The sequence below is a fragment of the Denticeps clupeoides genome, chromosome 13 (genome assembly GCF_900700375.1).
Source record: "Denticeps clupeoides chromosome 13, fDenClu1.1, whole genome shotgun sequence".
NCBI lineage: Eukaryota > Metazoa > Chordata > Actinopteri > Clupeiformes > Denticipitidae > Denticeps > Denticeps clupeoides.
In genome coordinates, this window is record NC_041719.1 from 13,688,812 (window position 1) to 13,971,624 (window position 282,813).

Here is a 282,813-nt window from a genome sequence, read left to right on the forward strand (position 1 = left end):
ACAGTTTATTTCTTGGACTAAATTACAGAAAGACTAGTTATTTTTCAGTCAACCAGTTGGACTGAAGGTCAGTAAGTGCAATTAAGGCTTTAAACAAATTCCAATTTTACATTCTGATCTAAAAAGCAATACGATCATAGTTTTACTAATGTGGACGTTGTTTAACATTGTCTTCTCCTACACATAATGGCCACCAACAACCCTGATATAAAAATCCAGCTCTTATGGATAGTGAGTGACAGAGATCATTTCATTGTGTAACCAAATGGTATGTAATGGCGATCTCAGCCAATTTGGAATCAGTGTTGATACAGAGCAAATTAAAGAGGGAAACTGAAACACATTATTAAATCATTTATTGAAATATAGATCATCTGAATGTACATAAGAATAATGCATATAAACATCAAAAGAATAACATTTGTGTATAAACTACCTATATAACACATACTGTACCATGGAGTATATTTCATACCGTCTTCTTCCCAATCCTCTTCCTACAGCCCCACATTCATGCCATTGTTGCCATGGAAAAATTAAACCCACTCCAGCAAACTATTAGACCCCATTATCTTCATTAGAAACATCAACCCATTAACAAAACAAGCACACGATAAAGCTGAAAGACAGAAAGGTTCAAAAGTGCAATAGTATTTAACGTGCCTGTGGAGTATATCACAGTCAACAGTGGGCACAGGGCTGGGCAGTGAAACAGCTGGGACACACATGACACTCAAACAACCACATGTGACAGTAAAGCTCTTGAAAAAAAAAAAAAAAACACCATTGTGCAGGGACCCACACCGAGTCTGCACATGGTTTGCGATGACATTCGTCTTTCACATGGCATTATTACACCAATCTGTCGTTTCTCGCCATGCGCAAGTGAAATGCTACACTTGTTGGATGTTTATTCGGATATTGAACAGTGTCCGTGAGAGCCTGTGAAGAGGAGACGCTGGTCCTTGCATAACATTTCAATACAACCTTCATAAAATAAAACCTTCACTTGTCACATTGGAACTGCCAAGAAAAACCGGTCCAACTTCTGCCTGGCCTGTACATGGAGACCTCTACACAGAAGACACCTTAACTTTTTCCTCTATTCAAATGAGCAGGTGGTAGCATTACACCAAAATCTGTTTAAAAGCACTAAACATCCTTCTAGTCTAAATGGATCAGCAGCTTGATTTGTAGTCCAGCACATCCTGTCTCTTGAGTGGCTACTTCTAATTCATTTTTTTCATAATATACATAAAAAAATGAAAAACATAAATCATGAAATAGCAGGTTCGTTTGGGCATCTCTACACTTTTCTGCTTCGGTCATTTCTTTGTCATTACAAGATGACAGCTTCTTCAGCTTATTGTCAGTGGTAGATTGGCATGTACAGTTTGCCTTTTTTTGGGTTGAAATTCAGACCTTTAACTGGCCATTTCCGGTCACTGGACGTTCGGGTTAAAATAAAGAGAGCATAAGATAAAGGATGTTTATGTCTATGCATATATTAAAATAGTTATCTTTTAATAATGCCTACAATAACATACTGTTTTAAGCACTGAATATTTGAATAAAATGGGGATTTGAGAATGCGGACGAAATCCCATGTCATGTTAAGTGACAGAATGATTCATTTGCCTCCAACTAAGCACTGAAGTGGTGGTGCTTTTTTCTCTTGACTTTTTTTTTCAAATCAAAGTCACAAAGGTGCATGCAACTTTTAACCTTCTCAATCATATTCTTCATTTTACAACACAGTCTAATCTAATATTCACAAATCTTACATATTTATATGTGCTTGGAAGTAAAAAAATAAATTTAAAATGCTGCATGAATTCAGTCATTAACAAAATATGACCGTATACAAGACAAAAGAATATATACATTTAAATTCAGGGTTTGTGCTTTTCTTTTAAAGTTACTACAGATAGGAATGGTGTGAAGGGAAGAATGCGTGAAATGCTTCCATGTCCTGTTGCAGAATTCATTTGGATCCACGTCTTAAGTGTCTGTAGTGGTTTTTTGGAAGCGTTTTCCCTCTGGAAAACATTTAGTCATTGTTTCATTCTGATGTATCCTTGCTTATCACGCTGTTGTTTGGAATGCCCACAGAAACGCACACAGACACAGAAAATCCTCTGTTGGGAAGTGTGCTCACGAGTAAGTTCCCCCTGGATAACAGTCAAAGTTCCCAGCCACATCCATTCCTGCCTGGTCCTCCAGCAAATATGGGGCAGTTTGCCACCGTTAAAGCAGGGAAGTGGTTTTGTCTTTTGTAGGGGTTGACACTTGAACACTTGAAAATGTCTTCTGGCCTTCTTTGGGGAGGAACTCTTTAGTCTTTGGTCGGATGGATTTCTGAAGTGAAGGGATTACATCACAGGAAGCTGTCTTCCACGAGGTCGCCGGAGTCCAGGCACATCTCGTCCAGCAGGGTGATGTCCTCCAGGGTCTCGCCCTCCCGCTTGGCAAGGGTGGAGCTGCTGGAGCCTGTTTCTATGGCACTTTCCTCAGATGTTTGTGAGCTGTTGAGTACAGAAGAACTGTATGTCAGTGATCAGTTCCTAAATACTTGTACTCCACCTCAAATGACATTTTCTGATTATATTTTCATGTGTGCTAATATTGCATTAGCACACACCCAAGGTACACCCAATGCATTGCATGATGCACTTGGAACAACTAGAAGTTGCAGGATTTGTGAATTTAAAATCAGTTTAATATCTTTTCAGGTTTTCGATTAATTATAATTTTACTTCTGTGGCAACGTGTTGGGGTTTCTGGGGCCAGTACCTGTGGCGGTTCCTCTTGCCGTACTCCTCATCAGACATGGGGTCGAGGTCAGGCAGTGGGATGATGTAGCCACTGTCAGAGCTCAAACGTTGCTCATCGAAGCCACTCTCGCGGTTCTTCAGCTTGCCCTGGTTCTTGTAGATAACACCGATGTATGCATCATCATGGTCCACACACTGCACCCTTGTCACAGCGGGGTGGTCACTCTTCAGGAAGTCACGGTTCACTCGCTCATAGCTCTGCACATGAGAAGGAGATATTTAACAGTCAGCCAGTAACTTCTAACGGCTCCCATGAGTTAAAAATAAGCTCTTATTCTGAATGGCTTGTATGAATGGAATACACTGGACTATTAAAAAAAAATTGCAAAAAAAATTGTGTTCTTCACACTGTAATAATCCAATTTTAATGTTTTTAAAATGATTTTATGCCCTGAAGCTCAGGGGGCGTGTCCACAAAATGTGCTGAAACCACATCCTTTTCTCAAGAGCCAATTACAACGACACAATGAAACACAAGTTCCCTCTAGCAACTTTTTTAGACATACACATTTGATACATTCTAATTGGGACCAGAGGACAATGACCTACTGGACAATCAGCGTCTTTTCTTTTGAAAAGTAACATTTTACATTGCTGAGTAGCATAACCTACAGCTCTGTGCTGCTCTCTGACTCTGATGAAAGTTCCTTTCATGCTAATGCAATTTAACCTTTATGGTCATAAAGTGTTAGGTGGTTCCAGTGCATCAAACCAAAAAAGCTGATAAAGTATAACTCATCAACTCAGAGCATAGAAATAGATCTCAGCATTTCAATTAGACAGCCATTAAATAGAGAAATCAGCTCAGATTGCAGGCCAGATTTGTTTCCTTTTACAGTTATGCAATTAATTACCAGCAATTGTGCAATTGTCATTCAATTGTGCAAGTCATTCTGCTTGTAGTAAATGTCACTCAAGGTCCGCTACCTCCTGCCACATACTCCACCCGCGCAGACATGTGCCGTTTAACAGCAGATGATCTGCGGCTGACTTCTCCCTCCGCTTGCCCGGGAGAACCCGTAAACCGACCACATTTCCCAACACACCCAGGTCCGAGGTGCTATAACAGCGGCAAGTTATTCCACGCGGGGGGAAAAAATCCTGCGCCGTCCATGGAAGCAGGGTTTGATGTGCCATGTGCGGCGTCCGTTTACTGGGGTACTTATGGCTAGCCTGTGGAGCTCAGTCATTAGTGCGGCCGGGCCCGGCTACGCGGATGTCGGCCAGCTGGAGTGCGAGCTCGCTAATTACTGTCAGAGGCACTGGCAGCGGGAACGTTCGCGTAGCCGTGGACCTCGCTGCCTCTTAAATAACAGGAAGTGGTCGGCTTTTTGGGGGTTCGGGTTTAAGGACCTCTTTATTAGTGCCAGGGAAGGATTAGTGAGAATGTGGCAGAGAACTGCAGGAAATGCAGAAGACAGAGCGATGGAAAATGCAGGAATGAAACAGACCAGTGAAAGAATGATAAATGGGGTGAGAAAGAAGTGAGTTTACACTCCGTCTGGGTAAGCCGAGGCCAGAGAGGGAAAATTGAGGGACATCCTCTGAAACATTGAGGAAAGTATGGCGAGAACTAGGAAGTGAACATGTGGTTGAGGTGTACCATCTTGTATCCTGAAGGCAACTGAGAAGCAACAGTCTCGCTCAAGTTGTGGAATGAGGGCCGCTTCTCTGGCTCGCTGTTCCAGCACCTCATCATCATGTCATACCTGTGAGAAAACAGACAAGATCTTCAGCAGAGGAACCCCAGCCAGAACATAATGTAAGCAATTTACAGCATGTACTCAATGTTCGAAATGGAAACATGAAGATTTATGCAAGCAGATGGACTCAGAACGTACACGTCATTGGACGCATGTTCAGGCTGAGCCATTCTGTAGCCACTTTTAATCTTGTTGTAGAAGCTGGAGTCGACTACCATTCCTGGATATGGTGTCCCTCCTGAAAAAGAGAAATAAGCAATCAGCAATGAACTGGATATGGACAAAAATGAATTCTGGACTTTAGCATGTTCAGGGTTCACAGGGTTCATACATACCCAAAGAGAAGATCTCCCACAGCAGGATACCATAGGACCAAACATCGCTCATTGCGGTATAGAGGTTATCAAATATGCTCTCGGGTGCCATCCACTTCACTGGTAGGAAGGTCTGTACATAACAAAAGCAACATGCAATTAATGTAAAGTACTTCATGAACATGCTTAAGATGATTTCAGTTCACTTACGCTTCCTTTGGAGACGTAGTTGTTGTCATGCATGATGTCTCTGGCAAGTCCAAAGTCACAGATCTTTACTATCTTCCCCTGAGACAAAAGAACATTCCTGGCAGCCAGATCTCGATGGACACACTGCAAAGGTGGACAAGGAGTCAATGGTGATTACACTCAATAATTGATTCATATCCTTTTATTCATCTTTTTGCTGGCCACTAACTATCTTCATAAACCCATTTGCCTTATATTTCCATCCTTCTTTCTCTTGTTATTTTCTTGATTTCTAGGTGGTCTTTCCATTTAGAATGAGCCCAGTATTGGACATCCTTGAAAACCCTTCCACCGGCCAGTCCACTAACAGGAATAATCTGAATGCTGCAGAATTAGAAGTTTCCATCCCTTGGGTAATAACAACCCAGCGTTATTCTAGCCTTCAGGCTGCCTCTGGTGCATGAGCTCAGCCTACACACTCATGGTTCTCCCCAACCCCACCATTAAAGGGCCGGCCAGGCGGCGGAACCATCATATTCCAAAACACAAGGCATCCCATAACCTGCCATCATTTCAACAGTTACCACGGAGACATGTGGCCTGGGACCCAGAAAACACATTGCTTTACCCAGACACTGGGAATAGCATGTAAGTGTTTACAGGCACTGATCCTTCTGTGCAAATCTGTGCAGTATTCAGTTGTTCATTACACATTTTTAATGGCTTTTTTCCCCCCACTTTTTATCAATGTTACATGCATAAGATTTTTTTTCAATGACACTATGCGATCCGCTCAATTGTCCACTCACATTTTTGGAAGATAGAAAGTCCATGCCTCGAGCCACCTGATAAGTAAAGCTAAGTAGATCCATTGTTGTAAGACCCTCACTGTCATCAGAGAGGAGACTTTCCACTTCAGACTCTACATGAAACACACACACACACACACACACACACACACACACACACACACACACACACACACACACACACACATCAGATTAGCACAGACTTAGAACCAAAAGATGTGTTTATGTAAAACATACACCAGGCTTTATTTTCAGTCGAGTTACCAATGGCAGGGTGAAGCATGCATTAAGAATTGTGTGCTGCAATTACTCTCTGTAATTGAAGGGTGCATTCAAGGCAATGCCCCATTTAAGCTCTAAAGAGGGTGGACCGCTCCACTATCACCCGTAGGAACAAACTAGACCAAACTTTCGGGATTAAGAAAGCAGTTTGCAAAGATATCACATAGGATTGTGAGTAAAAAAAAAGATGATTGTCAAAGCAAATTGTGTGAAAAAGACCAAAAATATTAATAAATCGGGAGTTGAGGTGTGCATGGAGGATGAAGAAAGACAAAACTGGGGGGAGACTCATACCGCTGAATGCTTTCTGTGGAGAGGGGTGGTCATAGTCTGAACGCTGCACTTGAGAGTACTTGGAGGCTTGGTTCATCTCCAGCATAGGAACATATTGTGTGTTCTCAGCCTGCTTCATGTCCATGTAGTCTCCTTTACCCTCAAATGAGAGGATCACATAGCTGCACAGACACACCCACAAAAAGAAAATTGTTTCATGTAATGCCACTGAAGTGGAAGGTGTAGGTGCATCATGTTCATACCAGACACAGTACTCAGCGATAACGCACAGCCGAGATCACGAGTGTGACACTCAAAACACTTTCCTTCATTAAAATATATGGTAAGGAAAAGCAGTTGTCACTGGAGGTACAGATGAGGTGACAAATAGATGTGAGTGGGTAGGCCATAAAAACAAGATCAGAATGAATCAACAGAGCCTTGCTGGCCCCATTACTGTTTAACTGACTGTTGGTAAGGAAAATCCGCTGGAAAGTGCCTCACCCAACACAATCTCAAATCGAATTAGGACAAAATGAACTCTTCAGACACGTGTGATTTCCAAATATTCCTGATTAGTGTCAGATGCCTCTGTGTTAAAAACATACAAGTGACTCTCATATGTAGCCCACCTCCTTGTACTCTCATCCGCAGGGTTGATGCCAAAGATGTCCAGCTCCTTCTTGCCTTTTTCTGTGTGGTGGCTGAGGAAGCTGTCTCTGTTCTTATGCAGGTAGTTGACCAGGTCGCCATAGAAACAGTACTCAGTGATGATGTAGATGGGCCCTAAAAAAAGAGACAGGGCACAGTTGTCAGTCTGCAGGCTAAACTTATCACCGGCTCATAAAAGATTCTAAAAGCCCAGCGAGGAGAGAGGGATTTAATATGGCAATTAAAAAGAAACCATGTAAACATTCCAAAGTCAGGTCAGTGAGTCATGAAATCAGTAGATGCAGAAAGCACTGCAAGCACTGTTATATGTAATATATAGTATAAATGTAATAACAGTATATATGTAAGTTACATATAACTGTGCAACCAGTTACGTAAAAAAATCTCTGCAGTAGTTAGAGGGACAGTCCCCCTGGAGACACTCAGGGTTAAGTGTATTGATTAGGTACACAATGGTAGTAAGTGGGGTTTGAACGTGTGACTTTGCGGCCTTCTGGCCCATAGGCGAGCGTGTCACCTACTAGGCCACTACTTCCAAAAGGGGGGGTTATTGCTTATCCCTGCTGCCTTACCATGTCTCTGTTCTACTCAATATTTCCTCATCACACCTGCATACGTAAGGGCATGAATGATGCAGGACTCCATAGCCTCTCTTTGTTGCTCATACAGTTCAAATTGGTGTAAGAGAGGGATTCCAAGTGTCGGTTTTTTAAGATATATTTATTTTTTGGAACCGATTAGGAACCTAAAAGATAATGTAAAATGCCAGTTCTCACTTTTACTCCTATATCCAAAGTGACTTATAATCAGTAGTTACAGGGACAGTCCCCCTGGAAACACTCAGGGATAAGTGTCTTGCTCAAGGACACAATGGTAGTAAGTGGGGTTTGAACATGAAACTTATTGAAACTCTTAGCTATTGGTACTTGGTACTTGTAGTCAGTCTAATAAAAACCTGTTATCGGCGCATCCCTTTGTGATCAAGTCATCAAAGTGAAGTGATTGTCACATGTGATACACAGCAGCACAGCACATGGTGCACACAGTGAAATTTGTCCTCTGCATTTAACCCATCACCCTGAGTGAGCAGTGGGCAGCCATGACAGGCACCCGGGAGCAGTGTGTGGGGACGGTGCTTTGGCATCTCAGTGGCACCTTGGCAGATCGGGATTCGAACCGGCAACCTGATTACAGGGCCGCTTCCTTAACCGCTAGGCCACCACTGCCCCTGTTTTTGTTAATCGGATGTCATTTGCTGATATGCAGGTTCTTACCTGATTTGGTACAGGCCCCGAGCAGGTTGACAATGTTAAGGTGGGGTCCCAGGTGAGTCATGATTTTCAGCTCAGACATGAGCGCCTGCTTCTCACTGGAGCGAGCCGTCGCTACAACGCACAACACAGACACGAGCTCACTCACTCCACCCGACTCCACAGCGCGGCAGGAGCAAGGCTATGAGATGGTGACAGGACGCGCGACTCACGTTTCAGCATCTTCACAGCAACTTTCATCACAGGTTGGGAGCGACTGAGGCCATAAGCAGTGCCCTCCACCACCTTGCCAAAGGCTCCTGAGCCTAGAACGCGACCTGAGGTGTGACAAGGGCATTTTAGGTTCACATTCCTTTACACACAGTGGGGCATAATTCTTTGACTCTATGTAAGACAAATATCACACACACTATTTTTGCCAATCTGAATTCTTCAATTAAAGTGCTAGCATAGTCCTGAGATGTGTACAGTAAAGACAGCAGTTGTGATGTTCACTGTCAGACCCATGTACATAGAGTATTAGATAATGTAGAGAACAGGAAATGGAGGAGAATGGAGGAATTCTTTCAATTCACCATACCCTCTTCATCACTTAATTTCTCTCCTCTTTGCTTCTAAATCACTTCATCTGTTTTTCAGATTCAAACCATATTATCTATATTTTCGCAGTCACAACACAATTTGTCCCAGGTCATGACCTCCGAGGAGCTTGAACAGCTTCTGTTCTCAATATAGTCCCCATGGATTAAATTATCCAGCTCCGCATGCAATACATTAGCACATCAACCAAAGGTTTGCTGGAACACACTCTGGCCAGGGGGGTGACTAGCACTAAAACATGAGCTGCTCACCCAGGACCAGTCCATCACGTGGGAACTCCCACCGTGAGTCATAGGGCAGTTGCATGGGGTCCACATAGATGTACTCATGTCCATCAGGACTGACGGACTCGATCACCCGCCATCTGATCTCGTAACGAGGCTTCTACAAGGCAAACAGGTAACAGAGGTGTAAAAATCTGCTGCAGTACAGGATTGTATAACCGAGGCGGCCGTGGCATCCAGTCACTGTGCTTCTTGCTCTTCTCTTGTTGTGCTCAGGGAATGCAGAAGTGCACATGACCGAATGGTCGTGAAGGAGTAACTTTGACAAAAGATGAAACGAGGAGGCGAGGTGGATAAAACGAATGAATGAGTGAGTGAGTGTGTACCTGCTTCCAAATAATGACCAGCACTATGAGAGAGATGATGACAATGACGAGCAACACCAGCACAGCGGCCGCCACCGTCAGCTCTGAGTGAGGACCTGAACGTGAGACAGACAGTGTGAGCAACACGCACACAGCTCTCAGTCACACTAAAACCAAGACACATGAAGAAACACCATCCTCAGCTTTTAAAGAGAATCAGCGAAATACACAAAGCACAACACTAGAGCACACAACAACAGCAGACATAAGCGCAAATACAACACACCACTCTTAGTAACGAGTGAAGACACACACACACACACACACACACATACAGACACATTGCACACGAAACCTTGAAGCACAGTTTGTGAGTGGCTAGTGAAATGCTGTACGTGTGTAACGTATGGGCGGTTTTGGTAGTTGACCTGCGTCAGGTTGACATGCCACACCGGGAACAGAAACTCTTACCACTGGCCACCAGCTTGACCTCCCTGGAGACGGAGCCCATGTCATTTTTGGCCAGGCAGCGCACGGCCAGCGTGCTCTCCAGGTGGCCGAAGACCACGTGACTCTCCAGCTGGCTGTCCTGGTTAATGTGGGCATCCACGGTGGTTTCGGTTGAGTTGACGGGAAGGGGAGTCCACTGGGAGGAGTCGTTGGCGCAACTGAGGGATTATTGGGCGATCACAATTGTCAAGGAAATGAAGCAAGGGAAGGCAACAGCATGAACGGATGGATGCGCTTACCTTTTAAGGTTTTTACAGACGAACCAGTCCACCTCAGGGACAGGATGCCCAGCAGCTATGCACACAACAGCCTGTCCAGCTGCAGATCCATGATGGAGGTCCATCAGGTCCACTATGGCAGCAGGAACTGGAAACCAATTTCACAACTTGAAAGAGGACTGGGCAAAAAAAATCAGCTGAAATGGTGTGAAAGAAATATTATGCAGGGCAGAAAATGAGTGCCGGTGTTCACCTTTGACCTGTAGGTTGAAGTGGAAGCTACTGTTGTGGTTGCCACTCTCTGCTCTGACCGTGTAGTTCCCACTGTCCTCTGCTTTGGCTCGGATCAGAGTTAGAACGCTCTGAAATCTAAACCGAACAAATCTAATCAAATGCCTGAAAGCAACAACAACAGAGATTTCTGGACGAACGAGAGATTGTCCCTAGCCAGGCTCGCAGGACAACTACCCTACCTGGTCTCACTGATCTGGCGAAGGCTGGTGGTGATCTCAGCTGAATTTTCTCCAAGAGAAAGCCCATCCTTCAGCCATGCTACACGAACACCGGGGAAAGCCTCAACGTCGACCTTAAACTCCCGAACCTCATCAAGCTCAGCCACCTCTAGTGGAGTGAATGCAGGAGCTAGTGACACGAATGGGCTCTCTGGAAATAGGAAAGAACATGGGAGAACATGTGAGCAGCAGTCCATAACAAACATCTCCTAAATAAATGTTCCCTAGAGATGCACAACTAAGAGAAAATGGGCACCGTAAACAGTGACGGTGAGCTCTTTGGTTTGGCTCTCGTTCGTCTCAATGGCAGTAATGGTGCAGGCGTAGACACCACTGTCTTTCACGGAGACGTCGGCCACGGTCAAGGTGTAGTTGATGGTCATGTCTTTCCGGTTCTCCTTCACCTCCTTCACACCACGACCAGCCTGAAGAAAAGTAAGAGGAGAGCATTCTTGGTTGAGCTCTTGTAACAGATGTCAAATCTAATGGTGGATTGATTAAGTGGAGCTCACTATTTGGCCTGGGTATTTCCAGTGGTCTTCCAGCAGATGACTGCCTTTTGCCACACAGCTCAGTCTGAAAGTATCTCCCACCAGAAGAGCTGTCCTCTCTGACACCAGCCGAACCTGCAGATCGACACCACCTGGCATTTCCAGATGAGAAAGGAAGGAAGGGGTAAGAATCTTCTGTCATAATGTCACCCAATTTGAATTGTTTATACAGTAACTAAATCAAAAACTGGAGCGTACCTGGCCAGCCATGGACTATGTACTCCTCGCTGAAGTGGACATCTCCATTAATGAGTGCTTTGCACATGTAGCTACCAGCCCCAAAGAGACCAATGAAGCCCTCCCTGGGGTCGTACTTTGCGTTCACCAGCTGCTGGGTCTCTATGTTCACCAGTGAAACTTCAGCATTTGGGTCTGACACCACGCAGGGAATCTGCATCTCATCATGTTCGGCCAAAACATGCTTGCTCAACGGGTCCATTGAGGGTACAAACGGAAAATCTGGGTCTGAGGGAAATGCAAGTACATAGACGTTTGGGAGACAAAATGGTCAAAACTGTTGGGCTGCACAAATGGACAATTCATCAACTTTAAACGGGAACGTGGCTGGAGTTCCAGAACTAACAGCCTACAGCCAATCGGGTTTTTGGTTGCCATGTTTTTCATGTCCTTGCTGTAATTCTTGATGTACACATTTTGTTTTTGTTTTTTTTCATTCAGTGTGAAATCAACCTGCCTTGAATTTCCTCCATGCAGTTGTGATGTTATCGAGTGGAGTGTAACAATTGAGATTAACCACAAAAGAAATCCTGTTTTCCAGGTTTGCCTGCATATTTGCTTACCTGGCACATAGACATAGATGGAGCTTCCCTTCATTTCGAACGTTTGATTGCCTCCAGGGTAGAAGCAGAAGTATTCTCCCGTGTGCTCTCCAGTGGCTTGTTCAATGGCCACCGTGCTGACATACAGGTCGTGCTTGTACACCATGTTTATATTGGATACCGGCACAGGGGTGTCCCACTTCATTGCAGCCACGCCCCGGCAGGTCAGCCTGAATGCTGAGTGAAGGCTCACAGTGAGCTCATCTGTCTGTGGCCAGAGCACAGGAGCTTCAGACAAGGACACTGCTGGACTGGGATCTGAAACATATCCAGTCAGGAATAAAATCACTTATACCCAGACAGCACGGGTACATAAAAATAAAATAAACTATTTTATAAAAATCAAATGACTGCATGTTCGATGAGGTCCTTACTCTCAAATTATCATGTAGGCATCATTGTAGGCTGGAGTGTATTGCCAGTCACAAAAAAAACTGTCTAGCTCAGCCATACTTAATGCACCAAATTGGTCTCCACATATATCTCGACACTTTACAACCATGGATGGTAGTGGCCTAGTGGGTAATGCACTCGCCTATGAACCAGAAGACCCAGGTTCAAATCCCACTTACTACCACTGTTACTACCATTGTTGTCAACCCTAAGTTGCTCCAGGGAGACTGTCCTTGTCCCTGTAACTATTGATTGTAAGTCGCTTTGGATAAGGGCGTCTGATAAATGCTGTAAATGTAATGTAAATGTAAGTGTGTGTGATGCATCAGGTGTATTTGATGTAGTGGAATATGCAGAATGCACACACCTTGGACCATGAGCTCAAATGAAAAGCGAACAGAATGTGGGGGATTGGAAGCAATGATGCTGTATTTGCCGCTGTCTTCCCCAATTGGATGTCTAAGAGTTAGGACACTCTGATACCTGAAAAAAAAAAAAGATCGACAGTAGAGTTTGTCAGTTCGTGGAAGCCAACCTTCTCCTTCCCAAATGCTACATGCCTCAATGCATTGTTCCAAATCACCCTTCCTAATCATGCAAGGCTTGAAATGAAACCTTCTGGAGGGGGATGCACAGGAAGAGGTCTGAAAATCACTGGTGGGGAGTGTCTAGGTTTCAAAAATTTGGAGACATCAGCCCTGCTCACCTGAGGTCCTCTACCCGGGTCGTGCTGATATGCACAAATTTGCTCTTTTCCAGCGGCGAGTTGTCTTTCAGCCAAACCACCTTTGGAAATGGCTCGGCGTTGATGAAGATGGTGAACTCCGTCTCTTCCAGCAGTGGGACGATCTCCAACATGTCTATACCACTGTGGTCTAATGTGACAAAAGAGTTCTTCTCTAAAGATGTCGAGAGAAAATGAGAGAGGGAACCGAACTGATTAAAGTTGAAAGTGAAGTGATTGTCATTGTGATACACAGTACAGCACACGCTGACACAATGAAATGTGTCCTCTGCTTTTAACCAGTCACCCTTGGTGAGCTGTGGGCAGCCATCACAGGCGCCCAGGGACCGAGTTGCTCACACATCTGTTGAACCCATCACCCTCATCAGCTCAGATGGGTAAAGCAGAGGACCCCTTTAATGATGAGAGTAACCATGACATTATTACTACGATGGCTGTCCTTTTAGGTGATGCATCATTTGGGGTTTTTGTATGTAAGATCTAGATGCTTTGGTCCCGTCAGGAGATGCCCTGAATTTACCATAGATGCTGATGGCCACTTGGCTCTTCCTCGACTCTCCTGTGAGGTTGTTGTGGACGATGCACTCGTACGAGCCGCTGTCCTGAGCCGAGGCCAGTGGGACGCTGAGGATATACAGCACTTTATCGGGAAGAGTCTGTTTCAACAGAATCGCACCCATAGCCTGAGGGGGAATGAGAGAATGAAGATGATTACACACTCAGCAGTGCACATGCAAACCACCAAACTCACACACACACACACACACACACACACACACACACACCAGCTATCTATATTTTGCTGTGTTTTCTCCAGCCTTGGTAGCCCTTGTTGTTCTTGTCCTCCAGATTCACATGTCTGCTGTTCAGTTCTGTAGGTCAGGAATTGGGAACCATTCCTAAAGCCCACTGGAGCTCGGCACAGATAAATCAGCCGAGCGGAGAGTCTTGAAAGGCTGTAATCAGGGCCCGAGGCTCGCTACCAGCTCTGCAAAAGGGCTTTACAGGAGCCCCGCACAAAACCAGACGTCTGTGGACGCTCGCTAGAGACCCGCAGCTTTCGGCTTCCACCCGTGCACGAGTCTGGATAAACAGGCTTACCCACGGCGAGATGCGCGGCTATGCAGTTTACGTCCCTTAAACGGACACACTCGGGTGGCCCCCGCGCACCAACGCGGTCAGCGGGTCCCACACATTTCTTTCTGATCCCGTTTTCTTTTCAGTCAACAAGAAGGGACGTTCTCTGTTCTTTTTTCTTTCCGACTAGGAGAAAACTCGACGTGCAGCACGACAGACATACCGGCGACAGGCGGGCAGAGAGGCCCCCCGGGGACACAGGTAAAGGAAAGCGAGGCGCTGCTTGCCTGTTCTCGCGGGTGGAACCACAGCTGATGGTACTCGGGGCCCACAGGAGCCTCGCATGTGAGGTTGAAGCCATCGTTCGCCCTCACTGCCTTCTCACTGGCATGCAGCTCGACATGGAAGTCCCTCTTCGCTTTCGAGTCTGAGAAAGGCGACAGTAGCACGAGAGCGGATTTGAAAGAGTTGCATTCGCCCTACTTAGGTGTAGCAGAAGGGAGAGAGAAACGCGAGAAACGTACCGGCTCGGTGATGTACGGTGTACGTGGAACTCTTTCTCGTCACGCCGCTGATTTCAGTTTCACACACGTACTGGCCAGATGAGAAGTTGCCAATAAAACCCACTTTGTTGTCGTAGAAACCCAGTAACTCCGCTCCACTCGGAAGACTCCTGAGTACAACGTGGGACTCAGGGTTGGTAACTCGGCAGGGAATAGTGTTGCCTGTGCTGTCTGTCTCTACTTCGGCATCTTCGCCGTTGTCAGGAATAAATGGGATGTCAGGATCTTTTTTTTTTTTTTTGAAAAAGACAAAATTCAAATGTCACTGACAATCGAATTAAGCATCAAAATTGTAGATCATCCAGTAAATTTGGATGGCTTGTGTTACCTGGCACAAAAATGTATATTTCAGCCAAGTCCTCCTCTCCATGTTCATATTCTTCTTGGCCCTCGTGTTTCGATTCATATATGCAGCTGTAGTATCCGGTATGATAGGCGGCAGCGTCATAGATCAGCAGGGTAGCGGTAAAATACCCGGGAAGGTCGTGGGTGTTGGGTGGTAAAGGGTCATCCCAGACCACATTCCTTTGCCCAGTGCAGCTGATGTTGAATCTGGAGTGCAGGTCCAGCACAATCTCATCCTGGTCCGAAACTATGGTTGGTGGATCACAACGGGCAACCTGAAGGCCTAGACAAAGTATTACTTCAAATGATTCCCTGTACACAGACGATCGAAACATGTTCACATTTTTATTACATTTTTATTTCTAACTATGGTAATGTGACAAATGCAATGGTAATGGCTGGAATTTCTATAATAATTGTAAATTAATGATATAGGTCATGAATTAATACAAAATCCTTATACCTGACAGCACACCAAGCAGCATAACCCCAAAAACGAGGCGGGTCCTCGAAGCACCCATGGTCACGACTGCTGTGCTCAGCTGAAGAGAGAAAAATACTATATTAACAATACACCAGTTGTTCTAAAAAAAAAAAATCACTATAAGTTCTACTGTTAAGTAATGTGAGAAAATGTAATTTCAGTCTCAGGTCTCAGGTAGGTACATTTCTACAAAAAAAAAATCCATGTTTTCCATTAAGCGTAAAACCAGGTGCTGGACTGTAAAAAAAAGAAGAAGAAGAAAAAAAGAATAATCGGCAGCAGAACACGGTTTGGACAGGTTGACTTCCAGGTTAGGTCCATAAAAAAAAGTTGGACGCTGTTGAATTACCAGGAGGCGGCCAAGTGGGGTGCTGTGGAAGCCCCTTCTTCCGCGGATACCCCGAGGATCCGCCAGGGGGAGACAGACTACGCGCCATGCCCGCCCTTTTACTGAAGGGCCCGAGGGGCCACGAACACGCGTTCACAATTCACTGCACACGATTAGCACACGAATGTACTAAATAACGCAGATAAGTCGTTTTTTTACGGTGGTTTTTGACTGTTGTTTTAATGCTGAAAGCGCTTCTCTTATTGACGTCGTGGATTAAAAAGTCGAATCACTTTTGTCTCTGAGATCTGGATATATAAGAGGGAAAAGTTGCTTTTGACTGGGTAGGAAACGAAATAATCGCCTTGTGTTGGAATTTGGTCATTTCCATGTAGAAAACGTTTACAGGACGGCCGAAAATATTAAGTTTAAAACTTCTTTTTTCTACGCGGAGGGTCTGTAACAGAGTAGAAAACAGACAACCACTGATCTGACTCCCAACATATCGGACCCCAGCGATCTCTCGGGCTTCTCCTGCCTTGTTTAATTACCCGTAATTAACCCGCAATTAACCACAGTGATCAGATGTAATTGCTCGGCTCCGATTTCTCTGCGCGCAAACGTGGAAAAGGCTGTCGCGGGAATTCACGCGCGACGAGTCGACCCGCGAATCGCCGCCGTGGAACAGGTCCCGCTGGTTCCCGTTGATAACGGGACGGGGGACGGGGGGGGTGCGTGTCCAGGTCGGTTTGGGGACAACCGAGAACGGCGCTTTGACGGACCTTCACACTCATCCTGATAATGAAAAAAAAAACAATCCAAACCGCGCGAATCCCTTATCCCTGGGAATAAAATATGGGACCCACTGGCGGGAATAAAAAAACAGCCACGCGCAATGGTGGGGGGGGTCCGGGTTTTTTTTATTGTGTCAATTCACGACGTTTCGCCGAAGTAGCAGGAAATCAGTAAAAAAAAAATTATAATCCCTCCGCAAACGAGCGCTCCGAGGGTCCGGTCCGGGACCAATTAAATTCGATTTTTTTTCCTCCACTGCGTATAATTTCCACGCCGGTCCAAAGATGACGTCCGGTCGCCGCGAACAAATCCACGGCGAAGGAGATGTGGCGTCCTGGCCGGGAGCGCATTCCGCCACAGATCCCCGGAGCGCCGCACCGCTTCTCCTCCTGGACCCCCGTAACGCTCCCGCATTCTGCAGGATTCCACAGGAACGTATTCCCCGCGAGTCCGGATGCCAGATAAGAAACTTTCTGGAGACGCTCGTCGCGTCAGTTGCAAAGCGCAATAAAAAATGCAAATGAAATGAACAGGAATAAATCCTCCGGAAAGACAAAAATGCGCCACAAACTAAAACTAAAGTGAAAAAAACAAAAAGCATTTTTTTTTTAAAATTGATGTTGCACACTCCGAAAAGTGTTTAAAAGTATCGTAATCCTATGTTAAATATGCGACCTTCCATAACGTCCGCCTTTATTTTAAAAATAAATGTGAATTGCTGAAAAGAAGTGTTTTTCTAATGAAATGCGCGATCTGTGACGATACCTGTTGAAATGGTTTAATTTGCCTTAATTAAAAATGTAAATGAGTTCGGTAATCCGCGCTCCTCTCCGCTGGACTCCGCGTCCGCCGAGCGAATGCGCCTCAGCCGCGGCGGCGCGTAATTGATTCGGCGTAACAGTCCATCCTTCCAAAGAACTAATCATCTGGCGCAAAGTAAATAACTTTCAGGAAACGGACAACCCCCCCCCTCCCTGCGTTCCCCGCCCCTCCCCTCCCCAGCCCCGCCCCTCGCCTCCCCAGCCCCGCCCACCGAACCAGGGCGCCTTTCAAAATAAAAGCCCGAGCTTTCTGCGCCCTGAGTGAATAGAAAATAATATTCGTGTTATTTTTTTAACGTAGAACGGAAAATCCCGTATTGGGCGTCAATAACGTAATAAAAGGATGAATAAATGAATGATGTAAATAATTAAGGAGATAGATTTTTTTTTTTCTTAATATAAAACTGCCCACAGTTGAAATCGTAGCGGTTTCATTTCTGTTTGTCGACCACGCAATGTGGAATGTTCACACAAAAAAACTGCTGCCCCCGCACCTCCGGACTTGTACGGCCGCGCCGGACGCGCCTACAGGGGGCGCTCTAACACCATAAACATGGCGACCCGCATTAAAACGCCGGCGCGGCCTTCAGTCTGGCGAGTTTGGACCTCTGGAGCGCCGAGGTCCTCCGACAGGGTGTAGAAGAGACACTTTTGGGGGGTGTAAATTGCTGGGTTCCCCCACCCTCCCCGAAGCCGAGTCTGCCCCGCAGTGATCCCTCGCGGGGACGCGCACATCTCCAGTAGTTCCGCCGATTGGTTCCACATGTTCTCCTCGACGGAACGCGCACGTAGAACAGCGTCCTTTGTTCTCCTAACAAAGGACCCAGTGGAGCGGGTCGAAAAGTCGACTGTTCTTTTTTTACATTTTTTACAGTAGTTAAATATTAGAACCAAGAACACATCGAACGTCTTATTTCGACCCCAGTGTGGGGTTCGATTTGCGGGGTACAGTCCGGGGAAGGGCGCGTCTAATGTTCAATTTTCCTCACGGAAACCGAGCTTTAACTGGTAACGATTCGCATCTTGTTGGGTTTACCAGGGTGCGAACTTTTCAACAGTTCTGCTACTCTGGTCGACGACTGTTACGTAACGGGATTCACGTCGGCCGAGAATTCCGCTTTCATGACGAGTGGGATGTCGACTGTGTGTGTGAGAGGGGTCAACTCACATTTCATATGTATTTTATTGTGTATCGTACATTATCATGTGGATAAATCATAGAGGGGCACGAAGTGGCAAGACGGGGTCTATTCTGCCAACGTCCACGGGGGGGCGTGTGCCATGGAGGCATGGCCTCTCAGGTCTCAGCTCGAAACAAAAAGACCAGGCATCTAAAATTTAATATAAAACAGAATATTCTTGATATTAAAGGAAAACTCAACAGTAAAGAAATGGTCATGGTCGTTATTTACCATTATTAATGGACAGAACTAAAACCAGCAACAACATATTGAAGTGTTCCTACATCTCTGTGAAGACATAGGGTGTAGCATATATTTCAAATTACCTTTACATTTCTTAAGTCTAAACCCTAATACCATACCTGAGAAAATAGGTTTTCGTTATAAGAATGTTGACTTTTTTTGGCTCTAATTAAGATATAAACACACACACACACACACACACACACACACACACACACACACACAGAGAGACGCACACACAGGAAAGTTAAGTGCTCTTCAGAACCATTGAAAATAAAATAAACAGTAAAATTAAAGATTAACCTTAACAGGCACTAATGGAAACCTGATTTTGTTGAATGATTAAAATGTGCCACACAGCGCAGTTTTCATCATACATCAAAACCGTACAGTTCTAGTAAAGGGTCAAAAAGTGACCCCATCATTATGCTGAGTGGTATAAAAAGATGGCTGTAATAAATATAAACATTGGGCACATCATTTCGCTGCTTCTTGGCCTCTTCTGCGTCCATGAAGTGGTTGTCACCGCTCGGAACTGATGGCTTCAACTGGCTTCAGAGTGCGGCGCTGTCCAGCGTCCTGAAAGCGACCCCCGGTCTCCGTGCCACTCTGACCTCTGAGTTGGCGAGCGGCGGCCATCCGGAAAAGCTTCTGGTTTGGTCGAGTCGGTCCCCGTTCCCGTTAAGTCGCGTCTTTTTATCGCGAGAAAGCGTTGGCCTGTTTTGTTGATTGACGTTACCAGGCGACAAGGCTTTTGCGCCACCACGAGTGACAGGGTGACTGTTTGCACAAATAAAGGGTAGGCATACAATAATCCAGACGCCAGATATTGTCCCCTTCGAAGTCCACCTCACACTAGACTCACCCCGCGAAAAAGGGTTTTATCGACACGCACACGCCCTCAGATTAAACAGGAGCACAGGTCGTGGCCACGACTACCGGGCCAACGTCGGAACGAGTGGGACCGAGCACGTGGTCACACCACACCATCCATCCTCTAAACTTAAACAATGGCTTCCCGTGGTGAGGGCGGGATCGAAAAAAATAAAAATAAGACTTTCACAGCATCCGTTTTGAAATGACATTTAAACACGAATCCCACGGGTTTCTCTAAAATCTCTTTTACATCCAAAGTCTCGGGCTTCGGAATGTGTCCCCCCCCCCAGGACTGTGCCTGGGGAACAACGAATTCGACAATCAGTGTGAAATAGGCAAGTGACGCGAGCGCATGCGCAAACCAGTGCAGCCAGACGTCAAATATCGCGCACTTAATATAATGAATGTGTTATATATGATATGAATACACACAGACGGAGGTCTTAATAATATTCAGATAATAAAAAAAAAAATCTCAGTCTTTCTGAATATATACACACACACACACACAGTATATGATATATGTAATGTGCGTGCGTCTTTGGACAGGCCCACGTCTCTCAGCTGTCCACGTCGGCCTGCTCCGAGCTCGACCTCGGTTCGGAGCTCCTCTTCTTCGTCTCCTCCTTCTTCCACTTCATGCGCCGGTTCTGGAACCAGATCTTGATGTGGCGCTCGGTGAGGTGGAGGCTGGTGGCCAGCTCGTACCTGCGGGGCCGGGAGATGTACTTGTTGAAGAGGAACTCCTTCTCCAGCTCCAGCAGCTGCGCTCGGCTGTAGGCTGTGCGGCTGCGCTTGTGCTCGTCCGGATCGTCGTAAATCCCGCCTGGAAAAGCGAGGACGCGCGTCGTGAGCGCGCATTCCGGGCCGATAACATCGTTTCATTCTTATAAAGTTTATCAAAACGAAAACGTGAACCCTCACCCTGGAGAGGTGACTGATATGGTGGAGAGCGGAACGTTTTCATCCACGGGAAGGCGGGCTGCCCCCTCTGCGCGTCGTCGTCCGTGGCCGTGGCCTTTCCCGCCGCGCACCCGTGGGTGGAGTGCCGACAGGGGGGCAGATCGTCCGGCGGGGCGTACGCGGGCACCGGCTCCCCGCCGCGCGAGTACCGGCAGGCGGGCGGGTCCGGCGTGAAGTCCGTGGGGCCCTGCGAGCCGAAGCCGTCGCCGTAAAAAACGTCCAGGGCGTCCATGGTTCACCGTCGCGGCTTCGGTGACTGGGGCGGCGTGCGTAACCCCGCGCGCACCTGCGGCCAGCCTACCTGGTGGCAGGTCACGTGGCCGTCACAGGACGCGTAATTGGCTAATTATTTATTGTCGTGCGCACGCCGGCCGTGGCTTTCCTATTTACGTCCGGAAAGACGTAAATAGTCCTCGCAACGACGAAAAAATGGAAACGAAAAGGGGCTTCTGGTAATAAATGACGCTTATAAAGCTTAATGACGCTTATAAAGCTGAATCCCAGCATTACCAGACATGTCCAGCAAACCGGAGTCGTTTACAGCACTGAGGAGTTTATTTAATTGATCAATTGAATTCCTCATACTTTCAATAAATTAAATTCTTTAATTCCGTTTTTTTTTTCATCATAAATGTATTTTTATTTATAGTAGCGGTTCTCGTCTTGCCCGAGGCGGCGGGTGTGATTAATAGTTCGGGGTTTGTGTGTATGTATGCAAAGTAGCGTGTTTAAAAGGGCGCCTTATCATTTCTTTTATATGTGATTCAGACCAGGACCGCATTGTATAAATTTCATTTTAATGCACCGTCACCCCACCCTTCTCCACACACACACACACACACACACACACACACACACACACACACACACACACACACACGCACCTGTTTTGTTTAACCCCATCGTATTTCACTTAGTTCTCGTCCCTTTCGGTCCAACACGGATAGATGATAAATGGCGCCATATTATTCGGGTTCGTCCCCCTTTTGAACGGCCGGCCTCCTCGTCGCACTTGATGATATAGGAGGCGCACTCTGCGCCGAACAAAGGGATGCCTTTAAAAGTGGCTGACAAGTTTCAGAAAGGGCCCATTCTGCAGAGTGCGACAAAAGCGCCCGGGACATATTGTTTGGTGACCGAGTTCCCACTAAATTAAGTTAGCAAGGACGGCGTGGATGGGACACGTGTCCAGAATGCACAGTTCGGCCGGCCCACCCCGGTCATTCATGGGCCCTGATGAGAGGGGTGCCACACCAAGCGCTTCGGGGACCCACGTAGAAAGTGAGCGGCGGTTTTTCACTGGCCAAAGACAAAGATTTTTTTTTTTTTGGGGGGGGGGTCGCCTTCCTCCTGCTCCTCCCAACACCTCGGCAGCTGCAGGGCTCTGAAAAGAGCCCTTATTAATTGTCCTCTCTCGCGCGTAATTGTCCACTTTTTGAAAGGGACACTGTCGCTGGAGAGCTGGTTTGGTCCACGTTGTATCTGCTCAATAACTGGTCGTTAGCATCGGTTACTCGTCCACCGAGCCGGGACGCAGCGTATAACGGAGGGACCGGTGGAGGCTACTGTTAAACGATATATTGTGGGGACACCGGAGGGTGGGAGTGGCGCCTTGACTGCGTTCCAACATTTGGGTGTTGAGGGGCCTGTGGAGCAGAACAAGCCCAAGTGTCACCCCCAGTGTCACAACTCTGCCGTTTTAATCTTTAAAATGTCTTAACTACGAGAGGACAACGACATGCAGCAGATACGTAGTAAAAAAAAAAACATGCATATAAATAAGCTTGAGGGCCATTTAGAAATGTCACCGACAAACGGGCGAGATCCGCAGTTATTGTTCATGTTGGAAGCTGCAACGATGGAACATCAGAGACGAGGTGGATCAGCAACAGTTAGTATTGACTCCCAACTCAACTCGGTCACAGGGCAGCTATAATTAAAGAAGCAAAACTGGCAAAACTAGAACTGTTGTTCTAGTCTATTCCTGAAAGCCCCATCTAACGCTGACAGACGCGACATGAATAAATAATACTACTAATACTACTAATAATAATAAATAAAGGGAATAAACTGACAGTTGGAGGTCAGTCGCTGTCCTTCGGTGAAAAAAAAAAAAGTCTCCCCACCCCTGTCCAAAAAAAAAAAAAAAAAAAAAAAAGTTCCATTGTGCGTGGCGCTCATTCACCCTCACACCTGCGTGGGGGTGACGCTCTAATTCGATTAATAAGAAATTCAATATATATTCATTAGGTGCCTTTCCCATGATAATATATGATGGCCAGCGGGGTGTGAATGGAGCCCCATTTATCGCGGCGCTGAATGGGATCCCGCGTGGGACCGAAACTTCACCTGCTTCCACTCGCAATTAGGAATGGATCCCGAAGTCCGGCGGAAAGCGAGTTAAATTAGGCGTCGGCTAATTTCCCCCGCTTCTCCCGGCCTTTCGTGGGGACGGGCGCTTAATGAAACAGTGGCTAAATCGTTCCCGGCGCAGCGTGGAACCCCGGAGATGCCCGCTGAAAGGGCCGGGAAGGCCGCAGCCGTCGGGGGTCCTGCGGGACAATCTAACCTGTCACACCCGGCTCTACACGGCCTTTTTTCCTTCTTCTTCTCCTCTCTTTTTTTTTCTTCTTGTAGAATGAATTGCTACATAATCGCTCGTCGTGGGACAGAGGCTGCAATTAAGGGCCCTTTGCGTTAAGTTAACGCCGAGCGCAATTATTTTCGTGAAAGCCACGGCAGCCCACGTCCCGACTGGAAAGCCACGTCTCGTCGGGGCCTTTGTGGTCACGTGACAGGGGCGTGCGTCCCTTTCAAATTTTTTTTTATTTGTTCTGCTTGACGTTTACTCCAGTGATGGTGGCATCTCCAAAGCTCTGGATATTAAAATACAACAAATACCATGTAAATACCGTGTAATTCATCTGTAGCCTCTGCTCCGATGTACAGTTGCACAACTTAATACGGCTGTCTGTTTATCCAAAGTGCATGAATTTTTATATTCATATCTGTACAAGGACTGTCGCACTCCAGTAACTTTTAATGCTTTTTTTCTGTTTCTTCAACAAAGATTTTAGGAGTTTTAGTTTAGTTCTGTGCGAGGCTGGTGACCTCTTTGGTCGGCGATGGGGAGCGTGTGTGTGTGTGTGTGTGTGTGTGTGTGTGTGTGTGTGAACCTTCAGCAGGGCTGTCAAACACGATTCTTACACCAGAAGCGCGCACCCTCACCAAGCTGCACCTCACCGTCGCCCGAAAGGCACCCTGATATTTTCACGTTCTTGTCACCGATTTAACGCACAGCCGACGTGATAAATCCCGGCGGCGCACCGAACACGATCAGGCCGGAAACTCGACTCCAAAACGTTTTATTTCAATAAATACAAATATATACAATTTACACAACACCACCCACAGCCCTTTAACGTGGAAAATATCGCTTTTTACAACTACATTAGAAGCCTACATATTTACAGAGCGGGTTTTTTTTTATTATGAACATGAAAACACAGTCACACGTTCCCACAAAATACTACACGTCGTGCCAGGATCGTCACAACTTATATCGTAAATTCACAGTGTCCCTCACAGGTGAAAAACAGAAGGAATGCCCCCCCCCTCCCTCCCTCCCTCCCGTCAGATTTAGAGGATTCTGGGTAACGGGCATCCGCCGTCACCGGGGTCGGGAAAGACTGGTTAAGTGCTGATGAAAGGCAGGGGGTCCGCGGGTCACACGGGCGAGATCTCCTTCTCCTCCGTCGCCGACGCCGGCGACAGCGACTCCTCCTCGTCCTCCGACCTCGGGTAGTGCGCGTGGCCGCCGGCGCACTTGCAGCCGACGTGCGCGCTCCGCGGCGCGCCCTTGCCCTCCTTCTTGTGCTTGACGCGCCGGTTCTGGAACCAGATCTTGACCTGCTTCTCGGACAGGTGGAGGTAGGTGGCGATCTCGATCCTGCGCAGGCGCGACAGGTACATGTTGGAGGAGAACTCGCGCTCCAGCTCCAGCAGCTGCGTGCTGGTGAAGGCGGTGCGCATGCGCTTCCCGTTCTGGAGCTGCGCGCTGTCGGCGGCGCCTGTTCCGAACGACAACGCGACGGCGTCAGACGCGGGCCGGCCGCGGAATGCATGTGTTTTGGCGTCTTTAAAGCGAGGATAGTTACCCAGTGAAAGGCAGTGGTACCTCCGCGGGTCCGTGACGCTGTACGCGGCGTGTCCGTGGTGCGCCAGGGCCGGGCCACTCTGCTGGTGGGCCACCCTGTGGCAGAACGGGGCGTCCCCGCCCGGAAACGGGCCCTTCAGCAGCGGGATGTGCGACGTGACGCACAGCGGGCACACGCAGAAGGCGCCCGTCTTCCTGGAGGGGCACGCCGGCGCGGCGACGCCCACGACGCCGGGCGAGTGCACGCTGATGGGGATGAGGAAGTCCTGTCCCGGGTGGTCGTTTAAGGGCACGGCGCGCGCCGTGTCCTTTACGATCAGGGAGTCGACGTAGAAGGACCGGGACATGGCTGCTGCCGCCTCTGATGAGGATGAGGATGATGGTGGTGCTGCTGCTCCTGCGCTGCACCCACGCGGCTCTTCGCTCAAAATGTGAAGCCCCTCGGGGAATCGCAAGGTGCTTAAGTTTGATTGTCCAACAAAAGGGACCCTGGAGAGGGCTGGCCCACGACGTCACCCACGTGTGCGCCCGGCCGCGGGGGCTTTAGTACCGTCGGTGACCCGAGCCACGTGACGCCTGAAAGAGCTACCAATAAAATCCCAGCGATTCCGTTCCGCAAGAGGAAGGGACAACAGGAGAACCCCAACTAACAAGACCCTCGGAGCACCTGTCATACAGCTCAGCCCGCTCATATTCATATTCATATTCAAACGAATCAAACATAACCCACCGCAAAAAAAAAAAAAAAGTCTAATCTTATCCCTTGGCTTGTAATGTAGCCTACACAATTTAGTATATTTTCAGAATTTTTTTTTTTACAATTTTAATTATGGAATAATAATTAATATAAATTACGTTAGTGCTATTAGATCCTAGTAGCAAAGTTATATTTCCACATTTCTCATGTTTCACAGCCTTAGTCCAAAATGGATTGAATGCATTTCCCCCCCATCAGAATTCTACACACAACACCCTGAAATGACAATGTGAAAAATGTTTACTTGTTGTTCTGACATGTTTTTTTAAAAAAAATTACGGAGAAATCACACGTATTTAATTTTGCACAGCCTTTGCTCAACACGTTGTCCATGCACTTTAGTTAGAAATTACAGCAGTTACAAGTCTTTTTGAATATGCACCAGCACCATCGGGTTGGATGGGAAGTGTCGGTGCACAGACTGGTGATGCCTGGTTTCCTCCAAACGCTCAATCTTTGTCTCATCAGACCTGAGAATTTCGTTTCTCAAGATCTTAGTATCCTTCAGGTGCTTTCAGGCAGGCTGCCATGTGCCTTTTACTAAGGAGTGGCTTCAGTCAGGCCTTGTTGCTCAAGTAAAGTGCTTTTTTCGTGTTCGTGTTTTCGTGTGTAGAAATCTGAAGAAAAAAAAAATTAACTGATCAATTTTGGAATAATATGGAAAATGAAAAAAAGATACATACGACCGTTCACGAGCGAACCCTGTTCAGATCATTGCGGAGTAATACACGCATTGTGCAAGAAACTGGACGGGGGGAAAAAGCACTTTGTTCATAAGAGGCATTGTCTGGATCTGGAAAATGTGCCTCCAGGCCTAAAATCTAAAGCACAATTGCTCCACAATCGCCTGCTGGCGCAGGTTCCGGGCCGGGTAATTAAAGGTTTACGAACCGCTGTCGCGTCTGCGCGCGGACTATTCGATAGCGATTAGGATTCAATTAGAAAGTGTTTATTCTGGGGGCATTTTTCTCTTCCTTTCTGCCCGGGTAAACAGGCAGCTATTTCAGAAATGCACTAATCCCTCATCTTGTGACAATAATTAGTGAGTTTGATCTCCTGGCGGGTCAGCAGCGGTCCGGCTCCCGCTTTCATCTGGGGAGAAAGGCCTCTTGCCTCAAGACGGAGCGAGGAGCCTTACCCAGACTCCCCAGTGGCCAATTATCCGAGCTGGATCGTAATGCCAGCACTTAGAGAGGATAACGCGCGTCAGGGATCAAAAGTGTGAAACCCCACATCTGAGCATTTAGTATGTGAAGCAAGTGAAAGTAATGAAAGTTCATTTCTGACAGTATTTCTTGTGCTGGACTAAATGGTAGGGTGGTAGTAGCCTAGTGGGTAACACACTCGCCTATGAACCAGGAGACCCAGGTTCAAACCCCACTCACTACCATTGTGTCCCTGAGCAAGACACTTAACCCAGGGGGACTGTCCCTGTAACTACTGATTGTAAGTCACTCTGGATAAGGGCGTCTGGTAAATGTAAATGTGCCAGGTACCGACAGAACACTTTTCCATGAACACAAAAAAGGTCATTTTTCCCAATGTGTCTTTTTGAAACTATGGGGGTACAGTAGAGAGTGTTGTCACCTGCTCTGGCATCTTCTCCATGCAGGAGAGGAAGGCCCTCCAGCGGTATATCTCTGGAACCGGACATCATCAAAATGAACGACTATGCACACCCTCAACACCCCCCTGAGCCCACCAATCCCCCCCGGGAGCATAAAATCTCACGCAGCAAGACGCTCATCTTAGTCTGACCTTACAGCCGTACTCATACGTATATCTTCCGGCCCTGGACACTTCCTACAGCGATTCCCATATTTTTATAAGAGCGTTGTCTCTGTACATGAAGCAAAGGAAGAATTTTGTTAAATGGCTCTGACATGTACATGGTCCTACTGCATACATGACAATAAACTTCTCAATAAAATCTACAGTATTCCTCCGCCGAACCTTTGGGGGGTGTCTGCAGCGTCTTCGCCGTCGTCTTTTTTTTTTTTGTTGGTTAGTGCTGATCTGTGACCTGATCTGCTGACCTGATCTGTGGTACCTGTCCAGTCTGTCTGCGCATGCGTCGGGCCCGATGAGCTACAGCACGCGCATTAACACATTAGATAGCACACAATATTTTTATAAAACTTTTTTGTAAAATGTTTTTTTTGACAAACGGTTTGCCTAACGGAAGCGAAACTTTAACTGTAACCCCCATCTTCCCGCTATTAGCCTAATAATCCATATTCGCGTCGACTATCTCACCTCCTGAAATGAATTTGAAATGAGCGGGTCACACAGTGCGGTGAAAATGTATTTGCTCTCTTTTATACATTTGGCGTGATTGTCCCTAATACTTAATACTTAATATTTAATAACTGCCATCGTCCTCAGCAACAACTGGCAACGGGTCATTCACATCACAGTGGAGAAACTCACCACCGCCATGTCTGACTGAGGCTGTTTCTGACACACATTCCAAATTTAACAGAAGCGGGGAATTACTTTTTCACACAGGAAAATGGGTGTTTTTATCCATTATTGAATAAAATCATCACTTACAAAACCGCATCCTGTCTTTACTTGGGATATGTTTTGCTAATGTTTTGCGACGAAAATGCAAAGACAAAAAAAGAAGAAATTAAGAAGGGGCAAACCCAGCACTGTCAGTGAAAATATTGGAAAATGGAAAGGGACAATTTGAAGTGAACGTTTCCGTCGATCGAAGAGTTGCGCAGGTACGTTACCGCAGGCGCTGCCGCTGTGCCACCATTTCCACGCGTGCGCTTCGTCTAATTTTGTTTTACTCTTAAGTCAGTCCTTTTAGGTACAGAGGTACAATAAATCAGAAACGAACGCAACATGTTTTCTTGTGTATTTAATATACTTTTTTCCAGAAGTTGCAGACATGTTCGACTACACGCCCCCCGAGTGTGAAAACATATGCAATTAATTGCATTCTTCTGGATGACGGAAGACGACTTTTTAACTGGCCCAATCGGCACTCTCTCTCTCTCTCTCTCTCTCTCTCTCTCTCTCTCTCTCCCCCCGACGCGTCTGTCACGCCGCCTGGAATCGCTGTAATAAAGGCAGGGCCTGGGTGCGTGGGTGGGTGTGTTGGAGAGCAGGGTGGGGATGAATCCAGGCGAGATGATGCGCGGCGCGCGCCCGCGTCTCACCGTCCGCCGCTCGTACCCCCCCCCCCCCCCCCCCCCCCCCCCCCCCCCCCCCCCCCCCCCCCCCCACCCAATCCTCTCCCCATAAATCTGCGCTGGCGAAATTTCATTGTCTATTAAGTAATCCCGCAAATGAGCGGCCTTATGAGGCTATAATGAGGCCTAATTGCGGGGACCGGTCGGGCCACGTGGAAGGGTTTAGGGGGAATTAAGGCGCCGGGTACAGAGCACAGGCTGTTACCTAGCCATCACTTTCATAACTCAAGGGGAAAATTAGTCCATTTAAGGGAAAAAATCCTTTGATTCCCTTTATTCTGCTCGAGGTGACAGCGGCGGCGGCGGCTTTGTCAGCCCCGGTTAAAAAGCGAGTTTTACAAACGAGAGGAGAAAAAAAATAAAAGAGGAAAAGTTGTTTGTAACGAAAAAGTAAAAGACACGTCAAGGATCGACGACGGAAGGCTGGGCTTTGCTCACTTCACACGGCCTCATTATTTTCTCTTCACGGGGCGATGGAACTCCACTCGGTGCAAGATGATGAGCATCGAATTATTTTTAATGCACCATAACCATCAAACGCTCCCACCGAGGGGCTTCTGACCTATTAAAGGGGGGCAGAGTCGGACAAGGTTCTTAACGGCTTGTAATGTCTGCTTTTCAAAAGGGACTAAAAACGAAATGAAATTATCTGTAATTACAGGAGGTTGCAGGTTTAGACCATCAACTTCATTTCGGCACCATTATGAAATCGGACCGAATCCGAGACGCTTCTCTCACAACTCACGTCAAAAAGAAATAAAGAAAGTAAAAAAGATTTTTAAAAAAGTCGCTTACATCAAGTAAAAGTTCAATTTAAGGTCACGGGGTCCCTGAATTTAATTATTTAATGGAGGGAGGTAAATAATTCCTCAATGAAGGAATGAAAAAAGCGCGCATGCGCGTCCTGGCGAAGGTGTCGCCCTGTGACAGCGTGGCATCGTCGCTTTGTCCCACCCGCGTCATTAACTTGTACCAACGCCCATAAACAAAAGTCTTGGCCAGATCCAGTGGGTGACCCCCCACCCCTCCCATCTTTATTAGTTACCAGGGGCAACAGATCGTGGAAAAGAAAAGAAACACTCGGGTCTTCAATAAAGTCATCAGCAGCGATGAAAAAAAAAAAAAAAACAATGATGCCACGGACAACGCCACTCCACGCCACGACACGCAATGACTTTTTCACTGGCAGCGACGTCCCTTCATCTGAATAGCAGCTGCAGCGCCTGCGTCACATTTCAAAGGAAGAGGGGAGGGGCACTTACGTGCGTCAAAATCTAATTTACGTCTTAATGAATAATTACCTCTTTATGTAAAAACCAAAGCGGCCGCAAACGGGCCGAAGAGGCGCCTGGTGTTTTTTTTTTTTTTTTTATCACGGTTCTCTAAACGTGCGTGACCTGTGGAAATATGAACTACTTTTGTTTTAAGGACAGAGGAGAAAGATTCTGGAAGGGCCCTGGTACAAAATTACAACAAAGAAAATGAACTTGTCTCCTTTACATAAAACAAGTTGTGAAATGCCCTGAATGTTAATGATGGAATATCTGCATACACTTACAGACGAACTTCATCAGCACCAATTAGTCTTGAGTTCCGACAGAACTTTGTGCTCGTTAATCCAAGTCCGTCGATTTATTATTAAAAATCCCCCTTTCAATTATTTTATTAGGAGGTGAAAACAGTTGCATTGATTAAAGGTGCGATACAGCCGGCCAAATTCCTACTGGTACAGCAGAGGCTGGTTCAAATGGATTATTTCAGACTTTAATAATGTATTTCAAACTTTAATCAATTCTTCTGAACTTTTGAGCATTAGTGTCAGCCTGTTCAATTCTCTTTTCAACAGCATAAAGCCGCACTCAGTAAATGTCAAGGACAAATGAACTCAAAGTGTAACGGGCACTCTCGTTTAAAATGTGGAAAAGCATCCTAGCACCCAACGATCCAATTAAAAGGTCTAAAGAGTATCAATGAAATTTTGATGGAGCCAACGTGAAATGTTTAAAACATCTGCATGTGCCTGTGTTTTACTTCTACCCCCTTTCCACTGCTCTGGTTCCCCTTTTTTCCACAGGAGAAAAAAAATGGTGCCGGTGTCCTTTAATAAGCACTGATCCAGCCCCTAAACTTTGCTGCTCTAGTAGGGAGAACCTGTGACGAAAGGTCAGTATTATGGAGCACTCAAGAAATCTAATCTCTTATTTAATTTAATCTACATGGGCATCCACAGAAAGTCAAGAAAAGTGAGAACTGTTTGTTTGGGTTTAGTGGGCGTGGCCTGTGACGTTTTGTCATGCTGAGCCCGCTGAGCTCCTGTCTGGTGTAAAAATGCGGACCCGTTCTCGGCTTGGCTCCCAGCTCAGCGCCTGGCACTCGCACCAGCGTGGCGGAAATGAGATAAAGGGATTCCACGGTGAAAACTGGTCTAGTGCCCCTGCTGCCTGACTGGTGCCCATGCACCTTTGAATTCCGGCCCAGCACCCTCTGCTTGAATTACAGGCCAGATGAGCTCTGTCTGCTCTGTCCTCTCTCGAAATCAGGGAGGAATCAAAATCAAGTGGCTGGGGTCAATATTGTCCTTTAGAAAATCTTGCTAATGTTAGCTGCATTATTACCAGCGACATCATTTCTCTTCCGTTATTTTTGATCCCCTGCACACAAAGACCTCAGTATTTTCAGGGTCCCATAAGGTCCCAGTGAATTTTGCTTTTGCAATTCTCAACATGTTCTACAGTTTACACTACATTTTTCGAAATGCAAACTGGGGATCCACACTCATTTTCAAGTCAGGTGAGTTCTAAAGTGAAGTGATTGTCACATGTGATACACAGCAGCACAGCACACGATGCACACAGTGAAATTTGTCCTCTGCATTTAACCCATCACCCTGAGTGAGCAGTGGGCAGCCATGACAGGCGCCCGGGGAGCAGTGCGTGGGGACGGTGCTTTGCTCAATGGCACCTCAGTGGCACATTGGCGGATCGGATTTCGAACCCGCAACCTTCTGATTACGGGGCCGCTTCCTTAACCTTAAAGTTCAGCACGCCAGCAGATAGTTTAGCCGATTTGAATTGTTGTGAAATGTCGCAATCATCATTTCTGGCAATTACAAAACCTGCAGACAACACTAGGCCATCAGACTGGGTATTTCTAAATATCATTTCCCCTACATGTACCCATCGGGTAACTAGATAGATACATGAGGTGTCTACCTTCAGAGTCATGCTGAGAATTCTCAGTAAAGCCTTCGTAGCCTGTTACATTTTATTCTGCTTACAGTGTAGAACACAAAACTAATTGCATCACAAGCGTTCCTAAACACTTCTATATGAGGACCTCCCCCATACGTTATAACAACCATAACTATGCACCATAACTCAATCTGAGTCCGAAAGCAATTAACGTTAAACAGTGGTCAGACAGACCGAAAAACAGCCCCATTTGTCTCCATGCAGTTTTTTTCCTCTTCCTGCAACCACCGCTTCATTAAAACGACTACCACTTTACATCAGGCAGTCCAATTCGCTCTAACAGCCCACATTTATTTCCAAAAGGCTAGACATGGATTTATTATGGGGCCAGAAAGAGAGGAAAGTAAAGCAGTGCGATAGCCTGGCCCTTATTCCAATTTCTCTGTGCTTGACTAGAAATAAAATCTGTTAACATCTCAACCAGATCATTGTAGTTTCTCATGATGCTTTGCACGTATGAACTTCTCTTAAAAAAATGTGACTGGGCTTTCTGTTTTTTAAGTGTTGGAACACCCGTGCGTAGCTGTTGAGTTGGTTGACTTGCTCACGTTGCCTGTTTTGGTACATAAGCGGCATATAAAACCTACTTCATAATTGGGCCTGCACACTATACTATGCTGTATTTGGAATCTAAAAATCTATCTAGTATCTAAAACTAGCTAGCTAGCCGGTTACATGCCGATGTAACGTTAAAATGACCTTACTTTCAGTTTCTCAGTAGAGTAAAGTACATTTGGAGAATGGGTCCCATGATTTGTTGGGCCTTGGGCCTTCGGGTTTCATCATGAGCTGCTGAAAATGTGACTCTGAAAATCTGAACATCAAACACAACAAACGCAATCTTGTTCCAGATTAAGTAAATAATATTTCCTGCCTGAAGTATTGATTGGTGAAATAACATCTTTGCACAAGAGCAAAATTTGAAGATAACCATTATCTCGATGTTCATCATTGTGCATCACTTCCTGTTACTGCGCTCCTCATTCTGCTTTTCCCTGCCATGCTGGTTGAAGCAAATTGGTCATGTACACCCCGCCCCATCCCCAACACTTTTCTCATCACTAGCTTCTGGACGAGCACAGTCACACATCTCTTAATTGAGTTTGTGTCTGCATTTTAGCCCATTATCCCCTACGACCTCCAGAATAAGCAACTTTGAGAGCGGCGATGAACGGCATTAGGAGGGTCCATGGGCATGGCTGCAGAACGAGACGTGTGTGTGTGTGTGTGTGTTTGTTTGAGGAGCTTGTTACTGTCAGCATTCCGGCCTAAACAAGGGTTTTGCCATCCGGACCTCGTTTGGTCGATGATGAAGGCATCAATTTCTTTTCTCCTTTCCATCTGTCCTGTGCTGCTGCTGCTTTTGTTCTGCAGTCATAAGCGAGTTCATGTGAAAATTGGCCAGTATTTTGTGTATAAAAATATTTTTATATCGGTGGAGTCTCCACAAAACACATCCATACAATTATATTGGGTGACGAGAAACATATATATTGATTAGGAAATCATAAACCATTCCTAATCCTAAAAGTTTGCTGTAATTGTAGGGTAAGAAGCACTGAAAATCCATTTCGTTACTTACAGAAGGATTGTGCATCCATTCATCAAGTTTGTTACTTATATTAAACACCAAAAAGAACACGTGGAGAATATTTTCAGGTGCTGCTATTCGCAGTTTAGAATTAAACCACGTGGACTTTTCCTGTTAGTTCTGTAAATTGGATCATGGAACAATGATGTTAAAATGCAGTTGAGGCGAGCTGCGTAACTCTGAGTGCTTATTTAAGACTGTTTCCATCTGTCCACTCATAAATGTCTGGCTAAAATATTGTTATTGCTACACCTAAGTGCTTCACGGAGTTCTCCGTTCTGCATGCGGTGTTCCCATGGTTAGCAGGATTTAGTTGATAATGCAGTACAGCCTACTGCTTATTGGACCATTTAAGGTTTTACATGTGTTGACCTCGGCACCCCTTTGAGTTTGAGTCAGTAATCTTGGTATGGAAAGGTTTTGATATGGTTTAAATGCCTATTTCATTTTATAAATGAACACACTGTTCAACAAAAAGCCAGACTTTCTATTCAGGTTGTGGAAATCTAATGACATTTGAAGACAGTTAATTGAACTTTAATGTTTTTTTTTTTTCATGGATAAAAATTGGATTGAGAACTCTCAAGCTGAAGCTGAAAAAATTATTTAAGACTAAATCAGAATCAGGATACCTTCCGTACTTCCCAAAAGTATATATCCCATCCCCTTCATTTCACACAAAGACACAAAGAGCAGAGAACTCTCCATCACCACCACAATGACCATCAATAGCATCGCCACATCATTGAAACGTATTAGCTAATTAATTACATTGTCCATTTCACATGTTGGGTTTTATTTCTTTGCTTCTGGAAGCAAGGGGTTGTTGTGGTGGGCCAATTAATGTGGGGACAAGGGCCCTGCACTACTCTGCATATCTGCATGGCTGAGGGCCCATTAGATTCTCTACCAGATTTAAATACGTCCGCAGCAAAAATGATGAGAGATCTTCAGTGTTTAATTAATTATAATGTGCAATAAGTAGTCATTTTGCTAAACAATTTTTTATTTTTAGTTTAATTTGATAAATGTAATTGCTGGAGTTCTGGAAGAGCTGAAGCGGCAGGCGCTGTGTGTGATGCTCAGCCTGACCCCGGCCGCAGCGCGGAACACTCTACTGGGCGACATGGGATGTGGGAAGCGTCCACCGCCTCAGTCCAGCCTCTGACCGAGTGTTTCGAGTGGCCCTAGGCTCTTTTGTTTTGTAAGACCATCTTTCCCTGGCCCCCACCCTCCTTGTGTATGTGTGTGTGTGTGTGTGTGTGTCCGTAGGTGTGGGTGTAAAGTGCTGCATTTGTATGCAGACTGCAGTGTCTTACTCTCCCCCTCCGCTCGGCGGGACTGTTACCTCACCTGCCTGTTGCATTGAATCATGGGAGGCTCAAGTCAAGCATGTTAATTGGAATGCACGTGGAAAGGCCACTCACCACCTGCCTCCAATTGTACGTGTGTGTGTGTGTGTGTGTGTGTTCACGCGTACTTGCATGCAATTGTAGGACTTTTTGTCCTTTTGTGTGTCACAGAATGCGTCAGATCCTTCAGTCATGGTATTTTATTCTTAATTTATTTACCTTTGGTATAATTTTTTACCAGGATTTTGCAAATGAAATGTCAACACAAGCAAACAGACATAAACAAATTTCACAAACAATTCATTCAAAATATATTTTGGAGATCCATTCAGTTAAGACCTCAGACGTGCGTCATCCAGACAGACTTGCTTTTGCTTGGTATATTACGTGTCTTCTACTGATAATTACAAGAGACTTGTTGACTGTGAGTATGTCCAATTGAAATGACTGTAAAGTCGGGGTACGGCTGTTCCTGTACAGGTTACGCATCGTCTCCAACACGGAGATGGCTAGTCTTGGACAAATCTTGACCTCTCACCTTTTGGCATTTGACTTTGTCCCTGCAGTGTCGTGTAATTCATCATGTCTCATCACCAGCATCATCTTCTCTCCATCCTAGACATTAAATAAAGGAGGGACTGGGACAAACAGAGGATCAAACACGACGCTCTGGGCTGGTCAGCAGCTCAGTCCTCCCTTCACTTCTCCCCTCAACTCTGTCATGCAAATCAGCACGCAGGCGTTCACTTAAACAAGTCCGGGAACATTTGATGCTTTTTATTCCTCCTTTCCCCCCCCTTCCCCCTCCCTGCTCAGCTACCCCCTCTGTTCCGCCTGCTCTTCAAATCTCTTCCCCCTGCATTCACAAAGTCATTGAGGAGATATTCAGGGCCTTTCTTTTTCAATCGGTCAGAGACATTGTGTGAGAGATAGAGTGTGAGAGAGAACCAGGGAGAGGGGGAGCATACAAAAAGAAAGGAGAGTCCAAATTTACTCCCAGCTGAAAGCAGTTAGATCATGTTCTTTTCATGGTCCAATTAGAATCAAATCGATCCCCCCCTCCTCCGTCGGCCACTCCATGGCTTTTAATGGGGCAGGCCAAACAAAGCTCCACGCGGGCCCACGGCGCACAGACAACCTCCCCACCTGAATGTTAATCGACTGGCCCTTTGGCCTGACAAGACACAGGGGCCTAAATGTGTTTGGAATGGGGCTTAAAATGTGTGTGTTTGTATGAAAGTTTGTGTTAGTGTGACTGAAGGAGAGAGAAACGGTGAGTAACGTCCTGCAAAATTTGAGGTACACTGGACATAGAATGGATAGTATATTTTATACATACATACATACATACATACACACACACACAAACACACACACACACACACACACACACACACACACACACACACACACACACACACACACACACATATATACAATTTTAATACATTTTAAACTGATTACAAAGCATGGGGTATTGAGCTTTTTTTTACAAGATTTATGAGATTTGAAGGGTTTTATGAAATTGAATAGTAATTTATTACTATCAATACAACATCATTATTTAATTTACATTATTTAATTGACATTATTTGACAGCTTTTTAGAGATCAAGCTATACAGATCCATCTATTAATTATTGTAAAGTCAAGAACAAAAAGAGACTTAGTATTTACAAGTAAGGAATTCATTCCAAACTTTATTCAATGTGTAAATTCTGTTTTGCCTTAAATACTGAGTTCATGCAATGTCATGGGTTGGGATGACAATAACACTGGACTTTAAATGATGCACCAATAAAGTTCTTGCTCTAGTATCTCAGTTGTTCAGCTTTTGAAATGGAGACCAAGTTATAAAAAAAAAACTGAATGACAATGTATTGTCGACCTTTTTGCTGTGGCACAGGACGACCCCGCTGCCTGCGGGCCCGTCTCTGTCCTTTTTCGTGCTCTCACATGTTCAGACCAAGACAAGAAGATAGATGGAGGTGGTGTTGGCAAAGGAGAACAATAAGTTCAAACACAAGGTGAGCTCTTGCAGCTGCACAGACCGTCCACTTACTTACGGCCTGTCAGGCCTCGCCTTGCCTCTCGCTTACTGCGCGTCCGCTAACAGGCTAACAGGCTAGCCTGAATGCCACAGTATGGCAACAGTATGCTTTTGTTCTGCCTGCCAGTCTGAAAGAGTCCATGGGGGGTTAGCTCAGCGTCCCAATGCTAAGTCATTTTTCTCGCCCTCCCTCCCTCTCGCTTTCTCCTGTTTTCGCCCTCTCTCCAGCTGTGTCTGGGGTGGCGGCCGTGCAAGAGGAAGCACGAGGGCAGTGGTATGATGGGATACGTAAGTGGGGCGGGCGGTTGGGGCCTGTTCGTTGTGCGTTTTTTGTGCGCCCCATTAAAGGGTCGTTTATCGCTCCTATGATCCCATTGTCGGCCATTTTCAGTGGAGGCCATGGCGGGTAATTGGCCGATTGGCCATGCTCTGCACCCGCTGGGGTGATTTATAACGTGCTGAATGGGGCTGACTTCATAACGCTGCAGAATAACGCCACAAAAATGAAGGAGAAACATTCATGAAAGGATGAAACGTCGAGCAAAGCCTTTGTGTTGGTGTGAAATCAGGGCAGAAGACAAAGAGAGTAGCTGGAGACCCTCTTTCTTTTTCCATCTATTTTCTCTAGATTTTCTCTACTTCTTTTCTTTAGCACTTCTTTTTTCTCTCTCCACCTCTCTGTTTATCTAAATCATTCTTTCTTTCTTTCAGGACTTGGCTCTTTCTCTTCTCCTATTTTACTCTTGACCCTTGTCCCCTTTGCTGTTTTTCTGTCCTCCTCTGTCCTCGACACTCTTTCTCACCACATCCCATTTATTTCTTGTTGGTGCCATCCTGATTAGTGTCATCATGCCCTTTTCTGTTCTATTGATTAACACTGTATTGAATGGATAGTTCCTTGCAGTACATGTCTACGCTATCTATAAAAAACCTTTTCCCAGATACATGCATGATTCTGTCACATCGTCGTGAACCTGACATTTTATGACTTTCTCGCTCAGCGTAAAAAGAGACTTTGCTCTGGTGAAATGCCACAGGCTGGTGTACACTGTCCTGGGCATCTCTGTGTGGGAGAGCAGAACCCATGGTGTGTGAAGAGGAGTGTTAAATGACCGTCTAATTAAACCTGACCCTCCCTTCAATGACCTGATCATGTTCCAGGGGTCAGGGGTTCTTTACATAATGACACGAACCAGTGTTCAGTCTCCATGCTAGTAAACTTCTGGTTATCTAATGATGTTGAGTTGCTTTTTCTGGTCCTGATCACGTGCCTACCTGAGGAGTTTGTGTATTTTCCTATGCGAACATGCTTTGTGTGTGGGATGCAAGAAGATATTTATTTAAAAATATTGAACACAGACAGACTAACTGACAAATTGGTATAATTGGCACAGATACCATAGCACACACTCCCAAATTACATTACGGTAGACATTCTACCATTATAGGCCAAGACCTCTAATTATGTGAAGTGAAAGAGGCTGATGAATCCATTTGCTGGTTAAGTGTCTGATGAGTGTAGCTGTGAACAAGTCACACATGATCTCAGGGAAAAACACATACATCTCCATTCTGTTACATACAGTACCGGCCAAAAGTTTGGACACACCTTCTCATTCAATGTGTTTTCTTTATTTTCATGACCATTTACGTTGGTAGATTCTCACTGAAGGCATCAAAACTATGAATGAACACATGTGGAGTTATGTACTTAACAAAAAAGTGGAGACCTGGACTCCACAGTCACCGGACCTGAACCCAATCCAGATGGTTTGGGGTGAGCTGGACCGCAGAGTGAAGGCAAATGGGCCAACAAGTGCTAAACACCTCTGGGAACTCCTTCAAGACTGTTGGAAAAGCATTTCAGGTGACGATCTCTTGAAGCTCATCGAGAGAATGCCAAGAGTGTGTAAAGCAGTAACCAGAGCAAAGAAACTAGAATATAAAACATGTTTTCAGTTATTTCACCAAGTACATAACACCACATGTGTTCATTCATAGTTTTGATGCCTTCAGTGAGAATCTACCAATGTAAATGGTCATGAAAATAAAGAAAACACATTGAATTAGAAGGTGCATCCAAACTTTTGGCCTGTACTGTTTTTTTTACATTTCATAGGTGAAGGTGATGGCAGTATTTTACCCTCTTGGCTTCTCTCCACCATCTTAAGTTAGACAACGGGGATGGAACAGTCCTGAAGGTTTATGCTGAACAATTTATCATCCACTCATGGCAATAAGCATCTCAATAAGGGGAACATTGATGACAATAGTGAACATGAAGGTAAAAAAATGAGTAGACTCTGAAAAAACAGATTCATCAAACATACTTCACTTTCTTCTGATACAAAAATACTAAATATGCTTCTTGCATTGGATTCTTCAGCTTAGTCTCCATAACCACCACAGAGTAGGTGCATCCAAACATTTGACAGTAAATGTATTATTATTATTTCATAAGTTTACATCATTATTAGTTCTCAATGTCCACATGTCTCAGAACGGCCCCAACTTGCTGAGGTATGGACTCCATTAGATGGTTGAATGTATGCTGCAGTGCACGACATCAGGCTCTGAACGTTGCAAGGTGGTGCCTCAATGCATAAAACAGTGTGACTGGGTGCCCTCCTCTGCTAAATACCTTTTCTATGAAGTGGTGTACTTGGTCAGCAACACTGTGCATGTATGTGGTATGTGTTAAAGAATCATTCACATGCATGTAGGACTAATGGTTTCCCAGCAGCATCACACTGACTCAACAGGCTTGCTCCTTTCCCATAGTGCATCCTGGTACCATTTTAGCAACAGACAAGTTTTCAGTCTTTTTTTTTTGCCCCATACCTAACTTATGTTTACGTGTAAAACATTCTCACTTATAGGAGATGCAAAGTCTTATTATTACAATATTCGGGTTGCATGCACTGTAGTTATCTATGTCCAGTGACTAAATCTGTGCAGTGGGAGACCCCCCCAAATCTGCGATTCTCCAGTAACTCATGTTGGTTTAAGGCCACTCTCCCCTCAGGCTCCGCTCTGGCAGAGAGGGAGCGAGGGAGGCGGAGTTAATGTAGCAGATTAGGTGCTTGTGTTAAAAAGGAACAGTTTCTCCTGTATTATTTTCCATTTTGTCCTTGTCTGTGTGTGAGACCTTTAGTGTGCTGTTCTTCATCCGTCACTAAACTGCAGCCTCCCTCCTCCCCATCGCCCCTTTTCTTTTGCCTTTATTCACTTTCTTTTCTTTTGCCTTCTTGTCAGGCCATCTAGATTATGTTGCTAAGGAGATTTTTTTCTTTTTAGCTTTTTCCTCTGTTTTCCATTGATTTGCCGTTAATACGTTTTGAATGCCCCGCAGTGTGCGCCGGCAGTGAGGGAGAGAAGGGTGTGTGTGTGTGTGTGTGGGTGAGTGAGACCAAGAAGGTCTTGCCCAGTAGAGGAATTTCAATCTGAAGGGGCTGATGAGAAGGGGGCTACTGGGAAGGGAGGGAGCTCCAAAGATGTGCACTCAAGTGAGAAATGAAGAGGTCTGCAGAGCTCCACAACCCACCCCCCTCCCACACCCAGCACAGAGACCACCCACTCACCCCTCCTCCTCCCGTGTCTGAAGGCCCACAGGTGCACAGTTAAAAAAAAAAAAAATGTATTCAACTTTAAATAGTCCACAAATGCACATCTGATGCTTCAAAAGGTCAAACACCATTAAAAAAAATTATAACAGTTATACCAACAACAATTCCAATTCTGGAAATAATAAGAGACCAGCATGTTTTTTAACTGGAACCCTTGTTGTTCTGACAGTAAAGACAGTAAATGCGGTTTTCCATGCCCCAATCCTTTTTGTATCAGCCACAAAATGATGTCATTGCCCCTCCACACTGCAGATTTACATATTTAATCAATTCAAGTTGAAATGTTGATGACTTCTTGCATTGATACTGCTCCCCATGAGCCACTGCAGTCATGACAATGGTTTTTGACCTGGCTCTTAAGCTACATTTATAAAATCATTTCAAAATAAATTTCTGGATATTGTTCTTTAAAGCTTTTGTGGAAATAAGCATCATTGAAACAGATTTATTCAAATTTGTGTAGGATCATTGAATTACTGAGTATCTGTATGTCCTGTCTTTTATGCCATGTATATGATGTTTGATTTGAAGTTCTGGGGCTATTTCCGTGGCTACATTCTAGATTTTATTCATTTAAGCAAATTGTGCCTCCATACAGTTTGTGGTCTTATTGAATTTGCCCTTTGTTTGAGCGTGAATCAAAAGCATGCCAGTGTTACATCCCTGCATCAATTACATTTCAGTAGCAGCCCTGTCGGTGAGTCTAATTTAAGAATGGGCATGATTGTCATCAGCAGCGAATCTGGCCTTCCCTTGCACTTTCACAACCTCGTTTCTTTATTAATTTTTCCAATAGAAACACGTTTGTTTTCTTCCTCTTCTTCTTTTTTTATTTTGCTTCATACCGCTCCCTTTTTAACAAAGAACAAGTGGATTTTATATTAGATCCCTGTGTTTCTATATCCACTGCTCATTGCAGACAGTGCCACCTTTCTTCTCTGCAGCTGTGCGCATGTTTATGACAGTGACACCCCCCCCCCCCCCCCCCCCCCCACACACACACACACACACACACACACACACATGGTTCATCAAGACCAATCTTCTAATTCCATTAGCCACTCAAAAAAACAAAATGCTGTGCCATTCTGGGAGCTCCTCCTGGCACCTCCTGTAAGTGTTTCCACATCCGTGTTGAGGGGTCATGACCTCGGCTGGGCACTGCGTTAGCACCTTGTTAAACGTCCACATGCAGGCTACATCCTGACCACTGCATTAATCACAAGGCATCTGCCGCTCGCGCCTTCGGAAAACTCGTCTGATGTGTTTCTTTTTTTTTTTTATTCTTGCATCCGCTCGCCTGTGTTAGTGAGGATCCAGGCTGTTGACGTTACAGGACGTGACAGTGGGGTGATTACAGCTGATGAACTACTACGGCGTCCACACCGTTAAAAGTTCTTCATTTGACTTTACCACAGCAGTGCACATTTCACGGGCCTGTCATGTAATGCTGACAGTTTGATATTTTTGAAAATGAATGCCGCTAAATATAATCAGAGAAATTTCTCACGCTTGGCTTATTGCATTAAATTGTGTGAAAGGGTACATATGCACATATGTGTTCCTGTCTCATGTTGAGTGTGTGTTTCTGTCTATACGTGTGGTTTTATTTATAGATCTAGTAGTTTAAACATGAAGCATTTTTCAAACCAATTTTGGATTATAGGGGGACGCATGACCTCTGATATCTCACTCCATGCTACTGAGCCATTATTAGAGGTTTTAATTCTTCTGGTTTATCTGCTAATTTTTTGTAGAAATACAAAGAAAAAATATTTTTCGTTTTTTTATAAAGTATAATATTTAGTTCCTGATTTATACATTTTTTTTCTTGTTTACCATCATGAAGTCAGTTCTTTAGCACAAACATCAGCAGTTTGCACTGCACAAGCAATTGCCTGCACTATGACCTCCATGTATAAATAAACTTCAGAGCAGCCTCTCATCCCACCTCGACACATCTCTGATTGTGTCTTTCATTTTTATAATGAGAGCCTGTTTGGGGAAGCACATCGCACCATTTCTGTTGGAACAGCAGCGACGGAACCATTAATTACAGGCTGCTCGCATTGTTTGTGTGGTTTATGATAGATAATAACATAACCAACTGAGCCAGCAGATACTGGTAAACATATTACAAGTCTTTTCTGTTTTTGTGGTATATTAGAATTCCCTATTAAAAAGAAAATGTAACTAAAATAATGACTAACACATTGTTTTAACTAAAGGTACAGAATCAGAACACTCATTTATATTAAAAACCTGTGAGAGTAATAAAGAACAACAATAATTATTTGATCATGATACAGTTAATTAAATTGAATAAATTCTAATTAAATGTCTAATTTTTGTAAAGAAAATTCAGTTATTTTGTAATAGAGAGTCAGTGTAAATATAATGCTTCTTATGTAAATATATCTATTAGACCGATTGTCCACTGACTTACATGTCAGGGCTTTTTTTTTTCAAGCTAAGTACAGTGCTGTGTGCTAAGCATGGGGTTTCTTCACTCGTGCAAGGTCTGATATGTTGGTGTGACACGCGCAGGGCCTTGCTCATGGGAGGCATGGACACAATGGGACTCTTGAACTGGTGACTGCTGAATTCCCTCTAGATTACTCTCCACCCCTGGCGTGGTTCATGAATGTGCGTCCGGTCATGGGAACTGGTTCACGTTGCACATGTGTTAGCTCTGTGGCACACATGGGAAGTGAATGCCGGGCATGCCGTTGGGAATGACACTCATGGCTGGCATGTGCAGTGCGGTGATGGGCGGTGCAGGTGGACTTCCAGAGTCCCAAAGGACAGTTTTGGTCATTATCTTGTGGGAAACAGGCATTAAGATACAGGTCCATAGGATGTACCCGGTTGCACGTGCACGCACATTAATCAAACAAATGCAGACACACACACACACACCATCGCACACAGTGTAAAGGGGTCAAAACACAGCGGCTGCATCAGTGTCGCCACCTGTTCACATATATTGACATGTCATGCCAGTAGCAGTAGTTAATTTTCTTTTTTTTTACGGAGACCTTAAATGTTATCTCTGCTACTAATACTATTGCTCTATGTCTGCGAGAGGGTGGGCGGGTGTGTTTGTTGGGGGTCTACTATCATACATCGGTCCCCCTTTGCATGCCTGCCTTTGGTCCGTGCTTTAATTTCTGAAAAAAGGGAGAAAAAACGCTGCCAAACTGAGCTAATGTGTCTCTTTGTCCTCCGTGGGATGGTCCATTCTTTCTTCTCCTGCTGGGTACAAATCGCAGGACTGTGGGTGCATTCCGCTCGGACTGAGGCGAGGGACAGGCCCGCAGAAAGATCTCAAACGGACGTTGATGTGAACAAAACTAATCCCCCATTGGTGCCAATGTGACCTTAAAAAATGGGCTTATAGTGGCTCAGTTAAAGTGGACACGGCACCCAATTGAAAAGCAGCCCCTCGCATGCCCCGCCCTCCACCTCTCCGAACACATACACCTTTCCTACAGGCCGCCTGTCCTCCTCCTCCTCGTCCCTCGCTCCTCTCCCCCTACCACCCACCCACCCACCCACCCACACACACCAGAGCAGCAGCATTAAGTCGCATACATTCATAACCCTGGTTTATTAAAGAACCCACTACCCAGACAGTTGTCCTGGGACCCCAGGGGGCCTGGAGTGACACTGAGGGCTTTTAGGCTAAGCCGTCCCATGAGGGAAATGGACACGGCATCGCCGCGGCAGGTCCTTAAGATGTCCTCCTCCCTCCTGCTTGGAGTCCTAATCCCCTATTTCATGCACATTAGCCCTGGGTAAACGTCCACCTCGGCTGCTGTTACAGTGCCTGCGGTAACGACACGGCTACCCGCTAAGAGAGGACCGTCCCAACGGAACCACCAGGACACAAAGGACGGCGTGCCATTTTAGCCGCAGATGTCATAGCAGGGCTGCAGTTATAAAAGGAACAACGGGAGCAAGTGCGGGGCCCGGAAACCTTACAAACATCTGACATGCATCTGTTATATAACACCAGCGCTGACTGAGAAAGATGGTGAATGACAGAGCGGAGCAGAGAATGAGTATTTTCTCACGCTCGCGTCCGTATTTACGCTCCTCTTGTGGTTTATCTCCGTCTCTGCTTCAGATTAGAGGTCAGAAGCATCGGCAGAGGAACCAAAGGGAGAAAAGGGCTGTGGGTTTTGCGAGACTGTGTGTGTGTGTGTCATTGTGGACGCCTTTGTCTGTATCTGTGTGAGTTTGTGAGCGGGTGTTTTTTATGGTAATGGTGATTTTTTTTTTTTGGAGTTTGTGTGTGGGCTTGTGTGTGTTTAATGAATTAATGATGTCTGTGGTGCGTCTCTCTGATCAGGTCCGTGCCTTTCCCATTGTTGGCTGCATGGGGGTGCATGAGAATGTACATGTATTAAAAATGATAATCTGCGCCTGCATGCGTGAGAGAGAGGGAGGGAGGTCTGGAAGGCCCTCCTCAGTCGTGGTCTACGCCAGTGTACGATGCCCTTGAAGCCGATGGGTTCGTGCGGATCACTGTTCTGAGGCGCGAGGTGATAGGAGTGTTGGGTGCAGACACCCTTAAAAATACCCCACAGGGGAGAAAGCAAAAACCACAGACATATCCCATAATTCCCTGTGATTTATACTGCATCCTTACAGCTAACGTCTACTTGTCCCACTTTCTGAGATCAACCGCTAAAGTGGCAGCCAATTAGAGACGGTCAGGTCATGGCCACCAGCCAGCAAAGTGTTCCCATGCCCGGAGATACTCCTGCCATGAAGTAACAAACAAAAAAGAACAAAGGAAGCAACAAATCATTACGGTAAAGATGACAGAGCAACTTCCAGCCCTGTGCCACGAGAAACAACGTGACGTACAAAATGCAGCAGCCATGCCATCCACCCAAATTCACCGCCTGTCAGTGGAGATTATGGTGGGGAGCAGGTGCCAGTTGTCATTTACGTGAATGTGGCCGAGGGTCCATCTGGCAAAATGAACAGGAGCTCTACTGGAGAACGGGAATGTGGGACACGGCACTGCTGGGAATCATGTGGACACCAGATGTGTGTTTTTCCGCACTTCTTGATCTGATGATGGCATTCTTAATCATCTAGCCTTTTCCCCGCATTGACTGAATGAAAATTTTAATGTATGACTGTGGTGAGTGAATCACCGAGCGACAGGTTTGCCTTAACGCTTTCTTAAACGTTTCACTTAGCAATGAACTAAATGGCATTTATGCATTTGTAAATGGAAACATGTAATCTAAAGAATATCCTGGCAGCTTTATTGACTTTGAAAGAGATATTTTCTAATGCAAAGCACACAAAGAGAAAAGAAACAGACAAAAATGAACAAAGCAGGAGCAAAAAGGATCAGTACTCAGTACAACAAAAAGACCCTTTTACGAGAGAGTCCTCAAGAAAGTGGCAAACGCTCCTTAAGCCCATAAAAGAAAGAGGTGTGAGGGAATAAAAAAAGGTTCTCCAAGTTGCTCCAATGAAGGTTTTTACCTTAGAAAATTCTGTTCTCTCTTTTTTGCACTACTTCTTTGTTTGCTAAGCATAACTATACTGAACATTTTGGTGGGACTGTTGTTTAAATGTAGTACAGTCTAATCACATTCAAATAATAATTTTTTAACAAATCAGGCGATATATATATATAAAAAAATCAACGATTCAGAGAAAAGTAGGATGCCTTTCGCACATTTTGTAAATAATGCACATTATTGCAAACAGATCAACAGCAAAACACACAGGCAAGTATATTGACACACTAAACACACTTTACACAGCCGCGCCAAGGAAATTTCTTGCTGACCATTATTTATCACTTGTCGGTATTTAGATAAAATGCTTATCATTTTGTAACAATGAAACGCTTTTAAATAAGTGGGATAATTGTTGGCTTTGTAAGCATTATATTAATCTTATTCTTATTGAACGGTCTCGGGCAGGCAGGCGGTGGATGTTATTTGAAAAGGAGACACTGCCCCCTATCGTCACCCGCTGGAAATGCTATTTTCTTTGAAAGCGCGCAGCAGGATAAGGGCACTCGAGGCTATTGCCGCGGCAAAAGAGCAGGAAGTTCAGTTTTGGATCACTTTTCCTTTTAATCAGGCATTCTGGCAGAAGAATTAAATGCGTTTAGGTTCTCCTTTGTTACCGCCATTCCCACGTCACCACAGAAAAGCGCAGATTTAGCGCAGAAGGTAAAGTTGCCTTTGGAGACAATACCTTTTTTTCCTAATTCAGACATCCAAATGTTGCATATAGTATAACACATTTAATTGATTTTCCACTAATTAAAATGAAGAAAGAAAAAAAACAATGTGTGCGTCTTTTTTTTTTGTGGAAACGCAGATAATATCTAATAATGATGCAACACCATTAATGTAGTTCAGCTCTGACCTGGCAACCTCAGCAAAGCACCTCTGGGAGCATCGATGAGGATTTGAGCTGGACACATTCCACCATACCGTCCACATGACTCGGCCAATCACCTTTCAGAGTGACGGCGGCAGAGTGCCCACTTCCGGCGTCCCGTGTCACTGCAGCAGCGGGAGTGCAGGGCACATGCCTGCACGGAAAGTTAAAAAGAGATTTATTCCTTTCAGAGCTTTTTCCTCTTGACTGGAGCTCGTTAGCTGAAATTCAAACTGAGCAGGGCCATGAATATTTAATTTGGGGAGTTGTGGTTGACTTTAGCTGGTGAGTCAGTCCAATTACAGATCACACGTGACTCTAGTCAAAGACAAGGGGTTTGGCTTTAATATGCAAAAGATTTGTATTTGATTGCTGAGGATTTTGACTCATGCATATATGACATGCTGCATGGTTTCATGGATATTTCCAGTCCCCCTTCAGATCATCTGTTTGATCTGACTGGCTCGATCACTCATTTAATTTCCACTCACTAGCACCACTCTCTCACTATGGCGATTTAAAAAAGAAAATCTCTTTTCATCCAGCGCACATTATCAAGCTGATGACCACGTTCACCTGAAACCCTGACAGCTCATAACCCGTGAGCCTCCCATGTGGGTCCAGGCAGACAGGCCAGACCATTCGACTGAATCTCTGCAGAGAGGGGGATGAAGCAAAGCAGCAAAGTGTGACAGTGTCCTGCAGAGAAACGGTTTCATTACAAGTATTTCAGAGTGTCAAACCCCCACACAAACATGCCACATGTCCAAAAAAATCTCTCCATTCTGCAGCAGTATTACATCTTAATCCCAGGGACATTCAAATTATTATTATTATTATTACGGCCAGTGCCAGTATGGACAGGGTATCTTCAATGGACGAAGTTTTGGCTGAAACTTTACTATGAAGTATTTGGGTTTGAGTACAGTTTTGGACAGTGGTATTACGTGGCTTTAAAAGTTACCACCAAACGAGACTTTGCCGGAGTCACAGATGCGGCAGGAAGCCTGTGTTTACCCTGAGAAACACCATCTCCCTTCCAAGTGGCCACGCTACTGCCACCTCCAGACCTCATTACAACGATAACGAGACCCCGGAGAGCCCCAGACAGGTCTGCAGCTCAGAGGTACTGTCTACTCCAAAAAATAAAAATAAATTACTTACTCTGCCAGGAGGCTACAGTTTTACTAGTCTCAGTGCGAGGCAGGAACTTCCTGCCTTTCACCTCCATTTTGACACATGATCTCCATCATTGTACTTCACAATCCGGAAAGAGCACCATAATGTGCTAACTATTTACACTTATTCCTTCCTGTTAGATGTCTCAAATACACCAGGACTCAAAGATCTTGCGTCTTTAACAAGGGTACAGGAAGAGGAATAAAATCGCTGTAAATTTTTTTGTTGCTAACATATTAACATATTAATATACAGACAATAAATTGTGGCCTAGCAGGTAAGGAAAGAGGCCCGAAATGTGAAGGTTGCCAATTCGAATCCCGGTCCACCGAGGTGCCACTGAGCAAAGCACCGTCCCCACACACTGCTCCCCGGGTGTCTGTCATGGCTGCTCACTGCTCACCAAGGGTGGTGGTTAAAAGCAGAGGACACGTTTCATTGTGTCACCGTGTGGTGTGCTGTTCCGCAGTTCACAATCACTTCTATTTCACTACAGACACTCATTGCTTGTTACCATAAGCCATTATGTTCTTAATAACTCATTCCCCTTTGGAATAAATAGCAGTCCTGGCAGAACTCCCATGCTGTGCTTCAATTTGCATATAATTTGTCTTAGTTTTTTCTTTAGACAGACTTTCTCTTTCCTTTGCCTGTTCTTTTCTCACTCAGTCACCCCCCTTTCAATCAACCCTGTATTTCTATTTCACTTTCTTTCATTTCTGTCCCTCTCTCCCCTTCTTTGTCTGTCAGCAACTGTCGTTCTCTGCAGCCTCGTGTTTGTAGTCAGATGTTGCTCAGGCCTGTTGGGCATCACAGACAGCTTTTTAGCCAGGGCCAGGCTTCTTCTTCTCATAACACCGACCTCACCATGACCCCAGGGGTCAAGGGTCAGGATAGCGTAAACACACTGACAACCAAAGGAGCCAAATCAATCACGTGACGTCTTCCAGAGATGGGCTTGCAGCACCTATCACTCTGCATCCTGCCGTAGAAGCCGTGTCATCAATTAATCAGCAGCCTGGCAGGCAGTGCTTGGTCTGCAGAGACCCCTCAACTGACCCCTCCTCTGGTCTGTGAGCAATCCGTATGGAGCCGGAGCCTTCCACAGGACAGTGTTCTGCATTCCAAACATGCAACAGGCTTTCATATGGCCTGCATTCAGCTGGATTGACCAGAAGGTCAATGACTGTGTGTTTGAGTGTGTCTGGTGGAATCATTAGGCTACGTAACAGACTGACTGAGACCTTACAGGGCCTGGTGCCGAGGGTACGAGGCCATCAGTGACAAAAAAGACAAATCACTGTGTCTCCCCCACAGATGCTTCATGTACTATGCAAAGATTTTATGAAAGCCACGCCACATACACACATAAAAGCTCATACTCCTGACGTACAGCAGTGCACACACCGATGCAGCCTTCATTTTAGTGCTCAGCAGTCCATGTAATGAATGGCCAGCGTCCTGCTATCTCCGCTCCGTGGCCTCTTCCATTAGTGAAGGCTCTGAGTGCCTAATGGCCATTTCACCCAGAGCTTAGTCCCCACAAGGCAGACAGTGACCTGTTGGGAGAATGAATCTGCTCGGAGCGGCTGGGCAACGGTCCTACAGAGGTGCCAGGGGTCATTGGTCTGACAGCTGAAGATTAATGGCATGTTTATCTTGGCTGCTGAGTGACCAGTATGGAAAGCCACTCCTACATGCACATGAACACATAACCTTGCCAGGCAGGTAATGCCTTCCATCAGCCACATCAGTTATGGCCAAAGCTCATTGACTGAGTAAAGGCTTTATGTTCTGTGCTGTCTCAGACCGGTGCCTTCAGAACCTTTATTGCAATTCCCTTTCCCTCCATAAGAAATTCACTGTCAAATCCTACATTAGCAACCATAAAAACTCGCAGGCGGTCTGCCAACCAGATATCTTCAGAATCTATAGGTGCCGTGGATAAAAGGCAAGATCATTTGGTTTTGCTAACAGTGGTTTAAAATATGTAAAAAAAAAAAAATGCATAGACAAATTTGCATCGCATAGATCTCATTACAGTTTCAAACTGAGTATAACCGGTCTAGCCTGAAGGTAATGGCTGCTCACGGATTTCAGTAATGCTGACCTGACAGGTGCAGAGATGCATTGCTATTAACTATTAGCCTGATATAACATATCCACCCAATTTCTATATTTGCTGATATTAGCTGCTATTAACAAATCATATTAAAGGCAGCTATGTTGTTCATTGCAGTGCATCATTATATCGTTTATAATGGAATTTAACCTCAGCACTCAAACATCGCTTAAAATGTAATGTAATATCGCTTACAAAAAATATTTCAAAACATGATGAATGGTTAAATGGTTTTCCTTCCATAAATCGTATCTTTACATTCTTGGATATTTTTTTTCTAGCATTCATAAGGTCATTTCAGTTTTTAGATCCTTATTCCTGCCTTGATGCTGGTCTTTAAAATGAACTGATATAATTTTATTAAATGTTTCCCCTTGGAACACCAGAAAAGGAATGTGGAATGATTAATAACTTGAATTAGCAGACTGAACTTATTGCAAAAAAGAATTCACCACAAAGTAAGTTCATGCATTAAAAATATTATGATCATTAGTCAGTTTCTGAGTCTACAAGCACATCAACAGTAATGTTTTTTTAGCAGCAATGACTAAGCATCCGCTTTGCCGCAAACTCACTCACGGTGGGATGACCGGAATGCATTGCGGAGATGATTTTTCGACTTCCTCTATCCCTCTGATGTGGAGCATTTTTGAACGTGGCGTCAGAGGAGAGAGAGGGAAGGAGAAGGGTGGAGAGTCAGTAACGTTAAACAAATTCCAGATGTGAAGCAGAGCGTTTCTCTCTGATGTAGAACAGGCTGGACTCCGAATGGCCAGGCATGAGGCGTCTCCGGATAAATAAACTGCTACGTGTCCTGAGTGTGAGGCACCCAGGATACGCTCTGCCTTTCCTTCGACAAATATATCATTTTCCTCACACCACCACCACCTCACACTTTCCCATCGGTGCTTCAAGTCTCCCTGCCATGTATTGTAATGGTGGTGGAGAGTTGCTCAAAATACTGTGCTGACACGGTGAATGAAATCTGATTCTAGGAGGCAGTGTGTGACGAAATGTGATGTGAAAGATTTGCATTTTTAAAACGTATGTGTCCCTCTGTCATTCTCTGAGAGGGACATCGGTCATGTGGAGGTTGTGTTTACAGCAGTCGAGCAGGTTAACTGGCTTTCAGCAAAAACGTGTGCATTATATATTCATGTATTGGTGACGACCAAATGCTTTCTCTCAGGCAGGAATAATATGAGCATTCAAATATGCCAATAGGTATATTCAACTATATAAAGTTATATAAACTATAAACTTTAAGTTATATAAACTAGGTACCAATAGTTTATGTTTTAATTCTGGCAAATATTGCAAACTTGCAAGCTAATGACAGTGAAGCTTAGAAATAGTTAACTTGTTGGATCAGAGCTGGTGAGACGCTATGTGATTAAAACTGGGATTATGTAAAGGTTAACATGCTGTTTGCATAAGTAAACACAGGAAATCCACTCAGACTCATGCACCAGAACTCATTGTAAATTCAACTCATTATAATTTCCTGATACTGTAGTAAGGTGGACCGGTTAAGAAAGTAAATTCTGTCAGAGGTGAGAATGTGGGTGTCGCAGATCTTGCAGAGTTGGCTCCATATTCAATATTCAAAAACTCTGTATTCAATCCCTCATGATTACCCAGAATGCTTGGCAGCACCTGGGTCTGCTCACCATGGAACCTGAGAGTTGCAATTTGCTGAGCGGACTTCAATCAAGCCTCTTTGACCCACAGCAAGAATGTCAATCACGGCAGAGATTGAACCTTTTTATTTCTGCTCATAGTCTCAACATTAAAGAACGGGAAAGGAGAGAAAAATCCTCGAGCTCCTTCAGATTGACCTGATTTGGCATCATTGTTATGTGGAAGTCATCGTGGACACACGGTGACAAGGCAAATATCAAGTGGGAGTGTTCAGTCTTATGAGCATTTATCATAAAACATTTTGACTTTTTTAAGGATTGGGAAATTTAAAATAACTTACATTTACCCAATAAAGATTTAAAAAGATATAATGAGCTGTGTGTGTGTGTGTGAACCTGTCACTGTCTTACATTGTTCATCTATATTATTTGCATTTATACACACAGTCAGTGCTATATACACCCCATAACATGTCGTCTGAGCAACACCAGTAATGAAGTTTGTCCAGCTCAGTTCAACCATGGTGGTCGGGTGAACAGAAGGGAAATATTTGTGTGTGTGTGTAAAATATTTATGCTGCGTGGAGATCCGTCAGCCAATCATAATCACAATTTGTTCATGGACGGAGCAGACGTTTGTACCGCTGCAAATAACCCATCCAGATGTTCCAGAAAGAGGAGGCGGTGCGAAGACAAATATTAGTATAACGATAAAAAAAAGTAAGCTTGGTTTTGGGGGGGGGTGGGGGTTGGCTTTAAAAAAAAAGGATAAACAATAAGAGATGGAGAGAGGATCAAAGGATTTTGAAAGAAGGAAGATAAAAGAGATGAGTGAAAATCCATAGCAATGACACCTATCTTGATGCAATGACACCCAGCTTTGACTGAAAGGACGGTTTCCGACAGGAGATTCATTAAAGATGACATGCATGTGCACACTGTGACAGGAACTGCAACATTTCTGATGTGGGCACAAACTCCAACACGTGTGATGATGCCATGGAGTTCAGATTCTTCAACTTTTATTTCCGTAGGTGGCTGATCACAAATGATTATGCAATCACTTGTTTTCATTATTCATTCATAATTATTTTATGCAACACATCACTTTGCATTTAAGTCATTTATCATTCGTAGTTACTTCCTGAGTAAAAGGACCAGGCACTTACGAAAAATGAGTGAGAGTGGACATGATGCTCAAGTTACCACGCCCGCAGCCCATCTGCCCTCACCTGGCTTAGAGACTTCATCACCTTCCCAATAAGCCCCTGCAATACCCTGCACCACCACTCATATAAAAGGACGTGTCTGAGTTCCTGCGCTTAGGTCTTCCATCTCCTGTCATGAAAAGATATACAACATTTTCAATTAAAAATGAATGTTTGCTTCCTTTTTCTCACTATCAGACAGTGAACACATACATTGAAATAAATGAAATACAGTCAACAGTATTAAAAACAAATGACAAATAACCTGAACCTTTAACTGAATTAGAAGGCTTGTTGCAGGTTTAACCAAGCATTGCATTATGGGAAAGGGGTGAGTGTAGAGGAGTTATTTATCCTGATCCTGTGTTTCCCTGATATATGCATTAACTTTTAATAAGGATGAGTCAAAATAAATATATTGTTCATTTATAATTCATGTTCCTGCATTAGTTGAATAAAAATTCATTAATTTTAGTTCAGTTTCTTGACTGATTCAGGGTTTACAATGTACAAACACACACTGTGTGTTCCATGTGTGCTGTCATGAATAATCCACAAAGAGCAGATCTTGCAACAGTAAGAGTGTATGGAATTAAATATTTCATTATTCAATGCCTTGTTGGTTGGCCAAGTGGAAGCCCTGGTGCCTGGCAGGAAAGGTAGGCCATGACATTGTCCTCGGCATCAGCATCAGACTTGTTAACAACAACATTAACATAAATTCTGACAAATATAAACAGATCCTGAAACAAACTTACCTCAACTTAGAGTCAGTGGTGGCCTAGCGGGTAAGGAAACGTGGCCGTAATCAGAAGGTTGATGTTTCTAATCCACACCAGCCGAGGTGCCACTGAGCAAAGCACCGTCCCCACACACTGCTCCCCAAGGGTGATGGTTAAAAAAAAATGTCCTTGGACCCGGGCGCATGTCCTATTGCTTCACAATAAGAATAACTTTCTATTTCATATATTGTTATGAAACATTATGCACCATGACACTTTGTGAAATGTCTTGGTTTCTCTCTGCAGTTCCCACCATTCGTGCTTTCTCGTGCAATTAGAACAACCACATTTATAACATGGTTAATTATTTTTTTATAAATGTTCACAGATGGGTAAAAATTCAGCCACGTAAACCCTTTATGGCAAAGCTGTATGGCAAAGAAAGAAATGGAGAAAGAGGCCTAGGGTTCATTTCAATCTAATCCAAATGTGTCACCGTAGTTCCAGATAATCATCTGCACTCAAGTGGTGTTTGTGTGGAGGCTGACTGACAGCAGGAGTATTATATCTGAAAAGTGGCATTTCAAACGATCTGAAATGTGCACTTTTCTCCAGGCATTTGTTTAGGTGTTTAAAATGAAACTGCTAGAGCATTTTTGCGACTCATTACAACACACACGTTCTAATGATGATGGCTGTGAAATACTGATGTCCATAATTTCCTCTCTTCATCTTCTGAACTTGGTGTAAAATGATTTAATCCCACATACATACATTATTTTTTAAAAAAACTAAGTGAAAGAATGTGGAGAGGTGGAGTAATGGAACAAAGTTGACAAGGGGAATCTGTCCTGAAAGTGGAATTAATTTTTTGGCTCAGACATGTCTTAAGGATACCTACTCTTACCCTTTTCCATCGCATAAATATTTTGGCTTTGCCTGATATATCTAATAAAACTGTTTAGAATTTCTCCCAAGCGGTTTCCTATTGAAAATTATGTAAACCATGGAAGTGGGGAAAAAACGGCAGGAAAAAGGCTGAAAGGACGAGAAAAGTGATCGTCAGAACGCACCTTGTGTAAATATTTGAGACGCCTGTAAATCTCCGTAAAAGTCCCGGATAACCTTTTCTGTCCACAGGATGATTTATTGCTTCCTGTGATATGTCCCCAGTTTCACATCCTCTTCAAACTATGTCTGTCCCATCGCAGTTGTCCTCAGAGTCTAAACAGGAATAAATTTCTCAAATGGCTTTCTTCCTACAACAAAAAGGTGCAGCTTTCTCTTCCAGGTCTCTTCAAGTCAAGGGTCAAGGCCGCCAATCACTTCTGAACCAAGCCTTCTCACAACATAGAGAAGTAATATAATAGAAAAGTAAGAAGTAAAAATGAAAGGTCTATACATAAAAGCTTAACAGGACTGAAGTAGACAACCTGTTCATATGTCGGCAACATCGAGGTCAAACCGGAACAAAAGGGCAATCCAGAAGAAGAGGTCAAGGTAAAGGAAGTCGACATGAGGCAAGGTCTGTCAGGGTACGGCTTACAGAAAACAGGGAAGGATTGTGCGCATGGGTTTGCATCCTCGTTTAGTTTGTGCCGCCGTTTATACTCTGTCTGGTTTTGGGCGTGGCGTCCTTCCGGTTCCACAGGGTTGGGGTCGGCCCAGCGCTCCCTGGTGGCCTGGTGGACGGGTGGCAGTTGTTAAGCCTTGATTGTAAAATTTGACTTTGCCATTGCGGAGAAACATACAGACCGAGATTTCAAATGTGAAAGAAGCTACATTAGAATTCTTGGCAAAGGCGGCAGGGATGTATTCATCACCGCTGGTAGGGTTTTACATTATTGAAATCAATGGCAATCTGGGTGTATTACAAAGCATGGTACCAGCTGGGAAAACGTGAGCTCTTCGCAGGCTTCCTGGGAAATGTTTCAGGTTTCTAAGTCGGGACAAACTTTTGTCAAACTGTGCGCAGAAAAGCACAAACATTCTGTTTCGGCAAGGAAAACAAGCAATGGGCAGACATCATGAGGAAAGAGGAAGACATCAGACATCAAACGGCTCAAATCATGTCTGTCCTTGTGTGTGTCTCCCTCACTCTCTGTGGAGGATTACGTAAGAGACATGAACGAATGAATATTTATGCTTTGTTTTCTGTGAAGTCGATTTATTAATTCATCAGGCTGTATGCGGGAATGTATGTTACATCATGCTCCATACTTCAGAGAGAACCGCCCCTCATGTGTATTATCATTTCAAAAGCTATGTAATTTGATGATGTTGTAATTATGTTTTTTATAGGCAAAATGTTGCATAATTAAGACCACTGTATATGCAGGAAATCTTGGGCCTTCATTATAATTATGTTTTAATGTAATGGCCAGCTTGTAATGGCCAGCTTGATGACCTCACCATAAATGTCATGTACCACATGCACTCAGTCCTGACTGTTATCAAACCTGGCAGATAGGTTATGCAACTTCCGAACATCATTCAAGACTTTTCAGGATCTCTCCTCTGGACGTACATACGCTTAGTGTCCAGACGGTCCGTGTGTGTGTCTCTCTCTCTCTGAGTGTGTGTACTGTACAGTTTTAATAACGGCGTGAGTGGTCTTCATTTCTCCCTGAAATGCCCACATGGGAGTTGAGAAAAACAACAACATGTGCACACAGTGTTGGTAGTGAGAATTGCACATGTCCGTGTTATATAACTGTACTACCTCTGTAGACAGGGGAGAGCCTTTTCAGCTTCGGTTTTTATTTTTAGTCTTCTTGTTGTTTTTCACTGGATGCTACTTGTTTGCTTTTGCAGAACTTGAAAGTGGCTTTTCGCAACGTATTTGACGTCAGGATAACATTTGAAGAAAATTCAGCAGAACTAAAGAAATACAGAAAATACACGTAATGGGTAGGTAGTGAAAGTGTCATATGCTCCTCAACTGCTAATTGTAATTCTAGACATCTAATTATAGGCTGAATAATTGTATTGTTTTTCATGACATCTGGTTCTTTCTTTAAATTTTCATGTTTTGGTCTTTTTTCAAGTTTGCCATCAGGGCCTCGATCCAGTATCTGCTGTAAGCCCTGTTCAGTAGGGACCAACAGAACCAGGCCATCTATGCAGAGAAGAAACAGAAATTATATTTCATTGCATTCAGTGAAATGGGATGCAAAAGATTTTCGTTTGTGGAGCAACCATGTGTTGTTCCCGGGTCAAGATCATTTAAAATAACCTACAGTGCCCTACCTTTATTTAATAGCACCTTTTGTAATGATTTAATGGTTTTTCTAATGGGTTCTTAGTGTGGCGGAACAATTAAGCAGAAATCCTTGACTCCTGATCAACTGATGTACAAATATGAAGTGATGTGAACAAATATGAACTCTCATCAACATGGGAAAGACATGAAGGCACATAAACCAAATAGGAGAGGAGCGTGCTGACCTTAACAAGTCAGGTAATGGTAAAGAAAAAAAATTGGAATTGGAACTGTTTCTGGAAAAGGATCCAAATTGATTTTGCCTCCACATATCATGAGGAGGATGTTAGCAGAAGTGAACAAAAAAGAACATCAATTCTTCAACACCATCAGATGCAACTTCCAGACCAATCGATTTTTGGAAAGTATGTTGTTGTCTCCTTTTGGCTTCTCCTGTTAGAGGTTGCCACAGCAGACCAACCAGTCTGGTTGTCCACACAAAAACTTGTTATGCTGGATGCCGTTCCAGACCATAAGAGGGATCTGGAGAGATTTAGTGAAGTGGAACAGTGTCAAAAGCCGGTTCTGTTTATGCCATCTGAATTGAAGCACAAATAATTGTCAAATTATTACATTTTCAAAAATAACTGTGACGGATGTGTTTTGTCGGTAAAATTTTTATTTTTTTTGGTGTGAGAAACTTTAAGGAGGAATATTTGAGAAATTTAGATTTAGATACTTGCCAATATTCCAATTCATCACTGTCTGAAGAGATGAGCCACATCATCTACTTATCAGCCACACAGACAAGTGAACAGAGAAAGAGTACAGATTGATGGATGAACTGATTAAGGTGAATGGATCAAAGCACATCACTGGTGTGCTCCAAAAAGAAGCGAAGAGATGAGTTTGTAGTAGACTGATTCACTTGAACTGATAGCAGTGCAGCCGTGTCTGGAGCACTCTGACATTCTCGGCCTCTCATCTGAGATCGGTTACAATCACATCTCTCCCTCACACAGCACCAAGAGTGGAGTGAGATTCATATTTAATTCCATACATTATTCATGTTCATTATTCAGTGACGTTCATTCATCAAAATATGCCAATCCGTGTAGAATACAGTTACACTGTGCATGCACTGACATGGTTATGGCAATATTTCACTTTCATATCACCTATTTTTCCAAGGGCTTTATTATTGTTCCGCCTGTACATTTTAAAGGTAATTGATCTGAGCATATTATCTGTTCGCACTGCTTTCATTCTCTGCACAATGTAAAACACAGTATATTGAAGCTTGTAAATCAAATTGAGTGTTTATATTAACAGGGGATCAGACAAAATCCTTTATTTACAGATTAAAATTTGAGACATTTTTGATCCTCCAGCACAAAGTGCCTTGCAAAATTCTGTCTTATTTCACATATGGAATGCCTGCCAGTTTAGTTCCAAAAATGACTAATGTTTTGCAGCAGATTTGACAGGAGTACATGCCATTTAGACATGAAATATTCTATGCACAAATTGCCTGACACTCTTTTCACCTTTGCACACTCAGCAGGTCTTTCCAGGAAGTGCTCTTATAAATAAATGAACGTCCACATTGGAAAAGATTTAGTCATGCGGCCGCAGTGTGCAGCTTTAGGCAGTGAACAAATAAATTGAATAGCAAAATAACACAGCACACATAAGAAGCCTAATCGAAAATAGCAGCTGGTCGATTCCATTTATGAGTGCAACTTAAAGGTTAACAATTGCAATTATGCTGGACGTGCACTGGTGGGGCAGTCAGTGGGGTGAAGCAGGGGATCTATAAGCCTGCATATATAATTAAAGCCTTCAGCACTGACCTATACACCAATGTTGAAGAATAAGCCAGAAGTAAAAGATGCTTCATGGCCCTATTCGACTTTCGTGTCGATAGGTGAGCGTAGGGTGAGTTTGTGGTAAATTGGGAGGGAGGAAAATGTATCATTATCTCGACTTGGTCACATGCTCGCATTTCTGTGTATTTTCAAAGAAATGCAAAAACAAGAAGGCATAGAGTGAGCCATCGCTGGTGGATGCTGGTAAATGTGGACCCATCTATGTTATATGTGCGGGTGTCTATCTGAGTGCACGTGTGTGCGTGTGTGTGTGTGTGTGTGTGTGTGAGAGAGAAAGAGAGTGATCAAAGGCTGTCATTGCTGTGTTGCTAATGAAAGAGGAACACAGAAGGAGGGGATGCTGCCTGGAGGAAGGCTTGGAATAAACTGTGATTGGTGACGCACACCAGTATACATACCCAAGACTGTGAGGGGGGGTGTCGACTGTGGTGGAGAGAAGCTACTGGAAAAAAAATGGGCTGTATTTCTCCCCCTGAACCACCAGAAGCACTTGGAGCGGAATCTATTGCTGCTTTAGCCCCCACGCTTTTAACCCCAGTCACACACACAAAAAAAAAATTACTTACTTTCCCTCACAGCCTACACAGTTGGACATACAGATATGCTTACTCACGCGCACAACAGAGACACTCAATGCAAAACTAAAAATAGCAACAGACACGAGAACACAGTGAGTGCATGGATGTGCGCCCACCCGAATCATGGTGCTAATAACTGAGAGTTGTGCACGGTGTTAAAGACACGATGCTTCTTTTAGGTCATTAGTGTGCATGAATGTTTTCTACCTTCACCAAATGATCAGAATTTATTAGTGCCCCGAGTAGCCCGCTAATGCTTTGAAAGACATGGGTTGACTAGGTTTATATGGAGACACACACATACTATACACATACGCACACATTTCCTAGGAACCTTGGGCAATAAATATGCATCAAATGTGTAATTATTGCTATATAATTGGGTAAGCCTAACCTTAAACCTGCTTGCATTTTCAGATGACTTCTTTTCTCCAAAATGGCTGAGAAATCATCTGAGACCGACTGATGTTGGGAAATATCCCCCGGGGCCTCTCCAATATGGACTCTCAATATGAGTCTCTGGTCTGATCTTTTGTTATACAAATATGATGTTGTTGTACAAATATGATAAAATATGTGAACTGTGTGTCAGAACTTGGCTTTTAATAATCTGTCATTAAATGGAGACCAGTCCCCTTACACGCCGTGAACCATTCTCCACATTATGGTGAAATGTTGGTGGTGCCTTATAGTCCTGTATGACTTCTGTGTTCTGTTCTACGTAAGATTCGTGTAGTCTTTTAGATGAAACATACTGGCAGATACCAAATTTCATGGATTTGTATCTGAAAATTGTATCTTAATTGAAAGGGATCTCTGAAAAAAATCTCTTCTTCACATTTTCTGCAGTAAATTTAAATCTACAATTTGACTCTTTCTTATCGTCCTATACATTTCACATACACTAGAAGTGCCCGAACTCGCTTTGCCTCTCCTCTGTATAAAAAATTTAGCACATGAGCCTTTGGTATTGAAACGCTCCCTATTCCCTAATGCTCCTGACGCAAGAGCTTCTTACCTAATCCTCCCACCAGGTACCGACAATTATGAGCTGACCTCAGAGTGGAAGCCAGGGCTTTGAGGTTTTACACCTTCAGAAGTGCCTCTCTCTGAAGGAACAGTCAGACTGGCAGAACTATGCGCAAGGAGACTTAGGAAGGCATCACATCTGTCTCCTGTCAAGTGGAGAATTGAGCATGAATCTGATGTGTGAGCTTTCATGAGAGGTCTCACAGATATCCCAAGGTCACGTCTGTCGTGGGCGGGGTACTTTAATGGCGCAAATAGGAGCACCGTTATTTTGTTATCTCGAGCATTTTCCAGCCACTAATTTGGGACAGAAAAGGGATTTGACCCTGTGGCTCTGTGGATTAGCTGATAAATATGAGCAATTCTGTTTTGAAAAGTGTGTGACATGAAACATGAAAGTTGTCACAACCATGCTGGCATGACGAGGCAGGTGAACGGAAGTGATGACTAGGAGGTGACGAGAAGACGAGGAAGGAAGGACGCAATCGCATGACATCACAAAAACCGGGGTTTAATTGTGAAGCACAGGACTGGGGAGACATCCAAGACGTTGGCGAACATGAAACATAACATCAAAGACCCGACGGTGAACAGAAACGAACAGGGCAGCTTTATACATTTGACACAGGTGAAAAAGATTAGGGAACATTACACAGGACAAACGTGAAAGTAACCCCTTTCGGACTGGATTGAGACAAAAGTACTGCCTGGACAGGTAACTGACAACTTGTTGTGGGTGTTCAATGAATATATACAGAGAGTGCAGAATTCTAAGGCAAATGAGTATTTTATCCACATCATGCATGTTGTCTTACTCCAAGCTGTATAGGCTCGAAAACCTACTACCAATTAAGCATATTAGGTGATGTGCATCTCTGTAATGAGAAGGGGTGTGGTTTAATGACATCAACACCCTATATCAGGTGTGCATAATTATTAGGCAACTTCCTTTCCTTTGGCAAAATGGGTCAAAAGAAGGACTTGACAGGCTCAGAAAAGTCAAAAATAGTGAGATATCTTGCAGAGGGATGCAGCACTCTTAAAATTGCAAAGCTTCTGAAGCGTGATCATCAAACAATCAAGCGTTTCATTCAAAATAGTCAACAGGGTCGCAAGAAGCGTGTGGAAAAACCAAGGCGCAAAATAACTGCCCATGAACTGAGAAAAGTCAAGCGTGCAGCTGCCAAGATGCCACTTGCCACCAGTTTGGCCATATTTCAGAGCTGCAACATCACTGGAGTGCCCAAAAGCACAAGGTGTGCAATACTCAGAGACATGGCCAAGGTAAGAAAGGCTGAAAGACGACCACCACTGAACAAGACACACAAGCTGAAACGTCAAGACTGGGCCAAGAAATATCTCAAGACTGATTTTTCAAAGGTTTTATGGACTGATGAAATGAGAGTGAGTCTTGATGGGCCAGATGGATGGGCCTGTGGCTGGATTGGTAAAGGGCAGAGAGCTCCAGTCCGACTCAGACGCCAGCAAGGTGGAGGTGGAGTACTGGTTTGGGCTGGTATCATCAAAGATGAGCTTGTGGGGCCTTTTTGGGTTGAGGATGGAGTCAAGCTCAACTCCCAGTCCTACTGCCAGGTTTCTGGAAGACACCTTCTTCAAGCAGTGGTACAGGAAGAAGTCTGCATCCTTCAAGAAAAACATGATTTTCATGCAGGACAATGCTCCATCACACGCGTCCAAGTACTCCACAGCGTGGCTGGCAAGAAAGGGTATAAAAGAAGAAAAACTAATGACATGGCCTCCTTGTTCACCTGATCTGAACCCCATTGAGAACCTGTGGTCCATCATCAAATGTGAGATTTACAAGGAGGGAAAACAGTACACCTCTCTGAACAGTGTCTGGGAGGCTGTGGTTGCTGCTGCACGCAATGTGGATGGTGAACAGATCAAAACACTGACAGAATCCATGGATGGCAGGCTTTTGAGTGTCCTTGCAAAGAAAGGTGGCTATATTGGTCGCTGATTTGTTTTTGTTTTTGTTTTTGAATGTCAGAAATGTATATTTATGAATGTGGAGATGTTATATTGGTTTCACTGGTAAAATTAAATAATTGAAATGGGTATATATTTGTTTTTTGTTAAGTTGCCTAATAATTATGCACAGTAATAGTCACCTACACACACAGATATCCCCCTAAAATAGCTAAAAATAAAAACAAACTAAAAACTACTTCCAAAAACATTCAGCTTTGATATTAACGAGTTTTTTGGGTTCATTGAGAACATGGTTGTTGAACATGGTTCAATAATAAAATTATTCCTCAAAAATACAACTTGCCTAATAATTCTGCACTCCCTGTAATTGTCATATTCCCTGTACCAAAATTAAAGACATGCCACAAAATATTTTTTGCACTCCATTATTAGCATGGCCTGATATATTTATTTAGATATTTTTGTTATGAAAAAAGTGAGCACATATTGTGGTTTCAATTACTTTAATTCATAATTTTCTTTAAAAAATCATGTATACTGAGAATGATTCTGGAGTCTGAAGGGCAGTGCATAAAACATTCCAGTCAATGTAGAGTTTATCTTATGATCGAACACATATTGCAGTTCAGCCCTGCTTTGGGTGATGTTGTTCTCAATATAGTGATGCGTTTCATTAGATGAACACCCTGTAATATCGGTCGCTTTCTTTCTATTGTGCAAGAATCAAAGGGACAAGCAAAGGAACACATTCGTCTGAGGCACCAGGGACAGCAGCTGATGTCAAATCGATAGTGGCCACCCAGCTGAGATATGGGTTCTTCTGCATGAACTAGATGCGGATTTTCCTTTCAAAAACACATACATTGAGATTTACTGATGATGTTTTTCTTTTTAAATCAACTTTTCCACGTGTGCATCTTCTCCCCTGGAGTTCTTTTCTTTTCAAAAGTCTGGTATCAATGTTATCCATCAAAGCATCCTAAAAGGTTTGTTTTTATTTGCCTTTCGCTTATTCATTTTTTTGCAGATATCTAATCACATTTCCTTTATAAACAGCAACACATAAAAATAAAAATGTTTTATGCTCTTATCGTAAAGACACTATTACATTACAGGCAGTTTCTGCCTCCAGCTTATGTACATAAATAGTAAATCATAGTAAACCTTTTTTTCATCTAGGTTGGTCTAGAGCTCTCCATTCTATTTTTAAAAGTATCTGGATGGGGTGTGCTTTTGAGAATGCAGTTGTGTGTTTTATTGTGTGTATGCATGTGTGAAGGCCGCTGCTTTTAAGCTTGTTGCTGGATGGTTGCCCGACCGAGATTACACCGTATAAAGCCGTCTGCCTGGACTGACCCTTTTCCACTGCACTCTTAGTAACCAATCTCTGACCCTCACAGTGGGCTGCCAACCTGCTAATCATAACTAAACTCACTAGCAAGACCCCAATGCCAGATTAAAATCTGGCAACACAATGAATCGTGAATTTACCATGTCTGTGATGAATTGGTGTCCTCGAGACATCATTTCTAAAACAATTGCCACAAATAGAAAGTGACTTTCAGCTGCATTACACGAAAGGAGTTCTGATCCTGCGGTTACTCACACTCTGAGCAGATGACACATAGCCAAACCGAATACAGTTTTTTTTGCCACAGGTTCTGGGATATTCATGTTTTGCATCTCACAGTCAGTGAACAAAATGTGGAGATGGGGTAAAACGTAATCCACTTCTTTCACATATTCATTGCCATGACCTAGATCCACAGCATTATTACTGTACAGCTAACCTCTAACTGATCTAGGCCTAATGCTATGATCCAGTATATCTTTGACAGCCGAATTAAAATGGTCAAAGCTGTGGGTATCAGTACTTAAGATTTTCATGAAAATTATTCCTTTGATTCGGACAGGAAACCAAAGTTCAACGGTTCCCAGCAGAGGTATCTGCAAGATACATTTCTTTACCTGTTTATTACCTTGTCCAACTAACTGTAACCCCGCTCAGATACGTGTGAGTTTTCTTCCACGTTTGTTAAATAACACTAAAATTGTCATGCAATTCCCCCTCCTGCATCCATTTCATGTTAACCACTATGTTCTTCACAACAGCTGAAAATTGCCATTATTACTGACTAAAACCATTCACTTTGGATGGTGGCAACATGAAGAGAGCATGCAAATGCCACACACAAAGCTGGAGCAAGGATTCCAACTCAAGACTACCTGCTGCACCACTGTGTGACCCTGCAGACTAAAGTATTCTGTATACATGATTGCATGCATGTGCTATGCACTCATGATTGCGTTTTTATGAGCCGTCCCTTGATGAGTGCTCCGCCAGCTTCTCGAGCACGTAGATAATTAAAAACCAGTCATTGTCCCCAAAAAGCGCTACCGAGCGTTGCATGTGCATGAGTGTGACACAGACAAAGCATGCAAGAACAAATTATGTTAATTCAAACAATTATTATCTTACAAAGACAGTGTTGTACATTGCCATTGAGACATGAAAGGTTGTCTGCTAAACACTCCAGTACTCAGCAGAGGGAAATAATGAAGTAAGGAAAAAACAAAAAGCAAGAATATTAGACTGAGTGAAGACACCTCTGCATGGAGCAGTGGTGGCCTAGCGGTTAAGGATCTCGATCCGCCAAGGTGCCTCTGAGGTGCCACTGAGCGAAGCACCGTCCCCACACCCTGCTCCCCGGGGGCCTGTCGTGGCTCCCCACTGCTCACCCACTGCCCACTGCTAGTAGTCTCAGCCACAGTGGGCCATGGCTTGCAGGCCCCTTCACTGCTGTCCAGAAGACGTAGCCCAGAATGTCCAGAACAGACGTGTTGTCTCCCTCATTGTGGTGAGGATAGTGTCCAGCTGCATGAGATTTCAGTACCAGGCAAAATGCCACCAGAAGTGTGTCAGCGTGTACAGTCTGAGCCTGTGAGCACACCACAGTGTGTAGACATTGCAAGGTAATCTACCAAGCCCTTCTCAACCACACAGGTCCTGATTGGACAGAGAAGGGGACGACTGCCCCAGATGTCGGCTTCTGTTGCAACTGTCAGGTCTTTTGAACTTTGTGAACTCGGTCACAACCTCTGCAATACAAACACATACAGAAACCATCCAGCTGTATTCTGCAAGATATATAAATATGTATAATATTCATAGAACATCTCATTTTTGAACAGGCTAAACAAACAACAGGCATAACTGAGACAACGAGACAATGTCCAGATTAATCCCGTCTCTGACCCAGTCTGGTCGTTATCTCCGCTTTATTGTTCACTTCTGACCTCTCTCCCTGTTCCACTGTCCCTGATCTTCAGCTCTGGGCTTAAGTCGTCCCTGTGCAGGTGGGTGAGCGACCCTTTATTTCATATGAGTCCGTATGATCTCATTGCAGTCACTCAGGAATCTTTTTGAGGTCTCCTTCACCTCGCTTTCTCTCTCTGTGCCCCTTCCATCTTCTGGGTCCATCATTACTGAACCATCAAGTGTGATAATTCGGATGAATAAGTGTTTGCGACGTTTTCAATCTTCTCCGGTGTGTTTGTGTGTGGGGGAAAAGTTCCTTCAGAAGTTCCCACAGATTCCCCCAGGATAGAGCTGAACTCTTTTAATCATCTGTCTGACTGAGAAGAACTGGACTCTTCCAGACTTATTACCTTTATCCCAAATTCAAAGAGAGGGAATTTCTCTCTCCCAGTATTTTAGTATTTCAGGTCAACTAAACCCTAAACTTGTACACATCGATAATTTTATGGAAATTGTAGCACTTCACATGCCCTGATGCCCTGGCTAACCACACACATGGTAAGGCTTGCTAGATTAATAAAGCGAAAGGCTATTAATGCTTTAATGGAACTTAATGCTCCTTGTATATTCATGTTTGCCTCATTACTTGCCTTTGCATGCATGCATGTTTGTGTGTAAAGGGGTGGATGGTTCAAAACAAAGATGTAAAGATGTAGAACATGTAAGCATTGAATAATAAGTATAATGTTGGATATCTGAAGCTGAGCACAAAATGTATGTTCCCTCTTATGGTGCACATGGCTGGATTTGAGGCCACTTGTCTCTGAAGGTAGAAAAGACACTTGGATCGTGGTCTGGTTCTGCATGGCAGGAACTGCAGGTTGTGTGTGGCAGGGCGCCGATGACAGCTCTCTCCCCAGGGCCCTGTCACACCTGTCAGCCGTGGCTTTGCAGGAAATGCCCAGGCTTCAGGCCTTTCAATGGATCCTTTCAGAGGGAACAGAGCGCTCCTGTTTGAGGGGGTAAACAGAAAGTAAATCATGTACAGATACATCAGCACATCCATGCATGCACAAACATTTCCAAACTGAAAATGTGTACATACACACTCACTCACTCACACACACACACTCATAGTTCTAGAATTGAAAGCTTGTACAGTTGTGATAACTTTTCTAGGTTTACTTATTGAATTACTAAAAGATTGTTTTAGATTTTCAGTGTGGTCTCTGATTTGTGAATAAAAGTATTCATGCACACATCTGGCACACATCAGGCAGACTTCTGTCTGGCATTTGACAGGTTAATGATGCTGAGTGTGCAAGTTTTTTTGTAATTAGGACTGGTCAGGATGTTGAAAAAGTGAAAGTTCTTATGAAGACCACATTCGTGGCCATCACCATTAATAATATTGGGATTAGATCTTTATTGTTGATAATAGATCCATCTTCTTGTTCATGTAACAGCACTCTTCACTCACAGGCACCGACCAGTCGGACTTGGCCGTCCTATTGGCCGTCCTCGTGGAATCAGTAGTCACTGCACACCGCGCCTGGACCTGTTTCCATAGTGATAATGACCTAAGCAAGGAACCAACAGAAAGTAAATACGACTTGTGTAAAGAACATGGTCACAGCGGGGAAAGTGGAATAAATTATTATAATATAAAGTCAGAGATTATTTAAAAATGAGACCTTAAGTAGAAAGACAGTGTGTGAAATAGGTAAAAAAGTGTATTTGCTGTAGTCATTGTTTTGGGTGTTTTTTTTGTGTAGAAAAAGCATAAGTGGCACTTCATGATAAGAAGGTTGTGGAACTGATTAACGGGAGACAGAGGGTGAAAGGAGCAGACAGCGGTTCTTCATGCTCCTGCGTCACACGCCGCATGTCTGACACATCCCATTAGCCACAGCCCTGATTTTTTACATTAGGATCGGTTACAAGCCCTCAATTCGGCAGGAAGCAATTTCATACTGCACTCATGCTCATTACGGTCTCCCCAGACTGTTCTCAGGTCAGTGGAGACGCCACTCACAGAAATGCAGGCCACGAGGACAGTAATGAGACGGTGGGAAGACTCCCACCTTTCCGAGATGTAATGAGATTAGAGCTGTTTGGATGGTAAGCGAAATCAAAATTCAGATCTCGAATACACTTTGGAAACCGAAACCAGACCTGGGGGAGCAACGTCAGGGGTAATAATAAGTTTAGGTTGTGCTATGCACAGCACCCCATGTCCAGCTCTTTCTCTCACTTTCTAATCTCGCTCCCCGCGAGCCTCCCTCCTCTGTACTCATTTGCTCCAGCAACTTGATAAGAGGACAGGAGACAAACAGCCGATGCAGACTCTGCCATTGATTTGGCAGAGAGAAAACCTTTCGGCTCTCAGGAAAGTAATAACATTTCAGGAGTTTCTCTCAACTGATGCAGGCGATATGTCCTCTACGTTATTACTGCACCTGGAGATGGCGAGGAGAGAACATTGCAGTGGAGATAAAATGTGCAGCAACACGAGATCTGGAGGTCCGGTTGGTGTGATTGAGAGTGTTGGCCTGTATATCCCTGATACTAGATGAATCTGACACGTTAGATCCTTTTTTGAAAGATTCTTAACGGCAACAAATATGTATATCAATTTCCAGTATCCTGAGCCATCGATCAATGTATAATCAGTAAGTAATTTATCATGTAATGCATTTTTTGGGGTACATGGGTACACTATATATTTTTTAACTGGCAAAGCCAACTCATAAAAAAAAGCACACACACATAGAGACACCAGCAATTATTGGCACGCATTTCAAAAAGAAAACTTAATGAGTGTTAAAAAGAGTTTAATTGTTGTCAAATTTGTTTAAAATGGACACTTTGACACATGCGAATACATTTTTCTCTGGAAATGTTTTCTACAGTCTGCTGAAAAAACGGCCTTGATCTGTTTGGTGGTAAACATTCATGGATTGTCTCATCTGGAATAGAAGGATGGTTGTAATGAAAATGGCCTTTTCTCAAAATGGTAAAATATGCTGGTGGTTGTGTGATCCTGTGGGGGGCCAAGTCATCATGGACTATTTGAAATAGAGGGACTTTTTAAATTGAAATCTGTCTGTCTCTGCCAGAACCGATGTAAGAAAATTGAATAAAAGAAGAATAAATCTTATGCCCCGATTGTCTCAAACCCCAAACCTGACCTATGTCTATGAGCCTAAAGGTTTAAAAGAATTTAATCCGGTGCCAATAATTGTGGAATGCACCAATATTACAAAGTGTTACATTTTCAATTACAAAATAGGTTAGTTATTAATTTTCTATAAGACTAAAAATCTGTCAATTATTATGTTTAAAGGAGAGCAGAGGTACGTTTCTGTATAATCCGTCTGATGGCTCTTGTCTTCCAGAAAAAACAGACATGATGTGGTCAGGGTGTGTGTGTGTGTGTGCAATGACGAGGTGATAGAGAGCAGAAACACACATATGCCCCCCTCAACACCCACTTTATGGGAAAGCCTCTGACCTTCGACCCAGACTGCTTGCTTTGTGCTTTTCCATGTGACATCTGATCACAAACACTTCACCTTCAGATGGCTTGAAACTGATGAATGAAGACAGTGTGAATGTCAGATCAGCCAGCGTGTGTTTGTGTTTATAATCATGTTAATGTGCATACTTCAGCATGTATAAGAGTCTTGTATTCTTTTCAGTATGTGTGTAAGCAAGCTCAACACCTAGGAGCGAATTTTCCTTTTGCAATAAGACAAACTGAAATCACAAATCCCCAGATTTGAGGAGAGCCATTGCTTAGCAACCAGGCACAAGTAGAAGAGTAACAATGGGCAGGTTTGATGATGCAGTACGTCTGCTGCTGTTTGAAAGAATTGGGGCCAAACGGCCAGAGAAACCCATCTGGGATATAAAATTGCTTTTATTGTTGAGCCGCTGGGCATGGTTATTGGATTCGGAGTTATAAAAAAATAAAAAAGTAACACTACATTTTTATTTATCCAGTTCAACTTCAGTGGAACCCCTCAATTGTCTTGGTCAATCCTTTCCCAAATATTAATAAAGTTAGGTCCCTTTGGGCAGTCTAATCAATCATTTCAGACAGCCAGAATTCATCAGCATGTCTTCACACCAAATATGAGGCTGTGGCAGGTGTCGGCTGTCTCCCATCTGATGTCACGTCTCCGTAATCCAGTTTACTTTTAGTTTACTCCCCGACTCTGCTGTTCAAGCCCACCCACTACCGTCTGTACCATTCACACACATTGACACATGAGATGAGTACTTACGCAGTTATGTAACACTCGTGCAATTCGTCTTTGTTCGTGAGTGTTGATTGGAGAAGCCTTGATTCCAAGTCTGCACGTATCAGCAGGTCAGAACCATGGGCAAACCTGAAGATCGCCAGGGGGCAGCTTTGTCAGTGATGGGTCCGATTAGAACAGGGATGTAAAACGACTGCAATATTGTGTGTTGTGCGACATTCAGACTTTTCGGTATGACCTTGTGGTAGGTTGACGTGATACAGAATCATCATGCTCATTAAATTGATTGTTAATTGGAAGGTGTCTCCAAAGATGAGGAGTCACTAAGCGATAATGTGGAAGTTGGGATTTCATGTAGTACTTAAAGCCAACATGGGTTCTGTGTTGACACCAACACATGCACATGCACAAACTGGCACTACATGGCGTCCAAAGACAACTCCAATGTAGCAAGCAGAAGAAAGAGCTGCTTTACCCCTCACTGAACCCACATGGAAAGTTCATCAGCCACTCACCAGCTCCATGCTGCCCTTTCTCAGCTTTGTTTAGAGTTAGATCGTAGAAGAGACAGAAGATGAATGAGCCACTGGGTGTTTTTATTCGTCTTGAACTGGCCTCACTTGAAATGCATTGAGAGTTTACTTATGTGTTCAGAACGGCAGACTAAAAGCCCCCCAGTTCACCCTTGCACCTTCCCTGACCTCCAGTGGTGTTTTTAGCTGTGGGTAAAATGTCAGTTTAATCCCTGGGAGCATCGTATGCTTTAAAGCAATCACCGTGCAGAGTTAAAGCTGCATTAATTCATCTTATTAAAATGTAATACTCACCTACGTAAAACTCACTGCAATGGTTTAATGGCCTTTAAAATGGAAATCAGTGATTAAATCTTCATGGAGTTGGAAGCTGTTGAAAGAGGTTTCTCCAAGGCATAGAGATGGTGACACTCCAATACCAGAAACACACAGTTAAGATAGTGAAAGTGTGAGAAAATTGCAAACAAAGTAGTTTCATTTAAATTGTTCAGCTTTTTTTTATTTCTTTTTTTTTTCAACCAGTGGTCATGGATTTATGTTGTGAATGTTCCAATCTGATCCATTTATGTAGATTATGTTTGTTTAGATTCTTTAAAATATTCTTCTTCATTGTCTCCATAGCCTCCTTTTGACCTTGGTAGAGAATAATCTGTGTAGCAATCCCATGTTTTAAATCTCACTTTGGGGCCGCCAGCAGCCATTGGACGCATTGTCATGATGGCAAGATTTGACCCAACACTGCTGAAAAATTATTTAGACTTCTACTTGTGAGTGAGTAGTGATGCACTCTAAATAACTGTATGCAGATGTATTTTATTGTGTCCATCTGTAATGCTTTAGATATTAAAAAAAAAAAAAAAAAAGCAGCCTTCTGATGTGCCTTCGATGTGCTTCCTTGTGATCCGGCATTACATTGTGTTCCAGTTCTCTTTATCTTAATCTCCATCTGTTCCTCGAGTTGTTTCCCGAATTCAGAACTCTGGAGGCTATGTGCGATGAATAAACAGTGGGGAGGGGTGTTTTCAAGGGCAAAAAGAAAGTACATTACCTTTCCATTCTGAAAGGAGAAACCAAGGGCGCTACAGCAAAAAGAGAGAACTGGTCCCAATGACAAAGTGGCTGTAAAGGGGATCTCGTCTGAACTGTCGTGTTTGTATTATCTGACAAAAACATTGCTTGGCACAGGAAAGCCCTGGTGGAACGTTTTTGATGGGGGTTTATTTCGGAGAAGTGAGGGTCCGGCGGATGAGAGGAGAGGAGGAGACAGGGACCCTACTGAAGCTGATTAGAGCAGGGGGTTCTGTTTCACGTTTGAGGGTGGAGACGGCATGTGAGAGCTTGTAAAGGAGATGAAAGGAGACAGAGGGAGGGAGGGGCTGGCACATCTTCCAGCCTTCCAGAGAGAGGAAAACAGAGGGAAAGTAAATAGGAGGTAGAAAAAGTGAGAGAGAACACAGTAATTCATGCAGAGGACAGAGAATAATAATACATCAGAGGAGAAAACTGCATGGCTCGAACAAAGAATGAAACAGAACAGAAAGAATCTCTTACATATAATGAAGAGATAACGCTCGAGAGTAGCGCAGGGGTGAGAAGACGTGACTAGACAAGATGAGGCAGAGCTCTGAATGTGCCTCAGTAATGAGGAGGGATTATTCACCGTGTGTTCCTGCCAGATATGAATCCAGATCCAATCAGACAATAAATATGTAGACGTTAATACAGTCCGTCGCAATTAATGAATGTGGATGAGTATACATGTCAGTGGCTGCCCTTTTCTGTTCCATGTTCTTTTCTTTTGATCACCACAGGTACGGGTACATTTAGGACTTATATTGTCGTTTGTATGTGTGTGTTGCTGTATCGACAGACCACGAGAAGGGTTTACTGCATCAGCATCATGGCAAATCCTGTTTCCGTGGACACGGCATTATCTGTGCTCCTTAGAGCAGATAAGACACACATCCCCGATTACAGAGAGGCCTGAATGCAGCGTGTGGTTTTTAAACAGAACATCCTGACGTTTTGCAGGCCCACCAAAGCAGAGTCCTTGATTCAGACAATGCGTTGGGTAAAATAAACAGAAAAGGGTCTACACACATCAACAGATGCATATCTTCCAGGGTGCATGCTGCATAAAAAAACCTAACGCTTCTCAGGGTTGACAGGTCAGGTTATAGGTCACTTGTTAAATCTGTGACAGCATAATAAAACAGAGCAGAGCAGAGCAGCTATCTGTGCTAAATAAAGACCTTGGATTTTACACACACAAACACATACACACACACACACACAAAATATAAAGTGAACCTGTAACATGGGCATTCATTTGTGTACAGGTTATGTTGTTCTTCGGTTACATAATGATTAAAAATCTCATTTGTATTGCCCAAGGAGGGAGCGATCAATCAGTGCCTTGGGCTCTGATCAATAATATGCAGAGAAGGCAGCCAGTTCCTCACATGCTCCCATCTTTCTCTTGCTCACATTATTTTTCTTCTTATGCCTTTGCCATCTCTTTCTCTAAATCTCTCGTCCCCTCATTCTCATCTTCCTCCCCACCTCACTGACTTGGAGGGACTGTTGCGTGTTTGTTGCGTAACTGAACACCAGGGAAGTGATGACATCAATCAGTTCCCAGAGGAGGCGTCCAAAATGCCACATGCCTACGTCAGCCCCGCAACATTTATTCACAAGGCTGGACGGCATGAGACACATGCTGAGACAGAGACAGGCAAAGAGGCAAAAAGAGGAGGGCGGCGGGATGGACATGGAGAGTATGCGCCTGAGTGGCTGAGCGAGAAGGGAAGTGAGGGATTAGAATAGGGCAATGGCAGAGATGGAGGGTGGCTGATAAAAAGGCCCTCGGCTCACCAGGGGAGCTGCTCTTTGAGTGAGTCACACACTCAGATAAAAGCACCCACTATACAAGCCAGACGAAAGCAGAAACATTCAAGGTGAGGTGGGCAAAGCTTCACAAAGCTTCACTGGCCTGGGTTCAAAGAATGAAACATCTGAATGATTGTGTTGTTGGATTTGATCTTACTGGACAAAATGAACAAAAAAAAAGAACAAAATTACTTCAATTTTGTAGCTGACCCGATGTTTAAATACATCTCTAGCCCCTTTATTAAAGATGTATAGCCTGTAACTAGCCTGCCATAGCATTGGGTCTAATGAACTGTTTCTAGTAAACTGACCAGTGAGCATATGTAAATAGGGAAAGGGATAGGGATGTGGAACCAATTACAACAGAAAAAGGAATACAGAATAAATTAAAATTCATATAACAGAATCTATCTCTCTCTTTGATACACTATAATACAAATAATAAAAGTAATCCAAAACTAATAAAAAATATTCCTTCAAAAATCTTGTGCATTTAAAGTCCAGATCCAAATAATTCCAGCTCTCTGGCACATCCTAAGACACTCAGAGCCCTCAGAAATGAGTTTACAAAGATAATAATCCATGAACATATGGATGTTATTTCTGCATCCCGTGAAATACGATTGTGGATTAGTGTTCTGTATGATGCACATTCCCAGGGCACAGTTAACCCGTTTCTCCTTCAGGTTAGGTGTTTATCTGATATCAGCCCTCTTCTCCCTCCCTGCTATAATGTCAAAAATAGCCCTGCTGCCTTGCCCTGTTCCTAATCGATTTTACAGAAGGAAGGAAATTTACAAGTTCACAGAACAATAGGGCCGGTCCAGGGAAGTCTGGGACTGGGTGTGTATGAGAGCCAAGGAGCCACATTTCAGACAAGATCAGGAGGTGGGAACAGGCTGGTAAGTAGTTCATGTTTATTAAATCTCACATAACCAGCAAAACTTCAGACAATATCACAAGACTTGTTCTTTATTGGCTTTAAGCGAACATATAAATTCAAAAACCTGAGACAGAGACCTATACCCAGAATAACAAAATGACCAACTAATGCAGGTTTTGCGTCTGAAGAATTGCATATTGGAGACAATGATGTTTGAAGGTTGTTTGGGGGTGTGGACCAACAAATTATATTCATGCTGTGTGGATTTCCATTTAGCTTTTCTAAAACAAGACATAACAATGTATACATATATACAGCCATTGAGCATAGATGTAGAGGTGTCATGGTGTGGGAGCTTTCTCCGCATCTGGAAATAAACTGCTTTACAGGAACTTGTCAGTTCCTGCATTTACAGTCTAGTAAAACATTGCTTAAATATTGCACAATTGAAAAGCTGTTTTTTAAAGAGGAGCAGATATTTGATTGCCCTGCAAAAAGATAATGTTAATAGTGGCCAAGTAAGCGTGTACAACTGAGTCATAATGTCATGCCACATGAAAGGGAGAAAGCACAAATCCTCGACAAGGTCAATTCTAATGTTTAATTAATGGTTTGAAAAAAGGCACCATGGGCACAAACATGAATAGAAAATGAAGCCCAACCAACATACACACTTTATAAGGACGTAATGATCAGGTCAACTAGCGCCAACTGGGTAAGCATCACACTGAAAGAGAATACTTGAATACCTGAAATCAAAATTACCAAAACCTAACTGTTTGAATGGATTAAATTATTTATCTCTTGCAAAAGATATTCAGTTTCTCGTTGTATTTACTTGATCCTAAAAAAAAAGTGAACTTTTTTTGTTGCTAAGACCATTAAAACATTCCCTCCAGCATGATGCCAGCTTTTCGAGGAGTCTTGTTGTCTAAAATGTCTGAGAAAAAATCTGCAAAGCATGCTGGAATGGTTTTAAGCACATTTTTATAGAGGAATTGCTGGAGAAAAAGAAAACTGTGGACGGTAAACATTATCATTGTCATTTTTTTGAATAATTAATTATTGGTATAATTAGCAGTAACCAATGTCAAATCACAGACTCCTAAAGGGACTAATCTAAAGCTTTATGTTTTACAATTTCAGGTTTGGCATTTTTGTATTTTTGAATCCAAAAATACCAAAGAATATGCATGAATGTACACATCCCAAAGTAAATCATAAAAAAAATCCCTATTGTTCACTGTGACAATTCAATCAACACTTAATTAGTTTGATGTTGAGCCTACTTCACCCAACAGGACATTGCTAATATACCAACCTTTGGCAAGCAGCAAATGGAACCCTTCAATAGCAACAATTGCACACACTTGTGCTGGGCCTGGGATAATCATGAGTGAATTATCCAGTTTTCAGAGCCTGTGTGTTTCAGAGAGGTAGGAAAAATTCAATTGGACTGCCACTGACCCTGGGAAAAAAAAACAAACAGGCTAGAATTCTGTTAGGGCAGATCCCTGCTTCAGCTGATTCTAAGCAAGAAAAATATAGTGATACAGCAGGAGGAAACCAGTCCTATCTTACATAAAGCCATCCAGAAGCATCTAATTCAAGACTTGGTCTGGGCATTGGATATTACATAGTCCAGTGGTTCTCATTTCTGTTTTCTGATCAGAAAAAAAAAACATTTTCATTGGGTGGCTTTTTTGTGGTATGAATATTTGTACTATTCTAACTGTGATCTTATCAAAACTCACACCAGTCAGCTAGCTGTGCTGCCCGTCACTCAGCTGGTATCTGCTTTTTACTGGTCCAACTGCTGTGAACAGCATGGCCAACTGGCTCGTCCACCAGTTCCACCAGTTTCATCAGTTTAAGGTTTGAATTTTCATGCTGATTTTTAGGTTCATTTCAGCATGAAAACAAGGTTATAAGAGAAAAGCGTAAAATAAGTGTAAAATGTGTATTGCAGATTTGAAGCCACACACACAAAAAAATTAATTCCCTGAACAGCTGATGTCCTCATGAAGAGTGTGATTCAATGCTATTTGACAGCAATATGCTGTTTAGGTATAACAATAGTTGATGTGTATTTTCAAATGAAGTATATCACATTTCTGCTAATTACCTGTAATAAGGTGCGTTACTATACAGTACCACTTGGCTTCTTATTGAGTATTCTCAGTTATGCTTAGGCCAGTTAGCTATGTTCTATATTTCTTTATTTAATCGCATGAAGAAAATAACATGACCATCTTAAGAGGTTTAAGTTAGATGAAGAGCTAGGTTAAGATGGTGAAAGCAGCTAAGAAGAGCAGAAGCATAATAATGTTTTAATGTTTCCAGCTGGCAGCCTTGGTTGATCATTTATAATGGCAGTTAGATAACAGTTAGTTTTTTTAATGTAAAATCACACAGCTGTCAGATAGCTGTACTGCTTTTCATTGTGAATATTTTAGATATCTGTTAGCGTGTGGGTAATGGACAAGACTGGATGTTCAGCAAGATGAATACAGGAGTGCAATATGGGGTGAACAGGAATAAAACATATTTTTATTTAATGCTATCAGTCTCCATTTACAGTATATTCAGCTAAAGAGGGCTTATACCGACCAGTAATAGCCACCTGGTTGTCCTCCATGAATATTGCCAATATTAGCCAGCGATCGGTGTGATTGTAGTGAATTGCACACTAGTCATACTGGTCACCAGCAATCCAGGGTTAAATAATGAATGTCTAATCTTTAGCCCATCACCCTGAGTGAGCAGTGGGCAACCATGAAAGGGGAGCAGCATGTGGGGATGGCGCTTTGGCACCTCAGTGGCACCTCAGTGACACCTTGGCGGATCGAAGTTCTGATTGGCAACCTTCTGATCATAGGGGTCCGTTTCCTTAACAGCTAGGCCACCACTTTCCCACAACTTCTGCACCGAATGGTGTATGGAAAAAAAACGTGTGTATAAGGCTTATTTCATAAGGCTTCCGCTCAAGGGTTTGGGGCGTATGGTTCCTAGAACTCATTCTATTTCACAAGGGCTATTAGGATAATGATGATCAACTAATCCCTGGAGCTCTCAGGCATGTGTTTTCCTGGTCCCAGCACTAATCTACTGATCATTTATACAGGGATTTGTGAGGAGTGCGCAGAAAAAAGAGGGGAATTTATTACAGGGAATCAACGGGGTGAGACATATGCCTCACTCTCTCTGTCACCCACTGGATGGCCTGTGTTTGTTTTCATCATACTGGCTTGTAATCCCTCTGTGACCCCCAGAGGTTAAAGTACAGCATTTCTGTCCAATGTCATCAGCAGTGATTGGAGCAATTCATTTAAAAAAAGAATCAGGAAGTAGTAATCTTAGTGGAAGTTATCGCCATTGCTGTGTCTCTGCTAATTGTCTGTCTGGGGGAGTGTTTAATCTTGGCCGTGTGTGTGCTTGTGTGTGTGTGTGTGTAGAGGCGTGTGCACTCCTGCCTCTTTGATGACTGAGTTCTGGCATCACGCAAACATAGCTGGTCTCAGTGGCTCAGTAAAGTTCCGCTAATTACCCCGACTTCCTCATTGAGAGCGCTGTCTAAACTGCTTACTGTTCATCCCTGCTCGTTTAGTGCTCACCCATGGGACCCAGGGCCCTCATTACGAGTGAGCCGGTCTTTCATGTCTCCCTGCTGTTGGAGGAACACAGTGGCGGAGGAAGGACTCTGATCTAACAGTTTGGTATTCTGATGGCGCGGAGTGTTGAGTTTTTAGCTGTTTTGACTATAGACCTCCATAAAGACGGCACAGAATTTCAATAAAAAATCAAATGTGCTGATGGCTGAATGAAACACAATAATGGAAAACAAAAAACTAAACAAGTTTAAACCCACAATTAAATAATAATATACAAATAATAAGGACACATTAGGAAGTGTTCTATAGTCAAAACAGGATGAAATAGGAAGGTTAAGTCCATCAAAGTGACCCTCCATTCTCTCCATATTTTTTGAGATGTGTCTAACCTGCAGCTCATCATGGTGTGATTGTCATTGTGAAACACAGCACAGCACATGGTGACACAACAATATGTGCCCTCTGCATTTAACCATCACCCTTGGTGAGCAGTGGGCAGCCATGACAGGCGCCCGGGGAGCAGTGTGTGGGGACGGTGCTTTGCTCAGTGGCACCTCATTGGTACCTTGGCGGTTCAGGACTCGAAACGGCAACCTTCTGATTACGGGACCGCGTCTTTACCCGCTAGGCCACCACTGCCCCGCAAAATAATGGAATAGCTGATGTAAAAATTGAACGTAAGTTTTCTTTCCTCAGAGCTGTACATTGTATGAATATAAAACTACAAGTTGTGAAAAATCTTTTTGCCTCTCAGATAACTTGCGTTTATATTCTTAGCCATGCTTCCTTTTTGCAGCGCCTGTCCCTGTATGCCTCTCCAGTGTAATTTGTTTTCTGCAGATGGCAAAAAGCTCTCCGCCTGAACATAAACCTGCGTCCTTAATCGCACACTCGCTGGCTTGAGTTCTGCTGTGCACGTCAAGCATTTGCCACCGGAGACCTGTGCAAGCGCCTCTCGCCGGGAATAGAGTGCATCCTGTCTCCCTCGTACCTCCATTTCCTGATAGTGAATAAAAATTGAGATTTGGATGGGCTTTTATTGTCACCATACTCGCCATACGCACGAGAATCGAATTGATGTATTAGCTGGCAGAAATTGTCTTTTTTTCTTCTCTGTAAGATCAAGTCATTGGAGTGAAAGAGAACCACTTCCTGCTGGAAAATCCGGCCGAGCTGTTAGTTTTAATTAAAGAGAGTTAGCATATGCCTAATGAGCAAAGACTCTAATCAACGAGTGCATGCAAGAGGCTAAAAGGAAATTAATTGAATTTACCATGTAAATAATCTTCTACCTCCTGGCCTCTCTCTTGTCTTTAGATGACATTTTTCATTGTTTCTCCATCTTCATGAAATGTTCAATTTTATCTTGCAGCTATAAACGTAATTAAATAGCAGATTATGTGTGCATGCCTAAGCATTTGCCTCGGGGATAAGGTTGATCATGTTGCAGACCGGCTGTTAATTATGTAACATTTTTCAAGTTAAAAATAGCCGGGCCGCTATGCCCTCGGATCAATGACTTGTGCTGCCCTCACCCAGAAGATCAGCGGAATGGCGGAACAGATCGATGGGAGCTTGTCTTGGCCCCAGTGCAGGATCACAGCCTGTCCCGAGACATGCGATTAGCACGCCGCCAAACAAACCTGCACTGACCGACTGTACCCCACCACCCCTCAGCACAGACCGCCACAGATAACAGCAGGAGAGTAAAGTTTGAATGCAGACTCATGGTCGGTCAAAACTCATTTCATTTACATTTACAGCATTTATCAGCATTTATCTAGAGCGACTTACAATCAGTAGTTACAGGGACAGTCCCCCTGGAGCAACTTAGGGTTAAGTGTCTTGCTCAGGGACACAGTGGTCTTCTGGTTCATAGGCGAGTGTGTTATCCCTAGGCTACATACAGCATACATACAGCTTAAGTGACTGTGTGATGTTTAAAACGAAGATTGTCCAAGGTTTTTGGATGGAAGGCTATTTTCTTTCTGTTCTCTCTGTCTTAGGTATTTCTGCAGGTTTTGCTCATTTTAATGTATTGATATTCTTGCATAGTTCATCGCTGTGTGAAATAGCAATCATAACTTTTGTATGTGTTCCCACTGGATAAGCAGGATTAGTCTCCAGGATCCCAGTGGTTCTGATGTAGGTTGTCAAGTAAACACAGGAACTGCTGCTATACCAGATTAACAATGTAAGGCATACAGTACGTTTGTGGGTTTGTGTTTCCACAAATAGAAAATATATGCAGTCGGCTGAATTTCTTCTAAAAGTTTCAGAGTGTTGATATTTGCTGGCGTGTCTCTGTGGGCGCTGCCGAAACCTAGCATAGCGGCGGTAGACAGGAAGGACGCACCTGAGCGTGTTAAGCAGGGAGGGAAGAGGGAGAACAAGAGAAATCAAGTCCCCTCCCCGAGCGCTCTGCTGCTCCTGCATTCCATATGTGAGCATTTAAGCACTTTCTGAGTTGCTTTCTGCTCTGAGCAACGTCAAGACAGAGACACTCTGCCTACAGAACAGTGGTGTGAGCAGAACAAATGCAGTACTGCACACTAACCATACCGATTGTTCAGTAACTTAAGGTCAAAGGAGTCCAAAGGAGTCCTTTAATGATGTTTGCGCATGTGACGTAATAATGGTCGCATGTATACATCGTATAGAATGAGTATGTAGCACACATGAGAGCTGTCACTCATCAGGCTCCACCCATTTTATAATGTAATTAAAGAAAGTTTACATTTACCAGATGTAGTAGTGACAGTAGTGACAGTGACAGTGACAGTCCCCCTGGAGCAACTCTGCTGTTAAGTATCTTGCTCAGGGACACAATGGTAGTAAGCGGGATTTGAACCTGGGACTTTGTGGTCCTCTGGTTCCATAGGTGAGTGTCTTTCTCACTAGGCTACTGCATCCCAGGCTTGTGTTATTGTCTCAGCATGTAGAAAAGAGTGTCTCTGAGTGTCTCTGAAAGAGATCAGTCATTCCTTCTCAGGCAGCATTTGGTGTTGTTAGTGTTTCTTGCTCTACGTGGCAGATGGACGTATTTATTTGCAACATGTCTGCACCTGTGTTTAAATGAGAGCGTGGTAGGGTGCTTTGAAGGCATATGGCACGTTGTGTCTTTGTGAGAAGATGAATCACTGCTTCTGGAAGTCACCGAGAGAGCAAGACAGACAGAGAGAGAGAGAGAGTTAATATTATAACTCATGCCTTCATTCCTCCAGTGAAAAAAAAAAGTCTCATTTCATGCTCATCCATTAATCCTCTGTTCAATTCCGGCCTCCGTCGTGCAATCTCTTTTCTACTTGCTGTCTCATTCTCTCTGCCTCACTATCGCTAACTCACACTTTCTCTCTGTAGCAGAGTTATGCTGAGAATTTCAGGGACGGATTACATTATAGGTTTTCATTCATGTCATGGTAATTAGATGAAGGCAGATGAAGTGTGGTGGGCGAGAGCTTAATCCCGTGGGCTCTTGTTCTGTTATTGTGTTGAGGTCTCCCAGGTGTCTTGTACCTTGTTTGTAATACAGAGAAGTCCAAATAGAAAAACATATAAAAAGTAATACGCAGTGGTGACACTGGAGAAAACCAGTAGCCAAAATCAACTATGGACTAAAATAATCTCACCCACTAAATTGTTATAATTGATTACTGTAAAGGTTTTAGCTCGACAACACATGTGCACTTGTGCTAGTAAAAAGTTACAAGAAATCTTAGGATGAAAGTAAAAAGTATTCTCAGTCTTGACTGCCTGGACTTCTAAGTAAGGACAACTTAAAGTACAGAAATCACCTCAGACCATAGCCCCTCTTTATTATTCATGTCACATCTATGCCTAGAGGGTCCTTGGCCAGCGCTCCGGCCCTATGAAGCATTGAACCCAGGTCTTCACTGGTGGCTTTTCTTGTCATAACTGATTACCTGATTGTGTTGTCCTCTGAAAAGCCTGTCATGAAAGCCTGTCTTTTGTGCAATGATTCGGTCCGTCAGGGGCAACTCTGGGTCCGGGTTTCGGACCAGAGTTTCATGTTTGTCCTGCTATTATGTTTTGTGATTGTTTTCACCTGTATGATTGTATAAAGCTGCCCAGTTTGTGTCTGTTGCTGTCTGGTCATTGTTACAACTCCTGTTGTGTTCACCATGTATTAAACCCCTGTTTCGTGACGTTGAGCGTATGCGTCTGTCACGGCCATTTGGCATGGTGAGGCAGGTGATCTGGAATGATGACAAGACATGACAAGGAAGACTCATTTGCACAAAGTCACTCAAGAGGGGTTTAATACGTGATGAACAGGACAGGGGAGACATCCAGTAACATTTTACCTGTTACACTGACCCGACCGTAAACAGACACGAACAGGGCAGCTTTATACAATCAGACACAGGTGATCGCCGGACCGGACTAACCCCTTCTGCACCAGTTTATGACCCTCCAATACCCTCCCTCCTAGGCACAACTCCTGCTGTGCCAGCCAAAGCAGTCCAAGAAGGGGGAGAAGGAAGTCCATACACTGAGTCTTTTTGAATATGAATGGAAGATGAGATGATGAACGGCTGAGATGAATGAAAAATGACTGTTTGCTGATCCAGCATTCATGATGGACCAGTGGCGGAAGTCCTGCGCAAACGTCTTCAAGCCAGTGTGGTACCGGCACCTTGTCCGCAGGCACATTCTGTCAAAGTCGTTTGGCATGACGAGGCACGTGATCTGGAACGATGACAAGAGATGATGAGGAAGAAGGACACATTCACATGACGTCACGAAACAGGGGTTTAATACGTGATGAACAGGACAGGGGAGACATCCGGTAACAGATGAACAGGTAACATGTAACAATGACCCGACAATGAACAGACACAAACAGGGCAGCTTTATACAATCAGACACAGGTGAACATGATCAGGAAACATTACACAGGACCGGATCATGACAGCATCCTTCTTCCTCGCCATGTCCATCCATAGTTCCTGATCTAGTGCCTCACCATGTCCAGCCAGCGTGACATTGTGGATCTTTTGTCTCCTAACACCAATAGTCTCCTGGGGTGACTGTGCATGAGTGGGCTTATCCACTGGTTTGTTCTGGCCCTAGTGCCAGTTCATGTTCATGAATTAAATACATTTTTATCATTCTCCTGAAATCCTGATTTTGGCCCATTATTGTGGAGTGCACAGAACGCACACATTTGACAGAGTCTCTCGTCACAGAAGACATTTCTTAAGGAACAATCTGTGACCTATACATTGTGAATTCTGTGTGTATTAGGTATTCCCATTCTGTGTGTGTGTGTGTGTGTGTGTGCTTGCACTCGTGTGCGGCTCCACACTCCGCGGTGGTTCTGCCAGAGTGAGATTAGGTCCATTCGTCTTCATTCGGTGCTCAGCCGAGTGCTGGGCGACCTGAGCTTTACAGAAGAACCACTTCACTTACTCTTGTGCTCAGACAAGCGAGGCCTTGACTCCCTCAGTTCTTGTATGGCCACCTGTCCTCCTGTCTGACTGGCTTTTCTTCTTTTCTTTTAACCTGCCGTTTTATTTTCTGCTGGATGCCTTGGCTTTCCTTCCTTCCTTTTTGGAAGTGTACAAGGATTGGTCAAAACCTTAAATACTATTGTGTAAATCTCCCTCAAATCCCCACAAGATCTCTGAGGGCATCATCCTGTGATATCTGCCTCCAAGAGTCCAAGGTGAATTCATTTTTTTTTACGACTGAGTCAGATGCTCAGTCAGATCTGGAGAGATCTGGAGCTGATTGTTCATTAGTCCGTGCTGGACCGTTTCTGCAGTGGGGCATGACCAGTTTTCCAAATGATAGAGTGGTCTGCTTTCCTAATTCACACCCACATCAATGCCACGACCCAAGGTTCCCCAAGGTTTCCTTGGGGAAATGATCCACCTGCACATTAATCAAAAGGTAAATGCGACCAGGCCACCCTGTGCCACTGCTCCAGGGCGCAGTTCTCACAGCAGCACGCTCATTGCCTGTGGACCAGTGGTCTTCTCATCAGCGCTGTGGCCAGTCTGTGTTCAGTGTGATCTTTATTGCACCCCGCTACTCCACTGCTTTTCCCCCAAGCCTTCAGTAATCAGATCTTGACCAGGGGAATGACTTCTGGAATCAGGTTCTTGGATCAGCATCATACAGACAAGTTTAGAACTGGGGACTGAACATCCTCAACAGCTTTACACTTTTGATTGTTTTCATTATTGTTCATAGGGGAAATTTAATTTTCCTTTCTTCATATCTCTAGATTGAGAGTCATCACACAGTTCTGTTTACTCAGAGCCCCATATGCCCAATCATAGCTCACAGTGATAGATTTTCTTTAATATTTCTGTACCGTTTCTACCCTTTTTTTTCTCAGAAATTTGTGATCCGTAAACCTTATACTGATTGAATTTAAATTACCCGTAATTACATTATGCTGTAATAAATCTCATTCTGAATCTTGTCTTAATTAGAGGCTTTTTCTCGGCTGACTTTCTAAAAAACATTTGGGCCTGATGGGTAGCCCACAGTTTTGGTTTTGGCTTTTTCCCTGAGATTCTTTCCTTTTATTGGCAGAGATGAAAAAGATGGTTTAACTTTTGCAGACGTGCTACAGATGGATAAGCGTCAGTTTAATTGGCCACTTTATTTGGACTTAATTAGTTTGCAGCTTGACAGACGAGTGGCTTCCTGTGGCGCGCAGACAGGTGAGACATCCACAAGGCTGTTCCCTAGACCTTTATGAGCCTCACTTATGTCACTCTGTGTTTATGACAGGCTGTCTGGTGTGTATGTGTGTGTGTGTGTGTGTGTTGGAAGGAGATGTTGAGAGTAAGGGCTCAGTTGCATCACAAGATAAAAATCCAACTGGATGTAAGCTTTTGTATTTATATCTTAAATAATGAAAATTAAATATCTATAATATGGGGACAATTTTTGGTATGGTAGGGTACAGGTACATAAATCCATCATGAATACTGCAGCTGTAAAACTAGAATGAAAAAGTGATATATAGCTTGTACAGAACATCTTAAAATTAAGGTCACATTACCTTTTTAATGAATCTCTCATTAAGATATGATTGACAATCAATTTTAAGACATTTAATGGAGAAATAGGCAATACTAAAAAAGCAAAAACTGATTTGGAAAAAAATGAGATTTTGGTTTTAGGGAATATTACAATATATGTTGCATTATTACATTAAGTCCTTACAGGATTGAAAAATCAAATGTATGTGTGTGTGTGTGTGTGGGGGGGGGGGGGGGGGGGGGGGGGGTATGAGCCATCAGAGCAGGGTGGCACACCTCATTCCTTGCTTATTCACCAGCTCAACATTCGGAATGAGATTGGAGGCCTCGTGTGATTCAAATGACACTTCTCATTTGGGCAAGAAACATTTAAACAGAATTGTTGCAGAGGTGCAGCGTAGCCATGGGAATAAAGTTAAATGGGCTCTGAGACCAGCAAAGCTGACACTTCTCACATCACAAAGGATCCAAAATATAATTTCAGTCTGTAACCTTAGGTTACCTTTTTGTGTGTATGTGTGTGTGTGTGTGTGTGTGTGTGTGTGAGAGAGAGAGAGAGAGAGAGAGAGAGAGAGAGAGAGAGAGAGTGTAATAAGCATTGAAGAAAATGGGGAAAGTTGAGATGAACAATCATGGGAAAGTAAAAGACAAGGGAGGTTAGGTTAAATCTTGCATTCATTGGTCTTTCTAACGTGTCTTTGTGGCTCTTGGAGTGAGAGAGACAACAGACACGTTTCTCTTTAAAAAATGACCCAGTTGACGGGTAGGTGACTTATAAGCATCAGCATGAAAATACCCATGACAGTAGCTCACTGAAAAGTCATGATGAAAACCCACACACAGCACATTATCACTGCTACCCCCACACACTCATTAGTTTAGGTAGAGAAAAATCCATACAAAATCTCCAAAGAAGGGAACTGTAAAACTATAGCTTCTCTGTTTTTCTATGTCTCTCTTTTGCAAAGACTATGTACAATTATAAAAATTGATCCCTAATGGCTTTGGCTTATTTGGGATGCAAGAAACCTTCAATTTAAAATGTATGTTATGACTAATCATAAACACAGCGTCTGTATATTCAATTTTACATGGACATCTTTGAAGCAGAAGATCCAACTCAGATGCATAGAATCCGTTTTTGAGAGAACAAAGACAAATTGACTGGATGTTGTCATGTTCAGTACAGTACAGTGTTGTCATGTACATTTCTGGTCCTATATCTGGTCCTAAATTCTGGTCCTGATTCTCCTGGTCCTAAATATGGGATTGAAAAAAAATCCATAATTAAATAATATCTTACCCAGCAATGGTCCGAGTTTTAAATACAGTAGGATGACCGATGGGGAGGATGGTGGATAGATGGCAGGTTCTTTGAGTGAAATTTCCTTGAAGTAGCCCTCTCCCTGCAGTCTGTAGCAATACAACCAGAAAGAAATGTATCAAATATCAAAATGATCCCAAACACGACATTAGGAATCATGGATGGTGAACTGTCCAAGTTTTATTGAAGTTTATACTATATTATTGCATGCCTACTAAATTACAGCATTGCCCCATTTGATGTTTGGGTGCAAGAATGTCTGATTACACTGCTGTAGATTCATTTATATGATGTTAAACAAGAGGAACAGCAACAGATCATCAATTATGCCACCCGTCTGCCCCATTGAACTCCAATGATTGTCTGTTTCTCATCCCATTTAATCTCCATGTCCTGCTCATAGATCCTTTAAAACCTGCAATGTTGTTTTGCCTGCTCATTCATTGACCTTCCACCCACACTCTTCCTCCTCAGCATTCTATACAGGGACAACATTAGCATTGTTACCATGAAAAATGTATGACGTATGAGAAAAGTGTGGTCTATGACCTTTCCCCAATTACTCCAGAGAGGAGAGAGGGTGTGAGGAGGGCATCCAGAAGGCCAGTGAGGCAATTATTTGAATGCAAATGCAATTATCAGGCTTCTCTTAGAAATGGGTAGAGGAAAAGTCAGTCAGCTGGCACTGAAACTCATGCCATCTCACCAGTTTCTCTGTGCTCCATGCTCATATCTGCAGCCACCAAACCAGACATTGTTTCTGCGTTTTAATGGTTAGATGGGCAAGCCAGTGAATTTAATATTTGTGAGCATACAATTGCCCAAAGTGATATTCAATATGATAAATATGTCTCCATCACACACCAGTTCTCAACTTGCTCAGTGTTGAACAGTGCAAATGCTGCTAACATGACTCATAGAGACTTTTGCTTTATTATATGCTTTATAATTGTTATAATTACAGTCTAGGGGTGATAGGGTAAACACATAGCTGTGATATATTTATTTATTATAAAGAATCTAGAGGTAAGATCATGTGACTCATACCTGACATAATAATGTAAAACTGTGGAGAATTGAATAAAAAACTCTCTCTCGACACACCAAAACACTCCACTCCAACCTGATGTTTTTTCCTGGCAGAAAGAGGCACAATAGAGGTTAAAAGAATGAACAGTTTCTAATTTATTAACAGCAGTAAATTATTATTGCTGTTACATGTGAATATTGTATGTAAAAAATGTACCAATGTTACAGAGAAAACCAAAATGAAAAGAAAGAGAAAAGGTAGAGAAAGAGAGCAAAAATCAATGAGAAAAATAGGTAAATGGAAAAGACTCAGGTACTGATGGGTAAATGGAAGTCCCCACACCACAAGAGAAATTCCTTTTATACATTTGACACCCAGGAAGTTGTCACAGACCAATCAGAATTTGTTGTTTCTGTCGTCACGCCCCCGGGGTCTCCCGTCTGGAGCAGACAAAGAGAGCAGTCTATGCCAAAGCAAATGGCTGACGCAACGCACGTTTTGTTCGGGGGAAGACTGTTAAATGCTGTAATGCTGTTTGACAAAGACATGGAGAACAAAGAGGTGTTGGCCTCTCCACATGACAAAAGCTGCAGAAGTATTGTGGTCCTGCAGAATGTCCCATCTTACAATAAACATATGAACCAAGGTTCTAGAGAACGCAAGGCAACAACAACAGTGCACTGAAGTTAAAGTGAAGTGATTGTCATTGTGATACACAGCAAGCCCAGCACACGGTGCACACAACAAAATGTGTCCTCTGCATTTAACCCATCATGTCATTTATCAGATGCCCTTATCCAGAGAGACTTACAATCAGTAGTTACAGGGACAGTCCCCCTGGAGATTCTGAGGGTTAAGTGTCTTCATCAGGGACACAATGGTAGTAAGTGGGATTTGAACCTTCTGGTTCATAGGCAAGTGTCTTAACCACTAGGCTGCTACTAATGCTGCTGCTGCTGCTGCTACTAGGCTACCACTACTGCGGTACTTTGACAATACTTTGCTCAGTGGCACCTTGGGGTGCAAATCTCCACCTTCTTTAACGTGTCAGGTTCTGGTCTCGGACTATGCAGTGACCGCAGCAATTAAGTCAGCACCCACACCTAAAAGAAACCACATACACAGATAACCACACACAACCCTTACACCCTGACAATGAGCGAATGTGCAAGTCTCTCTCCACAGGCTCTGCTTATACATGCCAGATGTGTACTGTAAACTTGCTAAGACTACTTACGACAGCACTCTCGACACCCTACAACACAGAACAAACAGATATTGCTATATACTAGAATTTATATTGCAAAACATTGGTAAATAAATTTCAGTATATGAGAAACTTCCCCATATATTTGCAATGCCTTTTTCAATATATAATCTTATTTAATAAAGGACATTTATCAGTGTACATAATAATATATTAAATAGTATAATAATATATTTATTTAATATATGAAATGGCAATAATTGCATTAATTTCATATATTGTCATATATCCTATTTCATATACTTATATATTGCTTACATTTAAAAGATATTATTGTAGAATATATCAACATATATTGTACAATTCACAATATATGAATACACATGAAATATATTGTCACACAATATATTGAGAAATATATATTTTGCGAATGGGCAAGAGTGCACCTCTGTGAAGATTTACTAAACCACAGAACCATTGAGCCAATAAACCTGAAGGCAATGTAATTTTGTTAATGCAACATTATTTTCATTCTATTGCATCATAAGCTGTTTCCTCACTTTACAGACCAATACCTCCTCTTGTAGAGCGATATATTGTCACGCAGGGGATCAAATTTAACATAAAAGCCTTAAAATATAACACATAGAACAAAAGAAAAAAAAGCTGCCTGATTTAAACTCTGTAAGAAATAGAGAAGAGAGAGGTGGAGTGGGGACCTGATGTGTGGCCCCTGTCCCCTTTCTCTAGAACTGCAGACGGAGGTGAGGGCAGGCCACAGGATGCGTTATGTGGGGATGAGAGGAGGCACTGCTGGTCATTTATAAGCCATCAAACTTATGCACAAACATGTGCGCGCAGGGCAAACAAGGTCAGCGATGGCACACGCTGCCTACCTCTCAGGCAAATCTGACAGCTCTTTGTGAGATAAGGTGCTAAAGAGAAAAAGTAAACTTAGTGCTACCCATAAACTCAGGCCTAATAACAATTTACAACCTCTGCACATTTACAACCTCTGTGCATGTGTTACGTACTGCATATTTACAACTGTTTTATTTTTTATTTTCCATTCTTTACCCTCCCTGAATTAACTGTTCTCTGCACTGGCAAAGTGTGAGAAAAAAAAAAGTTCTCAGAAGCACTGCACACTCTTAATAATGCAAAGCCGTCTCCCTTCACACAAATTTGTGCAAATGCAGCCGAATAGATCAGCAGCTGGTGATGCCCTCAGGCAGAGCAGAGGGCGACGCTGGAAAACACACTCGCATCACATGCAGAATATGGACTCATGGGGTTAGAGGAGAATTCTCTAATCTTGCTGTTTAACTGGCGGCCTGACACTAGACTACACATACACCTAGAGGAATTCACACATTATGCCACGTTTGTCACAAGTGGGGAACCATTTAATTATCACTGATCAGCTAATAACTGGAGGGCCAACATCTAAACCAACCTTCCTTCAGACCTGCTTATTGAGTTTGTGTTTTCATGTCAAAGGTTTAGATAAATGCAGGGATGTCACATTTCATTATTAACAAGACATGTTGTTGGTTTTGTGCATTCTGCACCTTGGCCCATGCTCACCATATTCCACTGAACTCCTGCGTGTAAAAAAATGTTTCGTTCATCATTATTAATTTTTTTTTTTGTTGATGAAGCTTACTTTGTTTTTGCAAGACCAGGCCAGCAGATTTCTGTTACAGAATTGTTACAGAATTATACATTCTCAAATATAACTTTGTCATGATCCGGTCCGGAAGGGCTTACTCCGGGTCCGGAATTATTGTATATAGCTGCCCAGTTCGTGTCTGTTCGCCGTCAGGTCATTGTTGCTGAATGTCTCCCCTGTCCTGTTCACCATGTATTAAACCCCTGTTTCGTGACATCGTGCTTATGCATCCTTCTTCCTCGCCATGTCCTGCCATCATTCCAGATCTGCTGCCTCGCCATGTCAAAGCACCGTGACAATCTTTTGCTGTTTGTAAGGGGAGGATGCAGTGGGCCGGGCAAATATTGGCTTTTTTTCTGTTGTTCGCTACTGGTTGTCACAATCCAGCCATGCAGGCGCTCCAGATCTACAGACACTTGACATGTGGCCTTGTTTTCCACTGATTCTGTTCACCCATTCCTTTCTTACTTTTCATGTCAGCAGTCGTCATAACCCTGTCTGCGGCTGTGTGTATGTGTGTGTGTCTGTCTCTGCACCTCCATCTGTGTAACCCTTTGTTTTGTATAAAGCAAGATAACGCAATGCACATATTAAAAAGACAACCCTAAGCACCACATCAAAGCAACGCCGGTGTAGATAATGCATTGTTACATCATTCAACTATAAGACACCATTTGTTACTTGATGCTGGGTGAAACCCGCTGGTTCTGAATGAGGTTTCTGTTATGGTCACATTTCTGTCGCTCTGACATCCCTATGGTCTCTATGAACCATCACCAGGTTAAGCAGGTTTCACGTCCACTCAAAATGCCCCACACACCAGCCCTTTCACTGACAGGCAGGAATAATTTTCTTCTTCTTGGCCATTAATTCTGTCTAGCCAGTGAAACTGCTTCTCCTGGGCCATGCAGTGCAAGGTTACATAACTGCTGGAAGCTATGGTGTAAGTAAATGAAATATAATTCTCTGTTGACTGGGTTCCGAAACTGCAGACAGGTGATGAGGGAGAGAAATGATGGAAGGATGGTTACCATCACTCCAGTAAAACCTGAAGAATCCGGGTTCGAAGGGTTGCTCTACATTAGTGCATCCTCCATGAAATCTCCAGGGACTGTCCTCTCACACAGACTGCTGTGACGCGTGAAATGCCACTTCGCTCTTTAGACCATGTTAGCTATTAGCCTACCACCCAATGAAAACAGACAGTGAGTCACTTACAAGTGTGTCAATTAGTCTCTCTCTGTCTCACACACACACACACAACTAGACACAGTTTATGTTGACCTACAGAGTTCTCTATAAACATACTTTTTAAAAATGTAAATGACTATGATTATACCAGAATTTAAAATAATAATACTTAATATTACATATGCGAGATGACTCTCATTAGGTCTTTTTTATAGAAACATGTCTGTGATAGCGACAAAATGGACAACTGAAACTGCAACAGACACACACATACACACACATTCCTACATCTGAAACACTCTAATGTCATTTTTGTGTAAGCAGAGCCATTTGTCCTGTATCCATGTTGCACAGATATCATTTTCTGCTGCTCAGATGCCAGATCCCTCGGTGCTACAACATGCAGGGTGATCGTCTGAGTGTGTTTGCCTTTCTTTGTGTCTGAAGCGCTAATGACAGACTTCCCGACATTCTGCTGGGGCATTTCCTTGTCGTCAGTCTGTGCAGAATAAAGCGTTTTAAATCAAGTGTCAACTTGCTCTGCGGATTCCTGTAGCCTCGGCCCCGTCAGAACAAATAAGCGTCCGCCCCCATCCCACTCCCGTCCTTTCTTTTAGAACAGGTTAGGGCTGTTCTCAGGTTTGCCTGACTCACTAATCCCGCCCACTCGATCCCGCACTTCCTCAGCTGCCGAGTCACCTGTGTGAAGGTGAGTTTTGTCTCTCCCGTGGCACCCAGCCTCTGGGTGAGGGACACACTTTCTCCTCCCAGCTCTGTCACCGTTCTGTCACCACCCGGTGGAATACATAACATCTTTAAATCTTCCAACGCTGACCCTGACAGGAATCTTCTCTGTGTTTTTTTTTCCTCCACCACTCTCTCCTACCTGGTTCCTCCTGTGGGAACAGTGTAGGATTACAGGCTCTCCCAGGACGTACCTGTGCAGGTGAGAGCCAGGTCCCACATAACCACTGTGTGTTGGGAAACCAGCATACTTTCTGTTCTGCTGCTGTAGTGTGTAACTCTACTGGAGGGATTAGTGGGACTAAAGGTTTACAGGCTGTCAACTTATCAGCACAGAGGGACATGCAGAGTGAGGACATAGTACCCATTCGACAGCGCGCTGTTTTTATGACATAACATGAATTATCAAGTTCTTTTTTTTTCTGTATCTCAGAAATGTGCAGGTTTATAAGACAGAAAGGAATAGGAATGAAAAAGAGTGTTCCTCAGCATGTTAGATCTTGTCCCTGCATGCCTACATTGCACATGCTGTGTGAGACTCCGTGTCTCTTTTGCATACAATCTCCAATTCAAAGCATTCAGTGTCAATAGAAAACAATGTTCACATTTAAATATTGAATGTCAGTCCTATATGTGTGACAGCTGCAGGTTATGTAACACTCTGCAAGCTGCATATTCATTTACTGAGTGCGAGTGAAGCATCTATTGGGTCTTGCAATGTCACTTACTGTGAAATGGGGGCTGAGCAATGAAAAAAGTGTTAATATGTGGTCACCACTTTACCACTTACTTGTGTGGTCTGCTTAAACAATCTTGCTCCCGAGTAGAAGCAGAAACAGACCTTGCGTGGCTTAAGGCCAATTAGATGGAAATATGTGGAACTTCTTATGGGGCTCTTTCAGACAGGTCACTTAATCTTCCTCCTGTGTCTTCTGACTCTTATTTTTAATAATTTAATGGTCATGTGATCACTGGTTAGTGTGAGCTGACACAAGACCTTCCGCAGCCCACAGATCCCTGCTTCTAATGGGTCTGTGTTGCAAGCAGACGTGTCTCTCTGGTTCACTTGCGCTGTACTTTGAGCTGCAGAAAAGCACTAACACGTGTTTTATTCATGGCGACCCTCTGAGGAGCCATGTTTGCGGGTTTTAGAATACGGCAGCTCCTTAATCTGTGTGTTGTTACTCAAAACTTGTCACCAACTGCACTTGTCCTAGAACTGTAGATCAAAGGAGACTTCAAAGCTGGAGAAGCACCTTTAGACCTGAAGCTGAGCCGGGCAGGCAGTGTGAGGGCAGCCACTCTCTGGGGGACGAGAAGTTCTGGCTCAGTGGAAGAGGAATGTTTTCCGTCTGATGCATGTCTGAACAGAAACATGATTGCACCATTTTGCCGGAGACAGATGTGGGGAGTGGGGTAGGGTGCTTTACTGAACATTTTAATGAACAGGGCTGCTGTTTTTAGAGGGAATGTGCATGATCAGATCTGCACTGGCCTTTTCTGTTGCGTAAGCTCGGTGATGCGAGGATTTGAGTTTCCCCATGTGGCTTTGCGCAGACACCAATATCTCAGGGATTAAAAAGTGCTGACACGCATGCACAGATCATCAAATCTTCTGCATCCTGCCAGAAATGAACACTGTGACTGTGTGTCTTTTCGCTGGTTCCTGACCAGCATTAGTGAGTTAATAGTTAATATTACGATGGCCATAAAAATAAAGGCCGTATGGCAGGGCTAAAGGTCCTGGAGAATTTGAACTCCTGCAACTCATGCTGGGCCCGCAGCACAGCACACACACTGCAACAGGAGGAGGGGGGAAAGCCACGGTTTTGGCGAAAATGAAAGTGTCTTCACATTGAGATATCTCATGCCTCTGTGAGGGGTTTGGATAGGATTAGTGTAGGATTCCTGACTGAAGCGCAGCACTGGGATATCAGATCACAGCAGCAAACACAAATACTGAATTCTGCCCATGCAAATTTTACAGCATGGTGAATAGTGAATTTTTAAACAATATAATAGATTTCCCTGTGAGATTTCATATGACCGATACTATCAGGAATACAATGATTCATAAGTGTAATTGTTTCTTGCCTGGCGAGACTGAAAGGAACTCAGAGATTACGTGCATTTAAAAGAACTGGGGTCATGATATGCACTCATTGCTCAATGGAAAAGAACCACGCACGTCCTCTTGCCTTAATAGAGCAAACAATTACTCACAAGTGCACCTGCATGAAAACTGAACACACACACATGCTCACACACCTAAGCACACCCAAAGAGCTCTCAAACACACCCAAGCTCTGGGCAACTCCATTAAACTGGCTCGCACAGACACATCACTGTACCGGCACCAGTGAATACAGATCCTAAATACAAAGAGAAATTGCACAAATGTCTGAAATAAATTGTTACAAGTATTTTAGCATTTACATTTTGTAGACAATTCGATTTTGACAATTACAACAACCTGTTTTCTTAATGACGGTCAGATACATTTTCCTAAAAGGGATTTTAAGGTTGAGCTTGAGCTTTATTGTCATTTCAGCTATATATACATGTTAGACAGTAAACAGTGAAACGAAACAACGTTTCTCCAGAACCTGGTGCTACATGTAACATTTGAACTACTAGACAAAGTTACATACTGACATAATGTGCACGTGTGCAACTCACAAACTGGGCTACATAAAGTGCAAAAAGGAGACACAGGCAGTGCAAGAATAGCATTTAAATAAAACGTGTAGACAACAATGAGACAGACAGCACTAAACAGGTGAAATGAATAATAAATGTGCAAAGTTAGTGAAAATATTGCTGTGCCAAATGGGTCAGTGCATTTATAGATAATATACTGATAGATAATCATACAATATAACAAAGATAGTATGTGTGTGTGTGTGTGTGTGTGTGTGTGTGTGTGTGTGTGTGTGTGTGTGAGGGTGTCAGTCCAGAGTGGAAAGTCCCTGAATGTTCAGGTGTCTGATGGCTTGTGGGATGAAGCTGTTGCAGAGTCTGGCAGTGAGGGCCCGAATGCTTCGATACCTTTTTCTGGATGGTAGGAGGGTGAAGAGTGCATGTGTAGAGTCCTTCACAATGCTTTGCTGATGCAGCGTGTGTGGCAAAGGTCCATTATTGAGGGAAGAAAGACTCCGATGAACTTCTCAGCTGTCCTCACTATCCACTGTAGGGCCATGCGGTCTTCTATGGTGAAGTTCCCAAACCAGGTAGTGATGCAGCTGGTCAGAATGCTCTTAATGGTCCCTCTATAAAGTGAAGTGATTGTCACTTGTGATACACAGCAGCACAGCACACAGTGCACACAGTTTACACACATTTAACCCATCACCTGAGTGAGCAGTGGGCAGCCATGACAGGTGCAGTGTGTGGGGATGGTGTTTTGCTCAGTGGCACCTCAGTAGCAACTTGGCGGATCAGGATTCGAAACGGCGACCTGCTGATTAAGGGGCCACGTCCTCAACCGCTAGGCCACCACTGCCCCAAGAGCATTGCCTCCCCATCGGGGAATTGAACCCCGGTCTCCCGTGTGAAAGGTGGGGATACTCACCACTATACTAACAAGGAGATGATATAGAAGGTGGTGGGATGGTGGTGGGGCTTTCCTCAGCCTCCGCAAGAAGTAGACACGCCTCTGGGCTTTCTTGACTTTTGAGCTGGTGTTGAGATTCCAGGAGAGGTTCTCCTCTAGATGAACACAGAGGAACTTGGTGTATTTACCGTCAATGTTCAGTTGAGAATAGGCCCTCCATTGTCTTCTGAAGTCAACAAAGAGACAATAGCACTTTGTTTTGTCCACGTTCAGAAACAGATTTTTGACCTCACACCAGTCCGTCAGTCATTGCACCTCCTCTCTTTTAAATTTAAAAATGCTGAAATATTAGGCGCAGAAGAGGGCAAGACTGAACAAGATTAAAAAGAGGACTGTATGTTCTCTTCATTGCTTGCAGAAAGTTAACGTGGTCTCCCCACACTGTCTTCTGACCTAAAGTACAACCAATGAATGATCAGGGTTTAATGATGAAAGAATTACAATTGAATTTTTTCCCCTAGGTCTGTTCTCCCTTTCACACATATAGACATTTTAAAAAGCTGTAAGCCTGCTACACCCCAGTGGACCCGGCATGCTGCGAGCGGGCTGTAAACGAGCCAGCAAATGGGGAACATCGCCCTGGCCAGTAAACCAATACTGACACTAGCTGGGTGTCCGGTCACCTGCCAACTAAAACGGCTGTTGCCCTGGTGACGTACCGCTCCTCTGATTGCACACTTCAGCATCCATCTGTGTGCTATTTCCTGCCAGGGATGGAGATCAGACGATACTAAATCGATATCTTGATTAACTTCAGATTTGGGGGTGAAGCTTTTTTGATGTGTGTCCCCACCCAAGAGACGCAGGCTCTGTCAGGGTGGGTAAAAGTTATAATTTAAAGAAATAGAGGTCGTCTGTGCTGACCATTGCAGTCCTTGACCATTGTTTTATTGCTGAGTGTGTGTTTGTGTGTGCGAGACGGGAAAACTGAAATACAAACTGCAGTAAGATTATGAGTCTAGTTTCACCCAGCCGAGTCACTGAGATAGTGAGTGATAACGTCTGTCTCTAACCCTTTCTTTCTTTTGTCCTTTTTCTTTATCTTTCTTTGCTGTAAAGGGTTCCGTGGACCCCGTCGCTATGTGAGAACCGCCTGCAGAACACGTCCATCAAGGTCTACCTCCCCTCACACCTACTGAACTCCAGTCTTGTCACCATGAGTGACCTGGAGGAGGAACTAGGGGCAATGGCAGCAGTCGGGGGCTCCCCTGCGCTGCCCTCTGCCCCCCTGCCAGACCTGTGCCCTGTCTGCGGGCAGCGCCACCTGCTGGAAGACAACCACGAGTACCAGTACTGCGACGAGGTGGACGACGACCTCATCTGCCATATCTGCCTGCAGCCACTGATCCTGCCCCTGGACACACCCTGTGGCCACACCTACTGCCAGGCCTGCCTGACCAGCTTCCTGCTGGAGAGCGACTTCTGCCCAGTGGACCGCGTGCCACTAATGCTGCAGACCTGCCGGCGCTCCAGCCTGCTGGTGCACAAGCTGCTGGACAAACTGGCCGTGTCCTGCCCCTTCACCGAGCACTGCAGCGAGGTGCTGCCCCGAGGGGAGCTGGATGCACACATCAGGAGGAGGTGAGAGGGCAGCAGGCCACAGGCCGGCTTTGTTCGCTGGAAAGTTGGCTCTGAAAATGGCTGGCCCCTGGCTGTTTCCATAGCGCAGGTTTTTCCATTGCGTTCCGCGCTGTATGGGGCACCATTGTGTGATATCAGGCGTCAGTGTCTTTAATTACTCTTGTTACGGGTAAGTGTGTTCTGGAAAGCCTTTTTGCTCCTTGTCCATTTAACTTGTCATAGCACACAGTTAAATATAGACTGTTTATCGAGTAAATACAGGCATATATAAAAAAAATGTATGGCTTGAGATATTTCTTCTGTCATAGCTGTATGCTATACTATTTTAAAAACTATAATGTAGCCATTAGAATGGATTCAGTGCTGCTTGGCTGTCTGACTTCTGTTGGTCCAGTTCATGTTAGTTTGTAGGTTTTACGATGGTCTAAGGTCTGGTGACTGAAGGTCACAGGAAATGGATTACTCTAATTGTATATGTATAAAGACAAGTCCCATCAAATATATACACACACACACACACACACATACTTCATCATAGGATAAAGGTGATCGATTACAATAATAATATAATAATAGTAATCTAAATGGACCCAGTCAAAATGCAGCCAAATGATTGATTCAGCTTTTCACTTTTTTTCTATTTCTTTTTTCTGTACAAGTATTCTAAAATTCATATAGAACATCACTGTGGCCTGTTTGGCATATATGAGAGAGTCCAGATCTTTCAGTCACAAATCCTTGCAATGCTCTGTCGTCAGGCTAAGCTCTCAGCTCAATATGAAAATGGCCTCTAAACTGGCCCCGCCCATTTCTACCCAAGTGGCTATTGATTGTAAATCTTCTGTTCGTCACTGTACAGGCTGCAGAGCTGCGGGTATAAATAGAGTTGAGAGCAGAAAAAAATGTTGACGGCCAGTTGCTGTGTATAGGTGTCTGAATGTGCCCATTTGTGTGCCTTGTGGTCGTATACACTGGCTCTTGTAATTGTAAGGCCTTGAGGTGACGTTCCAAGCTCCTGTGTCCTGAGGGCGGCCATGAGGTAACAAGAGTCCTGCTTTCATCTCCAGCCACACGTCTTTCCCCGTATTTCCTTCTAATTGTATGAAGGGTAGCAGTTTTGCGTTGCATTTTCCTGGCTCTATGAGAATTGCTGCCGCTGCCTTTGCCTGAAGGGGCTGGTTGATATTAATTGGTTTTCGTTATGCACCAATAAAAAACGTCTGCTGTTATTTAAAGTCCCATTTAGTGAACAATTACTTTATTTTCTGCTTTGCTTGATTGAACATTTCAATTTACTGCTATCCTCTTCATCCACTTCAACTGTTCTTTTGTCATCTAACAGTTCTCCCTTTTGTCTTGATTACTTTGTTTGCTGTAGTTAATAATTTTATAAAAACAACAATAATATGTGTATTATTGTATTGTAATTCACTAAAACAAAAGTAGCATTTTCAATATTTTTTGGTGATGTCGAAAAATACACAAGAAATTCAGAATAAAATAAGCAGCCCCGCAGGCAGATATATCTTAGTTTTTAAATGCCAACCAACCCACCATTCCTCTCCCACTCTTCTATCCCTCTCTGTGATTTGGTTTGGTTGAGCTATGTGTGGGTGCCTTCGGTTGACCTTGTTCTTCTGACTAATCGTGTCCCTCAGGAGAGGAGGAGTCCCTGCGGAGAGCATGAGATGCAGGGCTGCGCTGGTTACGGAGCGATGCCGGGACTCTGCTGTGCTTCTGCTCTGAGCAGGGGGTGGTCTGATCACTGAGCTACAGAAGTCATCGTTACAGCACGACCATTTCTGTGGTTGTGTTTTTGGTTACTTTCCGTTTGACATGCCACGTCCCTCTGTTTTATCCATTTACATCCAGTAATTGAAGTCAGTCCAAGTGACATTTGACTCTTGGCATTCACACTGTCCTGTTGGCATTCACACTGGTGACAGTGAGTTTCTCGTTTGTTTGCATTTTCTATTATTTTTAATAAGTAACTATTTCCTGGTGCTCCAGTAGTTACTGATTGTTCGGTACGTTAATGTATTGTGGGACTGAAGGATTTGTTCAAAATCTGATTATACAACAAAGAAAATGAAAGGGAACTTTCAGGGAAGCCCTAGATGTCTCAGAGATCATGCTCGCATGCAAGTCCAGCACTGGTTTTGTAGGTCTGAAATATTTCCTCATGTAACAATTGTGATCTAGTTATAATGCATTTGTTCTAGAGTGTGTGTCTGCTTTTGGCACACATATTGTTCAAGCCAATACAGTGTATAACAAACCCTGTCCATCCATCATTCAGTCAATCAGCTACGAATTCTGCTACAAGGTGCTCCTCCTCCTCATTGGGTCCTCCCAGTCAACACCATTCGTTTGGACCTTGCATCCACCTCAGAAATAAATGCTAAATCATTTTATTAAGAGAATATGACAAGACCATGTATGTGGGTGGACGAAGAAGAAGATGTGGATGAAGGTGATGCTAAAGGCAAGCCGTGAAGCATGAGCCGTTCTCAGAGACGGTCAGCGTTCAGAGTGCTGTAATTCTCCTGGTGTGCGGTGGGAAAGGATTATTTTTGAGCATTAATGGATTATAAATGATGGCGCGCAACTTCAGATTCCTGCTCGGCGCGTGAGTCACCCTGATGACTGTTCCAAGCTCCCTCTGCCGCAGGAGCCCAAGGGTGCATATTTACAGCTTGGAACGAGGATGACAGCAAGGGGACAGATGAGAGGAGACAGGAAGGGGTAGACAGATGACGGCAAGGGGCAGAGAGAAGCCTACGGGAGAACGAGTGAACATGCAGCCCAGGCACTCCTGAAAATCCCAGCGCTGCGTGCTTCCAGAATACAATCACAGCAGCGTTCAGCCTATCCATAGATGATGTCTCACCATCGAAGCATAATTGTTCAGACTACACTCCATTAGGTGGGGTTTTACACCAGGGTGTATCATGCTTTATAACAATCACATTCCAAAGCCTTGTAAAATGAACCCCACCCTGGAATGATGTTTGCTCTAGCAAGGCAGGCCAACTCACCCTAACCCTTTACAAAGACATGGGTATCAAAAAATGGACACACATCCATTTTTTACACGCTACAAAAAAAAAAAAAAAAAAATGAATATTTAGAAGGAAGGGTTGGTTTAAATCAATTAAATCAGCTTTAGTATATCATGAAGTGTGCTGTTATGAGCATGAGCATCACTGAATGGTGATGAGAATAGAGAACCTAAATGGAGCCTGTATGCTTCCTTTTTCTCGGTTCATCTCCTGTCTTTGTCCTGATGTTAGTTATTATCAGAAAGGTCTAGAGTGACGTCCTCAGATTTAGCTGAGTGGAGGAGGTAAATACACAGGAGCACGTACCACTCGTACGTTTTTCCCTCCATTCAGAAGATACAGTCATCGCTAATGAATATAGATTTTTCTGGACTGTTTTTCACCCCTCTCGCTCTCCTCCTGCCGTTCTACCAACACACGGAGGCGGATTCTTGAGGGCGATCAGTTCGATCTTGCGCGCAGGGAGTCAGTCATTATGTTAAAGAAGGGGGGGGGGGTCGGTTAGCAGCCCAAGCCCACCCTCCCCATCGCACGCATTCCGTGATGGCCCGTTCCCCTCCACCCGACCCCCACGATCGCGGGGTGGAGCTGTGTATGAGTGGGGAGTCGTCACGTCGCGAGGTCGGCTGCCTGAGCCGCTCCACGCTCCCACACGCCCCCCCCCAGCCCCGGCGGATTGGTTCGTTCCGTCTCTTCCTCTCAGTGGTGCTTGCTGCAGTATAAGTCACAGCCTGCGCTGCTGCCTCTGACACACACACACAGATACACACACACACACACACACACACACACACACAGAGAGAGAGACACACACGCGTGTGCTCGTACGCGTAAATCCTCTTACGGCTGCCCGGGGCAGATTAGACCCGCCAGCGCTGCCACCGGCTCCCTGCCCCCCTCACAAATGTGTCCTGCTCTTCCTCAGAGGCGCTCGCATCCCCCTCCGGTTCCTCCTTCTCCCTCCTCCTCCTCCTCTTCCTCCTCCTCCTCCTCCTCCTCCGACTGAACCCTCCTTCCTTCGCCGCACCTGCTGCTTCTTCTTCTGCCTCTCCTCCTCCTCCTGTCCGCTGCGGCGCTTCATCCTCCTCTTCCGTCCTCTGGCAGTCGTCCCGCTCTCGGACGCCGAGGGACAGATAAGAGAGGAGAGGGACAGAAGAAAGAGAGGGGGGGGGGAGGAGTGAGAAGGAGTTGCAGTCATTTCTCCCAGACTTGAAAGCTTCTGGAAGGGACCGAGGTGAAGAGGCGAGTGGGGAGGGGGTGGGAGAAGGAAGGAGAGCATCAGAGCAGGAGGACGAGGTGAGGAAAGTGTTGGCTGTTGAACATGAAGGCGCTGCTGCTTTTGGTCCTGCCTTGGCTCAGCCCGGCCAACTACACCGACAATGTGGGCAACCTGCACATCCTCTACTCTGAACTGTGAGTACGCAGTGTGTGCGCGCGAGTGTGTGTGTCCATCCTGTCTGATGTGAATACACACCATCACCCCATCCTCTTATTACATCCTATATACAGTACTGTGTGTGTGTGTGTGTGTGTGTGTGTTCTCTGATACCCTAGTCTTATTCAGGGCAAGTGTCATCCCATCATGTCCCGTCCCACTGCTGCAGTGTGTGTGTGTGTGTGTGTGTGTGTGTGTGTGTGTGAGACAGAGAGAGAGCAGAAGTCTAGCGTGGGACAAATGTCAATTTGTTGTTTGTCTGTTACCACCACGGTTTTCCTACAGCATGCACAGCATGTCCACACTTGTGTGTCTGTGTGTGTTTGCAGTTGTGTAAACATATCTGGCCCAACTCCCCAAAGCATGTTATGATGGGGTGTGTGTTAAGTTCTGCTCATGAATGGGAGCGGGTTTGTGGGCTGACCAGTGGCTGCAGTTGCACTGCAGCGGATGCGCTGGACAGTGGTTGCCGTGGCGCCTGGATGCGGTTGCTATGGCAGGTTGCAGGCATTGTTCGGGCAGGTTCTGTTTTGATGCTGAGTGAGGAAGAGGGAATACTGCAGCGTGGATGGAATGTGTGTGTGTGTGTGTGTGTGTGAACAGTACTTGAATCGTGCTGCTTAGTAGGCAGATCTAGATACTTTTGCTGCGTTCAGGGATACGGCGTAGATGTTACTAAACAGATGGTTTCTTTGTTTCTGCTGTTTTTGTGTGTCTGTTTGTGAGCGGCGTCACCAGTTCTGAGCAGTGCACTCACACTCACTATCCAGAAAAAAATAAAAATTAACAAAAAAACACACACACAATCTTCAGAGGGAGGTCATGTGTGCGTGCCCATGTGTGTGTGCGTGTTTCTGTTTCTAGATCTTTTGGACTGTTTATCTATCTGTCTGTCTGTCTGTCTGTTTTTGTGAGAGTATATTTGTGTAGATTGTGTCTGTGATGATCCTTTACGCCTGAATATATTGGTGCGTTTTTGTCTTTGTGTATGTAGGTTTCTTTTTGTGCACAGTTGTCTGTATGTGGGGGGTTATTTCTGTGCCTGTGTGTATTTGTTTGCCTATTATTGTGTTGTTCTATTAATGTGTGTATAAGGACCAAACAGGGCAGTGGTGGCCCAGCGGGTAAGGCAGCTGAGTCAAAACTGAAACGTTGCGGGTTCAAATACCTTCCACTGAGGTCCCCTTAAGCAAAACACACTGCTCCCCGGGCGCCTGTCATGGCCGCCCTCTGCTCACCAAGCATGACGGGTTAAATGCAGAGGACACGTTTCCTTGTGTGCACCACGTGCTGTGCTGCGGTGTATCACAATCACAAGCCCTTTCACTTCACTTCATTAACCAAATGTACTGAAAGTCATCCGCATGTATTTTTTTCAGCTCAGGTGAGTGTATAGGTGGTGTCCGTATAACTCGTCTCTACTCGGCGCTCAGCATCCGAGAGCGGGAGGAGATGGGGGCGAGGAGGAGAGAGGGAGCAGGGTAGATGGGTGTGAACTGTGCCAGTGCAGAGGGAGTGAAAGCGAGAGATGAGAGGAGACAGGGAGGGATGAGGTGACTTCCCGCCCATCTGTCCGTGTAGTGGAGGGGGTTTCTCATCCTCCAAACTGGAGCGGAATTTGGGTCATATTTGTTTCGCACGTCTCTGTGTGTTTACAAACAAAGCTGGTTTTCTCCTCAGTCGCCCATTCATGAAGGCATTATGGGTAACGGGAGAGGGCGGAACGGAGGAAAGGAGGCAGGAGAGGAGGAACGCGTATGGGGTGTTTTTCCGGCTGGCTGGAGTGCGGTGGCCAGGGCTATTCGTCTTCATCAGTCCCCTGACAGAGGCTGCCTTCAGCCCTCAGCTGCCACCATCTGACCAGTTATCTCTCTCTCCATCTTCCCTCCTCCGCCTGTCTTCCCGTCTCTCTCCCTCGCTTCTGCAGCGCGGCACCGTGGTGGACAATGAAACAGATTGTACTGTGGACGGAGGCCAGTGCTTCTCTCGCTCTGAACGTGTGGTCATCCTCCTCTTTTGGTCCTTCTCCTCCTGTCTCATCCACCACTTTGTCTCCTTAAGTTCCATTGCGCTGATGCCGTTTGGCTGGACTGTCTGTCTCGTTGCCAGATTGTGATGCTGTTGTGCTGCGCGTAGCATCCAAATGAATCTCACACCTGTTTCTGCAGAACATGTTTTTCAAGCATGTCATATTTCATCTTTGTGAGGACACTTGGTCCTTACAAAGATATGAACACAAGACACACGCACACAGAGAATGAAGGATGAGACTAGAGAGGATAACTGAATGAACATTACTCAGATTCTGTTAAAAGCTGTGCATGTGTGTTAATCATTGCACACACACACACACTCATTCATAGGGGGACGCCCACACTTCCACATTGTATCAGCCTTTACTGTGGAATCTCCATTTTCTCTCCTCTCTTATTTCTTAAATGTTCGGATTAGCTGAGCTTCCTTCATGCCAGACTTCATATCCAGACCGTTTGATCTCTGCTAAAGCCGCCATGCTCCTTGAGGTCTAAACTCAGGCTCGCACACACACACACACACACACACACACACTTTGCGAACCCTGTGGCACTTGCAGGGCTCTTGATGTGTAGAGTGAGGGTTGGTGGTAAGGGGATTAGGCGTCTGACGGATGGGAGCCGGTCAGCTGCTCGATCTCCAATTAGGGCTTTATTGGGCCAAAATGTGAATGGATCCGGCGCCGTCGTCATCCATCCCTCTCTGTCCGAATACATCGTGTCCCTCACCCCCACGCCAGAATTCTGCTTTCTAATCACACGGCCCGCATGGCAAATGAATCGCATGACAAGAGGATGGCTCTACTATTACCGCGCAGGATTTTTAGTTGATTTTGTTGGCCAACGATAGTACATTGGCACCACCAGGATGTCACAGGGTTCGAATTACACAGCACCTTTCATGCTGAGTCCTATTTATCTCTGTTCCCATCACATTCGTCCCGAAACACCTCCTTTCCAGGGAAGCCGAGCTCCCCTTGGCGTCCCTGTAATTTGAATTGTGACTGTCGAGAACACAGCAGAAAGCTGTTTGCACCGTTCTGCCACTGTAGGCCAGGAATTAGTGTTAAGAGTCAGAACTGATTCAGGGCTACAGTCTCGAAAGGTCAAGTCCCACTTCCACTAACCTGATTGAACTGTGTAATTATCTGACTATTTCCATCAGGTGAGATGGAGCAGTGAAACGTTCTAATTTATGCCTCCAGTGTGGGAGTTTTTTAGAATGCAAAGAAAAGTGCTGCTGCTCGATCACATAGCACACACATACAGAGAGAGAGAGAGAGAGAGAGAGGTGATGTGTTGCATGCAAATACCCTACATACACGGAAAAGGCTCTAAACAAAACGCACAGTCACACTTTCTGTCTCACCCAGGAAAGTAGGGGAGTGAAATATTCATGCTGCATCATTAATTCATAAGTGATCCAGTTGGCCACATGCTCATTTGGGCTCGGACAGTCTGTGTCATGGGGGAGCTTCTCATTGGTGACTGTGTCTTAGTGGGCCTTTTTCCATTTGACACACTAAATCTGTAAGTGGTAACTCTGAACGCACTGAATTGAATTGTACTGTGTGTGTGATGGTACACTGTACACTATATAGGGCCCCTTTGACCTAGGTGTTAATTGATTTTGCCAAGGTTTGCCTGGCTGATTAAGGAGCACATAGCTCATTTGAAAAAAGCTGCCACTCTCCGCCATTGAACATGTCAGGTCTCCTCTTGACCTTTGCACTTCCTGCTTAAATGGCCTTGGGGGTAGCCTTAATTGTGCCTGATTTAAATGACAGCTAGCGCACAATCACGTTGCTCCGAGCTGCACTTCATTTACACAGACATGCGTGCATACGCAATTGCAATTAGCAGCCAGCGTTGAAAATGCCATAGATCTTGGACGAACTACTTAATCTGTCGATAAAGACTGATGTTGTTTTTTAAAAAGGCAGGTAGAGCCCTGATTGAGTCTTTTATGACTCACGTTTTTATTCCGACGTGAATCAGATGTGCACTTTTGTGAATCATTGAGCTGCTTGCGTATTTCATAACTGTAGCAGCGGTCAGTTGCAGTAATGAAGAGCCTCTGAAGCCGATGTGATTACGTCTGTGGTAAACATGGACGTGAGGATACAAAATGGGGGTGGGGCAGCAGCATGTCATATCGTCACCGCGGTGACACATGCGGAGCCTGAAAACAGGGCCATGGCCAGAGGCCTGCTCGTTGCCTTGGTGACCTTGTTTTCACAGCAAGTGAATAGTTGGCCTGAAGACCCAGTGTATGTGTGTGTGTGTGTGTGTATGTGTGTGTGTGTGGTGCAAGCCTGCATCAAGCAGATCTCGTTGACTCACTGCTTTTGTGAGCGTGTAACACACTTCTGACAAATCAGATTACTTGAACAAGTGGATCGTGGGACACAGTGTGAAATGAACGAATGAAAACACAACGGGTCCCGTATACAAATCCTCAGACACACACACACCCACATCACTCACTCATCAAGCAGATGAACAATGCAGCGATACACACCTCTACTCCTATATGACACACTGTGTAGGCAATTAACTACACGTAAACTCCATACACATTCAGGTCTGTGGAGTGTAATGAGTTGTGTTAGTTGTGCATGTAGGCCAACTGAAGCAACTCAAGTGAAATGAAAACGTAAATAAACTGGAGATCAGAATAGAAACACACACATGCGCAATACATTAATGATTTAAACACGCATACACTGGAGTCCCTTTCTCTCGCTCACAGGCAGGTTTCTGTGCTGGAGAAGAGCCATCGAGTATATATTTGCCTTTTACTGTGAGACCTGAAGGCCCGCTGCAGCACTGTAAATCACGGTAATGTTATCAGCACGGCCCAGAGCAGAGTCTACAGAGGGAGAGGGATTCGGACTGAAATGGGACGAGACAGAAAGAGGGACGGAAGGAACATATCGACATAAATCTGTCCCTGACCTCCTCTTACTATTCTCAGAGAGAGAATGGTAAGAGGAGAGGGAGACTTTCACATTTTACAACAAAGCCTTTCCCTTTGAAACATGCTATTATCTAACATCCAAATCCACAAAAAGAATGAAAGAATATATTGATGTTTGATGATCTTATATAGCGTGTAATGGTGTATATAGAGCCTACCCAATAGTCTTGAGAGGTGAAAAATGGCATGTAAACAGATGCAACGTAGAAGTCACAGCAAATGTATTGTCCGAAAACTGACATCTAACTTGTCGTGAATTTCAGGTTGTGCACAGCACACAATGCCACTCAAATACTTTCTGCCTTTTTGTTTCAACTGCTTCATGGCGGTTGCACGTACCTCGTAGAACCGGACTGGAGGGCCACGGACTTGGACACCAACGGCCTCTTTAGAGCTGAACAATGATGGTCATGTGGGAACTTGGTGACATGATGATAGCACACCTTATTATCTGTGACAGTTGCAGGCTTGCAAATCAGTCAGTTCTTTTGGCCCTTTCATTATTATAACGTTTTCTGAGATTCCAGAAAGAATTGATTGTATTTGGGGTAGAGGCTTTGGCTGGATGCCTGAAGGATGGAATACCTGCGTAGAAGAATATAGTGAATGTGGGTGGGATGTAATGGAACTGTTCAGGTACAGGTTTGTTTGGAGAAACAAGAGTGTGCAGTTTTTAAAAAAATGCTCCTTGGAGACCGGTCCATTTCTCTGCCAAAACTCCCATTCAGACAGACAGTCTTTAATCCGTGGGACATTTTTTACTTCGGAGCTGACACCGAGCCAAGCTGTGCGGGATGCATCACTCTGAATAAAGTAGAAATGAGAGATTTTTTCTCTCCACTCGTTTTCTAAAGTCTTAGGCCTGCTGAGATTAAAACATCATCTAATCCTGCATTTTTATTCCACTGAAGGCAAAGCTTAAGGTCTCATCTTCAGATTAGACAATGATAAAGAGGAAGACACCAACTTTGATATACATTATAAGGAACGATTCCGTCTTGCTTATTTGGTGGATTAGTAGTCTTGACTGGAGAGTTTCAGTAGGAACAGTGTTGCTCTATATTGCCTCTGTCTACTCACACATCCCAAAGTCCCTCACTGTCTTTACAGGGGTTTTCTCTGTGACTGAAACAAAATGAAAGATGCCGAGATCTGCCGTCTTGTGGTCCTGTAAGCCATTTCCATTCAGTTCCCACTCCGCCAGGGCCACTGCTGAAAAAAATCCCCAAGTTCCTGCTATAAGGAGTACTTTGAAAATGTGACACCTGTCCTGAAAAAAAAAAAAAAAATTTTAGGCAACTGTCTGGAAGGACAGGATGTGACCAGAGGAAGAACGTCTCTCACTATCTCTCTTGCTTTCGGTATGTTATGGCAGCTTTAACTTCTTATTGCCTTAAGCTTTGAAAGCCTGGCCTACGACTGTGTTTATATCTGCTTATGCTCTCCTATAGATGCCCTACTGCATGTGGGTTCCAAAGGAATATTAAAAATTAGAGGGAAATTGTGGAACAGCATCTCACCATTACCACCATGTAATAGCAAACTTCCTATCTTCTAGAAAAAATGCTGTAGATTCTTCGCCACAGCTCCTGAATCTGAACTATTCTTCACACTCTGGAGAACGTTCTTGTGTAGTACACAATTATTAACAAGTAAGTAGTGTACAAAAGTAGTAACAATTTGCATACTGTATACGTGTTTGTCATGATCCGCTCCGAAGTTCGGACCGGAGTTTCATGCTCGTCCTGTGTAATGTTTCCTGATCGTGTTCACCTGTGTATGACTGTATAAAGATGTCCTGTTCGGGTCTGTTCACCGTCGGGTCATTGTTTGGTGATGTTACCCTTGTCCTCGCTATCATGTATTAAATCCCTGTTTTGTGACGTTGTGCGTATGTGTCCTTCTTCCTCGCCATGTCCAGCCATCGTGACAGTGTTTCATCACATATACATGCCACAACTGAATGCTGGGTAATTACTTTGTCTTCTCCGGGGTACGGAATGCTGAGGATATTATTCATTCCATAAAGGACTTGTTGAAAATACAGTGCAGCGCTGCAGATCAGAGGCAGATGGGAATGTATGTCAGAGGTGTGTGTGTGTGTGGACATGTGGTCAGTGTGTGTGTGTGTGTGTGTGTGTGTGCCTTCGTATGTGGCCATCGTGTCTTTGCCTTGATCTGGCTCCATGTGGCCCTTTGTCCTTCTGTATGCCCATATGGCTCGGTTCAAACTGTGCTTGTCACTTTGGACTGTACTAAGGTGTGTGTGTGTGTTTGCGTACTTAAGAAGCTGGGTTAGCATAGTTAGGTTGTCTGCGTCAGGTAAATCTCAGCTGCTGGTGTATTTATTCCTAACAGGACGCTCCCCTGCAAGTTTTAAGATTTGCAGACGTGGCTTAGCGGTTTAGACAGCCGCTCGTCGGTTTATCTCTGCGAGGGAAGCCGATTTCAATTAATGTTAGCCAAAGCTCTTAACAAAGCGACCTCAAGACATGAACCTTTACCTGGTCACCCAACCTGCAGCCAGCTGCTCCATAACTTCAGCTGTTGCATTAATGACCTTCACAAAATGAACACGGCATGGTTTAATAGAAACGATCATTATTATTATTATTATTATTGCTGGTAAGATTTGATCAGACCGAGCAACTTTGGCATAATGGATGGGTGCATGGATAAATATGTTGCACAGAGTGAAACCATTTTCTTTCAGCAATTTTTTTTGCAAGCAGTGGAAATATTATAACCAAGGTCAGCAGCCATAACCAGCCCTGAGGTCCGGAGAATTTGCACACCTGAGTGGAAATGTTTATTGCCCTTTTATTGCTTCATTTGCTTTGTTTGAGTGGTTTTCCATTTTCCACTGTTGAACATGGACTATAGCTCTGTTGCTTTAAGCTCCAATTCCATGCAGTCAGCTTGAACAAGTCCAAATACTAGTCATTATAACTGTGAGGGTGCTAAGATTGGCACAAAGAAGATGTAACATTCTCACCATTTCACCAAACTATTGTGGTACTCCCATCGACCTTCATTCATCTTAAATCTAAAAAGAAGACAAGAAGAACAAACCAAAAGCAAAAGCTGTAAAACATGTATGACTTGAAACCAGATGGGGGTTAAACTGACAGCCTCAACTGCACGGACCCTGACATTTGGAGAACACAAAATGAAACAGTATAGACTTCCTGCATTTTATTATTATTTTTTATTATTCTCAGAATGATGGTCTGTGGGCTTTGGAAGGGTTTTAAGGATCCTAGACAGTGGAACAGACATCGCATCTTTGAAATTTCACTTGATAAGGATTCTTCGATCACTTTGAGAATCACCCAGATGTAAATTTGACGATTCCTCCTGTTTAACCTACATATATCTAGCAAACCACCTTTTCTTGTTCAACCTTTAATTCTGAAAAGCCAGGAAATGGTGGCAAACATTCCCATAGTTCGTGAACTTGGTTGGGCATATTTTGATAACCCAGGCTATGGACTGGACTTATATAACAACCCCTGCTCTCTTCAGCCTAATCACTATAATTGACAGTGTGGGCTGTATTGGACACGGTTCCCCCTTAAATAGCTGCAAAGTGCTGCAAAGAAGCCGCTGTCGAATCAGCTCTCAGCAGAAGTGGTCTCAGCGTAAATGAAGTGCGCAGAAACAGGGAACTGGGCGGTGAGGCGGTGCCTCGCAGGCAAAATGCCACTCAAACATCCTGAAGGTTGAGGTCAGCAAATGCATCCAATATCAGAGCAGAGTTAGGGGCACATGTGACCTTTGAAACAGGACCAAACGCCCATGAGCGGGCCGTGAAATGGAATTACTGCCACTTTTTCGGTGGTTATAAAATGGGTCCTTTTTCTGCCTTTATTTTATTTAATACTGGCAATGTGAAAAATGTCATTTCCCGGTAGCCAATAGGCTATATTTCTGCTGGGAGTTCTTGTGTCATATATATATTTTTCTGCGGGCAGTACACGGCATGCTTTAAATTGGTTGGTAGTCCAGGGAAAATAAGCTGTGCCACGTCTGGATGTGAAAAACGGCATGTTTTATATATAGTGCCTTTTTGATCATAAAGCATCCAAAGCCACCGGCTGAAAAGCCTCCCACAATGCCAGGCACTTTGATGGCTGCTCAGTTTTTAGAGCAGTGTATTTGCTTGAAGGTCACTCTCTGCAGCTGTCCACCCACCACATGGTGGGCATGGTGGAGGAGATGTGGGCCCTTTTTAAAGAAAAGGCACAGGCAGCCATGATGAGGCAGAAAAGTCCTCCTGAGCCCTAAACGCCATTTTATGTTGTTTTTTTTTTATGTTGTTTTATCTGCTGAGAAGCTATATTTGCTAAGTTGGGAGGACATCCAAAATGGATGCAGATGTATGTCAACCTCATGTAAGCCTGAGACATCTCATGCTATGCTAAATGCCACAAATGTAAATGTTCAGGGGTGTCAACAGCCGAAAGCCAGTCACGTCTTACCCCTGATGCATATTAGCATGTCCAGGCAGCCACAAACCTTCGAAACATCGAGGCAACAGGAAGGGACACATGTTGAGGTCAAACATGGACTGTGCCTCAACAATAACTGGACTAGACTTGGATAGGCTTTCGTGTTCTTATATTTTTAATATAAACAGTTAAAGATCAGACACCCTTATCCTAAGTGTCTAACAATCAGTAGTGACAGGGACAATATCCCTGGAGAAACTCAGGGTTAAGTGTCTTGCTCATGGACACAATGGTAGTGAGTGGGGTTTGATCATGTGACTTTGTGGTCTTCTGTTCTTTGGTGAGTGTCTGACCCACTAGGCTACTAACACACTTTTTATTAAATAATTTGCCTTTAAGTGCAACACAATATTGATTTTGTCTCTTGCCTGTGGATTTGCATTGAAACTGGAATTACTATCATTGTCTGGCATAATCAGAATTTTTTTTTACCTTTTTGTGCAAAGGAGTACCATACCAATCTTTCACTTTGCTGGGCCAACAATTCTTCTGTGCAGATATCTCCCTCCTCCCAGTGGTGCGTATGGTCAAAACAGATTTGCTGCAAACGAAAAAACGTGCCCCCTTAACATGAATCGCTGCGTTAAATGACGCCGTAACTTACTTCGGGAGAAGTGGAGAACGATGCAGTAAAACCCCAGACACAACATCCGCGGATCAGCTGTGATCAGCAGTCTGTCTGCAAACACTCTCCCCGGCATCGCCACCCACACCTGCCAGCGTTCCCGTACAAAACCGTGCGTGCTGATGCCATCCGTGCCCGTGTGTTTGGACGGAAGCCTGTCAGGAAACCCAGAACATTATGCTGGAAGTGTCTGTCGGACTCATTCTGCATTCTCGCAGTCTTCTCCCCTGCCTCAGCGGAGCAGCGTGGATCATGTTTACTTGTTTGCTCGCTTTAAAATTCAATCTTGCAGATGCTGCTGTCACAAGTGACTTGCGGGCGCGCCGTGGCAATAATTTGTTGACTGCAGAACAACAAATATAATCATATACACGGCGCGACGCTCATCATTATACAAGTGCACCTCTCGGTGCAAATGCATTGCGACAGACCATTTACTCCGATTCTGCCATGGCATATGTGACAAATCAAAGATAAAACAGCAGTGATCTTCAACACTTTTAGTTACAGTCTCCAGTCTCCCAGCATTCCCAACACCACAAATCACCACAAATCACCACAAGATGGGTTGAGATCTGGCAAGTGAAGACCTTTTTGTGTTTCGGGAAATTATAATTATGCATTAAACGGCTTGTGAAGGCTGTGTTAAAAATTCTAGGTGTGTAATACTAGATGCAACTTATATGAAATATATGTGATGTGGAACTAAACATGTTTAAGTTATGATGCAGACCAAGGTGGGCTACAGGGCAGCAAAACTGTGTTCTGTTGATGGAGGCATTTTAAACCGGGATTAAATAACTTGATTCAGGGTACAAAAGTTTACTCATACAACTATGATCTTACACCAGAACCTTTTTTTGATTCAGAGTGACCATTCCTTTGAAAGGGTTGAGGCTATTAGCAAAAATTTATTAAAATAAATCGATAAACCCTGATAACTTGAAGTGACAAAAGACGATGTTCTGAGTAATTTCATCCTAGCTTTGGGTCATGTGATTGAGGTGACTTCCAAATGCAATGTGGCATATGTTGTCTAGGCAACCACACCCTAGAATTTGTCAAAGTTACAAAGTGATGGGAACTGGATGACAAGCTAATAGCTTTATTGGTGGGTGCACCAAGTGAACCAATCAGCAATGTGTACACGCATAAATCAAAAAGACTTTTAGCTTAATTGTGTTGCTATTTTTGGCGGTGGGTCATGATTCATGTTGACATTTTGCTGTGTGTGTGTTCTGTAGGTGCAAAGGCGCTTCGCATTATGGCCTCTCGGCAGACAGGAAGCGTCGATCGCAGGAGGGCGACTGCATGGACAGCACGTCAGAGCTCACCGTGGCAACGCTGCAGTCCGACGGCGGCCCTGTCTCCGCAACAGTCGGCCTCCTATCAGACGAGTCCGGCTTGGTGAACCCTGCCTTCGAGGCGAGCGTTGAGGACAACAGCCAATCAGGGAGCACTACTAGCCTGGCGGCTCGCTGCAACTCCAAGAAGAGTGAGTGTGAGTGAGCACACCTGTGTGTGTCTCTGTCCTCGGTGTGGCACCACTAATCTGGTTTAATGTATGTGCGTGTGTATCTCTGTGTGTACATGGTCATGCTAATGAAGCCTTTCTATTCATTCATGCAGCATTGTGTGTGTGTGTGTGTGTGTGTGTGTGTGTGTGTGTGTGTGTGTGTTTTCACACATCAATCCATGACAAACTGCCAGAAATGGCCCGTTTTCTCACACCGTCACTCTACTCACACATATTCACATGTACTCCCTCACACACACTGGCCTTTATGCGGGTGTTGACATTTAATGTACGGCTGCTCTGTGTAACTCAAATCCAATGCACTGAGCTCACTGTTAACCGATACACCCTCATGCAGTCAGGATGGAGAGGGCGGGGTGAGGAGGTGGATATAAAAAAAAAAAACGTCTGTTGTGCATGCAGCCTCTCTATGCCCTGAGTGTGTCAGGGACGTCCCACTCGCAGCGTACGCGTGGCCAGTGGGGACAGAAAGTGCCGCTGCACCAGCACTTTAGGGCCAGATCGAGCGCAGAGTGGCCGCGGTGACGGTGCTTTTAAAGAGTAATGCAAGTGTCAGGGTGGCTCACATCAGAGGGACGCGGAGAGAGGGAGGATGTGTGTAGCTATGTGTGTGAGAGTGATGTTTGGGCTGCAGCTGCTCTCCTACGTCAGGCTTGTCACCCACATGAAGTCCCGACTATGCCTAGAAACTCACGACTAGATGTTGTGTGAAGCTGCTTTTTCACACATTTGGCACACAGCAGGACATCGTCTGTGTCATTTGTGCTGTCACCTACCAGAAATGTTTTAGATGAGGGATGTTGCCATCACTGCGTTTTTGTTTGAAGCCAGTCTGAAAGTGTAGTGATTGTCATTGTGAAGCACAGCAAGCACAGCGCACGGTGACACAACGAAACGTGTCCTCTTATTTTAACCATCACCCTTGGTGAGCAGTGGGCAGCCATGACAGGCGCCTGTGGAGCAGTGTGTGGGGACGGTGCTTTGCTCAGTGGCACCTCAGTGGGTCCTTGGCAGTTCGTACCTCCGGCAACCTTCCAATTACGGGTCAGTTTCATTACCTGCTAGGCCACCACTGCTACCATTGTCTGCAAGCTTGTCTCATGTTATTACATAAAGTTACCATTTTACCAGTTAGACTTTGAACATTAATGTTCACTTCAATCGATGTGGTAGTGATTTTTGTCATGAATAGATTTTTTACTGAACATTTTATCCATGTCTGTCCTGTCTTTTGGTATGGTATGGCATAAGGGGCAGTGGTGGCCTAGTGGGTAAGGAAGCGGACCCATAGTCAGAAAGTCATGCCTGCCCACTGCTCACCAAGATGATGGGTTAAATGTGCTTTGCACCGTGTGCTTTGATGCAGTTTTTTTTTTTTCAACCTGGATGTTGAGATGCAGACTTATCCTGTTGTGTGATTGGCTGAGCTCAGTTTCAGATCCATCTCACTGTTGGTCCTCCAGTAAAGCATGTCCAGGCTTGTTCAGGAGGAGATGCTTATAACTGTGTTCCTCCCCCCATCTCTTTCTTTTCACCCACAGTCCGCAACTTTGACCGCACGTCTGTGAGGAGCCGCTCCTTCCGCCGTCTGAACCGAGCCTTCAGTGTCCTGAGGAGGACTAAGAGCGGAACGGCTGTGGTCAGCGAGAGCACAGAGGAACAGGACAATGTCCGGAATGCCAGCATTCCTCCAGAAGGTGGGCACAAGAGTGTGTATGTCTCTGACTGTGTCAATATCTCTGTGTCTATGTATTTGTATGTGTACAATTACATATGTGAAAAGGTATAGATTTTAAGACAAATGCTAAACTGTAATGATGAGGAAAGTCAGTAGCTTTTCTCTATGGGCAGGATTTCTATCCAGCATGTGATCTGGTTGTCCAGCAGAGTTTTTTTAAAAAGGTATAAATAACATGAAGTCATTAGATGTTCTAGCTCTTTAGTGTGCTGAGTCTCTGCACGGTGGGATGTCGGTATTGATATATATGAAAGGAAATATAAAAGATGAGAAACTCTTAAACTCTTCAAGTGTTCTTCACCTAATGCAAAACTTTCACTCAGTAGTAGACAAGGTCACATTCAGAGATGCACAAAAGTTTTTTTCTTTTTTTCTTTCGTTTCAGAGAACAGTAATAGAGGGAGATGTGGATGAAGGCAGACATGATAAGAGGGAGAGAGGTGCAGGGCGAGGTGTGAATTACTGAGAGCTCTGCACTGAGAGGGCTTTGGGTCTCTGTGTTAATGAGCTTCACTCGCTATGTGTTTCTCCCTGCAAGCTATCAGGAGAAGATGAAGAGAAAATATTGACTCTGGGAAAGAGAAACTGCAGAATGAGGAGAATAAAGGGCCAGGGCAGCGAGGGAAAGAGAGAGAGGGAGAGGAAGGAGGGGTGGAGGGAGAGCAGTATGGAGGGGAAACACACAAAAAGGTGGCGCGATTTACAGGCCTCTGTGATAATTCACGCCATTGTTAGTGTCACTGGCTGTTCCACATTTTACTCTGAGGTCTGAATGAAAGCCCCTCGAGGTGCTCAGGGTGAACATGCGCTTTATGCTTCTCCTGATTTAGACTAGCACATACATAATTTAGTCTATCTAAAGCTATGGAATTATGGTGCTCGTTTTCTAATGGGCTGGAGACCAGCAAGAACCTGGCTGCTTCTAGCATTGAAGTCTTTGGAAATGCAGGCAGGTTCATCACAAACAATTACACATTAATTACACAAAGCAAAAATGGTGGAAAATGTTCATTTTTTTTTATGTACTAGTTTCTTCAATGTTCACTCACTAACTCCGCCCACCTCTTGTGACATCACCTTTTCTTGCTTACTGGTTCAGAGTCAATTTTAGCGCAGCAGTTCCAGATTGGAAACCAGAACCATAAATTTGTAAAAGTGGGGTCCAGGTTTCTGATTTTCATCTGCGAATGTCTTATATATTTCATCTTTATATCCCTTTTATCTGCGGAAACACAAAAGTGTTTTCTCAGCCAGCATTTCCTTTGTTCTGAAAAAATCTGCACAATGAATTATGGGATAGGTCTGGCCATGAAGGATTCATTGGATGAGTCCTTCTCAGCTCAGCCATTGAAGGTCACATTTGCAGTTCTCATTTGAAGGAGCCTCTGAACCTCCTGGGCAGGCCACAAACATTTAATCTGGTCTTCAAATACAAGGACTCGGCCCTGAATTGAGTCCCACCCACTGTATGTCCTTCGGTGTCACTCAAAATGAACACAAGTGTTGCTGGTTAGTGGTGCCCCATTGGTTTCAGCTACTAAGTTACTTGTTTTGTTAGATTTACTTCTGAAAATGTGAGGGTTTTAGGGGGTATGTGTTTGTTTTATCAGTACAGTGTGACCCACTGGTTTGTGTGTGTGTGTGTGCGCAATCACAGTGTGTGTTCTGTACTGACGGAAACCCATTTTTGACTGTCTCTGCGCATCTGTTCCCACCTCTCTGCAGTGCTGGCGCTGCCCCAGCTGCACCACCTCATTCCTGACGGAGAGATCACCAGTATTAAGATCACCCGCTCTGATCCTAATGAGCTGCTGGCCATCAGCATCGTGGGGGGCAATGAGACCCCCCTGGTGCGCATTCTCATCCAGGACATCTACAGGGAGGGGGTGATCGCCCGCGACGGGCGCTTGTTGCCCGGCGACATGATCCTGAAGGTGTGTTTTACCTTCTGCTGAACCATCAGACATGTCCGTCTCTTTCTGCCTGTCTGTATGACCCGCCGCCGTTTTCTGTCGGTAGGTGAACGGTATAGACATCAGTAACGTGCCGCACGTGTACGCTCTCGCCGCGCTGAAGCAGCCCTGCACGCTGCTGCGCCTCACGGTGCTGAGGGAGCAGCGCCACCGTTACCGCTCCCACCCGCACCACGCCCACGAGCCCTACGCCTCGGCTCCGCCTATGGTGCGCGACGACAGCCTGCACGTGGTGCTGGCCAAGAGGACCCCCGATGAGCAGCTGGGCATCAAGCTGGTGCGCCGGCCGGACGAACACGGGGTCTTCATTTTCCACCTGCTGGACGGCGGGCTTGCGGCGCGCGATGCCCGTCTTAGGGTGGGCGACCGCGTGCTGGCGGTCAACGGACATGACCTGAGATACGGAGCACCTGAACATGCGGCTCTGCTCATTCAGGTGAGGGTCGAAGGTCAAGGCCCCCTAACCTGAGCCTTCTGAGCCTGGGATTCATTGGGTTTTATCTCTGAACCATCACAGATGGACAAGTTGGACTCTAGACAGCCTCTGTCAGTAGTAATCTAGTGGTAGAAGGAGACCGGCTTCTAGAAACTGCAACTAGAGTATGTTATAAATCATACTGTCCAACATCAAATACTAAGTCACAGAGGTATGTAAGTTAGTACAGAAGAAGGTCATTAGCACACTCTTATGGTAAACGTCACCAGCATTTATAAACAGAACAACACGAATCACGCTCTGGCAATCGTTCTTTTTAAATGTGCGGAAAATTTACAAGGTCATGGCAACAGCTAGACAGGTTATAAAGCTAGTCCCCTGCTGTCGCGACTCCACAAGCAACAGTTCTCTGTTGCCATCCCACATACCTGTATTCCTATATTTTGCCTCTATGCTATTTGGGATTTTAGTGCTATGTTGGCTTGATAAATACGTCATTCCATGTTGCATTTTTATTGGCTAGTCTGTAGATCTGGGTCATATCGACAAACACATAGTGGTGCGTTAGGTATCCTAAAGGTCACCCTTACAGCCGTTTGTACCTCCATCGCAAGGACCAAAGATATTATTATAATTGTTAAATGATTTTGTTTCATCTTTTGTTTGAGACACTCAAAAATCATATCATGTATTTACATTCATGTTTTACATTCTACAGTAACCTTAATAGGTTATGTAGTTATTATTTATGTGTTAATTGTAATAGGCTAATAATGGAAGTCTAATTAAATTCTGTTGAATTCCTTGTGTGCCTTACGTCTCAGAGCAGCTTAGCTGAGCTATAAATAGCTATGGCTGCAAGGTGAATGGTGGGTAATTGTTACCGATGGCGGTGTGTCAGCTCGGGGTTGTTGTTTCCTTCATTGCTTCCTGTCTCCAGCACTGGTCTGTCTCTGGTGGCTCTCTGAGAAGCCAAAATGGCCACTCACAGGAGGCAGTTTCTGTCAGAGATTAACAACTTGCAGGAAACTGATTAAATAAGGCCAATTACATAGATAACGAGCTGGATGGGGTCATTTAGGAGTCAGCTATGGTGCATGCCACAATCAGAGGAGCAGTGGGGGGGGTTCACAAGTGGGCGGTTGTGTTAGATGGTTGCCGGCGTGTGCAAAGAAGATGCACATTTATGTCAAGGATTTCAAACACACCTCACACACACCTCACCATAGCGAGCGTATTTTCTGAACAAACACAGCAAGTGCCCCACTCAGGAACGAGATCACAGGGAGTGGTAAACAAGGTGTTTTCGCCCAGGGGTGAACCCCATCACCTTGGCATCTGTTTACTGTGGCTTTCTCCTCTCCTCCTCTCTCTGGAGGTAATGAGACTCTCTCTCTCTCTCTCTCTCTCTCTCACACACACACACACACATGTTCTGAAGATACTGTAATTAGCGGTTTTACATAGTATAACACTCTTCACAAAAGCCCACAGGGGGGAGTTTGTCCTCCTGAGGCAGTAAGAACACATTTGTTGTCAACAGGTTAACTTTTTACATGACCATCAGGTAATGCCACATGTTAGAAGGTTGGTATTTGGGGTAATCCAGATTGCTCTTCCCTGTAATTCCAGTGTTTCGGGAATTCTCCTGCTGTTTAATAGCTCCTAATTGATCTCATCCTCAAATTGACCGAACTATATTATCTGTGTGTTTTGCTTCTACAGCCAATATGGTTACTGTAACTGTTAGTGCTTCAGCATACTTTTCAGTATACTATAAAATTATAGAAATGTGTTGCTTTAAGGTGTAGCTTGTTAAAAGATAAAGCTCTCTGTCTTTATGTGCTTACTGTTATCGTTTCTAACTGCGGAATGGATAAAATAATATGACAAATGAATACATACAAATAAATTGGGAGTGTGTATGTTACTTGGGATGGTAGATGTTGCTTCTTAAGGGTCATACACACAATAAGCAACTGACGTGGCAACAAGCATTAAAAAAAAATCTCCTGGGTTAAATAAAAAAAAAAAAAAGTAAACAAATTCTAAATAAAGTCACCATAGCTTACATAGAGAGGGTGAAAGTAAGTGATTTGTGAAAGTAAGTGATTATCATATACAGCACAGCACGAGGGTGACACAACAAAATGTGTCCTTTTAACCCATCACCCTTGGTGAGCAGTGGGCAGCCATGGCAGGCGCCCGGGGAGCAGCGTGTGGGGACGGTGGGTGCTCAGATGCAACTCAGTGGCACCTTGGCAGATCGGGATTCAGACCGGCAACCTTCTGATTACAGGGCCGCTTCCTTAACCGTTCAGTCCTCATGGATCCTCTAATAGTCTAATGGTTGTGGTCTTTTGCAGGCAAGTGAGAACCGGGTCCACTTCATTGTGTCTCGTCAAACCCAAATACCCCAGCCTGACATCCTGCAGGAGGCTCCGTGGGGAATGGACGGGCCACCACCATACTCTCCAGTGGATATGGAGCACGGTTTGGTGAGCCTCCAGACTGCTCTGCCTTTCCCTCATTCTCTTTATCACACTGTCAGTTTCATTTGAAGTCTGATTTCACAGAAGCCGCCCTCACAGTTTATTCGGGGTTTTTTTTTCTTTTCTTTAGCATCTTTGTCTCACCGCTTAGGATTCCCTTTAATGTGAAAATGATCCTAAAACCCATTATTCCAACATCAGAGAGATGCAGTCCACACCGATCTCATCCTTTTTCCCAATGCTTTTTTACAAACACATGCACAGTGGCAGCTGTTTCCAAGCTCATTATGCACTGAAGAAAACTGCGGATTAGCACCAAACAGGGTTTTACTCTGCTCATTACTGGAGCCGACGACGTCCATTGTTCTAATAAGGATGAAATTCATGTGCATTGCAGCGCTGCCTGGCATCACCGCGGAGATGCTCAGCTACCGTCTGATCCCAGCTAACGCACTAAGCCTGCCGTACAAGGACGCGGCGTCACTGACTCCAGACCAGGATAGCGCCGGTTAAATCTCAACAGCTCTTTTATTGAACTTCAATAGCACTCTTTATGAGGTTAGCGCTTAGCCACTTCGTTTCTTTTGGAAGGAGTCCAGAGGTTTGTCTTTGGCAGCAGTCAGCTGTAGCGTGCTCCTCGACGTCAGATACACACGCCCACACACACACACACACACACACACACACTCCGTCACCTCGGCCGGCACCGTGACTGCAGGTTGTCCTCTTTGTGAGACAGAGACGAGTGTGAATCTGGGTGATTAAAGAGGCAGTTCAGTGTGTGTGAGTTTCTTTACTCACACACTGACAGTACTGACTCACAGACACCCACACACACAAACACACGCCTGCGCACAGCTTTTTCTGCTCCAGCAGGTGCCGTATGACAAAAACTGACTTTTTTTTTCTACTCTGTGTTGTACATTGATGACTAAATGTGTGTATGTGTGTGTGTGTGTGTGTGTGTACTGTAGGACTCATGCTTCAAACCAGCCAGCTATGAGAAGACGGTGACCTTAACAAAGGAGCCACATGACTCTCTAGGGATGACCGTGGCAGGTGGCATGTCCAGTAGAGGGTGGGACCTACCTGTCTACGTTACCAACGTGGACCCTGACGGGGTGGTGGGAAAGGAGGGCTCCATCGGTAAAGGTACGGGCACGGAGGAGAAGTGTGTGTGTGTGTGTGTGTGTGTGAGTAGAAGGTAGAGCGCGTGAGGAAGAGGCGGGGTGGGTACGTGCGTGTGTCAGCAACCACAGTAGTGCACCTTTCAAGCAGAGCTGGAAACACCTGTCTTCAAGGTGACCCACGTTCCCACACACACACACACACCTGCTAAAGTGCACACACATGCTGCTGCAGCAGATTACTGTACACACACTGTCACACCTTCTCACAAGCGTCCTCGGTGCTGTGAGGTAAAGCCACTGAGAATTTCGCACGGTAGCGTATGCTGTCACCTCCACCTCATTCTGTTCCTCCTCTCTTCCTTTTCTCTTTCTCTGAACCGCCGCCCACTCACCTTTTTGTGTTTGTGCAGATAATCGATGTGACCGCAACATTGCTGTTAAGTCACCAGGCTTTGCCTAAATAACTATTGCAGAATGCAGCAACGAGCAATCTCACTTCCTGAACGTGCTGCTTCTCGTCAGTCCTTGTCTCAGTTGTGGCCATTACTTCTTACCAGACAGCAAGCATCATCATCTTATTACATTTTTTCACCTCATTTGCTGAGGGTGCAGCGTAGGGAATAAAAACATTGTGGCCATTTTTGAGTGTCATGTAGAGTTTCCACTCTTTCTCCGTCTCTTCTCCTTCTCTCCCCACTTCGTGTCCCATCGTCCACTGCTCCCCCTGCCACATCGTCCCTTCCACACATCATGCGCTCCTCTCATCGGCCTGGTTGAAAAGGCTCTTTATTCCCTATCCTGGTTCCAGTTCTGCCTGTTGAGATCGTATTTTCCGACACGACGTTGACCCAGGTCACCATGACTTCTTTTCTGTGTCTGATAAATATATCTGTATATTCCTGTGTGTGGGAGGGCATGCATAATGTACGTCTGTGTGTGTGTGTGTGTGTGTGATGAATGTGGTTGTTTTCTATGCGTACGTATGATATATGTTGCAGTTTTGTGTGTGTGAATGGGGATCTATCACTGCTCTCTTTAGCCCCGCAAACTTCAAAGGTGCCTCTAGGCTTTGAGCCACAGCCTCCTGCTGGCCGAAAGAGAGCCCAGTGTGAAGTGTGTGTGTGAGATGCCGCGCGAGTGTGTGTCTTGTAATTAAAGCGGCCTCTCTGTGATGTGCTGCCGTCTCCAGATGGCCGCGGTTCACTTCAGCATCTTTTCAAACGCGCAGGTGTCTCTTTATTCTCCTGCGCTCGCTGCGTGCGTGAGCATGTGATTCATATTCGCTCTCACCAGGCCGCTGAGCTTTGTCCTACAGCGGGACGCGGCCGCCACCCCACACCGCGTGGCCTGGTCGTCATGGCAACCAATCGCTCTAACCCACAGCGTCTGCCCGGTCTCCCAGGTGACATCCTGCTGAGTGTGAACGGGATGGACCTGACGGGGGTGACGCGGTCGGAGGCGGTGGCCAACCTGAAGAACACCTCGTCCCCCGTGGTTCTGCAGGTCCTGGAGATGCGGCTCCCCGACGAGAGCTCGCTGGAGAATATGCCCCCGCTCCTCTCCACTGCCCCTCTCTCGCCCTCCTCACCCGCCGACTCCAAGCTGCCCCCGACCAGCGACGACTACTCCCCGCTCTGGGTGTCCTGGCTGCAGCTGCCCAGGTGAGACATGGATACGTCCCCCTCTCTCGCCCCTGTCCGACCTCGTCCCCTACTGTTCCTCTCCAGTCTGGAACACAGGGAGGTGGCAAAGTCACCTCCCCAGACAGACCCACCTCCGCTCCCCCGAAAATGAGGACGAGGGTCAACAGAATTACATTTGTTTCCACCCCCACACCCGCTCTCCTCTGTCTCCGGGTTCCTGTCCCCATTTCTCCTCCCCACCCCCCTGCGCCTATCTTCTTGCCCTGTCCTAAGAGGCTTAGAGGGCTGAGGCTGTGCCAACAACATTAAATGGATTTAATCCCACGGCCACTTCCCATCTCTCTGTCCTCCTCGTCTTCCCAGCTCTGTCCCGAGGTGTGATGTTCAGGGGCGCTGCTCGATTGAAGAGATTAAAAGGAAAGCCTGGTATGACTGAATGAAAATGGGCCATGCTGGGTGATTTTTTTCTTTCTCCCCTCTCAAAAGTAACTACACTTACTGTGATAAGCAGACGAGATGGGTTCCCATGGCACTGCATGCCATCATGGTTAAATATCAGAGCCTTGAAAGTTGTTATTTTATTCATATTTCACTTCACCTTTTTTTTTTTAATTATGGCTTTGTTTGATCGTGGCATTTATCAACTCAGTGTTGTTCATGCTTGGCAGGCACCTGTACTGCTGTAAGGACATTGTTCTGCGCAGGAACACTTCGGGCAGCCTGGGCTTCAGCATCGTAGGAGGTCAGGAGGAAGTCAACTGCAACCAGTCCTTCTTCATCCGCTCCATTGTGGAGGGAACGCCGGCGTATAACGATGGGAGGATACGGTATGACATTTCCCCGGGGGCTCTTTCACTTATTGATATTTTCTGTTGTTAATTATGAGGTTGGACTCAATATGACAGATGGCAAAACATTATGCAAGAAACTACCCACTGTATTCACACTATTTTATGATTGCTAATATTAGAGTAAATATTTTAACAATTGCCCAGGCCATGTTAGCACAGGAGGATGTTCTACACAATTTTTTTCTTAACACAGAATGTGTGTGTGTGCCCGCAGGTGTGGAGACATCCTTTTGGAGGTGAACGGGAAGAGCACATGGGGCATGACTCACACAGCTCTGGTCCGCATGCTGAAGGAGCTGAGAGGCCGGATCACCCTCACCATCGTCTCCTGGCCAGGAAGCCTGCTATAGGAGGAGATGCCAGGGGGAGGGGCTTATTACACTGAACCTACTGTTCAAGGGTGGGGCCTAGTATACTGACCCCGCCCCAAGCGCAGAGGGCCGTTGGATATAAACTTCCTCAACAGACTGGGCTTGTAACATGGAACCTACCTTCACAGGGTGGGGCTTGTGACACAGTCCACCCCAAGGGTTGAGGTATATGTGGACCTCATTCAGGAAGTCAGGACATGCAGCTTCAAAGTTGTGCCTTAAGGCATGAACTCGTGAAGGGAAGGTGCAGACAAAGGACCACACCTTGTGGAGCAGATCCTTGGCCATATCGTAGAGAGAGAGTGGTGCAATATAACATGGATTTTACCTTTTAAAAACTGGACTCACTCCCTGCCGAAAGGGTGGGACTGCACAGACCATACATAGCGAGGGGGTGGGGCTTGCAGAATTAAACTCACACGGATGGGCAGAGTCTGTTTTAGAGGGTAACAGTACTTTGAATACTGGCTCTTTGCGAAAGCTTGTACTGTGGCACTGTTCAGTATTTTTTGTAGAGTACAAAGGCTGTGTACAAAACCTGTCCACACAATGTAGATATTTCTGTATTTTGGTATCCAGGATCAGAATAAATGTTATGCTACACCGTGTCGTACTCATGTGGCCAGTTTAAATATTTTCAGGGTGGGCCTTGCTATTACTCTTTCCACAGTCTGGGTTGTGCCGAGTGTGTTGTTGTAGTCACAAGGTTTGTTATGCACTGTGAGGTCGATGCACAGTACAAGTACAAGCTTTCACCAACAGCCTCCAGTTCAGTGATAAGGGGTGGGGTTTGCAATACCATTCTATCTATAGAGGGTGGGGCATGGGAGGGGCTTACAACACTGCTACTGATGGTAGTACACAAATGTTTGGGCTCAAGCCCTGAACACTGTGCTGGATGCATCTGGGGATGTGTGCCCGCATGTTTGAGTGTCTCTGTGGGTCTGTGTGTGTGTGTGTGTGTGTGTGTGTGTGTGTGTGTGTGTGTGTGTGTGTGTGTATGAGAGAGATGTCGCGGATGGTTTGTGGGGATGAAACAAGTTGCCAAGTCCATTAGTCACATGTTAGAAAATACATTTAATTGGACTCACATTTCGTTACTGTAAATGTTGATGTCTGGGGGAAAAAAAAGGAATTCAAATTGAAGCACTTGTATTACTTTTTTATTTCTTTTGATTCTGTTTATATATTGCCTTTGCATATTGGCTTTGTTTCATTCGTACTGACAGTGGTAATCACTCTTGCTTTAGATGTCAGAGTGAGGACACATTTGCCAAGTAGTTCTGTATGTGTTGGTATGTTTTCAGACGCTGTTGCTCAAATTCTCAAACTATTGGCTAAATGAAAAAGACAAAAGTAGAAAAAAGAAAAAACACAGAAATTACTAAGTTTAAAAGTAAAAAAAAAAAAAGTGTGTTCATATCCTCTTTTTAAGAAAATGATAATGCAAACTACATGGTGATAGCGTGGCGGCCTTACTAATTTTCCTGTTGGGGAGGCGAGAAGCAGAATGCAGTGGCTGGGTCTCTGTGTGCGTCTCCATGTGGCTGTTGTTCGGCTGTGAACCTGTCTCTCTCGCTTCAGCCTGTGTAGAATAGTGCAACTGATGGTACCTTTGGTAAAATGATCAATAAAGTAATTCTACAAGGAAGACCATGTTGGACATCCTTCCCAAATGCTGTGTGTGCGTGCATTTGCATGTTAAGTAAAAAACAATCCACTTTCACACAGTAACTTCAAAAATCAAAACTTTTTTTTTCATGAATTGTTATTTTTACAATTCAACAAAATCAACACAAAATTAAAAATGAACTATTAATAACAGAAGATGGCTTATATTTAAGCTCTTAAATTATTCACGTGTAAATTAAAAGTCATTCATGAACTTAAAAATTAAATAATATTAAATTAAAATACTGACAAATCATGTTGTCAAATTATATATTTCCTTGCACACTATGTAACAGAAAAGCAGCTGCTGGGGCCGTGTGATTAGACCGGCCAGAAGGAAAGTCACTCCATAGGCTCTGATTGGTTCTCTTGGTCGGCGCTGGGCTCTCTGCTGGGCTCCTTGCGCTCTCTGCTCCTCTTGGACCTCTTGTGTCTGTGTCTCCTGTTGCTGTCTCCATCCTCACTGCCAGGTCTCTTCCTGCTGCTGCTGCTGCTGCTGCGTGTACAATGCATAAGTAGAGGTGAAGAAATGTGTTTACTTCTGAGTGTGTGTGTATGAGTTATCTGTACTGGGTGTGTACTGTACCTGTGCGATGGTCTTTGTCTCCCCTCATCTCTGTAGCTCCTCTGTCTGTGTCTGTCCTCCCTTTCTCGACTTGGTCTGTCTCGGTGACGATCATATCCATGAGCCACATGGTCTCTGTCTCTGTGGCGAGGACGCTCCTCCTCACTAAACCAACAGAGGACAACCCGGTCATCACCCGCAACCTCTTCATTGAACACAGGCCGTTCTCATGAAAACAAGATGCAGATAATTATAGAGAAAGTAATAAACCCGAAATCCATTTGAAAGAGTCTGGTTTCCAGAACAGTAACTATCCCAGTGCATCATGTTATAACCTTTAGACACAAACACACACACACACACACGTCCTCGCCGCTGAACAGCTTCATTATTTATAGCAGGTCCCTAAGGACAATACTGCTATAAATGGAGTTCAGTAATTCACACCTTCTTTCATAAGCATGCTTAGCTTTCTTTCTCAACACACACACACACACACATACACACCCAATACAGTGTGATGTGCTATACTGACCACTATGTTATGGAATGGAATTATATTTCTAATCAAATTACTTAAATATCCACCAATAAGTAGTTTCTTTGTGCTAAAATGTAAAATATCCCATTAATATATAATTGAGACAAAATTAATGAAATGTAATCATTCTGAAAAAAATCCTGAGCATGGAGCCACTTTGCCGCTAATGCTGATTGTAAACCATGATTCCTGCGATGCAGCCCTGGGCAGTCAGCACAATGCTGCATGGCTCACACATGGCCGAGCTGTCAGAGGCCCTGCCAGCACTGCACATGTGCAGACCAGAGCACTGACGCCCACCACTCACTCAGCACGTGGACAAGTACACGCACCCAGGTCCGTTTTTGACATACCTGAAGTAATTAGTAAAGGCAAGAAGGTGCCTGTGGGTCCTGAAGTGTAGTGATGGGTTTGTTGAAATAACGGGAAAGAAATGTGTTTATGAACCATAAAGGCTAACAGCCCAGTAAATACAACTATAAAATGTGTTTGTCTCTGTGTGTTTGTTTGTGTGTGTGCACAAGTGCATATGCTTTTTAACGGTCCTAAGCTGATCTTTTGACAGCATTGGCTCTAATCAAAGGCCTGAGTAAAGGACATATAAATCAGTCCTGACTGCGGTAACCACTGCAGACTGTGTGTTTGTGTGAGACATTCAGCCCTGTCCACACTGAGCCACAAGGATGAACCCATATTTATGGGACATTTGCGCACCAAATGTCCAGACAGATGTTGAGAACTGCACTGCAAAAAATGAACCTGGGTTTTGAGGGACTGGGGTGCAAAGGGACAAAATGGAAAGATGTAGACAAGACACCATGAATTAGCCCCCGAGAAGACATGGTTTATGAAGGTTTGGCCTCTACAGTCCCCCACAAAATGTTTTGTTGCCTATACAGAAATTGAACAAATTTACTGCAAATACAAAAATTAAGAAGTGGTGCTGTGAGATCCAAATTGAATATCTTGTATGACTTCCATGAACTTGAAGGACTACTTAATCAATAAATTGTATGAATCTTTGCCAAACCGTATGGATGCAATCAGGAATAACAAAGAAAGCAGTCTGGCATTTTTTGGTTTCATCTTCCATGCTTCCTCTTTCATCCTACCCCTCACATGCTCAATGATGTTCTGGTGACTGGGCTGGCCAATCCTGGAGCATCTTGATCTTCTCCGCCTTGAGGAGCGTTGATGTGGAGATGGAAGTATGTGATGGAGCACCATCCTGCTGCAGAATTTGACCTCTTTTATGGTTGGGAATATAAAAGGTAGTTAAGATTTCTTGGTATTTCAGACTATTGATGTTGCGTTCCACCCTGCAGCTCTCTCACACACCCCCATACTGGATGTAACCCCAGACCATAATTTTTCCGCCACCAAACTTCACTGTTTTCTGGGTAAATCTCGGATCCATGCGGACTCCAGTAGGTCTCCAGCAATATTTGTGGTGACTTTGGTGTAAATCAACATAAGATTCATCTGAAAAATCCTGCCACCTTCTGACACTTTTCCAGCATCCATCCTTTTAGCAGGCTGTGGGCCTTGGCAAATGCCACACGTTATTTCAGTTGTCTTTTGGCTTCTGGGCACTGATTTGACAAACTGTTCTGGTTGACACAGGGACTTCAGGTGACCAGGTCTCGTGTAGCTCTGCTGCAGTGGAACATGGACTGGCCTTGGATTTTTGAGCCAACAAACAGTCCTCTCGAGCAGTTGTCTTGCAGGGTCTGCCTGACCTGGACATGTCAAAAACGTCTCCAGTCTCGTCAAATCTTTTTTTTTTTATCGTCTGTACTTGACGCTAAGACACATTGAAGGTGTCGGCCACATCAGCAGTGGATCTGGTCTTCAGCCTCTTGATAATCGACACTAGTCTCAGGGTGAATCTTGTTTGCAGAGGTCTAGTTGCACTTGATGTGAAGGTCTAGTGTACTGAGGTCTTTTTATACACCTGAGGCCTAATTGATCCATTATTAGTCACAGTGAAGCTCATATGACAAGGCGACAACACTTATGTCTTTGCAAAAATTGACTCAACAGGCTTTATCAAGATTTGAATATTAGAATAATTTGACAGTTTTGTTTTGCACTGAAACATGATTACAAATAAAATTTGCCATTTCTTGATTAGAAATAGATTTCAGTGGCACTTTAGGTTAATTTGTACACAAGTGACAAGAATTTTGTCAGGGACTATGTGTTGTTAATTGTATGATGAGTACACAATCTTAAGATATGTAGGTCTGAAAAAGGATCCTTCACAAACCAGGCCTGTTTAGTATTGAAATCCAGGGCCATATTTTTTATAAGACAGCTTGCTGTGTGGTTTTACACAAGTTAAAGCTCTGATAATCTCGGCACAGACAACAGAAGCAGGAAGGGAGGAAACCCTGTGCTTTAAAAGGTCCAGAATCAGAAGGTTTGTCTCAGTCAATTCACAAATACACAAACACAAACGCAACTGCAGCTCTGTTTAATGGAAGTTCATCAGAATAGCACGTTAGGTCCACTGCACGTGCAGTGGAACAGCGTGTGTTACTGCAGAACCGTTGTTAGTGCAAAGCTGCTAACAAGTTCTCAGAAGCTCAGTGTGTGTCCACAGAGCCAGCTGTGTGCCAGAGCAAGGCTCTTAATAAAGTCCAGAAACATGCACATACAAAAATTCCATAAAACTACCAGAATGTAGAATGGAATCATGACAAACAATTAGCACAAATCAGTTCGAAGGTCCTCAGAAGTCACCTCCACTCTAGAATTTGTGAGCCATGTGTATGTGTATGTGTGTGTTTGTCCACCATGGGCAGAAGACTCTGGAGTGGTGGTGCCCTGTTATACTATACAGTAACACATGAACAAATGTGATAAATTCATGAAATGCATTGTCAAAACCAACTTTTTGGCCTCAATGTTCAGAGGTATGATTGGGTAACAAGGGGTGATGCAGCCAGGGGCAAAGGAGGGCATTACTACGTACTGACCATGTCAGGTGCCCAAACTCTTTAGCATTTTGTATTTACTAAAAATGTACGCTTGCTTACATTTAACTGATGAATTTTACTTATTAGTTTACATTCTACACACATAACTATTTACAGTTCCAGATGCATTCATTGCATACATGTTGTTGTATGACAGTTTTGGGGGAGGGGTGTGTGTGTGTGGCTCACAGATGTTCCAGTGACCCGGATTGGTTTGACTCTCCTTGTATGACCTACTGCTGTGATTCACAGTCATCCGTCTTACAGACTGTGTGTGAGTGTGTGTTTGTGTACACATTCCAGTAGTGGAAAAAAAATATTCCTCAACTCACACAGAGGAAACCAAAAAGTGAACTAAGTGAACACTGAAAAAATAAATGTTCCGATGTTTTTTTTTTTTTCATGCTCATCATCCTTCAATACAGACCATCCACATTTTTTGACCTTTGAGGGACTCAGCTCTCTTTGGAGAACAGGATAGTGGAGAACAGCAGACTCTAAAAGCCTCAGGTCTGAAAGTGGAAGCTCTCCTCTGTCCCCTCAGTCTGTCCCCCCCTATCCATGTCCTCTGCTTCATTGTACCCATGTACCTGTGAAGTGATCACTCTTTCCTCCCTCTCTCACCTCTCCAAGCCCCATGACTTTGGTGCAGTAATCCTTCTCTCTCTCTCTCTCTGCGTGTGGCTAATGCTGCCCCCTGTGTTGACTCTCTGCAGCAGCACACTGGAGCAACGTAAGGTGGACAGAGATGCAATGCACAGCCTCTCAACACACACACACACACACACACACACACACACAGATACATTTCACAGATATTTTCAATTTACACACTTTCCCTCAGTCACATGTGTTTATGTAAGAGCGAAACTGGACTCCTAATATGGACCAGACTCCACATCTGGCTATTTAAATTCTCTCTCTCTCGCTCTGTCACACACATACACACAAACACATCTGATGCCCCATTAACTTCCCACCCTTGACGGTGCCGACAGTCACCACTCACCTGTTGTTGGTCTGGGAGGAAGGGCTGTGCTCCCTCTCTCTGTCCCTCTCCCGTTTCTCCCTCTCTCGCTCCCGGTCTCGCTCTTGTCCCCTCTTTCTGCCTCGCTCTCGTTCCCGTTCACTGTCCCTCCGAGCATAGAACTCCCAGGCCTTGGCACTGTCCATCACTCCAGACCATGCAGACACACCCCCCAGCGCAGGGGAGTAAACGCCTAGGAAATTATATCAAAAGGTAGGACAACGCACCAATTCTTTTTGAGTCTCAATTAAACTCTGATGTAACGGCCAGCAGATAATCTTGACAGCAGTGTTGCGTTATTAAACCATTTGAAATTATTATTAAATAAACAGTTAAAAAGTTTCTGAATGGATGCTGTGAGTGGCATTTACTTTATTCACACCTGGAATTTTTCATGTCACACATCTGACAGTCACTTTCAGCATTATACTTAGTCTAAAACCCTTTGCATGTCTCCTCATGAGAAACTGAGTTTCATGGATAAGATCCAATCTAAATTTTCATATTGAATTTCAATATGCTTAACACAGCACACTTTCGAAGCAAAAAGCTTCCTCCAGCATATTTAATGGCCAAGAGTAACATTCTGGCAGACCCTCCAACATGATGGAGGAGCAGACCCTCCAACATGATCCAGGCATCAGAAAACAGATACAAAACTCGTTTGTCCAGAACTTCCTCAGTTTCCAGAAGTCCAATGAACTAAGGAGCGGCAAATATTCAGCCGCTCTGACTGGAAGACGGCGGCCACCACTAATGGACATTCACGCAAACATCCAGGACACATTTATAAGAGCAAAGCATGAAACGTGTTTACTCTTCCTGACAGCACCACAAGTCCCTCCTAGCAAACGCTGCACATCTGCACACACAGGCGTGGGGTCAGACAGTGCAGTGACCCGTCTCACCCCTATCTGCAGTAATGATCGGTCTGTTAGGTAAAGTGCTGAGGTGGTGTACCAAGCTCCCTTCACGCATCGGCACTGGCCACACATCACAGATGGAGAAAGAGTGTGTAAGTGTGCGTCCAAATGTTTTGGATCAATATGTGTCAACTTTTATATATGTAGTTTTCATATTTTTTATATTTGGGGATTAAAAAAAAAAAACATTTTCTGCCCAAAAGACACGGTTAGTCTGCTTTTTTTTTGGTCATACTCAAAACACACAGATACAATAAAATACATCCTCCAGGGCCAAATTAATTTTTTTTTTTGCATGATTCGGCTGTGAGACGGTGGAAAAACACCTGTAAATGTTCCAAAAGCACACACAGACATGCACAGCTCCAGAGGGAGGCACAACTCTGAGAAATTATGTTCTCCAGCTTTGCATCACCAACTGGCTGCACTACAATTCCCATCAGTTCTGTTGTTATTCTGCTGCTGTTATGTTGTAATTACCTATATTCATTCCCAGCATGCGTCAGACTCCTAGAAATATACTGGCTCAGCCCCTGTTTAATACATTTAGGGGATGCGCAGTGTCACATACCTGGCGGGAAGGGAAAAGGCGAGACAGATCGGCTATCATACTCTCCAGAGGGAGTGCTGAAAAACAGAAGAATCAAGATAAATATATGTAATCGTGCTTGTTCCCTATATTCACTCTCTCTGTGGGAAGAATCTAAAAAATGACATGATATCACATCAGCTCAACCACAATGACTCCTATTTATATTCTAGTTAATTTCGGTTTTTATTAGCTTTACATTTATTACAGCATTTATCAGATGCCCTTATGCAGAATGACGTACAATCAGCCACTGGGACAGGCCACCTGGAGACATTCATGGTATTCTTGTGTCTTGCTCAGAGACAGAATGGTAGTAAGTGGGGTTTGAACCTGTGAACCTGTCTAACCCACAAGGCTACTACCACCCTGAACAATGTTTGATTGTATTGCTATTGATTCATTTCAGACAAAAATATAATGCAGGAAATAGCACAATTGTCCAAATATGTTATTGTGAAATTAATCAAAAAAACTGAACGACCAGCTTGTTAAACATAAAAAAGGCAAAAAGAAGATTGAGACCACTGTCCACCACAATGACAAAAACTGTAAGGACACACTTGGTCTTTTAAACAGGTATAGTAATTTAGTGTTTCCTGATCTTTTGATGAAACTGGCACATTTTCATGGTGCAGCACAGGTAACCTGGCAATAATGTGTGGGTCGGTGGGTATGTGCATGCAGGCAGGGTATCCATTACTGATATTGGCAGAGGCGGCCCTGGCCATCCGTATGCCTGGCACCCCGCCCTGTTTCCGACTGAAGGCTTCCTGGGCGGTGAGGGGTGATGGGAAGTACACTCCTACAGACTGCTTTCCCACAGGTGCTGGCCCAAACGTGTCTCTATAAATACCCCTGGCAGATATGCAGAGTTTGTTTTTATCTCTTTATCCCCTCCATCCCTCTCTTGTCATCCCACCCCTTTCCTATGACTTTCAGCTTCAGCCAGTCTCTCCATCTGTCTGTCTGTTTGTCTGTCCCCACTTGGCTTCCAACCTTGGGCTGATGAGTAAATGAGGCGAGGGGAAAGCCGTATGGCTCTCTTTATGCAAACAGATGCAGGTGGATCCGGCATCAGCGGGGTCTGCTTTGCCCCCAGAGTACAAGCCATAATTAGAATAATGGCTAATTATAGCCTTAATAATAAGATCTAACATTTGCACAGGCAGCCAGACTGTACCTATCATTAACTGACAATTAAAACATTACCCTTATTTCATATGGCCAAATGAAATAATGAAATACACAAACACACTAAACAACCTATATGATCGAGAAGGTAAACAGTGTTGAGGTCATTTAGAGAAAAAAAATATTAACAGTGCCGTTTGTGAAACTTAAACACAAACTAAAGTAAGACCTGATCTACAATGAGGCCTTGGGAGCCTGATAAGCTGGGGCAACACCACTCCTAATTTACTCAAGGTGTACCACAGGACGCTGCGTCAGGTCCACTGCAAAGTTACTATGTGTCTGAGTGTGTGTGTGCCACAAGGAAATGATTCATAAATTATGCAGTCCACAGCTGGCAGAGTTCAGAAAAACGGAAACTCCTAAAAGGAGTGGGGGGTTGGGTTCTGGCACTGGGTCTGAGATGTGAGAAGAACCATTCTTTGAAAGAAAAAGTAGACAGACAGAGGGAAAACAGAGAGAGGGTTGAATAAAACAGGAAAGCCAGGGAGGGTCCATCCTGGAGAACTAGAGGGAAAATGGTGATACATGCAGTAAGTGTAGAAATGTAAGTGTAATTTTGATCATATCTGGTAGTTACTCCTCCAAAACGGCATCAGAGTGCCGGAGGTAAGTCAAGCAGCTGCTGGTGCCGGATGTTTGGGGTTTGGGGAGAATGTGACTTTACTGTTTTGTTAAGCAGGCATAGAGGAAGAGGGAGGAAAGGATGATCTGGATGTTGTTATTTTTGAGGGGGTGTGATGGAGGGAGGGATCGGCGGGCCCCGATAAACAGGAGACGGCATCCGCAAACACGACCACTCACTCACTTCGTCTCTGCCATATTTGGCCACCGACTAGAAAGGGAGGTCACAGACTGTATTTCACAATGTCCTTTTGGGCTCTTAACAAGATAAGCAGTGGCGTCAGCATGCATACGCAGTCTCACACACACACACACACACACACACACACGTGGTTCTGCTGATGCTTGCGTGCACGTAAAAAATACACTCACATTCCGCAACATGGGCTGAAAGTTCTGGACATTCCCAGACCAGAGATGATAAATAAATATATTTTTAGGAAAGCAACCAGCAGACCAGGACAATGAAGGACAGCTAGTGTATAGGTCACTGCTTTCTTCTACATTCCACCCACAGTCATGTGATCTATCAACTAGTAATATCTCTATGACCATGACCATCTTCCCTCATCTGCACAATGACTCCAATTTGATGAACGCTTTGTGTTCCATGTAGCTGTCATAGCAGAGACAAGAAGAGAAATGGCACCTAAAAGTAGCTGCAGTGCTTTGACTGAACTCAAAGCTAAACTGCTCAACTGAGTCATTCATTTTCCCTGCAATACCATGTTCCATATATGAATGCGCTAGCTATCTAAACATACAGATAAGGAGAGATTTTTAGGGGCCTTATTATGACTTGACAAACTAAGCACAATACAATACACAGTATGTGAAACAGGAATAAGTTGTTACCATAAGTCCTAAAATGTATTGACAGCAGTAGGATTAAGTTGTCTCCAGTGCAGAAGTTGGGCTCATGAGAGCTGTAACATTTCCCTGTGGGCTTGTAGATTTTAAAACATCACTGGCAACTTTCCCCTGTTCCCAACTATGATTATGAAATATGGAAAGGCTCTATTAATGACTGAATGATTTTCCAGTGGCCAATTGGTCCCTTTGCCTTCATCTTTATCGCTTCATCTTGCCTATATGAGCTCCTGCTTATGAATGAGGATGTCCTTTCCCTCACTCTGCTGCATTTTCTGCGTCTGCTTCCGAGGATGTATCTCAGCACCCTATACACACAGAGGGTGCACTGAGCATAATGTGGACACATATACACACACAGCACACCATCATCATCCTATACAGACACCTGCATGCAACCTCACAAATTAAACTATAAACATGTCAAATGAATGGCCACACACACACACACACACACACACACACCATTATCAATTTTGCATTAAGGATAGGGACTACCTGTCCAATGCTTTTATCAGAGAATGGGGAAGAACACCTGGAGGAATAAAACCTACAAAAAACACAAATAAGAGTTATTGCGGGCTATTATTTTGCTGACACACAGACACAAGCACAAAAAAATGCATGCACACACACACACACAAACATAAAAATACAGCCAAAGGCTCTTCTGCAACTTCATGGATTCCATTTTTAGCAAGTGCGCAGGACAACAGAAGAACTCAGTTCTCACCAGGTGGAGGGATGTTGACTGGAAGCCCTGCAACACCAAAGGAGAACTGGGATTAGACCACTGAGCAGTTTCTCAAGTTCTCCTCTGCCATGGCCTAGGAGTTCCATGACAGTTCTGGAACTGTTTTTCATGAGAAAAATGGCAATGCAAGGAGTTTCTACTAAGTGAAGCGGTTTATCTTCTGACATGCAACATCACATCAAGTCTGACAAATTTTACCTTTCTAGGGTGGAAATTTTGAGAAAAAGCTGGCAGCGGAGTGAGGAGGAAATTACCACCATGCAAACAGTGTGTGAGCAGAATGTGTCAGGCAATGCCGAGCTAGAGGAGATGTTCGAAAAACATGCACCAAGTCTCGGTTAGTTACATTCCAATGAAGTAAAAAAAAAAGGAAAAAACTGGATTTTACTGAAGACAGATTCTGATCATTCATACGGGAAAGAATCACACACAAAAACACGTACAGAAGTAAAGTCAGGAAAATGTTTGCATTCATGACTTGAAACAGTTGTTGAACATTTATGGAACGTCCAGACAGCCTCTGTAAAACGGCCCAGTGGCCTTTGAGTTTTATTGACCCTAGTTTTACTATCGTTTCAAGCCCGTGTGAATGAGAGACAAACAGCCTTTTAAGCTACACACACACACACACACACAAACACACACACACACAAGCACACTCTCTCTCTCTCTTTTGAAGAAACAAGTGAGTTTACGCACACATGCACACACACATCTGGGCGCCATCCCTCTTTGTTTTTCTACCCTGGCCCCTGATGAGAGTCGGCCCCCAGAACAGAGTTTTCCACAAAAAATAAGAAAGCCTGTCATGAAAGCAGCATGTTTCTCCACCCTCCCCTTTCTCAGTCAGGGCACCGTTAGTAAACAGCGTCTCCATTTTCAATCCCCTCACTGTGTCTCCCAGGACGTCTGTGTCTCGAGGTGTGCAGCTTTGATACCAGACACCTGAGGACTCAGGAGATGCCTTCTCTGCACATTAAACATACACACACACACACACACACACACACACACACACACACACACACACACACACACACACACACACACACATATACACTAAGCAGATCACGGTTCACCATCCAAGCCTGGGTGCGATTGTACAGCAGCCTTCTGATTCTCGTAGCCGATGAGATCAGTCCCCTCAGTTACCCTCGGGTCTACTGTACCAGTGGCTTTGAGTTAAAATGTGTCCTCAGGCCAGGTAGATGTTAATTTTGGTTTCAGGCTATTTCTCTCTCTGCTTTCCTGGCTGCATAATAAGAAGAGACTAGAAGACTCGGCATGGTTCCAATCACAGGGAAATGGCATTAGGATTTCCCAGACGGCTCAACCAACCCACCGTTAACACTACAGCCCAGATGGGACTGGACGCACACACAGACACATACCTGCATGCAGCTACTCTGAACCTCTCTTTCTGAATGCATGTTTTTGTGGGTGACCGGTCTATCAGAGCCACGTTCAGATTCAGGGGCTGCTTGCTTGGAAGAGTTTGAAGAAGTTTTCTTCCTCTTCCTCTCAGGTTGGAACTGAACTGATTCTACGTTGATTCTGGGTTAACAGTGATCCAACCATGTCTACAGGCTGCTGGTTATGAGACTGTTGACTCAGTGACAGTTGGGCATCACCAGTGGCAAGCCAGTCTGGAAATAGTGGACCCTACACTGCACTGCATGAAGCTTAATGTAGTACAACATTCAAGTCAAATTTGTTCATACAGTGTCTTAACATTATTTATTTAACAGCAAAAGTAAATAAATAAACAAATAAATAAATAAAGAAAGAACAATACAATACTTTAGTCAGTAACATTATATCAATTTGACTCACTGGATTTCTGACTCATGAGATATTAGGCTCAATTATCAACATAAAACTAAGTATTTCACTTGACATGTATGAATAAAGCACATACAGTACAGGCCAAAGGTTTGGACACACCTTCTCATTCAATATGTTTTCTTTATTTTCATGACCATTTACGTTGGTAGATTCTCACTGAAGGCATCAAAATGAACATGAATGAACACATGTGGAGTTATGTATTTAACAAAAAGTGGAGACCTGGCCTCCACAGTCACCGGACCTGAACCCAATCGAAATGGTTTTGGGTGAGCTGGACCGCAGAGTGAAGGCAAAGGTGCCAACAAGTGCTAAACACCTCTGGGAACTCCTTCAAGACTGTTGGAAAAGCATTTCAGGTGACGACATCTTGAAGCTCATGGAGAGAATGCCAAGAGTGTGCAAAGCAGTAATCAGAGCAAAGAAACTAGAATATATAACATGTTTTTTGTTAAGTACATAACTTGAGGCCTTCAGCGAGAATCTACCAATGGAAAGGGTCATGAAAATAAAGAAAAGACACTGAATGAGAATGTTTTAAATTGAATAAGAAAATTGTGGCCTCTACTGTATACAGCTCTTTTAGATGGACTTATAATAAACCATTTACAGAGTATTGAAAGCTAAAACACTGTTCTCATTGCTGTCCCTTCTGAAATTATATCTAAGGATTTCTCAAAAAGCCATCCCTCTGAATGCACTGAGAAATGCTTGCTGAAAACCACACTCATTTAAAAGACTTAAGAGCCGGCACAGAAAGGTTACTCATAAACACCAATCCCATCTCTGGGACTCACTGTGGTCTCACTCTAACAATACTATCTGCTACCTTGGAAAAAAGCCTGCAATGCAGCAGGACTCTCATATTCTCACATCCCTCCATCTTTTCTCTTTCGCTTTATTCTCGCTTACTTTCACTCTTTATCATTTCCTTCCCTCCTTCCCTCTCCTCTGTAGAGCCAACTCTGTTTTTCTTCCTCCTCTCTGTTTCCCTTCTATACGTCCCCTCTGCTGATCCTGCAGCTCGTCTGTTCAGCACATTTCTCTCAGCCAGATCTGCTGTGCTGGCACTTTTCCCTGTGCCCTGCCTGCTATATTTAGGCCTAATATGTATTTGCATCACAAAAGGAAAGTGGGTGGGGGCTGGTCGGGGGTGGGGTGCAGCGTTTAGGCTGAAGATGCTGGACGATGGTTTGAGTGGAGGGGAGAATGGCAAAGCTTCAAAGGCGGGTAGGGCCGGAGGGTCAGGCAGGATGTGTGATGTTTGGGTTGCATTAGTAGCTCTGGCACGGGCCGGACCGCCTGTGAGGGGGCTCTGAACCCAGAGGGGGGTTGGGAGTTCGGGGCGTGCTTAAAGCGTCCTTTGAAGATGAAGGGATGGCAGACACTCAGCTGTGTGAAGCGGTCACAGAGGGTCTTCTAATTTCTCGCTCTATACTATTTTATAACATCCTTAGCCCACATGTACCAACATGGGGGTGGGAGGAAGGAGACTATCCCTAGGAAGCTGGAGAGCATTAGAGACACCTGGCAAGAGGTAGACAGGCAGATTCACACTTCCAACTGCTGTCTGAACCCATCTGGAACCACCTCGATCTCAGATACATTTTTGGAAGTTCATACTACGATATTTTTATTGTGTTGTAGTCTCCTGATTTTCGACCCCAAGAGTTTGACCCCAGCATCATGCACTGCCGTTAATATTACTCAACTCCCAGGCGCACATGCAGTTCCGTGAGTCGGATCAGAGCCTGGCCTATCACTCACAGATGACAATCAGAGCACCCCCAGCGGGGATTTGAACCTGCAACCTTCTGACTGCAGTATCCTCATGGAACAGCAACACCTGAGGTGAAGTCATTTGAACCCAGCAACACAGTGAGGATTTTCAGATGTGACCTGATCCGACACTTTAACATAGCTCAGTAGAGGCAGTGATGGACAGAATGATTGACCTGTTACCTCATGGATGACCAGTGTGTGTGTGTGTGTGTGTGTGGCGGGGGTAAGTAATAAATGTATAAAAGGTAATTTTGCTTTTTGTGTGTTTTATGTGTTAACTTACTTGGGGGTGGGATGAGAACAGGGGACGACCCAATGCTGAGAGGAGGTGGGAAAGGGGGAGGAGGAATATTCGGGGAGAAGAACAGCGGCCCAGAAGGGGTGGTTTCACTGTCAGAGGAGGGCTCTGAAATGACCTGCAAAATACACACATACACCAGGCACATAACTCTCATTTTATGTGTGTTTGAGGTCAGCCGTGCAGCTTTATCAGTCTCAGACACCCACTCACAAAAGACACAAACCTTAATGTTGTTCCCTTCCACACTGTGGCGTCTTCGCCCTTCCACGCGACTGATGGATCCTGTCTGTCCTCCAATGACATTGATAGAACTGCTTGACCTAGTGCACATACATGCATGCACACACACACACACACACACACACACACACACACAAGGTTGCGCTCAGACAGATACGATTGTGCACTCACTGCATGATGGGTATAAAATATATATATATATATATATATATATATATATATATCGTCCTTTCTATTTCACTCACACACACTGCTTGCCCCAAAAACGTTTTCTCAAACCTCAAACACAAGGACGATATACTAACCTATTTCAGTCAGTAAGATTCAGTCACATTAAAGTTGCATTAAGCTCGGAGTTGTACAGTAATACTAAAGTCTCGCTGCCTGCCTGTTCCTCTCAAGACCACTGACTCTCACGCTGCCGCCGCCACCCGGCCCAAAGACGGGGGGGTGAATTAAACAGCGGAAAGGCAACTTTGACACACTTTTCATCACTTTACCTACTTTCCAAAGATACGCCGCAGATTTCAAACAGGAGGTCAGAGCAGCTAAAACCCCAGGCGCACGGCCTCAAGAATTCACGTTTCATGTGGTCGGTGCTCGTATGGAAAATGTCATGACAACGCTGTATTTATCTTTGTCATGCTGCAAAGTCCTGTTCCCCCTCTGACTGCGGGCGTCACCAAAGCCAGAAACACGTTGGGCTCCAAACGGGCTGCCCCTAGCGATGTGTGCATGAGTGTCTAGTTGGGGGGCGTGGTGGAAGATTAATTAGAAGAGCAGAGTCTTTCACCCTCGTCCTCCATCACAGTGCTTGTTTAACGGGCTGCCAACACAGGAGTGTGTGTGTGTGTGTGTGAGTCCGGATCAAGGTCGTGAACAGGGTAAGAGAGCAAATACAGACCAATGACAAAACAGATGGCGGACGAAAACCATTCTTATTTGCTGTAAATGACCCAATGAGCGCACGGAGAGACGACTGAGCGGGTTGGTAACTGCCTGTGAACACACGGTGGGTCGGCGGCCCTGCCGACGCAAAGCAATTAGGGTCTGTAAGTGAGCCGTAAAGCCAAGCGGCTCCGGAAAAAGCGCTCCCGCCGCCCGCACGCTAATCTAATCGCTTCCTCTCACAGGTGCCTGTTAACGCTCACGCAAACCGACACACGAAACGGTCATTACTGCACGTAAGCAACCTCTGCCTTCCCACGTCCGCAGCAAAGATCTAATCACTCGCTTTATTTCATTCATCCGCAGAACAGCACTTTCAGGTAGGAAAGATCTCGTCTTTACATATAATTGCTTATGTTCTGTTAATTGGCTATACTGCAATGGAAGAAATGAGAGGGTAAGCTCTTTATTTCTAAAAAAAAAAATAAAGAAATACATAAATAACAGACATCTCTCGTGTCTCTCTGGGTTCTCACAGCATGTCTGCCTCATTATCTTTAGACAGTTTCTCCTCACCCACTTTGCTCATTTGTAGTTCTTTAGAACAAAGATAACTCTTGTGTCAGCCCTAGCTCTCTGGTGATGAATTATGAACCATATACTCTTGGAACTGGTGGCGCACATATTGCAAACGCAAAAAAAAAAAAAAAAAAGTCTTATGGATAAAATATTCAAAACGGTGACATTAAAATTTTATCGATCGGTTGCCCCGCTTGTTCTAAAAGCAACAACACAGCAAATAAGCGGCAAGCAGTTATGAACGCTAATGATGGTAAAGAAGATCGTACGCGAGTCGCCAGCAAAAGGGAGACGGACCTTGATGAGCTGGGAGTTGACGTGTAAAGACTACTGGGGGGGGGGGATCCAGACTTGGACAAATCTCCATGGTGACGACCCTGCTGCACCTACAGTGAGAAGGTAAGGCTTTTACAACATACTTTGGGAGGTATGCATTACGACAGAGGATTTTACGGTCCCGGCACTGGAAATGAATGGCGTGTTGACGGATGGCACCATAATTTTGGATGAGCCTGAGCCCATGGCCTCCAGGCCCATGCGTAGCCTCCTCTGTTTCTCACAGTAGGTCTTCCACGTGTCCTCGTTAAGGCCATAGTTAAAGTAGTCAGAGAGGTCAGCCCCTGATAACCGTGCAAATCACAAAGAGTCAGAGTCAGACACGCAAACACACACAGACACACACAGATAGGTGCAGACGGCTGTATTTTAATGGTGGGAAAATTGCAAGTGCTGCTGCAAGTTATCTAACAAGCATGTGGCCTATTCACGCTCTCCCAAATTCAGTACCAAGTGCAACAAATGCGTTTTTGTAACCAAAACAATTCACATTTGAAATAAAATGCATTCAGAAGCTCAATAATTAGAAGTGAGTCACTTGCTGGAGGACATCTTTTTAAGAGTAACAGTCGTTTATTTCCGACCTTGCAGAATGAAATGCCCTTGCAGAGAAACGTTTATTGAATAAGCATCCACCCCTTTTCACCAAGGGCATGTGTGTACGCGGGTTTTTGGAATACTCAGACCCAAGAACTCTACAAATCAGGCCTCAATTCTGCATTTTTGGAGGAAAAAGGAATTTATTTTTTTATCTGACAAGGTCTTTCTGTTCCCAATTTCAATTTGAGGGTTAAAGACAAGGCCATTAACTGTTGTATAATATTCTTTACCTGGTTTTCTCCAGGGCTTTTCTTCAAATGACTCTGTGCCCACCTCCAGGACAGGGATGCCATTCACTGTCCCAACAGAATCTACATCAACACCCTTGATCTTGGTCACCACTGAGCAGAATAGAGGGTAAAAAAGGGGACGTTTTTTAAATGAGAAATTAGCTAGTTATCAGATGAAGATGCTGGGCATTTTTTAAAAACGTATGCACAGTGTACCTTGTCCTTGAGTCACACTTGCGCCCTTAAAGTTGAAATTAACCGGAGTGGCTCCAGGAGTACTGAATTAAATTCACAGCAAAGACACACAACATCTATGCATTGGTATCTGATCCTGAGTATTCGCCGTTCACCAATGCATCAGTTTTAGCATCTTTGTGATTGACTACTCACTTATACAGCGTCCCTCCAGGCTGTATGTCACCAATTGTTACACAAACATCGTCGTCACTTTCACTGTCACTTTCTGCCTCAACCTACCATTTCAAAAGAGGACCAGGCAAAGATATGTTAGCACTATACACCCAAAATCCCGTCTTTTTCTTTGTCTGGACACAGAGGTCTTATGAATTAACAAAACTTAGAGCAGGAAGGAAATTCTCACTGACCTCCTGTCCTTCGGCCAATGAGCTGTGAAAGTGAGAGGACATCACAATTACCTCATTTAGCTGAGGCTCACACCATTCAAGCAAATTATCCCTCCCCTCCGTGCGAGAAACATTACTGAGGCAGGGTGGCATGATGAACGGCTTATAGAAAATAGTTTGCTAAAAATATCCTTTGTTAGGCAGCCAAACATACGCAGAGGCGTTAGACATGCACATTTATGTCAAGGGTACTAAAACACAACTTGGCTTTCATGAGCAGCAGGCAATATTAGGGCTGTTTCCAATAGCCAAAAACGTTTGTTACATTTAATTGTAATTCCGTACCGTGTTTACAGGCCTCATTTATTAGCATTATTTGTCCAATTGAGAAGCAGAGCCACGTTTGACCGTCTTCACACAGACTGATGTAGGATTAAATAAAAGGATTAAACATTGCACAGTTGCAAAAAACCCAAACATAAAAAAATATATACAGTAGAGGCCAAAACTTTGGACACACCTTCTCATTCATGTGTTTTCTTTATTTTCATGACCATTTACGTTGGTAGATTGACACTGAAGGCATCAAAACTATGAATGAACAAATGTGGAGTTATGTACTTAACAAAAAGTGGAGACCTGACCTCCACAGTCACCGGACCTGAACCCAACCGAGATGGTTTGGGGTGAGCTGGACCGCAGAGTGAAGGCAAAGGGGCCAACAAGTGCTAAACACCTCTGGGAACTCCTTCAAGACTGTTGGAAAACCATTTCTGGTGACGACCTCTTGAAGCTCATCGAGAGAATGCCAAGAGTGTGCAAAGCAGTAACCAGAGCAAAGAAACTAGAATATAAAACATGTTTTCAGTTATTTCACCTTTTTTTGTTAAGTACATAACTCCACATGTGTTCATTCATAGTTTTGATGCCTTCAGTGAGAATCTACCAACGTAAATGGTCATGAAAATAAAGAAAACACATTGAATGAGAAGGTGTGCCCAAACTTTTGGCCTGTACTGTATATATTAATTTGTTCCTATTTTCACTTTCTTATATTCAATATAATGTAAAATTGACCAGGATTACTGATAAATGTGCAGCTGAAAACATCAGCAATTACTAGAGCCAATATATAGATATATGGCTTAAATATGGATGCACAAAAAAAATACTACTAATAATTATTATTACCATTGTTAATATTCTAAATAATTTTAATCAGAGTGGAGCATCGGACTCACGTGATGACGTCTGCATCCTCTTGAAGCTTTTCTTCAATATCATCTGTACAGGAGGCAAGGAAACGTCGCACTTTTACAAAATACACACACTCAAACAAAAAAAAAAAAGTCTCTCTTTTTATTTAGTTTGCAGTTATCCAAAATAAAGCGTTAAGCGTCTACCCCAACATTACTGAGGCCCCCCGAAACGTGACACGCTTCCAGCCAATCAGGAGGCGGCGTCTCACGCCCGGAGGAAACACCTGTTGCCGCACAGCGCAGGCTAACCGGGGAGCTAACGCGCTGCGGCCGACGCTCCAGCCTCCGGCGTGTCGCCCTTTTTTTTCACGACCTCGAACGTAACGGGGCGGTAGGTTGAGTTGTCACCTCCATACAGCCATTCCTCCTCGATGTCGCCTCCGTCCGCATCGTAGCACTTGTCTGCGTCCTCGGCGGACATCATGCGCTGGGAAAAGTAAAAAAAAAAAAGTTTTTTTTTTTTTTTTTTAATCCCTCGCAGATGACTCGGGAAACCGAATAAAACCCACCAACAAACCGGCCAGAGCAGCAGCAGCAGCAGCAGCGCCGCCGCCGCCACGTTGCTGCGGACCGCCGCTCACCTTTCACCCCCCACACCGCCGACCACCGGCGCACCCTCCGCTCACAGGAAGCTCGTTCTTTTTTTTTTTTTTTTTTTTTTGCGGGCGTCCGCGTAGCGTCTCCAGCAGCGGTGTTGATTCGCGTTTTTAAAATGCCCGCTACCCGTTACGCACTTCGGCGCAGCCTCGTCGAAGTAACGGCCCCGTGTGGACGAGCTTGCCATGGTTACCGTGCCCGGCAAGTCAGGCCCAAATCCTGTAGTTTAGCGTGCGTACACTAGAATTACTGGAGGCAATCACGCTGTACCAACTAGTTGCTCTTTTTAAAAACTTCAGTGTTTGTTACATTGGGACAAGTGACTCTTATTGAATGGTGAGTGACATGAAAGTGCATCCTTTAGGGGGGGGGGGGATTAATCTGAATGCAGTTTTAAGTGTTTTAGGCCATTGTAAATTGCGGCCAGACCGGCCCAGAATTGAGCACTTCATTGACTGTAACATGGAAGCACGCTGCAAGTCGCTCTGGATGAGGGCGTCTGCCAAATGCCTTAAATGTAAATTGGAGTTTGTCTGTTGAAGCTCGTCAAGAGGTAATTCACGCTGTAAATGAACACCTTTCCTTATATAAAAGTATACACCGTATACTTTACACCGTAAAGTATACACCCACACTAGTGCGGGTGGATTCTGTGTGAAACAGTATTTCCATACACGGTACACTGTGTATACTGTTGTACTGACAATAAATCTCTGAATCTTCATTACATGATGTGAGGCATCAATTCCAAAGCAAGAAGGTTAACTTTCCAAAGTAGAATAATTGCAGTAAGTGGTGATGTTCTTATCAGACCAATTTGGAATTGGCATTTGACCAAAGAACTGTCAATTTCCTCTTCATACAGTATGCAATGTGAACGTTTAATAAGTACAGACATTTCATCTCACCTTTCACAATGATCCTTGTGGAATTTTACAGGGAACTTTGTCTCTCTAACTGATACAATAAAAACGCGCAAGTTTGTGAAACAAACGGTATTTTAATGTTTTCAGACATTTTAAGGCAAAAGATAAAGGATACAATGATACATTTTGCATTAACTCTCTTTAAATGATTTTAACTAAGTAATTTGGCATCTTAAACGTAATTAAAATATACGTAAACGTAGCGGAACGTAACTTTTGATTAGGAGAAGCCGATCAGCAGCACGTTCTCGTCCGCTCCCTCTCGCCTGCGTGCCACGCGTGATGACGTAACTCGCCTGCGTGCCACGCGTGATGACGTAACTCGCCTGCGACGCGCGCCGCCACGTCACACTCGGGCGACTCGCGTGCGCCTGTGTTGTGAAGTGACAGCTGGCTTTCCGCGGTCGCCTCGGCGCTTCTCTGGCCCTTCGGCGGACATGTTGACCGCGGAGGGCTTCGCGTCCTTCCCCGGTCAGGCGTGGGGGAAGGTGCTGGCGAAGGCGAGGAAAGCCGTGGTCTTCGTGGACGACAGGTGCGCCGAGAGCCTCCACTGGTGCGGCGGGGCCGCGGCTCTGCTGGACGCCGGCGCCCGCAACGTGAAGCGCCTCTCCAGCTTCGAGGCGGCCGGGGAGGACGAGCCCAAGGCGGTGTTCGTGGTGAGCGGCCTGCTGAGGGGCAGGACGGCGGACACCGTCAAAGACGTGGTCTCCCTCAGCCGCCTCCAGTACTGCGTGGTCTTCACCGCCGTGCCCCACTCCGTCCACCTGCAGGCCGCCGGCCTCCCCGCGGAGGGGGCGGAGGAGGACTCGCTGTTCGCGCGGTTCGGGGAGCAGCTGTGCGAGTGGATGGGGGACATGAACTACACGGCGGAGGTCCTGCACGCCCCCGTCCTCTTCGCGCCGGTCTCGCCGCAGCTCGTCCTCCTGCCCGCCTTCTCCGACCTCTTCCCCCTGCTGCCGGCCGACCTGGAGGCCGTCAACCGCAAGCGGCCGGAGAAGAAGAGGTTCGGCGGCCTGGCGGACGTGGACGCGCACTCCCTGCCCCCGGAGCTGCAGATCCAGATCCGCTGCCTCGCGTCGGCGCTCGGCGCCATGTTTGAAAGCAGCAACACCAAGGAGGACTGCTTCGCCGTGGGTCCCATGAGTCGCCTGATCGCGGCGGAGCTGGCCAACCAGCCGCAAGCCAGGAACCGGCGCAAAACGGCCGCCAACAAAGCATCCGTCGTCTTCATAGACAGAACTTTAGATGTGACAGGTGCTGATACACGTTTTCCAACTCCCAACAGCGAGAGAAAAACCCCACTTCTCATGATAATATATATATATTATAGGCCTTATAATGTCATTTCAAACACATCAGCTCACATACATGACACATGCAAGATTAAAGTCAAGACAGTCAAAGTCAACCTTATTGTCAATTCTGCCACATGTACAGAGAATTGAAATTGCGTTACTCTCAGACCCATGGTGCATACAATTAACATTAAAATACAAACAGTAACATTAGATACAACAATAACATTAAATACAAAGGTAAAAAAATATGCATAATATATCACATTTAAAAACACAAAATACAAGTAAGGGCACATGGTGGAGAGTGCAAACCACGTAAACAAAGTAAACAATGTAGTGCAACAGAGCTTGTAAAGAGTACAAGTTTCAGAGCAGTCTTGTAACTGACATACTGACGAAGCTGTGACATTGAAAAAAGTCTCATTCATAAACTGCCAGCACTGCCCTGAACAATATTCATGAGTTACGGTAAATAATTGACATATTTTATAGGGAGTTGATGAATCAGGACAAATATCGTGTTTTATGAATGTAGTTATACTGCTATAATCTACTACTATACTATACTACTATACTTTCACTTTCCACCTAAAATATTATTGTTCCTTCCATGTCCTTAGGAGCTGTGGGTCACCACGGAGACAACCTTGTAGAGAAGATTTTGTCGGTCCTGCCCCCACTGCCGGGGCACACAAATGATGTCCAGGTGGACATGCTGGACCTCACCAACATGCAGCGCTCACCGGACACCGAGGGGGTACTGGCACCGGGGTGCCTGGCTCAGAATCAGTAAGAATGTTTCTGGCGTCTCTGATGACGGCCATTATGTGTCAGTCTTGTACTCAGCCAGTAGCTCCGAACTCAGTGAGTTCCCTGTAAAATTCCACTGTGATCATTGTGAAAGGTGAGATACAGGCCAGTTACTGGGGGGGTAAGTAGCTCTGGACAAGGGCGTCTGGAAAAGGCGGTAAATGTTGTGATGGAATCCCGTTATTTGTGTTTTTTTCTGGTGAGGTAACGGAGGTCAGGTTTTAACCATAAGAAAATACCCTATTCTCTGTCTTCTGGGTGCTTTGTTGTGCATTACCACACCTTTGCTGAGTGCATCATGATTTCAGTCCACCGTGTGACTTTCATTGTTTTTATTTAATCAAAATGGTGTACTCTGCAGTTTTTGTGTTTACATTGTAGCCCTCTTGCTGATGTCACTTCCTCTGGTCTTGGACGTGGTTTAGTTCGACCCCTTGGCTCTGCTGTGCTGTGAGTTTGTGTTCAGTCGCTCTGCTCCAAGACACTGTGGGCTGTTTCATAATGCAGAATTTTCCCCTGCTGTTATTACACAGACTACTGGGGATTTTCAGGTCATGTTTGCTTACTTTGGAAAGTGCGTCAGGGAATTGGATTTGCAATCTTTGTGGTGACGATGACTGTTAGAAGGTTGCTAAATAAATAGCGTTTTAGTTAACGTCTGTCACAGCTGACCTCAGATCAGATTCCTGACGGACAGCGAGAGCGTCTGATAATGTGTGGCTGCTGTTCTTGATGCTGTGGCGGGAGTGATTTATGAGCAACATGGTTTTAAACCACTGTGCTGAAGTAGCGCGTCTGCGGGAAAGTTTCAGCTTTTGCTCGCGCTGCCTCGATATGCTCCGCAAAACCCAGCATCTCAGTTGTAGCGTTTATGATCCTGTTAAACTAAAGCCCTTCTGCCTCAGTTCCTCATCCTCATGTCTTGCTGGGTCAGAAATAGACATCTGTAGGAAGGCGTCTCCTGTAGGGCCTGCTCTGCTCCCACTGAAGTGAAAGTGAAGTGATTGTTATTGTGAAACACTGCAGCACAGCACACGGTGACACAATGAAATGCACCTATGCCATCACCCTTGGTGAGCAGTGGGAGGCCATGAAAGGCACCAGGGGAGCAATGTGTGGGGACGATGCTTTGCTCAAGGGGACCATAGTGGAGCCTCTGGTACCTTGGCAACTCGGGATTCGAACCCACAACCATCTGGTTATGGACCACTGCCACCCACCACTGCCCCCAATGTTGTCAGATGTTTTTTGACGTTTAGAGGACTCGTGTACTGGGAGTCATGCATGTCCTTACAAACACTATTGTGATGTGATTTTAGAAGAGCCCTGGTCGTGCTGGCATTATAGAGTAATCACTATCCAACCATTCATCTTCTTAACCATGCCAGGGTGATGGGGAAATTGACATTTTCATGATAGGGGACCTTTAAACACTTTTTAGTAGCTTTGTGTTTATATGCTGAGATGTACAGTTATAACATGTATATAATAAAAGTGATAAATTTAGTTTGCTTCTCTGTTGAATTAATTCATATATATATTGCAAAAGATAGTCAGAAATGATTCACTTTAGAGCATTGTGTTTGTGGCCTTCACCAGTTGTTATTGTAACACTGGCCCACTTTCCTCCTTAATGGCTGAGTATCTGTTTTTTTGCCAGTGCTGGTGATCAGCAGTGGTTCCTCTGTTGTATTCTGCTTTTTCATAACGATCTAAGGTATCTCTGAAATGTACAGTTTATAAGTATCTGTATCTTCATTGCACCCAATGAAATGATACACAGCAATTAAACACAATACAAGCACTATTTGCCCCTCAGGCTGAATATGAAGCAGGAAGTTTGTCAGTTTTGCCATTTAAAAATGGTGGCACACATGGCTCATTGGGGTGGCCGTAAGATCCAAATCTGAAAGGCAACAGGCATGGTGGTCTTTCAAAAGCTGCTATTTGGAGAATTCAATATAAGAGCCCTGGGTGAAGTAGAGTGAAGGTTGTTCATCAGCCCATATATAATGAGCACAACTTTCACTTTTCTTCTCTCTCTTAATGTGATTAAATGACCTTCTATAGAAATGTGCCCCCACACATTCTGTCACCTTCCAGTCGCAGCCACCGACACCCACATTTGTATGGGGCCGCCTCTGCATGTGGGGCATGGCAGACCTGCAACTGCGTATTGAGTCCTGCTCGCGATGCCCGGCCTTGAGCTGTGAGCTGAGCACATGTTCAACCACGGTGGAGACCTGTTTCTTTTTACTGGCTGATTTCACCCTCCGTCATGCGTTCTATTCCTCTCTCGTGTGGTTTTCAGGTTGAAAAAAGGACTTCAGTTTTGAAGAAGTGGCTGGAGACTTTCAAGGCCCAAGCCTATATGATGTCTGCCCTGCTCTATCCAAACAGAAACCCAGTCCAGCTTAGTGGGTGGTTCTGTTCGAGTAGAATCAGGCAGAGGTGTTCATTTGGTTGCTTCTGGTCAGATGAAATGTGGTGTATTTCCTCCTCCTCCTCCTCCTCCCTAGATGCCAGGGTGTAGCTGGTGTGTTTTTGACAGGCATGGTGGAACCTGCCCCGAATTTGAGCTTTTCATATGGGACAAAGCTGAACTGTGCACTCTGCTGTCTACTCAGCAGTAAACTGAGCTGGCAGCTTGGAACGTTTTTTGTCTTTTTGTTGTAGGTCTGTGAAGTGAAAGAGATTGGACATCACTGGTCATCTTATAACACACTTACAGGCACCTTGTATAAGTGGACTCAGCTTTTTCATGCACAGTTTGAGTTCAGAATTATGTGTTTTTGTGAGCTCAGCTCTTTTGTTAAGTGAGACATACTTTCTTACCACCACATCACAGCAATGGCTTGAGTAGTGTCGCTCTTAAAAGCCATGTATTTAGCAGTAGTTCTACATCAGACAGGAATCGAATTTCTGAAGTAATAAGGTTGCTTTTGTGTAGGTATGTGGGTGACGTTGGGTGGATGGAGACTTTGCAGTACTTTTCTGAACAAACGACGGCGTCCTTTTCACTTACAGAAACACGGTGAAACTTTTGCGAAGCCTGGTTTGTGCGCCCTCCAGTGCATTTGTGTGTGTGCATCGTGTGCCGGTGGGAGTCTCGGCGAGCTCTCTGAGCCGGAGATGCTGCGCGATCCCAAAGGTGACGCTGAAAATCTGTCATCCCGTCCCCAGAGAATACCCCCCACACTTCAGACATCAGCTATAAAAAACCCACCTAGCCCAGTTCCACACTGTAGTGCTGCACTCTCCTAACACACCGCACGCGATCTGCTGCTCTAAAAAATGCTTACTTACGCAGGACGGAAAATCTCAACCTACTTGCGCGCAGATAGGAATGCTGGGCGCTCAACGTGATTAAGCGCGCGCCATGTAGAGCTTGTGACATCACCTTGCCATAGAAGTGCTCGGCACACCCACAAATTTGCTGCGCTGGCATGACCAAAAGGTGATTTTGACAGAGACACCATACATTATTAGGAACAAAATAGATACATGTAGAATATAAGCACTTTGGCATTGTCACCTTCTTTAAATTAATTCATTATTAATGGCCATGTAAAACTGAGGAGAATGTTATAAACTCTGCACACAAAAGCACTGTATTCAAACCACTCCAACTTGATGTTACCTGGTAGAAAGAGGCACAATAAAGGTTAAAGGATGAACAGTTTCTAATTTATTAACCCCAGTAGATTATTATTGCAGTTACATGTGAATATTGTATGTAAAAAATGTACCAATGTTACAGAGAAAACCAAAATGAAAAGAAAGAGTAAAGGGAGAGAGAGAGAGAGAGAGAAAAGCCACGAGGAAAATAGGTAAAATAGGAAAGACTCAGTTACTGATGGGAAAATTTCCCTCAGCTCCCCATAGGAAAGAAAAATGAAAAGTCCCGACCACAAGTGAACAATCCTTTATACATTTGACCCCCTGGACGTTGTCATCGACCAATCAGAATTTGTTGTTTCTGTCTTGTCCTGCCCCCGTGGTCTCCCGTCTTATATATATTATATCAACATATACAGGAGTGAGGGGTGAAAAAAGGGGTCGTGGTATTTGGAGCAGGATTATTATTGAACATACCCAGACAATCTGCTTCAGTACCCACTTACAAAAACAAAAAAGAAACAGCAGAAAACACACAGCAACAACCAACATCTGCGTAAATAACATTTAATATTCATTATTAAATGGCACTTAACAGCACACAGTATTAATAATACAAGCCTTGTTCAGCAGGTCCAGACAGTATGTGCCTGTGAGTACTTGTTTGTGCACTTAGGGTGAGCCATTATGTGTACCCCTGTGTGCACATCTGTGTCTGTGTAAGTGGTTAATAGTGCATGTGGGGAGCCACAGGCAAGCCCCCTCCCTGAGGGCACGGGAATCCCAGGAGGGCCACCGGAGGAACAATTGCTGTCCCCACCTAGAAAAGGGCAGAAGAGTCCTCAACCCAGAGCCTCAAAAGAGCCAAGAGGGCAGGACCAGAGAAGTGAACCAGTCTACCACTGGGCCGCCAGCCCCAGAGGTTGAGAGCCTCCAAGCCACTGGCAGTTGGGAGACTCATACACCGGCTGGAGTCTTGGCTCCCATCGCTGGGGGAGCCTGAGATGTGAAGTGGAGTCCAGGACCCAACCTGTCAAATAGTCTTAAATTCATCTTGGAAAAGGCAAAACTACTTAATTGGGTCGAATATAAGATATCCCCAGACTAAAACATATAAAACAAGATATAACATGGCAACTTTTTAAAAGGGCAGGGCCCATAGTGGCGATTGACAGTTGTCACACACCCTTTATTTGCAAGTAACGGCCCTTGTCCATGGACTGTCAGTAGAAGTTACTGAGGTGATCTCTTTTATAGTCCTCTTGGGAAACCAAACCTGCAGACAGATTATCAAGAATTCAAATAAGTGATATATTTTCTGGATTCCCTACATAGGCATATAGGCTTCAAGGGTATATTTAGGTTTTTGAGCCTGTTGGCAGGGACAACATATGATTTGACATGATTTCCTTAAATGAATGCACTGTAGCGTATTTTTAAGGATCTGTGTTTTTCGGCATATGTTTGGACTGATGGGCTAGGTTTTGAGGGTAGTTACTATATAAATATAATGTTCTAATAGGTGGGTAGAGTCTGTATTGTGCAGAATGAAATAATAGTGATTTTGGAAGATATTTTGGTCCCATACTATATGGCTTTCTCTTATAATTGTTGGAGGTTTTGCTGGTTATGGGTGTTGCTATGGGTGGTCACTGCTTTTAGCCGTGTAGAAATCATGCTCCAATCTGGCCTCTGTTTGATCTGTTGACTTTGTTTAAGTTAGATTTTAGTTTTCAGTTTTTACTCTTTCAGCTTCTAGGGTATTAGCATGGTATGATTGTGTGTGTGTGGGGGGGAATGAGGGATTGCTGTCTGAGTATGTGGTAGGTGTGGTGGGTGAGTTTGTATCTGGTGGTCCCGTGCCCACTAGCAGACTAGGAGTAATGTGTTTATCTTGGCAGGGTTAGTGGTCGTTTGGGCACTTTGGTGCTGTGTGGGACACATGAAATCAGCGGGAGCAGGGAAAGGTGTGTCCACCACAACACCTCAGACAAGGGTTTGGAACCGGGAAGGGAGTGAGACGGGAAACAAGAAATAGGGTTGGAGGGAACCTGAAAGGAGGAATACTTGGCACTCCTGACTCTGCAAGGATCGGAGGAGGGAGAACCGCACCAAAGCCTGAGAAAATACGATCTGCTGCCACTTGAAATGTGCATGCCAGACCCTGCCACCAACCAGGAGAAACACACACACTCCTGACTATTTCTGTAATCTCATGGAAAATGAGAATGAAAAACATTGGAGACCTGATGGATATAAAGAGAGAGGACATGGACCTGTTTGTACCTGTTTTTGAAAGAGAAGCTGGAGAAAATTTGGTAATTAAGGCAATTTAGGTAGACTTGGCAGAAAAACTCTGGAGGTCACCATGTCTCACAATGTTTTCTTTTTAAAACTTTGCCTGTACTGTCACAACTCATTGGAGGAGATGACAAGTCAGTCCCTCCAGGACGTCATGATTTTGCAGTCACGACAGTTAACATGTTACGCAACCCTCATTAATTTGTCCAATCTAACTTTGACTTCTGCTACATCGCATGCACACACATGCAGACCGGAATGTTGTAGTAGCACATATTTCTCTGCTCTTTGTGAAATGAGTTTGTGTATTCACCTGCATTGCAGTGAGACAGTTGTAGTGAAATTTTAGGCTTCAACTCTCCCCAAGAAAACCCATGAGTTATTGTTAAACTATGAAACGGGCGAGTAAATCAACCAACCAATCAATAAATCCAGCTTCTTTAATTGGTTGATACCAAATTACAATTGATGTTCAAAATCTATGCATAACATATATTTACTTCAGGGACAAATATTTGGGTCAGTGGTTGGAAGATTGCCGGTTCGAATCCCGAACCACTGAGGTGCCAATGAGCAAAGTACAGACTCCACGCGCTGCTCCCGGGCGCCTTTCGTGTCTGCCCACGGCTCGCTCAGGGAATGGGTTGAATGCAGAGGACACATTTCACTGTGTGCACTGTGCTGTGGTGTGTCACACGTGACTATTAATCACTTTCACTTCAAATAGTCCGCATTTTTTAGGGACTTAAGTCATCGTATTAGTTCAGCTAAAACCTGAATAGAATCTAAATAGAACTGATTTTATAATTCAAGCTACAGTCCCATATGTAGCTTTGGACACATTTAAAGCATTTAGACTGTATTTTTTTGCAGGTGTTGAAAGCTGCTTCTTTGTTCAGTCTTCCCCGCTGCAGCATTCTCTTTGTGACCTTGAGTTTATCATTATGTGTTCTAACTTGATTTCTTAGCTTCAAAAAGGCCTGCAAGATATCAGGCCATTTTATTCTGGAGGGATTTTGAACGTGTTCCTCTTCCTCCCCTCTTCTGATGTGGATAGTTGTTTCTAGGTTAAGCTGGGATGAGAAAAGTTTATTTAAAAGGGAGACGGTGTAAGGAGAAGCTACTCAAACCTGAAAGGTCGCACAAAAGTAGCGCTTGAAGTTAGTATAAGATCTTTTTCTCACTGTTCCATAAGGAGAATGCTTCTCCTTTCTTTCTTGCACACTGTGCAGTGATTGACAGGACACTGTTCTTCTTCACAGACAGCTGCTGAGTGACAGTGGTGGCCTAGTGGTTAAGGAAGCGCCCCCCATAACCAGAAGGTTGCCGGTTCGAATCCCGATCCGCCACTGAGGTGCCACTGAGCAAAGCACCGTCCCCGCACACTGCTCCCCGGGCACCTTTCATGGCTGCCCACTGCTCACTCAGGGTGATGGGTTAAATGCAAAGGACTAATTTCACTGTGTGCACCGTGTGCTGCTGTGTATCACATGTGACAATCACTTCACTTTCTTTCTTCTGACAATGCAGTAAATTGGAAATGTGTGTTCCCTCAATTAAATGTACCAGTTTTTTTGTTTGTAAGGTGAGGGTTAGAAGTAGGGTTATGATTAAAGCCGTTTTATATAGAGATATGCACATGATTGTTTTTCGTAATCGTCACAAAGCCTTAGAGATGTGTGTGTGTGTGTGTTTGTGTGTGCATGAGAGAAAATGAATGAGTGAGTGTGTGCCCTGCAGACATCTCCTCAGTGACTTGTGGGATTTTAGATGTGACTTAATCAGACACAGATGACAGAAATGTGAGGGGTACGATGCGTGTTTATGAAGTGTGTGTGTGTGTGTGTCTGTGTGTGTTACCCTATGTCTGTGTGTGGTACACAGTGTCACATACGCTGCTGTGTTGAATATGATTCAGGAACACATCACACCATAAAGTGTACAGTAACAGAGGACATTCGGCAACACATCTAATCTGCTCCACGGCATGATACTCTGGTTTGTACACTGAGAACATGTGATAAGATAGAGTAGGTGGCCATGGTCTTCACTAGACATCTTGAATAAAAGACCTCATGTGGATATACAGTATTATGACACATTAGCAGGCTGGTACACTGATGGTCTCCAGAGGCATAAAACATGGTGCGCTCAGAGCTTTGTGGTTGACCGTGAGGTTCTATTTGAGAGCCGTGGACCTCAAATGCCACGCAGATGTTATGAAACATTTCCTAACCTAACGTGGGGACCTACCCTGGAGATTTAGGGACATAGGACGATTGGTCTACAGTCATGGTCCATCAAAGCCTGGGCAATCTCTACATATGCTTGGCTCCAAACAAAAGTAATGTGCATGAGGCAGGATTTAAAATAAATTTAATCTCACAGTCTCTGTCCTCTCTGTGCTGTGTGAAAGTCACCGTTTGTGTTTCTTAATAACTCAAGAATAAACTGATAAACTACCCCCTCTGGCAAATAGGTGCTACTGTTTGTATTTGAGGTGGGGACTAGGATGATAAACAAAGAGAGACAAGACAGGGAAGCTGTCTCCTGGTCTCTCTCCATCTATATCTCACTATCCAGGATATTCCTTCCTGTCTGGCTGCTTATCTCCTCCCTCCGCCATTCCCCCTCCACGTACTGGCAGTCTTTACGGAGGGCATTCCAGTCTGTCACAACATCCTCTCTGCCTCTCTCAGAACCGAATGATTGGAAACAAACACCCACACGCACGGTGAGAGACAGAATTTCAGGCAATGATTGACACCCATCTTCCAAGGCAACAGTGCCACCATCAGGAATATAAATCTCCTCCCCTAACCTCCTCACCCCTGCGCACACACATACTTCTGCTTGTGCAGCTCTTGGGGTTACAGGGACCAGGGACCCATTGATCAGCTTTCTGATCCCAACCCCCTCACCCCCCACACCTACTCCCTCTTCAGCTCAGTGTCTGAACAAATGGAGAAAGAGGGGAGGGAGGGTAAAAGACTTAAAAAGGTAGAGGGGGATAAATTGGAACCATGCAGCACCTTCACTACATTCCACCAGGACCCTGACCCTTCCCAGAACACACAAGGGTTCATGTGTATACACACACACACACACACACACACACACACACACACACACACACAGGGGGTCCCTCATTCGGCATGACAGCAATGCTAAATATGCGTCTTGTCCATCTGTTTACAACACACATGGTCATCATGCATGCAAGTGCACACAATACATGCACAGTGTGTGACTATGCAGCCATAGACTTTAACAGCAGACCTCTTCTTTAAAAGAACATTTCTGTTTTAACCGTCTAAAAAAAAAAATACCAACACAAAAAGACTTTCTTTCTTTTGATGGTTTATTTTATTTGAATAAAACCATTTCCTTGCATCCACTCTCCTTTCTTCTTTTTCTCCATTCGCTGCATTCTCTTTCCCTCCCCGAGTCCACATTTCTGCAGTGCGGTTGTCTTTTCTTGAGGGTGTGCAGAAAGCAGGATTAGTATGTATATGAGTTTTGAGTGTGCACACTGATATATGTATACGCATGTACGTTGGGGAGGGGTCCTTCACTATTTTTCCGTGTGCCAGCTACATGTCTGGAACAGATTACAGCTGATATTAAACACATGGCAGTAGTTAGGACAGAGAAAAAGTGAAGGGGTGTGGGGTGGATGGAGGGCGGAGGAGAGCGGAAAATTAGAGAAAAAAGAAAAACAGTGCAGATTTAACATTTGGGCTCCATGTCAGTGAGACTGCTCTCCACCCTCTCTGTTTCTTTGCTGCTTCTCTCTTTTTCAATTCTGTTCTTAGCGTCATTTTTTTTCTCCTTATTTTCTTTTTTGATTGATTTCTTTTGATTTTAGTTTTTCCCGGTCTTTTGTATTTTTTGTTCTTTGTACCTGTTCTATTCCATTAGAGGGAATTGAGTTGTATTTTATGTCACTCCCTTCTCGAGAGTGCAAACAGTCCACTCCTCTGGTAATATGACATGGTAGCCCGTTGAATGGATTACACACACACACACACACACACACACACTCTCTGGTCCTTAAAAGAATCTGAAGAACCTGTGCCGGTGTAGAGATTGGTTGAGGGTGGGTTGGAAGGATTGTAATTTGGAAGGATTGTAAGTTAGAGATGATTAAATTTGAGGTAAGTCTTCATAAAGGTCGAGATGAAGGTGATGACATGTCATGCTTGTGAAGGGGTCTCTGGGAAGTGAATCAATGCAGTGCTTCATGGAGAAGAAAAATCTTAAATCCCCTTTGTTTTATGTGTGTGTGAGAGAGAGATTTTTTTTTTTTTTTTTGTGGCAGGATGAATCATTTTAGCCAGAACTTCTTGAGCAATGACATGATTTCTGGAATTGTTCCTTACACTTTTCTCAATAATTTAATTTTTCCCCATGTAAGTGATCCCTTAGGGCCAACAACTGACCCCCAACACAACCTAATGAGCACTCAATCACACTGATCCAGCCAGCCACGCCTGTTTGTGTGTGTTTGTGTTAGTGGTGCACATTTCTAGAAATGTTATGTGCTTATGTGGGTATTTAAATGTGTATGAGGGGTTGTGTTTTGGTGTATGAAATAGAATGGTTTTTATGTGTCTGAGTACGTGTTTGATAGAGTATAGGTTTGTTGTGCTTGGCTTGGCTCCTTGGTGTTGAGGTCAAGATGACTGATATCTCCCTTTCCTACAGTGTGTTTAAACACTTCTTATCATATCTGGACTACCTAAACTTTCATTAAAAGCAAGGATATGGTTCTGTTCTTCACTTTATTAGGTTTTCTATTTTTCGTGAGTGATGGGTATATGTTGTATGTTAGATGAGATGTTAGTCATATTTGTGCAAATGCTGCATAGTTATTGCTATGGTCCTATTAAATATGTAGAAGTAGATGTGCTTGTGTATGTGTTTTCTTCAGTAGACTGACCTCAGAATGACATTGCTGACCTCTGCCTTGCAGGTCCGCTGCAGCACAGTCATTATGGGAGACAATGCTGGTTGCTAAGCAAAAGGAGGCAGTGATGGAGGTGAGGAGGCAGCTGGTGGAGGCAGCCAGCAAAGAGAACCTGCCAATCAAAATGAGTCTCGGTACGTCCCCCCAAACCATCAATACCGTTTATCAGAATTGTACCTTCCCTCATCCGTTTTCCGCTCTCTTGGATGTAAATACAGTCACGACTTATTCACTGTAGAAATAGCCTCAACTATAGTGTTATCAAAAGACTAGATTGGAGAATAGCAGTGACCTTTCCACTCGTATGATCAGATCTCCATTTGCTTTATACCACTCTGAGCTGTTAACCTTAGATACTGGGCCAATTAACCTCTGGTTTGCTGTGATACATTCCAGAGGTTCAAGAAAATAAGAGGACTGACAAATACACAAGTGCCACAACCCACATCATCACAAAATGCTGTTTGTTCATATCAGTCATGATCATGGCTTTAGCATTTAGAAATTAAGACACACTTGATGTGACTTTAGTGTACCTGGCCCACTCAATCAGAATTCATTATTTAATCACCTTTAAATAGGCTGTAAGAAGGTACTTTTTTATTTTAAACATTTAATTTTTTTATATTTTTAAAGATGGACATTATGCAAAAGAAAAAAGCAGTTTAAGTAGTTTTAGTGCTCTATGTTGTAAGATATTATAATTTAAACACTCTGTAAAGTAGTGCTGCAATTGCCTATTTATCAAAAGTGGTGGCATGACAGGATGATTATTTCCTGAAATGATCGGGTGATGGATATGGCACGGCCGTAATTGCTGCATGTTTATGAGATGCGTGCGAGAAGACTCCATTCGTTTTAACGGACGTGTTCATCTGTAACTATGGAGCCTACAGGCCAGGCCATCGCTCAGTTAAACTTCAGACGGGTTTAAAGATGAAGGATCGTTGTCTTTGCAGGAGGAAAGGATAGATGAAGATGCAGGAAAAAGAAAGAAGAAACCCAAGACTGTCCAGGGTGGTTTTAGGAAGGGCCACAGCGCCACCTTAAGGAAGGACGTTTTACGGCATGTCCATTCACTCATGTGGCTGCAGAGGAAATGTGAACCACATGTTGACAAAGACACACGCACACACTCAGTCACACATGTTCTGTAGAACCTCTGTTGTTAGTAAATGAAGCAACCGGTTTTGTAACAAAAGCTAAAAGTGCTCACAGACACGTAAGGATGGCAGCGTATTTACACACGCGTACATTTCACCGCACATCGGCATCAGTGTCACTGTTATCATTTCTATGCACACACACACACACACACACGGCTCCCCTGGTGGTTTCCACTAACACATGTGCGAGAAGCACTCTCTGCTCCTAGCAACCTCCCTCTTTGCTCTGAGACGGGCACAGAGATGGTGACACGTAGACTTTCCAAAAAAGAAGGCTGAAGAAGATGGTTTGTGCGTGTTGTGAGTGTTTAGAAGTGTTTAAGGGTGTGTGTGTTTGTGAGAGCAAGTGTATTAGGTGTTAGTACTGTGGTTAAGTTTTCTCTACCTCAGACTCCTACAGTGTAGACTGTGTGTCCAGGAGGCTATGAAAGTGCCAAACTACACACACACACACACACACACACACACACACACACACACACAGACAGTCAAGCCAGGCCTTGACACATTAAACTTAATGCCTCGCTGTATTGGCTCCACATGCCCTCGCGGCTTCCAGCGCTCTCCCACCCTGCCCCTCCCCCACAGAGGTCCGTACCCCCACTTCACCCTCATTAACGTATCATTACCAAACAGCGGGACACACCCGTGTTGTTCTGTCTGAGACGTAATCGTCCAGCCCGTTGTTATTTTCAATGCTGGTAAGTGGCGTTGTGCAGAGTCGTGCTCAAACACACCTGATATCTGTACGTTTGTATTTCATGGTTCTCTTGTTTGCTCTTTTTTTTCTGTGTATTAATCTGATATCCTGAAGTGAAAAGAAAACGTCAGCACTGCCTTTTCACATTTAGTCATCGGCACTGAAAAATGACATGAGCGTTCTTAATCTCTGGAAACTGACATTGTGCATGTGTGAAGGACGTGTGCGTGTGTGCTTGGACTACATTGAATTTTGGTTAGGATTAAGTTTTTATTTGTGAAACGAAAGTTGATACTTTAGATTTTGTTACATGTTTATTACTACAGTTATAACAAAGACTTCACGTGTGTGAGTGTGTGTGTGAGCAACTGTGAGCGAGAGGCAGAGAACTTTGTGTTGTTTTGTAACTGAAGTGTTGACAGAACCTGTGTTGCTTCCAGAACACATGGCCCAATTCCGTCAGAGCAATGGGTTTGTTTCGTTATGTAGAAAAAGGGAATTATTCAACTAATTCTCAGATGAAAACACACACACACACAGGCAAGCGCACACAGCCAAACCAATGCATCAAATAGAAGCTATTTCCTGACTTCAGAGCCAAAGCAGTCCTAAACAGTGCCAGAACAGTCATAGTACACACACACTCTCACTATACTGCACACACTAACAAGAAGATGCACACTATTTATATGAAATAGCACTCATATTAATGATTTATATGGATGACGTAGCCTACTGCATATATTTATTACACATTGTGCATGTGCACGCACAGAGTTTTTTTTTTTTTTAAACACATCTCTCCGTAATAATCAGTATTCCTCTGTGTGTGTGTGTGTGTGTGTGTGTGTGTGAGATATACGTTGCTGTCTTTTGTTGTGGCGTGTGAGTGTGTGCGCATGACTCTGTGAAATATAGTACTGTACTGTCTGGGACCCAATCCAATCCTATTGAATAAATTTAAACCTTCAGTCGTTCCTGCCTTCCGTGGGTATAAATAAAAGTGAAATAAAATTACAGTGCACTTTCCTCATCTCCAGCTTAAGGAATAGACTGTAGTTGGCTGACTGTCTCGTCCGCATTCGCCATTCAGGGCTAAGTAATAGCCAGCCCACTCCTCTTTATGAATGTTTGTTTCAAGGCGTTGAGCTGGCTGATATTCTGGTTTTAATTATCCACATTCATAACGCAGGGATAAATTAACATTGGCCAGTGCTTTCTCAAGCCCAGCTCCGGGGCGAACCCGTTTTTGTGTGTGTCGCCCTTTTGGTTTCATATTCCCCCTGTCCTGGGTTGAGTTATGGTTGGCACGTTAAGCTAAGTGATTTCTGGGTCTTTTGCCAGGACTTTTTACAGCTGAGCTGCTTCACAATAGGCCTTTTCAGCCGCTCTGTGTTCCTGGACAATGTTTCTCAACTATATTTAAATTTGATGGTACATTTAAAAATCGCTCTTTGCCACAATTTTACTCTCCTGATGCCACCGTGAAGGCACCATTGGCACTTAAAGTGTTATGGTTAGATTTCACAGAAGGCCTGGGTCATCTTCTGAACTCTCATTGGGTTAATTTTCTGACAGCACTGCTCTCTTAAGTTAAACATCTCTATTACCCATCAAGTCCCACTCCTTTTTTTTTTTTTTTTTTTTTTACCCCCCTCTGGAACTTTCAGCCCCTTTCTTCACCCCGGGCGCCTGTCTCTCTTCCCCCATCATCTGTTTGGCCGCGCTAAAGAAAACACCGACTGCACAGCCCAACAGGAAATACTCCCACATCTGGTCCTGGTTCTGTGCACCAACATGGAGCAGAGCGCCGGGCGGGCTGTTAATGCCCTGCCCCCTAACCCCAACCAGTCCACCCCCATTACTCGCCCCTGAACCATGTGGGTCACCGTACCCCACTACTCAGCCCCCACTCACTTCCTGTGGCTCAGTGGAGCCCATTTTTAGAACCTGGCAGCAGGACATGTGTGTGTCAGTGTCCATACGAGTGAATGTTAGGTTTTTGAGCTCTTTATTAAAGTTTTTAAATGAATGTGCACACACGCCAACGGTGTAAAAAAAAAAAAAAAATCATTGCAATCCAATGGATTAATTTCCTTACTACACAGCTCCCACACAATTCTAGGGGAAAGATCATGGTCTGCTGGAGTGTCAAACACACTCATTTCCCTGTTTGTGTCTGGTTGATGTGTGCTTGACCAGACACTGTTATAAATCACCATGGCTTGGGTGCGTTCTCACAGCCTGCACCAAAAACAGTCAGCAAGAGTCGGTGACACACATTGCATTTTTCTTCATCTGTAAGAGGATGGCTCTCGATGAGCAATTAAGGGAGTGAAGGATTATTGGCCCAGTAATGAAACAATCCTCTCTTCTCCTGTGTCCCCGAGCAGCTCTTTTAGCCCGGTGAGGCTCCAGGGGGACTGAACCTGTAATTAGTGGAAAGGATGTCACCCTGAATGAGATCTTCAGATAATCAAGTGAACATAAAAGTCCTCTCATCTCCTCTCCAGGTCGTGTTACGACGGAGCAGCTCTTCTCCTATGCGCAGCTGTTTAAGGGAAAGGCGGAGGCGGTGGAGAACCACGCAGGGGTACTGCAGCTGACTCTGGCCACTGCTCAGACACTGAGCCACCCGTCGCTGTCACGCTGGGATGCCAGCCTAGGTTTCGAGAGGCTGCTGCTGCAGGTAGGCCGGATGCAGCTTGCACAAACTCAAGTACACACATGCGTACAGCAAAAACATGTGCATTATTAATGGTGAGATATTTAAAAAAATAAATACAAGTAGGGAAGAATTGGAGCCATTTACTGTGCACCACTTTTTCATCACTTTGATAACATGGATGACATTTACTTGGGCAGTGGTGGCCTAGCAGGTAAGGAAACGGACCAGTTATCGGACCAGTTCAGATCCCGAACCACCAAGGTGCCACTGAGCAAAGCACCGCCCCCACACACTGCTCCTCGGGTGCCTGTCATGACTGTTCACTGCTCACCAAGGGCATTTCGTTGTGTGCACCATGTTCAAATACAGACCCTGGAAGCACATCCCATTTACATCCACTGACCCATAGATTCACTGCCACAGCCCTAAATCTTATTTATATCCCATTTTTGTACTATATAGTGCAGAACCAGAACCAGACAGGCATTATACATTTGTCCTTTTGGTCCAGTGCCCACAGTATTTCTCAATGGGCTTTGACAGGCCCTACAGTTGACACCCCCTACACTTGACCCTTCTGCAGATAAAACTCAACTAAAAAAGGAGAGAGAAAAAAAGAAAGGAAGAAACCTTGGGAAGGATGGATAGAGAGCGGGATCCCCTTCCATTGGTGTCCGTGCAGAGTTGCTGATGATTTGTCCAAGAAAATCAGTTGTAGTGGTGGAAAAGTCCAAAGTGCAAAGTGACAATCACTTCCCTTATTACTTATGTATAGAGCATCTGTCCATGTTTGGAGGTACTGGACAGTGCAGAGTAGTTTTTTTAGTCCTGTGTCATGGTGTACATTACGTGTCTATTATAACGCTACTGGTCCATTTCAAGATCATTGAAGCTTTAGTTGTTACAGTGGTTGTGTAAATAGCACCTTCTGCATCTATGAATGACCTCATTAAACCATGAAATAAGGTCACTTTTATTAAAATATTAATCTGGTTGACTTTTCTTAGTAGCCACTGATGTGGTTTACTGATGTGCCAGTTAAAGACATTTTAACATTTAAACAATTTTATACAATGGTGCATAAACGTTATTAAAAAAAGTTATCATACTTTAAAGACCACAAGAAGCAACATGAGTCGCATGAAATGTGTGTGACTAATAAGACGGTCCAACAGTAACAGTAACAACAATTTATTTTTGAATAGCCCAAAATCCCAAACAGTATATCTCAATGGTCTTTACAACCACTAAAGATGACACCCCTCAGTACTTAGACCCCTTCTGGACACAAGGAACAACTCCCTGGACCACTCACATGGAGAAATAAAGATACCTTGAAGATATCTTGGGAAGGTGTAATTCAGCGAGGGACCCGCTTCCAAGGTAGAAAGACCATGCGGTGCGCATCTCTGCAGTGTTAGTGTTAACACTGGGTTATAATAAGTAATAAGTCCATTATCTCTACGATTGTCCATTTTTGGGTTGGTGGCACCTATGATCGTGGTGGGGCCAGAAGTCCATGTCCACATCTGCACCTCTCTAGTGGCCTCATCATTGGACTCTGGAGGTGGTCTGGGCACTTGATTCAGTGCCTCGGAGAGAACAAACAAAAGCAGAGTCAGACGGTGGCGAGAACAGAAATCTGAGGTTATGGCGCTACCCTAACAAAGGTGAATTGACTGTGTAATTGTCCAGGTAGTGGTCCAGCCATCAGTGGAAAGTGGACCCCAGCACACAAACAATCCCCTGCAAACACCACATATAGAACATTTTGACCGGATTGTCAAATTTATCGTTTATTTGGAAACAATTTAGTCTTTCAACGGATAAATGCTCACATATCATTTAAATGATTGAAAATGTTTTTTTTAGCAGTGATGCAATGTTGGAAAAATGGGCTGTCAAGTAAAGTCTCTCCTTTCAGTCTCTCCTCCTCACGCTGACGCACACGTAATTACAGAGCGTCTGAATGCACTGCAGGTGGAGGTTTATCTGAGGTGAACGCGTCGGGATAAACAGTCCAGAGTGAGACGCACAAACTGCTGCTTTCGTTGTAAACAGTGGCTCCTCTGTTTTGGGGGGAGAGGACCAGTTTTCTGTAAACGTCTGGAGAAGCTTGCGAGGCAATATGAGTTTTATGGGCATGTTTACAGACTGGGTGGTTCAGAGGTCAGTAGGAAAGGCTTCAAAGGACGATGTGAGATGAGGTGCATGTGTATCTGAAGGTGGAGTGGGTCAGAGAGCATCTCAGCAGGGTGGAGGGATGACCAAGGATATTTAGGGTGTGGTGGTAAGTGAAAATGAAATAATCTCAGTCAGGCGACTGAATTTCTGATTAGTTACTCTGGATTGGAACCTCAGATGAACGTAAATGTAACATTTCACTGGATTTTAGAAATTAATAAAAGTATTTAGCTTAATAATATTCATGGTTCAATGGTTTTAGGAAAAACAACATAATAAGTCCATATGTATTATGTAGGACAGGGGTGTGAAAGTCAAATGGACAGGGGGCCAAATAAAAAATTTAGGAACAAGCCAAGGGCTTGGACTGATCGAATGTTCATTGAAAAAAAATAAAATGACCGCATATAGTCTAGTGATCCCCATAGTGGCCTAGTGGGTAACACACTCGCCTATGAACCAGAAGACCCAGGTTCAAATCCCACTTACTGCCATTGTGTCCCTGAGCAAGACACTTAACCTTAAGTTGCTCCAGGGGGACTGTCCCTGTAACTACTGATTGTAAGTCGCTCTGGATAAGGGCGTCTGATAAATGCTGTAAATGTAAATGTAAATGTAAACAGTCTGAAAACCTAAAAATATATTACTATATGATCAAATAAATAAATAAATAATTTCTTATGGCTCTGTCAGTAAATTTTAATTTTCAACAGGGACAAAAGCTTTATGTAAAAATCCCCCAAACATGAACATTAAATGAATGAAGCGGTATTATTCAAGGCACCATCAGTATTACTTCTCAGGGAAATAGCAAAAATGGCCTAAATTTACTTCAAAGAAATAAATAATATCAGCAATTTTCTATAATTCACTCAACTGAAATATTTTTAAAAACAAATTGGATTGAAATACAATAATAAAGTGTCAAAATCTATTAACATGAAACATTTTTTTTCTTCAACAAATATTTCACTTTTAAACTTTAACTTTTAAAACTCTAAATACGTCATTGCACAGTAATGTTCACTTTTTTGAAGCTGTGGCTGATACTTGGTGGTGTCTCATCTTTTGAACAAGTTCATCAATGTTCGGGGCCAGGCTCTGGGCTGAGGAAATCCTCAGGATTGAGTGGAGGTGTCCTGCTTTTTTGTGCTTCAAAGTCAGCAAATCGGCGTCGAAAGTCAGCGGCGAGTACACTAATTTCCGCGTGTTTTGTCTCATGATGCCGTCTCAGATTAAACTCTTTCATCACCGCCACACTTTCTCCACACAAAAGACACACAGGTTTTCCAGCTACCTCCGTGAACATGTACTCCGACTCCCACCTTGTTTTAAAAGTCTGGTTCTCAGTGTCCACCTTCTGTTTTGCCATTTTTTAAGGGTAGGCTATCTGAAAGTTGACTTTTGAAGTGATGCTAATGCCCGCTGATGAATAATGAAAGGAAGTGGCCTCCATTGAATTGTGGGAAATGTAGTGCGTTGGTGAGTGTAAAGTACCGGGATGCTGCTGGCGTGCAGTGACCTGCGGGCCAGTTTAATAATAAATGTATATAATCCCGGGGGCCAGAAAAATCCCGGATGTGGCCGGCGGGCCTTGACTTTGACATATGTGATGTAGGACATGGTCACAATTGCAGATGGGCAAAGGCAGCAGACGGTCCTCTGACAACATCCAGTTGAGTTTTATCAATGATCTTCAAATCTGCAGTCCACCAGATCAGATAAGTATAGGGTTTTTAAAGAAGTGTGCCTGATGAAGGTACTGGATTCTCAAGGTATGTGTCATGATCTTTCTTGGGAGAAAATGCCATTAGCAACAGTGAGTCTCTTTCACGTGTGGTTTAAATAAACTCAATTCAGTCAGACTTGCCATTTAAATGGACAGGTTTTAAAAGGTTTGAAAATATTAGTAATTAATCACTACTTATAATCAGTGGCACAAGTCCTGTCAACTTTTTTCCCTCATATATCATCACTCCAGAGTCTCCCATACGTTATTTTTATGCTCATCAGCCATTCAGTGATTCTTGTGTCTCATTGTTATTCTTGAAGACACCGGTCCAATCATGACTGAAGTGTTTCACCATGATATGAAGGTAAAATTATGCTACAAATAAGTTACCAGTGTATTATAAGTGTAAATCAGACTTATTAAGCATGGAGCATTTGGTTTGGAAACCGCACCGAGCTCCAGGCCTGTTTCCTCTCGCTGCTCACCTATTGCTTTTCATAGACTCTTTTTCATGGAGTTTCTTGTTCCCAGAGCTGTAAAGTTATCAGCAGGACAGCCTGGCGTTAAGGAACTTATTAAAGTCAATCACAGAAGAAAAACACACTCAGCTCATGCCAGAAACTCATTTGCGAACTAGCTTGTGGAAAGTTTTTTTTAAGATAAATATTTTTCTGTTTACTCAGGTAAAACAGAAAAGTATCAGTAGAAACTGGCTTGAAAACCTGATATCAGGGATGCCCTCCAGCCATGCTGATAGACTTTAAGCCTAGTTGTTAGCTGAACCTAAATCCTCTAATTGTATTGAGAGACTTAGAAATGTATTATCACCATTGAGCGAATTAGATTGTGTATACAACAAACTTTTATGTGAAATTAGCAAATACGTACAGTATATTTATGTGTGCAGTTGAAAATGTGACTGAAGTGGATGAATTATATTGAAGAAGAGACATGCTGGTGTATGCTCTCTTAACAGCACTCTAATATGAGCCTTGTATTTACTAGTTTCAGTTGTATTTCTTTATCTTTGTGTTTAAATATAATTTTTTTCAGTTTTTCTTTCAGACAGGAGGGATATTAAATGGCTGGATTGTACGTTTCTGGTACATTTCTGCGGTTAGCCCCTCACTTCACCCCCGCTGAGTGTGTTCTGGGAATGGTAGGTAAAGGCTGCTCAGGAAGCATGTTAATGAAGTGACCTGAGCCAGCACTGACCAGTGCTTTAGTTTTACCGCAGTGGTCTCACCACTCTAAAGTCAACTTTAAACACACGCACACGGGCAAGTTTTCTATGATGCACTGTTTCTACACCCACTTGCACTGTTTAGACAAATAAAAAATACCAAACAACATTCCTGCATCATAAACCCCTTATATGACTGCAATGAAAGTGCTATAGTGCACTGTGGTTCTATAAGTATACATTTTGATATGTGTAAATATAAGAGTTTTCCTTTGATTTAGCAGCAATTAGGTTTTGCCCTGGTAATACTTGTTGCTTGTTTGTGATGTTGTTCAGTGTTAATTCAGTGTTTCTAGGTTATATGCATGGACATCTAATCTAGCTGTTGTGTTGTGGGTGCAGATTGTTCTGGGGCTTAAGCTCGCCTCTGTAAAATTAGTCTCTTACATTTACAGCATTTATCAGACGCCCTTATCCAGAGCGACTTACAATCAGTAGTTACGGAGACAAGTCCCCCTGGAGCAATGTGTAGGGACACAATTGTAGTAAGTGAAATTTGAACCTGGGTCTTCTGGTTCGTAGGTGAGTGTTTTACGCAGCTCACTACCGCCTAGTCTCTGGAACTCTGGAACTTTCCCCAGCACTGAACCCCCCTGCTAAGGAGCACAGCCTCAGTAACAAGGCCATCATTCTCAAGGACATGCTAGAGTGTCGAATTTAATGGCCCAAGGTTGGGCTGGAACAGTGTGGAGGAGTGTGTGTGTGTGTGTGTGTGTGTGTGTGTGGATGGACGGACAAGAGAAACTGTCAACAAGTACACACTTTCACCTTTTCCAGTAACCAGACTGTGTACGGCTCAGGCTGGCAAGTGTGTGTGTGTGTGTGTGTGTGTGTTCCTCTGTGCCTATGTTTTTGTACACATCAGCCTGATGGTTATTGTATAATTATTGGCTAACAATAAAAGAGCTTGACTGTGGGGCATAGTAGGGCATGTCGAGTCTAATGAAGGCCTTTCCATCAATGCAGACTAGATGCTTCGACTAGTCTGGTGCTAGGGCTGGTTCAGAGATGTTTCACATTACATACTGTTCAGGAACTTCATCACAGCTCCTTGAGTTAATCAAATAATTTGACCAATTTGCACAAATGCTTGTATTTTGGGGTGAATTGAAATCTGAATGGAATTTTCAATTCACTGTTTCTTTAATCCTAGCTCTTCAGAATTCTTCAGGGATTATTGACTTGTGGATTTAGCACTGTTGTCGAGCTTCAGAGTGACTTTAGCAGGATTACCTTTATCAGAATGGTATGAGAACGATTGCCTTTTGTCTGCTGGTCTGTAGCTCAGTCATTGTTCTAAAAACTTTGGTTTCTGTTAATTTGGCATTGTACATTTTTTTATCCGCTTCTAGATGGCCTTGGGTCAGACAGCATCATACCAAATCTGTGGGTGGAGAACTGGCCAACCAGTCCAATCGGTTTCTATTGCCCTTCTGCTGTTAATATGTCTTTCTGTTTCGTGAGATCACGACTTGAGTTCTGCTCAGAAGTAGAACCCACTGTGCCCAAATGACACACTCACACGCAAAGACAAAATGTGTAACATGGTGATCGCAGTGTAACAAATCAATGTAAAACATGAGCAGGATTTTTATTCATTTACAATAAAATTTTATTTAAAAAAATAGTTTAATAATGATTCTGTCTGCATTGGAAAATGTGCTACATATCACCTTAAAATGTTTCAACTCTTGTTAGTAGCTTAGCTACTAGAAACCTAGTCTTGCTGTCAATAATCCTCCTAAAAACATACACACACTCAACAAAAGGGAGTGTGGCAGCATTGCTGACCTCCCACTCTACTTTATCATCCTTTGACCCCAGTCTGACCGTCCCCTCTTCAGAATCTGTTCCCCCGGCCCCAGGATCCCTGAGGGCTATCAGACCGGAGCTCCCCCAGAGAGAGCTCATCTTAGTGGGGACACAGTGGCGAGCTGCAGGCTGCGATCCGCAGGAGGCAACCAGTCGGGGACAGGAACGGCCCCCCGCTGGCTTCCCCCTCCAAGCCGCCGTAAACGGGAGCCGTTTTACACCCCCTGCTGTATCCCCCTTGCTCTTTTTCACGTCACCGATTCGCCTGTCCTTCAGTATCCCCCTTCTCTGAAACTGCTTGACATATAGAGAGAGTCCTGTCTACTCCGGCCCCCACCCCCCAAGTGGTGACAGGTCACCCAACAGCAGATGGATTTGGCCACGGTCCAGAGTGTTTGGGGGGGGAGAAGGACAGACGTTACGTTTATCGCCGACGTGACTTATTTGTCCATGGCTTCCTTCCTGTGTTTAGTCCAAGTGGATTATGATCGGAAGCGTGAGAGAGCAAACACATTTACTCCACTCTGGACCTTTTTTTTTTTTTACTGTCTAACACGCACACACTTATTCCATTGCTCATTGTGTATTACCCAGAGGCATACATTCACACACATATACATAGAAATACACTGTGACTGTGTTATGAGACGGCGCCGTAATATGCAGGGTTTGTAATGGCAGCGAAGAAGCGGGTGTTTATAGAGGGGCGGCTGTTTGAACCATTTTAAACGCAGCTGGTTTATGTGAATGTCGGGCCCCTCGTGTCTGGAATCTTCAGGCGCTGTACTCGTGGACATCCCACACCTGTATTCACAATTCGGAAGGAAACACCTTGGGGAAGACTGCACAATCATTCTATTAAAAGTGGTTGTCTTGATGTCATCTCTGAGTTTAAAGCATCATTCCCCGTTCAAGCAGTTTGGCCATATATATATATATACACACACTCACACACACATTCTACAAACACACACACCAATAACCGGTCATTCATTTTATGAAATCAGAAAGATGAGAATAGGCATCTGTATATATGGACCGCAATATTCTGAATATGTTTAGATATTTAGAAAAATTATTAGATTATTGTGTTTACATGAGTTGTAAGAGCATAGTTGTCTTATTGCCTTATGGCATGCCCACAATATACATTTGCTGCACGCCTATATCCAATTTCCCCTCAAGAATTTGACCATGCAGCTCTAGAAACATAATGATATTTCAAACCAGTATTGAGTATTTTCTTTTTACTCCAGTTCTATTTTGCGTTCCAGTTTGTTGTTTTCTGTACATACCAATAGGGAGACTCATTTAAAATTAATTCACTGCCAAATTTCTACATGTCCTACTTCCAAAGTCACCATGGGCACTCTTGTACCGCTGGCCATGTAGGTGGAAGTTGCACACACTTGTATCTTGAAGCAGCTGGCGACTGAAATACTCCAGAATCAATATGAGGATTATTTCTGCCAGTAAAACAATGAAGCACAATGTAAATGACATTGACAAGTTCACATGTCTAATTCTGGTTCTTCCAAAATTATTCCAAAAATACTGCTCTTTACATCATAGTGTTTTATTTTGAACATTTTTCTTATTGCTGTCCATGCACATGTGTTTCCAAGCAATTTCCATATCAAGAATCTCACAGCCCAAGCTGTGGTATTAAATTTAACACAGGTCTGTAATAGAATGTTTATTAATATTCTAAGCATATTTCAATCGCTGCAGCCTATGTTTCACCCAAGTCTGTGCTTTGCATTAGCCAAGTAGCAGCAATCTGTGTCTGTACAAACCCATTAAAGAAAACACTTGGGTATAAATATCTTATTTTCTTGTCTGCATTCCTTTTCCCCACCCAGGTGAAGCTTGGCTGTTTCGCTCCATTTAGATCTGAGCATTAGGCAGCTCTTTTTAGCAGAGCGCCCATCGATTTTTACATGAAGGCCGGGTCACAGATCGTTGACTTGCAGCTGGATGGAAATGGATTGTAGAGAAAATTCTCTTTTTGTCTTTTTATTTCTCAGAAAAGTGTTCATTTCTTTAAGAGTGAACGGTAAAGGCAAAGAATAAAGAGGTTAACAAAATGGAGAGGTGGTCTAGAATCCCCTCTTGTGTTCCTCGGTGGGTTCCTCGGTGCATGTTCTGGATGTTAGTGTGAGGAATGCATGTTTCAAGATGTCATGAGGCCGGAATTAGGTGTGATGTGTGTGTTTGTTGAAGAGTTTTAACCAAGCAGTAATTCCTTTCCCAGACGTTGGACAGAGCTGTGCGGTTTTGGGGTCTATTCTGTTCTCACACAGACATTTCACAATACCAGTTCATCAGGAACACTTGTCCTCGGAGTGTTTGGCTCACAACAACATTCACTAAGCGCCCTAATTTTGAGGCAAAGGGCACCATATTTTAAAGATAACGCGGTAAGTGAGAGTATACTTCAGATGTGACTGCAGTAGGTATAGACCAGTGGGGCTCAGAAAGAAAATTTTTACCCTCTCCTTATTAATAATGGATTGTGTGAATCCCTGAAGGAATCATCAGTTCATCTATAGAGAATATTGCTGGTGTCCATTATTTTCTTACTTTCCTTCCCTGCTCATAAAAGCTATAAAAGAATGTGTTTTGTGTGTTTGAATTTATGTGTGTCTGTGTGTGTGTCTGTGTGTGTGTGTGTTTTCACATGTACTTGTGTAGATAAAGGCCTTCCACGCGTTCAATTACACACAGCCTCTCTGTTCTGCTTGGCCTCTAAACAGAGATTAGGTGTCAGGTCATTTGTCACTACCTGCTGAGAAAAGCTAAAGAGGTCAGGAGCCAGAGGGTGTGTGTTGAGTGTGTTTGTGTGAGAAGGAATTTGATCAAATTTGAATGACATATAATGTGAAACTCCTGTCTGCATGTGTATTTGCTCTGTTAACCGAATTCACCGGGCATTTACATCAGACAAAGGGTTTTTCGCTACTTTGTCAAAATTGCTTGCATCTTGCATCTTACATCAACTGCTTATTGGTTTAGGACTGTAAAGTAAAATATTTTGTTCACCGTTATAAACACAAGAAGGAATGTGTAAAAAGAGGTTAATCTTTAAAGGATATATAAATATGTGAGAATATAAATATTCTGCATACAAGTGACAACATTGGACACTAAACCCTCAATCGTCAAGCCTTCAGTTGAGTTCAGTATGAATATGTTTTAGCACCCCCACCCCCCTTCTCCTGTATAGACAGTGTGCTATAAGGCGTAATTGGAGCCACTAGTTCATGCACAGTAAATAGCGAAACATTATAGTGGCTCTAATGTTAAGTGAGGTAGGTTTCCATCTGCTCTTTAAGGGAGGGTTGATTCCCTATGATTATCAACAGGTGGCATCCTGATCCTACTTCCCAGTCCCACAATGCCTCTTTTCTCCTTCACACCCCAAGAATGAATTTGCTCTGTCCCTTGTGCATCTGTCCATACAGAGGAACTGGGGTTCTTGTGAGCTTCCGTGACACCTAGGTTGCCAGGGGTCAGTGTAGGTTAATAAGGGACAGGTTAAGGTGCTGTGCTCTGCTTCATCGCCTTCCCATGGGCCTTGAGAAGAATGAAGTTGAATCTGGGTTCTTCTGGAATGTTCTGGGTGAGATCTTGTACTGTTGAGATGAAGTGGTTGCCTAGCAGGTAAGGAAGAAGCTTCAAACCCCAAACCACCAAAGTGCCACTGAGGTACCATTTCATGGCTGCCTACTGCACACAAAAGGGTGATTTGGTTAAATGCAGAGGACATATTTTGGTTGGATGCACAGTGTGCTATGCTGTGTGTCACAATGACAAAAAATAGACCAAAAAAATCTGGCTGTGCTGTTGTTAGCCACTGTAGGTGCACACGGTCCACTTGAATACTATTCAGTTGGCACACAGTGATCACTGAGAATTAGGATACCAGAATGTTTCTCTGTAACCCTATAAAAGCGATTGTGGATTGGTGTTGGTCTTTAGCTTGTGGTTGGCTGGCCAGATCATTACATTGGTTCCTCTTCACCAAATAATCTCATCTTAATTTACAGTCTGCTTGAAACAAACTATTCAGAATGCAAATGTTTAGTTGTTTTAGGCCTGGGGTAACAGGAGATCGAACCTTAACCCCTTTAGTATGATGCAGAGAGGGCGGTTTGAGGGTGCCTTTCACCCTCTAATCATATCATGTCTGGTTAGCACTTGTTTGGCTTTGGAATTGACTCATATTGATGTCAAAAAATTTATCTCATCTGTTAAATGGCTTTTTGGGGGGTTGGGGGTTGGGCAGAAGCCCCCTGCCCATTTGACTCATAGACACACACGCCGAGTTTGTGATTGACAGCCGAGCCCCCTGGCCATGTTCTGAAATCTGGAAGCGTTTATTCCTACCCGAATGTTCCCTCAATCTCCATTTACCCCCACTTTACTTCGTCCTTTTTCCTTTGTGTTTCTTTTTAAACTTGTTCATAATTTGAATAAAATTTGGCCTAACAAGACAATAATACCAACACTCCAAACAGTGATTCACAGGTTTTAATAATAATAATCATTCTCTAAATTCACCCTTTCCCTGTTGCCGCTGTTATATATTACTGAATTTGGTGTGCGCATTGCTTTTTTCTACTTAATTTGTAAAAATACATATAAACATGTTTATATTTTTGGATGTCCATGGTGGAGTTAACACATGCTACAGTTTATTATAATAAATCACATGCTGTAAAGTCGGTTCGTAGCACTATTAAAAGTACTTTTTACTACTTTTAATATGTGTGTAATTTTCATAATCTGTATCAGTTGTCCCAATATTTCATTTGTTTTGGGGGGTTGTGAGTATATAAAGAAACTTTATCTTGCTAATTGTCAGGTTAGTCCTCTTTAATATGTTGCCTGTGTTGCGTGGTGAGGGACTATAAAAATGCATTAAGTTTCATGGGGGAGCTCATGATCGATCACTTGATTCGTCCAAGATGGCTGCCCACATTTAAACTGGAGAACAGACATGTATTGGAAAACGAGGAGCCAGATCAAAGGTCTCACCCTGAAACATGGCAGCACTGTTGTGTCGTTTGTTGAGAGTTTTTCAGCGTCAAAGCAAATGACACTTACAGGCCCGAACCTCAAACGAGTGGAAAAAAACAAATTCTGAGACTTTAAGGAAAACCTCATTCTCCCCACATGAAGACTTTTACAGCCCCCTACTGATGGGGACTGATGTACCCTCCCCCCTGACACCCCCCTCCCCTTGCTCTCTCTCTCTCTTTCTCTCTCTATTGTTTCTCTCATACCAGAACAGTTGAGTACACCCATGTGTTTCTGCCTAGTTTTTTTCCCCTTTTTGAAATGAGGGAAAAATGGGGAAACTAAAGAAACCCAAAAACGAGAGCTGACTCCGAACCACTAATTGCCCTGGGGTGGGGGTTTGTTGTGGGGTAGGACTGGGTTCTCTCATACGCCTGCCATATGAATCCCCTTGTTCATGCTCCCCGCCCCGCACTCCTGCTTTTGTTATTCTGTTCTGCATCTTTCCTTCCTTTTGTCCTTTCTGCACCGTTATGTGCCTTCACTCTTTCCTTCCCCTCAGTCACTCCTTTCAACACTAATTTGTGTTGGTGTTTGTGTGTGTGTATGTGTGAGAGAGAGAGACAGCCAGTCATTCATGTTCTCTAACGCAACACCAGTAATCTCTGTTTGTTCATGTCACACTATAATTTATTTTTTATTCCCTGCTGGCAATTATGGGAATCAGAGTAATTGCTACATTCTGTGTCCATCTGGTTTTTGTTTTGTTTGTGTATGTGTGTGTGTGTGTGTGTATTTCCTGAAGCCACAGGAAAGCTAGTCCAGTACAGATTTTGATAAGTTCTCAAACATGCACTCTGAGACACAGAGAGACAGAGCAAGACATGGAGTGCAGGGTGAACGTTTAACCTTGGTTCTTCTCATGGGTTCTGCAGCCACGGTCCCCACTGCCTGTCATCTGACCACTGCCCCACTTCTTGGAAGTGGCTCTTTTAGTTGTAGTGCAAAAAGAGCAGGTCACTTAGGACACACATGCCCTTCACGGTCTACTGTGGTCACAGTATTTTTTTTTACACTCAGGAACCCACAGACACTATAATATAAACTGATAGATCTGTGGTGAGTCTTGAGGAAGATGCCACTATGATTTGTACAAGCAGAAACAACTGAGGGTGGCTTTGTACATGAAAAAGTCCGCTGGCCACAACTCCACCTCTAGCTCCATTTTGAAAGTTTGTTGATAACACCACAGTGACAATGATGACAGGGCATACAGCGAGGACATGCAGCGGCCCACTTCAGAAGTTCCAGTTATGGCCGCGTGCGCTGTACAGCATCAAGGGAGGGTAGAGTGAAGTTCCTTGGTTTTCACATTACAGAGGACCTCATCTGGACTATCTCCTTGGCTCCGGTAGCACTTTCTATGATGACTGAAGAAGATGCACTACCTCCACCACCTCCCCTACCACTCCAGATTGTTTACCTACACTTTAATGTTTGCGATTAGCATATTTACACAGATAGACACAGATAGTCTATCTAACATTGTACCTGAAATGGTATCCCCACTGAGGGTGTATGGAAATATGAATATGATCCCTGTTCTGTATGCTCTGTATTTGGCCCAGGAGGATATTATTTTTGACACACACAACCCTTAACAGTCCTCCATGGTAACTATGTATTGGCACCGATTTTGATCATCAGTGCTTCGATATCGATGCATCACGATGCATGGCATAAATTTTCTAGATGGTCACATGATGTTTTCAAGTACAAGAGCTAAGGCCTCGTACACCTGTGTGGATGCTTTGATTTGCTACAATGAGCAGAATTGTGTCCCCTGACTCCACAAACGGCTGGTTCAGTTGTCTATCTGCTCATTTGAGAAAATCTAAAGTTGCTTTCAGACCAAGCATGGCACGCACCACGCTCACCGCGATGCTCAGGGCAGAGAATATGCATGTTTTTCTAAACTCCCGGTAATACGATAATGTTGTGTTGTAGATCTCTGGACACTTTTTTCCTCTGTTCCCGCTTAGTGTTTGTTTTTCGAAGTGGCAGAAAGAACATTCGCCCGCTTGGATTCTATTGGTCGTCACGGGCACAGCGGTCAAAGTTTAACAAATGACCTCTGTGGGAGAACAAGGCTGCCGTGTGCCGTGCAGTGTGAAATCCCTACCCGGATTGCCGCGCTACTCAGATCAGGCCGCCAGAGTCAGTCAACATAACTCAGATCTGAATTTTGGAATTCTGAATTGGAATACAAAAATATCAATATTTGAAGTCTCGTTATCGATACAATATCACCACATAAAATATCACAATATATTGCTGTATCGATGTTTTCTAACACCCCTAATGGTCACAGAAACCTTACACACAGTTAACCCAAACACACTTTTAGTTCATTTGTACTGATAATTGGTAACTATTACCATTTATAATACCATGTTTATAATATCTAATACCTAATTATATATTTTTCGGCTGCTTTCTTGTTTTATTGGGGACTTGATCATTTCTTCCTTTTTGTCTGAACATATGATCACATTTTGCGTATTGGCATGCTGAAGAGGTAGAGGGTTTAAGGAGGAGGCAGCAGTGGAAAGTCAGAAGCCCTGCAGCGGGGGTGGAATAAAACCCTGATTGGACTGATTGGAGCAGTGCAGGATGTGCAGATATCCAGATAGAGAAGAGAGGGAGAGGAGGCTCCTCAGCTTCAATGAGCTCCTTATCAGTGCTGGTGTGTCTGTTCCTCAGTTTGGCCCTAATCTGCCCATCAGGGCGGGGGGCGCCGGGGTGTTGCTGGAATTTCTCTTACGTCTTGGACAGGCATCCTAAGCATCCCGGCACTTGAAGCCTTGAGTCATTTGATAGCCAGGGCTGTTCACGAATGAAACAAGTGAGGTGTGCTGTAAGGTCGACTGTTCTTGTGTAAATGTGTGCGTTTGGGAGCCCGCGGATGCTGTCGAGGTGGAGCGCATACTCTGGATTTACTGTGCAGATCTGCAGTTTGCTGATGGGGGTCAGCTTCACTCTCATTAGTCAGAAGGTTTCTGGGTTATTGAGGAAGCCATAATGTATATTAAAGCCTGTGGGAGGATGTTTTCCCTGGCGGCACAAAATCGTTTCAACCCACTGAGGACACAGACCGGACTCTCCACTATAAATCTCTGAATAATCGGTGTGTTATTGGAGGATAGAGTTATGATAGTTATAATAGTCAAATGCTTTTGAGTTATTGTTGCTTATCCGTCTGAAGTTCAGAGGTTCGTACGTGTTGTGTCCTAGTGAGAACCAAATGTCCTCATAAAAACCCAAACTGATGAAATGTCACTGAAAGCAATGGTGTTCCATGTTGCGTCTACTTTCAGACTGGGCAAGTTTTATTACTACAAAGAAAACCAGGGAGGAGGAAAAGAGAGGGGACACTGTGCTTAGGAGAAGACAGGGCCCTGAAAACCTGAAGCAAAGTGAGCAGAGCGATGGAAAAGTGACTCAACTGAGAAAACATTCGGTGTCAGTGGAGGTCGCCTGTCCATCTCCTCTGCTCTCATCGTTTCACGGTGCTGTTTTTCACTGAACGGCCACTTTCGTGTCCATGGGAAAGTTTTTTCAGCAGATACACATTGAATGTTTTTTTTCTTTTTCGTCCCGGCATGCTATTCTCAACATGCTACCTTTTCTGTCTATCTCCATGACAACAAAAGGTTTTACTCGTACTGTGATGGCAGCATTATCAGTGCTTCTCTTGACTAACAGACACCCTGAAATGCTTCACCAACAGGGATGGTTTTTGAACACTTTCTTATCATTCACTCATGAAACAGCTTTTGTTGATGAAAATAGTGAAGAAAGCAACGATGAAGGTAAAAATAGGCGACTGAAAAAACAGATTCATCAAACATACTTCACTTTCTCCTCATACAACAAATATTTAATATGTTTACTTGGATTATTCTCCAAAACCGCCACAAAGTGTCCAAACTGGTAGTATGTGTGTGTGTGTGTGTGTGTGTGGTTCAATATGCTTTACTAACATGACTGCATCACATGCTAGAGCAGCACTCAAATATATGCACTTTAAACAATAACTTTAGTGGTACAATAGTACTGTACAATTTTCATTACTAAGTAAAAAAATTAAAAAATCCATGATCTCTCTTTTTCTCAGTCTGGGGGGGTGGATTTAATAGTTTAAAATCCTGTGAACCCTTTACCTGGCTAATGACATACATCTTTATATTCATCTTTTAATCCTCCATTCTACCCCGAGCCTGTCTTCCCTCCTGCTTACTCATCACTTCCCATCATGTGTGACTCACTTCTGGCTGCTGTAACTTTGCTCTCAACCCCCCTATGCTCCAGTTCAGCTGGAAGTTTGATTGGAATCTTGGAGACACTTGATGGGTCTTTACGACCATCCCCGATCTGTTGTGTCATTGCAGAGCACCTGCGTGTGTGTCAGTATATGTGTTTGTGCTGTGCTTCCTCTACATATGTCATGATGACAGTAATTGTTTGTGTGTGTGTGTGTGTGAGAGAGAGAGAGAGCGAGGCAGTGTGTGATTATTAGTGTTTACTGCAGACATGCATTAAATTAAAACCTAGTACTTTTCTAACATTATTTTCCTTGATCTATGAAGCTTCTTTGTGGTGTGTGTGTATGTGTGTCCACTTCTGGTACTCTAATGAATTAAAGGTATGTATCTAAAAATACTGATCACTATACAAGAGTTGCGCTCTCTCTCACACACAAACCCTCACTACCCACACACACAAGTGGGCTTAGCTGCTTCTCTTTTGTATTATGGTTCAGCACTGCCATCTATAGGCAAACCATATTACACAGCCATAGTCACATTCACACAAAAAGCACATGCTTTTTAAAATCAATTCCTCACTGATCTCTATTTGCAGTGTGCACCCCCCCACACACACATACACACACCATGTTCTTTTAATAGAACACCCCCCCCCCCTCTTTAATAGAACCCTCCCCCCCAGAACTGTGACAGAACTCTTATTCTGACACGTTTCATTCTGTGCACACGCACACACGCACACACGCACACACGCACACACCACACACACACACACACACACACACACACACACACACACTCATTCTTACTCACCACCCTCTCCATGTGTTCAACGCAGAAACTAAAATCAGATGGTGAATTTTAACCCTTAGAACTGCAGCTGTCACATCATACACCGTGTGTGTGTGTGTGTGTGTGTGTTTTGTTTTGATAGGTGTGCTGTTGCAGGACTCCACACTCTTTACTTGTGTGTGCTAAGCTGTTGTTTTTAACTGTGAAAGCAGTGACGTTTGGTTGTGTGTGTTGTGCATGCTCATGATGATTTGCGTGTTACGAGAGAGAGAGGCTTTGTGGGATCTTGGTTGCTCTCATCTGGTGAGTTATAATCTATCACAAACCCCCAAAACAACACATTAACTGCGTCTTTTTAAACATGTGGAGCTGGATTGCTGAATCACAGAATCACACACACACACACACACACACACACACACACACACACACACACACACACAAGGAATGCAGTGTTCAGCAACAAGGAAATGAGCTGAACAAATGAAACCGTTTGGAAATATTTAGGAAACATGACATGTGGATGTGCTCTTGAGATGAAACGGACATAAATCCATGTAGTTATGATTACTTTAGAGAAGCAACAAAAGATTCTACATGCAAAGTTCATTTCAGCACACATTTCTATTTAAGAGTTATGTTTTAGATTAATTTTTGTACAACATTTTGCCCACTGGCGTCCTAGATCATTTTTGCTGAAATGTCTTAAGTTTGCATCCTCCCCCCATGTTGGTGCACGTTTCCTCCACTTGCACATTAGCTGAATTGTCCATAGGTGAAGAGTGTGTGCCGGATTGCAATGCAGTGGTGTGTGTGAGTGAGTGGTTTTAAAAACGCACTTCATTGCGAAGCTTCTGTTCAGTAGTGACTGTGACCACTGTGAAACGTGCACACTTGTTTATGTATACACACTACAATTGCAGTCTCTGCTAAACAGCTCTTTGAACCAGACCATTTCAGAATAAAAGCAATGTGAGAGTCTGATGTGTCAACATGCACAGTCTGGAACCCCCCCCACCCCCACAACACTGCTCTGTCTGGTAATTGGCATGTATGTGGCCCCCCCCTTTTAGTTACCCTTGCACAACTACTAATTATCGACACAGAGTCTGGTCCACAACTGACCGACTGCAGCAGCTGAGCCCATCACTGCTCCACACCTCTTCTGGAAGTGATATTGTAGGGGTTGCCTCTGTGACTCAGTTCAGTGAGGTTATTGTTTTGTTTTTTTTAAGTGGACAGAGGTGTGGAATCAGGAATCAGCACCGCAGACAGCTCCTGTTTTATTATTCACCATCTATCTATCATCAATGCAGTAACTACCTATAAAACGTCTAGACCAGTCAACAGATTTTACATGTTTAAAGAGTATACATAGTGCTCATGTTTAAAATGTCAGTCAGATCTCCTTATCACATGTTCTTCTACCATAGGGATAAGTGTAGAATGTATTACAGTTTGCATGACCGTTTCAGCCATGTTCCGTGGGATAAACTCAGTCAGGAGGAAACATTTAAATGAAATGTCTACCGTCTTTTTTCTGGTTCACTTCTCGTGTTCAGAATGACAATGACTTCGGTATTTGTTATGGAAATTATGGAAATATTTAGTATGCTTTGCCCTTGTATTGTTTTGGAAGCAGGTCACCCTAATGCAAATGAGGAAAGCTGACACACACATCATCTCTCACACCCACAGAAACAGACATAGTGCTCACACTAAATTGCCGTTATGGGAGGCATGGATATGGATAAGAAAAGAGAAATGTATTATCACTTGGGCAGGTGTACAAACACACTGACGTAGACAAAGAGGCGGTGATAAGTCATACTGAGTGAGGTAAACTGAGTGAACCGGGGCGTGGCGTCACAGATGGTGGCGTTACTCTCAGCTCTCGTGCTGATTCGGCTTGGACTGTAGATCACAGCAGGGTGTGTAGGACAAGCCTGAGAGCAGTGAGCTCACACACACAGCACACTGAATACTCAATGATGTACCATTCACCTGTTCATTTCCCAACCGACCTAATCCACCTCAAAGTTGTGGGTCCTAGCCAAAAACAACCTGTCAATATTGTAGTCCATCACAGGTCATCCCAGTTCAACATCTACTGAATATGCTTGGACTGTTTATGAGTGGGTCAAGCAACCTGCTTGTCCTCATAATTGATTTGGCCAGATACCCTTCCTCATGCTACCCTCTCCATCTACCCTGGCTTGAGTACCGGCAACAAGCAATGTGGCGGGGCTACACACAAACCAGTATGTCATAGACTTAATTAAGTGTAAATGTTGTTATTTCCTTCATAGTATTTGAAGTTACCACATGAATGCAAATTGGTTCCTAGGTAGAGCATAGCATATAATACCTGGAGCACACAAATATTTGAATGTCCTTTCAACTTGAGCATACCCTGGGTCATGCAGTTGCATTGTGTCTAAGGGAAAAACTTTAAGGCGTGGCTTTCTCTACAGCATTGTGTGTTTGTGATCACAGGGATTATTTTGATAACCAGAACATTCTGTGAGGGGCCTTGTTCTCTTTGTACAGTTTGACTGCTGAGGTTGGCCATCCTAATCAAACGGATCACCTTCTGATCCATTGTCATCTGATGTACGGCCTCTGCTCTTTCAGAAGATTTAGGTGTTGTCATGACGCAGCTCTAAAGTGCAGTTGAGGTCATATCATATCATACCTTAAGGTTGCAGATTGATGCGGTGTGCAGTGTGTGGTCTGAGCAGTGACAAGACCCCCGCCCCCCCACCCCTTCAACCTCTGCAGCAGCTCTGGCAACGCTCATACATCTATTTTCAAAAGTCGACCTCTGGATATGACACTGAGGACGTGCTCTCAACTTCTTTGGTTGACCATGGTGAGACCTGTTCTGAGTGGAACCTGTCCTGTTGAACCTCTGTATGTCTTGGCCATCACACTCCAGCTCAGTTACAGGGTGTTGGCCATCTTCTTATAGCCTAGGCCATCTTTATGTAGAGCAACAATTATTTTTTTTTAGATCCTCAGAGAGCTCTTTTGGCATGAAGTGCCATGTTGAAATGCAGTGACCAGTATGTGAGAACGGGTTTGACACACCTATGACCTTGTGACACTAACAAGTCTCATGACACTGGGGAATGGAATTGCCACCAGTTCACCAGTAGTTCGCCCCAAACAGAAGACTTATTCATGGTAAAAAAAAACAGTAAAGAACACAGTAAGGAAAGAGTAGAATTTTATTTTATTTTTTCTCCAATTCCAACAGCCCTTTCATGAATTCGTCCTTTATAAACAGTTCAGTTCCGGACTCTGCAACAGACTCTGTTTATTGGCAACACACTGTGTCTGTGTGTGTGTTTATGTTAACCGTGTGCCGTTTTTTCTCCAACTTTCTTTCTCTTTTATTCATGTCTATAGTTAGTTATGTTTTCAGATCTCCACTAGAGCCTATCTACAGCCGAGTGTTCGGAGCTCAGGTCAATCTGCAGCCAGGAAGCCTTATGAGGCTGTCATCTGCCTGTCTTCACCCGACTGCATTCAGCTGCCTCTCTTATGGGGGTTTCGTGTTTGTGTGTAACATGTAGACATATTAAGGCCAATCACCTGTGCACTTTGAAACCTAGACATCATCTAGCCGGTCAGTCATCAGTCTTTGCTTGTGTCTCAGGCCAAGTCAGTCCAAGGTTTGTTTTCAGCCTCCCTCCTTTAGCCCCAGGCTCCCCAGTGCCCTCAGTCCCAGAAAGGCTTTCTTTGTATGGAAAAGGTCCTGCTTTTGGTTAGGCCTCTTTCCCCCTCTGGCGAAGTTCACCTTCCTCTTGAGAGTCCATCTGGATCTCATTTCCTGTCCGAATAAGCGCAGAGGTGGGCTTTGGCAGAGCCCTATGATTGGCCAGGAGACTTTTTGAACTCCACACTAGGTGCAGTCGTCACAGTTTATCAGACGCCAGCTGGAGGGACTCCCAGTGGATGATGCCTGTGTTAAGACTATAAGTTATTTGATTGGCCTGAGAATGCAGAATATCTTCTGCATTTTTAATAAAACCTTCAGGTATAGGTATAAAACCTTCATGGTAAATTAACCTTCAACCCATAAGTAGTGTTGTGCATGAATGCGTTCAATGAACAAATTAATTTTTGTGAACAATGAGCAAATGATGAACTTGAACAAGAGTGGCATTAACTCACATGACTGCTCCGATCTGCACTTGTATACTTGAAAAATATATGGAACACGTCAGCCATTGGGGGCAGATCGTGCACAGACCCCCTGAAATGCTGGAACCAATGTTTCAGTTGATTTATGGACTTTTAATTAAATCTTTTTTTTAACTTTGGAATTTGGAAAAACTATGAACTGTATACATGAACTAGTTAATTTTTGTTTGTATGACCTGAACGTGAACATAAGGATGTGAAGTATTCAATGTAGGGTATTACAATAGCATATTTCACTTTTACATTGAAGCATACGGCAATGTTACACAGTAATATTTATAATTTGTGTATTTAGTTGTTTGTAATTATCTATACTGATAATGTAATGGCCCACCGAGCCGGTAATTGTTAGTAACAGCTGAGTGGGGGGGTTGTTGACAGTGAGGCTAAATTGCTACAATTCCTGTTATTATAGCTTTAATGAGTCTAGATAGTGTTGCTAATAGTAGTGCATGAGCCACCCATTGGAGAAACGGAGAGAGAGAGAAGATACCTGACTTATGACCAGCTCTGATTCAGTCTTAGAATTACTTTATACATTAAAATGTTTTAATTTGCTGCATTAAATTATTTAAGATGTATGTTTTACAATCATTGAAACCCCACAATTACAATCATAAATACATGTAAAGATCATGGGTGAAAAGGGAATGATTTGGGGAAAGTTAGCAAGCGTGGCGCAAAGTGACAACGTGACAGGCATTGGAAAATATTGACAGGGAGGAAATGAACTGGACCCGATAAAGAAAAAGAAAAACAGCTTTTTTGAAAGGGGATTAAGTGCTGGTTATGAGATCGCAAGTGTGGCTTTCATCTCCAACCCCATCATATCTCTCCAGATTAAATCTTGTGCTTTTCTTAAAGCCACAGTATTTACAGACCACTTAATGCAGCCAACAAATGTGTTCAGATGGCTGCTGCAGGTGCTTACTACACACCCAAATCAGACCAGTCAGACTTGTGACTGACACCCACACCTTTCTGTTCTATCCAATGTTGTTAATGGTGAAGCTAGCTGGAGTGGAATGAGTGGTGAGGCTTGGCTGTCATGACTGGTATTTATCAAAATTAATTTAAAAGGTACATGTTAATGCCACTTGACCATCCATTGTAGAAGGGTTTTAAATCTTCTTAATTTGACTTCAGAATTAAAAGTTCTTCAGTGTAATGAGGTTATAAATATGGATTCCAGCAGTTCTCTCTTTTGATTTGTAATGGATGTAATGGATAGGAAAACAACGGTAGTAGAATTTAATTTGTCAAATTCTCATTTATGACTTTTTACTGATGTAGGTTTGATTGGTTTATCGACCAGTAGACCAATATTTTCAGATATTGGCCTATTAATCATATTTACTATTGATGCCCTCTGTGAATATTGTGTAAAAACTGTAAGACCAAGGTCTGTCAGATGCTGGGGGTTGCTAAATTTCCTCTAAGCTCACAGATCAATCAGTTTTCATCTGAAATAGATGCTTCATCATCCTGTAATGACTGCAACATCTCGATGAAATGTTTACTACTCCCTTTCTGCCATGAAACCACCTCTTATTCTGTGTTTTCCTCATCCATGTTTCTCTTTCCTCGCAAAAAAAAGAAAAGAGCGAGTGGGTTCAAATATTTGGAGCACCAAACGTGGAGTGTTTGACTTCACTACGACTAAGAAGAAAAATGTGCGCTTTGATTGGGTGTGTGTGAGTCACTGCCCCGGGAGAGACGGCTGGTGGAACGAGTCGCTTGGGGAATGTGGGGCCACAGTTTGATCGACTGCACAGTCATACATTCGCAAAAATGAAGGTCTGGGTCAGGGCAGGTCCCTGTTGCATGTAGATTAATTAAAAGTGTGCATTAATTATGAGTCAGTAATACTCACGCAATAATTGTTGTGCTATAGCCAAATAGCTTAACTTTCTTTTTTTTTTTTTTTTTTTTTTTTTTTTTTGCGCCGAATTTAGCAGGCATTCTGTTAGAACCAGCTGTATAGTGTTCAGTCACTGGCTTTATTTCTTCACCAGCCAGGCAGCCATCTATGGACTTCAGGGTGTGAAGTACAGTATGACCAAATGTAAAAAAAAATTAAAAAAATTATGTGAATAGTAAGTAAGCATTAGCATAATGCAACAAATACCATTACTGCACATGTTTATAGGCAACCCGGGCGCCTATCATGGCTGCCCACTGCTCACTCAGGGTGATGGGTTAAATGCAGAGGACAAATTTCACTGTGTGCACCGTGTGCTGTGCTGCTGTGTTTCACATCACTGTGTTTTACATGACTATCACTTCACTTTAAAACCATAGCATAGCACAAGCTCACCATAATCACAGCCATAATGCGGTCAAAGCTTTTCTGCTATGTTTTGCTCAATAAAAATACAAATCAACCAACTAAACTTGATTCAGGTGTTAAATTAATAAGAAGTCATAAAAGGGCTGCTGCTTTTGACACGTGCGCTCTGCCGTTAAGACATCAAACCAGCAATTCTGTCAACTCCAACACAGATGTCCGTTATAATGACTTTATTTTAAAAATTATATCATAACATGGAATGTATAATCATAAATGGACAGACCTGCTGGTCTAGAACAAGAACATTCAGTGTTCATGTTCCAGTTCCACATCATAAGTCCCTGCAGAGAGTCTCTGTTCCTTGCGCACACACACACACACACACACACACACACACACTACACATTCGAATATTCTGTCCGCTTCCTGGAGTGGCCGGTGCTCCCTCAGGAGGAAGATAATGTGTGTTTGTGTTGGGCTGACTAACACTGGGCTTTCTAACAGGCAACTTTCTCATTAAAATGTAATCCATGTGGAGCATCCGCTCACTGATACAGATACAGATACACACACACACACACACACACACACACTGTTGTGTCACTGTTGTGTAAAACTCTTGGTTTATGTTGCTTTTACTGTATGTATGTGTTTGACGTGTTTGCTGAAATCCATCTTTCTGTGTATTGCTCTGGTGGGTGATTGTTCCGTGTTTTTTCCAGGCTGTGGGAGACTCGGACCTTGCAGCTGTTCTGAGGCAGGTTCTTCCACTCATAAAGTCAGCCTCCAGCTCTGAGGGTTCTGCGGGTTCTGGGGAGGCTGGCCTGCAGGTGGACGAGTTGCTGGCCATGCTGGTGTTCCTGTACTCTCTCTCCGGGGAGGCGCTGCCTGGTGATGGGGATCAGGAGGAGCGCGTGGAGAGGGAGCTGATTGGGGCGCTCACCTTGCTGCTCACGCAACAGACAAACCTCAGCCCCCTCCTGCAAAGCATCACCGGTGAGTACGGTACACAGCTGCGGAACAGGTCTGGCATAACAATAATGAAATAACTATGAAATCTGCATCAGAAGGTTGCCGGTTTGAATCCCGATCCACCAAGGTGCCACTGAGCAGCTGCCCACTGCTCACCAAGGGTGATGGTTAAAAACAGAGGACACATTTTGTTGTCACCGTGTGATGTTCTTCTTTTTTTTTAATACAACCACCTCAGTGGTGCAGAGCAATGCCAGTGACCACCATATCTCACTGGTACAAACAGGCCCGGTCTTAGCCTCGCTACACTGGCTCCATGTCAAATTCTTCCATTTGTTTTTAAATCCCTGAATTGCTCGGCTCCAGCCTATTTGTCATACCTACTCCATTCTTACACTCCATCCCATTCTCTCAGGTCTCCAGACCAGAGACTATTGTCTGTTCCTCGGTCACATTACAAGCACAAATGCGACAGGGCCTTTGCAGTGGCCGCCCCACGTCTATGGAATGACCTACCCATCAGTGTCAGACAGGCTCTGTCATTCACTGCGTTTAAATCTCGTTTAAAAACTCACTTTTACACCCTGGCTTTTAGCCCAGTGTGACGCTGTTCTCGTACAGTGTTCTTATGCAGTGTTTTATGTGGCTTCTTATGCAGTCCTTTTTTAATATATATCTGTTTTATTCAACCCCTTGTTTAATTCAAATTGCTGCATGTTTTATTTTATTCAGTTTGTCTTTTGTTCTTAATTTTTAATGAACGTTTTGTCGTAATTTAACTTATTTTTTATTTTAATGTACAGCACTCTGGTCAGCTCCTTTGTTGTGTTAAAGTGCTTTATAAATAAATATGATATGGTATATTCTCAACCACAACACAACATCTGTAATGCAACCATTTCACAGCAGTCATATTTTTTCAAATGGCATGTTGTAGGTCAAGCTCTTCATTTAGTCAATTTTGGGAAATCAAAATAATCCTGGGATCTCAAAGTTACCTTGTCCCATGTAGGGGTCTCTGGCATATGTGTCACTCTAACTTTCATTCCAAGCAAGAGGATAAAGAAGAACAAGTTCTTGTACATCTTATGGACTTCAGAAACAATATTTTGATTAGACATGTATCCCCGCCTTTGTATTCTCAACGCCGGCATCATACTTCCTGCTGATGCCCTCTCGGTGCATGCAACCATTGCACTGTTATAAGCTCGAAATAAACTCTTCATTTCTCTTGGTTTTGAATGTGCACCTTAACTGTGCAATTACAAACTATATCACAGCCATGCCAGCTCATCCCAGAGAACAGGCACTGTACGGTAAAGTCCCCACAGCCAAATATCACAACATGATGTCGACAGTACACGATGTAACCTCTTGGTCGATTTTGACTGTGGACAGAGCTGGAGGGAGTGAGGAGGTTGGACAATTAAAGTAAGTGATAAGAGGAGAGAAAGGGAAGAGGGGGGATATTAGGTTATATCACTGTCTTCCATCATCGGCAGCATTTTATGACACTGGTGCGAATTCAGCACCTTTGCACCTTGTGTGTCAGCAGCACACAGACACACAGCGAGTGAGAGATCGCACTGTGACTATTCTGACAAACGCTGGTGGGAATGATCGCCGAGTAGGAGTGGAGGATCCGACCATGATTCACTCGTTCTTTTGGCTTTCAGACCACTCTTCTCTCCCCCTCTCTCATCTTTTCCTCTGTCTCGTGGAGGGGGGGTTGACAAAAGCCATCTGACTCCTACTAATGGCCAAATCTCTTCTTAAAACCCCCCCTCTGCAGAGCTGTTGTCTTTGGCGAGCTGATTGGCTGGAGGTTTTGGTGATTTCGTGTCTGACTATCATGACTTTTTTTTTTTTTTTAATTATTCATGTCCCCTTTTCCCAAAGATTGATAAATGGCTGATGTGGTGCTAGTCTGCAGTCTGTTATCCATGTAGTCTGGTTCTACATTATCCTGTCGAGTCCGAGTGCTCCTGCCTGGACATTTTCTAGCAGAAACGCTCTGGTGAAGCTGTTTTTTAATGGCACTAATGTCGTTTGAAGCGTAGCTCATGTCGCTGCGTCGGGTCTAGCCCCAGATGTGTTGTTTTGTGACGCGCTCGCTTGCCTCCGGGCTATTTTTACAACGGCTCCGCCGCACAGGCTCATCTCAGATCTCCTGCTGGAGGGGAGCGGTGTGCTCCGAAGGACTGCCCTTGATTTCCTCGCCTCCCCTGTGGAGGTGCTGGGGCTGTTAGCCCGAGCGTCTCTCTTCATGGCGGCAGTGTGGCTGCGGGCCAGGCCCGCATGGCCCGGCTCCAGTGCTGCGGATGATGGATGGGCTCTTTACCTCCCCGAGTCGCAGGGTGGGAGACCTTGAGTCTTGCTGCCCGGCCCCTCCCACAAAACTGCTCCACCTCACCGCTGACCCGAGGTCGGTCTTTCTCCCTCTCTCCCTCTATGTGTGTGTGTCTGTGCTGGCTAGTGTCGTGGCCAACACAGCCATTAGACTGCAGGACCCACCCTTTGAAAATGGGTCTCTACGGTAACATATGTAATGCACACTGTCATTTACTGGTCTTGGTTTTATGCTAAGTATGATTTTTACTCTGAACTGATTAAACTTTTAAAAGAACATCAAGGTATATTTCTGTACATTTCATTTGAGAAGGTTTTGTCTTATAGAAAACACTTTTCTTCTTTCTTTCTTTCCTACTTTTTTTAGTGATGAGGAATGTGTCTTGGACTTCCTGCTCTACTTGGCGAATGGAACTCTCTGGCTCAGAGACCGGGCTCATGTTCAAAACTTGACTCTGTGTTATAAACACTTCACTAGAAATTACCCCATCAATGTGCACCAGGTGTGTCTGAGCGGGACGGAGAGAGAGAGAGATGGAGAGTAACATGATGCAGTCGGTTCACTCTGGTAAAATACATGGATTGTGACATTCAGTCCAATTAAAGCAGTCAAATAGAAACCAGACGCGCAGAGGGACCTGGTCGCCATGAGAACGATGTTTTTACTAATACCCCCTTTTCTGTTCCCCTCGACAGCAGGGAGAGTGTGGGGCCTGGTGAACTCAGTCACACACACACACATATACACACACACACATACACAAGGATTGAATAACAGGATAGACACACAAACCCAGAGGAACCAGAACAAACACTGGGAACGGAGGAGATATCTGAGGCTTTGACAAACACACAAACTGAGCCCCAAACACTCATCTAAAAATTGTTACACACACACACACACTGTTAATAATTTCCTTGAGGGAGGTGAATTACAGAGCATCTCTGGACAGAACCACTGACTCAACACCACAAACACTGAGGAATGTGTTCTTCCTGTAAACCTACTTTACCTACGGGCAAAGAGTGCGTATTACTGAGCACACACACGCAGATAAGTGGTTGACTAAAGGAAAACTCATGAAGTTTCTCAGTAAGGTGTCGGGCACCACAAGCTACCTTAGCTAGTGAAGGTGGTTAGATCAGGTGGCTGAAGATCATATCAAAAACATCAAATGGCACTTATCCTGAAAGTGACTCACTTTGTATTCATCCACACATCTGTTTTATCTGTTTGTGGTTAAGATATCATTTTTATGTTGTATGTGTGAAAAATGGGGTGTGATGATGGAGAGATTTTGTTGGGGTGGGAGGAGAGAGGAGAGAAGATGAGGAGGGGGTTGTATTTTAAACGTCTGGTGCACCCCAGCAGAGTGTGAATGAGAGTATGTCTGACTGAAAGTCTGGTTTTAATACCAGGTAGTAGTGTGTGTGTGTGTGTGTGTGTGTGTGAGACTGAGAGAAATAAAGAAGATTTCATAAAGTGAGAGGATATTCACATTTGCTACATTAAGATAGAGATCTGGTTTTAATTAAAGAGAACAGTATCAAAAGATCACAGAAAGTAAATGAACACTCACTCTTTCATGTGTATGTCTGCAGTGTGTGCGCACGCATGCACACACACACACACACACACACACACACACACCCATAGCCTACAGTTGTGGCCAAAATGACACAAAAACTGGTTTTCAGTATCACAGTCTGCTGCTTCTGTTTTTATTATGGCAATTTGCATATACTACAGAGCATTATGAAAAGTGATCAGATGAACTGCAAAGTCCCTCTTTGCCATGAAAATGAACTTAATCACAAAAAACCTTTCCACTGCATTTCAGCCCTGCCTCAAAAGGACCTGCGAGATCATTTCAATGAAGTTAACAAGTTAACCTTAATCAACCATTTATCAGATCATTAAAAATGTCTAGAAGAGAAGTTCAAGTGTTGTCAAGAAGGCTTCAGGGTGGCCAAGAAAGTCCAGCAAGCGCCAGGACCGTCTCCTAAAGATGATTCCACTGCGGGATTGGGGTTCCACCAGTGCAGAGCTTGCTCAAAGACTTTTGGAGGATGGAACAAGTGGTGTCAAGAAGGGAAGCAAATAAGCCGCTTCTCACCAAGAAAAACATCAAGGACAGACTAATATCCTGCATAAAGTACAGGGACTGGACTGCTGAGGACTGGGGAAAAGTTACAAAATTATCGTCACTGAGATTGTCCAGCCACGACTGTGCTAGGAACTGTAACTTCTCTTTGCATGGCCTGCCCCCATTCAGGGAGACTGAAGGTGATTGGTTGTGGCTGTTTTTTCTTTGATTGATGTTGATTGGCTGATATTGACTAATGAGGGTTTTTTCCCCCCGCGCTCCGTGTCGTTACCATAATGCTGTTGGCAGAGCTCCACTTTAGTCAATAAAGAGATGCAATAGTTACAGTTCTGAGTCGTGCTTTGTGTTTTTGCAACCACTCGTGGCTGTGTGTGTGTGTGTGTGTGTGTGTGTGCGCGCGCGCGCTGGGGTGTAACTCATTAATTGAAGTGTGTGGGGTGTACGTAGCGTGCATGTACACCAGTAGGTATAACTGTCTGGCCATGTTCCCTCTGGAGTCTGTGACCCCAGATTTGCTGGAAGTGCTCGGTCCCCAGCCAGCCACATTCTGCCCCCATTTGCTTATTTATTTCCTCCTCTTAAAAAGGCCCTTTGGGATTTTACCACTTTTTTTTTTTCCCCCAAATAGGCAAACCCAGCAGTTTCATGAGTTTCAGTGCAGTGGCACCACGGGAGAGATATACAGATATACAATATCAGTCAACCATCAACGGAAATGAAGACTCTTCTTTCTGGGGAAAAACAGAACAACAACCTGTTTTAGCCCATTGTACCTCGATCCAAGATATTAAACTTGAAGAATTAGTCTTATGCATTCAAAGGTTTTTTGTCGTGTGAAGTGAGCATTTATTAATATTATAGAAAGGCTTGCAAATAACAATTTAAACATTTACACTTAGGGTTTTACTCATTTTTGTTCGAGTTTTTATGGCTGTTTAATTGTGCGGGGACAGCATATTTACAGTTATATACAAGCTGTATACTGACTGAATACTTTACATTCAATTTGTGTCATATCATCAGTGTTATTCCAAGGAAAGATGTAATTAAATATTTACAGACATGTGAGTGGTGTACTCACTTTTGTTAGATACTGTCGACCCCACTTCATACCGTTGTGTCTCTGAGCAAGACACGTGTCTCCAGGGGACTGTCCCTGCAACTACTGATTATATGCTACTCTAGATAAGGGTGTCTGCTAAATACCGCAAATGTAAATGTAAATTTAGTAATGCTTATGAAAGGTTATTGTAGATTGTATTATGTAATTACCCAGAAGTTCTTCATTCCTTTCTGAAAATGCCATGTTTGTCAGTGATTCATCTGGAGTTCATTTTATGTCTTCACTGTTTCGCTAGTGGACATAGAAATGGAGAACGTGCAGCATTATGCTTTCAACTTCACTCTGTGGCCTCCAGCCTGATTCTTCATCTTGCTTCCTGTGTATGACGGCCCTTCTAGCAGCTGACAAGTTTCCATTCACAATTTTGAATTTACCCTGTTTGCAGAGTCTCTCATGCATCATTGTAGTATAGATTGATGCTGATGATTGTTGATTTCATTTAATAGTTTCCCTTGTTAATTGATTTGGATTTTAGTAGCCATCTTTGGTCAATAACTGCGTACTGTGTGTAAGGACTGAATCAGAATAGTGCCTTGACCTGAGTTTAACATTTAATTTTGGGCAGTTCAGAGGCTCTGAATCTGCATTTGTTGAGAACTCTGGGTTACAAAATTTAATCATTTGTCTAACATGGTCATTTGGGATTGAGAGTAACAGGATGTCAAGATTTTTCTCTCACAAATACACGATTGTGTACACACACACACACACACACACACACACACACACACACACACACACACACACACACACACACACAAACTCATTCTGCTGGGTTTAGTACCCAGAACTAATCACGGAAGACAACAGAAGACTTAGGCCCCCTGCAGTGCATTCTGGGAGGTCCTTTGCGGCTTTTTTGTTGTGATCTTGGGAAGATCATTGTTAGGTCTGTCATCTGTCATGAAAGGCCTGGCAGTCCAGAGTTTGTGTTCATGTATATCTTGTTAATCTGCACACTATCATATTTCTGGGACCGAATTTATCTTTTGAACCCTTTAATTGCCTCTGTGTATGCGTATGCCTGGCTGTGTGTGTGGCTTTGCGCGGGTGTGTGTCATTGTGTGTTTTCACAGCTACAGTTTCACAGTTGCATGTGTATATATAGAGAGGGGATGAAGAGGTTTTGGGGGTGGGGCACCGGGTTCAGCTTTGCATGGTGATGGGGCACAGATGGAGGTTAAGGACAAGCTCATTCCTGATCAGGTACTGGTCTGTGGTGGTTAGCAGGAAAGCATGTTAGCATGTCACCGTGGACCAACCGGTCTCGGATGGGAGCAGTCAGGCCACAGATCCTCTGTCGGTTTGTTTGCCATCTCGCCGGAGGTTGGTTTCGAGAACCCAGCGATGGCAAGGGAAGAGAACCTCCCCAGTGTGGCTGTTTAAGTTGGCCTTGCTGCTGAGTGGACAAAGCGGGGTTTTTCCTTTATTTTTTCTTCTCTTACAGCTCTTTCATTCCTCTGTTGATGCGTTCTGCACTTTCTTTTCATTTTACTGTCGATGGCCGGTTTGTGAATGAGGCCTTGTGTCCTTTTACTGGAAGTGCTGTAAGTAACACCGACCAAGAACACAACCTCACAGCAGCAATTTCTGCAGCAATTTCTGCCCCCAGCGCCTATTACATGTTGACTTGGGGTACACATGCCTCCTGGCCGCTCGAGTTTGCTTCTCTACTTCGCATGGCCTCAGATTCACATGCAGGAGACTGGGTGGAAATGAAAGTTTATGCTGCAATCAGAGGGAAATTACAATTTTGTTCTGTGTGTTAATTGAAGGATATTAAACGAGGCAGAGGACAAACAGGACAGGGGACAAATACTTCTCCCATTGTGTGCGTGTCTTTCCAGTAATCTAAGAGGACCAAGTGTTCACATTAAAATTTCAGCAAAAAAAATTGTTCTGGACCTAAGTGGCATAAACCTTAAGTGTTTTACTGGGTTTAACTTTTATGAATAGGGAGTATGTACAGGATGTTACACAAATTATAAGACATGTTGTTCTAGGTCCTTACAAAGATAGTAGATTGTGAGTAGATTTTGTGTGTGTGTGTGTGTGTGTGTGTGGTGCAGCCTCTCTGGGGTGAGTAAGGTTTTGTGACGAATGCCTTCAGCACTTATTTTACAACAGGAAATGCTTCAAATCGTAAAAGAGCTACACACACACACACACACACAGATCCAGGGAGATGTTTTCAGGGGGATGTGTCCACACATCCTTAAAAACAACCCCCCCCCCCCCCCCCCCCCCCTTTACCGTCACTAGTCTTGCTCCAGTTCCTGTGGGTGCTTAACTCTCACTTTCCCCCAACTGTCCTCTCCCTCTGAGGGACTGTCCCTTGCCCCCACACACGTCTCATTCTTGTGGTAATTGTCCCCTGAGGATTTGCTGTCTCAGGCTCATGCCCTCTGTCCCTCTCTGAGGGCCGCCCCCTTGGCCTCACACACTTCTGGCGTCTGTCACTCTGTCTGACTGGAGAAGCTCAGCTCTGTCATAGTCTATCAACTCAGTGCTAAATAAATGAATAAAAACAAATAAAGAACGAAGTACCGAAATCTAATCATGAGCACCATAGCCGAATGTCAGCCGTGTTTCTGTATACAGGATATACAGTTTTCCCATCCATGCTCAGCTCGGCAGCTCTCCATTTAATAGTAATTTTTTTCATCCTCCTGCATAACTGTCATCATAATATTGCATAACTTTCTTCACATTATACCACATGAAAAGAGCCAGGCTGGAACAGCTTGATGCCCGTGGAAGGTGTGTGTAACAGTGGCACGGATCCAACTGTCTGTTTCAGCTCGGCTCTCATTTTCTTTTTCTTGGCTCTGGCTTGTTCTTACACAGACATGAGACTTGGTTCATTCCACCAAGGTCTCATTTCACCACAGAGGACAGTTTGTTGTGTGTGTGTGTGTGTGTGTGTGTGTGTGTGTGTGTGTGTGTGTGTGTGTGTGTGTGTGTGTGTGTGTGTGTGTGTGTGAAAATAAATATATATATATATTTGTTTCGCGTCTTGTGTACTCTCACGCATGCCTGATTAAATTCAGTGTCACGTCAGTCAAGGCAAGCAGCTTTGCTCAGCAAGACGCCAGAGCGAGGCACTGGGCCTGTTCATCGGTAATTGCTTTGTTTGTGTGCCTGCCCGTCAATGCACAGAAACGTCTCGTGATCAGCATGATGAGCGCAGCGCTGTTTCAATAAATTGTCGATTATTGTTAAATTCAATGTCGACAGCAAATCAGCTCGAACCTGACCTAGACAATGCAGTACCTGTGCAAACTAAACTAACTTTTATTTATTTTAAAGGCTACACGTGTGCGAAATGATCAAGTACGTCACTTAAAACCATGCAATTTAACAAGATAGAGTAATTCTAGTCATGGATCATAGTCAAGGGGTTTCACTTTGAAAGGGCTGAAGTGGCTCAAAAGTTGATAATCTGCAAATTATCTGACGTAATTTGACATTGTACAGACTACCGGAACCGCTCACAAAGCGTGCGAAGTAGGGTATTTAACTGTAATACGACTCAATTATTTTTAATGTCTAAGCACAGGGGCAGTAAAGCAACAATGAAATGTGATACTGATACTAATCGAGCAACACGAAGTAAACTGCACAGGTCATGGGTGTTTCTACTCAGTAATTCTTTGACTACTTTGTTTAATGTTTTTACTGTAGGTTTAAGCATGATCAGTTCTCCTAGAACAATTTTTGTCAATATGTTACCATATGATCTATTAGTGACACTTGTGTTTTTGGCCAATATTACCAAGTGACCCTTCATACTTTAAAGGTAGAAATGTTTATACCTTCTACAATGCTCATATTTATTAATGCGGAGCCCATTGTCAATAATGAAGTAAGGTGATAATGCATTTATACTGCATGTTTTTGTAAGGTGGATGATAGGGCCAACCCTTTTAAAAATGCTGCTATTTCCTTCCCAAAATTAATATTTATGCTCACTTTTAAAATTTGTTCAAACAAAACATTTACATTTACGGCATTTGGCAGACGCCCTTATCCAGAGCAACTTACAACGTGCTTTCAAGTTACCATTGATGAAGAGATCAATTTCGGTTCACTAGGACCCCCAACTATGAATACAATCTTTTTATTCACTCTGTTGTAGATTCTGTACATAAGTTCGATAATAAGAAAGTTACAAGTTAATCTAAATATTCTTTAGAGAGGAAGGTCTTGAGCTGTCGTTTGAAGGTGCTCAGTGACTGAGCTTTTCTGACCTCGAGGGGAAGTTCATTCCACCACAGAGGGGCCGAGACGGAGAAGAGTCTAGGTGTCTTCCTTTTACCTTCAGAGATGGAGGGACCAGGCGAGCAGTACTGGAGGCTCGGAGTATACGAGGTGCAGTGCGAGGTGTAATAAGGGCTGTGAGGTAGGATGGTGCTACTCCATGTTTGGCTTTGTAGGCCAGCATCAGTATATTGAACCTGATGCGTGCAGCTACTGGGAGCCAGTGGAGGGAACGTAGCAGAGGGGTGGTGTGGGAGAATTTGAGAAGGTTGAAGATCAGTCGTGCTGCTGCATTTTGTAGTAGTTGTAGAGGTCGGATGGTACATAGTGGTAGACCAGCTAGAAGGGAGTTACAGTAATCCAGTCATGAGATTACTAAGGACTGAACTAGTAGTTGGGTGGCCTGGGTTGACAGATAAGGGCGGATTTGTCTGATATTGTAGAGAAGGAATCTACATGAGCGGGAAAGGTTGCTGATGTGAGTCGAGAAGGAGAGTTGGTTGTCTAGACACAGACACAAAACCTGTCTCTCACTCACTTTTGTTCTTGATAAATTGTTATATAATTGTTTTAAATTACCATGATCACCTAACATGTGTTTCTTTTGTAACGAAAACCCTAATAATGTTTGTGCTAGTATGCTAATATGAGTTCATGAAAATGGTCTCCTGAGTGCTGCCTCTTCATCGCCAGTGTCAGCGTGGCCTGTTTGTCAGATGGAAACCTTCCTCCCTTTCTGATCCACGCCGCTCTGTCTTTCTTTCCCTCTCCACTGGCCAGGTCATTTCCTGTGCGGACGCCTGGAGTTGATCAAACCCGAACCCTCCTCCTCCATGTGCCCCTCAGCCTCTCTGCTCTCTTTTCAGTCTTCAGATGTTGCTTAAGTTTCACCTCTCCCCATCAGAGCCCTTCATTTGCATGTTCATTTCTTAATTTTTGCCAAAGAGAAACATCGAGTAAGGTGTGTTGATCAGGGCCATGATGAAGCTGCAGGATGTTAGAGCTTCTTCGGGGTCATGCTTCTCACCTCGGGGCGTCAGTTGATTGATTGTCCCGCCTGTACCTGCAGCATCGCTCCGCTCACGTCCGTTTTTTCCCCCCTCACTTCGCCGCTCCTGTCCTGCTTCATGTCTCCTGCTCTGCTCTGAGCTGAAGGATGGAGTGGAAGTAAAGAGGAGAGATAGTGGCGGTCAGCCTGTGTCTGAATCAGGTCTCTGGTTAGTGTTGAGCTTGGCAGGATTATCTCTGGGGGTGTGTGTGTGTGTGTGTGTGTGTTTTGGGACATATCATGAACTGTACTACATTTTATTCTGTGCACGTTTTTATCTTATTGTCTAAAGAAGTAGAATTGGGGACAATAATGATTTATTTTACCTGCTTTCATTAAAAGAGAATGAGCATAAATCAGCTTTCGCTTACTGAGTTGAGGTCTGTTACAGAAAGGTAATTTACAATATACTGTACATAATGTAATTTCTCTTGGTCTAATCATGTGTCTGTGTGTGGTTTTTTTTGTTGTTTTTTTTTGTTTCTTTAAAAATTTTCTGTAGTCAGATCCAAATGTCTGATAAGATGAGAACAGAGTTCCTTCTCACTCAGGCTGAGGGTTTATTAAACTCTTCCCAATAGTTTTCATTTTATTACCACACTTCATTCTCACTTTTTAAATGTTGATGATCGTATGTTTAATTGTGCTGCTGACTATGCCTCATGTTTATACCTATATCATTGATTCTCAGCTTCACCATGGCATGCTCTTCTCCTGTGGCAGGCAGGACTTCATGTCGGCCTACCCTTAACCATGTTCACCCTTAACGCCGCAGCTTAAACCGGGCATAGACATAATGTCTTTTAAATTCATTCACATTTGTAGTTAAGACTCGGGGACACAATGGTAGTAAGTGGGGGTCACCTTGTGACTTTGTGGTCATGTGGTTCATAGGTGAGTGTCTAACCCATTAGACCACTACCAATTTGGCACACCTGGGTGCTTTAATACTTTTGTTCGCCTGAAACCTGGATGGTTTAATATAAAGTGTTTTCTATGTTGTACCTATAAAAACTAGAGACTCTGGCCTCTGCTCTCATATTCTTGTCTTCAGTGCCCAACAAAAAGGACTGGCTTGGCTTTCTTCTTCTGGTACTTTTTATGGGGTTCATTTAATGTGTAATAAATGTTCCGCACATTGAGTCCAATTTGATATTATCATTGATATTAAAATTTAATTGTCTCAGGGACAAACCGTGTTGGTCCTTCATTACAGCATGCCTGCAGCTTCTGAAATCAGTCTGTTTTACTTCCCACCAGACCAAATCAAATCAGCCAACTTGGTCCGGGAACCACGACCTTTCATTCCTGGCTGCTGTTCAGCTCCTTAAATCTCACCTCAGACCTTTTTAGCCTAGTTCAGACCCCTTCAGGCCATTCCTGTGCTCAGCTGAGCATTTCTAAAGAGCCCAACTGTCATCTTTTAATTTCCCCTGGACTCAGTCCTCAGAATAACCACCAGTGTTCTTTATTAGAAATATGATTCTAATTTACAAGCTTCCTCTTTCTCGCTGTCTCTCCCTTTCTCCCCACCCTGCCCCCAAATTTCTTGCCTTTTTTGCTTTCATTCTTCAATTTTTCTGTTCCTCCTTCTGATGCATACATTAATAGATTTGTGTTCTTCTGACCACCTTCATCCTATAATTGAATGGTTTTCGTACGCCACAATAGCCAGCAAGTCCAGGTCCAGGACCGCTGTTTATGAGGAATTGATAAGGATATGTTCTGATGATACTTTGCATCCCTTCTAGTAACTTCAATATCCGTGCTTCAGCATTCAGGTATTTAACTATATAGACAGCCCAGCTGCCTAAATGACCAAATCTTACCTGATGCTGAAATTTCATTTCATTTCTCACCCATAACCACTCTAGTATCAGTTAATTGATTTTAGTTCACTAATGAATTTGGTAGAATTACGGCAAAAAAGCAGAGTTCACTCAGCCATCCACACACATTTATAGACAAATGTTCTTTTCACATCTTCACATGTGTGTCTCAGGTGTACACAGTGGGCCTCTTTGCTTGACTTCATGGTCAAGAGGCTGAATTCTCGCACACACACACACACACACACACACACACACACACACACACACACACAATGCCTCTGACCCAGTTGGAGCTACAGTTCTCGTCAGTTTCGACACACGCGCGTTCTGGCCTCTCAGCGGTTTCACGGTGCAGTGATGTCTCTGTGGCTGCAGGCAGCAGGAACATGCTGAGCTCTTCTGCTGAAGATCCCCCCTACAGTTGGAAGAAATGCATCTTTTAGTTTAATTTGAAACCCTCTGGAGCTTTAAAAAAATAGATTTTCAGTGACAGACCACAAGTATGAGTTTAGATTTTAAGTCAAAGACGTTAAAGATGTCAAAAACGTGTGTTCTAGAGAAACGTACTGATGTTATCATGTTTTTTCTAAAATTGAATTCATTAATGCAGTAACATATAGAATTCAGGCCTTGTTTTTCTTCTGTGGTGAGCTTCCTGTGGGCTGCAGCCTTTCTAAGCATTCAGTAATGTAGAGCTGCATCATGGGACATGTCCATACCATGACCTAACACAATAAAGATAGAAATATTGATTGATTTTGAATAATTGTTTTCTACCATATAAATACAGCTATTATACAACTACTATACCTGTATTGCACCCCCCACACTCTTAATACAAGCACACACCGACATGGCCTGAATGTTCCCAGGCTTTCTGCAAGGTCAGTGTGGTTTCATCGTGGTTTCAATCACAAACAAACATAACTAAACTCCCCAGCACTAATGCAGCCCAGGAGCGGCAGACGACCACCAGAACCAGTCACCCCCCTACCCTCCCCAGTTCATCTCAGAGCAGCAAGCACGCAGTCTGTCGCTGACCCTTCTTCTACATGTTGTGACCTCCTGTTACAGACCATCAGAGGAACAAAGGTGAACATTCTCAACTTTCTCCTTTCCAACAGTGTGTGTGCGCTTCCGTCTCCTTTTTGTTGTTCCTACCTGACTGGTTTCTCTGATGCACTTACGTACTTGCATTTAATTTGGGATCGGATGTGGCTTTCGGATTTTACTTGCTTAATTTTTTTTAATTCCGTTTTTAGAATGTCCTGTCCATTTGAAATAAGTGGAACTGGACAGAAAATATGGGGAAAAAAAGGAGAATATGCCCACATATAGTGGAAAGTAAGTTCAACCATTATAAGTTATTAGGTTATAACATTTTTAGTATGTTATAACATTATTAACCATTTTAGCACAAAATCTGGAGTCCTTGGCTGTGTGGTTAAAGGGTGGGGGATTAAACCTCTTCACATAATAACCTGAGGGCCCTCCGAAATCAATTAAGGAGCTACTAATTTTAATTGGAATTGGGATTGATTAAATTGGTAGAGCTGAAGTGGCTCTGGTGTCTACAGGCAAAAATGTTGTTTCCTCTTATGCTCCAAAAATGAAAAATGCCCCATCTGCTTGTGCATTTACGTTTTTAAACATTTTTAACCTTAGTGTGATGTCTATGTAGTGTGAGCTGGATTTTTATTGGCTGCCGGGCTCGGGGTTTAGACATTCAGGTGTGTCAAAGTACAACAGACGACTTCAATCAGTTGACCTGGAGGCTTTTTTTGCCATTTTCTCATTTTCCTTCTCTCTCCCCACTCGTATTCTGTATGGAATCCTTGCACTGCATGTGTGCAGGACTCAGTGAGACTGTGCTTTTGAGTGTTGGGCCCCTGCAGATGTTCTGAAGAACCCAGTAGGAGAGCGAGGTTTAAGAGATGAGAGGATGGAGCTAGGTTTGATTGAGTGTGTGTGCGTATACATGTGCATGTGGTACTAGGGTTATTTAACACAGTTAATTGTCTGGAGATGTTTGTGTGACTTTTTGTTTTGACTTTTTCATGCATGTATTCAAATGTGTGTGTTAAAATTACTTTTGGTGTGTGTTTACGTGTTTCTTGTTCATTCATTCATTAGCTGGAAGATGCGTGCTAGTGTCCTAATGGGGGCGGGGTATTGTGCATTCATGTTAATCATGACAGTATCTGCAGGGGGGGTTTCAGGCAGAGGGAAGCTCTTCATGTCCCTCTGTCTCCTCCCAGGCAGCCCGATCTCAGCCGGCACCCCGCACACATGCCCGCAGTTCAGCGGCTTGGTTTTAATTAGCTGAAGAGTGGAGTTTGGTCTGGCAACAGAATGTAATCTCACACTGACTTAGCAGCGATGTGCAGCCCAACAAATGCCAGTGTAACACGGACGCATGCACACACACAAACACCGGGGCAAATCGCCAGACTGCCATCTTTAACTCACGGCTTGTGCTCCAGTGGATATTTAGTGTCTGAGCAATGTTCAGCTCAAGGTTTCTCTGTCCGAGTCCTCCAGTTTTTCCTTTCAGTCTGAATATGCTTTGTGAGCCTGCATGTGGAGCGTCCATCCTGCTTCTGTCCCGCAGATCTCCTTTTTTTTTTTTTTTTCTCTCTCTCTCTCTCTCCCCCCCCATCTTTCTATGATTCATTTGACTCTGTTGTGTTCTCAATCCCCAAGTGGCTCTTGGCTCAATCTGCTCCAATCATCTTTCTGTTCCACAGCCTATCAGATATCACAAATGCAGGCATTTGCTGTCTAATAAGAAATTCCAGCTTTCAGAAGTTTTATAGGAAGTGAAATGTTTCCATGAATTCTGTGATTATATTCTTCTTTCTGTTGTATTACAGTTTTTTTTCCTCCCTTTTCCCATTTTGTAAACAATGCGATATGATTTTCTGTTTTGCGTTTATGGTCATTGAAAGCTCTCTGAGATCCCATGAACTCTCTGAGGACAAACATCTGGAGACGGCTTACAGAATCAGGAAAAAGGGACGATGGCTGCTGAGAAGGAGTGTATGTGGATCAGAAGAAGTGGGGGACTGGGCGAAGGATGGAATGAAGGCCAAGAGGAGGACATGTTTCCTCACCATGTGTGTAGAGTAAATTTACCACATCTGGCCACGTTTTTTTTTTTTTTTTTTTTTTTTACTATAATCTGAATTTGCGAGAAGACAGAGTGACGCTGATCTCCCTCAGGAAAATTAAACAGAACAGGATGGTTTGGGGGAGGAGTGTTACTCCCTTGTGTAACAGTGCCCTCTTGTGGCTAAGAAAGTGACTTTAGAAACACTTATAATCAACTTACATTTACAATTCACAGCATTTATCAAACGCCCTTATCCAGAGCATCTTACAATCAGTAGTTACAGGGACAGTCCCCCTGGAGACCTGAACCTGTTTCTATCTGTGATTTTGGTGTTCTGTTTCTTAGCTAATAGGTTACTACTATCACTTAACTTGTTTGTGCTGTACTTAAAACAACTGGTTATGTAGTAAATACCGTGCTTGGAAACAGCTTTCCTATGTAAGTTAAAAGCTGGAAATTACAGTTTGTGTGTGTTTAATTTCTTCATATTAGCAGAACCAAGAAATCCACAATGCCAATTCTTTCCATCGAGAAGTGGAGGAAAAGATGTTGGACGCACAGTCAAAGATTGATCCAAGTACAATACGCTGCTGATTACTCAATATCCGCAACAGGGTCACTTTTGCACTTTGGGAGTGGTGCACTTCTTCTGCCAGTTAATATAACAGCAAGTGCATCCACAGCCAAGAATCACTGAGCTGTCCTCTTAGGACTGTCCCAAATGCCTGACCTGTCAGTTTATATCATGGGAACGCTATGCTGAAACTCAAACCTGTGCTTCATTCTGAACTGCACTCAGTCTAACACAGTTAGTCCAACTAATACAATAATATATTTCCAACTATGTTGTGTTACATAACATAGTTACTATAGGCATAGTAATATAGTCATAACCATCATAACCTTATATTTAGATAAAACTTCATTATTCAGTGATGTAGCCTTGTACGGGTCAGTACTTTTCTCAGTGGAAAGTGAAACCAGGTCTGTGTGTGTGTGTGTGTGTGTGTGTGTGTGTGTGTGTATGTGTATAGATGGTTTCCAATGATGCTGTTGGGAGTTTCTTGGATCAGTTATTTGCTAGCAGGGGAGAGGCAGAGTCAGGATGTCATAAATATAACCTTTGTGAAGAGCATAGGAGGATTTGGTATTGCAGAGAACATATGACCTGTTTCTCTCTCTCTCTCTCTCTCTCTCTCTCTCTCTGTGTGTGTGTGTCTGTAAACAACAGCTTCCTCCCTGTGGGTAAAGCACCACCTGGAACTTACATTACAACACATCAGCAAACAACATGTGGCCTGTAACAGATACATGCCTATCTTGTACTGCACATGCACACACAAGTATCCTTTCACATTTAGCCCATGAATAAAAAATAAGCATTCTTATTACTCAAACATAGAAACAACTATTAATTTATTTAAATAGATCATTTGAACACATAGTAATCCCTCTACTGCATGATTGTTTTTTACCAAACTCGATAATCATCAGAGATTCCAGCAGCATTTCAGTACAGACAATAATGTTAGTGCCAGTAATTGAATAGTCATGCATAGGTGGTTATTCTATCGCCACGATCACGGATCTCCTCTGGGTGGCACTCTTGCTCAAAAATACAACCATATTACTGCTACAGTGTCCTTTGCTTTATTCTTGCGAATTAGTCTGCCTGTTCTGCCATTTCACAGTAAATTTTTACAGTCGAAAGAGGTGATTCATGGAATCCAATAAGGATGTTATTAACACAATACTTTATCATAATACAGATATTTTAAAATTCAACTAGATTAGAGGCAGTTTGTCATTTGGTGTCAAAAACCTTAATTTTGCATTCAGCTTAGACAATGCTGAATGCTAGTTACAGTTGAACTGTTCAGCATTTCTGTCTTCTGTGACTGCATAGTCATACTGCACAGTTTCTAGTCTATTCTAGTACTATGCTGTAGGGGGCAACCTGTGCTAAGTCCAGGCATGGCAGAACTGACTAATTGTTTTCCCCCACCTCTGTTTCAGTTTCCATGGCTGACAATACGGGGTTCCTGCGGTCATTAGAAACCTGGAAAAGTCATGGAATTTGAAAAGAGAATTTTCCATATTTTGGAATATGAAATAAACATAAAGTTATGGAAAAGGTTGAAGTTGGATTGACATATGAATGTATAATCAGGTACATATTTCCCATAAAACTGTGTGAGAAACATTTTTCTAATTGTACAGCTACAATGTTTAAAACTGCAGCAAATGTATGGTCATGAAAATTTGACTTTGGGTAAAAAGCCATGGAAATGGCTTTCTAAAAACTTGTAAGATCCCTGCAATAGTTGTAGTTCTGAAATCAGTCTTGAATGGCAGAGTGACTGCTACAAGTTCCTCTTGCTTTCCAGAATTGTGGAACAGTATACAGTAAACATATTTGCTGTGCCACATGGGGCAGTGGTGGCCTAGCGGTTAAGGAAGCAGCCCCGTAATCAGAAGGTGCCACTGAGCAAAGCACCGTCCCCACACACTGCTCCCCGGATGCCTGTCATGGCTGCCCACTGCTCACTCAGGGTGATGGGTTAAATGCAGAGGACAAATTTCACTTTCTGTCTTTTGTGTTTGGTGTGTAGTCCGAAAGTACATATCTTGAGTGGATAGGGACCACAGCTTTTCCTCGCTGTAGGCTATTTCCTGTGATGCTGTTGGGAGTTCCTTGGACCAGTTGTTTCTTAGCAGGGGACAGGCAGAGTGAGGATGTCATAAATTATGCACATGATTCTGTCTTCGTTCATGTTGTAGATCTCAGGAGCCATAATGTCATGACTGTTGAATACTGCCTTTATTAACCTTTACATCCAAACAAAGAGTAAGGCAACATGTTGTTGCATATATGAAATGAAGTGAATTGTGATGAGCGTTCATGAAATGCTCATCTTCCTTTTTTCGTGAATGTTTTTTGTCATTGTGATACACAGCAAAGCCCACAGTGACACAAAATGTGTCCTCTGCTTTTAACCAATTGCCCTCAGTGAGCAGTGGGCAGCAATGAAAGGTGCCCGGGGAGCAGTGTGTGGGGACGGTACCTTGCTCAAGGGGACCTCAGTGACACCATAACAGTTCAGGGTTTGCTGTCCTAGCTGTTAGGCCACCACATTTTAAAGTACGTCTGAAGATACTCTAAAACAGTAGTTGCCAACCTTTTTTTCCCCTGAAACCCCTATTAATACAAACGTACAACATGCGAAACACTTTCCTGAATCACCAAAACAAATTTACATATTAGCGAATCATACAGTACTATGTACTATTGGTACTATAGATCAGAAGTTTGTTTTGGCTGAGCAATCATTTAAGTGCGATCTCGAGCCAACCCGAGTCCAACTAAACTGATAGAAATTGAGTACGGACCCGACCCATCTCGGGCCAAGATTTTCAGCTCTAGTCTATATAGCATATAGGATTATACAGAGTTTGGCTGTGTTATTGGGATTTTATACAGTTAATGTTTACTGATATAATTTTGGTAACCTCAGCACAAAATACAATTCTGCCCTATAACACCATGGAGCCCTTTGTCATAAGATCCTGCTCATTAATGCATTCACTCACTCAGGGCCGCGGCTTCCACAACCCATACCAGGACACTGGTCACAGGGTGGGAACTCACCGAGGGCGGGCCTCCAGCACACCCAAACACACACGCACACACACACTATTCACTTACACCTACAGACAATTGTGAGTCACCAAACCACCAAGTGTACATGCCTTTGGATGGCAGGAGGAAACCGGAGAACCTGCTGAAAACCTGTGCCAACACTGGGAGAGCATTAAAATTTTGACCACACAAGATCCGAGCCGGTAGCCGGGATTCAAACTCACAATGCTGGAGGTCTGCCCTTGTGTCAATGTTACTTGTCAATGTGCACATGTGTAGATGATGTCATGTCCATGTGTTGACTCCACTTGATTGACTCTATATATAGTCTAGTTAGTTAGTACATGCCGGGAATGAATGGCTCGTGTGTAGTGAAGTCATCCAGGGTATCTGCAGATACTTGAAGAATCTTAAAAAGTCTTAAATTGGATTTTCCAAAATTAAGGCCTTAAATATCATTAAAACCGCCATCATTTTCCAGTTTTGTGTGTGGGTGATAGCCTTTTTCAGATTTGCACATTAGCAGCTCTGAATGTAGAGCAGTGATGGTCAACTGGCAAGCCACATCCGGCCCGCCAGAGCTTTCCATCTGTCATCCGTTACCCCTTTTCCACACACACATACACACACACGATTTGCAATTAAAGGACGTCGACTGAGATTTTTTTCCAAAATCAAATGAAATCTGTCAGTAGTCTGCTAGTCACTGCGCACTTCCAAGTTTACTAGGTGCCATGTGAACATGGAAATGACACTTGCCCCTTGTGGCTTGCAGGTACAGGTAATATGAGAATTACTTAAGATAATATGCCATTAATTTTGTATTTTAGAACAGTATCTAGTCCCCACAGTGTCTGCCAAGAAAAACTCTTGGTAGTTGACTACCTTGATGCAGGGTCTTAAAATTTAAACCTGGGCATCAGCAGAGGTACTTCTCATTAATGGAATTATTGGTCTGTTGATAAAAAAAAATTATTAAAAAAATATTTTTGGGGGGGCGTGGTGCTGGTGCCAGTGGATCAGATTTTCATGCAAAGCTTCTGTACTACCTGTATAGCATATTGACACAACTTGTACATGTAGGGTGGTAGTAGCCCAGTGGGTAACACACTCGCCTATGAACCAGAAGGCCCGGGTTCGAATCCCACTTACTACCATTGTGTCCCTGAGCAAGACACTAAGTTGCTCCAGGGAGACTGTCCCTGTAACTACTGATTGTAAGTCGCTCTGGATAAGGGCGTCTGATAAATGCTGTAAATGTAAATGTAAGCGTGCACTAATGCTGTGTGCCCCTTTCCCACACTTGACTGTAATCATTTTAAATATTAAAGCAAGCATAAGGGATTAACCATTGTGATTAACTCTTTGCAAAATGTGATTACTTTGACATTTTTTCAAATGGATTTCAAATAGATGGCAGTCCTAAAAGCAAGTGTTATTATATGTTATCTTTTTTTCAGTTCGTTATTATGGCTTCTGTTACATCAACCCCAAATTGTGTAAAGCATCAGTCTGTTATATAACTAGCTGCTCACTTTCTGTGACTAAATTCAGCCATCAGTTGTGATAATATGCTCACTCGAACTGTTGGATCACTGTATCGTAGCACAGGCTGAACCCCGATGAACTCGGTCGTTGCCATGTCAACTGTGTCAGTCCAGGTCAAATGTCCCTTACTCCATCCTGAGCACATTTGAAGCGTCCTCTTGAATGTATGTGCATATACTGCAGTGTGTGTGCGCTTCATTAGCAGTGGTTGTATAATTTAGGAAGACATACTGTGAAGCATGACCTGCCCTGCGACCGCCCCTATGCCCCTCACCCCGCAGCTCCATCCGTTATTAAGCAGCCCATTAAAGCATTCAGCAGGCCACGGCAGGGAACAGAGTGTCTTCCCAACCACCCTCCCTCCCCTCACAGTGAATGCATGTGCAGTGCACCGGTTGCAAGAAGAACACTGAGATCTTGCAAAATGAATTCATCAAGTGTGCCGACTAACCCGGGACTGAAGTCTGCTTATGTGCTGTGCTGTATTTATTGTCTGGAAAGATACAGTCTGCACATTGTTCTCTATGAAATTGAGTGTGTTTGTGTTTAGCATGAGTCTAGGTAATTCCTGCTCTTTAATCTTTATCCAAAATGGCCACCATTAACTCTTCTGCATATCAAAGAGAGTCTACTGCAACCACAGCTGTAATAAAATCTACAGTCACAGACTCATTCCAAAAGATATCTTAAGTGCTGACCTTTTCAACTGTGTGTCTGTCTGTGTGTTTAATTCTGTGCCTTGCCTACTACTTGCTCTTTCTGAAAAAAAAAAAACAGCACGGGTGTATATTCAAAAACGTCAGTAAATGTGATGATGCACAAGCAAATTTATCTTACAAATCAACAATTATAATGCTGATCTTAACCCACATTTATACAGGGTTCAGCAAATACATGCACTACAAGACACAACTTCATTTCCACTTATAGTCACATGCATTCTGATTGCTTTGATCTCTCCGTCAGTTAAACAGGCTTCAAAAGAATGATGCCTACACTCCAGTAAGCTTCACCCATGTCTCTCTTAATGATGTGTGTGGTTACTAGCCACACACGCACAGATGTTTCAATGTTCTTTCACGATTGTCACAGGAATCATTGATTGGACAGTAAAACACGAACATGGTGACAGCAGTATTGTATACGTAGGTTTGCTACGAACATGGTGACAGCAGTATTGTATACGTTAGTTTGCTACGTAAGTTACATAATTTCGGTGTGTCCTTTTTTTTGAGAGGGGGCGGGGCCTAAACTTGAATAAACTGGTGAAATTTGCCATGCAGAGAGCGGCACAGGATTATGGACTGAAACCGGAATTCTGACGCGTCTCAGACGGAAAACTTTGATCTTCGGAAGTGATTAGGGCCGATTTAGTGCCGAAAGTTGCTGTGCTGTATGTCCTTTTAAAGCCCATACTCTCCACTTCCGGCCACTTCAATGAATTTTATATTGTTTTTCATTCAAAAGTGCTTGTGTGGTTTAAGAGCCATAATTGGTACAGAGATACCAGAGCTTTCAGTGTCTGACTCCCAGGTATGCAGTTTTGGAAGCATCGAGTGAACATTAAACAATAAAGGAACTTCCATGCAAGTCATTTTATTTATTAGTTTCACCTACATTCTATTATTAGACCTGTTAAAGTACTAATAAAGCAATAAAAAGCCCTGCACACAAACATCATAATAGAAAGAATCTCATGCAGGTAGACTAAACAGCTACAGTTTATTCATGAAGCATTTTCTAAACATTTAAAAGTCTTTGGCAGAACCACAGTCACAGAATGGTCTCATCAAGTAGACTTCTGACTCCACTTGTTCTTTCTTTGTTTTCATACTTTTCCTCAGGCTTCATTCCAAACCAGATTCAGGCTGATCGTGATATCTCCCAACTGATGCCAGTTGAGCAGGCGTGATCAGGACCTCTTAAATGCATTAGACAGCCACAAGACATGACTGCACCATTAACATGGAGAGATATTCCTTACCTTATGTTTGCTTTGTTTCTTCCTGTCATTACTAGACATGCCTTAGGGTTCCCAGTTTCCCTGTTTTTGGCCCTTGTGCATTTTTCCTTGTGTTTAAAATAAATCCTTGTGTTCTTGACGTCCCATTTCTGTGCCTTATTCCCCATTCAACCCCAAGATGTGACAGGTGAATTGTGATACCATATATTAATCATATCATAATCGCATATCGCAATACTGACCTTAATAATCGCAATATGCAAAATTTCCTCAAATTGCACAGGGCTAATTGTAATGGAAGTTCTTGTACATTAACTTATTGGCTCAACTGATATCTCATGTACTTGTTCTCAGTCATGCAGATTCATCTCTGAAGATTAATAAACAGTTTTGTTGTAGATTTCATTTCTGGAATACATATGCAGAGAAATGCACGTGAGTCACTTTTCCGCTTCCAGAGATGCATACAGACAGACATTAGCATAGTGTCTGACCTGTGCAGCATTGCTGTGTTTCCTCCTCAAGGTCCACATTCCACAGGAGATTAGCCTCTGCTCTGGTCGCCGCACGCTCCTCCACCTCCTCCTCACAAAAATAGAATTTGGGCTAAAGGTCCAAAAACCCAAAGGCCTATTTATAACAAGCGGCGGTACATTCCAAAGGTGTGATATGAGCCCGCAATGCCTGAATGAAAGATGCGGATGTGGGTCTCATGACTGCGGGGTCATTGTGCGCCGCTGGGATAACGGCCACTTTATTAGTCGTGGCGGGGGTTCTGTTTGTTCTGTTTTAATATGGACATTGTCTTAATTTTATGCATGCATGTGTGTCTGTGTGTGAAATTGATTTGTTTTTGTCATTTCACACAATGAAATGTGTCCTCTGCATGTAACCTGGGGAGTTAATTGCATAATGCACCCGGGGAGCAGTGTGTGGGGACAGTACTTTGCACATGAGGACCTCAGTGTGACACCCTGACTGTTCGAGATTTGAAACCACAACCCTTCAGTTATGAGTGCACTTCCTTACCTGCTTATATATGCTGCCGTGTGTGTGTGTGTGTGTGTGTGTGGGTGAGTGTATATACAACTTGTGTCACCAATATATTACATGGAGACATTTCGTCTGAGAAAAAGGCTTCATTACATAACTGAAAGCTAAAAGAAACATTATTTGCTTTTGGGTCGGGCTAGGTTTACACGTTAAAAGGTCTTATTATAGAGAGTATTACGCATTTATGATACTTGTTTATTAGCATAGATAGTCATATATAAAATATACCAAAACAAATATGTTCTCTTTTTTGGTCACTGTTACAATGTAATGTAATGAGCACCTTTACTGCAACCCACCATTATTGTGAGTTTTGGAAGATTTTATGACTTGTACACGCACACACATTCTCACAGTGTGCACTGCTTGTGTATTGCATCACACATTACGCAGGCTGAACTCCGTTAGGGCCGGACAGGTGCAGAAGAACCCATTTCCCCCACATTCTCATTAGCCATTTGAAAGAACGTTCCAGAAATGCTCAGAAAACTGCTTCCCGCTGCACAGTACACTGAGCCACTTAACAAGGTTGATGTTTGCCTCTCTATTCCACGCACACACTTGCCTTCGTCTCCTCTCCCTGGCTGTTGGGAGCATGGCAGTGTGTGTTGATGTAGAATGTACTGGTGTAAAAGCTCTGAAAGAAAATCAGACTAAAAGCTTTTGCTCAGTGTTTAAACTGAACAAATAAATTGCTATTGCTTGATTGGTCAGGTGCTGCTGTATTTGTGCCACCACTTGAGCTAATGCAGCTAATTCACTCCCACTCTTATCCTCTTGATGCATGCACAAATACTCACAGCCGCACATGCTCGCAGAGCACCTCATACATACACTACTGTTCAAAAGTAACCAACCATTAACAAAGTTTGATGTTGTCAATTTCGCATCAGCTTATCAATTAGATGCTCTACAAATTGAAAAGGTTATTCTAATGATGAATGACTTTTTTTTTTTTTTTTTATGTGACAGACGTGACTTAATGAACAAACAGTTGCAGATAAATTTCAACTTTGCATATATGCAGATATTTCATAATTAAGACATTTCCAGGATCTCAGCACAATAAATGAAGTCGAAATTGCAATGACAGATTTTGCAGATTACACATTACATGGACATAAAATAATATGATTTATATTGTGGGTACATGGAGTGTACCAAGTGACTAAACTGAGACTGGCTGCTCAGTCTCACTTCAGGCTGTTTACCGTTCCTGTTGTGTCCCGGACTGGAGTTGGGGAACGCAGGATAGAGCTGTAAATCTTGGCCCAAACTAATGCTAAGGAGGTAAAAGGAGGCTAGCCTGTGGCAGTTGTTTTTAACCCTCTTAGTCTAGCGCTCATAGTACGAGCAAAGAAAGCCGGGCACCTAAAAACCTAAAGTATCCCATTTATTTCCAGCAGTTCCTATATACTACTATATGTTGTACATCTTTCTTAAAATGTACCTGTTTTTGCTTATTTTTATTAAGAAGCAGTATTTGAAAATAAGTGATGTAAAGATTTAGTAATTGGTCATTTTATGTCTGTTTTTGTTGAAAGTTACATTTATCATATGGCAATTGCATATTGCAATTTTGATCTAAGTAATCACAATATGAATTTTACCAAATCACGCAACCATAATTTCCAGCTACCAGAGTTACTTATAACATAAAAAAAATTACAAGACTGACCCATTTGATAACACAGTCAGGTCCATAAATATTGGGACATCGACACAATGTTAACATTTTTGGCTCAATACACCACCACAATGGATATCAAATGAAACGAACAAGATGTGCTTTAACTGCAGACTGTCAGCTTTTATTTGAGGGTATTTACATCCATTTACATTTACATTTAAGGCATTTATCAGATGCCCTTATCCAGAGCGACTTACAATCAGTAGTTACAGGGACAGTCCCCCATGGAGCAATTTAGGGTTAAGTGTCTTGCTCAGGGACACAATGGTAGTAAGTGGGATTTGAACCTGGGTCTTCTGGTTCATAGGCGAGTGTGTTACCCACTAGGCTACTACCACCCTACTTGGTGGTAGGTGAATGGTGTAGGAATTACAACAGTTTCCAACACCGTGCTTCACTGATGAGGTGGTATGCTTAGGATCATGAGCAGTTCCTTTCCGTCTCCATACTCTTCTCTTCCCATCACTCTGGTACAAGTTGATCTTGGTCTCATCTGTCCATAGGATGTTGTTCCAGAACTGTGAAGGCTTTTTTAGACTCTAATCTGGCCTTCCTGTTTTTTGGGGCTCACCAATGGTTTACATCTTGTGGTGAACCCTCTGTATTCACACTGGTGGAGTCTTCTCTTGATTGTTGACTTTGACACAGATACACCTACCTCCTGGAGAGTGTTCTTCATCCGGCCAACTGTTGTGAAGGGTGTTTTCTTCACCAGGGAAAGGATTCTTCGGTCATCCACCACAGTTGTTTTCCGTGGTCTTCCGGGTCTTTTAGTGTTGCTGAGCTCACCGGTGCGTTCCTTCTTTTTGAGAATGTTCCAAACTGTTGTTTTGGCCACGCCTAATGTTTTTGCTATCTCTCTGATAGGTTTCTTTTGTTTTTTTCAGCCTAATGATTGCTTGCTTCACCAATAGTGACAGCTTATTGGATCTCATCTTGACAGTTGACAGCAACAGATTCCAAATGCAAATAGCACACTTGAAATGAACTCTGGACCTTTTATCTGCTCATTGTAATTGGGATAATGAGGGAATAACACACACCTGGCCATGGAACAGCTGAGAAGCCAATTGTCCCATTACTTTTGGTCCCTTAACAAGTGGGAGGCACATATGCAAGCTGTTGTAATTCCTACACCATTCACATGATTTTGATGTAAATACCCTCAAATAAAAGCTGATAGTCTGTAGTTAAAGCACATCTTGTTCGTTTCATTTGATATCCATTGTGGTGGTGTATAGAGCCAAAAATGTTAACATTGTGTCAATGTCCCAATATTTATGGACCTAACTGTATATGGCACTTAGAGCCCTGATTACTTACCATGAATGTGTAACTATTTTTTTAAGTAATTTATTTATTTATTTTTAATAAATCATATTTCCTAATATTCCACAATGTAGAACATCTCAATTACAATGATACAGTGCCTTACTGAGACACACTGTCCCCACTAAGATCCGTGCATTTACATTCCCAACTGAATAGACCCTGAGATTTCCAGTAACTTCACTCACTCCCTCGCTCACAAAAAAAAAAAACTCTCAGCTTTCTTTTATTCAGTAAGTGAACACACAGACACACACTCACACTTTCGCGTGAGAGGCAAGGTAGGAAGGTGATGTTTAAACTGTTCCAGGCTTGTTCTGGATTGTTCCACCATGTCTGCCGACTGTTCTCGGGCCCGCAGCTGGGCCTGCAGTGATCAACATCAGGACCACAGGGCTTTCAGCCAGCACCACACACCAGCACCCGGAGCTCTGGCAGCCAATCAAACGACCTTTACACTCCTCACACCTCCACACACCACCACCCCCAGTCCAGCCGAGTTTCATACGAGTCTCAAGCGCTGCACTTTCCTTTTGTAAAACTTTTTTACTGTTGCTGCACTAACACTGGGCCTCTTTTGTGTGTGTTTCTGAGTGAGAGAGAAATAGAGAGAGAGGGAGATTCAGTGGCCCATCTGGATCCAGGACTCCAGATACCTTCAGCTTTTAGAAAAAACATGACCTTTGCACGAGTCTTCATCTACACACTACACACACTCACAGCTTCCCACTCTGTTTACATCTTTATTCATTCTTTGGAACACTGGAACTCACATCCGAATCACATCCTCGTCTCACGCAAACACACACATGCTCACGCTGCAAACTGGGGGAGTGAGTGAACTCCAGCAGAAAGTGAAGAGACAGGAGCGTGATGGTGTAAAATCCATACATTCCACTTCTCCCCAATCCAAAACAAGAAGTGGCCACTTCTGTCTGATGTGGGCTATATTTGGAGAGGCCGCTCAATAATAATAACTCTGAAATAGGGCTTTAAATGAAAGAGAAATGCAGATGCAGAAATGGCAGTACAGTGGATCAACTATGGATCAAGGTCTAAGCCAATGAAATGCAGTTATGGTCTAACTAGGAGTTCAGAAGAATAGCATTACACTACCAGTCAAAACTTGGGATGAACCTTCTCTATGGCATTTATGGAGACCAAGATTTGGGCCATTTTGAAGAAGCCAAAATGCCTCCAAATGTTTTCACTATTGTCATCATCAAAAGCCACTTCATGAGATGCCCTTTAACATGAGTGAATGATAAGAAGGTGTTAAGTATAAACCCGTTGTGGTGGAGAGAAGCCAAGAATGTGAAATGCTGCAATCGCAGAACGCAATGCATAACGCGTCTTGCTGGCATCACATATTGTGCGTATGCAGTAGTCACACCTCAGAGGTTTGCTACAGCCAATCATTAGTCAAAGCATTTATCGTTTACTCCAAACATAAAATGCCAAAGCTTTGCAAAAATGCCAACTGATTGAATGTATGTAGCACCTGCTGTCCGAAAAGTAATAGACTTTAGCAGTCACGTATAGTTATACATAAATTTGCTTCCTAATATAACATGAATTACCTTCGATTATGTACTTTTAATGCACTCCTATTAGCCCATTAGAATCAAAGTTTTATCCAGGCCATGCAGTAAAAGGCCATTTTATTGACTTATTCCTTGGCATCATTTAGTAACCTGAAGACACAAACAGATATCAATTCAGGTTTGTTGTGAAATATGTGCAGGCTGAGCAGCATATTGATTGAAGTAATTGTCTTTGTGAAACACAGCAGCCATCACACTTGGTGAGCAGTAAGCAGCCATGAAAGGCACTCTGGGAGCGGTGTCACCTGGGATAGTACTTTGCTCAGCGGAACCTCAGTTCCATTACCCGCTAGGCCACTACTACAGTGATTGGACACCAGACTGCAGAGGTCCTATGAAAAGGATTATTTCATGGCTGAGGCATTTACAAAAGAGCTTTCTGCAGCAAGCAGAAATATTTATGACATCTGGTGTTATGGCCTGCATTACAAACACTGACACCCAGGTGAAGAGTCATGTTTTTTTTAGCTTTCTGGCTGAGTCCAGCATTATATAATATATGCTAAATATAATTATGTAATTTAGTTTGCCGATCGAGTCTGTGGAAACTGACTTATAGCCGCAATCGTATTTGCTCTACTTGAGTTCTTATTGGCTGTACATTCTGTACATTCGGTGTTACTGTGTCACACTGTAAATTATTAGATCAGGATGTACAGTGTGTACAGCATTCTGTGACATTGGGCACTCTGCATTAAGTATGTATGAAGTACCCCCCTTCCAGTGCAGTGCAGTTTACAATATACGGAGCCAGCCTGAAGCCATCCTGGCTTGTGCTTAATTATATTTGTCCTCACATTTATTTGTCCATACCAGGACAAATAAATGCCAGAGAAGTTTTATTTCATTGCTTTTGTACATTTGCATAAAAAAAGAAAACAAGACATTTTATAATATTTTGTGATTTTTAGATTGATGTCACTCATCATACTCTTCAATAAACTACATACCACCTGCCAACATTTGTTTTTCAGCCAAACTGATTGATACCTCTGCACATAAAACACAGTAAAAGGCACAGTGCTGCATGCTAGTAAAAGGTCAAAGCTGTTCTCGGGATTTACATATATAAATACACGAAACAATCACAATTTTTTATGGTTTTTGTGTGCATGAAATATTGAAATATTAAAATCATCCAGAATGAGGAAGCAGCATCATCAGGCTCCACCCATTTTAAACTATGTTTATAAAACATCATGTTCTATATGACAGAAATAATTTTGAAGACCTTGCGCAAGTAAAGAAGCTAAAACAAGAGCTAGTTGGAAATTCCAGCATTTCCTTCCAGTTCTTCCATGAGGAGATGGCATGAGAGTCATTAAAAATCTGTATTGGAAGGTTCTCCTCCTCCTTTTTAGGCCAGTGAATGATCTTGATTAGTTCGAGTTGCTGTTATGTAAGAGGCAGTGATTCAGTGTGTGGAAGTGTATGTAAACGCATGTCTTTGGTTTTGGAGACCTTGACCATACGTCTGCTTGTTTACACCTTCGTGTGAAGTCATCAGTCTGGGGGGCCTCAGTCTGGCGGTGCAATCCTTCGCATGAAACCCCTCCGTTTTTCCCTCTCCGGCTGGTTATTGTGGCCGGGTTCTTGCATCCATAGCCACTCGGTTCAGTGGGTACACATTAAAAATGGATAAGGCCATTTGTTCTTCCCTGACTTGAAATTAAATTTAATGTACAGACCTTCCTGTTCATCAAAGCTGATTTTTTTTTGTGTGTGTTGTGTGTGGATGTGTGTGTATTTAGGGGTGCTGAGTCCTGCAGAGCTGGTGATGGAGCGAGCACACTCCGTGCTGGAGAGCGTATTTACAACACTGAGGGGACTCGGCCACGCCCGCAGCCACATGAAGCAGCTGCGGTCCGTCTACAGCCCCAGTGATGGAGTGCACCAGGTCAGCACCCCATCTCTCTCAGTCTACCTGCCTGTCCATCTCTCTCCCTCCCCTTCAAATAACTGGTCCACCAAATGCTCACTCTCATAATGTGCAGACTTCTTCATGTGTACAAAGGAACTTTGCAGTATTCTCTTTTGTAATTCATATTTGTATGCGAGAAGTGTGTGTTTGTGTGTGTGTGTCTGTGTGTGCACGCGAATGTGTGTGTCGTTCTGTGAAAAGCTGTGCCTTTCATTGCCCAAGAAACCCAGAACAAAAATATACAAGTGCATAGACAAGGCAGGGAGGGGATTGTTTTATTCACTGCTCAGTACAGTTGTACAATAGCCTGTAGACAGTGGAACACACATTTCTGAAGCATCGTTTTCTGCTCGGGAGCAGAAAGTTATTGTTGTGGATGATTGTCCTGCTGAAATTTTTAAATAATGTTAACAGCTCGTTCTTTCTTTAAAAAAAAATAGATTCTGATTCCAGACCCAGAGGATGAGAGACCTTTTTGTTTATATATTTTTTGGTCGTATAGTTCCAGCATGTGAAAATGTAACTCTGGAGGAGCGTTTTTTTCTTAAAGAAAAAAGTGAAACAATTTCACTTGTCACTTTCCCGATGTGTGTTGGGGACACTGGTTTGTTTGGTTAGTTTTGAAAGTGAAGTGATTTTCATTGTGAAGCACTGCAGCACAGCATACGGTGACACAACAAAATGTGTCCTCTGCTTTTAACCATCACCCTTAGTGAGCAGTGGGCAGCCATGACAGGCGCCCGGGGAGCAGTGTGTGGGGACGGTGCTTTGCTCAGTGGTACCTCAGTGGCACCTTGGTGGATCGGGATTCGAACCGGAAACCTTCTGATTAAGGGGCCGCTTCCTTAACTGCTAGGCCACCACTGGTTACTTTACTTTACTTTACTTTACTTTATTTGGCAGACGCTTTTATCCAAAGCGACTTACAATGGGAAGACACCAGCAATTCTCGTTCGATTTCTATAGAATATCAAGTATACAAACTAAGAGCCCTGATAAGGCTTAGACTTGTCATTGAAGAACATGCTCGGAGAGTGTTGGGTGCTAGATTAAGAAAAATTATAATGTATTTATACATTTTGTATTTGTTTGTTAAATGTGTATGCATGTGTATGTGTTAAATTTATCTGTAATATTTTTGGAATAAGAGGGTTTTCACCTTCTTCTTAAAAGTGGTGATAGTCTCGGCTAGTCGTGTGGAGGAGGGCAGGTTGTTCCACCAGCCAGGGACAACAACGGAGAACAGACATGATTGGAATCGGAGACCCCGTGAAGAAGGAATTTTTAGTCTCCTTTCGTTTGCCGATCTGAGAGAGCGTGTAGGAGTGTATCTGGTTGGTTGGTTGGTTGGTTGGTTGGTTGGTTGGTTGTGTGTATGTGTGCTGAATACTGTTGTGTTGCTCACCATAGAACAGCAATTGGTATTTTTATTGTCACATATTTTGTTAAAGTATTTTTTTTTTCAATATAACCATTAAAATTTCCCATATTTGGTATCTCAAGAATTTAAGTTGCAGAACACACCTCAGCAGATATGAACTGCTGAGCCTTCTACTTAAGTGTCAGACGTTAGTGACAGACGTACCGCTGTTTCTGTTTGTGTCCGTCCCTGATTATGTTAAAACCAAATGTGCAGATGCACAATACTGCATGTAGCGTGAGAAATTTAAATCGTCATCATGAGGACACAAAATATGTTTTATCAAAATCGTGAGACCGCGTTGTTTAATGTTGCGATTATGTGAAAAAATAAGCTGTGATCTTGAGATAGCGAGACGAGAAAAGATAAAAATTTTATGCCCTTGATGGCACAGTTTCTGCCAAATGCTGTACAGTTTCTTCAGGTCATGATGGCCTTTTGCAGCAGCAGGTACTGTGTCTCAGATTAATTTTATGCTTGTGTTAGTTTTATTACCTCTGCGCTGAGGCACTGACCTGACACTAACAGTTACATACTTGAGCAAAACTTTATTTTCACAGACACAATACCCAAAAAGTTGCCAAATCAGCCAGAAGATATTGTCTCATAGTCATATAATCACTGATGTAAACTCATCTGCAGAACTGAGAACACACGCTCTGGCCTTTTTTTCTCATGGATGCTAAGCAGATGTGTACGTTTGACACAGTGTTTGGAAGATCTGAGGGAACACAGTGTGTCTTTAGCCTGACTCTCAGCCCAGGAATGTACCCACCAGAAAATGCACTGTCACCTCTTCACTTTAATCTGGGACTCCGTCTGTCTGTCTGTCTGTTGCGGGCAATGTTCTTTTCTTTTTAAAGTTTTGATCTTTTAATTCTTTTTTCCGTTGGTCTACACACCATATTTAAAGAATATCCACGTACACACACGCACAGTATTGTTATTACCTTAGTTTGTGTAGCAGATGTAGATCAAAAAGAACCCTCTGTGCTCCACTTCATTGTGCAGTTATTCCAGCAACGTTTTGATACATACAGATACATACAATTCCATCATTAAGCATACAGTGTAAGAATATAAATGCCCCAAGACAATTATTTGTAGAGTGTGGACACCAGCTACTTGATGAACACTTACACACTTGTTAAAATTTCACAGAAATAAAATGAATCTACTTAATATTAATTTATTTAATCTACTACTATTATCCTACAGTTTCAGTCAAGAAAAAATGAGGCCCGGACCAAACGGAAATCCTCGCAGCGGACTCACATTTACATTTACAGCATTTATGAGACGCCCTTATCCAGAGCAACTTACAATCAGTAGTTACAGGGACAGCCCCCCCCCGGAGCAACTCAGGGTTAAGTGTCTTGCTCAGGGTCTTCTGGTTCATAGGCGAGTGTGTTACCCACTAGGCTACTACCACCCTGTGACTTGTAGGTGTGTTTGTTCGTCATGTTACAGCGAGCCGATTGTGGGGGCCGGCGGTGGGCATGTTAATTCCCCACCCAGGTGGTGGTTGCTGTTGGTGCTGTTTTTGTTGGTACTGCTGAACCCCTCATTAAGTCTGACATGAATTTTGTCATCCCACTCGTTCTATTAAGGGATGGTCCAATCGGAGCGAATTCCTGCGATGATTCCTGACCCGGGCTTGGCTGTGTTGGTGCAGGTAGTGCTCCCATGGGCGTTAGTCATTAGATGACTACAACGATGACAGCTAATTTGTGTCAGTATGCTTATTTGTAGAGATTTTTCTGATCGTTGCTTTGTGTATTTGGGCAGTTTTGGGTCTGTGTGATTTGGTGTTTCCGCTGTCCATCCTTTTTTTTTTTGTTTTTTCCAAACATATAGAAAACTGACATCGACAGAACAAAAGACTGATAGATTGAAGAAAGTGATGAAGGATGGAAATAGATGGAGCACATAATAGGTCCATGTCGTATTCTAAAGCCATCAGAGATTGTAAAAAGCGGAGCCACATCTGATTGGCTGTGGTCCTGTACATTTGAAAGTGAACGTGCTGCACTCAGACAGAGAGAGAGGTGAGTAGCCAGGACCAGTCAGATAGACAGAGTGGACGTAGTCATTCATTACAGTCTTAATCAGGTCTTAAAAATTAGACCCGAGTCCAACAAGTACAGCTTTTTAAAAGGCCGAACCCCACATTATTGTGGTAGTGGATGCACGTTACGAGTCAGCTATATGTTTTTTAATGTTATTTTTCATCGTTTCCACACCTCAGACTTTCCTTCATTGCCAGGGCAACCAGAATGTGATCACCAGAAGCTAGCGTCCGTTTCACTGCCTCGAAACACTCACCTGTCCTGCGCAAGCCTGAGCCTGAGTAAAATGATGGTAAATTAACCCCTGAAAAACACATTACATGCACCGATAAATGTACTGTAGAAGTAGAACAAGTAGAACAAGCTAGCAACATGCAGCAGCAAGCAGATCTTCAGGCCGAGATGGCAATCAAGTTCAAGCCCTTAAAACACTTGCACTTTTAATTGAGATTTCTTTTAATTTTGCCATCGAAATTCGTTGCACCTAACAGTGCGAAAAGTTAGTCTAGAGCCCTGTGGAGGGAACAGAAGGGCTAAATGAAAGGCAGAGGACTGCAGAATTGGGGGATGTGTCTGCAAGTTTACGGGGGGCTCGTCGCGTGTGAACTCAGGTATGTGCGGTCAGCTGCCAACCCAGGTGCGAGTGGATGAGGTGTCACTCGTGTGTTTTTGTTGTCGAGTCTGTAGGCGTGTGTGTGTGTGTGTGTGTGTGTGTGTGTGTGTGTACGCACATGTGTACGTATCTGACTCAAATCTGAATCAGACTGCAGCGGGTAGCGTGGAGGAGCGTTTGACAGGTTGATGGTGCTGAGGGTGGTGCAAACATGCCTGTGAGTGTGTGTGTGTGTGTGTGTGTGTGTGTGTGTGTGTGTGTGTAATCTGTAGCCCGAGGGCCTGATTGTGATCTGCGATTGAATCAGTAAGCAGATTTTGTTTCTTGCAGCGCCACTAAATGAAGCTGATATATAAATGGTAACGGTGCTGGGACTCGTATGGTTTAGGATCATCGATATGATGTTCTGTACGTTGTATATAAATATAAATTCGAATGAATCAGTTAAGGTTGTGTAACAAGTTACTCCTGCAATGTGTACATTTCCAGACCTTCACAATAAAGTAGAAGAACCCAGAAGAAAAAAATTAAACTGACTAAACTAATCGTCACTCATCATAGTCTATTCCTCATGAAACTCCCCTTATTATTACTTATTAAGTCTGACTTTGTCCAAATAAGATGGACAAAAATGGCATGACCCTCAACCCAATATTACGTTGCACAACCATTACAGATAATTGCTGTAAGTGAGTAATTTCTGCAGCTCTCATTGAGATTTCTGAACCTGTCAACAGGGATTTTTGTCCACTGTTCCAGAGAAAGCCGTGTCAAGCTGTGTCAGGTTCTCCAGACTTTCAGACTCTCCAGTGCTTTTGTAGGTGTTCAGTAATATTCTCAGGTCTCATGGAAAGCCTTTTAAGCCTTTTCTTCAATTGTCTTTGGCAGTCCTATGGACATTAAAAATCTTCAGAATCAGAAACATGTTTATTGGCAAAGTATGTGACAAACTAAACAATATATAATAAAATCAAATAATTAATATACCAAAAAATACAAAGATCACATGAATAGTGTACACACAGTGTACTTTCAATGCTGAATGCGCGACAGTTGAGTTGTTTAGGAGGGTGACGTCGAGGGGAAAGAAACCGTTCCTGTGTCGGCTGGTCCTAGTCTCCCATGTCAAAAAGTCCGTGTCCAGGGTGTGAGGCGAAGTGTGAGGATTTTTCCTGGCCTGTGAGTCTTGATAATGTTCTATGAACATGATGCTTGGAGGTGGTTTCATTGTCTTTATTTATCGACACCAAACGTCAGAGTGATGAGCAAGTTTCAAAAACCGCTGTAATGCCGTTGCTTATCTACTTTAAAGTTTCACAGGTGCTGTGTACATCTCTTTGGACAGTGAGGGCATAGAGAAAGTTTACTGTTGGGACAGTCATGTGTGGTCAACCTGATTCCCCACTGATCTGTGTTTCAGGGCAAAAGGTAACAGATTTCATCCTTCAGGTCTGTGATTTTTTTGTATCTTAGAACAGATATAGTAATACTGTATCTGTTCATACTGCATGACTTGGGCAGGAGTATAGGTCAGAGACTGTCCTACAGAGATTTAGCTCTGCTATACTATGGTCGATGAAGGAGAGTGGACTTTAGGCCCATGAAAGAAGACCCACGATAAACCAAGTGCATAAAATATTGCAGAGTTCTATTTAAAAAAAAAAAAAGTGAAAGTGAAGTGATTTTCATTGTGAAACACTGCAGCACAGCACACAGTGACACAACGAAATGTGTCACCCTTGGTGAGCAGTGGGCAGCCATGACAGGCGCCCATGAAGCAGTGTGTGGGGACGGTGCTTTGCTCAATGGCACCTCAGTGGCACCTTGGAGGATCGGGATTCGAACCGGCAACCTTCTGATTACAGGGGCGCTTCCTTAACCGCTAGGCCACCACTGCCCCGTGCTATGTGCTTGAATCAAATAAATAAAATAAATAGAAGTGTTACACTGGTATTAATGAGTCCCGGTGGTCTGCTGGTAAAAACAGCTTTTCTCAAGTCAACAGTGTTGGTAGATAAGATTCAAACTATTGAATCGTTAATCGTTATTGTGTAACAACAATAGTAACAAACAACTTTGTGAGAAGGTGCATTAAGAGAAAAAAAAAAATGAGCTTGATCGTCAATTTAACTAGAAAGAGAGTGTTTAAAGCTGAGCTATAATCAGCACACAGCATTCTTTGATAGAGGATGATACTTCAGGTGACTGGCGGTGGGTACTTATGGTCCTGGTGGCAGTTCTGACCACCGAAGGAAAGTATAGCTGCTGTTGAACTCTCTTGGACCATGCGCAGTTCCACTGCAGGGGAGAGGTTGTTTGTCTCTAACATTGCACAGGAGGTGTTTATGTCGTCTGGGATGGAGGTTTACATTCTCACACCACAGTACTTCACACCTGTGCATTCCATGATGGACTGCAGGCCCTTCCACGTGCATTTGATCTTAGCTTCAAGAATGGTAGGTTGAAACTGGCCTTCTGGTATGCCCACTTTTCCGCCATGATGCACTTCAGGAGATCATGCTGATTCGGAAAGAAGTTGCTGTTGAATTCATAAAATATGTTGCCAGTTTACAAGTTAATGATACATCATCTTGAGAAGAATAGAGGTGTGATCTAAATAGTTTTTAATAGTCCTTTGTCACATTTCCGTCTAGGGGGAAGGAATGTGGACAGTGTGACCATGGTAGATGGGGACAAGGAGGAAAACACAGGCCAAACCAAAGTGCACAATACTGTGTGTACTGTGATTGTACAACAAGACCGACTAGTGCTATGTACAGCACCATAAACCCCTCAACCAAACACACTAACAGAGGGGGAATCCACACACAATACAAGTACACACATACACACACTGGCAGAGGAGGGGGCAAGGGAGAGTCAACACTAGATACAAGAACAAGCACTATCAACCCCAACTACAACTCCAACCATCTCTCTCCACTCCAAACTCATTCGTGAGCACTGAGCCGTCGACTTCCTGTTTCGGGCCTCTTCTTATACTGGCAGGTCCAGATTAGCCACCAGACTGTGGGCGGAGCCAGCAATCAGATACTCCTAAAAAGGAAAAACACACAAACACACAGAATGGCAAGCAGAGATCCCACCCCCATTACTACTCCCTGGCGCAAAGCACCCAGGGACATAACACCTTCAGCTTTTTATATTGGCAATCCAGAGTCTGTTCTTGAGTGCTTCCAATATTTTTGCCAAAGGTTTTTTTCTGATTAGTTCTATTGAAGTCCCCAGCTACATAACTCTCAAGATACTGTTATTCCAAGGATTGTCATCCAATGGTGGATTGTAGATCACAGTTGGAACAAGGGTGAGTGAAGGGGCTTAAGTGAAAGTGAAAAATGTGAGGGACAGGACATGTGAGGTTTCAGACATACATTACAAGCCAAAAGTTTGGACACACCTTCTCATTCAATGTCTTTTCTTTGTTTTCATGACCATTTACATTGGTAGATTCTCACTGAAGCCATCAAAACTATGAATGAACACATGTGGAGTTATGTACTTAACAAAAAAAGGTGAAATAACTGAAAACATGTTTTATATTCTAGTTTCTTTGCTCTGATTACTGCTTTGCACACTCTTGCCATTCTCTCGATGAGCTTCAAGAGGTCGTCACCTGAAATGCTTTTCCAACAGTCTTGAAGGAGTTCCCAGAGGTGTTTAGCACTTGTTGGCCCCTTTGCCTTCACTCTGCGGTCCAGCTCATCCCAAACCATCTGGATGGGGTTCAGGTCCGGTGACTGTGGAGTCCAGATCTCCACTTTTTGATAAAGTACATAACTCCACATGTGTTCATGCATAGTTTTGATGCCCTCAGTGAGAATCTACCAACGTAAATGGTCATGAAAATAAAGAAAACACATTGAATGAGAAGGTGTGTCCAAACTTTTGGCCTGTACTGTATTTGTCAATAAAAAAAAAAGTTATTATTTTATGCTTCATATTTTCCACTGAATGTCGTGAATGTTGTATAAATTGCGGTTTTTGATCAGACCCAGAGGGTGACTGAGGATTTGGTGAGAGGATAGCATAAGGGATCTGGGCTCATCTATTCATTCCCTTGAACAGAAGCCTATGGGAAGTGAGTCAGGGCTGTTTTCAGGGTTGGGTTAATAGCTGTCCGCTAACTGACACAACACTGTTGGCATGTCATCTTCTCCTCTGCCAGAATCTATAAATGGAGCGCGTCTGACTGTCAGGTTACTATGGTGATAGGACCAGATTTTATGAAATCATTCATTTTTGCAATAAAAGGTCCCGGAAGTGCAGTTTATTTTAGAATGTGCTGAAAAGCAAACAGGCCTGAGGAAAGTTCAATTAGTGTGTTTTCTTTCTCACTGTGAACTTCCTGTCGCTTCAGCCCTGTGTGCAGAGGGCAAACAAAGCTTTATTCCAGTTATACTCAGTATTCATTAATGGTTCAGTGTGAGTTATTCTTAGGAAATCATTTTCTTATGTATTCCAAGTTCGGCTGTCTTGTTTTGCAAAATAAGAAAAAGTTTGAGGGTTTCACATGCACATTCAAAGATTATGTGATGTCATTAAAAACAGGCTAGACCTGTGTATCATCATTATTCTGGTCAAGGCACCAGGAATATTTCATTCGTTTTTTTAAATTTCTAGTGAAAATGAAAATGATTGTCATTTTGATACACAGCAAACGTGTCCTCTGCATTTAACCCATCACTCTTGGTGAGCAGTGGGCAGCCAGGGAGCAGTGTGGGGACGGCACCTCAGGGCACCTTGATGGTTTGGGATTCGAACTCGCAACCTTCTGATTACGGGTCCGCTTCCTTACCCACAAGGCAACCACTGTCTTACCAAAATATGGCAGCATTATATCTAATGCATTCTCCCTCGACATTAAACGTGACTGGTTAATACCAACTACACTCTCATCCTACCAAAGGGAAGGTTAATGTTGCTGTTGTGGATCTTATTCCGTATGCCCTTCCAAAACTGATTATCATTCGAGCGTTTGGAGCTGGTCATCTGAAGAACACAGTACCCCCTGTCAGCTGCGGCGGTGGCGGCGGCAGGGGGGGTTATCAGGCTGTCTGTCCTCAGCTAGGGCAACGGGTTGGTAATGAACAGCTTGAAATACCAAAAAATATTCTGGCACGAAAACCTGCTACCCGCTGCCAGCAAGATGAAGCTGAAGAATTTGATCTTTCAGCGTTTCAGCAGTGCGATGCACACATCCAATCCAATCACAAAGTGTTTCCAGTGCACACATCCAATCTGCTAATATACAAAATTGGGTGTTCTTTTTTGTTCCCCAATACCATTATGCACTTTGAAATGCTAATTCTATAATATATAATAAAGCACACAGGAACTTGGAATATAGGTGTTTAGGTGAATATAGGTGAATTTGTTATGCTGACATTTGTGTCCAGGAATGTAAAATATGTAAATGTAAATGTAAATTTTAATGAAATAATTGGAAGGGCAATGTACAATGTGTTTTTGTTACTTCCTTGTTTTCTTCATTGCATTATGGACCCGCGTTCACATTTTATATAATTAGTCTTGATCAAGAGCAATGCACACCAACTCAGGCCTGGAGACTGACATTCACAAACACTTCATGAGGGAAAAAAAAATTACTTTTTTAATCATTTTTAATAAAGATCATCATTAGTCATACAGTAATACATACAGAATACCAAAAGAAGTCTACTTATATCAGCACTTTGAACAGGAGGAACAATTGTAGATTCCTGTTTAGTTTGCCCAGACACACACACACATCCTTGTCATCCATTTATTATATGGGAAGCAGTGATTATTTACCACCAGGCATCAAGGTGGATCTCGGAGGTGATTGTCCCTTGCATCGTCCCTGCAACATAGCCTGGAGACACAAGTGTGACTGTGACTTGAATCACTAAAATGAACAAAGAAAATTCGATTACAGGCCCATTGAACACGTCTCAGGGCCTGAATCTATATAGTGAATGTGGTCTATAAAGTCTTTGCGTTCAAGGACGAATATTTTTAAAGGCTGTTGTCCATGCACATTGAGAGCATCTCAGCTGTAACGTTTTCATCATGAACCAGCAACCACATAACACACCTTTTTTAACGTTTTTTTTTTTTCAGGGCTCTTGCATTTAACAAGGTTCACTTTTTTTTTAATCGCTGTTAAAATAGGCAATGTTGACTTGTAAATGATTAACTAACAATCTGGTTAACATAAAGCACAATTCTAGAAGAAAGGTAACTTCCTGAAGCTCTAATCTGTTGCTACATCCACTCTGACTGGTCTAGTCTACTCACCTCTCTCTGTCAGACTGCAGCACGTGCACTTTCAAACATACAGGAATTTGGGGTTTGATCGGTTTAGAATACAATATGGACTTTCAGAGTTACTTTTATTTCCTGTGAACAACTGGTTGCACCAGTGAGACCTGCGACTTTTATTAGTCACAACATTGACAAATTGGTCGCACTCTAGAGTGCTGCTTTTAATGAAAACTTTTCTTGGACTGATTTCATTGGATGAGAACTTCAGCCTAGGAAATGATGGCTGTTTTATGGGCTTCTCAATTGGAACATTTGAGAGGTCGGTCCGTCATAGATTGACCCTCAGAAGGATTTGTCCATCCAATTTTTACTAGCCTTTTGAGAGATTGATTTTTGAAGGTAAGATTCTTAAATAGTGGAGACTACTAGTAAATGGGTAACTGGGCTGACTGGGCTGAGGTTTGCATTTTTAAATTTTTTTTTCCTCTTTCTTTCCAACTGGTTTATCTGTATGTAATGGGCAATATTTATGGCATTTATCAATGAGACAATAATGTAGTAATAGGAGGGTTTTGGTTGCTGTGCGTGTTCTTTGCACTTCCCATTCACACATACTCTCATACAAAGTGAGCAGTCAAGAAAAATGCAGACATAGGTGGGTTTTGACTCCTTCGTTAACAGTGCAGTGTAAATGGAAGTCTGTTGTGTCTATGCTGTTGCCACACCTGCTAATGCTTCATGCTCTGTTATTGTTCAAAATTCCAGGCAACATATCGCCCATTCATAAAGCAGATTTTAGAGGAGATTTTCCACCCAGACCGTCCAGAGTGTCCAGACATAGAACATGCGTCCTCCGGACTAACAGATCTTCTCAAGACCGGCTTCAGTATGTTCATGAAGGTAACATATGCTACACTACACTGAAAGTTGAGTAGAAGGCCCACAATGCACTCATTTAGAGTGTATGGTTCCTTTGTTTCCCACCCATGTTTTAAAGCATGTGCTGTGCAGAATGAAAGAACATCTCACCTCTTTGTTTATCTGGCAGGTGTGAGCGCCGAGATACTGAGAATTGCGGTTTTGCCCACTCTGACCTATTGTGCTTTTCTCAACTTTTCTTTTCACACACCGGTGGAACAGGCGCTTTCCCTCGGCCACAAACACACGCACACACACACACCCCCATACTGAGATTGTCAGACACATGTTCCAGCATGCTCAGGTGTTGCAGTGGACACGTGGCTGGCCATTCATGCTTTAAGCCCCACCCTCCAAAGTGGCAGCCTTTGATTGTCTGCTTATTATTCTGAGCAGAGGCCTGCTTTGGCCAATCACACTGAGCCCATTATCCTGCCTGTCCAGTCACGCACCGCAGGAGCTCCGGGCCACCAGCCGCTCTCTCCCTCTTTACTCACTCCATTTCCATGGGTTTGCATGTGTGTTTGCATGTGTGTTATGTTCACATTGGTCCATAGTTTGACAAGCTGCCATGTGCATGTGGTGACGCATGTGCACATCGTATCACGCTGTGTGCACAGCTTTCGCTCCTGCCTCGTTCTGGGCCCTGACTCATGACAGGGACATAGGGAGGTAGAATTTCAGCAGGTGGGAATAACTGAGGTGCAGGTGTTAACTATAAATGTAGATTTATTCATAGAAAAAAAAAAGTATAAATTTATGTATTCTACGGTCGTGTCATTTTAAGGAAAATATCTGAATATCTGAATGTCATTCAGCAGCCTACAAGCATACTGACAAAACTGCATCCTTTTATCTTTTAAATGTGCCTGCATTACCAGAAAGACACATAGATTAGTTAAGTTTTTTAATATTGGGTTCAATTTTGATTTAGATTGTTTACAATCGTTTACATGACTATGAAGGGGTTTGAGAAATGAGACCAAATGGTAACTGTTAAAAGTAGTGTGCTTAACTCCATTTTTTTTTTTTTTATTCTTAGGTGAACAGACCACACCCTAGTGACCATTCTGTGCTGATTCTGTTCCTGGTGGGTGGAGTGACCCCATCAGAGATTCGCCTTGTCCGTGACACAGTTGCCGCACAAAAACCAGGTGCCCAGGTGAGAGTCGTGTCTTGTGCAGTCCTGCTTGTCCTATCAGATGGTGTGTAAGTCTTCAGAAGTGGTTCTGGCTACTTTGTCTGATCGATGAGAACCTTTCACCGGCAGCTCAGCCTCTCACAAACTGAGCTCTTGGTCACCTCAGCCAAAACTATCCATCACAACATTAATATTTTAAATGACTCCTAATCCCACATGCCTAATACGTAGTTGTCATAATTGATTGTTTCTCACCTCAAATACTGCAGCACTCTCAACATTGAAATGCTTTCAGGTTATCCAGAACACTGTGTCACCCCACTGTTCATAGACATTTACATTTATGGCTTTTAGCAGACACCCTTATACAGACTGACTTACAATAAGTAGTTACTGAGACAGTTCTACTCAGGGTTATGTGTCTTGCTCAGGAACACAACGGTAGTATATGGGGTTTGAACCTGTGATTTTGTGGGCTTCTAGTTAATAATAAGTGTCTTATCCACTAGACTGCTACCATCCTATAGACCTCCACTGGCTACTGGTAGATGTCCAAATGAAATTCAGGTTGCTTACTACCTCTGCACTCATCTACTGGAACTCCATACAAACTGTAAGGTTTCTCCCATGTGGCCTGGTATTGGCACCCTACAGTCTAGGCTTCTACTCTGTGTTTCCCAGAATGAGCTCCCAAGCACCATCAGAAACCATCATTGTTCTTTCTTCATCTTCAATAACTTATTCTATTCTACCTCCTTTCTTGAACTTAAACCATATACCACTTTCTTCACTCATTCTTATTTGTAACCACATAGACTTTTAAAATGTGCACATCAATTTGACCCAAACTTTGTCTTTGTCTTAAGTCATGTAGAAGTCTGTTTGATCATGTTCATTTGCTAGACACTTTAATTTAATGTCTAGAGAATTGAAGAGTCTTAAGGCTGAATGGATCAAAAATAATAATAAGACACCGCATTTAGATTATAATTTTAAGGAAACATTAAACATTTAACTCTTTATAGACACAATAAAAGCTGAACATTGGTTGCTTGCTTCAAGGCAGCAAAGATCCAACAGCACTGTTTTACTCTTGAAACACCACATATTGGGTACATTCAGTTCAATGCAGTGTACAAAACAGACAATTGAAACAGGAATTCGGAAAATCATCAGAAATCATATTATTTCCATTCAAATGAAAGTTTCTGATACTATAACTTCCTGAGCTGCCGACAATAATAAGAATCATGGTGTAAAAATGAATCTACTGTGAGAACTTGGTTTTTATATGAATATATGGAAATATACATTATATAAACTATAATATTAACTCAAAACACAACCCTCGAAGCAACATATGTCTGAACGACACAGCGATGACTGCTTCTGATGAGTTTTGCTAGTTTTACTAGTATGTGATTTAAGAATGTTTCAGGTTTGCCCGCTGAAAAGAAAATGTCATTATGTGACGTTTGGCTGCACAAAGAACTGTGGACAACTCAATAACCCAGCACTGCTCTCAGATGGTTCAGAATGCTTTTCATTTGAAGGGTATGAAGTAGGTCACTCAGGCGACAGAGAGCACACTGACCTACATTTTGAATGTCGACAGAGGAAAAAAAAAAAAGCAATTTCTTCTGGTACATTGTGTGTTGGTGCTGAAGTATACATATCTTTATGAACAATATGTGTTTGTGTTGTTTAGCGGTAACTCTGCACCTCAAAAGCTTAGGTCATTAAAGGGTTCGATGTTATAAGCAGATAAAGGCATAGATACATGAATAATATTTGATTAGTCCTGAGGGAACTTTAGGATGTGCAGATGCATCTGGCTACAAAGAACTTTTAAGTTTTAAGTCTATTTGAAATGAACAGACACTAAGAAATTCAAGTACTTTTTCATGTACTGCTCATTTACACTGAGCTGCTACTGAAAATTAGGGGTGGAGCCAAAAATCGATGCCGAAATATATTGCCATTACGTAATTGAAGGGCTGAGGATCAGAATGTCGAGGTTTACACCTGCTCTTTAAACATTAAAACACATGCACTCCACTGCAAGCCTTGGCTAGCTGTTTCCAAGCAGACGGAATATGGCCAATTATGGTGCTTTAGGACAGAGTGTGGCCAGGATAACAGAAATTTAGAGCAATAAGGGTGAAAATATGGGGCTATATTAAAAATTCCACAGGCTCAGTGCGCTGCCATTTCTGTATGCATCGCCACGGTAACAGCATCTACTTCACACTGGATGAGTATTTCAGGTCGAGGTGTGTTTTTCTTTCTATGTTTAACAGCTAAGAAAAAATGTGCTTGTTAAATTACCATCATTTTAGCTAAATTCTGTGAATTGTGATCAGGTGCAGCCATAGACAGACTGGGCCAGCTACTGTTGCAGAGTAGAGCGCAGCAGCCGTGCCAAAACCCACATTACTGGTGTGTTTATGCAACATTTATAAAATTCAGCCAGGTTGTGCAGAACACCCATATGATTATTGGCTTTTAAGATGTGTTTATTTCTAGTAGCATTTTGCTTTCTAGAAGGAAGAAGAATCTGCAGACTGATTTTAACCTTTAACCCATATTGTATTGTGTTCACTCAACATTTCTTTTTGCGAAGCATCTGTCCTGAAAATGGTGCATATGCCACTGGGCATGGTGTTATGAGCAAAGCATGGGGCTTGTTCATTAGAGTCAAGTCAAAAGCAAAGGCATCCTCAGGATTTCCCTAAATATATTTAAAAAAAGATCTGCTAGGTATTTATCTGATTCTCTGTCTTTAAACAGTTTTAAATGGGAGGAGCACAATGATTGACTCTCATGAATTAATCCCACTCAATCAATAAATAATCCTATGATAAAAACTGTTCCTACACCAGTTGTTCTGCCTGGCCACTCTGTTAGCTGGTCCCTGTCACCTCAGCATGGAGGAGGATGTCCTGCCACACGGAAAAAGTTCAAACAGTGCCTGAATTTCACTGCCATGTTCTTTTGTCATATCTCCCATGATTATTGTTTTTTGGTTTGCGTTTACAGTAAAGTATATAGATATCTAGAATTCTGTCATGCACATGTTTTGTGTTTATAAATAAATAATTACAAACACACATACATACAGTACAGGCCAAATGTTTGGACACACCTTCTCATTCAATGTGTTTTCATGACCATTTACATTGGTAGATTCTCACTGAAGGCATCAAAACTATGAATGAACACGTGTGGAGTTTTGCACATGTGGGGTTTGCAATCGAGATGGTTTGGGGTGAGCTGGACCACAAAGTGAAGGCAAAGGGGCCAACAAGTGCCTAACACCTCTGGGAACTCCTTCAAGACTGTTGGAAAAGCATTTCAGGTGACGACCTCTTGAAGCTCATCGAGAGAATGCCAAGAGTGTGTAAAGCAGTAATCAGAGCAAAGAAACTAGAATATAAAACACGTTTTCAGTTATTTCACCTTTTTTTTGTTAAGTACATAACTCCACATGTGTTCATTCATAGTTTTGATGCCTTCAGTGAGAATCTACCAACGTAAATGGTCATGAAAATAAAGAAAACACATTGAATGAGACGGTGTGTCCAAACTTTTGGCCTGTACTGTAAATGTATAATGCTTCTCTCACCCACAATGCTCTTCTGCCTGCCAGGTGCTGGTGTTCTCCACCCGACTGCTGAGGCCAGCTGACATCCCCCATCTGCTCTTCTCCACCAATCGACTGGTGCCTGACATTGGCGTGTGAGCAGGGCCTGTGTGAGGACACCACCACAACACACAGTTCCCCTCCAGCTGCTTTTTCACATGCCATCACACACTGCACTGTGGTCTTTGAGCTGCTTTCATGGTGCTAAAGCAATCACAGTCGACTCCAAAAACCAAAATAACACTTCAAACGCAATCATAACGGGATCTCACAAGCGTCTGAATAGCGCGAGATGCTATCTGCGGCCTGGTCACATTGGCAGGGAATGTGCAGCATTCTGTAGGAATTCCTTTTTACGAGTTTCATTTAAACGCGACCCCTCTCACTCCCCGTCCACTCCGTTTTAGGGTTTTACGGCCCCCCCGAGCAACCAGTTCCTAGTAAACAACCGAACATAAACCGGCAGCCGTGTCACAATGGACACAAGAGGCAGGGCTGATGCACAATGCAGGGGTTGAGGTGTCAAGTGAAGCGTTCACACAGCCCATAAACGGCAAGTCAACCGGGAGCTGTGGGTATGTTGTGGAAGGTCCTGAAAGTGGGGGGCAGCTGTGTAAAAAAACTTTTTTTTTTTTATTCCCCTTTTTCCTTTCATTGTAATGTTCATATTCTGTTTACTCTCACTATCTAATATATCAGCGTTGCCAAATTTTCATTGTTAAGATCAGTGATTCATACAGTAAAATAATTGATTACAACTGCTGGGGCTTTTTGTGTGTTTTTTCAGTGTTTTCAGTGGCTAGCTGCTCGTGCTGATGATGAGTGTGAGAGTGTAACCGTGGCCACCAGATTGGCTCGTGTTTTGGTGCAATTTTCACATTTTCCCGCCCTGTTCCTTTCAGTGGCGCCCCCACTTTCCTCCAGTCTGGCACACACCCCTCTGGAATCATGATTAGTGCTGTGTAGGAATATGAAAATGGAACACAACAGAGGCACAGAAGTTCTCCAGATACGTCCAGACACATTTGCACGAACCTTCAGAGAACTGGAAGTACGCAGCTGTCTGGGCAACAGCAGCTTCTTGCCCTTTTTTTTTATTCATAAAGAAATCCCGTCAAAATGACGCCTGTTTCAACTAGAAATGTATTTGACATCAATAAGTCTGTCACTGAAGAAGGACCACTTTTATGGATTTCGATTGTGTGTTTGGTGTTTTATATATTTGGGGCCAGATTTGCAGACGTGTCCACTTGTCCCACTTCCCATGACAAACGGTGGAGTGTGTGAATTGTTCGTTAGTGCGCCTGGTCTGTGTTTCCCTGTAATTTACTGGCTACGGAAACTTGATTGTCGGGACATGAATATGAAATCTGATGAGATCTGACATGAAACTGTGCCCGAGGGTTTGTGGTCTCCTTCAGGGAGTCAAATCATGCTAACAGGTCAACGTAGAGCGTCGTTCTGATGCAGAACGGAACGGCCAGAGCTGTCGGACGTACACTCCACTCAGAACACTGAATCAATTTCATTCGTTTTTGCCCCATCAACCTTACACTCTTAAGAACCGCATGTTCGTTTTTCGATCTCTGTGAGATCACTGTGGTGTGTGTGTGTGTGTGTGTGTGCGCAGAAAGAAGTGCATACCGATACGTGTTTCAAACAACCTTTTTATTTTGAAGGCCGAGACAAATAAATAAAATCAAACTTCAGCTCTTTGGCTTCAGGACTTTTTTTTTTTTTTTCCTCTTTGTGTAAAGTGCATAAAAAGACGAACCCCCCCCCATCCCCTCAGTAAAGTTTGTGCTGTTTTAACGGTCGCCCTCCCCGTTACGAAAGTGAAGTACGGTCATGCAGTGCAGCCATGAACAGTCTGCGGCGGCGGCGGGCATGCGCGCCGTGCACTTTTTGACGCAAGCGCCTTGCTTCTACAACAAAAGATGCTTTAGAGTTGGACTCCTCAGGGCCGCGAGAGGAAGGCCAGGCCGAACAAAAGAGTCGCGCGGGGCTAAAAATACGGCACGGCCGCGTCCTTGCCAGCCGCCGCTGTGAGGAAAAACAGTCGTGGCGGTCGGTGACGGTCGGCCCCTCCTCCCTCAGTTCTGTGTGCCGCTCACAGGAAATAAAAGTCTCTTGTGGACCCTGAAGGACAGGGTTCAAAGGTCGGCGGCCACGAAGCAGTCTCAGAGAAGACGAGACGCCGCTCTGGCAACACCCGGGCTCTGTGGCCCCACGAGGTCGCGTCCCCCTCGTCCCTTCTCTCCCTCACACGGAGGTGACGGTCCGCACCTTGGCCGAGAGCGCCTGCTTGAAGCGCCTCTTCAGGTCCTGCATGTTGGGGGACTTGGGACGCGGGATGAGGGGGGAGCGCCTCTTCTCGGCCGCGGAGGGCAGGGCGGGGGGCTGCTGCTTGGCCAGGTCGCGGCACAGCCGATGGAAGGCGCCGTGCACCTGGCTGTAGTCTTCGCTCGCCGACACCTCGAAGAAGCAGCAGCCCAGGGTGGCGGCCAGCAGCGGGCCCTGCTGGGCGTCCACCCGCCGCACGTGGAGGAGGTCGGCCTTGTTCGCCAGCAGGATGACCGGCGGCGGCGCGCCGGCCCGGTCGCCGTGGGCGCGCGCCACCAGCTGGTGCAGCTGGCCAATCAGGTCGAAGCTTCGGCGGTCCGTCACGGAGTAGACCAGGACGACGGCATCGGCCCACTGGATGGAGCAGCTCACGTGTTCAGAGCAGCTCAGGCCGTTAGTGGTCACCTAAGAAACAAAAGGGATTTTTTTTTAAATCCACTATAGTGAACATTATCTAAACTAGAGGGTACAACGCTCAAAAAAAAACCCCACAAACTCTTAACTCAACGCCACTTACTAACCCAGAGTTGCTCCAGGGGGGGCTGTCCGTGTAATAATTGTAAATAACTCCGGTTAAGGCCGTCGGCCACAATATCGTCTCCTCTTTAATTCCCTTAGGATGAAAGCGCCTGCTAAAGGAGCGCGGCGTAGCGTAATTCTAACCGCAGCCCTGCGTTAAAAAACCTTCAGACATTATGCAACCAGTCTGAGAGCCGAGGTGGACGGGAAGGTCACCGGTTGTAACGTTACTGCAGTTTTCCCGGAGGACTTCACAGGAGAGGCTGATTAAGGGGGTATCGTTCCCCCTCCCCGAAAAAGAAAAGGAAAAAACCCAGGCCGGGGGAAATTAGACGGCTAGACTAGCAGACTCTTCCACCCGAGCTGGGCCAGATAAAAACAGGGGCTCTGCGGCTTTGGAGCGATGCCCAGACCAGGCAGCGAGCCTCACACACACTTCACTTCGCTCTAGGTTCTCCAGAATGTGGGGCTGGGAAAAATGTACCGAAAAATGTAACACCCCCCCCTCTCTCTCTCTGGCCAGGTATATTTTTCTATGTTATTAAAAAGTAGCCGGCACTTTTTTTTAAGGTTGGTTTAACAGGTTTTTTTAGGGCTGGGGGGGGACAAACGAATGAGTTTGACCCCCCCCCCCAAGGCCTTCCCACTCTTTCACTGTTACCCTGAGGGCAATTCAGCCCCAGTGATGGACGGACACAAAAGGAACCCCGAAAAAAAAAAAAAAAAAAAAGACAAAAGGGGGTCCAAAGGGGTCAGTTTAAGCAGCAGCGCGCGAGGATCGGACCCGAGCTCGCAGCGCGCGTCCTTACGGCTTTTATTATAGGGGGTATAAATAAATACTCACGTGAACCCCGGGGGTGTCCTGGACCTGGATGGCCACTTGCTCGCTGTCAATCTGGACCTCCCTGGAGTACAGGTTACCTGCGGGACGGCGGGCAGAGGCGGTCAGCACCGACCCACCGGAACTCGGCGCGCATCTCGGTTTAATTCGGGACTATTTCTCACCTGCGTTGCGCTCGTAGTCGCCGATGAAGCGCCGCGTGAGGAACCGCACCACCAGAGCTGCGAGGGGACACGAGGAGAGCTCCGTTATCGGGTCAGGATAAAGAGCCTTTAAGAGGGTTTTCTTTTGTTGTTATTCGTCCCAACTCACCTGTTTTTCCAACTCCGCTGCCCCCGATCACCGCGATCTTTATGACCCGGTTTGAAGGGGCTTCCGCCGGGTACTCCGCGATGGTCGACATGTTCTGGATCAGACGCATTTTCTCAACTTACTCTCTTTCTTTTTCCTTCCCAAGAGAAGTGCAAGTTATCCACAGAGCCCGGTGGGGGAGACGGGGTTCGTAGAGATCGGTTAGTCCCTGCCGCCGACTCGCTGGCCCGCCGGAGAAGCCCGTGTCCGGTTTATATGGACGGGAGCAGCGGCGCGTTCCGATTGGCTGCAGGCGCAGAGGCTCCGCCCCCTCCAGAGAGAAAGCGAGAGGCTCCGCCCTCCACGCTCCGCGTCAAACAGCGCGGCGGACGCAGATAGGCAGGAGATAAAAACACGCAGTTTTATACTCAGAACATAATCTGAAGCCGATTTGCGTCTGCTGTTCTATACGAACCGCCATTTTAAGGCTGCCTTCCTCGTCCTTCTTATTCTTAGAGGAATATAAGATAGAGTGATCCTTTATTATTCCCACCAAAAAAAACATAAAGACTTTACACAACTCAATTTACATTTATTTATTTATTTATTTATTTATTTATTTATTTTTAATTCCAGACTTGAAAAAGAAACATGAAGGGATGTGATTGTCATTGTGCTACACAGCACAGCTCACGGTGCACACAACGGAACGTGTCCTCTGCTTGTAACCCAGCACCATGGGGAGCAGCGGTGGGGATGGTACCCGACTCAGTGGCACCTTGGCGGTACGGGTCCACTTCCTTACCCGGTAGGCCACCATGGCCCCTACCAACGTGAAGGTTAAGACTCCAGGGGATGAGTGGCAGATACAGTTGATGCATTGTAGAAGAATTACAATATTATGGACTTTTCCCCTCTCCAGTAACCTGTATGAAGAACATACCATGGTGCCAACAGTGATGAAATGGAAAACTAGAATAAACATGCTTTCAGTTGTCATCAGTCAGCTAGATCCTGATCCCCCCAAATAAAATCTCCCAAATAGGAACTTTGCTGAAAGTGTTTCACTGGTCCACAGATACCAAGAAAAAGGTCTTACAATCGCATCTTGCAGCTAATTTGAGTCAAGAAAGGTTTTCATAGTAATCAATACTGTAGTATATATGGGACCAGAAAAGATCAGAACAGGTCACAGAAAAAATCGAGGAAATCCAAACATATTAGAACTTTTTACACATTCCAAGCTCATATAAGATGTGGATCAAAACTTCTAAGACCATTTAGATGCACTAACCAAATTAATTCAGGAAGCCCTGCAAAAAATTGTCTACCTTGGCCGATCAGGATTTGAACCTGCAACCTTCTGGTTAAAGAAGCGGCCCTGTAATCTGAAGGTAGCAGGTTTGAATCCTTATCTGCCAAGGTGCCACTGAGGTGCCACTGAGCAAAAGCACCGTCCCCACACACTGCTCCCCATGCGCCTGTCATGGCTGCCCACTGCTCACCAAGGATAATTTTTAAAAGCAGAGGACACATTTGGTTGTGTCACCTCGTGCTGTGCTGCAGTGTTTCACAATGACAATCACTTCACTTTCACTTCACTTTCACTTTAATATCTCAGGTCAGACCTTTCGGCCTTAATTAAAGTAGATATGTTTGGCATGATGCCATCACCACACAGGACACACCCTAAGAACACAGTCCCCACTGTCAAGCGTTGTTCTGCGCTGAAGCTGCTTTTCTTCTGCTCAGGACCGAGTGGGATAATGAACGGCTCCAAAATACCCTGGGAAGGTGTACCCTCTGCCAGACAGTTCAATAGCTGAAATGCAGAGGAATATCACCCACCCAGCAAGCGATGGAGAGCGTGGACCGAGCAGATCTGACCCTTACGTCCAGAAAAGTCCCCAAAAAGAGCAAAATTAGGCATTTAAGTTGAGAGGATGAAACAGGGACAGGTCAAACTATTTTATGTACATCTGTATGTTTTAAATGCACTCATACAGTACAGGCCAAAAGTTTGACACACCTTCTCATTCAATGTGTTTTCTTTATTTTCATGACCATTTACATTGGTAGATTCTCACTGAATGCATAATGGCAATTCTTTACACCTCCAAGTGCTCTCATTTTCACTCTCAAGGATCATCCTGACGGTCACCACACGGTTTTTGGTTATGTAAAAGTGTGCAATTACACAAATCCGCTGTGTGTGTGTGTGTGTGTGTGCTAATGTGGAGCGTGAACTGCTAGGTTTCAACAGACCATCACTGCTGACTGTGCTCCCTCTGGGCTGCCCTGACACGCTCCGACATGCCCGGGATCCCCTGCGGGGGGGTGGAGCGTGTCCGACTAGCCCCCCCAAAAACACACACCCAACTGGAATTTAAGTGTTCGAGGAGAAAATACTGTAAGCGGTAAATAAATCGTCTTGATACGTACACTTTACCACTGGCTCTAACGATAAGGTGTGTGTGTGTGTGTGTGTGTGTGTGTCTGCGTGTTTTTTGGGTTATGTCAGGTCAGTGAAGTTATCTCCGGATGAAAGGCCCATTTTTTCCCTCTCAATTTTCTCCATTCTGTGCTGCGTAATATCTCCCTCTCACCCTGAGCTCCGACCAACAATCACCCCACTGTGGAGCTGCCAGCCTCTCTTCACCGCCGACCTCGAGAGCCTGGCGACCCACGGCGCAGCCCAGTTTAACCCGCCCAGTTTAACTCCCTTTCTCATTCTCTCTCTCTCTCTCTCTCTCTCTCTCTCCTGTCTCTCCAGCGCGGTCTGTCCCGTTCGCCTTTTCCGTCTCCACTTTTTTTTTTTTTTTTTTTTTCTATCTCCCTCCGTCTTTCAGCCGCATTCGTGCGTCTGTCCGCCCAGGTATTTTTGGCCGAGAGCCGGGGGTAATTATGGTCTGGTATGTATATTTGAGTGTTGATGACAGGAGGCTCCTTCTGAATTATGAAAGTAATAGGTGAGATTTATCAGCAGATTGGTCTGTGCAAGCTGCCCCATACAACTCAACACTTCACTCACTGTGTGTGTAAGTGTGTGTGTGTGTGTGTGTGTGTGTGCGTGTGTGTGTGTGACTTGGCATCGGGAAACACTGTGCCCTTTTGACTCACCTTGCCCATAGGGGCTGTTACATTTTTTCAGGCAAGAAAAAAAAAATGTAAATCTGTAGTGTGCCAGAGCTTCTCCCCTCGATTAATGTGAGTGGGTTGCCACTACTGAGGTAACTAATAGCAACATGTCGGAGTGTGAAAGCCCTCGCTCGGGGTACTCAGTCAATGCTGCCTTCTCATTTGCCGGGGCGTCACATTAACGTCAGCGGCGCGGCTGCTCGTCATTGCTAATGAAGGGACGCTAATTGTTCAGTGCAGTCGGCTTACAAAGGACACAGGTGTCTCCGAGTGACGGGAGGTGTGAGGTGTGGTCCCCGCCACAGCTCCATCTTTAGTTAACATGTCGTTGAGGAGGCTTCAGTAGTTGTCGGCGTGAAGTGTCGTTGGCCAATGGAATTGAAAGTATATGTTTTAGGGATCAAACAGGACTTTCCTCCAAAAACAGAAATTACACAGGAGTCAAATGCATATGCAGGGGGACTGTCCCTGTCACTACTGATTGTTAGTCACTCAGGATAAGGGCGTCTGTAAATGCTGTAAATGTAAATGTAATGCTGTGTTTGATTAGTAAGAGACCGTTTTTCCTGCTAAATCAAAATGCCTATGCTCAAGATAACATAAGATGAGATGATCCTTTATTAGTCCCACAAGTAGGAAGTGAACATTGTCTGGCAGAACGTGAGCAGTACTAGATAAGAGCAGAAAAAAATAAATAGCATAAAGACTATGGCAACAGTATGAAATAAAATGTCCTCTATAGAAATAAATAACCTGGAAATAAATGTGGATGAGTGCATTAAAAACGTATTTGTGTGTGTGTGTGTGTACATATGTATACATATGTACAGAGGGTGGTAGTGGCCTAGTGGGTAACACACTCACATATGAACCCGAAGACCCAGGTTCAAATCCCACTTACTACCATTGTGTCCCTGAGCAAGACACTTAACCCTGAGTGCCTGTTCCTGTAAATACTGATTGTAAGTCGCTCTGGATAAGGGCGTCTGACAAATGCCGTAAATGTACAGAGTGGATATTTAGACATTTTGCACAAAAGGAAACACTATGGTGTATTGGATGTGTGTGTTTGGTTGTATATGTATGTCTATGTGTGCTTAATTCATTTTTTAATCAATTTGAACTGATTCATTATTGTCGTAATAGTGGCAACCTAAAATCTCCCGTAGATTGTTATGATGAAAGCACAGTTATGCAAATTGATTATTGTGGCTGTTGCAAACAGCAACATAAAAAAGAGACCATGAAACCTGTAGCTTCTGCAGCGGGTGTGTATGTTGACACTTCCATGTCTCACTTTCTCGAGTGTGTGGAAGCAGTTTACATGTCCAGGTGTGTGGGAGGTGTTTGCAACATCATATAATTCCCTGGTGGGGAATTCTCGCAAACTGTGATCAGATTTGGTGACATCCCAACTAATCCGCTAGACAGGACTTATCAACAATTTGTGCTAGTGACCTAGTGGGTTACACACTCTCCTGTGAACCAGAAGTCCAGAAAGTCACAGGTTTAAACCCCACTTGCTACCATTGTGTCCCTGAGCAAGGGGGCTGTCCCTGTCTCTTTAACCACATGACATTGTAATAAGGTGGGAAGATGTAAGCAGATAAAAATGCCAGGTCTTGACAAACTGTTACAATATTTTAAATAATGTTTTTGTGAAAACTCAGCCCCATTTGCTTCCTCTCTTGTGTTGTTGCACCAAATGATGCCAGACTACCAGGGGGTGACAGTCTGTTAGTGTCACATATCCAAACAAGTGCCATTTGGAACTTGTGATGTTCTTTCAGAACTTTTGGTTTCCATTTCTCCACAATCTTCTTACCAAATTACACCAATTGTAAAACTTGTACATTTGTCTGTTTAGTGCAAATACAGAAAATGTTTTTAACATATACAGTACACATACATTTACATACAGTGTTAAATCGGTCACATGTCATTGTACCTAGCATGTGTGTTAAACACTTATTTTATATTAAAGTGAAAGTGAAGTGATTGTCATTGGGAAACACTGCAGCACAGCACACGGTGACACAACGAAAGGTCTCCTCTGCTTTTAACCATGGGATTTGAACCGGCAACCTTCTGATTTACGGGGCCGCCTCCTTAACCGCTAGGCCACCACTGTGTGCTAAACACACTTAAATCTTATATTACTGTAAATATAAGTAATATAAGATTTAAATTTGTGCTGCTTCTAGTTGGAAGAGAGAAATCTTACAGCATTGCTGTAATAAATAAAATAAACAATAATTTAAATTTGAGTGTGATTGTGTACCACCCTTTTGAATTTGTTCTTTTCGTTAATAATTGTAGCGCCTTCTAAATGTTGTGTATAGAGTTGGTGCGTTTAAGTAGCTTTGAGGGGTTGTGCATTCATTTGTGCTTAGTGTATTTATCATTAGTGGGACTGCATTGAAATCTGAGCACCAGCCTTGTTTGGTGCAGCTGTTTATTTGGCTGGCGACGCATTCGACTGCAGGCAGGAGAGGGGCGCATGAGAAAAGGACAGACTGCGGCCTGAGTGAGAATCCACATCAAGCTGTCCAGCACCAGCGAGTGCAGACCGAGAGAAGCAGAGGTGTCACTCTGTGGAGCACGGGGGGTTTCAGGGGGATCCTGACCTCCCAGGGCTGCCAATCATCAGCCAGCAGGGAGTTCTTGGGCTTTGTGAGAGCTGCATCTGGGTGATAGGTGCTTGGTATTGTGGGGCGGTCTGAATGAATGTGGTGTGTATACATGGGGGGATTGTTTCTCAGGAGGATGTCCTTGTTGACGCTGAGGTGAGGGTTGAGCTCCAGAGGTGGTGGGATGGAAGTGCTCTGCCTTTGCAATGATGCCTGGGTAAGATCTTTTTTTTCATACGGTCCACCCAAAACGACTCACACACTTTTTTAGGGTTCCCTACCCAGGTACTTTTTATTCCAATGTGCAAAATCCAAAAAGTTGTCAAATAAAAGCCATAGACAACTTCCAAATGATCGGCAATGCAGCCTCTGTGTCCTTATAAAGGTATTTAATCATGCTTTATTAAAATGCCATATTCAGTGGAGCGATGGTGCTTTCCCTCTACTTTGGATGTCACTCGAGTTGAATCCCCTCTCAGTACAACAAATTTAGGAAAAAGGATTTTCTTAGCCACGTCACTATTACCTATTTATTTTACCTTTATTTTAAATGTTTGAAGACTATAGCAGCAGTTAGAAACTTTTGTGCATACTGCTGATCTAATGAGAATAAAGGAGATTGGGAACAGTCGTTCCAGGTCATGATTCCAACCACAGATGGCATTCCAGTCACAATGTCCAATGGAATGCACCTGAAGTCTGATGAAGAGTTTCGTGAATATAAAAACCTCAGCATTTGTGAATCCTCGAATCCTGTTTTTTTGTGTTTTTTTTCAGACTCAGTCTTGACCCTACGACTGTGCAGCCACTACAAACTCCACCACCATCATTACGTTTGCTGACGACACTGTCGTGGTGGGCCTGATCTCTGACCACGACGAGACGGCCTACCTGCAGGAGGTTGGAAATCTAGAGAATTGGAGGAACAATCTCCACCTGTACATCAGCAAGACAAAGGAGTTAATAGTGAACTTTAGTACCAAGCAGGAGAGGACCTACCAGGCCCCTGTCATCTGGCTATATGAAAGTGAAAGTGAAGTGATTGTCACACGTGATACACAGCAGCACAGCACACGGTGCACACAGTGAAATTTGTCCTCTGCATTTAACCCATCACCCTGAGTGAGCAGTGGGCAGCCATGACAGGCGCCAGGGAGCAGTGTGTGGGGACAGTGCTTTGCTCAGTGGCACCTCAGTGGTACCTTGGCAGACCGGGGGTTCGAACCAGCAACCTTCTGATTACGGGGCCGCTTCCTTAACCACAAGGCCACCACTGCCCCAGCATATGAGCTCTCACCAACAACAACACTTCATAGGACAGAATACTAATACACTCCATCACTTTCACTTTCAATCACTTCTGGACTCAATCCTCCCAGAATACTTGCACAAATTTTTTGCTCTTGCAATATTTGCAATATTGAGGTCTATAGCAGTGGCTAAAGCATTTCACTGCATATCACACCGTGTATGACTGTGCATGTGACGAAATAAAATTAGAATTTGAATAAAGTAGCGCACAGCACCCATCTTCAAATGGCGGTTTCCTTCCACATTATGGACCTGTCCACACAGACGAATGCCATACATGTTTTTGCCGCATTTTGTGCCTGCATTTGATTGCCGTTTGCTTGCCGATGTTTTTAATGTTTGTCGGTATTTAGGCAAAAAAAATATGCCAATATAGCATTGCATGCAGCATTTATTTGATGCCATCCAAATGCACAGACTGAATGCCCATGTGGACACTTTAATTTACCAATCGTCCGAACGGCAGAAAAGCACGTGGTTCAGACGTCGGTGTGAGGAAGGCCTACAAATTCAAATGGGCAGCAGCCAGGTTTATTAAAGCTGTGGCATTCAACTGTTGGACAAGGCTAAACCCAGCACATGATACTAAAACAGATTCTGACAGCTTTGTAATTTTAACCAGCACCCAAATGATTGACTATGCTAATTATTGAATATTGACTATGCATGGACAATCATCCTAAAGGCCAATTAGGACCTGATGTATGCCATTGCATCATTGTTTTTCGTTGGGTGTAGCACTCTTCACCCTTCTTTTTGTCTTTGTTGATAAGGGATCTCGCGTCCCACTAGTTTCCCACAAACTTCCTAAGGGTCCGCTGAAAGCCAGAGGTCCATCCAGCAGCTTTATTTGTTTATCTGTTTTGGGTGGCTGTCCGCATTTTCAGCGGCCAGTGGGAATTTCTCTTGCCTCTTTCGCTCCGAGCTTTTGCTCCCCTCACAGACAAAGGAAGAGAGGTTGTTTTTTCCCATTGAAATGTTAACACTCCAACACATCCATTCATTTGCATGCTTCTGCATGTCAACACACAGAGAGGGAAAAGAGAGATGAATGAGGGGGTCCGAATTACAATGCTCCCTCTCCACTCACACACACACACACACACACACACACACACACACACACACGGAGGAATGTGCCTCAGGCTTGTACAGTATGGGTTTAGCGATCGTTGTTCCGGAAGCTATTTTCAGTTTCTCAGATGTGTGTTTACGTTGCTTCAGCCGTGGCGAGTGTGAGGTTGTGTGATGCCTTTCTCATCTCACTTTCAGTGGGACACGTCTTCAAAATACCCTGAAGGGTCTGTGAGTGTGAGAGAGTGTGTGTGTGTGTGTGTGTGTGTGTCTGCATGACTGTGTTTATTATGCGGAAGCTGTGAAAGTGCTCACTTTCAGAAATCATCTGTATCATGCATGTGTGTAGCATCCTCATGTGAGGATAGCCCTGATTAGAAACATAATCGTGAAAGACTATTAACTCCACAAAAACAAACTAAGAGCCAGAACATGACAGGTGAAGTGACAGTGACAACTGCCACTGCAACACACTACACAGCAAATCAGCATGGCCGAAGATAAAGATTTGAGCGACTTTAACAAGGTCAATCATTGCATCTTGAAAAATGCTGGTGTCCTTGGTCTGCAGTAGTCAGGACCTACAAAAAGTGACCCAGTGACAGGTTTATAACTCAAACCACGAGTTTACTTCATGAAATGAATGATGCTTTGAAAGTGAAGTGATTGTCACACGTGATACACAGCAGCACAGCACACAGTGCACACAGTGAAATTTGTCCTCTGCATTTAACCCATCACCCTGAGTGAGCAGTGGGCAGCCATGACAGGCGCAATGTAATGAAACCATGTGTCACGTATTCATGTGTACTTTGATATGTTCCACCTATAAGTAAATATAGATGCCAAATACACCCTTTCATGGAAGCAGTGTTCCTCTTTCAGAAGAAAAATGTGTTGATTTGACATCCAAATCTTGGATTTCCCAAGGTTGAGGGAGTTAATGGAAGCACAATTTCACATTATACAGGTGACAGATAATAGCATGTGTGTGTCAAGTGTTTTCAGTAAAACTCCTGTATTTGTGTCTTGTCTCAGGCCTGTACAGGGAGTCATAAGCAAATTCATGGTCCTTTCCTCAATGGAGCTGTTTTCAGAGACAAAAGATCACATAAACTTCAATGAACCCATCAGACATCAAACAGCAATGTGCAGAGCTTTCTGTCGACAACAAAGCTGTCAAGAGCGATTCACCTGTCGCCAACCCCCCACACGTCACCCTGTTCCTCTTTCTGTCCCTGAGACAAACGAACATGAGGAAAACATACATCATACATCACAAACCGGCCTGATTTAATGCTCCATTGGTCAACCTAAGAGGACCCTAAACATATTGTAGTTCATTCAAAATTCTTACCAAGTCCACCCGAAGTCCAAAGTACTTGAGTTGTGGTTTTTGAAGCATTGCTATCTCCCTGACACGAAGCCATGGTCTCGCGCCCTCCTGCCAGGGCGTCGTGTGTGTGTGTGTGTGTGTGTGTGTGTGTCGTAATGCCAGGCTGTGCCAGCTGTCCGTGTGACACATGTGTTTGCACACTTGCCGCGTTGCTAGCGTCTGTGTTTGTTGTGCGGCGCGCACACGTCTGCTTGGCAGCTGCTGTCTGCGAGCAGGTGCTTCTGCTTTCTGCGTTCTGAACCACAGGACCCTTCACATCCTCCGGCTGGTGTTGCTCGGGGGGGGTTGCGTTCTTCACGTGTTCCTTTTAGAACACATAAGATCATGCAGGCGCGCGCGGGTTGTAATATCAGACTGGCGTCGTCTGAACTGCACATGAAAGTGTGTCGTGCGGCGAGAGACACGCGCAGACATGAAAGGGACTCGGTCGCTCAGACGCTGTGCAGAGCGCAGTTCGCCGGGGATCAAGGGCGAGGTTTTAAAATAAGACCAGGGAGAAACGCGTTCATGGGAGAAAAACCTTCAGATCCTTTTGTTGGACTGAAAGGAGAACCCACATGACAGGCCTGAGGGACCACGTTGGTCTGTTGGTCTATGGATCGCCACAGCGGATCAGCTGGTCTGATCAACTGACTTGGCAAAGTTTTACGCCAGATGCCCTTCCTGAAGCAACCCTCCCTATTTATCCAGGCTTGGGACCGGCACCAAGAAACCTAATCTTTATTTTTGGTGAATGTTATGCTGTCAGGGGGAATAATTTGATGTTAGCGTGCTCCTACAGCAAAGCCCGGCACACATCAGAAGCGCTGTGGCTTTGGGGGGATGGTGTTGGCTGCAGGGTGGGGTTGTTTGGCTGAGGTGCTCTGCGCCTGCTCACGTTTTGTTTTGTGTGACATTTTGAGCATTTTGCTCCTAGAAATGACATGCTACGACATGGAATATGACAGTAATATTTTACAATATTTTGCCATTTCAGTATTCAGTATCTATATGATTTAATTAAGTAATTGCATGAATAAAAAACAGATTTATATAACAATTTTGGCCACCATAGCTTGTGCTTCATTGACACGTTTGTTCTATATGCATTGTAAAAAAATACTGCCAGTAATGGAGTTCATATCTGATGTTTAGGGGAAGGGTTAATATCCACTCATATAAAATCCCACCCATCAACTATAATGCCCATGGACCAGAGGTACTTTTTCCCACTCTTTTTTGAAGTTGATGGTGCAGCATCTATGCCTCCAACTCCATTTCTCCAAGAAGGAATAGAATACAGTCACCAGAGCCACTGATCCACGCATATTTCTTTAACCATATTGAGCAGAAAGTGTGGAATCTATTCCTGATATTTGTTCAAATGATGTATTGAGAACCTCTGAGCATTGTGACCAAGTAGAGAATTAGAATGATGTTCATTTCAGGGCTCATAGATTGTTCAAGTTTGATTCGGGCCACTAGCGTATTTGCCTCATCTGTCACAGAGGCAGTGCAGATTGAAGGGAGATTCATGGTGCAGCTTGTCTCGTCTGTTTGAGCCCGGCTGCTTTGAGGTGGTCGATAATTCAAGAAATGGCCAGTGTCACAGGAAGCTGCGGTTTTCAGGTAAGATTAGTTGTCGTTCTAATGCAGGCTGATGAATGTAAATTTATATGTAAATTTCTGCACTTGTGGAACAGGCCTTTCTCATGTGGACGATTGCCTCAAGATACCTCATTATGGCTTATTTAATTAGCTCCAGTGCCTCAATCTCAATAGGATTTCCCCGAAATCTCTTCCTGACAAATTTTTAACGTCTTTCAATCGCTTTTGCTGCTCGTTCGCTCATGTTCTCCTCCTCCTCGGTTCTCGGTGTCTCAGGGGTACCATGTAACAAGCTGCCGGTTATGTGAGATGCGAGACCCATTGTTGACGCAAGAGATGAGGCATCCCGTACACAAACCCTGACTCTTGCACATTCCTGGAGGCAAAGATCTCTTTGGGGACACACTGTACACAAATGGAGACTAACACACGCATCCACGTAGGCTCACGCTGAGTACAACACAACAAAAAGGGCCTGTGACTCACAATGTGGTAAAGATAAAAAACACGGCGCTCACTCCTAACCCTGAAATCCAACCCCCCAATCAAAACACTGCTGATATGTTTGTTGCTGATTCATTGGCTCAGTGTGTGTGTGTGTGTGTGTGTGTGTGTGTGTGTGTGCTGGAGCGGGGTGCTAAATTCTGCTTCATCCTAGATAGACAGATAGATAGACAGGCCACACAAGTATTGAGCAAAGTCTGTGAATGCTGTGAATGTTTTCATTTTTATGGGGTGTTGTGTAAAATTATAAGGGAAAAAATATTTAATTTAATGGAATAAGGCTGTAACATAAAATATGGGATGCACGGTATTCATGTGCATGAAATAACACAGCTACAGATTAAAGTGGAAACCTGTCTAAATGTGGGTACAAATAATGGACACTACAGAGGGTTATAGAGGTTAATAATTATAACACAAATATAAATGGTATGTTGCTTATTCATAAAAAAAAATATTCAACACAAAATACACACACACTTTTACGTGACTGAAAGGTGCTGGGAGGGTTTGGAAATGTATGTACATTTCCTATTTCATAATGTTCCTAATGTTCTCTAATAATAATAATTTCTAGTTTTTCTGTATGTTAAGCAATATTTGGCTTTATTTTGCCCAGTGACAAACACAATCTGTGCCCGTCACAGAACAGTTCAGCTTTATCAGCCACTGGTTGTCGTTGTAGCAATGGCAGCTCGATTAGTTCTGCTTCAGCTGATATTCCGCTGTTGCTGTTCATTCTAGAAGAACACTAACTTATTGTCTTATTTCAATGCATGTGTTGGTCACCTTGTTTTATCAGATAAAATGGGTCTCCTGCATCAGCATCAACAAATGTGTCCTCTGCATTTTCTCATTCGCCCTAAGTGAGCAGCGTGTGGGGACCTTGGCGGTTCAGGATTTGACCCCGCAACCCTTTGCTTCCTTACCCGCTAGGCCACCACTGCCCCATAGCAACGATTGTCCCCAGGCAGCCAATAGGTATGTTTAAAGGGCATAAGATTGTGAGTTCAGGACAACCATCGAGCTCTTGCATCATGCGTGCAAAAGTTCAGATCCAGCGAAAGACATTTATAGTTGTACTGTGTAAAAATATTGCCTACTTGCGTCAACTTTCTGTCTCAATGGGAGCTGCTTCCTGTTTCTTGGCTGATTTGTGATGTGAACCACACTCGTTTTTTTCCTCCTGAAGGCTTCATTTCCTGCATCCAGACGCAGTAGCAGTAATGCCGGATGCACCATTAATGATACCGGTGTGAACGCTGCCTGCGGTTCCAGTGAAACTGTGATTGAGAGGTTAAGAGACACGCTGCTGCTTCCTGTCCGTCCTCAGGTCCGCTGAAGCCGCTTAACGTGACCGAGAGACACAAGGCTGAGGCCACTCAGAAGGGGACGGACTGGAAGAGCTGCTGTGGGTTTTCTTTAAGGATGCTGCAGAGGGGCAGTACAAACACGGCGTACCACCCAATGGGTGGCGGCTGTGATGGATAGAATGGGAGGGAGTGAAGGGTGATGAGAGGACATGCGTCACTCACGCGCCCCCTGTTATGGCATGAGTATTCCCATAAGAAAGGGGAACAAAGTGTGCCTCCTTAAGACTACACTGTGTTCCTTTGTGTGGCTTTCTGGTAAGTGTGTGTGTGTGTGTGTGTGTGTGTGTGTGTGTGTGTGTGTCTGTGTGTGTGTGTGTGTGTGTGTGTGTGTGTGATAAAACTGAAAGGTCGGAGTTGAGGAATAATACAAAACAGCAGCATACCCTCTGCCTTGATGGAAATTGCAATTAACACACTTGTCAAACACACCCACCCACACACACCTACACACACACACACACACACACACACACACTCCCTCAGTCGTAATGGCTTGCTGCATCAGCAACCTCAGGGGAAGTCTGCTCAGGTACTGTGCCCCTCCGAGGTACTGGGAACATCACATTAAATTGGTATTGAGAGCTTTAATGTGATTATCCTTCCAGCAACCTAATGAAAGGGAGGCGAGGAGACGGGGGCGGCCGAGGTGGCGCGAGGCTGTGGGCTTCTGCCGCTCCACAACTCCAGTTCTGCGGAAAAGTGGGTTACATAAACACAGAGAATGAGCAGAAGATGCTGCCCCGAAGGGGGGGCAAAGAAAGAAAGGAAATGAGAGTAAAGAGAGGAGACAAAAAGTACGGGGTTAAACTGGGAAAGTGGAGCTCTTCAGGTTCAGAAATGATTCAAAAGTCTTATGCGTGCCCATTCACGGAGCCACCCTGCCTGTAATGCACTCCATACAAGATCTTGACCTGTTTTTCTTTCTCCATCTTTTCTGATGTTCGTTACTCTCCGACGGCTCGCCTCGTCATAGCGCTTTAACATACGGGAGTGTTACTAGCATTTTTACCAGCAACTCGTACAATTAATGACCACATTAATGCTGATGTCATGTGAAGAAAAATAAGGCCATTTATAATGTGCTTATTGATATATTGTATTCCAAATATTTATGAAGTAACCAACAGTGTCATAATTGAGTTATATCAAAAATCATATTATTTATAGCTTTATTCGGTGTGTGTGTGTAGCAGTATGTCCTCATTTTTCCTTCTCAGACTTCCACAGCCAGAAATTGCTTGGCTCTGTCTGACTTCACATAAGAAGCTTTTCTAATGATGGTCAGTGGCAGAAGCAGCGTTGCCTGATGCTGTTTTAGACAAAAACTTTCACACAACGGAGCAAAGAACAAAAAAAACACAAGGGCTTAAAAGACAGCTTTTTCTGAACAGATGTTTTGTCTCGGATTAACTCACCATTTCCTTCCGCAGACCTCACGTGCACACACACACGCACACACACACACACGCACAATCACTGCTCCAACAAAGAATCTTTCTTTCAATGTCAGAGTCTGTCTCACACACACATTTATACTCAGTTTCAGCCTCATTCAGCGACACACCAACACTTTCTGTAACTGCGCTACTGTAAGACGGCCAGAGATGAACTCCTTTGCCCTCACACACTGCATCCTTTGTTCTGCGGTTTCCATGGCAACCTGTCTTGTTTCTCAGGTGACTGGACATGAAACAGGTGCACCGTAGGGCCTGCAAATGTACTCGTTTCCTCACAGAGGACCAAACTGGGAATGTCAGGCCTAATGTGCCGTATGTGTGAATTGTTGTATATATGAGTTATGTCTACTGTGTAGAAAAAAACGCTCAGAAAATATGAAATAATATACATAGGGTTATACAGTAAGAACAATGTTTAATAGTTTGTGCTCTACAAAGCACGACTTTTGCTGTGATTACACACTTCTCTATGCCAGTGTGGATGATGTCCAACAGCCCACAAATAGCTCCTTTGCTAAGAACTTGTCTACTTAAGATTGGCCTGCATCATACTCTCCATACTGTCCATAGAGTACATGACTGGGGTACATTCCAGCTTTTTGTGTGATGGGCTGATCAACAAAACTCAATTCAGTGTCCGCTTGTGACGCACCAAAACCATCCCATTTAATTTCCGCTAAACCCAAGAAAATTTCAAGATCTGCCAACATACTGCTGTCGCTCTGTTTAGATTGTATTCCCGCAACACAGTGTCAACTTTTAATGCTATTTCATTATGCAGCCCTCACTTAGGACAGAGACTGGACAATTAGAGCAGCAATCCATTGTTGTTGAAGCACGCAATGTTAAGCAATGTTCAAGGAGCAATGAGAAGGAGCCTGAGCACGTGATTCATGAAGTGCTTGTAAGCCAGTGACCGTCGAGAGCATTTCAACACACGCTAACACACACATGCTCCAAAACTGTGGCAAATGTAGTCATCCAGAGAAGCTGACAAAAATTCTTTTCTGTTCCCATAAAGACCAAATTACTTTTATTCACTCAGGGACAGAGAGAGGGGGGATATGCAGTCAGGTTGGACTGAAGAAACATACGAAGAGTGTTCGGAATTATCATGCACCGATGCAACAAAAGCCAGGACTGGACTGACTCAGGATTGTGTCAAATCAATTTTTTAGTTGCAAGGAGAGGAAATGCTGCATAATTCAGCTGTTTGTTCTCTGGTGGACGTGCAGGAGGTAGGTCGCATCCTTACTGGAGTTCCGTGTCCTCATGCAGACGAGACAGAGAAAGAGAGACGCACACGTCTTTGTGTCCTTGAAGCCCAAACAAGGACTGGAACGTCACAAAAAGTTCAGCTGAGGCTTTCTGGCTCCAGCCGGCCTCCTGCCAGAAAATGTGCTGAGCACTGACCCACCAAACCCACCCACTTTCCATCTGAGAACCATTAAAAACAAGGATTCAGAACCCAGCCGCACTTCATCGGTCACATAATTAGCGGGTGAGGCTTCAGGCCAGCCGTCACGTTCGTGGCAGGCGGCCGTACGAGAAAGCCACGTTCCCTCTGCCCAGGGGCCTGCAATCTGCCTTTTTATGGCTTCTAAAAGCTTTTTATGAATTTATAATGGATTTATTTCTAGCTATATGGCTTTTTATCAACATTGTGCTTCTATTTTTAAAGCCTCCCCTTTTCTCTAGAATTGAATCATTTTTCAGATCCGAGGGCTCTTCAAGTACACAAACAGTCCAACTAACTGGAGAAATATGATTCTGTGCTGGGAATCGGCTGAAGTCTCACATGCTCCACATTTCATAAGAAAATTTGTGCGCGAATGGAAGCGTGGGGGAAAGGCCTCCAGCAGCAATCAGGCAAATTACAGTCATTTCAGGAGGAGGCAGGAGTCATAATCACATCAGGAGTTTCTGGTCGAAATAAAAAATGATTGTTTGGTTGTAAACAGACCTCTCAAGCACCTTATTCTCGGACCAACTGCACTCCGATACATTGTGGAGCTCCAGCCTCATTTTTAGCGGGGGCCATTTACGATCGCAACGCTCCGAACCGGCCCGCCAATCTGTCAGCACCATACTGTTCCATTTAAACCACCTAAAAGCTTTCTCCTCTCCGCCCCCCGCTTTTCCTTGATGACGAGTTATTTATTGCACTCGATTCGTTTCACATTTTTGGCAGGGATTTTAATAGGAGTTCTATTGTTCAAGGAATTCTGAGAAAACGGAAACAAAAGGCATGTTGCCCAGCATACTTGCATGGCGTGTTTATATGATGTAGGTTTGTACAGTTATGCTTCTTTCATAGCCGTTCCACGTTTATTATCTGCTGGATTGCAACACACCTTCTGAATCCCAATGATAACCTCAAAGCTCACCCAACACAGAATCAGAAGTAGCTTACAGAAGAAAACGAAGAACATGTCGTTTTAGGGTTTCCAGGCAAACCATTCGCACCCAACTCCACCGCTTTGGCTTGAATGCAAGACGACTGTTGCAGGTGACTCCACTGACACCAAGACGCCGCTGTCAACGTTTGCAGGGGGCACAAGACCATGTGACCTAGCGGTGATGTACCGTTCTGGAGAAGGCGAGGTCGGTGATACTCTGAGGTCAACATGGTCCTGCAGGAGTTGACCAGTGGAAGCAGAGACTGAATGATCGGACCACACACCCATGTGACGTGGCAGAACCTGGCACTTGTGGAAGAGTGGAACACATTGCCTTAGAATAACATCATGAGGCTAGTGAGGAGCATGAGACATTGCTGTCATTAGTGTATATATTTATAAAACTGGTGTCTTGCCTGAATGTCTGTGACTTTTGAATGTCATTGGTCAGTTTGTGTAGTTATGCTTCATGCACTGTTCATTGGTGCCTATGCTTGTTTACTTAAATATTCAAAATGATTCCCATTCTCAATGTCAAGAGAGCAACAAATACAAACTTGGCTGCACATGGCTGTTATTCATAATCAGCATCTAAACAGAACTGCTACTAGAAAGGGGTGACCAAGGAATCAGTGCAGACACGGAACTGTTCATTAGGAAGTCCCATCTTCTTAGCTAAAACAAAGCTGAACATGGATCAACAGAGGCCTGATGCATGAAATTGAAAGGTCCATTGAGTCTGACATACTTAAATTACTTATACTCCACTTGTCACATTTCAACAACGCTTACTTTAAAAAAGTTGAAATTGGTTAAAGACAATGAGACGTTTGCAAAACAATTACTTCTGCCATTCCCTCATGAGACACCCAGAGCAGTGGAGACATGACCTCATAGCTAATTACCACCACTTACTACCACAAGGGCAGCTAACAGTACAGCCGGAGGCCTCATTACATACCTGCTCAGGCACTAGACATTTGTGCAATGGGCATTTATCAGGTACTAATCTTCTACTGTGCCCTTGAGAAGGCCTAATGCACATTTTTATTTTTAAACCACCAAACCCATTCATGGCTCATTACACCTTGATGGAAGAATTTGTAGGGTCCTTTGAGAGTTATTAAGTCAATACTGCAGTTTTCCATGCTTCCATTAGCCACAACTAAGAAGATTAATGAAGACTTAAGTATCTTGTCACTTTTTCTTTATTCAATTGATATATTTAAGCATCTCGGAGGAAAAAAGTTCCTCCGCAATCATCCGTACATCACAATTAAAATGTATCCTCTTGGAAAATTTGAGACATTAAAGACCATGGGGCAAAACATGGGTCACTTCCACAAACATCCAGATTCTAGTAACAGCATTTCAGGAGTAACTGTAGAGGAGAGAGAGAAAAGAAAAGCTCAGAACAATTTACAACACAAATTGCCAAGATGAAATAAGTACGACAGCAAAATACACTAAGAATAGAATAGTACTAGAAAATTCAGGGAATTCCCCATTATTAAAGTCAGTGTCCCCATTCATGGAATAAGCCTAGTCCAATATTAAGAGCACCCCAATGAAGAGCTCCATTCAAAGAGCTTTTAGTCTTAGACTAGGCTTAATCCATGAACAGGAAATAGACCAGAAGTAGTTCTGAAATGGGGCTCACCTGCACACGAACTCAAATGTTCTGCTCCACCCTGCAGTCCTAACAATATTTCCAAGGTATTAAGACCTAAACACCAGAAACCACAAGTTATATTAGCTCATCAGTTCAGAATAAGCTCCAAAATACACCATAGATGTATTTCTCCCGACAGGATCCAAAGCAAGGAAATTGCCTTTACTTTAGGTTTATGAGAGAATTTATCTACCCCCCTGCGTTCGACATTTAGGACACTTAGGGTCATAAATGGGCAAAAAAGGGGGATGAACGTTAGCCAGAAAGAAGCAAACCTCACCCTATAAAAAGTCTTCGTTTTATATCCTACCCCCCTTTAATGGACACGAGAGATAAAGTGAACCTACAGTAGGCAAAGATTTAGGAAATAACTGTGACTAATGTGCAGCATCAACATAGATCAAGGTAGTCGCTTTTAGCAAATTATAGATCAGAATTTATAACTGTTCTGGACATTAATTTACCTTAAGGGCATCACAAACCCATCTGAAACAAGCAGAGGCCTGCCTGGTTCACGGACCTGCAGGTAATGTACAAATACATACTTAACAGCACATCACATGCACTTCACATGGAACAAGTGGTCAAAATATCAGTGTTTCTCCCGACAGGATCCAAAGCAAGGAAATTGCCTTTACTTTAGGTTTATGAGAGAATTTATCTACCCCCCTGCGTTCAACATTTAGGACACTACAGGTCGTAAATGGGCAAAAAAAGGGGATTAACGTCAGCGGGCTTTAATGGACACAAGAGATACACTTAACTTCCAGTAGGCAAAGGTTTAGGGAATAACAGTGACTAATGTGCAGCATCAACATTTACAGTATTTATCAGGATGCCCTCATGCAGAGCGACTTACAATCAGTAGTTACAGGGACAGTCCCCCCCGGAGCAATTTAGGGTTAAGTGTCTTGCTCAGGGACACAATGGTAGTAAGTGGGATTTGAACCTGGTTCTTCTGGTTCATAGGCGAGTGTGTTACCCACTAGGCTACTACCACCCACATATACCAAGGTAGTCGCTTTTAGCAAATTATAGATCAGAAATCATAACTGATCTGGACATTCATTTACCTTAAGGGCATCACAAACCCATCTGAAGCACAAGCGGAGGCCTGCCTGGTTCACGGACCTGCAGGTAATGTACAAATACATACTTAACAGCACATCACATGCACTTCACATGGAACAAGTGCACAAAATATCAGTGTTTCTCCCGACAGGATCCAAAGCAAGGAAATTGCCTTTACTTTAGGTTTATGAGAGAATTTATCTACCCCCCTGCGTTCAACATTTAGGACACTTCGGGTCGTAAATGGGCAAAAAAAAGGGGATGAACATTAGCCAGAAAGAAGCAAACCTCACCCTATAGGTCTTCATTTTCCACAATTTACAGTGGTCCCTAAGAAAGGAATTCAAAACACGTTAAAAAACAGGATTAATGGACAGGAGGCTTCAAGCCCTTTTTAGATGATTTGTTACTCCCGACAGGTCCAGAGGCAGAGGTGTGGCCCCTGCCCCAGGTTTTTGAGAGGTTCGCTCTACCCCCCTTCAATGGACACTAGAGATACAGTGAACCTCCAGTGGGCAAAGCTTTAAGGGGTCAACAGTGATCAAGGTAGTCATATTTAGCAATTTGCAAGGTCACATTAATGAGTCGGAAATGATAAAGCAACACTGTGCTGGTCATTTACCATACAAGGGCATCAGCCACTGCAAACCCCGCTCAACACAGGTAGAGACCTGGTTCATGGTCCTGCAGGTAATGAACAAATATAATAATTACACATCACCAATATAAATTAACAGCATATTACAAGTGTAGCTCACATCTGGATTCAAAGCAAGGACTTCTGAGTTTACACTTAAGATTTTGGAGAATCCTTTATCCACGTTCAGACGTTGTGTGTAATAATTTACCTGTGAAATGTTACTTGTGTGCTGCAGGCGTCCAGATCACCTTAATACCTGGAAAAGACAAACGTGGCACATGAGACCTTTCCACCCACATTTCAAAACCGTACAGCTATACAGGCAACAGATTAACATTGGTAAAGAAACTAGAGTGGGCCATTTATATGGATACACCTTAATAAAATGGGAATGGTTGGTGATATTAACACCCTGTTTGTGGTACATTAGTATTAGTGAGGGGGCAAACTTTTCAAGATGGGTGGAGACCATAGTGGCAATTTTGAAGTCGGCCATCTTGGATCCAACTTTTGTTTTTTTCAATAGGAAGAATGTCATATGACATCAAATTTATCGGCAATTTCACAAGAAAAACGATGGTTTGCTTGGTTTTAATGTAATTTTAATCTTTCATGAGTTACTTACAAGTTTCTGACCACTTATAAAATGTGGTCAATGTGCTGCCCATTGTGTTGGATTGTCAATGCAACCCTCTTTTCCCACTCTTCACACACTGATAGCAACACTGCAGGAGAAATGACAGCACAGGCTTCCAGTATCCGTAGTTTCAGGTGCTGCACATCTCGTATCTTTACACCATAAACAATTGCCTTCAGATGACCCCAAAGATAAAAGTCTAAGGGGGTCAGATCGGGAGACCTTGGGGGTCATTCAACTGGCCCACAATGACCAATCCACTTTCCAGGAAACTGTTCATCTAGGAATGCCCGGACCTGATGTGGTGGTTCACCAACTTGCAGGAAAAAAAACTCAGGGAACGTGCCAGCTTCAGTGCATAAAGAGGGAAACACATCATCATGTAGCAATTTCAAATATCCAGTGGCCTTGAGGTTTCCATTGATGAAGAATGGCCCCACTATCATTGTACCCCATATACCACACCAAACCATCACTTTTGCTGCAGTAGCTGGAGTTTGTATGGGTGCCATTTGTGAGTAGCTAATATCCGCCGAAGGGACGTTCGACTAATGCCACTCTCCAGCGACATGCGGCGAGTGCTACACTGTGGGCTCTTGCTGAATGAAGCTAGGACAGCCACTGATGTTTCTTCATTAGTGACAGTTTTCATGCGTCCACATTTTGACAAATCCAACACTGAACCAGTTTCACGAAATTTAGCAAGCAGTTTGCTAACTGTAGCATGGGAGATGGGTAATCTAGTAGGGTGTCTTGCATTGAAATCTGCTGCAATGACCCGGTTACTGCGTTCACCAGATAGCAACACAATTTTGATCCGCTCCTCACGTGTTAACCTCTTCGACATGTCAATGACTGTGAACAAAGAGAAAATAAATCATGACAGAATAAAGTTGTTAAAAATCAAGCACACCATTGATGTCACATGACCCTCTTCCTATTGGGAAAAAAAAAAAAAAAAGATGGCCGACTTCAAAATGGCCACCACCCATCTTGAAAAGTCTGCACCCTCACATTCACTAATGTGCCACAAACAGGACGTTAATATCACCAACCATTCCCATTTTATTAAGGTGTATCCATATAAATGGACCACCCTGTAGAACAAATCAAGCTTGATCCAGTCGGCAATGAGATCGCCATTGGAGCAGGCCTCCAATGGCCACGTGGGGCCAGACCACGTGGCTCAGCTCAACACGTACAACAAACGTGAAAGCAATACAACTACGAACACCTACACAGAAGCAATGAGGACATGAAGGCAAACAGATGCTACGTTGCATGCAGTAGCCTAACATTAATACATAAAATAACGAAGCGAGCTAGTACACTTCGAAACGTACATTTACGCCCCCATTAAAATCCAAAAACACTTAACAAAATCATGGCGTTTTGGCAAAGCGAAAATCCTACTCAGTTCAGGTTATCAGATGTGGAGGAACAAGAGAAGCTTACACACCTTCCTCGTCGACGCGCCGCTGCAGAAACGGGAAGTCCGGGGGCGGGACTTAAAGCGGTCGCTGCCGCTGGTGAACACGTGACGCGCACGTCGGCGTCTTAAAGGCACACGCACACAGTGAGCGAGTGAATAAGAAGGCCCGGATCCCCCGTGTCTGCAGACGAATGACGCGCAAACGCTGATCGTGTTTCAATCGCCATCGATCCTGGATTAACCGAGGAAAAGCACGACACCTGTGTCTCTATACTGGAATTTTATGCATTAAAATCAGTGACCATGTGTCAAGTGTCTTACGTATGATATTAACCAATAAACAAGCATTGTGTCCCGGTGTTGTGCGCAGTAAGGACATTGGTGTAAGTAAAATTAGCATTAGTAATTTCTAATTTTAATGTGTAATAAATGATAATAATAAACTGGCTAACAGTTCTCTTTTAGAATACATATTGACTATTGTTGTTTCGTTTTATATCTATTCCTTTTATAAAGGTCCATTTATTCACATAGTTATGACATTCTGATGACTATGTAGGTTTAAAAATCCGTATTTCATATAGACAATGTTTTAAACCAATGTCGTACAACTTTAACAGAGCGGTAGTAAGCCTGCTCATCGCGGAAATATCATTGGTCACCAGTCAGAACATGTCGCAGGTTCTCTGTCCTGATTGGCTGGCAGTGCCGTCAGTCAACATCATCTTCTCCCTCGGGTAGGCGGGGCCTATGGAGCTAGGACGCAATCCACTGCTCGCAACCTGCCGCCGCTGGTTATGGATGTCGTATACAAATGCATCCGTAATTTAACAAATTATATAGTTATCGCTACTAGAAATTATGAAGTAGCTAGGCAGCAATAAAGCCGTTCTTTTTTATTTTTATTTCTTTAAAAAAAACTTCGTGCACGATGCACATAGCAGCACACAGGGTTTGAGGGCAGTGAGGATATTCCTTTTGGGCGAAACAGTTACATCCTTCTTTTTTTTTAACAACTGGGATTGCAGCCTGGACTCTTGTCCGAGCTGCGCAACACATTTTTCCCCACCACTATCATTGAAAGCATGTTTTTACTTTCATAAAGATGGCATTGAGGCGGACCCTGTAAACTAAATGACTGTCAGAAATATCGCGTCCATTTGTAATATGGTGAGTAACCCTCGAGTCCTATCAATTGCTAGCTACACCGGACAGGGCATGGTGGGATACCCTTGGTCGAGCTGCCACGAACAAGCCCACTGCTCCTGCTGATCGCATCTTCGGGACTGTGCAAATACTCGCGTGTCTTAATGCGCTGGGCTGAGATGAACCTTTATCGTGCAGCCTTGGCGTCGGGGCCTTTTTCTAAAAGGCGAGATCTTGCTCTAAATGCCGGACGGACGAGCGGAGCATCTTCTGCGACCAGGACGGCGTGAATGAAAGCCCACCACAGACGTCCGAACAGAACAGAACTAGGCTAATCTGTATTTAAGTGGCCATTCAGCACCCGCGGGACGTCGCACCTGCGTCTTCGCGCGTCTCACGCGTTTTCTTGCGGTGGGATGCTGGCATTTGCGAAGTTCCGCCGCCGCCGCCACTTTCGCCCGTAGTTCTGCGCCCCGTCACGTGCCTTCGTGTCGTCAGCCGAGCGCGCGCCGGCCATTTGCATGACGTCATCGCGTGGGTGCCGCTCACCAGTGTGGCCAGACGTACGACAAATGTCGTGTTTGTACGATACCCCCCCGTACGACGTGCGATCTTTAATTCCCAAACTCAAACAATGTGCGATAATTTCAGCCCTTGATAGTACGAAACGGTACAGATCTCTGTTTGCATCTTGGCTGCGCAGACATACTTGCATTGGTCTCTCGTGTCTTTACAGCCAATCAAAACGATGTAACAGATCTATTATAGATCTATTATAATGGCCCGGCGATGTGAAGCGCTGATAACACACGAACTACAGATCCCATAATGCAGTGCTTCATTTGCCTTGCCGGACGCGATCCCGTAAATTTTGGGCCCCTGGTGTAACAAAGTGTAACAACGAGTGGCTTTAGTGCGTATTTGCGTGGCAGAGTTGTAGTTACGCAAGACGCCAAGAGTAAAGCATACGCAACATGGCCATCAGACTTGCAGCAGTGAGTGGGACAGGGAGCCCAGTGGTTACTGGGTGGTTAAGGCCTGTGGCAGTCTCCAGTTGCTGTTGTCAGAGAATACATGAAAACCAAAGATAGCCGAGAAATTCCAGGACTACAGTATAGTCGTCAGGCTTCTCCATTTCACAAGTATCAGGACTGAATGGAAAACTAATTCCAGCTGCCCATTTCACTGGAAAAGTGTCTTAATCCATAGATTTCAGTAGGTTTTATTTAAAAATGTCAGATTAAGCATGTAATAGTTGATTTGTAGAGCATGGAATGTGATATTTTCAGAGACATCCTGAAAAAGTTATGGCACGGCCGAGATAATAAGCGTATAGAGATCTTTTGGTGTGCCTGTTAGACAGAGGAGAATGGGATGAGCTGCATTTTCTGGTGATGCAGGTCCGCAGCTACAAATACACGGCGATGGCCAGTCTTTCTGAACATGTCACCCAGATTAGAATTAAAATACTGAATTCAAATTAAAAAGGGTTTACACACTCCCAACAACCAGTGCAAGTCTCTTTTCTAGATGTGTGACCAGTGTAGCATGTGACCCTGAGCCTTGGATCAGCCAATGATTTAAATGAACAAGTAGTCCACCATAAAGACAATGACAATATTAGTAACACAAGAAGCCAAACTAAACCTCTAAACCAACTTCCTTCTGAACCTTCTAAGAACTGAAGCCACCAAACATTTAATGCCCTTGATGGCATGGCTGCAGTTTGTAGTCCAACCAATTTTTCAAATTCTCTAAGAATATAGCTTAAATATTTTGTATTGTTAATGTTAATTTTATTGCAAAGAATGTACAGTTACACTCTGTTGCAACAAAGCAGATCTCAATTTGTAAAGAAATTAAGTTAATGGAGTCATTGAAAGAAATCATCTTTGATTTGTTACCAGACTCATGTGGTATTAACCACTGCAAACGGTGCCCCAAAAGCCTGCCGTGCCAGCCGTTATTTAATATTTACATCCAGATGTCCATAGCTCTCTGTCCTCCGGTAATGATACTTCGGACACCACGGTGGCTGAGGAGCAAAGGGAACATCGTCTACCACCTGTACACCCAGGCCTGTGTCCCTCGGGCGAGCTTGCGGATTTCACCGTGCAGTGCTTATTGTCGTTTACTGTGGTTAATGACCCTTGTTCTGTCTTCTTGAAGGGCACCAATGCCTCTGCTCTGGAGAAAGACATCGGTCCGGAGCAGTTTCCAATTAATGAACACTACTTTGGATTGGTCAATGTAAGTATCATAATGTTTCTGCTCAAATTTCTAATGTGATCATGGTCAGTATTGAAATTGCTATGCATATTGATTGAAAACCCTTTTTTAAATACTATTACATACAATACTTAATACTATTACATTCATTAATTAATTTATTTGTTTGTTTGTTTGTGCCAAAAATGATAATGTTGATGTTATATCAGGAAATAGTAATATGTCGAGAGTCCACCCAGGCCTAGTCTACTGATCTGACATATGAAAACTACATGCTTACAGCTTTTACTTTTGTGTTACTAAAAAATGCTTTGTGAAACACATTTATTACATGAAACTGTACTATTTAGAGTGCAAAATCTATTTAAAATCATCATCTAAATAATCATCTGAAATGTTACTTTTGTGATTGTCATTGTGAAGCACAGCACATGGTGACACAACAAAATGTGTCCTCTGCTTTTAACCATCACCCTTGGTGAACAGTGGGCAGCCATATTATGCTGTAATATTGCAAGACTACATTACAATTGCAAATGTTCACATTTAATTTGATTTAAGCTACTACATTGAAGCTAAAGATGGAGGTTCTCCTTTATCCTTTACACTGAGGGCAGGTCAGCTTTTACACTTTAGTGGCTATTGATGTCAGGATTGCCTGCAGCTGGGCTCCACACCGGAACTCAATCCTGACGCCCCATAAATGCCGGAAGTTTCCGCCCGTTCGGGGTCGCTGACATTTTCGTGGACTCTCTGCACGAACTTGACCTGGTTTAGTTTCATGTGTTTTTGAGTTCTGGCAATCGCCACACGCCTACGGGTTAGTTTATGTTCTTTATTTAAGTTAAATTCGTTTTCGGCCACCGCGCCAGTCTTTATTTGTATTTCTTTGTTTATTGTTAATAAAACCCCGTTCCCAGCATGTCAGACCTCTGCGCTTCCTTCCCCCGTAAGTCCGTAGTCGTGACAGAATGCCAGCGACCCACCCAAAAGCGCGGAGGTGGAAAACAGAGGAGAAGAAACGCCGCGAAGGACGCAGCGCGGCGCGGCGAACGCGGAGGGCAGGGGAGAGACGCGCCGCCCGTTCTGGTGGAGCGTTTTCTCCCCGAGAAGCCGTGGTACGCGGCGCCACGTGATGACGTCACCCCCGGGAAACTCCGCGAAACCCGGAAGCGACAACGTCGGCGGGTGAGTGGGCGGAGCGAGGACGTGGGCGTCGGCAGCAGCGAGGAAGTGACGTGGGCAGCGAGCGCAGAAGATGCGACCCCCACGATCTTCGGCATGTCGAGCCAAGAACTCTGCGCTCTGCTGGCAAGGCTCCCCATGGACTGGGACGACACGGACGACGACGAGAGCACGGGAGATGAGAGTTGGGCTCCGCCCATCGCACCAGTCTGCGATCGTCGCAAGGTCCGTGGGGACCCACGTCACTTCCAGGGGGGTGAGAAGCGGCAACAACAACGGCGGCGTTCCTCCAGCGAGGAGGTGGGCAGCCTCCAGCCCGAATGGCCAGAGTTCTGCCCATGGGAGCTTATCGCGCCATGGGTCCAGGATGTCCGCAGGGTGGACGACACTCGGAGTCACCGGTGGGAGGACACGGATGACGAAAGCGATGATGACGTGGATTTTTGGTGGGCGGTCGTTGCCGGGATGGCTCCGCCCAGCGTGCGCGTCCGAGGTCATCGCGGCGTCCGTGATGACCCATGTGACTTCCGGGGGTACGAGGTGGACACGGACGACGACCAGGATGACGCCGTTTGGGCAGTCGGTGCCGGGATGGCTCCGCCCATCGCGCCCATCCAGGATCGTCACGAGGTCCGTGGAAACCCACGTCCCTCCCAGCAGTGTGAGGAAAGCTGGTGGAAGAGGGCGACGGGAGGTCGCCAGCCAGCAACTGCGCTGCCGGGACTGCCTCGCAGGGAATCCTCCATTCCTGCTCCAGTCGCCGACCCGCCTTCCCTCTGCCCGGACGTTCCCCAGCGAAATGGCAGCGCAGCACCAGCGCCCACACCTGCTGGAGAAGACGTCCACCCCCCTCCACACCACACACCTACCACCATCTCCAGCGACGTGCCCAGCCCCGTGTGGGACAGCCCAATTGTCCCGGGACCCTTCAGTGGGGCAGCAGACACTGATAAGACCACCACCATCCTATCGTGTCTGCTTGGGTCAGCATGGGGCTGGAGCGCAGCCCTCTGGCAGCAGGGAGAGACAGACCGCAGTTTTCGGGACTTCCAGCAGAGACTGAGGGCGGAGTTTGATCGGCCAGAGCCTGAGCCAGGGATCGAACTCTGCCCCTCCACCACATCCAGCGCCAGTCAGGATCCGGGGCAAGAAGACCAAGCACTGGCGGGCGACGAGAAGGTCGCGCCTCCCGAGATCCTGGCTGTGCCCCCTGAGGAGGTCCCGGAGTGCTCAGAGAGGGAGCCAGACGACCCTCTCTTCTGTCTGTCTCTGTCTGTGTGTGTGTGCGTGGCATATGTGTCCGTATGTCGCCCCCACTTCCCCTCTTTGTGTCCACCAGATGGTGACCCAGCAGCAGAGCCGAACCCCAGGGAGGGAGTTCCCAACCTGACTGCACCGGTCCAAGGTGAGGTGGACGAGCCCCAAGGTACCCCTAAGTCCAGCCGGGGGGGGTGCTCCCCCAAAGAATTTTTTGGGGGGGTGCAGTTCGGGTTGGGGACTCCTCCTGAGGGGAGGGGAGGTGGGGAAGCGATGGAGCTGGGTCCTCCGGTAGCCAGTGAGGAGGGCGGGCCAGGCATGGGCCTGCGTCTGCCTCCAGAGGGGTGGAGCGCCATAGAGCCCCCGGGTAGGCATGAGGACCCAGCTGGGACAGGCAGGAAGAGGGCCTGCTTGTCCCAACGGACGCAGAAGGGGCTAGCCGGATGGTCTGGCAATGCCCCCCCCTTGGCACCAGGGCCGTGCAGCGAGAGGGGCTGCATAGTCCCAGAAGGCACCAGCCTGGGGTGCCTGGAACAGTCGCCGGAGGCTCTGGGACAATCTCCCTGCGCGGTGCAGGGGGTGACAAAAGACGTGTCAGAGGGGACATGTGGAGACAGGGCCCACACGTACCCAGATGGATCGGCCCTGATTATTGTGTGCAGGTACGGGAGTCCGGGGCCGCCATGCGGGACCACGCCGGGGAGCCAGGCCGAGGGTCCGGGGCCGCCATGCGGGACCACGCCGGGGAGCCAGGCCGAGGGTCCGGGGCCGCCATGCGGGACCACGCCGGGGAGCCAGGCCGAGGGTCCGGGGCCGCCAAGCGGGACCACGCCGGGGAGCCAGGCCGAGGGTCCGGGGCCGCCACGCCTGACCACGCCGGGGAGCCAGCCCGAGGGTCCGGGGCCGCCACGCCTGACCACGCCGGGGAGCCAGCCCGAGGGTCCGGGGCCGCCACGCCTGACCACGCCGGGGAGCCAGCCCGAGGGACCGGGGCCGCCACGCCTGACCACGCCGGGGAGCCAGCCCGAGGCACCGGGGCCGTCACGCCTGACCACGCCGGGGAGCCAGCCCGAGGGACCGGGGCCGTCACGCCTGACCACGCCGGGGAGCCAGCCCGAGGGACCGGGGCCGCCACGCCTGACCACGCCGGGGAGCCAGCCCGAGGGACCGGGGCCGCCACGCCTGACCACGCCGGGGAGCCAGCCCGAGGGACCGGGGCCGCCACGCCTCACCACGCCGGGGAGCCAGCCCGAGGGACCGGGGCCGCCACGCCTGACCACGCCGGGGAGCCAGCCCGAGGGACCGGGGCCGCCACGCCTGACCACGCCGGGGAGCCAGCCCGAGGGACCGGGGCCGCCACGCCTGACCACGCCGGGGAGCCAGCCCGAGGGACCGGGTCCTCCAAGTGGAGGATACAGCAGGGCAGGAGCCCTGTGGTTGCCGCCGTCCGCCCCGCCGCCTCCACTGATGGTACTGTTGGGGCTCCGAGGACGTAGCCCTTGGAGGGGGGGCTCTGTCAGGATTGCCTGCAGCTGGGCTCCACACCGGAACTCAATCCTGACGCCCCATAAATGCCGGAAGTTTCCGCCCGTTCGGGGTCGCTGACATTTTCGTGGACTCTCTGCACGAACTTGACCTGGTTTAGTTTCATGTGTTTTTGAGTTCTGGCAATCGCCACACGCCTACGGGTTAGTTTATGTTCTTTATTTAAGTTAAATTCGTTTTCGGCCACCGCGCCAGTCTTTATTTGTATTTCTTTGTTTATTGTTAATAAAACCCCGTTCCCAGCATGTCAGACCTCTGCGCTTCCTTCCCCCGTAAGTCCGTAGACGTGACAATTGACAAAATATTGTCCTATTTCTCCATAGTTTCTGAATTAATAAGTGTATATTCTTCTGTTCTGAAGCATATAAGTGTTTGGGTATGTATCAGTCATTGATCAGTTGATCAGGCATTATCATTGATAAAAAATGTATTTCTCATGCATTGTGTTTTACTTGGATGTCTAATTGTTCATTACCTGTCTCAGACCTGTTTAAATGTGGATGCACAGTTCCGTCAGTATTTCTTGGGTTGCCATGGAGCAATGATTATATTATAGCCATGGGGAGATTCTGTGTATCACAATTTTACAAAGTTAAATTTAATGCCGGTGTTAATGTGAAACAGTGTGCTTTCATTCGGGTTGCTGAGAAACTCTGACGTGTTTACAGCATGAAATGCACACAGTGACCCGGTTAATGCAGAGTGAAGCATGCATCGTCACACTGACTCGCAGACATAATTGGACTCTCTGTGTCACTGTCCCTCTTATCTTCTCTCTCTGTTTTCTGTGTGTTGGTCCAACCCCATTGCACTTTGTCAGTTCGGAAACACATGTTACTGCAACTCGGTGCTGCAAGCCCTGTATTTCTGCCGGCCGTTCAGGGAGAACGTACTGGCCTACAAGGCGCAGCAAAAGAAAAAGGAAAACCTCCTCACCTGCCTGGCAGACCTGTTCCACAGCATTGCAACACAGAAGAAGAAGGTGGGGGTCATCCCACCGAAGAAGTTCATCTCACGGCTGCGTAAAGAGAACGGTGAGATCCCAGGGCCTTAGAACTGATCCAGGGACAGAATTGCTATTGTGTTATCCAGAGAACTGGGCACAGTTCATTGTCTCAGAGGAAATTCCGTAGGCCATGGTAGGGCAGCAATGGCTAACCTAGTATCCATTGTTAGTATTTAGCCAATATGCAATTACGTTCAAAGCCACAGAACAGCGTAAAGTCTACCAAGGATTTATCTCTGAATTTGGTGTTTGGTTTATCGAACATGGTGCCCAGTGCATAATGAGCTGGGTTCTGGGCTCAGCCCCAGAGGATAAGCTAGGTATGAGGCTCATATTTGTGTTGGGTGGAGAACGCAGGTGTGGGGTTGATGCATGTTGGGGGGTGAGGTGGGGTCTCTTGACAGCAGAGCTGGCATTCAGGATAAAGGGGGATTGTTCTGCAGTTTCATTTCAGGCTTCTGTCCAGATGAATGAACAATGCCATGCTCTGTCAAAGATGTGGTCTGGTCAGCTGACTTGACACTCACACACACAAAGCACAATGAACACACTTGATATTTATTCATCTATGTGATATGATGCATGCGTAAAAACAATTTTTGCATATGGATGAAAAATATGGTTATTCAGTTGTTTTTAGTCACCCTTTATTTATTGCTCGTTACAAAACGAGTGTGGAGAAAATGTCAAAATTGTATTCTATGAGAGCACATCCTCGCATCCCACATATCATACTTAAATGGTTCTGCAATGGTTCTGCAGTCTGAGCAACTCAGAGGAGCAATAGCTAGCAAGAGCAGGGACTTCTTATCAGTCATCAATGTTTCACTAGCTGCTGCTCTCTGTTGTCCCCCACAGACCTTTTTGATAACTACATGCAGCAAGATGCCCACGAGTTCCTCAACTACCTGCTGAACACGGTGGCAGACATTCTGCAAGAGGAGAAAAAGCAGGAGAAGCAGAACGGACGTCTCAAGAACAACGGGACCGCTGTTGCCACAGAGACAGAGCTAGAGAACAAGACGGAGGCCACCTGGGTCCATGACATTTTTCAGGGCACTCTGACCAATGAAACGCGCTGCCTGAATTGTGAAACGGTGAGACTTCAACTCTGTCTCATTCTTTGTGTAGCCAATTCAAGTCAACTTTATTTCAGAAGCACTTTAACAGCAGTTCCACTGCCCCAAAGCGCAGTACAAACATAAGACATAAACGGACATACAAATATACACAAGAAGTACAATGCAAAATACATGGAGAGTAAAGCTTTGAGAAGGCTAAAGAAAACAGCATAAAATACACGGAGATTCAAAATGTATAAGTCCTGGAAAGCTAAAGAGATCATAAGAGTTTTAAGCCTGTGTTTAAAAGCAGAGGATAACAAAGGCTCTGTTGCCCTGTTGATTAAGGTGAAATTGAGGAATGTGAAGGAGGGCGTTGCCGTTACTGTCCATTTAGAGCCTTAAAAAACATCAAAAAAAGGTTTTTTAATGGAATTCTAGAATTAACACAGCAACCAGTGCAGTGAAGCTAGAACTGGTTTAATGTGTTGACTCTTTTTAGTACCCATCAGCAAGCGCCTGCAGCATTCTGGACCAGCTAAAGCCATGATAATAGTGACTGGGGGAGACCAAAATACAGTGTTGCAGTAGTGAAGCCTGATGTAATAATAGCATGATCTCAATAATAGCATGATCTCAAAATCATTATAATGTAGAAAGGGCTTAATTTATACTAAGATTCTCAGATGATAAAAACGTATCTGCTTGTCCATTTTACAATTGCTATCCATGATTACACCCAGGTTCCGCATCGAGGGCTAAACATAAATTTAGGGCAATTATTAGTGCCATTGGACATAAAATTCAAAACATCTGAAGATCACAGCCATTCATTGAGGTCATCTAGGCAGTAAGTAATCATTTTTAAAAAACTGGTGTCTGTCCATTTTAGAGGTAGATTTGTGTATCATCAGCATGAAAATGGTATGAAATTTTATATTTTCTTTAAACGGTTCCCAGTGGGATTGTGTATAACAGGAGCCCAAAAGGATGTACAGTCACCAATGCTCACAGCAAAACTTCTGTCAGAAAGGTTGGATCTAAAACACTCTAGTGCAGTCCCCACACAATGCTCCAGTCGGCAGATTAATATATTATGGTAAATTGTACCAAATGCTGCTGTAAGGTCTAGCAGTACAAGGATGGCATGGTCACAAGAATCAGCAGCTAATAGCAGATCATTATAAACCTTCAACAAAGCAGTCTCCATGCTATTTAGGGCTTTAAATCAAGGTTCAACGATCTTGTGGCCCAGTTTCTCCAGATGCTTCGAAATAATCAGGGGTTTAGAAATCGGTCTAAATCTATTGAGAGTGATTGGGTCTAGATGCGGTTTCTTGATCATTGGTTGCAACAAAGCTTTTTTGAAGTAAGCTGGGATAATGCCAGAGGTTAGGCTAGTGATAAGCAATGTCTGAATATAGGGACCAAAAACCATCTGTGGTAGCAGGTGATAATTTCATATTTGTAATCACTTCCTCAGTGATCGACAGAGACACTGGCTCAAACTGACTAAAGGATGTTGAGCATGAAGATAAAGCAAAGTGGTCATGTGAGGGAGTGTAATGAGGGGGTGTAATGAGGGCTGTTTTCAATATTGTATTGTCCAGACAATTGGCATGAGTGCCATTAAGAGCAGCATTGATGGTACAGAAGAGAATTCCAGGCTTGTGACAATTGTTACAAAGTATTTATATTTTTGAACTGTTCCAGTTTTAACTGTTCCTTGGTATATGCACAGTTTTTCCTTTAGAATGTCTAATGACACCTGCAGCCAATTCTTTTTCCTCAGGCGCTCAGCCTTCCTGCATTCACGTGCAACTGAACGAGTGACGTTGTTAAGCCATGGTTCAGATTTAACCTTAGGACACAGGGTTTTATACGCTCTATCCTCTATTCCAGCAGAAGGTTGTCTCGCATGAGATGAGTAGATCATTCAAATGCCGAATGAGCTGGTAGTGATTCAGCATTGCATTTGATAAGAGTATGAGGGCACACATCACGTTGTGAGAGGAGCAATGTATTATTTTGACTGATGTAAATATTCGGGTACTTTGAGTCATTATTGTCTTGTCCGCAGAGCTCAATGTCACCTGCCTACACACATTGGCACAAACACATTTACAGGCACATATGCAATCCCATCAGCATTTCAAAGACTGTGTTAAGGCAGTGTGTGTGTGCGTGCGTGTGTGTGTGTGTGTGTGTGTGTGTGTGTGTGTGTGTGTGTGTGTGTGTGTGTGTGTGTGTGTGTGTGTGAAAATTAAAAATGAGACCAGAGTTATGTGCAGCTGGGAGAGTACACCAACGATAAACACACATTCACTCATCCTCCTATTCCACCTGCAGGTCAGCAGCAAAGATGAGGACTTCCTGGATCTGTCTGTGGATGTGGAGCAGAACACATCAATAACACACTGCCTCAGGTACTCAAACACACAACTTTCTTTCTCTCTCTCTCACACACACACACACACACTATAAGCACACTTTCAGACATTTAATGTGAAACACTTTTATGACTCGTTTAGAATTTGAATCCAGAGAGACTTAAAATCAGTAGTTACAGGGACAGTCCCCCCGGTGCTTCTCAGCGTTAAGTGTCTTGGTAGTAAGTGGGGTTTGAACCTTTTCAATACTAAACACCGTACCACCAAAAAAGAGAACATACCCTCTTCCAATGCCAGATGTTTAATGAGTGGAATGTATTGAAGTGTGGGGTGTTGTCTATCCCTACAGGGACTTCAGTAACACAGAGACCCTGTGCAGTGAATATAAATACTACTGTGAAACATGCTGCAGCAAACAGGAAGCACAAAAACGGTCAGTATGTCCCAAGCAGAGTGTATGTCTCTGCACACTGCATTTATTGTTCCTTCATTTTAATGTGTATTTTATGCCATTTAAGTTTCTGAAAGCTAGTCCAGACTCTTCATTAACTGTGAAGTATAATAGATATTCTGTGTGACAGTGCACCATTGCATGCATGCATTGTTATTTACTGTGTGATTAGGTTCATGCTTTGGTCCATATGTCCATGTGTCAATCTCATTGTGTATTTTGTACCACTTGATGTGTGTCTGTTTCTGTAACTTTGTATATATTTAGTATGTATTGTGTGTCTGTCTCTGTGTGTGAAGTACTTGTGTGTGCTTTCTTGTGAATTGATTGTGTGCATAATTATCTCCATGTACATCCTGATGCCTTTAGGATGCGAGTGAAGAAGTTGCCCATGATCCTAGCACTCCACCTGAAACGTTTTAAGTACATGGAACAGCTGCACCGTTACACCAAGCTCTCCTACCGCGTGGTCTTCCCCCTGGAGCTTCGGCTCTTCAACACCTCCGGAGATGCCGTGAACCTTGACCGAATGTACGACCTGGTCGCCGTGGTTGTGCACTGCGGCAGGTAGGCAGACGTCCAAAGACACAGCATGGACACACGCATATTCAATTCACATAAACATGAGTTACTCAGTTCCAGGGTGAGCAGGGTCACTGTTTATAAGAAATAAGAACTCTATTGACACGCAAGCCAAGTACGCTTACTTCAGTCAGATTAAATGTATACAATCACACCAGATGATATTATAAACTCACACAGCTAGGCGGCGCGCACTTTCGAGTGTTTGTTGAGTTATTGAGTGAGATTTTCCTGTGCGTCAGTGGGCCAAACCGAGGACACTACATCACCATAGTCAAGAGTCACGGCTTCTGGCTGCTGTTTGATGATGACATCGTTGAGGTACGTGAGATCCATCTCGTAATGACTGAGGTCTGCATAAGCTATATCGTTAACCATTTCTTGCGTTCTTTCTTTCTTTCCTTCTCAGAAAATTGATGCCCAAGCCATAGAGGAGTTCTATGGTCTGACTTCTGACATTTCCAAGAACTCAGAATCTGGCTACATTCTCTTTTATCAGTCCAGGGAATAACGTGGGAGAGATTAAAAGAGAAAGGGAGGTAGGGAGTGTGGGAACATACATAGCCAGAGCAGGATGACCCTGAGGCTGACCTCAACCCCCTCGTAACCCTTGAGTACCTCCCCAGAGACATGTGCCAATATCCCAACCTCCGAACGCTCTCGACCCATGAACTTGTGCTGGGTTTCCCCCTACGTTTGCCAACTCTGCTTTTCTGAGGCTCCCATCCTCAGCTCACTCAATACCTTCTCGCAATCTTGCTCACTCTCACTTTTCTGTCCTTGCTCTATTTGTTAGTAATCAGTTACCTGCATCTGAAAGGCACTTTAGAGGAAATGCAGACGAGAAACTAAACTCTTTCCGGGGGATTCAAAGGAAACAAAGAGCTAAGAAAAAAAAAAAAAAACAGAAGAACCCTGACTGCTCGCAGCTTCTCTCATGGGGCTCCAGTGCCCAGTAGTGATTTTCTATAGTTTTATATATTGTACCTGTGTTTGTTCGTATTTTCATACCCACCCAATTCTTCTTAGGAACTTAGTGTCAACCAAGTTAGACACACTGGTTAGATACACACACTCTACATATGTATACAGTACAGGCCAAAAGATTGGACACACCTTCTCATTTTCTGTTTTCTTTAATTTCATGACCATTTACATTGGTAGATTCTCACTGAAGGCATCAAAACTATGCATGAACACATGTGGAGTTATGTACTTAACAAAAAGTGGAGACCTGGCCTCCACAGTCACCGGACCTTAACCCAATCCAGATGGTTTGGGGTGAGCTGGACCGCAGAGTGAAGGCAAAGAGGCCAACAAGTGCTAAACACCTCTGGGAACTCCTTCAAGACTGTTGGAAAAGCATTTCAGGTGACGACCTCTTGAAGCTCATCGAGAGAATGCCAAGAGTGTGTAAAGCAGTAATCAGAGCAAAGAAACTAGAATATAAAACATGTTTTCAGTTATTTCACCTTTTTGTTAAGTACACAACTCCACATGTGTTCATTCATAGTTTGATGCCTTCAGTGAGAATCTACCAACGTAAATGGTCATGAAAATAAAGAAAACACATTGAATGAGAAGGTGTGTCCAAACTGTCTGAAATAGCAGGCAGCAAGCTAACGCTAACACAATGGGAATAATTAGCAACCCAATGTGCCGAACAGAACAGGAATATGTATTTCCTCTTGTCAGCATGCTAACCCAAAGTCCGTGGCTTTGGAAAAAAGCTTTATTTAACTCCCTTCTTTAGCATCTTGTCCAGCTAGCTGTTCTAGTTTTGTGCTAGTACTGCATAGCTACATACTGTAAACACAGACAGATGCAATATAGCTTCCACTGGGCACAACCATCTGGACTTTAAATAGGTTTGAACTAAGCTCAAACCCCAGACACTGATATGAAAGGAAATATCTTATGAAATAGTTCATGCTTATTATTAACCTGGAAGCTTTTAGCATACGCTGGAATGTTTTGGCCAATTTTATCATCAATCAAAATTATGAAATAGGTCTTGAAATTAATCACAAGCATGTTGACACCAAAGACGGAGGCATTTTTGTAACATTTTCTTCCATTTTCTTGAAATTCCTGTGTTCCACTTGTGTATCTTTTATTTTGTGCAAGCATGTTGAAAGGCAGGCACCGAGTGAACACTGCAGGGTGCTGCTAGCTACGTCTTCTCAACCAGTGTGTCGAGTGGTGAGTAAGGTGGCCACAAAGTCCATGTCAGGCAGGACACTCTGAGCAAGGACAGGCTTTCTAAACTACCAGTTCACTCAAGAGGACCTGTATTTCACGTCAGCACGGGGCTCTTGCTCTGCATGGACTGGCCAGTTTCTTCTAGTCCTGCACGCCTCACTAATGCAACAGTCTTTCAGTCAAAGCACCCGAAGAACTGAACAATTCAGCCTATGAGAAGAGCCCTGAAGTAGCTCATAGTGTCCTCCATGACCTGGACCTGGTGGCCGCCGTGGTGGTGATGCTGCAGGTGAGCGGGCCAGTGTGGCACGTCGAGCATTTTCTTTCGAGAAAAAGCAGAGAGCAGCACGAGAGGTTGAACTAAGGTGAACGCATGTTGTCCATGTTATTTCCTTTGTGTTGCGTGAGTAGGAGGTGGCCTGGTTTTTGTGGCCTGGGTGAGATGACACTGGAGCTTTCACACAAAGAGAACTCAAGGAGGATAGATTCTCCAACAATACAGGGTTAGGATTATATAACTTTCTTATGTAACACGCACAGTCTTTTTTTTTTCAGCGATAAATTATGTTTAATCTAGGGAAGTATACATATTGTCATTATTTTTGATGTCCTGCCACACTCTTCCATATATGTATGTATGTATGTATGTATGTATGTATGTATGTATGTGGAAGAGGCCACATGAAAAGGTTTTGTTGTTTTAAAATATTTAAGTATTTCATATTGTATTCCCCTGCTCCTGTCTGCTGTTATTAATGCTAGTTGTATCTGGTTTCATCTGAAATGCACGTTGATCATGTTTAAGCACAGTGGGATGTCCCTATAGGGAAGTGTGTGCTGCGAACCAGGTCGGTTGTGGTGTTGGATGGTCTTTTGTCCAGTAGAGTGTCGTACCGTGTTTGGTTACATCTGTCTGATTGTCCGTCGTGTCTATTTACTACCACCACCGCTAGGCTGTGAAATACTCACAATGCTGTTTTTTTGTTTTTGAAGATGTCCTAATCCCTGTACCCAATCATGTCACCGTGAGCATTTTGTCACTTTATGGGTGTGTGTTGAGATTACAACACACCATTATTACTGTGAAAAATCTTGTATGGTTTTGTTTTGTTGGCCAGTGTTGCAGCAGACAACAGAGCTCTGCCCTGTGCCTATTATATGTCTTTGGTTTGAAACAGAACCTGAATTAATGCTCTTTGAACGTGGCCATTCATTCCAAGAAATATGTATGTTTGTTAATGTGTAGGAAAGAGACTCGTTCAGGTGCAATAACTGTTCACTAACTTTTAACTATATATGTATATGGGTAATCCAACTCAACCTAACCTTGGTGCAAATGTACGATCCTTGTCACTGCATCTTCATCTGCACAGTGTTTCGACTATGGCTGGACTACTGTTCAGTGGAGTCATATCAGTGTCTGTATGATTAACTTGTTTTGTCACATTAACTCACAGTGATGCTGCATAAGCTGGTTTTTACACGTTTGGAAATTGTGCACCTTTGTTTGAGGACATCAGCTGTGTCTGGTGCTGGTCATGCTAATGCAAACCCTAATTTTCTGTGAAGGTGAAAGTCCCTAACGTTATGTGAGGATGGCAATGTATGTGGCAATACACAGACACAGCAACAGCGTACACACACTCCGCCAAGAAATCTCAGTAAGTAGGGGTGACTTGCATACAAACTTGCACAGTGAATCTCAAAGAGCACTATTTTACTTGATAAAATATTAGTGTACATAGGTTTTATGTAGAAATGTCTCATAGGATTAAATCTATTTTTAAATGGATATATCACGGAGACTGAAGATCAATAAATGCATAAATCAACTGGAATTGTTTTTGGAACTGGATTATTCGGTTTTCGGGTCATCCCTGCACTTCATGTCTGACAAGTTTGTTTTACAGTGGAATAAATGCACCCAACAGCACCAAAGGTGCTGTGCTGTTCTGACTAGTGTTATCGGCATAACCTATGTGACTAATCTTCCAAGCTCGTGTAAATAACGCCATAGTGTCCACCAGAGCCAACCCACTGAACTCATACAATCTTATTATTCTTGTATTCTCACAATATCCGCATTTGAATTTATTTCTGTAGCTGACCCATCACATCAACAAATAAACTGTAATTTTCTGGTCAGGTTACTAGTATCAACTGTAAGTGCACTTTACTAGAGGACAACTAAAATGCTTTAATAAAAACTTTGGAATTTTTTTTCTCCAATAAAAACAATTACCTGATTTCTGGTGGTTTTTCTGTTTGCCGTTTTGACTGCCATTATGCTTTCGGCTGCAATGTTCTGTTCAGTAATTATTGGGGTACACATGCAACCACTCTTGCCTTTGTTTTCTGGAAAACATGGATCTGTCCTACATTCACACTTTATTTTTATGGATTTGGTTCCTGCTCAGGTAACTCTACAGGAAAAAAAAAGTTGTATGTTTTAATAATCAGTGTTTGATCATTGATCATGTAACGATGTTAAAAGTCGCCCTTGTAAATAGTCTGGATCAGTGTTAAATTTCTAGTAAACATTCGGGCCCAAATAACTTCAACTGGAAGAAAGGGGAGGATGAGTGATGGATGGCATAATGAATATAAGTATTCACAGCTCAATACTTTGTTGATGCACCTTTGGCAGCAATTACAGCCTGAGGTCTTTTTGTATATGATGCCACAAGCATGGCACACCTATTTTGCCTCTCACTGTAGGGATGTAATGGCCTGGTGATGAGGGGTGCCTGGTTTTCTACAAACGTGACGCCTGGAATTCACACCAAAGAGTTCAATCTTTGTCTCATCAGACCAGAGAATTTTGTTTCTCATGATCTGAGAGTCCTTCAGGTGAGTTTTCACAAACTCCAGGCAGTCAGCTGTGTGCCTTTCACTAAAGAGTGTCTTCTGACTGGCCACTCTACCATACAGGCCTTATTGGTGGATTACTGAAGAGACGATTGTCCTTCTATAAGGTTCTCCTCTGCCCACAGATGACCTCTGGAGCTCTGACAGAGTGACCACCAGGTTCTCTTCTACCCTGATTGCTCGGTTTAGGTGGCCGGCCAGCTCTAGGAAGAGTCCTGGTGGTTTTTAACTTCTTCCACTTATGGACGATGGATGTCACTGTGCTCAATGAGACCTTCAAACAGCAAAAAAAAATTCTGTAACCTTCCTCAGATTTGTGTCTCGAGACAAACCTGTCTCAGAGGTCTACACACAAATCCATTGCACTTCATGCTTGGTTTGTGCTCTGACATGAACTGTCCACTGTGGGACTGTATATAGACTGATGTGTGTCTTTCCAAATCATGTCCAAACAGGACTCCAAATAAGCTGCAGAAACATCTCATGGATGATCAGGGGAAACAGGATGCACCTAAGGTCAATTTTGAGCTTCATGGCAGAACTGTGAATACTTATGTTTTTTTTTATATATATAAATGTGACAAAACCTAATTTTCATTATGGGGTGTTGTTTGTAGAATTCTGAGGGATTTAATCCAGTTTGGAATAAGACTGTAAAAGTGAAAAAGTGAAAGTCACTGTGATACACAGAACAGCACACGGTGCACACAATGAAATGTGTCCTCTGTATTTAGCCATCATCCTTGGTGAGCAGTGGGCAGTCATGAAAGGCGCCCAGGGAGCAGTGTGTGGGGACGGTACTTTTGCTCTAGCCATAGCAAGCACATCACAAAATGTGGAAAAAGTGATGTGCTGTGAATACTTTCTGGATGTACAGTAATTATACATTTACAGTAATTTAAACTTTTGTTTACTTTTGTTAGGTTACATAGAGTAAGTAATACATTACATTAGGTCCTCATAAAGATTGGAATATCTGAGTGTGTGTGTGTGTGTGTGTGTTTGTGAGAGAGAGAGAGAGAGAGATGCTAATTCTCCCACTCAGAAAGTATTCGGTTAAATAATTTCTGACGTCTGTGCACAGTCAAGGACATCAACTTGGCTCATACTTTTCACCCAAGACATTGAAGAAGTGGAAATGGATTCAGACTGAGAGGTGAAGTGGGAAGATTACAATGCCGTTTGCGTATGTGTGTGAGGTCAGGTGGTTAGGTAAGTGTTAGAATGGGGTACTGTATTGAACAACCTTTGATGAACCTTTGAGGTCGACCAGACGTTGTGTGTGTGCATAAGTTAGTATGCATGTTTGATACCTCAACACATTTCTTGATGTCTTCCTGTTCTTACTATTAGTAAATCCCCCTTTTTTTTGGGAAACTCCTCTGCTTTTACCATATGCAAGTATTTATGCTCTGTCTCCTTCCTGCAGCATGTTTCTTGTCAATTTCTCATCACTTCCTCAACCTGGCTCTCTTCTTTTGATGTCTGTCTAATTTGCAGACTCCAGCCTGTAGAACTGCACGTCTTCCCATAGGCGCTTTGTTCTATTTAGTCTTCGCAGGGTGTCTATATTGTGTCTATTTTATGTATATGTCAATCAGTCATGACCTTATGAACACACAGACAGGTGGAATGAATCACATTGAAAATCTTTTTACTGTGGCACGTGTCAGTGGGTGGGCCATGTTAGGGACAAAGTCAACATTTTGTCCTTCCAGCTGATGTGTTGGAAGAAGATACCACAGCATACCTCAGGTGTAGTGGAGTCCATGCATGAACAGGTAAGGCTGTTTTGTTGACAGAATATTAGGTCATGATGTTATTGCTGATTATAATTCTCAGTAAGTCGGCAGTAATTCTTTGTTAAAAATATCTTCCATGTCTGACTTTTACACTTGTTGGTGTCCCATTTTTTTTTACAACTCTGCACAGGATTTCAGTCACAGAATATGTGTGAATTCTTTATTTATGATCTGTGAACTTATAGCTGTAACATATACGGTAATTACTTTTCTCTTATAAACACATGGCCTTTCTACACAGTGAGATCTATTGCAGCTCCGTTATGTAACTCTGGCCTGGCCACACAGCCATTTCCTATCTCAATTCAGCAGAACACGTGCCTAATGAACTTTCAATAATCCGTATGGGTGCCAGTGAAGAGAAGTGATCTGTTAACCGCTTCCAATTGGGCGTTTATATTTCTGAATGAAGGTATGAACAATTTGTGCATGACACTAGACAAGTTTCATTTCAACTGCTGTGCTGTGGTGCATGTTTTAATTGTATTTTATTTTTGTGAGGTTCCTCTTGTACTGGTTAGCAGAAATGTGCTGTGCCAAGGATCTGATGACAGATTTTAATTTGTAATTTGAAGAAAAAAAAAACAGCATTTGGCTTGGTTGCCTTCATGTTAATGGGAATGTCTGTAGCAGCTGAGTCTGGTCTGGAAGTCAAGACAAATGTTAAGACCATTTTTACTGAATTGGTTACTGAATCTCTCAACGGAACTCATTTCTATTCTGTTGTGAAAAGGGAAGATGTTTATGATGGTAAACTGACTTGGACTTGACTGCCTTCAGGTCTAGGTCCTGGACTTGTCTCCATCACAATTATGGGTATAAACTTATAGAAGGCTTCTAAGGTGCTAGGATCTGATACTTTATGCTCGTCACCTAACTGACAGGACCTCAGACCTGGAGGGGAGTTATTTTTACTCAGACCATAAATCCTAGGATTCCCACAGTTTGAAGAGTGTGGCTTGTGCCCTAAAGGCAGGGTCACAGCCACAGTCACCTTTTAAGTAACAAGGCTGTCTGCCTGTCTGACCTGAGATGAGTAGTTTTATCAGCAGGGATCAGTGATGGCTACATTTGAAAGCCTCCCCCCTGGTGGAGTTTCAGAAGGTTCCATCAGGGCCATTACTGTAATGAGACTTAATTGGCTTAATTGTGCATGTAATTAGAGGGAGCTCTGATGATGGAAGCTCGTGTGACGGGGACAGCCGTCTGTCACACCCCACATCTCTGTCTCACTCTCTTCCAACACTGGTTACAAACTGCGCTGACCAGCTGGCAGGCATCTTGCAAGCCCGTGCATCAGAGGAAGTGAACAGACCATTAAAGACCAAATGAATTAATGGAAATTAGAAGCCTGCGGTAAAGGCCTCCAAGCACCCAGCTCAGGTGAAGTAGCAGATGGACCAATTCAGTTCTGTGAAAGGAGGAGGTTTCATTATGCAGTCACTTTATCTGCTGTCTCCTTTCATGTTCAAGGGCGAGGGGGTTGCGTCATGCTGGCGTCTGGTTAAAAGCGAGAAAGTGGGAGAGTCCCTCTCCTTCCAAACGGATG

At 44.0% G+C, this 282,813-nt stretch overlaps 7 protein-coding genes, 3 long non-coding RNA genes and 5 other non-coding genes across 31 annotated transcripts; 4 read left to right on the forward strand and 11 right to left on the reverse strand.

Annotated features, from left to right (window-relative positions):
* Positions 1 to 339: 339 nt before the first annotated feature.
* On the reverse strand, positions 340 to 17,814 carry pdgfra (platelet-derived growth factor receptor, alpha polypeptide). Its single transcript, XM_028999780.1, has 29 exons — positions 17,662 to 17,814; positions 15,753 to 15,831; positions 15,273 to 15,572; positions 14,906 to 15,169; positions 14,669 to 14,808; positions 13,825 to 13,987; positions 13,266 to 13,458; positions 12,927 to 13,042; positions 12,128 to 12,424; positions 11,526 to 11,792; positions 11,289 to 11,419; positions 11,033 to 11,201; positions 10,738 to 10,927; positions 10,518 to 10,633; positions 10,286 to 10,412; positions 10,008 to 10,204; positions 9,558 to 9,652; positions 9,199 to 9,331; positions 8,560 to 8,664; positions 8,351 to 8,461; positions 7,037 to 7,190; positions 6,426 to 6,586; positions 5,850 to 5,962; positions 5,062 to 5,184; positions 4,873 to 4,984; positions 4,676 to 4,775; positions 4,438 to 4,543; positions 2,794 to 3,032; positions 340 to 2,525 (listed from the first exon to the last, which is right to left on the reverse strand). Exons 2-29 carry the CDS (start codon positions 15,808 to 15,810, stop codon positions 2,378 to 2,380), a joined length of 4,428 nt encoding a protein of 1,475 aa, XP_028855613.1. The 5' UTR covers positions 15,811 to 15,831; positions 17,662 to 17,814; the 3' UTR covers positions 340 to 2,377.
* Positions 17,815 to 24,657: 6,843 nt separating this feature from the next.
* Positions 24,658 to 25,764, reverse strand: gsx2 (GS homeobox 2). The gene is made up of 2 exons (XM_029001299.1): positions 25,138 to 25,764; positions 24,658 to 25,050 (listed from the first exon to the last, which is right to left on the reverse strand). Exons 1-2 carry the CDS (start codon positions 25,481 to 25,483, stop codon positions 24,707 to 24,709), a joined length of 690 nt encoding a protein of 229 aa, XP_028857132.1. The 5' UTR covers positions 25,484 to 25,764; the 3' UTR covers positions 24,658 to 24,706.
* Positions 25,765 to 57,058: 31,294 nt separating this feature from the next.
* On the forward strand, positions 57,059 to 60,517 carry LOC114802668 (uncharacterized). The gene is made up of 2 exons (XR_003751754.1): positions 57,059 to 57,172; positions 60,349 to 60,517. It is a non-coding gene; the product is annotated as an uncharacterized LOC114802668 (long non-coding RNA).
* A 31,969-nt stretch (positions 60,518 to 92,486) lies between these two features.
* lnx1 (ligand of numb-protein X 1) lies at positions 92,487 to 127,819 on the forward strand. 7 transcript variants are annotated; one of them, XM_029001564.1, is made up of 12 exons: positions 92,493 to 92,508; positions 92,708 to 92,745; positions 97,216 to 97,737; positions 113,628 to 113,884; positions 115,462 to 115,617; positions 117,384 to 117,592; positions 117,678 to 118,067; positions 120,434 to 120,565; positions 121,534 to 121,711; positions 123,092 to 123,350; positions 124,001 to 124,159; positions 124,398 to 127,819. In XM_029001564.1, the coding sequence occupies exons 3-12, from the start codon at positions 97,313 to 97,315 to the stop codon at positions 124,531 to 124,533; spliced, it is 2,301 nt and encodes a 766-aa protein (XP_028857397.1). In that variant the 5' UTR covers positions 92,493 to 92,508; positions 92,708 to 92,745; positions 97,216 to 97,312; the 3' UTR covers positions 124,534 to 127,819. The 7 variants fall into 7 exon arrangements, with proteins under 7 accessions (XP_028857398.1, XP_028857397.1, XP_028857394.1 ...); XM_029001565.1 differs by lacking the exon at positions 92,708 to 92,745 and having other exon boundaries at positions 92,487 to 92,508; XM_029001561.1 differs by lacking the exons at positions 92,493 to 92,508; positions 92,708 to 92,745 and adding an exon at positions 93,909 to 93,959.
* On the reverse strand, positions 96,060 to 96,131 carry trnae-uuc (transfer RNA glutamic acid (anticodon UUC)). The gene has a single exon. It is a non-coding gene; the product is annotated as a tRNA-Glu (tRNA).
* Positions 126,290 to 146,733, reverse strand: fip1l1a (FIP1 like 1a (S. cerevisiae)). Of its 5 annotated transcripts, XM_029001572.1 has the most exons (18): positions 146,675 to 146,733; positions 146,443 to 146,491; positions 145,286 to 145,364; positions 144,920 to 144,962; positions 143,700 to 143,721; positions 143,485 to 143,567; positions 143,311 to 143,372; positions 143,095 to 143,205; positions 142,424 to 142,548; positions 142,226 to 142,314; positions 140,445 to 140,541; positions 140,204 to 140,336; positions 136,273 to 136,299; positions 136,038 to 136,089; positions 132,834 to 132,889; positions 131,322 to 131,532; positions 126,812 to 126,955; positions 126,290 to 126,721 (listed from the first exon to the last, which is right to left on the reverse strand). In XM_029001572.1, the coding sequence occupies exons 3-18, from the start codon at positions 145,359 to 145,361 to the stop codon at positions 126,568 to 126,570; spliced, it is 1,485 nt and encodes a 494-aa protein (XP_028857405.1). In that variant the 5' UTR covers positions 145,362 to 145,364; positions 146,443 to 146,491; positions 146,675 to 146,733; the 3' UTR covers positions 126,290 to 126,567. The 5 variants fall into 5 exon arrangements, with proteins under 5 accessions (XP_028857405.1, XP_028857406.1, XP_028857403.1 ...); XM_029001573.1 differs by lacking the exons at positions 146,443 to 146,491; positions 146,675 to 146,733 and adding an exon at positions 145,447 to 145,592 and having other exon boundaries at positions 126,290 to 126,718; XM_029001570.1 differs by lacking the exons at positions 146,443 to 146,491; positions 146,675 to 146,733 and adding an exon at positions 145,447 to 145,591.
* Positions 146,734 to 146,811: 78 nt separating this feature from the next.
* scfd2 (sec1 family domain containing 2) lies at positions 146,812 to 236,946 on the forward strand. The gene is made up of 9 exons (XM_029001569.1): positions 146,812 to 147,714; positions 148,379 to 148,547; positions 159,463 to 159,590; positions 163,836 to 164,011; positions 188,325 to 188,598; positions 218,985 to 219,130; positions 230,289 to 230,423; positions 231,484 to 231,603; positions 235,232 to 236,946. The coding sequence occupies exons 1-9, from the start codon at positions 146,898 to 146,900 to the stop codon at positions 235,322 to 235,324; spliced, it is 2,058 nt and encodes a 685-aa protein (XP_028857402.1). The 5' UTR covers positions 146,812 to 146,897; the 3' UTR covers positions 235,325 to 236,946.
* A 71-nt stretch (positions 236,947 to 237,017) lies between these two features.
* On the reverse strand, positions 237,018 to 239,484 carry rasl11b (RAS-like, family 11, member B). The gene is made up of 4 exons (XM_029001575.1): positions 239,241 to 239,484; positions 239,093 to 239,149; positions 238,932 to 239,008; positions 237,018 to 237,973 (listed from the first exon to the last, which is right to left on the reverse strand). Exons 1-4 carry the CDS (start codon positions 239,347 to 239,349, stop codon positions 237,488 to 237,490), a joined length of 729 nt encoding a protein of 242 aa, XP_028857408.1. The 5' UTR covers positions 239,350 to 239,484; the 3' UTR covers positions 237,018 to 237,487.
* Positions 239,485 to 248,357: 8,873 nt separating this feature from the next.
* LOC114802646 (uncharacterized) lies at positions 248,358 to 248,940 on the reverse strand. The gene is made up of 3 exons (XR_003751751.1): positions 248,730 to 248,940; positions 248,567 to 248,610; positions 248,358 to 248,459 (listed from the first exon to the last, which is right to left on the reverse strand). It is a non-coding gene; the product is annotated as an uncharacterized LOC114802646 (long non-coding RNA).
* Positions 248,941 to 257,278: 8,338 nt separating this feature from the next.
* LOC114802587 (uncharacterized) lies at positions 257,279 to 263,177 on the reverse strand. Of its 6 annotated transcripts, XR_003751743.1 has the most exons (9): positions 261,568 to 261,588; positions 260,097 to 260,963; positions 259,680 to 259,727; positions 259,454 to 259,515; positions 259,125 to 259,161; positions 258,834 to 258,891; positions 258,225 to 258,280; positions 257,749 to 257,814; positions 257,279 to 257,469 (listed from the first exon to the last, which is right to left on the reverse strand). It is a non-coding gene; the product is annotated as an uncharacterized LOC114802587 (long non-coding RNA). The 6 variants fall into 6 exon arrangements; XR_003751740.1 differs by lacking the exon at positions 260,097 to 260,963 and having other exon boundaries at positions 261,568 to 263,177; XR_003751742.1 differs by lacking the exons at positions 260,097 to 260,963; positions 261,568 to 261,588 and adding an exon at positions 263,064 to 263,170.
* On the reverse strand, positions 257,882 to 257,999 carry LOC114802777 (small nucleolar RNA SNORA26). Its single transcript, XR_003751789.1, has one exon. It is a non-coding gene; the product is annotated as a small nucleolar RNA SNORA26 (small nucleolar RNA).
* LOC114802775 (small nucleolar RNA SNORA26) lies at positions 258,354 to 258,471 on the reverse strand. The gene has a single exon (XR_003751788.1). It is a non-coding gene; the product is annotated as a small nucleolar RNA SNORA26 (small nucleolar RNA).
* LOC114802778 (small nucleolar RNA SNORA26) lies at positions 258,965 to 259,082 on the reverse strand. The gene has a single exon (XR_003751790.1). It is a non-coding gene; the product is annotated as a small nucleolar RNA SNORA26 (small nucleolar RNA).
* LOC114802779 (small nucleolar RNA SNORA26) lies at positions 259,233 to 259,350 on the reverse strand. The gene has a single exon (XR_003751791.1). It is a non-coding gene; the product is annotated as a small nucleolar RNA SNORA26 (small nucleolar RNA).
* usp46 (ubiquitin specific peptidase 46) lies at positions 262,287 to 275,536 on the forward strand. 2 transcript variants are annotated; one of them, XM_029001623.1, is made up of 9 exons: positions 262,287 to 262,710; positions 264,856 to 264,936; positions 269,723 to 269,936; positions 270,767 to 271,005; positions 273,319 to 273,395; positions 273,709 to 273,792; positions 274,180 to 274,377; positions 274,635 to 274,713; positions 274,802 to 275,536. In XM_029001623.1, exons 1-9 carry the CDS (start codon positions 262,675 to 262,677, stop codon positions 274,901 to 274,903), a joined length of 1,110 nt encoding a protein of 369 aa, XP_028857456.1. In that variant the 5' UTR covers positions 262,287 to 262,674; the 3' UTR covers positions 274,904 to 275,536. The 2 variants fall into 2 exon arrangements, with proteins under 2 accessions (XP_028857456.1, XP_028857457.1); XM_029001624.1 differs by lacking the exon at positions 269,723 to 269,936 and having other exon boundaries at positions 262,665 to 262,710.
* The last annotated feature ends 7,277 nt before the right edge of the window (positions 275,537 to 282,813 follow it).

Coding starts and splice junctions, on each gene's coding strand:
- pdgfra (XM_028999780.1), bottom strand. CDS start 15,810: ATGGGTGCTTCGAGGACCCGCCTCGTTTTTGGGGTTATGCTGCTTGGT. Junction 10,413..10,517: donor CTTCAACCTACAGGTCAAAG/GTGAACACCGGC, acceptor ATTGGTTTCCAG/TTCCTGCTGCCATAGTGGAC. Junction 5,185..5,849: donor ACTTTCTATCTTCCAAAAAT/GTGAGTGGACAA, acceptor CCACCTTTGCAG/TGTGTCCATCGAGATCTGGC.
- gsx2 (XM_029001299.1), bottom strand. CDS start 25,483: ATGTCCCGGTCCTTCTACGTCGACTCCCTGATCGTAAAGGACACGGCG. Junction 25,051..25,137: donor GTACCACTGCCTTTCACTGG/GTAACTATCCTC, acceptor CGTTCGGAACAG/GCGCCGCCGACAGCGCGCAG.
- lnx1 (XM_029001561.1), top strand. CDS start 93,919: ATGATTGCACCATTTTGCCGGAGACAGATGTGGGGAGTGGG. Junction 93,960..97,215: donor AGACAGATGTGGGGAGTGGG/GTAGGGTGCTTT, acceptor TTTGCTGTAAAG/GGTTCCGTGGACCCCGTCGC. Junction 115,618..117,383: donor TGCCAGCATTCCTCCAGAAG/GTGGGCACAAGA, acceptor ACCTCTCTGCAG/TGCTGGCGCTGCCCCAGCTG.
- fip1l1a (XM_029001572.1), bottom strand. CDS start 145,361: ATGATGTCCGCCGAGGACGCAGACAAGTGCTACGATGCGGACGGAGGC. Junction 144,963..145,285: donor GGAGGAATGGCTGTATGGAG/GTGACAACTCAA, acceptor CCTCCTGTACAG/ATGATATTGAAGAAAAGCTT. Junction 140,542..142,225: donor TCAACTCCCAGCTCATCAAG/GTCCGTCTCCCT, acceptor TATGTGCACTAG/GTCAAGCAGTTCTATCAATG.
- scfd2 (XM_029001569.1), top strand. CDS start 146,898: ATGTTGACCGCGGAGGGCTTCGCGTCCTTCCCCGGTCAGGCGTGGGGG. Junction 219,131..230,288: donor CCAGTGATGGAGTGCACCAG/GTCAGCACCCCA, acceptor TCAAAATTCCAG/GCAACATATCGCCCATTCAT. Junction 230,424..231,483: donor GCTTCAGTATGTTCATGAAG/GTAACATATGCT, acceptor TTTTATTCTTAG/GTGAACAGACCACACCCTAG.
- rasl11b (XM_029001575.1), bottom strand. CDS start 239,349: ATGCGTCTGATCCAGAACATGTCGACCATCGCGGAGTACCCGGCGGAA. Junction 239,150..239,240: donor CAGCGGAGTTGGAAAAACAG/GTGAGTTGGGAC, acceptor GTCCCCTCGCAG/CTCTGGTGGTGCGGTTCCTC. Junction 239,009..239,092: donor CGACTACGAGCGCAACGCAG/GTGAGAAATAGT, acceptor GCCGTCCCGCAG/GTAACCTGTACTCCAGGGAG.
- usp46 (XM_029001623.1), top strand. CDS start 262,675: ATGACTGTCAGAAATATCGCGTCCATTTGTAATATG. Junction 264,937..269,722: donor ACTACTTTGGATTGGTCAAT/GTAAGTATCATA, acceptor GCACTTTGTCAG/TTCGGAAACACATGTTACTG. Junction 273,396..273,708: donor TCAATAACACACTGCCTCAG/GTACTCAAACAC, acceptor CTATCCCTACAG/GGACTTCAGTAACACAGAGA.